Consider the following 264,840-nt stretch of genomic DNA (forward strand, 5'->3'; position numbering starts at 1 on the left):
TTCTGAAGCTGGCTGGTAACCCCCTTCCTTGCTTAGCCATCTTCTTTTTGACAGGCAGCTACCCTCTCCACCTCTTACAGCCTGCAGATTGTGCTTCACTTGTGGCTCTGCCTGGCTATGTTACAGCTCCATACTCGTGGGAGGGAATGAAAACAGAGTATTCAATCCCAAACAGAATCCTCATTCTTGAGTCAGGCTGTAAGGCACTTAGGCTTTCACCTCAAGGTTTAATTGAAGTATGTACATAACTGAAAGTGCAGTTATCCCTTTCTAACTCATTTAGCCTGGAACCTTAACAAGGAATATCCACAGCCCTTGTTTTCTCAAAGACTCATAGGGTAAGGGTAGAGAAAACAGTGCCTGGTGTGGAATGGCCACCAGAACCCTGCAGGAGGAACCTAGAAATAATGTCCAAATTGTGTAGTAGGTTCTTTTAATACTCAAAGTACTTTGAATGAAAAGGGTCAGAGAAGGCAAATGTTGTATTAGCAGCTGTAAAAACAGGGGAGTGATTAGCCCTTTTCACTCCTAGAAAAGTGAAAGGTATCCTCTGTTTCACTTTTATTTTTGAAGTAATTTTTTGCCTTTCACTCAAAATGGTTTCTAAAATAAAACTCAACTTGTACATTATGAGCACCTTCAGTATTTGTTATTTTTGTTATTGCAGCAATGACTTTTCACTGTCTCTTTGCCTGTTGTCTAAGTGAGCTGTGGTCATCAGCAAGCCTTTCTAGAAGCAGCTCATTTCATCCTACCTCCCCAGTCCATAGCTGCACTGCTTTTACTTGCTACCTTACTCTGCCAGCTGATTGCCTGTTGTGGCTGCACAGCTGGAGCAGGGCAGGCACATAGTTGTGGAGGGAGTGGGAGTGCAGAGCAAGACAGGTGGATGGCAGAGAGGCACTGCTATGGGAGCTGGAGACACGGAGACAGACTGATGTTAAACTCATTTTCCTCAGAGAGAAGCACCACATGGGCTCTGATCCTGGGTCTGGGGAGCAATTCACGTGTTGGCCATGGAACGTTTGCACTTCAAAGGAGAATCACTGCCCCAGTCCTTCTTCCTGCAGCCGTGACAGGCGCTTTGGCATGCCAACAGGACAAAAGAAGGCAGGTAGGTCATAAGAAGTGAAAGGCAAAGCCCTAAGCAAGGCAGATGATAGCCAGAGCTCTTCCCTTGTCCACTGATGTGGTCACTCCATCATAGAGGGCCACTAGATCGGTCAGGCAGGACTTGCCCTTCCAGAAGTCATGCTGGCTGTCTGGAATCGCCTCCCTCCCCATGCACACTCCATCCCATTGTCTATCAGAATTAACTAGGTTAGAAGAGATCTCTAGGATCATCGAGTCCAACCTATCACCTAACCCTTCTCATTAACTAACCCATGGCACTAAGTGCCTCATGCAGCCTCCTCTTAAACACCTCCAGGGATGGGGACTCCACCACCTCCCCGGGCAGCCCCTTCCAATGCCAGTCACCCTTTTCGTGAAGAACTTCTTCCTAACCTCCCCCCCAAACCTGCCCTGGCGCAGCTTGGGACTGTGCCTGTGTCACTGATGAAGATGTTAAATCGGCACTGCTCCCAGTACAGACCCCTGAGGGACACCACTTGTCACTGACCTCCCTCTGGCCACCGAGCCGCTCACCATTCCCCTGTGGCTGCTGCGGTCATCGCGCCGGTCGGAGCGGGTCCGCACGCTGCAGCGATGCGGCGCGGCCCGGCTGCGTTTCGGTGCACCGCGCGTCGGAGCAGCCGCTCACCCGCGGCGCCGCCGGTCCCTGCCGCCGCACACGCCGCTGCCCTCGGCGCCGCAGCGCACCGAGCTGCCCTCCGCCCGCCGCCGCCGTGACGCCATCGAGCCGCCGGAAGCCGCGGGGGATGGCGGTCGCGGAGCGGCCGAGGCCACGCTGTGGGCTGCGCCGGGACCCGTCCTGGCGGCCGCGGCGCCGAAGCTGAGGCCGGGCGGCGCGGCTGCGGGCGGCGCCCCCCCGGGGCAATATGTTCAAGAGAATGGCTGAGTTCGGGCCTGACTCCGGGGGCAGGGTGAAGGTGCGGGCCCGGGAGGGCGGGCTGCTGGCAGCGGCGGAGGGCGGGAACTGCCTGGCGGGGCCTCTGCGGGCGGCAGCTTCGTTCGGGCTACGGAGAGCTCCACGGCAGGGGCCTTTGACAGGAGGCGGATGCGGTTTGCTGTGCGTTTCTGTAGGGCGTTACCATCGTGAAGCCGATCGTGTATGGGAACGTGGCGCGGTACTTCGGGAAGAAGCGGGAAGAGGATGGCCACACGCACCAGTGGACGGTGTATGTCAAGCCCTACCGAAACGAGGTACGGCGCCGGCGGGCCCGTGGGGAGACGCTGCCGCTGGCATCGTGGGTGCGGCTGCGGCGCGGAACGGGGCACTGCTGCCCCCTCACAGAGTCACAGAGCTTCGGAGGTCGGGAGGGACTTCAGAGACCACCGAGTCCAACCTCCCGGCCGGGGCAGCATCACCCCGCGCAGCTCGCCAGGGGTCATTGAGTCGTAGAATGGTTTAAGTTGGAAGGGACCTCAGTGGTCATCTAGCTCAGCCCCCGCGGGTTGAAGGGACCTCAGTGGTCATCTAGCTCAGCCCCCGCGGGTTGAAGGGACCTCAGTGGTCATCTAGCTCAGCCCCCGCGGGGTTGGAAAGTTTCCAGAGAGGGAGACTCCACAACCTCTCTGGGCAGCCTGCTCCAGGGCTCTGGCACCCTTACTGTGAAGATGTTTCTCCTCATGTTGAGGTGAAACCTTCTATGTTCCAGTTCGTAGCTGTTGCTCCATGCACTGGGCTGTCAGCCCAGTAACGCACTGAGACATCAAGGAAAGGGTAGAAGGGGCACTGGATCATAAGCAGGGGAGATAAGCTCCCCCCCCTTTACTCTGCTCTTGTCAGACCTCACCTGGAGTCCTGTGTGCAGTTCTGGAGCCCCCAACACAAGCAGGACATGAGTCTGTTAGAGCAAGTCCATAGGAGGGCCACAAAGATGCTCAGAGGACTGCAGCAGCTCCGCTAGGGAGGACAGGCTGAGAGAGTTGGGACTCTGCAGCCTGGAGAAGAGAAGGCTCCCAGGAGACCTTGGAGTGGCCTTGCAGGATCTGAAGGAGACCTACAGGAGGGCTGGGGAGGAACTATTGACAAGATCTTGTAATGACAGGACAAGGAGTAACTGGAAAAGGGGAGATTCAAACTAGGTGTTAGCAAAGGGCTCTTTGCAGTGAGGGTGGTGAGACACTGGCACAGGTTGCCCAAGGAGGCTGTGGCTGCTCCCTTCCTGGAGGTGTTCAAGGCCAGGCTGGATGAGGCCTTGAGCAACCTGTTCCAGTGGGAGGTGTCCCTGCCTATGGCAGGGAGTTGGAACTGGATGATTTTTGAGGCCCTTCCACCCTAAACCATTTTATGACTCTAAGAAATGAGGGTGGGGAGGTTCAAAGAGGAAAACAGAGAGAATGTTTCAGAGTGATCTTTCCAGGCCAGGGGGAAACAGTAGAGAATTCACAGGGAGAAAACACTGACAGAGCTCTGCCAGCATTAATTCCTGGATTTGTGGTTTTGCTTTTTGTGCTAGTTTGAAGCTAGCTGGAGTGTTTAGGTGAGAAGAACTAGATTACAGGCTGTGAGGAGAAAACGATGATGTCTACTTCACTCATAGGCTTGCTGAGCTGTATAAGAATGTAAATATAGATAACACAAACTCTCTCTGTCTGGGCTTTGGGCTGCATCTCTCTCCCTCTACCCTAACCTGCCATCTCTGTGATTAATCCACCTGCTTCCTAACCTCCCTAGCCAACCCCTCAATCTTCCTTTGATGGTAGCTGGGTGAGAAGAAGCAGTGTAAGGTGGATGAACAGGGAGTGTTGTGGTGTGCAAATAATCAGACAGAACTACGTTTCTCTTTTAGGATATGTCTGCCTACGTGAAAAAAATCCAGTTCAAGCTGCACGAAAGCTATGGTAATCCTCTAAGAGGTGAGTTTTGCCTTTAGCCACTTGTTCCTAGGGCTGGGATTTTGATTGGTTCCATAGAAGCTGTCTTGCCTGCACTGACACTTCTGTTTTCTGCTGCAGTTGTTACCAAGCCACCCTATGAAATCACCGAGACAGGCTGGGGGGAGTTTGAAATAATCATTAAGATATTCTTCATCGATCCAAACGAAAGACCTGTAAGTGTGTTGAACCTGTGTTTGAACCTGCACTTGGTTTGTTTTGGTGGCCTCAAAACTCTGCTGGTGATGGTTAGGGACTTACCTGCCCCTCTACACCTAGGAAATCACCCAGACTAGACTCAGCCGGCTGGAAGTTAAGGAATGAAGCTATGCTTAGAATCATAGTCACAGAATTGATTAGGTTGGAAGGGACCTCAGAGCTCATCCAATTGCACACCATAGGCAGGGACACCTCCCACTGGAACAGGTCGCTTAAGGCCTTATCCAACCTGGCCTTGAACACCTCCAGGGAGGGAGCAGCCACAACCTCCTTGGTCGCTCAAGGACTCATAGGGTCGCCTCAGAGCCTCCCCTTCTGCAGACTGAACAGTCCCAACTCTTTCAGTCTGTCCTCATAGGAGAGGTGCTCTAGCCCTCTGCCTCATCTCTCTGCAAATGTCTTAGTAGTTTCTCTACACCTATTCTAAACCACTTGCTCAGACATTTAGTAAAGTACTAAGAAGCCTTTGGACAGTTGGGGTGTTTAACACTGCATAGTAAATGGCAGTGGCTGTTTTTAGGTGATAGGGCATTTATTTTTGCATTCTGAAAAAGATTTTTTTAAACCCTCTACAATTACAGGATGTTAGGGGTTGGAAGTGATCTCTGGAGAGCTTCCAGTCCAGCCCCCCTGGCACAGCAGGACCAGAGAATCCAGTGCAGGTTGCACAGGAACACATCCAGACAGGGCTGGAAAGGCTCCAGAGAAGGAGACTCCACAGCCTCTCTGGGCAGCCTGTGCCAGGGCTCTGTCACCCTTACACTCAAGAAGTTCTTCATTATGTCGAGGTGGAAGTTCTGTGCTGCAGTTTCCATCCCTTGCCCCTTGTCCTATGGCAGGGCACAAGTGAGCAGAGGCTGTCCCTGTCCCTTCCTTTCCTGACCTCCAGCCCTCATCTGTTTATAGACATTGCTCAGATCCCCTCTCAGGCTTCTCCTCTGCAGACTAGAAAGCCCCGGGTTGTTCAGTAACAACAAATAGTGCTTGTTGGTATCTAGATGAGGATTTGTGTTTCCATACAGTTGTCATGCTAATGGAATTCTCTCTTTGTCTAGGTAACCTTGTATCACTTGTTGAAGCTTTTCCAGTCTGATACCAATGCCATTCTGGGAAAGAAAACTGTAGTTTCTGAATTCTATGATGAAATGGTATGAAAATTGTTCACAGAATCACAGAATGTTAGAGAGTCTCTGGAGATCCCTCCCAACATCCAGTCCATCCCCCCTGCCAAAGCAGAATCACCCAGGGTAGTCCAGACAGGGATGCATCCAGGTGGGGTTGGAAAGTCTCCAGAGAAGGAGACTCCACAACCTCTCTGGGCAGCCTGCTCCAGGGCTCTGGCACCCTCACTGCAAGGAAGTTTCTCCTCATGTGGAGCTGAAACCTTCTCTGTCCCAGTCTGTATTCTTTGCTTCTTGGCTTGCTGCTGCTGACCACTGAAAAGAGCTTGGCCCCCTCCGCTTGACCTCCACCCCTCAGCTATTGACAGACACTGCTCAGATCCCCTCTCAGCCTTCTCTTCTGCAGACTAAACAGCCCCAGGGCTCTCAGTCTCTCTGCATAGGGGAGATGCTCGAGTCCCCAGATCATCCTCATGGCTCTCTGCTGGACTCTCTTCAGCAGGTCCCTGTCTCTGTTGAATTGGGGAAGCAAAACCTGGACACAGTATTGCAGGTGTGGTCTCACTAGAGCAGAGTAGAGTGGGAAGGGAACCTCCTTTAATACAATCTTCACTTTATTTTAAAGATGTCCTGCCTTTTTCTCTCCTTCATCAGATATTTCAAGATCCCACTGCAATGATGCAGCAGCTCTTAACAACGTCTCGTCAGCTAACGCTAGGTGCTTATAAGCATGAAACAGAGTGTAAGTTGAAAATGAAAGTAGCACTTCAGAAATAATACTTGGGTTTGATTTTAGTGGGGGTTTCTCTGGGCTGTAATCACAGAATGTTAGAGCTTGGAAGGGACCTCTGGAATGCTTCCAGTCCAATCCCCCTGCCACAGCAGGACCAGAGAATCCAGCGCAGGTTGCACAGGAACGCATCCAGACAGGGCTGGAAAGGCTCCAGAGAAGGAGACTCCACAACCTCTCTGGGCAGCCTGTGCCAGGGCTCTGGGACCCTTACAAACAAGACATTCCCCCTTGTGTTGAGCTGGAACCTCCTCTGCTGCAGCTTACATCCATTGCTCCTTGTCCTATCCCAGGGAGCAAGAGAGCAGAGCCTGTCCCGCACTCCTGACCCACAGCCCTCAGAGAGTTACAGACATTTATTAGATCCCCTCTCAGTCTTCTCTTCTCCAGACTAAGCTCCTCCTCAGCAGGCACTGCTCCAGTCCTCTAATCATCCTGGCAGCCCTCTGCTGAACTCTCTCCAGCGGGTCCCTGTCCCTCTTCAACTGGGGAGCCCAAAACTACAGACAGTACTCAAGCTGAGGTCTCACCAGGGCAGAGTAGAGATGGACACCATTCAAATTAAACCAAGAAATAATTACAGCTTAGCACAGAATTGTCAGGGCTGAAAGTGATCTCAAGGATCATCCAGTTTCAACCCCTCTGCCATGGGCAGAGACACCTCACATTAGAACAGGCTGTCTAGAGCCTCATCCAGTCTGACCTTAAAGACTTGCAGGGATGAGGCTTCCACCACCTCCCTGGGCAACCTATTCCAGTCTCTCACCACCCTCATGGTGAACAACTTTCTCCTAACCTTTAATCCAAATCTCCCCTCCTCTAGCTTGGATCCTTTCCCCCCAGTCCTATCACTACCCAACGCCCACTTTTCATGATACTGAAAATACTGACTTTTCTTTCTTGCCGTGGCAGTTGCAGATCTGGAAGTGAAAACCAGAGAGAAGCTGGAAGCTGCCAAAAAGAAAACAAGCTTTGAAATTGCTGAGCTTAAAGAAAGGCTCAAAGCAAGTCGGGAAACCATCAACTGCTTAAAGAGCGAAATCAGAAAGCTTGAAGAAGATGATCAGTCTAAAGATATGTGACAAGTGTGGGCCTTGAGAAAGGGTGGAAGGGCTTCAGTCATGGCATTGCATCTGTTCAATTCCCTGGCTTGAGACTGTGGGAGATTTCACTTGGAGATGGTTGAAGTACCTGGCAGTAGACTTCCTGCATGGGAAAAAACCAAACAAAGAATGTATCCTTGGTTTATAGTTTAAGTTATAGGTAAGTCATCTGTGAGTACTTAATGATTTAGTTCAAGGAGAAGAGGACTTGGAGAGCAGACTACTTTTTTTGGTGTAGAGCTGTGTAGGAAGCTTAGCAATAAGCATAGTTGAGTGTGATTTTACAAAGCCCTGGTGTTTACTTCTTTTTTACTTGTTTGGTTTGGGTTTTTGTTTTTCTACTTGATTGTTCAGAGGTGCATCTTTAAAGCTGAAAATAAAATATCTGAGGGGTTTTATTGTAATAATCTTTTTTTTTTCTCTCTTGTCCAGTTGTGGGCTTCAGGAGTGATTGCAAATAGCATGCCCTGAGGTAAGGCAGAGGTGGGAACAGTGCTATGGAAGTTGCTTGTATCATAGAATGGTTTAGGTTGGAAGGGACCTCAAAGCTCATCCAGTTCCAACTCCCTGCCATAGGCAGGGACACCTCCCACTAGAACAGGTTGCTCAAGGCCTCATCCAACCTGGCTTTGAACACCTCCAGGAAAGGAACAGCCACAACCTCCCTGGGCAACCTGTGCCAGTGTCTCACTACCCTCACTGCAAACGACTTCTTCCTAACATTCACTTTCAGTCTCCCCTCTACCAGTTCAAACCCGTTCCTCCTCATCCTATTATTTCAAGTCCTTGTCAATAGTCCCTCCCCAGCTCTCCTGTAGTTCACCTTCAGATACTGGAAGGCCACTCCAGGATCTCAAAGCCTTCTCCTCTCCAGGCTCTAGAGCCCCAACTCTCTCAGCCTGTCCTCCTAGCAGAGCTACTGCAGCTCTCTGAGCATCTTGGTGACCTCCTCTGGACTCAACTGTTCGATGCCCTTCTTGTGCTGGGGGCTCCAAATCTGGTGGCAGTGATTTCTGTATCTGCCTGGTACCAGCCCAGTGCAGAAACTTCTGAAAACAGGACTTTAAATAACTTCTGTATCTATAAATAAGAGTTTCCAGCTCCACACCTGCTACCTGAAGGGGGCTACAAGGAGGCTGCAGAGAGACTGTTTGCAAAGGCCTGCAGGGACAGGACAAGGGGCAAATTGCATTTGACCTCCATTGCCTTGAGGAAAATGAAAAACCCAAGTGCTGCATTCTGATTTAGTTTTGGCAGCCTTATGAAGATGCAGTTCCAGATGTACAGTCTGTGCTTGCCAGGGGTGCTGTAGTCAATGCTGGCTAATTCTGTTGCTGAGACTGACTTTAGGCTGTGGTTTCACCCAGACTTATAATTGTGCAGCACAGATGTGTTTCAGTTTGTTTTGAAAAGGAGGGAAAGTAAATCTTGTGCTATAGGAACAGTTTGGTATCGCTGAAAACCAGGTTAGGAGGTGATCTGCTAGAGAGCAGCCCTGTGGAGAAGGACGGGAGTGTGAAGGACAAGTTCTGCATGGGACAGCAATGAGCCCTTGTGGGCAAGAAGGCCTGGGGTGCATCAAGAAGAGTGTGGCCAGCAGATCAAAGGAGGTTCTCCCCCTCTGCTATGCCCTGCCGAGGCCTCACCTGGAATATTGCATCCAGTTCTGGACTTCCCAGTTCAAGAGGGACAGGGATCTACTGGAGAGAGTCCAAAGGAGGGCTACAAGTATGGTGAAGGGGCTGGAGCACTGCCTGATGAGGAAAGGCTGAGAACCCTGGGACTGCTTAGGCTGCAGAGGAGAAGGCTGAGAGGGGATCTGAGCAATGCCTGTCAATAGCTGAGGGCTGGGGGTCAGGAAGGGACAGGGACAGCCTCTGCTCACCTGTGCCCTGCCACAGGACAAGGGGCAAGGGATGGAAACTGCAGCACAGGAAGTTGCAGCTCAACAGGAGCTCAACTTCTTGAGTGTAAGGGTGAGAGAGCCCTGGCACAGGCTGCCCAGAGAGGTTGTGGAGTCTCCTTCTCTGGAGCCTTTCCAGCCCTGTCTGGATGTGTTCCTGCACAACCTGTGCTGGATTCTCTGGTCCTGCTGTGGCAGGGGGTTGGACTGGAAGGTCTCCAGAGGTCCTTTCCAACCCCTAACTTCCTATGGTCCTGTACAAACACTAATTTGTTCTGTTGCCTGTGCTGATGCTTTAGGCTCCCCCTGAGGGGTTGGTTTGGTAGGTAAAGGTAAGCCATGCCTTATCTCCTCGATATGCTTATTTTTATCTGTTTTATCAATGAGGAATGTTTACTTCAGGCATCAGACATGCAAAACTGGTAGTTACTGTGATTGCCACTTCCACTGCAGAGCCTTAAGGGTTTCAAGTGTTTCAGCTGAGACACATTAGCAGTGATCACAGTCATTTCAGACACTCCTTGCTACCCAGCACCACTTATGGGTGGTCCTTTTTTTTAACCTAGCTCCATCTCACAACTACCTTCCTTTGTTCGACAGAGACATAAAAGTGCTTGACAGTGTTCAGCACAGAGCCACAAAGATGATTAAGAGATGACCTCATCAATGTTTGTAAATATGTGCAGGCCGAGTGCCAGGAGGCTGGAGCCAGGCTCTGCTGGGTGATGCCCAGTGCCAGCACAAGGGGCAATGGGTGGGAGTTTCATTTAAACATGAGGAGGAATTTTTTCCTTGTCAGGGTGACAGAACCCTGGAAGAGGCTGCTCAGAGGGTTGTGGAACCTCCCTCTCTGGAGATATTCCAGAGCTGCCTGGATGTGTTCCTGTGTGCTCTGCTGTAGGTGCTCCTGCTCTGGCAGGGGAGTTGGACTGGCTGAGCTTTGGAGGTCCCTTCCAGCCCCTGACACTCTGTGATTCCTTTGCCTTTGGGTTTGGCACAGTGTGGTTTAGAGTTAGACAGTGTTGTATAAGGCTGTGCCCAGGAGGTTACTCATCAGAAGTGCCATTTTTGTCTCAGGAGATGTGTAGATATACATAACATGAGGATTTAATTGGGAAATGTTGTGGTTAGTAGAGATGAGACTGGAGGGAATGTTAAGTCACCCTGTACTTTTTCCTCCTAGAGAGCTGCTGGTAATAGCTCCAACCCAAGGACGCTTTGGGTGCTTATGCATTTAATCCATGTTAAAAACATTAGGGTTTGTTTGCTTCTTAGTGGGATTGCCTACTTCAGAGCACATCAGGTTGTTTGCAGACTTGAGGGTGTTTTCCAAACAGCAGGTGGCAGGTATGCCCAGATTACTCTCCAGTCTCAACAGCATTTTAATTACTGAGGTTATGGCAGGTCTAGGGAGGTTCTTCTCCTCTGCTCTGCCTTGCTGAGACCACACCTGCAATACTGTGTCAGATTTTGGGCTCCCCCAGTTCAGGAGAGACAGGGACCTGCTGGACAGAGTCCAGCAGAGAGCCATGAGGATGAGTGGGGGGACTTGAGCATCTCCCCTATGCAGAGAGACTGAGAGCCCTGGGGCTGTGTAGTCTGGAGAAAAGAAGGCTGAGAGGGGATCTGAGCAATGTCTCTCAATAGCTGAGGGGTGGGTGCCAAGTGGAGGGGGCCAAGCTCTTTTGGGTGCTCAGCAGCAATAAGCCAAGGAGCAATAGATACAAACTGGAGCAGAGAAGGTTTCAGCTCCACATGTGGAGAAACCTCTTTCCAATGAGGGTGCCAGAGCCCTGGAGCAGGCTGCCCAGAGAGGCTGTGGAGTCTCCTTCTCTGGAGCCTTTCCAAAGCCATCTGGATGCATCCCTGTGTGGATTCCCCTAAGGGATCCTGCTCTGGCAGGGTAGTTGGACTGGATAATCTCTGGAGGTCTCTTCCAACCTCACATGTTCTGTGATTCTGTAGTCATACCTGTTTTTTGAAGACTGACTGTGGTTTATTCCCCTTGGATGGGAACTGTATCCAAACTGACTTCAGTCAAGGAGCTTTACACTTCTGAAGCAGAACTGGATTTGAAGCCACCTTCTCCTGATCAGAGATGCTAAGAAGGCTCTGGAGCAATTGGAGAATAAGCACCATATAAACCATGTTTGCTTCTCCTATTTAAATTAAGCAAAAGATAAAATGCATGAGTGGCTTATTAAATGAACACACAGGTACAGCAGCTGATAAGATCAAAGCAGTGGAGTGGGATTTGAATTCAGGCATTTGACTGACTTGGTCATTAAAAAAAACCAAACAACAGAACAAAGTTTTAGAAGTAATGCTGGCCTTGTTCCACAGTATCTGAGAGGTGCCCTCAGTTGTGGATTGCTCCACTGGGCTATTCCCCCTGCTGCTGCTGCACTGTTCCTTGTATCGTGTCCTGAGAACGCTGTACATGGAATGTGCACAGGCAGAGGCCTTCAGCCTAAATGGGCAATGTAATCATAGAATTGTCTGTGCTGGAAGGGACCTCAAGGATCAGCCAGTTCCAAACCCCCCTGCCAGGGACAGGGACACCTCACACTAGAGCAGGTTGCTCAAAACCTCATCCATTCAGGCCTTAAAAGACCTCCAGGGATGAGGCTTCCACCACCTCTTTGGGCAACCCGTTCCAGTCTCTCACCACCCTCATGATGAAGAACTTCTTCCTAGCATCCAATCTGAATCTCCTCACTTCTAGTTTTGCTCCATTCCCCCCAGACCTATCACTACCTGTCACCTTAAAAAGTCCCTCCCCAGCTTTCTTGGAGCCCCCTTCAAATGCTGGAAGGCCACAATAAGGTCACCTTGGAGCCTTCTCCTCTCCAGACTGAACAGCCCCAACTCCCTCAGTCTCTCCTCACAGCAGAGCAGCTCCAGCTCTCTGATCATCCTCGTTTCCCTTCTCTGGACAGGTTTCAGTATGTTCAGATCTTTCCTGTAACAGTGGCTCCAGAACTGGACACAGTACTCCAGGTGGGGTCTCACCAGAGAACTTCAGCTCCTGGAGGTGTTGAAGCAAAGCCTGGATGAGGCACTTAGTGCCATGGTCTGGTTAACTGAACAGAGCTGGGTGCTAGGTTGGGCTGAATGATCTTGAAGGTCTCTTCCAACCTGGTTGATTCTGTGATTCTGTAAGAAGTGTCTTGCAGCTCTACAATTATTCCCTCTCATCTTCTTTGAACAGAAGAAGGATTCAGTACAGTTCTCATCCTGCAGAAACACAGCTCAGTCTGACTCCAGTGGCTCAGTGAGGCACCATCCCTGGAAGTTTTTAAGGCCAGGCTGGATGTGGCTCTGAGCAACCTAATCTAGTGTGAGGTGTCCCTGCACATGGCAGGGTGGTTGGAGATGGATGGTCCTTGAGGTCCCTACCAGCCCTGGCAAGTCTATGACTGCAGCCTCTAAGTTTCACCTTCTTTTACAAAATGGGTTGCTTTTTAAAAAAGACTATTCCTGGAAATCTCTGGCATGAGAATTGTTACTATGGTTTTTAAAAAGGAGAGGTGTAAAGACTTGAGCTAAAATCCTCTGAAAGTCTCCCATTTGTATCAAAAAGGCTTTTCACAGAAACACAGAACCTTAGAGGTTGGAAGCGACCTCCAGAGATCACCCAGTCCAACTCCCCTACCAGAGCAGCATCACCCAGGGCAGTCCACACAGGAATGCATCCAGATGGCTTTGGAAAGTCTCCAGAGAAGGAAACTCCACAGCCTCTCTGGGCAGCCTGCTCCAGGGCTCTGGCACACTCACTCCAAAGAAGTTTCTCCTCATGAGGAGCTGAAACCTTCTCTGTTCCAGTTTGCATCCATTGCTCCTTGGCTTATGCTGTGCACCACCCAAAAGAGTTTGGCCCCCTCCACTTGACCCCCACCCTTCAGATATTTGTACACATTGCTCAGATCCTTTCATAGCCTTCTCTTCTCCAGACTAAACAGCCCCAGGGCTCTCAGTCTCTCTCCACAGGGGAGATGCTCAAATCCCCCACTCGTCTTCATGGCTCTCAGCTGGACTCTCCAGCAGGTCCTTGTCTCTCCTGAAGTGGGGGGCCCAGAACTGGACACAATATTGCAGGTGTGGGTCTCAGCAGGACAGAACAGAGTGGGAGAAGAACCTTTTATCTCTAGAAGTCTCCATAGCTTCCAACCCCTAGTGCAAAAAGGCTGAGAAAAGCATTGATTGATTTAAATCTGCCTTAATTTTTTTTACCAAAGGCAAAAAACTCCACATGCTGCTGCTTAATCATCCTTTGCATCATGTACAAGCATGCAGTTTTTCCATACAAATTCCATCAGGTGTTTAATCTGCTATTGCAAAAATACCTATTTGCATACAATCACACCCTGCTGTGGTTTGAAAGGGTTTCTGAGAATGCATTTTCAGCTTATTATCTTTAACCTCCCTGCCTTTCTACCCACATATAGACTAGCAGACATGCAAAGCCTTTTAATTCAGGCCTGACTGTAATTAAGTTGCAGCACATTGGTTGTTGAAAACTGTAGGGCTCAGCTTATTCCTTAAGTAGTCACAGAATCACAGAATGTTAGAGGTTGGAAGGGAACTCCAGAGAACATCCAGTCCAACTTCCTTGCCAAAGCAGCATCACCCAGGGGAGTCCACACAGGAATGCATCCAGGTGGCTTTGGAAAGGCTCCAGAGAAGGAGACTCCACAGCCTCTCTGGGCAGCCTGCTCCAGGGCTCTGGCACCCTCACTCCAAAGGAGTTTCACAGAATCACAGAATCAACAAGGTTAGAAGATACCTCCAAGATCATCTCTCATTCTTCTCATGTTGAGGTGAAACCTTCTCTGTCCCAGTTTGTATCCATTGCTCCTTGGCTTATTGCTGTGCACCACCCAAAAGAGCTTGGCCCCCTCCACTTGACCCCCACCCCTCAGCTATGGATAGACATTGCTCAGGTCCTCTCTCAGCCTTCTCTTCTCCAGTCTACACAGCCCCAGGGCTCTCAGTCTCTCTCTGTAGGGGAGATGCTCAAGTTCCCCACTCATCTTTGTTCCAGCATATATTGTGTAGAGATGAAAATAAACCAAATATGAAGACCTTAACAACTCTTTGTATCTAAGCAGAATTTCCCATGTTTCAAGATTAGTTCATTCCTTCATGACCTATCACTGTGCACCTCTGAGAAGAATCTGGCTTGGTCTTCCATGCAGACAGCAGCAGGAAGATCTTCTTTTAGCTACCTTCCTGAAGGTTGGACAATAACAGTTCTTTCAGTCTTACAAAACACATTTTTCCATCTCCCAACCATCTTAGTGTCCCATTCCTGCATTACTTGAAATTACACAATCATAGAATCAGGCAGGGTTGGAAGGTACCTCAAGGATCAGCCAGTTCCAACTCCCCTGTCATAGGCAGAGACACCTCACACTGTACAGAGCCTCATTCAGCCTGGCCTTAAACACCTCCAGGGGTGAGGCTTCCACCACCTCTCTGGGCAACCTGTTCCAGGCTCTCACCACCCTCATGATGAAGAACTTCTTCCTAATATCCAATCTGAATCTACACATTTCCAGCTTTGTTCCATTCCCCCCAGTCCTATCACTCCCTGACAGCGTAAAAAGTCCCTCCCCAGCTTTCTTGTTGCCCACTTCAGATACTGGAAGGCCACAATAAGGCCACCTTAGAGTCTTCTCCTCTCCAGACTGAGCAGGCCCAACTCCCTCAGTCTCCTCACAGCAGAGCAGCTCCAGCCCTCTGATCATCCTTGTGGCCCTTCTCTGGGCATCTTCCAGCACCTCCATAGCCCTCTTGTAACAGTGGCTCCAGAACTGGATGCAGTACTCCAGGTGGAGTCTCACCACTGTGGAGCAGAGGGGAAGATTCACTTCCCTTGCCCTGCTGCCCACACTTCTCTTGCTGCAGCTCGGGCTCTGGTTGCTCTTTGGGCTGCAAGAGCACACTGACACTCAAACTGAGCCTCTTGTCCACTGGCACCTCCAAGTCCCTCTCCTCAGGAATGCTCTCAAGTCACTGCCTAGCCTATATTGGTGCTGCCTTGACTCAGATGCAAGGACCCTGCACTTGATCTTGTTGAACTTCAGTTAGAAGGTATTAGGTGATAGGTTGGACTCAATGATCTCAAAGGTCTTTTCCAACCTGCTTAATTCTGTGATTCTGTGCCTGCAAGAACTCACTCTCCAGCAGTAACAGGCACATGCAGAAGTGACCACTACAGAGATAGAACAAAGATTGGGTTTGTCTGTATGCATTACAGTCACTGGGACTGAATTTCAGCTTCTAGCTCAACACCCATGCAGCTCAGCAGAACGAGCTGCTTTTGAAACTCCTTGCTGCCAGCTTCACACTCCACTACTGCAAAGCATTTTGCAACAGCAGCAAACTCTGCTGCTTCCTTACTCACTCTCTCTTTCCAAGACCATTTCTCAGCATGCTAACTAGTGCAGGTCTCAGCATGAAATCTCTGTGGGAGTCCAATCATAACCCTCCCGCAGTGTTAAAAAAATGGCTATTTACTGCTACTCCATTAACCATTCTCTTTCAAGCTTGTTACTCATTCACAAGACAGCTTTCCTTGCTAGCTCATGACAGCTCCTGCTCTTCAGCAGCAGCAGTGAGGGACTGTGCCAAAACTCTTTTGAAATCACCACCATGAATTTATTGCCCCAGTTTATCAGTTGGTTGATTTCGTCAAAGAGCTTCAGGAGCATGACAAAGCTTCTCTACCTATAAAGCCCCATGTTGATTTTTCCACAGGCTGACGTGGTTGCCTGTGTGCAGAAGCCTCACCCCAGCTCCCTGTCACTGACCTGCTTCTGGTACCTGAGACAATCTCAGTGACTATGCCAAGGTTTACTGAAGGGAACTCCAAGCAGAGCAAGCAGCTCTTTCCAACTCAGATAGTTCTGATGATGCTGAAAGACACACTTGTACTTGCCTGTTTGCTCTGCCTCTGCATCAAAACACCTCCCATGTGGCTGTGCTGACAAAATAGCCTCTTTGTCAGTGTCCTGGTCCTACAAACTTGTAGTATGGACCAGCTTAACATTCCTGAATTAGCACTGTAGTGCATCTGCTGCTTTTCCAGTAGTAGCCTTAAGAACACCCCCAGCTATCAGTATAGGTTGGGGACTACCTGCTGAAGAGCAGTGAAGGGGAAAAGGACCTGGGGGTCCTGGTGGATGGAAAGTTGACCATGAGCCAGCAATGTGCTCTGGTGGCCAAGAACGCCAATGGCATCCTGGAGGGGTTAGAAGGGCTGTGGTTAGTAGTAAAGGACCTGTGCCTAACATCCCATCTCAATCTGTTCTGCTCTAGTTTGAAGCCATTGCCCTCATCCTGTCCCTGCAGCCCTTTGCAGACAGTCTCTCTGCAGCCTTCTTGTAGCCTCCTTCAGGTACTGACAGGCTTAGGTCTGCCTGGAGCCTTCTCTTCGCAAGGCTGAACAACTCCAGCTCCCTCAGCCTTGCTTGGTAGCAGAGCTGCTCCAACCTTAATTTGTTATTGGAGCTGAACGTTCCCCCTCACCCCTTTTAACTGAAAGGATGACAACTTCACCACCACCATCCAGTGACACAGTGAACTGCTGGTTTAAATTTGGCTCAATCTTGTACTTCATTCTGGAAAAAAAAAGAAACCCTTGTTAAGTTAACTCTTAATCTATGATGATTCTATGATGATGATTCTTTCTTGGGGAGGTGCTCTTTCTCCACCAGTGCAGGGTCAGGCCATAAGTGATTGCTGTATAGCCTTTACTGAATGCAGAGGCTTTGTTCAGCTGTGAAAACAACAACCTCTTGCTTTGATACACAAAGGATCATTCTACTTATCATGCCACATCTGAGGGGAGGCAGAATGTGACGTGAGCAGCGTCGCTCTGCTCAGCCAGCTCACCAAGGGCAACTCTCTCTCTCTCTCTTGGAAAAAACTGGGTTTGTGTTCCTGAAATGTTGTTATAGTCTGAATGTTGGGGTTTTTTTCCACATTGTCAAATGGCTTTGGGGAAGTAGAGGGTCAGAGTAAAACTATAGTCTGGGTAGCCTTTTACCACAGAGAAAGAGAGCAAGCATTGGTACCACAGTTTAACCAGAAACATGCTTTTGCTGCTGAGTCATAAACCCCAAAAGACAGTGTTTATAACAGAGCCTTCACCCTATAGCTGAGTTAGGTGGTGCCTAGAGCAGGGTCAAAGACCTCCTTTTCATTATTAAAGCAAAGAGACTAGAAACTTCCTTGATCTGTCACTAGGATGTTGCTATGTTTTCATTTTCAAGAGAAACTGTTTACTCTCTTATGTTTACTTCAAAAGTAGAACTTCTGGTTGAAACATTAAGGGTCTAAATCAGTATCCATCTCCAAAAATACATCTGGGCTTCATGCTGGTATGTACACCTCTCATCCTGATCAGAAGAGGCTTCCCTGATGAGAAGAGGTACTAGCTACAAAGTTCTTAGGCATAAGAAAGATCACTCCTTCATTTCATACCCTTGAGTAGTTTCTTGCCATGAATCCCTGGACAGTATATGAAAGGCAAATTGCAGAAAGACAATGCAGGATTTGGCATTCTATTCCCCAAGAGTCCCCTCTTTGTCAAGCCCAGGCATTAAAAAAGAATACAAAATAGGGAGCACTTTCCAGTAAAATAAAGCTGCTGTTAAAATGTTGTATGTGGCTGGGCTGCTCTCTTGCTTACAGAACTGACTATTGCCTAAGTCAAAGTAGGTCACAGGCAAAAGCACTCAGCCTGCAAGAGTGCAAATTGCATGGCAAAATCCACCACAAAATGTTAGTGCCATCTTGTAAGAACCTAGACAGTGGAACAAGAGGAGTCTGTGAACCAACACTGCAACAGATTAGGACAATGAAATGGGAAACTTCTGTCCCGCGCCACATCCTGATCTCCAAACTGCTAGAACGTGGGTTTGATGGATGGACAGCTCAGGGGGTTAGAAACTGGGTGGCTGCACCCAAAGAGTGGCAGCCAATGAGTCTGTGTCCAAGTGGAGACCAGTGACAAGTGGAGTCCCTCAAGGATCAGTTCTAGGACCAGTCTTGTTCAATATCTTCATTGGTGACATGGGCAGTGGCAATGAGGCAGCCTCAACAGCAAGCTGTGTGCTGCTGCTGACTTACTGGAGGGAAATGATCCATCCAGAGGGACCTTGCTAGGCTGCAGAGGTGTGCCCAAGCCAACCTCAAGAAGTTCAACAAGACTAAATGCAGGGTCTTGCACCTGGGTCGGGGCAACTTTCTGGTCACACAGAAAATGGTGCTTGAGTGTGTCCAGAGACAGGCACCACGGCTGGGGACAGGGCTGGAGCACAGCCCTGTGAGGAGAGGCTGAGGGAGCTGGGGGGGTGCAGCCTGCAGAAGAGGAGGCTCAGGGCAGAGCTCATTGCTGCCTGCAGCTACCTGAAGGGAGGCTGTAGCCAGGTGGGGTTGGGCTCTGCTGCCAGGCACCCATGGACAAAGCGAGGGGACACATCCTCAAGCTGTGCCAGGGCAGGTTTAGGCTGGATTTTAGGAAGAAGTTCTTCACAGAGTAACTGGCATTGGAATGGGCTGCCCAGGGAGGTGGCGGAGTCCCCATCGCTGGAGGCGTTTGAAAGGGGGCGGAATGAGACACTTAGTGCCATGGTTTAGCTAATTAGAAAGCGACAGGCTATAGGTTGGACTGGATGATCTGGGAGGTCTTTTCCAGCCTGATGAACGCTGTGGTTCTGAGTGGGGTAGCAGAGGTAAGAACCACCGGGTGGTGTTCTCCGCGCTGGCTGCCAGCACTGCTAAGCGTTCCCACCAGAGTGCACAGAACGCCGGTGTGGCACCGGCTCTCGTCCTTCTCGTCCGCGTTATTTCTGGCTCGCTGTATCTTTAACACACCCCCCCGAGCTACCTGTGCTTACAGTCGCACAGGGCGTACGTTGCGAAAGCAGCGCAGCTGCAGCGGCTGCCGGTTGAGTTTCCACGGCAGTGGCTGCAAACAACGCCGTGACACCGTGCACGGCGCAGCGACGGAGGCTGCCTCGCAAGAACTGCTCAAACAACCGACACCGAGCCGGCCGACTCAGGGCTTCCTAACGCTGCGCAGGCAATCACAGCTTTAACTCCTTCTGCTTTCTCCGGAACCTGAGAAACCAGTAGGACCCGCTTCGTGGCTGCCTCCCGCGCAGCCGGCCCCTGCTCCTCTCGGAGGCACTCTGCGTGCCGCTTCTCCCCCCAGGAGAAGCCCTGTTGGCTTCCCCACCGAACGAGTGCCGCGGCAGAGGCAGAGGCTGCCGAGGGAGACGCTGCCGCCAGCGGCTCCCACCCGCGCCCCGCCCGCTGCCCCGGAAGGCGTTCGCGCCGTGCCCCGGAAGTTGTCGCGGGCAGAGTGGGCCAGAGCGCGGCCCTGTCGCTGCCGCTGTCGGGAGGCGCAGCCGTTACCCGCGGCGCGACGCGGGGCTGCCGTCTCGCCCGTCACAGGCGGCCCGCCCGGCTCGGCGCGGCGGCCAGCGCGGGGCTCATGGCCAAGGTGGGTGCTGGTTCTTCCCCTCCTCTCCGTTCCCCCGGCTTCTTCTCGCGGGGGTGCCCAGCCGGCTCCGCTGGGAGGGGGCGGCAGCGGAGGCTCCCGGGGCTGGGCCCTGCTCGCCCGTGGGCGGGAGCTGCCCCACGTCTCGCCTCGCCCCGTGGGAGCCGGGCTGGGATGCGCCCGGCCGAAGGACGTGCCCTCCTTTCCCGTCCGAGGTGCGGGGGCTGGCTGTGGGGGGCGGCGGGAGCGGAGCGGCGGCTGGGGCCCCCTGGGGCGGGGACCGTCAGGGGCATGGGATGTTGCGGCCGAGGATGGTTCGTGGGCAGGGAAGGCCGTGGCGGGGGAATCGCCGCCTTGCTGTGAGGCGGAGCGGGGGTGGATGAGCGGAGTGCGAGTTGAAAAACAAAAGAAGAGCCGTTAAAGTTGTCCTGGCGGTTGGTTTGCTGGAGGCAGGTCTGGCGCGGGGTGTGGATCCAGGCTGCCTGACCGCCTCGGTGCTCGGTGCGTCTGAAAGTTGAGTCTCGTCTTGCGTGACCTGTCAAGCGCTCACATCTTCCTCTGGGTCAGCTGCTTCTGTCACATGCCTCTCAAGACAAGTGCATTTTCGGTTCCACGTCGCCGAGCACGTCAAGGGGCTTTCTAGCTGCGAGCCCTCATACTGATGGAGAGCTCTGGCGGGTCGGTGGGTTAGGCTTAGCAGACGGAGCCTCTCGAGAGGAATGGGTTCCGAGAAGGCAAGCGACGCCTTGCTTAGTCGTTTGTTCTTTTATACTCCCCTTTCTCTGCCATATCCTTAGCTGCAGATGTAGCGAGGACAGATCAGAAGAGATTCAGAGGTCAAAAGGTGTACTGCTTTGACTTACTTCTCCATCTCAACTTGATGTTCTGGAAAGTGAAGGCACGTTTTCTTGTCTTCCTGGCCACTGCTTCTTTTTAAGTCTAACGCAGAAGAACTGCTAATCATCATTAGAAATCACCAGGAATGTTGCTGGCCTGGCAGTTGGGAAGAATACTAATGCTGCTACAGTAAGGAACAGACACTGTAGAAATCAGGGTTGGGTTTAGTAGGGGTTGAAAAAGTTGCCAGCTGTGGCTTGGTATTAATGGTACATTTAACAGCTCGTTTCTGGTTGTGACTGCCTTGAATAGTCTTTGATTTTTTGTTAACTTCTTTTTCTTTTGTTGGCTTTTCCTTTTTTTGTTACTTAGAGTGCTGGTGGCAAAGTGATGTTGAGTGAAATGAGAATAAAAAATCCCAGAGAATCATTGTGTTATCTCCTAGGATGTTAATGTTAGCAGTAATCCTGCCTTATGAATCTGCCATTACATCTCTTCTGCTATGACATAATTGAATTTAGGAGAATGAAAAACTAATTAAAAAAAAAAAGAAAAGATTTATTACTGCATGGAAACTGATTTGGTATTAAGACACATGAGTTTAGATCCACTATTAGTTCCAATAAACATCTCATTTTCTTGTTCTAGTCAGCAGAACTGCCAGGGAAGTTCATTTGTCTGTTTTCCTCAGTGAGCAAGTGCATTTGAAAAGCACACCTGTCTCTGCCTGCTTAAAAGGAAACCTGTATCAGCATAAACCACCAGTTTGCATCCAAAACCTGCTAACTCCATTCCAAATGGCAAGTGATTAAGAATATTGTTCTTTGACTGAGATTTCCCTGAGTCTATTTGTCTCTGTGTCAAGAATGCTTTGAAAGTGCTTGTTGAAACAGCCTGCCAGCACTTCTCTGTGTATCTGGATGTGAACTGCAGCACAGGAAGTTCCACCTCAATCTGAGGAAGAACTTCTTGACTGTAAGCGTCCCAGAGCACTGGCACAGGCTGCCCAGAGAGGTTGTGGAGTCTCCTACTCTGGAGTCTTTTCAGCCCTGTCTGGATATGTTCATGTGAGACTTGCACTAGATTCTCTGGTCCTTCTCTGGCAGGCTAGTTGGAGTCAAAAGATCTCCAGAGGTCCCCTTCCAATCCCTTTAATCCATCTGATTAAATGGCTTTCCAGGATTTTGGTTACTTTCTAGTTCTGTGGCTAGTCTTAAATGTTGGTGGCAAGTTGCAGTGAAAATAAACTTGCTTCTTCTGTGTAGTTGTTACAGGCTGGGCAGTTTGGAACATTTTTTTCATCATCCAAGAAATTTCTGTTAGAAGCAAGTCTGGCTTAAACCATTGCAATAGGCAGGTGATGGTTTGTCTTTGTAAGAAAGGAGAGTTTCGTAAACTGGGAAAGTATTTGGGAAGAGTGGGTTGCAGATATGTGAATCTAATTCTGTGCTTCATACTTACATGCTCTTCATATACAGTTCTTCATGCATATATACTCTTCATATGCAGTTCTTCATCTGTAAGGTTGATATGCCTTGAATTTTGAATTGATGTGATTCTTCTCTTCAACTGGATGAACATAAACATTTGGTCTAGTTGACTGGATAGGGCTGGGGGATAGGTTGGACTGGATGATCTTGGAGATCTCTTCCAACCTGGTTGATTCTATGATTTATTTGCCATGAAAATAATTCCCTGCTAAATGTATCTATTCAGTATATAGGTTCTGTTGTTTGGAAGTTAGCAAGATTATTGTTAACAGTCTGGTTTTACTCCTGCTTACTTTACTGTTCAATAATTAGCTTGAAAGTACTATATCCATATATTTTATAGGGGACTGATTCTGAACTTATTTAAATGCATTTTGTTTGCTTCTGTGACCATTTGGTCTTGTAGTTTAAGCAAAACAGCTCTCTGTGTGAAATGCATTCTGGAGCAGAGCAGCCAAACCATCGTTTGAATTCCCTGCAGTAGCTGTGCTACAGTTAAGATAATACTTAGAGTGAGTGCATTGGTTTTATTATATGTGTATTCTTCCTATGCAAATAGAGGAGGTGATTGAATGAATGATATTTAGAAGAATAGCTGGTAGAAGTATCATTAAGTTAGAATAACTAATGCTCTGTCTTCATTTTATTAAATACAAAGAGTAGAATTGGTTGATGTAGTGAACTGGCCTCGCTTCCTGCTGCTTGTGCTCAAGCAGACTTGTGGCTGATTAAGTTCCTGAAAAAGAAATTGGATAAGGTTTAATTTTAGGAACAAATTAATTCAAATAAGCACATTCAGCTGCTCTGGCAAGTTTAAACTTAAAAGCTAGCAGTGTACAAGTGTGTTTCCACAGCATCACAAGCTCAGAATTGGACCTGTCTTCCTAGCCTTCTTCCTCTTCCTTGTGCTCGTAAGGATTGTACCAGGAGCCGGTTTGGGAAGCTGAGCTGGCTGAAAAAATCACACCTGGTTTTGGTTTGGTTTTTTTTTGTGTTAACTTAAAGTTGTGCCTTGAACAAGCTCACCCTGCAGTTGTGTACCTGCCAGTGGCTCTGTGAGTGAAGAAGTGGGATCTGAGAGAGTGAGGAAGAGTGGTGCTCATAGGCCTGAAGGTGTGAGACTGACGTTACTGGACTCCAGCCTGCAACCTACTGCTTTGCATAGGCATACAGCTGGCATGGACCAGCTCCACCATTGAAAAACATGGTCCTGTTTGTTTCCACCCAGCTCTGCTGCTTCCTCCTTTGTGCAGGCAAATACTTGTATGGTTATGTGGTGAACTGGGTTGAGTTTTGAACTAACCTGGGGGAGGGGCAGGGAGGGGAGAGTTAGGTTTAAGCTGGATCAGTTTGCTGCACAAACATTTGAGCTGGCGCAAAGATGGGGGTGGAAGCAAGCAGTGGGGGGAGTAGGGTGTGTCTGTTGGTGACAGTGACACATTATGCCAGTTTAAAGTGTATTTGATACTGGCCTAATTCAGTGAGCTTAAACCTGTATGGCCATGAGGATTTGAAGATGTTGTTCAGTTATGGTTCATGGACATATCTGCATCTAAGGCCCTTTAATCTGTGGCAGTATGTCTCTGATTTCTTGATGTGCTTGGAAGGGATTTTGAGGGAAGAATCTGGCTTTCTATAGGCTGGGTTTTTTAAAGTATTTTTATTCAGTACCTATTGTTTCATTTAGCACTACTTAATGGGAAAAATATGTTCCTGTTTATAACTGCTGTCAAATTCCTGAAACAATGAATTTGTTCAGCATCTATATTGAGTTTTTGAGTTTAAAAGACTAAAATCAGCAAAGATAGTGATCAGTGTCCACTAAGAAAGCTGCAAAATATTTTGTAGTAATACATAAATTAAAAATACCCAAATGAACAAGCCTATGAAAATGGTGAGGTTGACCTAAAACATATAACTTGAGTTTGCTAGGAGGCAGTATGTGACACTGGAACAGTCTGCCCAGGGGGGTTGTGAAGTCTCCCTCTCTGGAGATATTCAAGACTCACCTGTGTTCCTGTGTGATCTGCCCTAGGTGATCCTGCTCTGAAGGAGGGTTGGACTGGATGGGCTTTGGAGGTCCCTTCCAGCCCCTAACCTTCTCTGATTCTCTGTGACTTTCCTTCTTAAGTAGCTGGTTAATGGTTAGTGGTTCTCTAAACCTGTCTTAAGGCTTTCAGGCTAATCACAGAAACTGTTTCAGGATCTGGACAGGCATTTTGGATTGGTTTTGTTGGGCTTTTTTTTACTTTCCCCTTTTTTTCCCTCCCCTAAATGTCTGTGAACACTGTAGATACTGCACCCCTCAACCATTTGTCTGATACTGTCTCTACTGCTCTGCCATAGGATTACCACACTTATTGATCCTGTCCACCAAAGAAGCTGCATGCGGTGTTCTGTGCTAATTTAGGCATAACCAGCAGTTAGAGAGGAGTAGTTTGATATAGCTTCACTGATCAGTTTGATCAGTTCCTGAAGTGGGTTAGTATGTTCCTACAAGATTTACTCTGCTACAAGTCTATCAGGGTAGTAACCTCTCTTTGTTGAGGGGCAATCAGTAACTCTGTGGAGTAGCTGCTGCTGGAAGAGTTGACTTACCTGCAGCTGTTGGATGATGTTTTCTGAAACTAATGTAATAGGTTTTGGTTTTGTCTGCTACCAAATTAGACTTTTTTATCAAACCTATTTGAGGAGCTGCTGGCTGAAAACTGCTGCCTGGAGGTGTGTAATTGCATACAGTGCAAGCCTTTGATATTTTAGTTTTAAGTTGTAGAGCAGCAGTGTTAATCATAGAATCAACCAGGTTGGAAGAGACCTCCAAGCTCAGCCAGTCCAACCTAGTGCCCAGCCCTATCCAGTCAATCAGACCATGGCACTAAGTGCCTCATCCAGGCTTTGCCTCAACACCTCCAGGCATGGTGACTCCACCACCTCCCTGGGCAGCCCATTCCAATGCCAATCACTCTCTCTGCCAACAACTTCCTCCTAACATCCAGCCTGTACTTCCTCCAGCACGACTTGAGACTGTGTCCCCTTGTTCTATTGCTGGTTGCCTGGGAGAAGAGACCAACCCCCACCTGGCTACAGCCTCCCTTAAGGTAGTTGTAGACAGCAATGAGCTCTGCCCTGAGCCTCCTCTTCTGCAGGCTGCACACCCCTAGCTCCCTCAGCCTCTCCTCATAGGGTTTGTGTTCCAGGCCCCTCACCAGCTTTGTTGGCCTTCTCTGGACACCTTCCAGTACCTCAACATCTGTCTTGAATTGAGGAGCCCAGAACTGGACACAGCACTCCAGGTGCGGCCTGAGCAGTGCTGAGCACAGGGTAAGAATAACCTCCCTTGTCTTACTGGTCACACTGTTCCTGATGCAGGCCAGGATGCCATTGGCTCTCTTGGCCACCTGGGCACACTGCTTGCTCATCTTCAGCCTGGTATCTACCAGCACCCCCAGGTCCCTTTCTTCCTGGCTGCTCTAAGCCACTCTGTGCCCAGCCTGTAGCACTGTTAACAGGCTTTGGATTTCCTGCTTTTGAGTATCATCTTCTTGTCTGTTCTGTGTGAGCAGTGTTAGATAGAAACATTCATGAACTTCAACTGGTGTCTGGTGTTTTCTCATGTAAGTGTGTGTGCATATGAATGTGTGTGTCTGTCATATATTCTCCAAGTATAGCCCACTCTTAGGTTTTCCTCTTCACTGCTTCCAGCAAGGTAGCAATGATCATCACAGTCAGGTCAGCTTATACTTCATGTGGGCCAAGTGATTTTTCCAGAATTTCAGTTTTTCTCTCATGCTTGAAATGACAACAGAAATGGTCATCCCTTGCCTTTAATAAAAAGAACTAATTACTTATTTCTGCTGTTTATACAATAAAATGTCATTATTACTGCCTGTTTGGGACTGACTCTATGCATTCTTTTCTAATTAGTGGAAGTAGCATTGTAATTACTGTTTCTTTCTCCTGTCTTAGACGTCTTTAGTTTCACTTATTGTTTCTTCTAAGATGCTTTCGCATCTGCATGTAGGGCAGCGAGGTGAGAAGCTTCTTGTCACCTAAGCTGCACTTAATATGTCACTCACTTCTTAAGTGGTGAGGGATAATCCCTAAACGTTTTGCCTGACCCTCAGCCAGTGAAGAAGTGCTGGTAGCTGTGTTAGAGAGTGTGTTCCTCTGAATTACTGCAAGTGTGAAGCTGTTGGGTTAAGTGCCATTGCTACAACAGCTGTCTCTGCTGGGTGGCCACCTTTATTTACTTCAGCTTCCACAATCAGCTACAATTACTAGACCTGCCACTGTTGGTTGTTGCTTTTGTTTGTTTCTTTGCGTGTGTTTGCTTGGTTTTCCTCTCTAATGGTTCAGGTTCAATATTGGCTATTGTTACATTTTTTGAACTGTGATTTAAAAAGAAAAATTCTGAATGTAGGTTTTAGTTTATAGAATCATAGAATTGTCAGGGCTGGAAGGGACATGGTGCTTAGGGACTTGGTTTGGGATTGACCCTAAACTGGCACAAAGGTTGGACTGGATGAGCTTTGAGATCTCTCCCAACTGGCTGTTTTCTGTGATTCTGTGACTTGCAAGGGATTTGACAAGGTGGAGAATTCATAAGATCATAGAATCAACCAGGTTGGAAGAGGCCTCCAAGCTCATCCTGTGCAACCTATCACCCAGCCCTGTCCAGTCAACCAGACCATGGCACTAAGTGCCCTATCCAAGCTTTTTTTGAACACCTCTAGGGATGGCGACTCTACCACCTCCCCAGGCAGCCCATTGCAATGCCAGTCACTCTCTCTGTGAAGAACTTAATAGACTGGCTTTGCCATGCCTTAGGATGGTGTGACACTTTTAAAAGGAAAACTCCCACTTTTGGTTGTGGTGGGTTTTTTTTTTTAACCCCTTCAAAAATGCAGCCTTTTGTTTATCTATAGACCTAAAGCAAGAACTGAACGATCTAGTGCTGTGTTCCATCTTGGTAGCAATGTTATCTTCATGCTGAGTTTTTCTGATATGACAGCAGCAGCTTTTTACTTAGCTGCAAAGCAAAACAGAGCTGACTGCAGCAGTTATCCTTCAGACATGTCTAAATTTTTCAGTCTATTTATGAGTATCAACAAACACTTTGTGCATACTTTTGCCATGCGTTGAATGCTTCTATTTTCCTTTAATTTAGCTTAAAACTAGTAAAGGAATTCCTGAGGTTTTGAAAGGAATAGTTCTTGGCAAGCTCAGGGTTTTGAAACTAAAGGCAAATTAAGATACCAAGCAAACACAGGGAGGGCTGCTTCTTCAGGGAAGTATGTTAAGATCCGTCCTACCTCTTAACATTTGTTGTATTTAGGTTTTTAGAAGGAGATATGTATCTTTGAGTTACTCCTTTAAAGCACAGTTGTTATTCCTCTTTCTAAAAAGTCTTACTGGAAAGACTTACTAGAGCCATGAAAATGCTGAAGGGAGAGGAAGATCTTACTTAGGAGGAGAGGCTGAGGGAGCTGGGGCTGTGCTGCTGGGAGAGGAGGAGCCCGAGGGAGGACCTCAGAAGTGGTTAGGAAGATGTGCAGGTGAGTGGCAGGAGGCTGGAGCCAGGCTGTGCTGGGTGATGCCCAGTGCCAGCACAGGGGGCAATGGGTGGGAGCTGAAACATAGGAAGTTCCATGGAAACAGGAGGAAAATGTTTTCCCTGTGAGGGTGACAGAAGCCTGGAAGAGGCTGCCCAGGGGGGTTGTGGAGTCTCCCTCTGTGGAGCTATTGCAGAGCTGCCTGGATGTGTTCCTGCATGATCTGCTTCAGGTGCTCCTGCTCTGGCAGGGGTCTTGGACTGGATGAGCTTTTGAGAACCTTTCCAGCCCCTGGCATTCTGTGAACACAAGGGAACATTTTTTTTTCTCCTTGGTGTCACTCAACAAGTTTAGCCTCTCGGCCAACCATTGGAAGTGGGGGTGTAATACTCTTGTCTTTATACCTGTCTGCATATTTCAGTAGCTCAAACTGATTGAAACGTGATTAGATTCCAGATTTTAGTCAATATGTACTCTTGCTTTGGATTCACCTCACTAATTGCAATTGAAAGTGGTTGTTGTCTATCAAGAGGCACAATAATACAATGAAAACCTTACACTTTCAAAGTGTAGTTGCACTTCTTATAAAGTGTGTGCCTAAGTCACTTCAGATTGCTGAGAGTAAGAGGAGATAGGATGTAGGGAAACTTGGTTGGCTGTCACAGCCTTGTCCCTCTTTGACACTTGTAGTACTGCTCTCTGCAAGCATCTTCACTCTTTTGTACCCTCTGCCCATCACTTCTAAGCTGTACCACATCCACAGAGTTACAGAAAGGTTCAGGATCACCAAGTCCAACTCATATCCCTACTCTGCAAGGTGCACCCTAAACCATGGCCCCAAGCACCATAGCCAAGGACTTTAAAACACATCAGGGTTGGTGACTCCACTACCCCCCTGGGCAGCCTATTCCAGTGCCTGACCACTCTTGCCCTGCCAAAATGTTTCCTCATGTCCAGTCTAAACCTACCCAGTGGCAGCTGGAGGCCATTCCCTCTCACTCTATCACTAATGAGCTGTGAGAAGAGCCCAGCACCAACCTCTCCACAACCTCCTTTCGGGACGTTTTGCATGCTGTCTTCTTTAGTTAGGTTATTGCATTTCTGTGTAGAGTTTCATAGCCTTGTGTGCATTCATTCAGTCCTCTATTTTCTTGCAGTCTCTTCTAAGCCATTCCAGCGTCTCAGAGCCCATTATCATCTCTCTCAAACTCAACTCATTTGCTTGCCATTTGCGATGCTGCTGACAGTGCTATAATCCTCTCTTGCCCGAGGCACTTGTTTGGGAGTAGCCTCTTTTTTTTTCCCTTCTGCTTGAATCCACAGTCATGTTTTATTCATACCCTTCTTATTCCTTGTCCAAACAACGTTTTCAAAACCAGATTTTCTGTCTTTACAGGTGAAGTTTTGGCCTGTATCTGTCATCTGGGCTACCTGAACTACCTTCTGTCTTCTGATACTCCTATCTCAGCAGCCTTTTTAACATATAAAATCTCTGCTGGGAGAGGTATAGGCTGGGTGGTAGGCAAACATTCTTCACAGAACAACCCTAAAGGGGTTTCAGCTCCACATGAGGAGAAACTTTAGAGTGAGGGTGCCAGAGACTGGAGCAGGCTGCCCAGAGAGGCTGTGGAGTCTCCTCTGGAGACTTTCCAAAGCCACCTGGATGTGTTCCTGTGAGGACTACCCGAGGTGATGCTGCTTTGGCAGGGGGGTTGGAGTGGATGATCTCTGGAGGTCCCTTCCAACCTCTAAGGCTCTGTGAATCTGTGAAAGAGGGATTTGCCATTGGAATGGGCTGCCCTGGGAGGCAGTGGAGTCGCTGTCCCTGGAAGTGTTTAAGAAATGACTGGATGTGGTGTTTAGGGCCATGGTTTAGTTGATCAGATGGCACTGAGCAAAGGGTTGGACTTGATGATCTTGAAGGTCTTTTCCAACCTGGTTAATCCTGTGTGTGATTCTGTGTGACAGCTGGTACTAACAGCCAATACTCTGCCTTCTCCTTTTCCTCATCAAGCTAAACCTTGGTCTCTGAACTGGAGCACCTGCATCTCATGTTTGTGTATCACACTATTTATCCCTGCTGCCCTTGGCACTCAAATCTGTATCCCCTCCCACCTTTACTCATTTAATGTCATGTTGTTCACTTTGATTTAGCTTGGGTTTTAATGTAATTTTATGCTCTATGTGCCACGACAAGAGAAATTTGTTGCATCTCTGATTTTCCTTCATGGATATCACAGAACTTCAGAGGTTGGAAGGGACCTGTCCTCTTGTCTCTCTGCAAAGAGCACAGGTTGTGTGCTTTAAACTCTGCTGTGTCAGTTCAGATTCTGTGAACTGTAACCTTAGGTGATTTCAGTTATTACCTTAAATGATTTCATTTTTTTTTTCAGCACTTGGTAGGTTTCTTTTTGAGACAAATCAAATGTAAGTGGGCAGCTTTCATTTAAAAGAGGCACAAATTTAATTCAGCTGTCAATGAAAGTAATATTAAAGTGCCATGTCCCATACCTATTGCAGAACTAAAGCTAAGATTAAGAGATGTAATAAGAAAATAGGAAAGTCAAATAAATCAAATAGCTTTGTGCCTGTTGAAACTTTGGGTCACAAAGTTTGTCTGTCTGAGTTTATTTTTTTTTGTTTGTTTTTTGTTTGGATTTTTAATTTTTTGGGGGGAGAAAATTATTCATTGTTTGAATGCTTTTGGCTGGCAAAAGTAAAACAGTTACAGTCGTGAGAGGCTTTTCTCTTTCCTCCCTGTCTGCTCCTGTTTTTTGGTAGACAGGTAGATGAGTGAACCTTTCTTACCCAGTGCTTACATCCTCCCTCCTCCAGTTCCAGAACTTTTTCTGATAACAGAAAAAGGAGAGAGCAATTTCAGCTTGTCCTCTGGATCTTTAGTTCTAGAGTGATGTGTGTTTTGTCTCAGAAGTACGACAGATACCAGAAACTTAGATAAGTTTCCAGTTTCTGTAAGACTCTTTGGTTTGAAGTGTATATTATGATTGTTATTTTAAGGTACTTATGGCCACTTAGGGTCTTGAAGTGTTTCTCCTAGTGAAGTGCAACAATGTGCCCTTCAAAATCTAAAGTTCAGGGTATTTGTCTTGGATTTTCTGTGCCTATAGTGAGTGTGGATCATCTGACCTTCACAAATGTGTTTTCTTTTACTATGGTTTTAGTCCATCAGGGTCAGTACATTTGCTTAAGAAATATTTATTTCTTCCTGCCTCAAGCTTCTTTGTTTTGTTAAGTGCCAGTGAACTGGCCCTGGAGAGCACAACATCATGTATCATAGAATCACACAATCAGCCAGGTTGGAAGAGACCTCCAAGCTCAGCCAGTCCAACCTAGCACCCAGCCCTGTCCAGTCAACCAGACCATGGCACTAAGTGCCCCAGCCAGGCTTTGCTTCAACACCTCTAGGGGTCACACTCTTCTTGATGCACTTCAGGATCCCCTTGGCCTTCTTCCCCAGCAGGGCACGTTGCTGTCCCATGAAGAACTCATCTACCAGCAGTCCCAGGTCCTTCTCCACAGAGCTGCTCTCCAGCAGATCACCTCCTAACCTGTACTGGTGCAGTTTATTGTTCCTTCCCAGGTGCAGGACTCTGCACTTATCCTTGTTGAGCCTTGTTGAAAATGTCCAGAACTGGCAGGTTATATTTCTTCATGTTGCTTTCCAGTGCCCCATGTGAAAATGTGTGACCAAGAGAGATGTGTGTGGGCTTTGTTTTCCACTTGTAATGGAGTTGTGCAAGTTAACATAGCTTTTATTGTTGATTAATAGCTAAAATTTGTGGGAGGGGGTAGCATAGGGAAGGGACAGCTAGTATTCATTCTTCTATAGAAAGAAAATCATCTCTCTTCCATCACTTGGGTGCTTTCAGCTTCATGCTCTGCTTCATCATTAGTCTGTAGCAATGGAAGCATTCAGGTTGCCAAAAACTGGAGTTAACCCAGGAGCTGAGAAGAATGTAAACTCTTGTATAAAGAAATGTATAAAAATTCCTTGTCAACCAAGGAGGATTTAGTGAAATACTCTATTAATGAGTAGAATTTAGGTTTGTTCTCTATGAAATGTTATTTCTCAAGTCTGCTACACCAAGATACTGTAGTTTCAGAAAGCCTTCTGTATTCATGACTTCAGAACAAACAAGGAATCATCTCAGAAGAATGCTTGAGACATGGAATAATAAAGCCCAACAGTGTATGGTGAACAGTAGAAGTATTTTACATAGTACTTTGAGTAGTAAATACTGTGGGACTGCCTATTAGTGATTTGGGAGAGACAGATCTTGGTTTCCATTTCTTGTAAAAGCTTTCTAGGAATTAATTTCAGTGCTAAGCTCCCCTTCAGTGAAATCACATCACTGATAAGCTTGCATGATGAATGGGCTGTTTTGAGGTGAGTGGTTATAGGAAGTTTTGTGACTACATAGAGGCATGTAAGAAGAGAAAGAATTAAAGAGGTGTTGTGTCTGAGATGCAAATCCAAAGTGATGAATAAAACATAACCAGAGCTGTCACCAAAATGTTTGGCATTAGATTTGTATGTTAAAAGCCACTTGCTGAGCTACTCCCAGGCTAACCCGAGTTAACATCACTCTATTTAAATATGCTTTAAGTTTTGAATCTGGATTTGTGAATATGTGGATGCTACTGCTAAGAGAACCATAGAATGATAGAACGGTTTAGGTTGGAAGGGACCTCAAAGCTCATCCAGGTCCAATCCCCCACCATAGGCAGGGACACCTCCCACTAGAGCAGGTTGCTCAAGACCTCATCCCCAGCTAGATCAAGTTGCACAGACTCCATCAAGCCTGGCTTTGAATATCTCTAGGGATGGGGCTTACATCACCTCTCTGGGCAACCTGTTCAAGTGTTCCACCACCCTCAGAGCAAGGAATTTCCTAATGCCCAAAGAACTTCTTCCTAATGTCCAAGATGCCTGTGTCCAAATTCTTCTCCACTCTAGGTGAAAAATGCATTTTATTCCTCCTAAGCTGACAGAAATTGCATCTTCAATGTAATAAAGAGGCCATGGTGTGAACTGCAGTGATTTAACAGCTGATTTAACAGAGAATGAGTGTTTGTCTCCTGAATGAGGTAGGGAATTTGTTGAAGGGATGGCACCTCTTGAGGATGGTGTAATTATGTGCTGCCTCCCTGGTGATGGTGGTTCCTACTTCCTAGAGCTTCTTTTTACTTAAAAAAAAAAAAATGCTTCACAGAATTAATCAGGTTGGAAGAGACCTCCAAGCTCAGCTAGTCCAAGCTAGCACCCAGCCCTATCCAATCCACTAGACCATGGCACTAAGTGCCCCATCCAGCCTCTTCTTAAACACCTCCAGGGATGGTGACTCCACCATCTCCCTGGGCAGCCCATTCCAATGGCAATCACTCTTTCTGCAAAGAACTTCCTAACACCCAGCCCAACTTCTCTGTGAAGTGTGTGCATCCAGAGGCATGTGTTAGGCTGGTGCCTAATACAGTGAGTTCAACCAATAGGTTATGCATTTGTTCATACAGATTTAATCCAACATTATTCTATAGGCATCATCTATTGTAGTACATTTTTGGTTTGTTTTAATTAGCTAAGCTACTACATCTGCTTCATCTGAGGTTGTATTTCACTGTTGACAGCAAAAGTCTATAGCAGTGACTTCGCAGAGACTTTTAAACAGTTGTAAAAGTAATTATAAGCTTCTCAAAAGTGACAATTATAGTTCATTCTCTAGGGAAACTCTCAAATCAGTCATGTACAGTACCACACAAGTAGTAGACTGAGTTCTCAGGGTCTTGTGATTACTTCTTGTTCCCTAAGCTGATGGCTCACCAGGAAATCTGGGTTTAAAGTGGGTGTGAGGAACAGGTTCTTTACTATGAAGGTAGTGGAATGCTGGAGCAGGTTGCCTGGGAAGGTGATTGGGCTCCATCCCTGGAGATACTGAAGATGAGGCTGGACAGGGCTCTTGGCAACCTGATCTAGTTGAGGATGTCCCTGCTGACTGCATGAAGGGTTGGACTAGATGACCTTGGGAGGTCCCTTGCAACCTGGACCATTCTATGATTTTATGATTTTGTGTGCTAGAGATTAAAGAACTCTGCTATCACTTCAGTACAGTGAGTTACAAGAATGGGTAAAATTCCATACCTGAGTTACTGCCTCCTGTCTGGCTTGGCCTGAGTTCAGTGGATAGAACAGACAAAGTACCACCTTGGCAGCAAGAATTAATGCAGTTTAGGTGGAATAATGTAATGGGGCCAACTGATCTGTGTTGCTGCTGTGTAGGGCTGTTCAATGGGGGGAGGTTAACATGCTTGTGATCATAGGATGTTAGGGGTTGGAAGGGACCCAAAGAGATCATTGAGTCCGACCCCTCTGCCAGAGCAGGGCAATGCTATCTAACACAGATCACAGAGCAGCACATCCAGACAGGCCTTGAAGCAGGCTGATGTGATGGGACTGCCTGCAACAGCCACTGTCTCTTCAGCAGAAGAAATGGCATCAGTTTGCAGTGCTAGATAGGTTTTATAACTTCACAGCAGCTCTCCTTGCAGCATACCACAGGCTCTCAGTTACTGGCACAGGAGAAGCAGGAGATGAATGCAATCTGGCTGTGGTTCCATTGTGTGTTATTTAAAGCTTTTCCAGCTGTTTGTTTTTTCATGCTGCACTGCCTTTTGCTGCCCACTAACTTCTGATGTTATAAGTGTATGTAGGGTGACTGAAATAATGTAAATTAAAGGTCCTCTCTCCTTTCCAAGGAAAGTTACAACTGGAGATCTGTAAGAATTGGAGTCTTCCAGGGACCAGTGCTGGGTCCAGTCCTGTTCAGCATCTTTGTCAATGACATCAATGAGGGGACAGAGTCTGCTTAGGAAATTGGCTGATGATTTGAAACTGGGAGGCCATTCAGTGAGACTTGGACAAACTGGAGAGCAGGGCAGAGGGGAACCTAATGAGGTTCAACAAGATAAGTGCAGAGTCCTGCACCTGAGAAGGAATATTAAACTGCACCACAAAATCACAAAATGTTAGGGGCTGGAAGGGACCTGGAAAGCTCATCCAGTCCAAGCCCCCTGCCAGAGCAGCATCACCTACAGCAGATCACACAGGAACACATCCAGGCAGCTCTGGAATAGCTCCAGAGAGGGAGACTCCACAACCCCCCTGGGCAGCCTCTTCCAGGGTTCTGTCATGCTCACAGGGAAAACATTTTCCTCATATTTCCATGGAACTTCCTATGCCTCAACTCCCACCCATTGCCCCTTGGCCTGGTACTGGGCATCACCCAGCAGAGCCTGACAGTACAGGTTAGGAGGTGATCAGCTAAAGAGCAGCCCTGTGGAGAAGGACCTGGGAGTCCTGGTGGATAAGTTCTGCATGGGACAACAATGTGCCCTTGTGGGCAAGAAGGCCAATAGGTGCATTGAGAAGAGTGTGTCCAGCAGAGTGAGGGAGGTTGTTCTCCTCTTCTGTTCTGCTCTTATGAGGCCCCACCTGGAATATTGCATCCAGTTCTGGGCTCCTCACTTCAAGAGGGACAGGGATCTGTTGGAGAGAGACCAACAGATGGCTACAAAGATGATGAAGGAACTGGAGCACTGCCTGATGAGGAAAGGCTGCTTAGTCTGCAGAGGAGAAGGCTGAGAAGGGATCTGATCGATGGATATAAATAGATGAGGACTAGGGGTCAGGAAGGAATGGACAGAGACAGCCTCTGCTCACTTGTGCCCTGGGATAGGGCAGGGAGTAAGAGATGGAAACTGCAGCACAGGAGGTTCTACCTCAACATGAGGAAGAACTTCATGAGTGTAAGGGTGAGAGAGCCTTGCCACAGGCTGCCCAGAGTGCTCCCTCCCTGGAGGTGTTCAAGGCTAGGTTAGATGAGTCCTTGAGTGACCTGTTCTAGTAGAAGTTGCCTATGGCAGGGAGTTGGAACTAGATGATCTTTGAGGTCCCTTCCAACCTAAACCATTCTATGATTCTGTATAGATGAGCTGCCTAAAGGTTGATGGGATTAAACAGAAGCTGTTGGAACTGGGCAAGGTAAGATAAGGTAGTACTTGAGTGGGAAGTGATAAAGAGAGAGGACTAGAAATCAGTTAGGAAGAAGTTTGATTTCTGGAATATTATGGATAGACTTGGTTTATTCTAGTATCACCTGTTATGTATAGAGTTTGAATCATAGTGTTTTGCTGCCTTAGCAGTAGCTAGTTATCATGTTCCTTGCTTCTGAACTACTTCCAAAGTATCAGCAATGTTGTTAGACAGGGCTAAGGGACTTCAGTACTTTCCTCTAGGGGTGTTTTCCAAAGGGATTGCAATGAATGGGTAGGGTATCTGGATTGGAAGTGCTTCATGTGATGACTTCACGTTGGTTCTGTAACTGCAGCAAGATTTTCTTCTGTTCCCTTCTGTTTCTCCTCCAGAAAATAACGTAGCTGTGGCAGACTTTTGCATTGCATTGCAGTTTCTCTAACATACTCTTGTTGACCAATTCAGCTGTGGCTGGGTGTAATGTCTTCCTGTGACAGAAGCTTATGTTCTGTTTTCTTGTCCAGCCTGACAAGAACATTTGCCTTTGGTTTTGAATGTTCTTTTCTATTAACTGGAGAAGCACAGAGAGGAAGAATAGAAGGCATGGTTTGTCTTGGATTACCCTCACTTGCTTTGGAACATTATTGCCAAAGGCCATTACACTTTAGTGATTATTCTGTTTCTGAAGTTGTTGTATTTTCTCAACCCACAATTCTTGTAACAGGATAATTAAGTTAAAGCTTGGGCTATTCTTTGCAGATTCTGTGCCTGTGCCAAAATATTTTCAAACAATACCTAGCTATCATTTCAAAGATATCCTTTTAACTTAAAATACTGAGTAGTGTAAGAAGTGTTTAATACATGCTGCTGTCCTTCTAGTTTATCAAGTATGAAGGTGAAAGCAATCCATTCATCTTGCACTGCTATATTAGAAGCCAGTTGTGAAATAGCCTACTTTGTATGAAGGCTTAAAGTTGATGTTCTTGCTCTACACTAATCTTGTATTTGATCTTTTGGAGGTGGAATTTTGCTGTTTGTAGCTGTTGTTGCTGGGTGCTTTAATAATCAGGTTTAGCAAATCACAAAAAAAGGTCTGATGCTGTGTGTTTGGGTAAAGTATAATTTGTTGCTGGGTTAGATAATGCTTGAGCTGGAGTCTGTAAGGGTGCTCAGCTTCTGTAGTTGGCTTATATACAAATTATGGGAATGACTGGGCTGGAGCTATGAGGACAGTTTGAGAGAGTTGGGGTATTCAGTTTGGAGAAGAGAAGGCTCCAAGGACACCTTCTTGTAGCCCCCTTCAGATACTGGAAGGCCACAAGAAAGCTGGGGGGGGGGAGTTTTTAGGCTGTCAGCTAGTGATAGACTGGGGGGAATGGAGCAAACCTACAAGTGGATAGATTGAGGTTGGATATTAGGAAGAAGTTCTTTACCATGAGGGTGGTGGGAGACTGGGAGAGGTTGCCCAGGGAAGTGGTGGAAGCCTCATTCCCAGAGTTTCTTACGGCCAGGCTGGATGTGGACCAAGCTGTATCTGTGGGTGTCGTTTCAAAGAGCATTTCTCTTTGTGGTGGTGTTGGGATGAGCAGTGCCACCTCCCTGTTTGTGTTTGGGAGTTCATGTGGTGAACCTGATCAGGAAGCTAGTTGAGATTAACAAAGAGCTGAGCAAGAAGAGTGATTATTTTTAACCTGCATCAGTTACGAGTGACATATTGAAGGGCAACCGAAGAAACGTTTCTAGAAAGTAAAACCTAAGACAGCTGAAATTGAAGTGGCTATGAGGTTTTCTTACTAGTTTTTTTCTTCGTATGTTATTTCTTAGTGACAGCAAATGAGATTTTCTGTGCATTTAGGTGGAATTGTACATATTAGGTGGAGGAGGAGCAGCATAAGTCAGTTTAGCTCTGGTCAAGTTGTAATGGAGCTGCGATCTGAGTGTGGCTTGAAGTCCTAGCTGAGTGAAGCACTCAGCTAGTTGTAGTCCTGCTCCTCCCTGTGCATTCCTGCCTTCTCTTGGTCCTGCCAGGTCTGTCACCAGGCCAGCAGGGAGGCAGCACAGGAAGCTAAGCTGGCTGAAAGTCTTTTCTGCTGGCCTTGCTCCCTGAGGCAGCTCACTGTGCAAACCGATGAGAGGCAGAGCTCACCTGCGGCCAGGAGTAGCAGGAGAGCCCATCGCTGTGCTTCTGACTTACCTTACTGTGTAGCCTGCAGACACCAGCAGTGTGACCTCTTAGAGGGTGACTGCATGTACTGCAAAGCAGCCCTACTGTCCTGCTCCTGCTTTCTGCACTGCCTGCCCGTCCCTCCGTGCTCCTTCTGCGTTACTCCTGCCTGGTTTCCCCTCTCCTCTACTTGCAGTTCTTCATCACCCCCTGCAAAATGCTGCTCAAACTGGAGAGGAGGGATGTGAGGGTGAAATGAGCCTTGAGCTTGCAGACTTGAGCTTGAGGAATGCTGGTTTAGGAGATGTGGTGGCTGGTGTATGAATAGGGACTCTTCATAAAGGAGACAGCTTGTCTGCTTTAGCCAATAAAACAGTCCATGTTGAGAATACTTCAGAATTGGCAACTCCCATGGAGGTCTGCAGGGCTTTCAGAGCATCAGTAGTACATTTATTTTAGCTTCTTGTTTGTGAGGCCTTTTTGAAGCTCAATAATAAAAATTCTAACAGAAGAGCTACTGTTTGTACCTTTTTAAGCCAATGTACTCTACCTAAGTGGGACTACTTCAATGCATAGCTGGTACAGAGCAACAAGAGTGTGGTCTGTTTGGGTAGTGTTACTGATGAAAGAGATTATAATATGAAGAATTAATGTAGTGTACCCTAAGAGCATACCTGTTGGTTGGTATCTTTCCTCCTTCCCCCCTCCCAAGTATATATTTTCCACTATGGAACTTCATTAGGAAAAAAAAAAAACAAAGAAAGTGTAGCTTTGGAGTATTTAGTCCCAAGTAAAGGCAAGAGCCTGTTGTGGAGTTGATAGAGTTTCAATGGGTGTTGCTTTGACACTCTCATGGCTAGCAATAAAATCTTGGCATCTTCAGCAGTCTCTAGAATGAATCCTTTACAAAAGAAATTAGGGACTCAGTATAGCCCCTAGATAGTAGCAAAATGGATCACAGAATGATAGGCAAGCTTGTCCATGCTAGATGTAAACCAAATTAAGCTTCTTTGTCACAGGCAAAAGTGTTTAAAGTTTTACTGTGATATTTTAAACTGCATCAAACTTAATATGTAGGAGTTGCAGAGGTTTGAAGCACAAAAGATTGGCTTACAAAGCCAGCTCGAGCTGGTGATTGGTAGAGAAACAAAATTTGAGTGAAGGCTTTCAGGGCTACAGTATTTCAGGTGATATTGGCACTCTACAGCACTTGGAATTTCCCATAGCCAAGAGGTAGTGAGGTTATGTGAGGTTCGTGTGACGTGAAGATGTGCAAAGCTGAAACTTAAGGCTGCTGTCCCAGCACCAGGAAGGTTCAGTGCACTTCTTACACCTTTCTTTTAAGATTTTATATTTTTTCATGCTGAACTGTGTTGCACTTTTGCTCATTCAGAGTGAATTACAATCCAGTCCTAAAATGTGCAGTTTTAAGCACTGTTGAGACCTGCAGGATGGAGTGATGTGAGCCTGTATTTGAGCTTTACCTGCAAGAGCACACAAAAGCGACAGCTAGCAGCAAATGTGGCCACCTGTCTAGGTGGCAAACACCTCTGAAGCCTCTGCTTACACTCAGTTTGCTCCAGAATCACAGAATTATTGAGGCTGGAATAGACCTCTGAGGTCATCCAGTCCAGCTTAGCACCTAACACCATCACAGCGACCAGACCATGGCACTAAGTGCCACAGCCAAGCTTGCCTTAAACACCTCCAGGCACAGTGACTCCACCACCTCCCTGGGCAGCCCATTCCAGTCTCTAATTCCCCTTTCCATCAGGAAGTGCTTCCTAACACCCAACCTAACCCTCCCCTGGCACAACTTCAGGCCATGCCCTCTCATCCTGGCACAAGTTGCCTGGGAGCAGAGCCTGACCCCCACCTGGGGGGATTGTTAATTTTCCCAGAAATAAGAGCTGTGTATTCTAAAGCTAGAGGTGTAGGTAAGGAGCCAGTGGATAGATGGAGAGCACACACGAAGAACATGTTCCCTGTCTGTTAAGTTTTATGAAACACAGTGGTGTGGTCTTAGTCTCAATAATCTCTTACTGAATCTGTTCGTTGTTTTGGTAAGAAGGACTCAGCACTGCTCAGGCCACGCCTTGGGTACTGTGTCCAGTTCTGGGCTCCTCAATTCAGGAGAGATGTTGAGGTCCTGGAAGGTGTCCAGAGAAGGCCAACAAAGCTGGTGAGGGGCCTGGAACACAAACCCTATGAGGAGAGGCTGAGGGTGTGCAGCCTGCAGAAGAAGAGACTCGGGGGGACCTCATTGCTGCCTACAGCTACCTGAAGGGAAGTTGTAGCCAGGTGGGGTTGGGCTCTGCTGCCAGGCAACCAGCAGCAGAACAAGGGGACACAGTCTCAAGTTGTGTCACGGGAGGTCTAGGCTGGATGTTAGGAGGAAGTTGTTGGCAGAGAGAGTGATTGGCATTGGAATGGGCTGCCCAGGGAGGTGGTGGAGTCGCTGTGCCTGGAGGTGTTGAAGCAAAGCCTGGCTGGGGCACTTAGTGCCATGGTCTGGTTGATTGGCCAGGGCTGGGTGCTAGGTTGGACTGGCTGAGCTTGGAGGTCTCTTCCAACCTGCTTGAGTCTATGATTCTATGACCTTGCAGGCTTTCCAGTGTAGTTTCTATCAATGTATTGAAAGACTTCATACAAAATATGTCAAAACCATAAACACCAAACTTACTTTCCCCTGAAATGTTAGAACAAATAATATTTCAGAGATTAAAAAGTTAGAAAATAGAAGCTCAGTGCCATTTACTTCATTACAGGATTTGGCACTCTGCTGCCTTTGAAAACATGGCAGGAGCTACAGACCTCATGTTTTAGGAGGCATTTGTGGTTAAATATTGGAGAGCTGACTCACTATTTAAACAGTTTCAAGCCAGGCATCCTTTTCAAGAATTAAGCTAGATTCTTTCTTCCTCTTAGCCTCCATTACTTGAATTAATTGCTGTAGCCTTCTACTTTATTTTCCCATTCCCCAGACTTTCTGCCTGAGCCTCTATCAAAAAAGCATTCCTGTAGCATTGATGCTTAATATTTCAGTCCTATCTCTGTTGGGGTTTTTTGGTGTGAAAATGATACTGGCACCTGTGCTCTCATGGCCAAGAAGTCCAGTGCCACTGTGGGGTGGATTAGAAGGCTGTGGTTAGGAGGTTGAGAGAGGTTCAGCTTCTCCTCTACTCTGCCCTGGTGAGGATGCAGCTGGAATAGTGTGTCCAGTTCTGGGCCCCTCAGTTCAAGAAGGACCTCAAGGAACTGCTTGTGAGAGTCCAGCACAGAGCCACAGAAATGCTGAAGGGAATGGAACATCGTTCTTCAGAAAGAGCCCGAGGGAGCTGGGGCTGTGCTGCTCGGAGAGGAGGAGCCTGAGCGGGGGACCTCAGGAATGATTAGGAAGATGTGCAGGTGAGTGGCAGGAGGCTGGAGCCAGGCTCTGCTGGGTGATGCCCAGTGCCAGGCCAAGGTGTAATGGATGGGAGTTGAGGCATAGGAAGTTTTGTGGAAATATGGAAAGGACTTTTTTCCCTGTGAGGGTGCCAGAAGCCTGGCACAGGCTGCCCAGGGAGGTTGTGGAGTCTCCCTCTCTGGAGATATTCCAGAGCTGCCTGGATGTGTTGCTGTGTGACCTGCTGTAGGTGATGCTGCCCTGGAAGGGGGTTTGGACTGGATGAGCTTTCCAGGTCCCTTCCAGCCCCTCACATTCTGTGATGCTTTTTGTATATGCTGTTCCTTAGAGGACATTTTAAAAGAGATTCAGAATTTCCAAGAATAAAATAGTGTAGTAGTCCTTGCTTCTCTAACCTAATGTGGTGGGTTTGGAATTGGACGTTCTGGCTGTTTCTCTTAAAAGGATGTAGTTAATCTGGCAGATATTCATGGAAAACAATATGGTGGTGTGGATCTGGAGAAATTGTTTTAGTAAGAAATAGAAAAATATTTGCATGTGTGTAAGTTGTTTTTAAAAATACAGCAAGCAAAATAGAAGTCCTGTTCCTCTGGAAGTTTAGAGTGAGAGGATCAGGTTTTTGGAGCGTGATTAAAGGATAGAACAAGGAATGCTGTCCCACATCCTCAGAAGGATTAGTGGGGATGGTGAAGCAAAGAGCTTGTGTGCTCCTGTTCAGGATGCACATTCGTTGTGAAGACTTAGAGCCTTTGAAATGTGCTGAGGTGAAAACTTGAAGCTTCGTTTAATGCTATGTGTTTGTGCATGCACCTATTGAACACAACAGCTGTAGCAACCTTGTGTCTGGATGAAAGGTGGGATCACTTTTTATGTTACAAGGATAGAGTCATAGAATGGTTTAGGTTGGAAGAGACCTCAAAGATCATCCAGGTCCAATCCTCCATCATAGAACAGGTTGCTCAAGGCCTTGGACACCTCCAGGGAGGGAGCAGCCACAACCTCCCCAGGCAACCTGGGCCAGTATCTCACCACCCTCACTGCAAACAACTTCTTCCTAACATCCACTTTCAATCTCCCCTCTGCCACTTCAAACCCATTCCTCCTCCTCCTCTCATTCCAAGCCCTTGCCAATAGTCCCTCCCCAGACTTCCTGTAGCCCCCTTCAGATCCTGGAAGGCCACTCCAAGGTCTCCTGGAAGCTTTCTCTTCTCCAGGCTGCAGAGCCCCAACTCTCTCAGCCTGTGCTCACAGCAGAGCTTGCTGCAGCCCTCTCAGCATCTTGGTGGCCTCCTCTGCACTGGCTCCAACAGTTCCATGTCCTTCTTGTGCTGGGGGCTCCAGAACTGCCCCCAGGACTGCAGGTGGGGTGTGAGGAGAGCAGAGCCAAGGGGCAGAATCCCCCTCCCTTGCCCTGCTGCCCACACTGCTCTTGCTGCAGCCCAGCACAGGGTTGTGTCTGGGCTGCACTCACGCTGCTGGCTCATGCTCAGCTTTTCAACACCCCAACATCCCAGGTCCTTTTCCTCAAGCCAAAATATAAAGAACAAGGATAAGATAATGCAAGTCTTAAAATACTGTGCTAGAGTGAAGTGGAAGTTTTAGATCAGTGTCATAGAAAGCAATCTCAGAAGATTATGAAGTATTTAGGTGTTAGCCCAGCACTGCTGCGGCTCTCTACTGAAATTGTGGTGAATTTAAGAGCTTTTTTTTTCCCGAGAAAGAGCATTCTATTTTAAAAGGAATTGCTGATGAAGAGTGCCAACAAATGTTTAACTAACTTAACCTTAACTTGGCCATTTTGCTGCAATGATAACTTGAAGGAGAACTGTAGAGTTAATACTGACATAGCATTTCCTTCTCTGGAGACTTGCAAGCCCTGTCTGGATGTGTTCCTGTGTGACCTGTGTTAGATTATCTGGTCCTGTTCTGGCAGGAGGATTGGACTTGATGATCTCTGGATGTCCCTTGCAACCACTGACATGCTGTGATCTTGTGATATACAGCAAAACAAACTGAGTTGTGAGAATCTGGGTGTTAAAAAAGACTAAGAAAATAAAGCCTCTTACGAGTCTGAGAAGCAGCAGGAGGTGCCCGTGGAGGAATGCTGTTGAGAGGGTGAGTCCCTGGTGCCATCGTGCATCAGTCTCCTTGCCCTATGTTGAAGGAGGGCTCTGGGGGTGGTGTGCTGAAATGGCAAGCTTGTGTGCTGAAGCTTGTGTGTGGTTGCAATAATTCTGTTTTCATAAGAGCCAGAAGCCTTTAGAGTGTAGCTTGGGTTTTGCCAGGGCGTTGTTGTTGTTGGGGTTTTGGTTTGTTCTTGTTGTTTGTTGTTTGCCTTTGGAAGGGGCTAAAGAGAGAAAAGGACTATACATTTATTACTATGTTTTAATCATAAGTCTGACAGCATGCTCATTTAATAAAAATGTTGAGGTAAAGCTCCACCTGCTAGCATCATGAGCAAAGCTTCCAACGAGGTTCTGCAGCTTCACCACTACCATTCTTTTTGGTTTCCATAATTGCAGCCAGCGGCACCAAACTCCCAGCGTTTAGTTTCTTCTTGCACCTCCTTCAGAGTCATCTCTAACTCTGTTACGGTTTGTTAGCACTGCTGCCTTTTCATCCTCCTAGCACTTAGGCACCTTCAATGTTAATTTTCTTAATAATCTCTGCCATCTGGATAAAGGGCAAGGATTATGTCTGCCCTGAGTTCAGTTTGCTTTACTTGTAAAATGCCTTCTCTGCACAATGCCTTCGCTGTTGGGAGGTGAATTGTTTAACTGTTCTTTGTGAGCGTGTGCAGGACAAGGGCCTTCCAGGACAAGTGGGAGAAGAGGAGTTGATTTGAAGGATGGTGGCATGCATGGGCAGGCAAAGAGAGTGTTTCGTGCCCATTTTGCTGTATTTTTCAGGGTTTTCTTCCTGTTTTGCTGAACATTCATTTCCCTTCAAACTGCTGTATTTCCACAGGAGACCATTCCAGCTCTGGCACCTCTTAGATCTGGTCTGTCTCCAGACATTGAAGTGACTTAGTCTTTGCTGATGTGCAGAAGTTTTAGTTTAGGTTTTTTTTTTAATTCCCAAATAATTATAACAAAGTCCTTTTTTGTGACCATTTTGGGGCAATGAGGCTCTTGAAGCTAACCACACTCAGTAATTGCTAGTTGAGGGCAAATGCTTTATTTTGGTGCTGCATCTCTTCTATACATGTGAGGTCTGGTACATGGGAGTCCCACATTCCAGAAACCTAAGTTTTGTTTTCCAATCAGAAGCACTTGGCTCAGTGGGAGTGAAGACATGCTAGCCAAAATAAACAGAAGGTCAAAGTATGGGCTATTTTAAGTCCTAAGCAGGATGCCAGGATTCTGAAATCATATAGAATTTGCCACCATGGATTACATCATGACTCTGAAGATGCAAGCTTTGCCACATCAAACTGGTCATCCACTTAATCTGTTGCATTAGGAGAGCAGCATTTAAGCAGCATTCTAGTTAGAAGAAGAGCAGCATTTAAGCTCCCAGCAAAGCTCAAAGAACCAATTGCAGGACCATTTCATCTTTCTTCTAGAAGGAATAAAATGGTAATGAAACAGTAATTATTTTACCCATTAACATTTCCCCTGTGTGTGCTAAGTTGGTTCCTGTGTTTATTTGTCTGTTTGCTGTCTCAAACACAGAGACTTTCACTTTCATCCTAACCCTCATTTGTGTGGCAAAGTTAAAACTGGTTTGCTGTAGTGACAGTAGTTGTTAATGAGCAGAGAATGGGAAGTGACCTGTTGGAGGGCAGGGAGGAGGAAAAGGATCTGAGGGTCCTAGTGGATGGAAGGTTGACCATGAGCCAGCAATGTGCTCTTGTGGCCAAGAGGGCCAGTGCCATTCTGGAGTGGGTTAGAAGGGCTGTGGTTAGTCGGTCCAGAGAGGTTCTCCTGCCCCTCTACTCTGCCCTGGTGAGGATGCATCTGGAATATTGTGTCCAGTTCTGGGCCACTCAGTTCAAGAAGGACCTCAGGGAACTGCTTGTGAGAGTCCAGTGCACAGTCATAAAGATGTTGAAGGGAGTGGATCATCTTCCTTAGGAGCAGAGCCTGAGGGAGCTGGGGCTGTGCTGCATGGACAGGAACAGCCTGAGGGGGGACCTCAGGAATGGTTAGGAAGATGTGCAGGTGAGTGCCAGGAGGCTGGAGCCAGGCTCTGTTGGGTGATGCCCAGTGCCAGGCCCAGGGGCAATGGGTGGGAGTTGAGGCACAGGAAGTGCCATGGAAACATGGGAAGGAGTTATTTCTCTGTGAGTGTGACAGAAGCCTGGAAGAAGCTGCCCAGGGGGTTTGTGGAGTCTCCCTCTGGAGATATTCCAGAGCTGCCTGAATGTGTTCCTGTGTGATCTGCTCTAGGTACTCCTGCCCTAGCAGGGGGGTTGGACTGGATGAGCTTTCAAGGTCTCTTTCAACCCCTCACATCCTGTGATTCTGTGAAAATGCCTTAAAATTATGTTAATGCACTGTGGTCATGTTTTCTTCCCTCTCTTTGTAGGTCTGAGAGCAAGACCTAGAGAGGCTCTAGCACTGTGGCAGCTGATGCTTTGAAAGGGCACTTTTCCCTTTGGAAAGAATAAGCGTGAGAGATCGGTTTACAGACAAGGCACCTTTGCTTCTCCCCACCTCTCCTGAGGCCGGCTATGGTTTGGGGATTTTCCCTCCCTGGTTTTTAAGAGGTATGTGCTAGGCCTTAATGAGTGCAGAAAATATCTCCCCAAGTTAATGTTTGAGCCTGTAACCAGAGCATGCAGAACTAAGTTAATGCCAGTTCTTAGGTTGGCTTTACAACCGTGAGCTGATTTTAATGGGGTGACCAGTTCTGAGCAAAAGGATTGCAGCTTTTCCATGTAGCCTTTCTCACTCAAAGGGAAACCTGTGTGGTGTTCAGGCCATTCCCAGCCTGAGGAGACTGCAGAGTTGCAAATGCTGGAATTTCCACAAGCTTTTGACTGTCACTTACCAACTGTGTTTACACTGATCGCTTGTCTTTGACTTTTGAGAGGTTATCTTAACCCATTGCCACTGCTTAGTCCTATGAGGGCAAGAGCCATGTTTTACTTGACAAAGCTGAGTAATAAATCTTACTGGAGTTGTGGCAGTTCCAAAATTCAGTCCTTTTAGGATTAAGATTTATGTTCATCTTGGTTTGTCTTGTGTGGGATTTTTAGCTTGCAGTAAAGTTGTGGCGCTTGGTGCTGTGATTATAGTTGATTAGGTAACGTTGGGTGATAGGTTGGACTTGATGATCTCAAAGGTCTTTTCCAATCTGATTGATTCTGTGATTCTGTACAGTAATGAATGTGTTAGGGAGCAGCAGAAAACACTCTCCATTTCCTTTCCTTGCGTGACTGCACCCAACCACCACTGATGCTTCATGAAGGGGAAAGTACAGCTCCTAAAACTGACATTGTAGACACAGCTGAAAAGATTAACTTTTAGGGTTGTGACTGTGAAAATGTCTACTTCACTTGGAATGTTTAAGTTTGGGTAAATATTTTGCAATCTGGGAAGATTTAAGAAAATTCCAAGGAGAGTAAATAACCAACTTGTAACTGGAAACAACTGCTTGGAGAATTTTGTTACTGTTTGACAGTGAAAAGGAGTAGAGTGCTGTAAATTTGTGTGCTTGCTTTTATCCATTAAAACCTCTGCTTAGATAATTTAAGCATCGTTCTTAGGCAGCTGGAAGAGGCCAGTCCACTGTAGGTAGCCAAAACATGTGAAGGCTTTAAATCTTTGCTAGAAAAAGGTCAGAGTAAATATTAGTGCAAACACACCTGCTGTAATGCAGCTTGCTTGGGAGAGTTTTTAACTTTATTATTTTTCTAATGGCTAACTGTAAGATTTCACCAAGATATGTGAGCTGAGCTTTCTGCTCTCTCTTTCCTTCCTCTTGTTCTGAAGATTTTAGCAGGCAATCTGGTCAAGTAAATGCTAGTGCTTAGTGAAGTTTTCAGCAAGCTGGGCAGAGGTGATTAAGGCTTTGATTCTCTCCTCAGCTGGCTCTGGCACTTGCTAGGCACTCTGCTGAGCTGGTTTGATGTTCTAGGCCAACAAAAATCTTAGCTTGACCAAAAAACGTAGTTAAATAATACCAACAAGATTGGGTAGGAAGATCACAAAACCTGAGCCTGTGCATGTTGCAGAGGGATAGGTTGAGTCACCAACCTTGGATGTGTTTGAAAGTCATTTGGCTGTGGTGCTTGGGGCTATGGTTGTAGAGTAGGTATATGGGTTGGACATGCTGATCCTGAGGGGCTTTGCCAACCTGAACGTTTCAGTGATTTCTGACTTTCTCTCTTCAATACAGCTGTGTGCAATTTTGTCCAAGATCAAGAGAGTTTTATGGCCAAAGGGTAAATAAATTATAGGAAGGATATGTGGCTTGCTGGAAGTTCCTGATACAAAATACCACTTACACACAGCAGAGAATCTTTATATTTAGTATGTGTGTGCAAATCCATACAACTATCAAGCAGTTCAGAGGTGCAGTCCTTCTGCACCTGTGTGAAATATGAGGTTCAGTTTTAAGTTCAATAACAGTTGTTAATTATTTACCTTTGTCTTATGTCACTCAAAATCTTCCATCAAGTCCATGTCATCTTTTTGTGTTAACTAGAGTTGCTTTATTGCTTCAGAGCATCAATTTGTCCAGTATCCTGTTCCTGACAGTAAATACTAAATTCTGACAGCCAACAGGAAATATACAGAGAGGGGAATAGTAAAAAGGAGCATTTTGTGATCATTCTTCAAGACCTTGCTAAATATCTGCAGCTTACAGACCTGGTTTTGAGCTAGATGTGACATTGCTGAGTTTAAAAGTTGCTGGTGGAGCTTACATCTATCCAATTACTTTCTCAATCTTTAAATTTTGGAACTTATTCCCACCAAACATTGTGAATCACAATGTTTAACTACACACTATGTGCTAAAAAGCAGGTTTCTGTAGCTTTGTGACCCTGTTCCCTTAATCCTGTCAACTGCTGCTCTCTAATGCTTGCATCTGGAAAATAGGTATTGTTTATTTGTCTTCTCCATGTCACCTGTAGTTCTGTACTCAGCTTTTCTGCCCTATGTGATCCCTTTTTCCAGGCTGGGCAGCCCAGCTAGCGTATTGCTGGGTTTACTCTCTGGTCTTTGACATTACTACATCTGTAGATGCATTGTGGATTCATTTTTTATTTGATTCTTCTAGATCTTTCCAAACAGTTCTGTTTCATTTGCTCTATGATAGCTTTTGAGTTGCTGTTTCCATTGAACTGCATGGCTGTGGTTAGTATATTTATATATTCAGTAGGATATGCAAGAAGGAGTCAAGCAAAGTAAGTTGAATGTGTTCTTCTGTTTGTATGCTGTGGTTTCAGGCTGGAAAAGCCTCTCGGGATCACCAAGTCCAATCCATATCCCTGCTCTACAAGGTGCACCCTAAACCATAGCCCCAGGTGCTACATCCAAACGACTTTTAAACGTATCAAGGGCTGATAACTGAAGCACCACCCCAGGCAGCCTGTACCAATGTCTGGCAAAGGTGTTAAAGGTGTGCTAAGGGTGATGGGAGCTTCAGCTCTGCCATTGCCATGCACTAAACTGGTGGAGGAGTGAGTGGAGAATGAGTGGAGTCCTCAGTGTGCCAGTCCACACTGCAGAAAAGGACACCAGATGTTATTCTTCCAAGACCCAGATAGACACTGAAATGCTGTGGAAGTTCTGAGAGATTCCTTTTGTGTCTAAAACTCCACTTAAGAGCCATCCTAGCCTTGATATAGTACTGCCAAAATAAGAATAAAAAAGTGGGTTTTTCTCCTTATTTTACTGACAAAGGCAAGAAAATTTGACATTTTTATGTCTTCTTCTAGTTCTAGGTCAAATGGTTAGTCCTGTGGCAAGACAGTATGACACTTTGAGTATGACAGAAGCCCTGATGCTGCAGCAGAGGCTGGGAGTATTAATGGCCAAATCTAGGTGAGTGCCTTTGAATTTTGCCACTTCCTAGCCATTTGGTTTCTTCCTCATAGCCTTGGTTCACATCTCTCCTTTGACACACCATTGCTATTTCTGGCTTTCTGAAGTGTTAATGCTGGAGACAAAATAAGGAGCTTGTATGATTATTGATTCCAAACCCTTTCTGTCTTGTTCCTGAGATACAGTGGCTGGATTTCATACATCCTCATACACCTCAGCTTTCTACTTGCAACTCAAGTGGTTTATCCCAAACTGCCTAAGGGCCATTTTTCACCTCTTGTTTAAAGTTTGCAGGCACCTGCCTCTACCAGATTTGAGCAGTTATGCTGAATGCAAAGAAGGTCATGATGCTGTAACAACATGCTGCTCTCTACTTCTCTTTCCACTTTGAAGCATTTGGGGAGGTCTAAGACTGGGCTTTATTAAGTGAAACTTCTAGCAGCCTTCAGCACAGATGCTATCTACAACTATTAATTGCTGTATAGACCAAGACTTTATCCTGCAAATTTATATTGTCATTGTTAATCTGCTTTGCAGCTGCTTTTAGCACTGGCTTCTCAGAATAGATATCGTAGCATCAGTAAGCTCACAAGACCAACCTCTAAACATCCCTGCAGCGAGGTGCCAGGGTAGGAAGTTAGCAATAGGAGTTTTTACCTGTATCTTCCTTTCTAAATGAAACAGGCAGAATTCATAAGCAGAAAAAACAGAACAGTTAAACTATCAATGTGTGAAGACTAGTAAAAGTTGGAACTAGATCACTTAGAATCATAGAATCAGTCAGGGTTGGAACTAGGTGATCCTTGTGGTCCCTTCCAACCTTGACTGACTCTATGATTCTAAGTTCTGCATGGGCATCCTGGGGTGCCTCAGGAAAAGTGTGGCCAGCAGGTCTAGGGAAGTTCTTCTCCCCCTCTACTCTGCCCTCTTAAGACCACACCTGCAGTACTATGTCCAGTTTTGGGCTCCCTGGTTCAGGAGAGACAGGGATCTGCTGGAGAAAGTCCAGCTTAGAGCCACGAGGGGACTTGAGCTTCTCCTCTACGAAGAGAGACTGAGAGCCCTGGGGCTGTTTAGTCTGCAGAAGAGAAGGCTGAGAGGAGATGTGATCAGTGTATGCAAATAGCTGAGGGGTGGGTGTCAAGTGGAGAGGGCCAAGCTCTTTTTGCTGGTCAGCAGCAATAGGACAAGGAGCAATGGATACAAACTGGAACAGAGAAGATTTCAGCTCCACACGAGGAGAAACCTCTTTAGTTTGAGGGTGACAGAGCCCTGGAACAGGCTGCCCAGAGAAGTTGTGGAATCTCCTTTTCTGGAGCCTTTCCAAAGCCACCTGGGTGCATTCCTGTGTGGACTGCCCTGGGTGATGCTGCTTTGGCAGGGGGCTTGGACTGGATGATCTCTGGAAGTCCCTTCCAAATTCTAAATTTCTGTGATTCTTTTTCCCCCTTTTCCCAGGAGAGGTTGTCCATTTCTCTCATCATCTTGACTCCTTTCATATCTCTTGTTGACTTACTGGCTCCCTTCCAGGATTTTACCAAACAGAGAAAACAACCTTTAAATGAAAATACCAAAATTCTTTGTATTTGTTTTTCTGTTCCATGGGGTAGCCTTACACTTTTCTGTTAGGTGGATATTGTACTGGCTTTTAATAAATCAAATGCTGTAACATAAAATAACACAAAGACAACTTAATAATAGAAGTCAAAAAAACCCAAGTTTTGAAATACTTGTGTTGAATGTGATGTTTTTATCTTTCCTTTGACCTCAGCTGCATAGCTTTGTGTACATTGCTCTATGGGAAGTATGTCAAAGTGGAAGCAGAGAGCTTTGCTGCACAGCTGCAGCACAGGGCTGCCTCTAGGCCTGGAATGCCTCCACCCTCTATTGCCAGCCAGCCCTGGAGCTATCGAAGCCAGGGAGGCCTTTCAGCATTGCCATGTGGGCTCTTTGTGTTGCCTCTGCCTAGTAACCTCCTACAGCCCAGGGCTTGTATAGGCATCACTAGGGCTGTGCCAGGAGGTGCTCATTCAGACAGAGCTGGAATCCAGGTAGTGAGTGCCTTGTGTAAAGACCCTGGTTCAGGAGGTGAGAATCATACCTAGTTAAGTTCATTGGGTTTTGTTTTCCCCAAACTGCTACCATGGGAATTCAAGTGACAAATCACATGGGTCTGTTTAGTAGTAACCTCAAGCTGAGTTATTGATAAGGCTTTGACAGCTCTCTATTGCCACTCCTTAATGCCAAATCTAATGTAGCTATTTAAAAATATTGGTAACATTTATGTTGAATTGTTTCTTTTTCCTTCCAACTTTGCACTGTAAAATTCATCATGAAGAACTATAATTTCAAAGAGCAGTTTTTTCTTGGTTGTTTTGTGGATAGTACTTTATTGTTTTGTTGATAGTACTTTATTTTCACTTCAGCTCAATGCTCCTTTTGGTTGGGTTTTTGTCTCCTTTAGAGATCACATGGTCTTCTGAAGAAGTCATGGGTAGCTGCTGTAGCTGTCCAGATAAAGAAGCTGTCCCAGATAACCATCGAAACAAGTTTAAGGTAAGCAACTGACTTGCTGTGCTGTGAATTTATTTTGTTGCTTTCTTGCAGATAGGTCTGTGATGGAAAAAAATGCATGAGAGCAGGGTGAGAATCACTGAACATTTCAAACACTGCAGGGTTGAAAGTGTCTGTGGCTACAGGTTGCTCTTGTCCCTTTGAGAGTTGCTCTCTTAGCAGTGACTGGATTTTCCTGGGCAGGGTAGTCTGTTCTATGGCAGTTTTGATCATCAGGAAGGAGAAGAAGCCCTGTGCTTTTTGATCCATCACCTTTTCAACTGATAGGGTCCAAGTAAATACTGTCACCTCTGGGAGGTTATGGAATTTAGGAAGCAAGTTTATAGAATCTTAGAATGGTTTAGGAAGGGACTTCAAATCTCATCCAGGTCCAACCCTCTGCCATAGGCAAGGACATCTCCCACTAGAACAGGTTACTCAAGGCCTCATCCAACCTGGCCTTGAACACCTCCAGGGAGGTTGTGGAGCACAGAATCTTTGATCACATTTTGTGCTTCTTTGCTCCACAACCTCCCCGGGCAACCTGTGCCAGTGTCTCACCACCCTCACTGCAAACAACTTCCTAACATCCACTTTCAGTCTCCCCTCTGCCAGTTCAAACCCATTTCTCCTCCTCCTGTCATTACAAGACCTTGACAACAGTCCCTCACCAGCCCTCCTGTGGCCCCCTTCAGCTACTGGAAGGCCACTCCAAGGTCTCCTGGAAGCCTTCTCTTCTCCAGGCTGCAGAGCCTCAACTCTCTCAGCCTGTCCTCAGAGCAGAGCTGCTGCAGCCCTCTGAGCATCTTGGTGACCTCCTCTGGACTGGCCTTCTTTGTTGGGGGCTCCAGAACTGTACACAGTACTCCAGGTGGAGTCTGAGGAGAGCAGAGCCAAGGGGCAGAATCCCCTCCCTTGCCCTGCTGGCCAAGTTTAAGGGAAGACCTATTGCAGAAGTGTGATTATGAACCCAGAGGCAGGGTCAGCAATGGAGAGTTTTAGGCCTGCCAATTTTACTTGAAGACTACTGCTGATTCTAGCATTTTGAGAACTTTTGTCCTTAGCTTCGAGGCTTCAAAGAAATGTTATTTATAAACATGCTGCTGTCATTTACATCCCTGGAATTTGTAAGCTTGTGAACACTTGTTCATGTGCTTAACCTCCTCAACACAAAGCTGCTGAAATCAGTGAATTTAAGTAAACATACCTTTGCATAGTCACACAAGTCAGGTTTGCTTCTGTGCCCCAAACTCTCCCTGTGAGCTGACAAAGGAATGTAATGCTTCCAGAGTGAGAAATGATTCATGTGGTGCCTTAGGGCAGTGAGCTTTACAGCCATTAGAATTTCTGGAAATCTTTAGTATCAGTACCAAAAGCTGAAGAATCAAACAGTTTTCTCTTTTCTTGCTTTTTCTGTGTTTGACATCACTTTGTGTTACTAGTTCCTATTTTTCTCCTGGTAGAATTCCTCTATTGTTCGTGTGGGTGGCTGATTTAGCAGTGGGGGTGCAGATGAAAGAAAGCAATTTGTAACTTGAAGAAGGTTGGCATAAGCCTCAGTGACAGATGAAACTATTCCTAATTCTTTTCAGTTGGCCTAATTTCAAGTTGAAAATGCCTCTTTAAGGAGTAATATTAACTGATAGCATAGCATAGCCTAGCATAGCATCAGCCAGGTTGGAAGAGACTTCCAAGCTCATCCAGCCCAACCTAGCACCCAGCCCTATCCAATCAACCAGACCATGGCACAAAGTGCCTCATCCAGGCTTTTCTTGAACACCCCCAGGGATGGTGACTCCATCACCTCCCTGGGCAGCCCATTCCAGTGCCAATCACTCTCTCTGCCAACAACTTCCTTCTAACATCCAGCCTAAACCTGCCCTGGCACAGCTTGAGACTGTGTCCCCTTGTTCTCTTGCTGGTTGCCTGGGAGAAGAGACCAACCCAACCTGGCTACAGCCTCCCTTCAGGTAGTTGTAGACAGCAGTGAGCCCCCCCCTGAGCCTTCTCCTCTCCATGCTGCACACTCCCAGCTCCTTCAGCCTCTCCTCACAGGCCTTGTGTTCCAGGCCTCTCACCAGCCTCATCTGTTTGGTAGTAAGAATGCCACTGACAGCAGCATTGTGAGGTAAAATACACATGGAGGAAAACAGACATTGTCAGAATTCCATCAGGGATGTAGATTACCACAGACTGCTTTAAAGGCAGAAAGCAAGCATAAGGGTTTAAGCTTTATACAGGTGCTTTCCCACAAGATAACCAGAGAGTATTTGAATTACTCTTTTATTTTAAGAAGGCAGGAAACATAAATGTAAAACTGTGTAGTGTTTCAGCACAGTGCAAGGCAACACAGGTATGGGAGGGAAGCTTTGTCCTGCAGCCCCTTACCCTTTCTCTTTTCTTTTCCCCACTGTAGGTGTGGTTATATGATAAAGCAAATTCCTGTTCTTTTTTTAATAGAAATGGGGCTCTGAAAGATCTCATTCTTAGGTTTGAGAGAATTGGAATAGATTACAGGCTCACAGGATGTTAGAGGTTGGGAGGGACCTCTGAAGATCTTCCAGTCCAACCCCCTGCTGCCAGAGCAGTACTATAGAACCTAGTGTGGGTCACATAGGAATGCATTCAGATGGGTCTTGAAAGTCTCCAGAGGAGACTACCTAACCTCTCTGGCAGCCTGTGCCACTTCTCTGTCACACTTACAGTCAAGAAGTTCTTCCTCATATTGAGGTGGAACTTCCTGTGCTGTAGTTTCCATCCACTGCCCCTTGTCCTATGCCAGGGCACAAGTGAGCAGAGGCTGTCTGTTGAATATAGTAGCCTGTGGCAACTGTCTGTGTCCCTTCTTTCCTGACCTCTAGCCCTTATTTATTGGAATGTTATGATTAGATCCCCTCTCAGTTTTCTCTTCTCCAGATTAAAAGGTCCCAGGTCTCTCAGCCTTTCCTTACCAGGCAGTGCTTCAGTCCCTTCATCATCTTTGTAGCCCTCTGTTGGGCTCCCTCCAGTAGATGCCTCTCTTGAAGTGGGGAGCCCAAAACTGGATGCAATTATCTGAGTGGAAATACTAAAATAGGCAAACAAAGCCACTTTAGGGGAAAAAAATAATTTCTTCTGTTTTAAATTTCTCTTTAGATTTTACAATCATGTTCTGCAGACTAATTCATATTCCTTTAAGATATGCATTGTATTAATTCTAGGTTGAGTGAGCACTGGAACTGGTTTGGTGAGCTTTTAGAGGATCATAAACATGACAAAGCAGCTGGAGTGCATCAGTGAAATACAAAGCTCATTAGTAGTGGTTGGTATTTCAGCTCAAAAAAGTACTTACCTGATGCTGTTTTACTTCCTTTTTGTAGGTTATTAATGTGGATGATGATGGTAATGAGTTGGGTTCTGGCATAATGGAGCTCACAGATACAGAACTCATTTTGTACACCCGTAAAAGGGACTCTGTCAAATGGCACTACCTCTGTCTCCGTCGCTATGGCTATGACTCAAACCTTTTCTCCTTTGAAAGTGGCCGAAGGTGTCAAACTGGACAAGGTATTTGGAGTCCTTTTTTTTTTGTCTGTAAAACGTTTTGGAAATGTTATTTGATGTTGGAAGACAGTTTTGTTTAAAAAGGAATGTATTAGTCTGTTCTTTGACAAGGGTTATAAAGGCTGTAGTTGCACTTGTGAGTATCACAGAATCTTAGGGGCTGGAAGGAACCTCCAAAGCTCATCCAATCCAACCCCCTGCCAGAACAGGAGCACCTAGGATCACCCAGGAACACATCCAGGCAGGTCTTGAATATCTCCAGAGAGGAAGACTCCACAGCCCCCCTGGGCAGCCTGTGCCAGGCTTCTGTCACCCTCACAATGAAAACACTTTTTCTCCTGTTTCCATGGAACTTCCTATGTCTCAATTCCCAACCACTGCCTCTGGCATCACCCAGAAGAGCCTGACTCCATCCTCGTGGCACTCACTTGGCTTATGGAAAAGCAAACCCAAACAGCTTCTGAGGAATGGTTTTATGGTAAAACAAGGATTTGAGTTGCAGAGTTTTGGACATTTGAAGTGTGGAGCATTACTTGCTCACATGGGCAGCTTAGGAGTTGGTTTCAACAGCAGCGTTCTTCTAGCTCAGAGGCTGACTTGAGTTTCAGAGAGGGGCAGTGAAACCTGGATGGAACTCTGGGGAAATCTCCTCAGAATGCAAGGAACCCTCTATTTTAGATATTTGAGAGAGTGGCGCACTGGTGTGAACTGGATGTTCCTACCCTGTTGTCGTCTGTAACACACTTGTGCTCCATCCTCTTGCTAAACCAAATAGCACTTTTGTTGGTATCAGTGCCATTCACAGAGTTGGGTGCACATTTGTATGGAGTGTGGAAACACCACCTGTGCTTAGTTCTTTTCTGTGTGGCTTCAGAGGCAAAAGGATGGTTACCTTTCCAGTTCTCAGATCATCCCTGCCCTAGCCAAAGTTGGCTCCTGGTGAAATTTAAGCTTTGCTGTATCAGTCCCCCCAAAAAATTAAACTAGATGTTAGGAAGCTCTTCACAGTGAGGGTGGTGAGACACTGGCACAGGTTGCCCAGGGAGGCTGTGGCTGCTCCCTCCCTGGAGGTGTTCAAGGCCAGGTTGGATGAGGCCTTGAGTGACCTGTTCTAGTGGGAGGTGTCCCTGCCTGTGGTGGGGGCTTGGACCTAGATGACCTTTGAGGTTCCTTCCGGCCTAAACCATTCTATGACCAAGTCCAGAGGAGGGCCACAACAATGATCCAAGGTCTGGAACACCTCTGTTATGAGGGAGGACTGAGGGAGGTGGGGTTGGGCAGCTTAGAGAAGGGAAGACTCTGGGGGAACCTTATTGCTGTCTGGCAGTGCTTAGAAGGGTCCTACAGGACAGGCTGGAGAGGAACCTTTCGTAAGTGTGCAGCAGTATGACAAGGAGATTGGTTTGAAGCTGAGGGAGAGTAGGTTTAGACTGGATCTTAGGAAGAAGTTCTCAAGTACAAGGGTGGTGAAACTCTGGAAAAGATTGCCCAGGGAAGTTGTGGATGCCTTCTCCCTGGAGGTGTTCAGGGCCCCTTCCAGCCTAAGCCATTCTATGATTCTGTGTAAAATAGCTGCTTTGGCCTAGGTCTCAGTGTTGATTTGCATCTTGCTACTGTGATGTAGCTGTGTGTAGTTGGAACTCTTGGTTGGTATTCCTATCTTGTGAAATGAAGTTGTATTTTAGTTTTCTTATAGCTTCTAGCATTTACCCTAGAGTAGAATGGTAGCCTGGCTCTGTCCTCCTGGCACTCACCCTTTACATATTAACAAATACTGATGAGGTCACCCCTTAGTCTCCTCTCCAAGCAGCACAGCCTCAGCTCCCTCAGGCTCTCTTTGTAAGAGAGATGTTCCCTTCCCTTAATCGTCTTTGTGGCTCTGCGCTGGACGCTTTCGAGCAGCTCTGTGTCCCTCTTGAACCGGGGATGGCAAAACACTAAGTTGCTGCTAGGTATTAAAAACTTTGGGAGCGTAACTACTGGATAATTCAGGGTAGAATACATGGAGGAGCTGGCATGTCACCGTGGCGTGTGACAGCCTATGAACATGATTGCACTTAAAGAGCTAGCCATGTAGGTGGGGAGTTTTTAGCCAAGAGTGTTTAAAGTTTGTAATACTCAGCTTTAAAAAGAGCACCTGCAGCCACGTTTAACAAGGATGTCAACTTTAACTTCATGCTTTCAATGGAAGAGCAATCCAAAGCTGCGCCTTTGCCGGTCAGGGTAAGTTGGGGCGCCCCCTGCTGTTCAAAGGCAAAGTGGCACAATCCACACACGACAGAGATGGTATTGCTGCTAACTTTGTGTTCTGTGTCTATCCCTTTAGCCTGAAGCAATTGGTTTGTTCCCGTCTGTTTCACACAGTTTGTCTTCCTTAGCTTTTCATTTGACTCCTCTAGAAAGAAGCTAAACTCGGGTTTAAATCTTTTCTTTCTTGTTACGCAGGTATCTTGTTTTAGAAACGTGCTTTTAAAAGCAAAGATGACCTTGTAGCATCACAGTAGTTTCACTTGATGTTTGTTTTGGGTCTGTTTGTTTGTTTGTTTGTTTTTAATGTATTGATTTAACAGGTATCCTTTTAATCAGTTAAAGAAAAAAGTCTTGCCCTGTGTTGTGGTTTGGTTTCGGTTGCTTTTCTCTCCTTGCCCCGCACCCCCCCACGCAAACTTGGCACTCAAAACTTAGCTTTCACAGAATCCCTGGGAGTTTGTTTTCGTTTGTTTCTCTTAGCTGAATCAGTGCTCTGCTCTAATTTAACTTCTGATGCATGGGAATCTCATTCTTCTGTTAGAGAAACACTTCAAAGGTTCTCACAGTGATTTTGTATGTGTTGGTTGGAAGAAAAGTTACTCAACGTTTTTGCTTCTTTAACAGGTATTCATTACATGGATTCCCGCTCTGATTTTTGAAAGTAAGACATGTTTCTGATGTTAAAGGATTTTGATTTTCTTCCTGTGTATTTATAGGAATCTTTGCCTTTAAATGTGCCCGTGCAGAAGAGCTGTTTAATATGTTGCAAGAGATAATGCAGAACAATAGTATCAATGTGGTCGAAGAACCGGTAGTAGAAAGGAATAATCATCAAACAGAGTTGGAAGCTCCAAGAACTCCTAGAACACCTACCAGTAAGTGTGGTTATACTTTCAGATGACATCCCTGAATGCAATGTGGTACTTAGCTGAAAATAGCACTCAATTTGCATGAAGTCTTTGCTAATTAAAAAGAGAACTATTTTAAAGCTAAGGGGCTAATTACCAGTAATGCATTCTCTTGATGTACTTGCTGAGAATTCTCTGTTGAGAATCCAAAGCCTTTAGAGCAAAACTGCTGTGGTCAAGTTCAGCTTTAAGAAATAAGTTTTGGAAGCTTAGTCATTGTGTATTTTGAACACTTAGGAATGCACCTGCTGCAGTGCTTTATAATACCTCCCCATATATTCCTTGTAGCATATCTGAGGGGTGTTTGTGTTCAGTAATGTTCCAACCTTTTGGTAATGGTAATGTCACAACTGCAATGGGTTTAGGACCTTCTTTCTGCTTGACTAGATGGATGGGTAGGGTGAAGTCCTTCCACAAAACATCAGAGAATTGTAGTTAATCTCAGGCTTGATATTTGAAAGTAGGAGTTCCAGGTTATTAATGGTTTCAGGGAGCTGGAAGCTGAAGTGGGTAAGTCCCAGTTTGTTAAGGAGACATGTTAATGGTAGGAAGAAGCTGGTAGGACTGCCCTGTGTAATCCACCTCAGATTTACTGGTTGCTTCAGGTGTGTTTCCCAGTAAATACTGGGATGCTGTACTCTGCAGTTTGCTTTTCCTTTCCTTCCCCTCAGCAAAATGAAGTCTTATGAATATTTGATACCATTTCACATATTATAGTTTCTCTTTTGAAGACAAAGGTATAAAGCATCTTACTCCTGTACAGTAAAATTCCCTAGTTTTAATATGGCTTTGCTTGTTTTCTAATGAAATCAGCTCCTGGGTTCAATGCACAAAGTTTACCTAATGGCTATCCAAGATACCCATCTTTTGGAGATGCTTCATCACATCCATCCAGCAGACATCCTTCTGTCGGCAGCGCACGCCTCCCCTCTGTGGGTGAAGAATCAACTCATCCCTTACTCGTGGCAGAGGAGCAAGTGGGTATTTTTGTCTCTTCTAACTTAGGTTGTACCTCAGTTCAAATGCTTGTTCTGCAGGCTTTCATCTGTGTTTTTTCAGTATCAGGTCTAACGTGTTCCTACGGTAACCACCTCAGTAAAGTGTTTGCTTTGCCTCCTTAAGACTCCTTAAGATGATACTTTGTAGGCAAAGTAACTCTCTTAAGTTGCTCTTTGTGTTTGTAAAGAGATCAAGGTATAGAAAGTATGTATTTGCATGTGCTGTTTTAAAAAATAGTCAGTAATTACTGTTAAAGACATTAATTGCACTTCATACTATCAGATACTAATCAAAAAGCATTTTACATGTAAGTCATCTGTTTGGTAAGCAGAAATCATGGAATAATTTTAAGCTAGAAGGGACCTCTAGAGTCCTCTAGGTCAGATTTGAGAGATGATTGCACAGAGCCTTGTGCTTTGAATACTCCAGACAAGAGGATTCCACAGTGTTCCAGTGTTCTACTACCTTTGTTGTGAAAGCATTTCCCCTAAACATGTAATCAGATTTTGTTCCTATTGCAGTTGATGTCCACTGCTCCTTAGCTTTTTGCTCAACATCTCCAAAAAGGGTCTGGCTCTGTCTTGATCTATTAGACAGTTAAAAATGGCTATTAGGTGATTTCCTGGCCTTGCTTTAAGAACAAGTGTACTCTTACAGTTTCTCTTTCTATGGAGGTTGTAGCCAGGTGGGGATTGGTCTCTTCTCCTGTGTAATCAGCAACAGAACAAGGGGACACAGCCTCAAGTTGTGCCAGAGGAGGTCTAGGCTGGATGTTAGGAGGAAGTTTTTGGCAGAGAGAGTGATTGGCATTGGAATGGGCTGCCCAGGGAGGTGGTGGAGTCACCGTGCCTGGAGGTGTTCAGGCAAAGCCTGGATGAGGCACTTAGTGCCATGGTCTGGTGATTGGCCAGGGCTGAGTGACAGGTTGGACTGGATGATCTTGGAGGTCTCTTCCAATCTTGGTTGATTCTATGATTCTATGACATGTGCTCCAGCCTCTCTAACCATGGACTTGCACCAGCATGGTGATGTTTTATCTCCTGCTGGGGAATCCAGGTTCAGTCTCACAAGTGCTGAATTGATGGTGATAATCACTTCCCTTAGCCTGTGCTTTTGCTAACACAAAGCAGTGTACCTTTGGCTTTCTTTGCTGCAAAAGCACACTGCTGACTCCTATTTGACTTACATCCACCTGGAGCCCTGGAACTTTTCTGCAAGGCTCTTTTCAAGTCAGTTGGTGCCTGATGCTGTTGTCTCAACACAAGAAGGACATTGAAATGTCCAGAGGAGGCCAAGAAGATGCTTAGAGGGCTGCAGTAGCTCTGCTATGAGGACAGGCTACGAGAGTTGGGGCTCTGCAGCCTGGAGAAGGGAGGGCTTTGAGGAGACTCTGAAGTGGCCTTCCAGTATCTAAAGGGGGCTCCAGGAGAGCTGGGGAGAGACTATTTACAAGGTCTAGTAATGACAGGATGAGGAGTAATGGGTTTAGACTGGCAGAGGGGAGATTTAAACTGGATGTTAGGAAGAAGTTCTTTCTAGTGAGGCTGGTGAGACACTGGCACAGGTTGCCCAGGGAGGTTGTGGCTGCTTCCTCCCTGGCAGTGTTCAAGGCCAGGTTGGATGAGGCCCTGAGCAACCTGTTCTAATGGGAGGTGTCCCTGCCTATGGCGTGGGGTTGGGACTGAAGGTCCCTTCCAACCTAAACCACTCTGTGATTCAACTCCAGTCCTGTTCAGCCTTGTGCTGATCCACTACAGAACTTTTTGGGATAACCTAGTGGTGTGTCTCTGCCTTTCTCAGTGGCTTCTGGTGCCAGCTCCTGCTTCTTTTCACTTCTGAGAGCCACAGTTCATATGGAATTAGGTATTTTTCTATTCAGTTCCTGGTATTGGGAGGCCTTTGGCTCTTGAAGAAAGAATGCACTGTTACTCCAGTAAAGTCAACCTCTCATCTCATTGCTTCAGTAGTGCACCAAGTGGGATCCTCAGGTTGTGTTGAAAGGTTTTTTTGTTTGCTTGTTTTATTTTGGGGGGTTTTCTAACTGGACAGTAAATTCCCTTTGCACGACTCTTACACAGCTGCTGTCACAACACTTTGTTTTCAGGTATTTTGATTAGAAAATTGGAGGTGAAGGGGGAAAGAATTTGCAGCTTAAAAAACAAACCCAAAGGACACAGATAGTGTTTGAATTCTTTCTGTTCTTCCCCTTTTAGGTGCACACTTACGTCAACACTACTGGGGTACAAGAGGAAAGAAAGAATCGATCAAGTGTGCACGTGCCACTGGAATCAAAGCTTTCAAACACTGAAACAGCTAAAGTGAAAGAAGAGCAGCTGTGTACTGATGACAGAGATGCTCAGGTTCTCCTGGAGCCTGAAGGAGTCAAGTTTGTTTTAGGACCAACACCTGTTCAAAGGCAGTTAATGGAAAGAGAGAAACTGGAGCAACTTGGGAGAGACCAAGTTAGCGGCAGCAGCACAAACAACACTGAATGGGACACTGGGTACGACAGTGACGAACGTAGAGAAACACCATCTGGTAATAAACTGGTGTATGAAAATATCAATAGGTTATCAATCCCTAGTGCCTCAGGGGTCAGGAGAGGTCGTTTGACATCAACCAGTACCTCAGACACCCAGAACATTAACAACTCTGCTCAGAGAAGAACTGCGCTGTTGAACTATGAGAACTTGCCATCCCTGCCTCCTGTTTGGGAAGCCCGCAAGCTGAGCAGAGATGAAGATGACAATTTAGGACCAAAGACCCCATCTCTGAATGGCTACCACAATAACCTAGACCCAATGCATAATTATGTCAACACAGAGAATGTAACAGTACCAGCCAGTGCTCATAAAGTGGAATTTCCCCGACGGCGGGACTGCACCCCAACGGTCTTTAACTTCGACATCCGGCGGCCCAGTTTAGAACACAGGCAGCTCAACTACATACAGGTTGACTTGGAAGGTGGTAGTGACTCTGACAACCCCCAGACTCCAAAAACTCCCACCACTCCACTTCCCCAGACTCCAACCAGGCGCACAGAGCTGTATGCTGTGATAGACATTGAGAGAACTGCTGCTATGTCGAGCTTGCAAAAAGCACTGCCCCGAGACGATGGTACTTCTAGGAAAACCAGACATAACAGTACTGACCTGCCTATGTGAGCCTAGGAAGCAGTAAACCATTTGCACCTTTTGTGAAGTTTCTAAAGTTGAAGATGCAAGTACTTTGCATTTCTTAACACTAAGCCTTTTATAGACTAATGGAACTTTTGGGGTTTTTTTTGTTTTGTTTTGTTTTGTTTGTTGGCTTTTCTTTTTTCCCTGCATACTTCATGTACTTGTCTAACTAAAGGGAATTAATGTAGAGCAAGTATTCATTTAGGTAACACTATTTCATTCTACAGTAGGTAGTACTTAACTGCACAGCAGCGTCGCCACCTTTCACAGTGCCTCTTTTTAAATGGATTAGATTTGGAGTGAGATGCCAGTTTTGAATTTATCAATATTCTGGTCTGGTGCCTATACTCATTAATGGCATTTATAACACTTTTTGTTTGTTTGTTTGTTTTAAAGCCTCTTGATATGTGCATTATTAGCAGGTAAACCCTAATCTTTCAAGTTACATCTCTTTAGGTTCGTTCCTCATCGAAGTGGCTCCTCCAGAATGAAATGTATGTCATGCATTCATTCACTCAGTTTGACATACACAGGTTATACTGGTTCATCTCAAAGGATTAAAAACACCTTTTCTTTTTGTTTGTTTGGCTTTTTTAAATAAGCCCACATGGGCAAAAAGGCCTCTAATTCCCAAGGGTTTTGGTTACTTCTTTTCTAACTTGTGTGTTATTTGAGAGATCACCTCCAAGTTTGTCGATCAGAGCTATAAATTCACCTAAACCCAGCCTTAAGCTCTTTCTGCCAGAAGAGAATTCCAAGTGGTGTATCGAGTTCCCTGTGAAATCTGACAATTTTAATCTCATTAGAAGTTTTTTTTTGGGGGGGTGGAGGGGTGTGTGTGTGGGGGGGTTACTTTGTGAAGGAATTCACAGATTGGCCATATGAATTGAGGCTCTCTTGTCATTTCCTAGTTGAGTGTGTGCCTTCCTTCCTTTGCATCTGTGTGTTCCTTTTATTTTTTTGTTTAATCTGCTCCATAATGTCTTGTTTTAGAAGTCCAAAATTTTGTACATAGCTTTAATTACTGTGCAGGGTTGTTTACGTGTTCGTCTTACTCTTCTACACCTGACAAAGAAAGACTCTTGAAGGTCAAGTGGTTGTCTTTTTTTCCAGTGTGTTTTTTATGCCTGATGGAAATATCCCAGCTCTTCAGCAGCATGGATTATTGCACAACTGGAAAGGTTTCTATTATGCAGTTATGGTCTTCCTCCAAAGCATCAGACACAGGTTACACAGGATGCTGGACTCGATGGTTCTTTCTAGCAAATGGTACATTGTAGCCACCTGCATCCACAGCTCTAATTTAGGGAGGGATGTAGTAAATTATCTGAAGGTAGTATTAACCTACGAGGATACTTTTTCCTTTTGCAGTTTGCAGCTGCTAAGTGTTGCACAGGTACATCCAGGTAGAATGTTGAGTATGCCAGATGCACCCTTAGCAGAGTCACAGAAGGCCAGGATAGAAGGGCCCCCAGGGATCATCTTGTGCAAGCTTTTTTAGGCAACAGTATAGCTGAAATGAGCTGGCCCAGCACTCTGTCAAACTGAGTCTTAAAACTGTCCAATGCAGACGGATCCACTACTTCCCTTGGGAGGTTATCCCAATGTCTAACTGTTCTCATGCTGAAAAATTTTCTTCTAAAGTCCAGTGGGAATGTCCCCAGGAGTAACTTGTGCCCATTATCCCTTGTTTTCCCATGTGCCTCCTTGGAAAAAGGGAGTCTCCATCCTGGTAGCTACCCTTTATGTACTGGTGTGTGGTAACCAGGCTGAACAACCCCAGCTCTCTCAGCCTTTCCTCACATGGCAGGTCTTCCAGTCCTCTGATCATTCTTCTGGCCCTTCTGTGGACACTGTCCAGCCTGTCCACATCTTTTATGTGCAGCGGGGACCAAAACTGCAGTACTCCAGGTGTGGCCTGGACAAGCACTGAGTAGAGTGGGATGAGGACTTCTTTATCTCTTCTGGTAATGCCCCTGTTGATGCAGCCTCGCATCCTGGTGGCTTTCTTTGCATCTGCAGCACACTGCTCACTCGAGATGAGCTTATCATCCACCAAGCCCCCTAGGGCAGGGCTGCTCTCCAGCCAGGTAGATCCCAGTCTGAGCTGCACTCCTGAGTTATCTATTCCCAGATAAAAGACCATTCATCCATCCCCACTGAAACCCATCAGGTTCTTGCTAGCCTGCTCATTCAGCTTGTCCAGGACTTCCTGGAGGGTGGCTCTCCCTTCTGGAGCATCAACTTGGCCACTCATTGTGGTGTCATCTGCAAACCTCATCAGGGTGCTCTTGATCCCAACATCCAGATCACTTATGCAGACACTAAACAGTGTTGGGCCCCATACCAGTTCCTGAGAGACCTCTCTTGTGACTGGCTGCCGAGTGGAGAAGGAATTATTTACTACCACCCCCTGGGGATGGCCTGTCAGCCAGGTCCCCACCCACCACCCAGACCACCTCTCTAGGCCATACGGTGTCAGCTTCTCTAGGAGGAAGCTGTGGGGGGACCATGTCAGAAATCTTGGAAAATCCAAGTGGACAATGTCAGCTGCTTGCCCTGCATGGACCAAGGCAGTTACTTTGTTGTAGAAGTTTTGAGGCTATTTTTTTATTTCCCAGTACTCTGAATAATTTTAGAATTCTGGCAGTATTGCAGGTGTAGCTTGGGGCTAGCAGCAGAAGAGAGTCTTGAGGCTGTGACTGCAAAGGAGCTGACACTTGTGTGAATTCATGTGATGTAAAATAACCTTTGAACTGTGAGTGCAAGAAAAGCCATTTGGAGATCTGAGAATAAATTGAGGGTCTTCATGCAATATTTGAAGTTTTATATATATATATATATATATATGTATTTAAAACAAACAGAAACCCCACAATTATTTTCAGTCTCTTCAATTGTGAGTATATTCCTGTTCTTTTTGTTAACCTCTTCTTTAACCTTCTCTCAGTTTAGTAGTGGCAGCAGTTGTAGCACCTGAAATACATGTGTCTTGCCACATCATTAAGGGATTACCAGGCAACCTTTTTTCCCCTCTGACTTTGTAGACTGTATGGTACTGAAATGCCAAATGCACAAAGAATATAATTTGCAGAAGTAAAAGATGTGAGTTGCTGAGACCATTCTTAAATGAGAGTAAAAAAAGAACAACCTCTGTAATAATTTCACAGTCAACCTATGCATACTCTTGTGATAGACTTGTTGACTTAGGAGAGACCTTGGTACTTGAGAAGGTAATGACTACCTAGAGCTAGATATTTTACAGTGTTTAGTGCTTCTTCACCTCTTTGCCATTGCCTCACTTTATGCTATAAACCTGTTGTCTTCTCTGCTGGAGATAAATTAGCAGGGCTTGCAAAATCCTTACTGAATTAACGATACTGGTGTGATTCTTAGCTTCTAGCTCACTTCAGGGTGTGTGAGCTTGCACTAATGCTTCAGCCTGTGTTTTGAGGCAAACGTGTTTGATCTACTTAGCTGCCTAGAAAGACTTGGTTCTCATCTGTATGGTATTGGTGTATCAGAAATAACTAATTGAACCCTTATAGAAGACACCTGTGTTTCAGAAATGATTCACTGGACCCTTAAAACATACCTGTGAGGCAAGGATGTCCTATTCTTGATTGACAAATAGGGGAACAGACTCTGAGTGACCTGTTGAAATGAACAACCATCAACCATAATCCCCCCTCCTCAGATCCAGTGCACTGCCCTACCCTATGTGTTTATCCTGAATAGTCTCAGATTATTCAGGTGCTCAGAGGAATTCTGGTTTTAAGGTTGCTGCAAACTTCACCATGCTTCATGGAAGGGAGTTTCTTATCTCTAGTCCTCAGAACTGAGACCATACTGAAATTTCAATTACATTAACAGGTGTGACAATATATTTTCCAGGCCTTTTTATTTATGTTGGTTGTTTTTTTTCCACCCTCTTATATTTTCCAGATGGGATAATGCTTTCTCATTTTGTGCTGCAGACATGCTGGGTAGCCCTTGGTACCCATGCTACTCATCTTTAGCATTCCTTGTTTTGTGCCCCTCGAAGTAGACGTAGTTGCAATGCACTTTACCCTGTGAGACTTGGTAAATATTTTTTTTTCCAGTTCAGTCTCTTTTTAAAGGCTGTTAGGTTTAGTGTCTGTAATCTAGAAGTCAGTTTTCAGCTGAAATGTCTCCACAGTATTTACATCATATTTATTTTGGGCCCACGGGCATATAGCCTGAGAAATGTTGCAACCATTTTCTTTAGTAGCTGAGACAAGTTTACATAAAACAGGTCTGGCAAAACCAGCAGCATCTCCCCCAGTTCTGCTTTTCATCCATAGCTTGCACTTGGCTGCTACCCTTCAAGCACATATGATGAAGGGAAGCCTTTTAAGTGTAGGTATTCCTTTAATGCAGTGTTCTGGGAAAGGCATGCATTAGCCTGTCTGATAAGCAAAACTGAGTTGCTAAAACAAGATGACACAGTGACCAAAAGGACGTAACAGAAATCATACACTTAAGTGAGAATTTGATCCATTAGTTCTATCAGGATTCTTTTTATGCTAGGAGGAGGACCAATTTCCTTTCTTTTTTTAATGTGGTGTTTCCTCCATTTAAAAAAAAAGACCACTCTGAAAATCTTAACTCTCATTAGAACACTTTTTGCTTTCCCCTTTAAGGAAGTCTTGCGTATGAGAGGGGTTGAATGTAATTACATTGAAGCACCATTTCTGTTCCTACTAAACTCTCCATCACTTCTACAGAAATCTCAAGTGATTAAATAGGCTTTTTCTATCATAAACTGCTTAATACTCCCCCAGGGTGTTTGGATATTTGCATGTGTTTACAGCTCTGACTGGGGCTTGGGTGTGAGAAGGGCCACAGGGAGGTGTAAGCTGTGCAAAGTCCGAGCCACCGTCAAACCAAGGCTGCTCTTCTGCAGCTGACAGCCCAGCAGTTGATCTTGCTGCTTCTGTACCAGTGTGTAGTGGCTCACAGTCATCGTTTTAAGTTTAAATAGAAACACTTCTCAACGAGACAGAGTCAGGAGACAGCAGATTGCTCACTGTCGGTGAATTAAAACGTTCTGAGTTGGAGCTCTGTGTCTAAGTAGTGTTCTCCTCTTTGCATCCAGTGAGATCAATGCTGTAATTCCATTTCTGCACTGCACTGATTAATGGCTGCAGTGAAGATGAAACTGATTTAGTAGGAACTAATAGCGGATTTAAATCTCAAATTCTCTTTCCCACCCCCCTAGAGAAGTTTGGTCCTTCAGTTTGGTAGATAGAATTAAGTTGTTTGGGTTTGGGTTATTTTTTTTTTAACTTGATAAAATCTTTCCCATCTTTTCCATGAGGTAGCAATTCAGGCATTTATATTTGACAGTATCTACTGAATAGAATTTATAAGTTCATTTATGATACCTTTATTTTAAATTCATATACACTCCATTAAAAAAAAATCCAGAAGAAATTCCAGCACAAAAAACTGCCTTAAGATGGAGTTGAAGGTGCTGATGTCCTTCTTACAGGTGAAGCAGACAGGGAGTCACAAGTTAAGGCTCTTTCACAAGCTTTAGGAATTGCTTCCTTCTTTTTTGGCCAAGATAAGTGAGTAAGAGGAAAAAAAATCCAAACAAAACAACTTAGCAGCTGTAACTCTGACGGTATGTAGGTTATTTGGTGTGGTACTGGGCTGTAAGGTGTGTGGCTGAGTCACAGGCATGATCCTGACACGATGTTTACTCCAGTTTCACGCAGTATTTTGTTTGGAAACCCATAGGTGTACAGCTAGAATATGAGCTAAAGTTACCTGTTAAAGTTGATGAAACAAGTGTTGGACATTTCTCTATTTTTATATATTACAAAGGGCATTTTGAAAAGAAAAAAAAAGAATTTCTTGCAGTTTTAGTAATTATTTAGTGTGGTAATATACATAGATTGTGACAATGTTTTCTGCCATATCCATTACTTCGGTGTAATTCTGTTTTATGTAGCAAATGTGTGTATGTACAAAGGAGATTATGTAAAGAAAGATGTAAGAAACAGGCTGGAACCCTTTGTAACAGGGACTGTCTTCCTCTGTGTCTGTCAAGTACTTAATGCCTCGAGGTCACAGGCGAAGCTCTTAGCTGAGCCCCGCGGTGACTGAATTGCCAAGCGATGAGCACACAGGGGCAGCTCCTCTGCTTTCCACAAGAAGCCTTAGTACAAATGTTGCCATGAAGCTCACCTTGCCACCTGTCTGCTGCTGGGGCTGTGGTCGTTCCTAATGCCAGCAACTCCGTTTGCCTAGAGTTCCTGTGTCCTTTGCTCCAGTCCTTTTTGGCAGCAGGAAAGGAAATCTGAGCTTTGATGTCAATCAGGGAAATCTTCCTTGTCAGCAAGGTGATCCTTCCAGAGCTTGTTCAGGCCTCATGCAGTGTCCTTTGAAGCCAAACAAATGATTGAATGTTGATTTCAAGAGACACTGGACGTGTCCTACAAGATCAAACTGTGCTGAAGTAACAGCTCTGTTACACCTGAGGCCCTGGTTGGTCAAGTTCTTCAGGAGTGGTCTAAAAAATACTGTAAAAATATAAATATATTTAATTACATGTACTGAGGAGGAAAAAAAAAGCCTATTTGTTGTGGTCAGAGTTCAGATTATTATGTGGGTTTTGATTTCTTAGTCATTCTTGCCTATCTGTTGCTTTAACTGTTGTATATGAAAGAGGAAGCGACTCTAAAGCGTGAGGAAGATGAGGATTCCACCTGTTTTTAATGGTTCTGTTATTTAGGGATGGATGTCAGCAATCTAACTCCATATTAATGCCATTTTTGTGCATTAGAAGATGTGTGTATATCATACACCCACATTTTATATCTAATATATTATATATTTGGTACTAACTTTGTATTTTCCCCCGAAACGTTGCCAAATCCCACGCCACAAATGTTCTCACACTTGTAAGACTTTTGGTACTTAATAACTGAATGTATTAGGAACTGCTCTGGTATGAAAGGAAGAGAGTGTTTGTTGTGTGGTGTCCCACAAAACAGATGTCTCCATCAGCAGGCAACTTTTGCCTTTGTTTGTTTTCCACATCTCATTTCACCGCAGCGTCACCTGGAAACCAGTCTGTGCTTTAGCCAAGCTGCAGCCCTGCCCTTAACAGCGCAGCCCAACACTGTGCTAAGCCTGAAAGCTGTGACTGGTAGTCGTAGGGATAGTCACCAGTGTGCCACAAATGCATTTAGTAAATGCAGAAATAGACCTTTCCACAAAGGCCAAAACCTTTCTGTTGTGTGTCCCTTTCTCGTCACGCCATTGTATGATATTGTAAGGTTATTGTACGTCCTCGTTTGCATTATAAAACGTTTGGGTTATGTGTGTGTGGGTTTTTTTTCTGCCCTACTTAAAGGCATCAATATAGCAACTTTGTATAAAGGTAGCTTTCTAAAATTGTTATTTCTTTTGTATAAAATTCTAAACAGTGGGAGTACCATTGCCAAATTGTTGATGTAACATTTCCATTGGTGACTTAACGTTTCTACAAACATTCCTTATTTCTTATGATGACAAAAAGTGGTATTATACTATGCAGAAAGAGTGTATTTTTTATGCCATTCCACACTAAGCAACAAACAGATTCGTTTCACTTGTTTTAAGCTCTCAGTATGGAGAAAGCTTACCCAATGTGCATTCTGAAGAGATGTATTATGACAACATTCCCCCCCCCCCTTTAACAGTGCCAACTTCATTTGGAACAACAAAAAAAAAAGGACAAAACAAAACATGAACTGTAGCATGGCAATAAACTATTGATTTTACATTGAAAATCGTCTGGGAGCTGCTTTGGTATCTCTTAGGGTGAGTGTTGCTGTGGTTGGGTTGGCTGAGCTGGAGGTAGCTCTCCTCAGGGCATCTGAGGAGCTGTAGCTGATAATACAGTAGAATCATAGAATCAACCAGGTTGGAAGAGACCTCCAAGAGCATCCAGTCCAACCTAGCCCCCAGCTCTATCCAGTCAACCAGACCATGGCACTAAGTGCCTCATCCAGGCTTTGCTTGAACACCTCCAGGGTCAGCAACTCCAACACTTCCCTGGGCAGCCCATTCCAATGCCAATCACTCTCTCTGCCAACAACTTCCTCCTAACATCCAGCCTAGACCTCCCCTGGCACAGCTTGAGACTGTGTCCCCTTGTTCTGTTCCTGGTTGCCTGGCAGAAGAGGCCAACCCCACCTGGCTACAGCCTCCCTTCAGGTAGCTGCAGACAGCAATGAGCTCTGCCCTGAGCCTCCTCTTCTCTAGGCTAAACACCCCCAGCTCCCTCAGCCTCTCCTTATAGGGTTTGTGCTCCAGGCCCTTCACCAGCTTTGTTGCCCTTCTCTGGACACCTTCCAGCACCTCAACATCTCTCTTGAATTGAGAGATACTGTGTTTTGGCTGTTGCTGAACAAGCATCCAGGCTGTGCTTTCACAGCATTTCCCTGCCCCTAAGTACACTGAAGGGGTAGGCAATATCCTGGGAGAGGACACAGCTAAGCCATTGACGCAAACTGGCCAAAGGGATGTTCCATGCTATGTGGTGTCAGCTCAGGTGTATCTGCTGAGTGAAAGAAGGCAGTGTGGGGTATTCATCCATGGCTGAGGGACCACTCTGTGTAGATCCCTGCTTCCCAAGACCAACCACTGCCCCACAGGCCCGGACACCTCCCTCTAGTACAGGTCCCTCAAGGCCTCATCCAGCCTAGTCCTGAACACCTCCAGGGAGGGAGCAGCCACAACGTCCCCGGGCAACTTGTGCCAGTGTCTCACCACCCTCACTGCAAACAACTTCTTCCTAACATCCACTTTCAATCTCCCCTCTGCCAGTTTAAACCCATTCCTCCTCGTCCTGTCCTGACAAGAGCTTGTCAATAGATCTGCAAGGCCACTCCAAGCTCTCCTCCAGGCTGCACAGCCCCAACTCTCTCAGCCTGTGCTCACAGCAGAGCTGCTGCAGCCTTCTCAGCATCTTGGTGGCCTCCTCTGCACTGGCTCCAACACTTCCATGTGCTGCTTGTGCTGGGGGCTCCAGAACTGCCCCCAGGACTGCAGGTGGGGTGTGAGGAGAGCAGAGCCCAGGGGCAGGATCCCCTCCCTCGCCCTGTGCCCACACTGCTCTGGCTGCACCCAGCTCAGGGCTGTGTCTGGGCAGCACTCACGCTGCCGGCAGTGTGGCGTAAGTCGCTAACACATAAGGCAGGCTCCGGCACCGAGCCCGTGCCCGACGCGCACCGCCGTTAAAGAGGCCGGGCCCGGGCGGACTGCGGCTCCCAGCGTGCCCCGCGCCGCCGGCAGCGCCGCCTCCTCCGCAGCCTCCTCCGCAGCCGCTTCCGCTGGAGCTCGCTGGGACGCGGCGGGGTTCACGTGCTGGTCTGGCGGCCTGAGGCGGTCCGTGGGGTCCCGGGGACGGCAGCGGCGGCGACAGCAGCAGCATGGTGAGCAGCGGAGAGCAGCGGTGGCTGCGGTGGTTTCCCGCGGGGAGGCGGGCGCAGCGGGGCGGGGGCGGCAGCGGCAGCGCTCCCCGCAGCGCCGCGTGCCGGGCCCGGCGCTCGCGCTCCCGCCCGCGCTTTGTCCGGCGGCGGCGGCGGAGGCGCTCGCGGGCGGGGCGGCCCCGCGGCCTGCGGAGGGCGGGAGGCGGCGGCGGCGGCCTGCTGGGCCTGGAAGGTTCTAGAGCTAGCGCCAGGGGGCTCCGCTAGGCCGCGGCCCGGCGGGCGGTGCTCTGTGGCATCCGCCGCTCCCGTAACGGGCAGGCCCCGGGTCGGATCCTGGGCCCGCGGTGGGCATCTCCGCCTCGCCGGAGAAAGTGTTTGGTCCCTCCCGTACCCTGAGCCTTATAGTGGTTGCTGTGGCGGCGGCGGGCGGGAAGGCTCTTCTCCCTTGGCGCCGGGAAGCCCTGGAGAGGGGCAGCGCCGAGTCACGGAGCGTGAGAGGCCGCTCGCGGTGAGCTGCCGAGAGCCGCTGCCGAGAGCCGCTGCCGAGAGCCGCTCCCGTGCCGTCCGCTGCGCCCTTTTGGAGCGTTCTCGTCCAAGCCGTGGTGATGGAATGGGTGCAGGACTGTGCGCCGATCATGCGGCCAGGTAAAGAAGTGGTGGAGCTTTCTTAAGGGGGTTGATGCTTTTGTTCTGCTGAGAGTTGGTCCTAACTCGTTCGCATCCTGAAGCCACAGAATCGCTTAGGTGAGCTCAGCTGCTGACTGTCCAGCTGCCGAGCGCACCGGGAAACTGTCCCAAAGCACCACACCGTTTAAGTAGCTCCAGGCACCGTGACTCAAGCACTCCGCAGGGCAGTTTGCTCCAGTGCTTGACAACCCTTTTGGTGAAGAAATTTCACCTAGCATCCCTTCTACACTTCCTCTGGTGCGACTTGAAGCCATTGCCTCTTGTGCTGTCAGGTCCTTGAGTTCTTTGTGAGTGGTGGGCTTTAGCAGCATGTACTCATTAGTGATATAATCAATTTGCATAGAAAGGCAGAAAAATCAATTAAGGATCAACACAAGTATCTGTGACTGTTTGGGAGTTACCTGCCCTCTCAAGAAATCACCCAGGCTAGACTCAGCCAGGTGGAAGGAATGAAGCTATAATTACATCTTAGCACGGTGTAGAAGCAGATGTTTATATCATAAATATGTATGGCTATAGACAGAAATGTACAACTTAAAAGTGATACAGAAACACAACAGCTCTCCTAGAAACCAGAGCCCCCAGGAGGGGCTCCCAGCCACCCTTCTGCCTTCTTTTCACCCCTCCACCTTACCCCTGAGTCTGCCTTATGTGCAAGGTGAGTTGAGAGGATTGACAAGGGGGGTTAGAAGCAGAAGGATTGGTTACACAGAAGCAGCACACACTCTGAGGAGGAGACACACACACACTCACTGCCTTATCTATGTTTTTGCTTTTATACATCTCAGCAAGCCTGTGAATGAGGTAGATGTCACCATTGTTTTCTTTTCATTGCCTATAATCTAATTTCTCTCATTAAAATATCCCAGTTGGCCTCAAACTAGCATAATATCAAAACAGTAAATTCCCAGCAAGTAGAGTTACTTAGGTTTTGCTGCTTGTACCTGTCTTTGGGCTGCCTGGATCATTTGGATGTGATGCTTAGGGATATGGTTTAAGGTGAATCTTGTAGAGTAGGGTTATAGGTTGGATTTGGTGATCCTGAGGGCCTTTGCCAACCTGTGATCTGCTGGTTACCCACAAAGGACAGCAATATAAATGTTCCCATATGGTAATGTACTGGTAACAGCCTTTCAGGCTTACAGAGAATGTCTTTAGGAGCAGATTGCAACCTGTCTTGTAGTCTTTTCACATGATGAAGACCTTGCCAGATAGATTTTAAAGGCAGAATCCAGATGAATTCATATTTTTTTAGCCAAACCAAATGGGCTGTAGCACTAAATAATTTTAATAAAACATCATTCGGGTTGTTAGTGTCAGGGATTTGTTTTTCAAAAGTCATTCTTTAACAAAAGTGAAGGAAATCTGCTTCTGCCAACTCTCTTCTAGGCATCGCTTTCCCTTGCTCCTGTGAACATTTTCAAGGCAGGTGCAGATGAAGAAAAGGCAGAAACAGCTCGGCTGGTAAGTGTAATTCTCAAAAAAAATGGTAATGCTGGAGGTAATTCAGCTTTGTCTTCATTTTACATCGACTCATAGAATCAGCCAGGTTAGAAGAGACCTCCAAGCTCAGCCAGTCCAACCTAGCACCCAGCCCTAGCCAATTAACCTGACCATGGCACTAAATACCTCATCCAGTCTTTTCTTGAACACCTCCAGGGATGGTGACTCCACCACCTCCCTGGGCAGCCCATTCCAGTGGCAAATCACTCTCTCTGTGAAGAACTTCCTCCTAACATCCAGCCTGTACTTCCCCTGGCACAGCTTGAGGCTGTGTCCCCTTGTTCTATTGGTGGTTGTCTGGGAGAAGAGACCAACCCCCACCTGGCTACAACCTCCCTTCAGGTAGTTGTTGACAGCAATGAGGTCACCCTTGAGCCTTCTCCAGGCGAAACAAGCATGTCTATGAACAAAAGGTAGGAGAGGTGTTGTTTATACTAGCAATTAGAGCAACTGCTCCAAGGTGTTCAAACCCTCTGTGCCTTAGCTCAGAAGGCTGATGTTCACTGGGAGGTATTTCTGTTGTCTGTGAGACAGGCTTTTGTGGTTTCTTGGAGAATTGAGTGTGTTTGAGCTGGCTGTCAAAATGTAACAGTTAAAAAACTTGTACCCCCACTCTGCTAAGAGGAGTGTGGCTGTCAAAAGGTTATGTTCATGTGTGCCCTGAGAAGTTAGGGGCTAGCATCTACCTCTTATAATAACGTAGAAATAAATGCTTTACTAAGGTGTGTTTGCTTTCATTTCAGTCGTCCTTTGTTGGTGCCATTGCTATTGGTGACCTGGTCAAGAGCACTCTGGGTCCTAAAGGCATGGTAAGACAGCTGCAAGTTCTTTGTGGTCATACTTGTTAATTCAGTTTTAATAGTCAAAACATGTTTGCAAGCCATATTCTGTATCTTGTAGGACAAGATTCTTTTGAGTACCGGGAGAGACAGCACGGTAACAGTTACCAATGATGGTGCCACCATCCTGAAAGCTATTGGAGTTGACAACCCAGCTGCCAAGGTCTTGGTTGGTGAGTTTTTAACAGCTTGACATTTGAGTACATAGCATTTCTCCATTTGTAACTCTACTGTGTAGTTTCTCTTTGTTCCTAGAAACATATTCTTCAGATAATGTGAAAAAATGAGAGGGAGCAAAATTCCTCAAGGAGGCCAAGGTGTTGCAAGAGCTGTGGAACTCTGAAAAAGTAAAGTTGAGGCATATGCTGCTCTTGCAAAACTGCTCTGGTGTCTCCTTGCTTTCCCTAAACCTCTGTTGGTCACAGAGTCAGAAGGGGCAAAAGACATCTGTGTGCCTGTCTTTTGTTTTTCACTGGGAAAATTGAAAGCAGAACTTTACTGGGGTACATACTGTCTCTGGTTCTCCCTAATTTAAATCCCTGTCTCTTGCTTCATGAACATCTGAAGTAAACTTCAGGCAGAGTTTACCTCTGTGATCAGTTGTCTTAGTGTGCAGATCATCCAGTTTCAGTGGCAAGCAGAACCCTGAACAATTCATTGTCGAGTGTCTGGATGGTTTTGTGGTGTACTTGGTTGTTCTCTGATCCCATATGTGTGCCTTAGGCTGCTATCTGGCCCTGCTGCTTTTTTTTGAGAGAAGCCTGAGAGGGGATCTAATAAATGTTTATTAATGTCTCAGGGCTGGGGGTCAGGAGTGGGGGACAGACTCTGCTCACTTGCTGCCTGGGGTAGGACAAGGAGCAATGGATGGAAGCTGAAGCACAGGAGATTCCAGCTCAACACAAGGGGGAACCTCTTTACTGAAAGGTGACAGAGCCCTGGCACAGGCTGCCCAGAGAGGATGTGGAGTCTCCTTCCCTGGAGCCTTTCCAGCCCTGTCTGGGTGCGATCCGGTGTGACCTGAGCTAGACTGTATGGTCCTGCTCCTGCAGAGCGGTTGGACTGGATGATCTCTTTGGGTCCCTTTCAACCCCTGACATCCTGTGAGCCTGGGATCTTTAGGAATGGGGAAAGAGAAAAGCAGCACTTGACCATTGCCAAACTGGAACCAATCTCTAGGTTGAAACTGGAAGAGCAGGATTTTGAAGGATGCTGAGTTTGATTTGCCTGTCAGGTTTTTGTGTTACACAGATTGACTTCTTTAAGCTGCTGGGGAGTAAGATTCTTGAAGCTGATCTGAGATAAGAGTATTTGCCTATAAAGCTGGTAGAGGTAAGTGTGGCATTTTGAACCAGAATATTAATACAGAAACTTCTTTCTTTAGATATGTCAAAGGTTCAGGATGATGAAGTAGGTGATGGAACTACATCTGTCACAGTGTTGGCAGCTGAACTACTGAGGGTAATGTATTACAGTTCTTAAGATGTGTTTCTGTTTGGCAGTTACTCCTGTGACACCAGTGGGAGGGATGTTTTTGGTGTTTATGAAGAAGGCTTCAAAATGCTCTTTTGCTGTGGAAACTGATAGGAAAAAAACCCTTGAGCATTGTGCCCTTCATATTTTAAAGAAAATTATACTATGTTCCTTTTTATTTATAAATTCACAAGAATTCTGCTTTGCTACACGAAAAAAATCAAGGAAATGTCTTCTCTCATTTCATTATGCAACATTATGTCACAGATTGTTTCTTAGATGTTGCACACAGTAGCATGGAGCACTGCTTGGTTGTGAGATTCAGTCCTCTGAAATCCTTTTCCATAACATTAATGAGTGAAAAAAAACCACCACCTGTCAGATTTTGTCCTTGTGTGCATGAGCCCTGTATTCATGCTGTTCCTTCACACTCTGCACACTGAGTTTGCACTACCAGACTCACTTCAGAAGTGAGGAACTCTTGTTGGCAGTGCTGTGCCAGTAAATCAAATCATCTCAGATTAGGAGCATCTGAGAAATTCTTTGTGAGCTTGCCAAGTTCCTTGAAAAAAAGAAGTTTGGAGATTTATTTGTTTTCAGCTACACTTTGAGTTACAGCTATAAACAGAAAACTGACCTCAAACATAAAGTGGAAGATTGTAGCCCAGACAGCCAACTGTGCCCTGGGCTGCATCAAAAGAAGTGTGGCCAGCAGGTCAAGGGAGGTGGTTCTCCCTCTCTACTCCACTCTGGTGAGACCTCACCTCGAGTACTGCGTCCATTTCTGGAGCCTCTATTACAAGAAAGATCTGGAGGTGCTGGAAGGTGTCCAGAGAAGGGCCATGAGGATGAGCAGAGGGCTGGAGCTGCTCTGCTGTGAGGACAGGCTGAGAGAGTTGGGGTTGTTCTGTCTGGAAAAGAGAAGGCTCTGAGGAGACCTTATTGTGGCTTTCCAGCACCTGCAGTGGGCTAGAAGAAAGCTGGGGAGGGACTTTTTAGGGTGTCAGGTGGTGATAGGACTGGGGGGAATAAAACAAACTAGAAGTGGGTAGATTGAGATTGGATGTTAGGAAGAAGTTATTGAGCATGAGGGTGGTGAGATACTTGAACAGGTTGCTCAGGGTTGTTGGAATCCTCATCCCTGAATGTTTTTAAGGCCGGGCTCAATGTGGCTCTGAGCAGCCTGCTCTAGTGTGAGATGTCCCTGCCCATGGCAGGGGGGGTGGAACTGGCTGATCCTTGAGGTCCCTTCCAACCCTGACAGTTCTGTGGTTCTATGAGTGTCACTTTTGTAATTCCTCAGAAGTCTGATGTAAGATGTAACTGTGCTGTAAAGGAGGTAGATCCTGCTGTGGGGTGGTAAAGGTCTTTGAGCAGCTGCCTTGTGAGCTCTTGTGGAACCCTTTGCTTTGTGGATATCTCTGAAATGCAGTACTGAATTTTGGGATAAATGCTTTCTTGTAAGCCCTCTCCTCCTACATACAACATGTAAGAAGACAACCTCAGCTGCTCTTTCATGAACTGAATTTGGTTCAGACTAGACTTGGTTTTTTGTTTGTTTTTCCACTCAGTGCAATCTCTTCCAGCTCTGACAATTCTATGATTGCTGTGAGAAGTAGATGTTTGGTTGCTATTCCTATTTGACTTAGGATTATATTTTCTAATCAGCATTTCCTGATGATGCTCCAGGAGCAGATCATACTTTGCTAGATTGGAAGAGCAGCCTGCCAGCAGTGATTTTCATTCTGTTGTTACAGCTCTATGCCTTCTACTGACATTCAGAATTTTCTGATTACTTGCAAGTGTCTTGGTAATCAGTGCAAAAGTACCTTGGAGGATAAAAGCTGATTGTTAATTTCATTTAAATAGGAGGCAGAATTGTTGATTGCAAGGAAAATTCATCCTCAGACCATCATTGCAGGCTGGAGAGCAGCCACAAAAGCTTCAAGAGAGGCGCTTCTGAAAGCAGCTGTGGATCATGGGTTAGTAACCTACACGTTTGTTGTGGTTCTTTATGAACCAGCCAAGATGAAAACAGCAGTGAGAACTGTACACCTCTGGGAAATTGTTCCCTCACTTGTTCTGTTTTAAGCAAAGGAAAGCCTGGATTTTTGAACAGTTAAGAAAGAAAAGACTCCTTTTTCCTTTGCTAAACTCCAGAAGCTTTGTGAAATGATTTACAATAACGTAGGATGTTCAGGAACAAATAAGCAAATAATTTGCTCCCCAGAACAAATGTCTGGGCTGTTATTTCAGGTTTCATACTCAGATTTTAAGTGTGACTTTTGTCACCTGATAGTTGGAGAGCACAGGCTTGCTAAAGCTGCACTGCAAAGGTTCTCCACTTCAAACAGAAGACTGTGCTCTGGGACACGGGAGGGATTCTGTGCAGCACTCCTCAGAGTGCAACATGGGACACACATACAGGCTAGAAGGAGGGAGGCACACAGTGGTTGGTTAATGATAGTGAAGGCTTTTAGGCTTTCCACTTTAACTTATGGGCTTTATTTTAGTGATGATGAAGTCAAGTTCCGTGAAGACTTGATGAACATTGCGGGAACGACTCTCTCCTCCAAATTGCTTACTCATCATAAGGATCACTTTGTCAAACTAGCTGTAGAAGCTGTTCTTAGGTTGAAAGGTTCTGGTAATTTGGAGGCCATCCATGTCATTAAGAAACTTGGTGGAAGTTTGGCTGATTCCTACTTAGATGAAGGTAAGTCTTTGATGTATGTTTGCTCTAAGTGAGACTTGGACAGACTGGAAAGCTGGGCAAAGAGGATCCAAATGAGATTCCACAAGGATCTAGTGCAGAGTCCTGCATCTGGGGAGGAATAATAAACTGCACCAGTACAGGCTGCAAGGTGATCTGCTGGAGAGCAGCCCTATGGAGAGGGACCTGGGAGTGCTGGGGGAGAACAAGTTCTGCATGGGACAGCAATGTGCCAGTGTGGCCAAGAAGGTCAGTGGGATCCTGGGGTGCATTAGGAAGAGTGTGTCCAGCAGATCAAGGGAGGTTCTTCTGCCCCTCTGCTCTGCCCTGGTGAGACCTCATCTTGAATGCTTCCTTCAGTTTTGGGCTCCCCAGTTTAAGAGGGACAGGGATCTGCTGGAGAGGGTCCAGCAGAGGGTCCAGTTATGAAGATGATTAAGGGACTGGAGGGCATAGTTTATGAGGAGAGGCAGAGGGACCTGAGGCTGCTTAGTCTGGAGAAGAGAAGACTGAGAGGAGATGTAATCAATGTTTGTAACTATCTGAGGGCTGGGGGTCAGGAGCGGGGGACAGGCTCTGCTCACTGCTCCCTGGGATAGGACAAGGAGCAAGGGATGGAAGCTGCAGCACAGGAGGTTCCACCTCAACACAAGGGGGAACTTCTTGACTAGAAGGGTCCCAGAGCACTGGCACAGGCTGCCCAGAGAGGCTGTGGAGTCTCCTTCTCTGGAGCCTTTCAAGTCCTGTGTGGATGTGTTCCTGTGTGACCTGAACTAGATTGTATGGTCCTGCTGTGGCAGGGGATTGGACTGGATGATCTCTTTGGGTCTTTTCTAAGCCCTGACATCCTGTGAGTCACACATCTCTATACAATTCTTTTTCTAGGAAACGTTGCTATATCATTTAATAATAAATATAGGGGAGGGGTGTAATAGTGCTGTGCTTTTTTAATGTGAAGGCTTAGAACATCTTGCTGTTACTACAGGGTTTTTACTTGACAAGAAGATTGGTGTAAATCAGCCCAAAAGAATTGAAAATGCCAAGATTCTTATCGCAAACACCGGTATGGATACGGACAAGATTAAGGTGTGTGACAGAACTGCTCTGGTGAAATAATTGTTTCCTAAATGGAATTCCTTTTTAGACTAACCTCTTTGATTTTGGTTTAGATTTTTGGCTCTCGTGTTAGAGTGGACTCTACAGCAAAGGTAGCAGAAATAGAACAGGCAGAAAAAGAAAAAATGAAGGAGAAGGTAGACCGGATCCTTAAGCATGGAATAAACTGCTTTATTAACAGGTATGTATTGCCTGGGGAAAGGGGCAGAGCTTAGAGTGTGGTTGGAAAGTAGCAAAAATGCTGGGAGTGTGAAGATTCTTTTATCTGTAAAATTAGGTGATCATGCCTAAGGTTTAAATTAGTGGCCAGGCCTTCTTTCTCTGCTTCCTCTAATGCATCATTTCTCTCCTGCCTCCCCTCACCTTTGAGAAGTGGAGTTAAGTAACCAGGAATTCCTGTTTCAGTCCAGTTGAAGCAATGTCACTATGCTTTTATCCTAACACTGACAAATACCAGCAGTATTGTCTGCATCCATGTCCCACTTTGGTGTGGAAAGTCTGTGCTGCTGATTGCATTTAGTGGAGGCTGGAACAGCTATCCTTTTTCCTGCATTAAAATGCTGGTACTGCAGTACTGCTCCAGACTGAAGAATGTCAAAAAGCCTCTGTGCTCTCTGCCATGAGGCTTCTGTAGACATGTCTGAAAGTAGGAAAGAGCACCATCATCACTGATGTCACAGTCTAGGTTACTGATCAGCAGTGCATTTCTCTTAAGCTGTCACTGCTGAAAAAGCCTTCAAGCCTTTAATAGTGAAAAAAGCTTCTGCCTTCAGTAATTCTCATTGAAGTGGAGCTGCCATGTGTATGAGCAGCTTGACACATGGTGGTTCAGTGTATCATGTGGCCTGCTGGGAAGCTGATTATCTACTACTACACCCAAGAAGAGGAGGTGTAAGAGGAGCATGATTTTCCACACTAGCAAAGATTTACTCTTACAGGATGAAGTGCCATCCTACAATGCACCTTCAAAGTCTGTGTTAAGCATCTGTGAGAACCACTGACAGACTGAGAAATCTCATAGAATGGTTTAGGTTGGAAGAGACCTCAAAGCTCATCCAGTTCCAACCCCCCACCATAGGCAGGGACACCTCCCACTAGAACAGGTCACTCAAGGCCTCATCCAGCCTGACCTGGAACACCTCCAGGGAGGTTGTGGAGCACAGAAGCACCCAATGTGATCAAAGATCACATTGGGTGCTTCTGTGCTCCACAGCCTCCCTGAGCAACCTGTGCCAGTGTCTTGCCACCCTCATTGCAAGCAGCTTATTCCTAACATCCACTTTCAATCTCCCCTCTGCCACTTTAAACCCATTACTCCTCGTCCTGTCATTACAAGACCTTGTCATTGGTCCCTCCCCACCCTTCCTGTAGCCCACTTCAGATACTCCAAGGTGTGCTCGAAGCCTTCTCTTTTGCAGGCTGCAGAGCCCCAACTCTCTCAGCCTGTCCTTAGAGCTATTGCAGTCCTCTGAGCATCTTAGTAGCCTCCTCCGGACTCACTCCAACCTAGCCCTGCTGTCTGTGTCATGTTTCACATACATTATCTTCATGCAAAATTAGTGCCCTCTTACTGAACATGTTATAACTACACAGTCCTGTTGAGTCAAGAGTCCTCTTGGCAAATTGATGGAAGAATCCTGTGAAGTATACACAAAAAATCTAAAACCCTTTACTGCATGGTTGCTGTCCTGAGGAATCTCAGGTAGCAGTCAGTCACCGTAGCCAGGCTGGTGGTGTGGCAGTTACACTGACTCTTGACTTCCAGATATAACTCCCTGATAGAATTGCCTTCTGCTTAGAGGGATGCTGTAGGTCCACTTCACATTTGATACTCTAAGAGCTTACCAGTCAACTGTCACTGAGGAGATGCTTGATGGGGTCAAGGCTATACAGATCCAGGGTAGGAGGAATCTTCTCTGCACATATCCATCAGCACCAGCTATCTCTTTGGAAGATAGATTAGAAACATCTGTTTTGAATGAGGAGGCATCTTGCAGCTCCTGTTCAATCTCTACAGTGTTCAGTCTCTCATTTGGAAAGGAAGACTGAATGGTCATTGACCACTTAGCTTTAGATAGCTACTTCATTCTGGAGAGAGTGGGATACCTACTGTGGTCTGCTCATTTGTGTACAGTGCAAGTCTGGCCATTTATTATTCCAAGAGATTTGTCTCCTGTTTGGATTTTATACTGGTGAAGGAATTACAAAGACTCACATGTGGTTGTAGTGCACTCTGCTAGGGTAGGCAGTTAAGGGCCCAGCAGGCACTTAGGATCAAAGGACATAGAATTTGAAGCATGTGGCATATCTTTAGGGGTATTTCAGACAGCTTGGATTTTGGATTTTTTTTCCTCAGCTTTGCATGTTTTCCTGTCCTTGCACTCACCTCTGATGTGCCTGTGTTTTAATTACAGACAGCTGATTTACAACTACCCTGAACAGCTGTTTGGAGCTGCTGGTGTCATGGCTATTGAACATGCAGATTTTGCAGGTGTCGAGCGCCTGGCTCTTGTTACAGGTACATAGAATACTTTGTTGGGTGAAACTTTGAGGCTTGCACTGTTTCCTCTACAGTAAATGCTAATGCTTGATCACCTAGTTTGCACCCTTTTACTATTAAGTAGATCTCTAAGTGTGAAAACTTCTCCAAATAACCTTTACACTCAATTAATAACAGATGTGGAGGAGCCTATGAAATTGGCCATAAGAAACTCTGAATGTGTTGGTTTACCAAGTGCTGTATAACTGTCAGTGTATTTTCAGAAGCAAGCATCCCAGTTTCTATCTTCAGTGTGTTACACTTTGCATGTAAAATGTCTGATTCTGACTCCTCCCTGCATAATGATTTAACATAACTTCTTCTCTAGCACATGGGAGTAAAGAGTCATGTACCTAACTATGGAATGTCATTTGCCCAGTTAGTGCCATTTAGTCATTTTCTTTCATGCTATAAAATATTTTCAGTCAAGTCCCTGCTTGATAAACTTTTTTTCTAGGAGAAAGATGAAACTTAGCAATTGAAAGAATAAGATGATGAATCTGTGAGTTATAAATGTTGCTATAAAGTGGCTGTTGTTTGATTGTAATAGTAGAGAAGATCAGAGAGTCATCTCCTGTTAAAGATGGGGCTGAATCATCAACTTGAGCTGGACCTCAATTAATATGATAAGCCTGGTTAGTTTTAGTAGTGGTCAATGTAAATGTGACTTCAGTAACTAATGAAAATTAAATACCTGGTGTGCTGCAGATCAAGAAAAGACACTGACTTGTTTAGCTTAGCAAAAGTGCAGTAGGAATTGTGTATGGCTGTTTGTAGGCACATTGACACAGGCAAATGCTTGATGGAGAGAGACATTGCTTATGTTCTGAAACAGATGCAAAGCAAATGTGGACAGAGCAAGTGGGCCATAGCAGACCACACTAGATCAAACTGTAGCTGAAATAGTAAGCACAAACTCCACTATAAATCCTGTTTTCCCTCGTGCTGCTACAACTACAGCAGTGCTGCAGGCAAAGGCACAATAATGGAGCATACATTGGGGTTGGATACACATAAATGGTTTTCTGCTGGAAAGAGCAAAGTACTGGGACAATATTGCATTCAGAGAGATTTTGGTCTTTGTGGTACCTATTTTGTTTAAGATCTGGGAGTTTTAATTAGTGCATGTTACTGCTGCTATGACATGGCACCAGACTCATGATTCAGGAGAATGGTGGCCTGGTGAGCCATCATCAGGCAGGCAACTCAAGTTTAAGAACATAGCAAACTTGATGTAGTATTTTGCACATATTTCATCAGTAAGTACTATTAAAGCTTCCAACAGATTGATACTTTACTAGTGGCAAAGATCAGTGTTTAGCCTCTTACCCAGGCAGACCTCACAGGCATTGTAACTCTTGCACTACTCTAGTTCTTGTGATGTGAAATGCAACTTTGGTGCTTTAAGGACATGGTAACATCAGTGGAAGTTTTTTCATCCCATGTGCTGACACTGGGAAAATGTGTCCTGTCAGCATTGCTAATTTAACTCTATTTTGAGGCAATTAAGAAGTAATCTCATTTCTTGTCATTCTAGTCCCTGTCCCAGTTAGATCCTGAATGGATGCTTCTGTCGTGGTCTCTGTGACTTTTATATGATCTTACATTTGTAGGTGGTGAAATTGCATCAACCTTTGATCACCCTGAGCTAGTCAAACTGGGGAGCTGCAAGCTTATTGAGGAAGTCATGATTGGAGAAGATAAACTCATTCATTTCTCTGGAGTGGCAATGGGTAAGTGTTTTATGGCAGCTTTTAACATTGGCATTGAGCTCTGCTAATGCTGTTCAGTTACAAGGGTGGCACAGGAGTTCTGTAACTGTGTTTATTAAAGTCTGACTCTTTAGTAGCAGCTCTGCAAAGATGTGTTTGTGGTTGAGGTTGCAGCTGTTCAATGCAAACAGACCTCAACATTTCTAAGGCTAGGAACCTAAATTTCTGCTTTGGGAGATTAAATTGACAGGAAAATGTCATACCTGAAGAGCTTGAGAGCTTGTTCCAGTAGATCACAGGAAGTTAGGGGTTGGGAGTGACCTCTGGAAATCTTCCAGTCCAAGCTCCCTGCCACAGCAGGACCAGAGAATCTAGTGCAGGTCACACAGGAACACATCCAGGCAGGGCTGGAAAGTCTCCAGAGAAGGAGACTCCACAGCCTCCCTGGGCAGCCTGTGCCACCCTTACATTCAAGGAGTTCTTCCTCATGTTGAGCTGGAACTCCTGTGCTGCAGTTTCCATCCATTGCCCCTTGTCCCATTCCAGGGCACAAGTGAGAAGAAGCTGTCCCTTCCTTCCTGATACCCAGCCCTTACCTGTTTATAGACAGTTATGCCACCACTCTAACTTCCCTGAGGAGCTGTGTTGAGATAAGACTAATTTTCTCTTAAGTAAGATGTTTTGCAGCAGCTGATTAAGCAATAGCATAGTGTACAAGTTGTCATTTGGCCTGGAAGATGTCATCATTCTTCTTGCCACAAGTTGATCTATGCTTGACTGTGGTGATAGCAAAACCACTGTGAATGTTTTGTGTATGGCTTCTTTTCACAGAATCACAGGATGGTTTAGGTCGAAAGGGACCTCAAAGGTCTTCTAGTTCCCGCCTCCCACCATAGGCAGGGACACCTCCCACTAGAACAGGTCCCTCAAGGCCTCATCCAACCTGGCCTTGAACACCTTCAGGGAGATTATGGAGCACAGAAGCACAGAATGTGAAGCACATTTTGTGCTTCTGTGCTCCACAACCTCCCTGGGCAACCTGTGCCAGTGTCTCACCACCCTCCCTGCAAACAACTTCTTCCTAACATCCAGTCCAAACCTCCCCTTTCCTGGTTCAAACCCATTACTCCTTGTCTATTCATGACAAGACCTTCATTTTTTTGCTTCCTTTTTAATCTTGTTGCATTTGCCTTTTTTAGGTGAAGCCTGCACCATAGTTTTACGTGGAGCAACACAGCAGATTCTTGATGAAGCAGAGAGGTCTTTGCATGATGCTCTCTGTGTCCTTGCCCAGACCGTGAAGGACACCAGAACTGTGTATGGTGGAGGTGAATATTCAGTTCTTTGCACTTTGTACATGAGAAACATTATGCATTACTGTTCAAGCTGGATCTAAACCATCTGTGTGTCTTCAATGGGCAGGTTGTTCAGAGATGCTGATGGCTAATGCTGTTGCAGAACTTGCCATCCGAACACCTGGCAAAGAGTCTGTTGCAATGGAGTCCTTTGCTAAGGCTTTACGAATGGTAAGTTTGTGTCATCAGGTTGCTGGGTTCATAGATGGGGTTTCACTAACTTCACTGACTCCTGACATCAGATATTTGCTTGTCTTGCAAAGTTTTGGTTTGCTAAAAGTAAAGAAGTGGAATTTAGCAACATGTCTTGGTTGAGCAGAGGGGAAAACTAACGTTACTGTTTTCTAGGGAAAAGCAGTATTGGTGTATTTCAGTGATTGTGCAAGTTAAAGAATCTCTTTAGAATCTCACCCTTTTGTAGTTGGTTGTTGCTTCTCTTAGCTGTGAGGTTAAAAGTGCAGCAGAAGCAGCTCATGAAAAAAATGCCTTGTTAATTTGACAGCTGATGGAGAAAAGAGCCACCCTTGTATTCAGCTGATACTCAGTGCTGTTTGGTAGCATTCATGTTGTAATACTACTAGAACATAATAGACTTGCACTGGAGATGCCATCTCAGTAGGAAACAGGAGTATCACAGAAGTGTTAGTGGAATGTTCTTGTGCTAACAGTGGTGACTTGAGTTAAAAATGCCTTTCTGTAATTCAGATTAGTGAAAACCTTTCTTAGGAAATAAAAGGCCATGGGAAAATGTTCCTCCTGAGAAAATCAAATTAAGGAGCGTGGTAAGACTTGGCATTGCCTGTTCAGTCAGCATGTGCAGTTTGCACTGCTGCTGGTTAAACAGGGAACAGAATGATCTGGTGGTTAATGCTTACCACTGAACAAATGAGCTTCATTCCATGTAAAATGAACTGACAAATTGGCTACTATGCTACCTTCTAAAGAGTCTTAAACTTAGTTATTTTGGATGTTTGCTGTTTTGTTTGGGGTGGTTTTCCCCTTTTTGGGTATCTTCTGACACCTGTCACAGCTCATCTGCCACATTGCTGAAACTTCCTCTTGATCTGGAATAGTAACTAATACCGAAGTATGTTTTATGGTAACTAGGGACCAGTCCCTGCATTAATTAACAACCTGTCTTTGTCCCCTTAGATCCCAACAATAATAGCTGACAATGCTGGTTACGACAGTGCAGATCTAGTTGCTCAGCTCAGAGCTGCTCACAGTGAAGGAAAGACTACTTATGGACTTGGTAAGGGGACTTGTCTCACTGGATTGCTGTTTGGGAGGGTGCTGAGGCTTATTAAACTGGGTCACATATGCTCATTGCTGTTAGCTTTGCATAGGACATAGGCATACAGTGGTAGGTTCCTTTGTCCTTCTGCAAGCCTTGTAAAAAGAGACAGAAGATTTGTTTCTGCAAGGGATGGTTTCCACCTGTTCCTTTTTTTTAATCTAGAGTCTACATACATTAAGCTTGACAAGAAAAGCAATGATTTAAAACCAAACAAAAACTCAACCCAACCAAACAGGTCTTCTTCCCTGGAAAGTTGTGAAGGATTCTGAAGTTGATGTAACTAAGCAAAATAGTGCTGAGAGTTCTATTTGGACCTTGGGACCTCTTCCCAGTGTGTAAAGTTTTGAACATTAATTGTTTTTCTCTGTGTCATTACAACATGTTAGGCTTAAATCAGAAGCCTAGAGGCATAAGACTTTAACACTTGCCTTACTGTCTGCATGGTTCTTTTGAGCAGATAAGTTACCACACTGTCAGCTTCTTACTATTTCCTTTAAAAAGCATCCAAGTTAAAGAACTAAACCAACACAACAAAGAAAACAAACAAAAAAACCTAGTTTCATAATGTGTCTCTTCTTGCAGATATGAACGAGGGTACCATTGGAGACATGGCAGTCCTGGGGGTGACAGAAAGTTTTCAAGTCAAGAGACAAGTTCTGCTGAGTGCAGCTGAGGCAGCAGAAATGATTCTTCGTGTAGATGACATTATTAAAGCAGCACCAAGGTATGGGCTGAGTGTCTGCATGGTCAGGTACAGTGGGACTTGAGTAACTCTCTTCTGTGGAAGAGCAGATGTGCAGAAAAGTCTTGTTCTGAAAACCTCTTACTTGAAAGGAAGACTGAGATCAGACATGCTAACATTCAGCTTACATAGGCTGTTTTGCATTAGCAGTATGAACAGACCTGGAGAGTGCTTAAATTAGCATGTCTGAGCAATGCTGAGGTCACTGGCCAAGGAAGCCACTGGCAGCCTAGCTTGGATGGGGGATGCTGTGTCCAGCAGGAGCAGGGAGGTGGTTGTCCTCTTGGACACAGCTCTGGTGAGGTCACACCTCGAGTACTGTGCTCAGTTTTGGGCATCTCAGTACAAGAGAGCTGTGGAGGTGCTGGAGCCAGTGCAGAGGAGGGCAAGGAAGCTGGGGAAGGGCCTGGAGAATAAATCTGATGAGGAGAGACTGAAGGAGCTGGGGATGGGTAGTGTGAAACAGAGGAGGCTGAAGGCAGACCTCATGGCTGTCTACAGCTACCTGAAAAGAGGTTGTGGAGAGATTGGAGCTGGTCTCTTCTCACAAGTAATTAGTGATAGAAAAGAGGGAATGGCCTCAATTTGCCACTGGGTAGGTTTAGACTGGACATTAAGAAGAATTTTTCCCAGGAAGAGTGGTCAGGGACTGGAATGAGCTGCCCAGGGAGATGGAGGAGTCCCCAACCCTGTGATGTGTTTCAAGATGGTTTGGCTGTGGCGCTTGGGGCTATGGTTTGGGGTGCACCTTGCAGAGTAGGGATATGGGTTGGGCTTGGTGATCCTGAGGGGCTTTGCCAACCTGAATGCTTTCTGTCATCTCAGGTCAGCAGCTCCTCCTGTGACATGTAGTACTAAACATTAGCAGCAATGGCTGCCCAGTATGCAAGAGGTCGTGCTCCTTTTTGCTCTTGTCAAGAACTGTAGTTAAATGCCAGCTGCTTCTGCAGCTGAAACAAGCCCACATTGGCTCAGATGTCTGAGAGAAGCCATTCGTAGGCAGTTATCCCAGGCATGCCCATGGCCAGGGAGTTTACAGTGGTTTGTGTATCTCAGGGGCTCTTTACTCTGGTCAAAGGCTGTCTGTTAGCTTTGAGGTGACATCACCTTTTGTGCTGTGAGATAAAGCTAGAGCTGGACACAGAATACTCTGAAAACAAAAGCTCAGGCTTGGTGGGGAATCTTGTGGTGCAAAAGGTTCTGATCTGTCTTTTTCTCCCTAGGAAACGTGTACCAGACCATCGCCCATGTTAAGTTTCCTCCAGTCCCTGAGGATGTGTGGACCAGATCTCTCCTAGGAGTTTTTTTTCTAACGATCTAGTTTTTGTGAGATTATGGAACAGAAGCTTGAGATGAGCAAGATCTCCATCAGATAACTGCCTTCAGTTGGGTTTAAGTTATTTCAGTTTCTATGTCTTGTGGGGAAGACATTGGCTTTTGAGCAAAACAGGGGGGTTGTACAACCCTGTTCCTTCTGTTCCTCTCCAGGTTCCACTTCAAAGTACACAGGAAGAAAAATAAATTCAAATTCATCCAAGCTATATTTGTCTTTGTGTAGAATGAGGAAAGGCTGTTTCCTTAGAGAGGTTGTGGGGTTCACCCTGGGTCCTCAGATGCTGCAGGCAGTGGCCTGGCAGACAGTGTGGAGGATCACCTCAAGCTTTTGTAGCTTGCTGGTTCAAATTGACCTCGGGTGTTTAGTGTGAGCTTATTATTCCAGTCCTGCCTGTAGAGGCATCCTAGAAAGAGGCTCTGAAGTTAAATCTTAGCCCTTTCCAGTTCTGTTTTTTTATGATGAAAGAGAAAAAGAGGAAACAGTCAATACCCAGCACTACAACTTGATGGAGTTGACAGCTTTTTATAGCACAAAATTTCTGTGGGTAGGGGTTCTGTTGGGCAGAGTTGAGAGAAAGATGCTGTTTGGGAAAGGTAACATCTTGGATCAGTCTCTGTCTGACTGTAAAGGCAAGCTGGACTTGGCCACTTTTGCAAACATATCAGAGGGCAGTCAGTGTGCCAGGCTGCATCATCTTCCCTTCTTTCTTTTTTAACTGCCTTTCATATTTATGCAGCCTTTCTTTATATTCTCCTTCCTATTCCAGCAGTTGCTGCAAAGGGCAGCATATTTCTTAAGCAGATTCTTTCATGCTGGGGTTGTAAGGAAGTCTGATGCCTGCAGCAATTTTCACTTAAAGTGCTTGGTGATTGTAGGCAGAGACAAGTGGAGGAGCTGTCTGTGTGGGAGCCCAGTGAGGTGCCAGCTGGGTGTCATGACCCTCCTGTCTCTTGCAAGTATAATGCAGCTCCTTGGCAAACGCCGTGGGGGAGGTCTTCCAAAACAGAAAATATCCATGCAAAGAGTTTTCTCCTTTAGGTTTCCTGACATGAGGGGGGGACCTGCTTACAGAATGTTCCTCCAGGCTCTTGAAACACAACCTCCTCAGCTCCTCCAGAGTGACATTAGGGTGCAGGGAGTGCTGTGTGAAATGCCAGCTGCTGACAAGCAAGTGAAAGCAGCTTCCCTGCTGCCTCAGACAGCATAGTACCAGGCCAGTTCCACTGGAAATCAAACAGTGACACTTGGGTGGTAAAAAAGCCCCAAGCTGTTGTCCTGCTGAGTAATTTTCTAGGAAAGAATGGTTCATTGGAACAAGATTAGGGAAAGAGTTTAGGAAGATGGAATGCAGTTAATTCCAGAGAAGGATGATTTAACTTGGCCAGGTACTGGTATATGTTGATGGCTCCAGTAAGCAGGCTTGGCTGGTGCCAGCCAGAATCAAATTCAGACGACAGTTAACAAGACAGCAAGTGCTGGCTGAGTGTTCTTTCCAGATAATTCTTCAAGCATGCAAATGACATGAACCAGTCACCAACTGGCATTGAGTCAAACCTTTTCTGGGAAGTGAAGTGCCCCTTCTGTAGGCGCTGCCGGAGAGGCAGAGGGCAGAGGCTGCTCTGCCACCGAGGCTCCTCGTTCTGTTAAAGGAAAGCTGCCTTGTACCAAAGTCCTTGATCAGTGCTATGGCATCAAAAGCTACATGTGTCATTTGGAGCCAGGTATTAAGAGATTAAAGTGAAACATGCTTTAGAAAAGAGAATCAGGTGCATGTGGAAGATGATCTGAACCCAGTCTGAGTTGCAAACTGAACTAACACCCACCGTGAAGCCCACTGAGTAAACTCAGACTCAGTTTCAGATTCCATCCAAGCCTGTAGCAGCTCCCAGCCCTGTGTTTTCATTCATGCAAATTTACCTTTGCAGCTCCTGTGGATTTCCCGTTTGAGTCAGGCTTTGATTTTCTTTGCTGCTGCCTGAAAGCTTGGCACGCACAGCTGCCCTTAGAGGCGGCGCTGTCTGTTAGGGAACAGCTGGCAGCAAAGCCAGAGGCTTTGCTCATCATCCTGAGGAAAATTGCTTGGCAATAACCAAAAGAGAGGTCAGAGATTTTCCAGCAGGAGGGTGGCAGCAGTTAAGAGGAAGGCTTGCTGGTACTCGTGTGCTCTTTTTCTTGATAGCACAGCCAGGACTTCACTACTACTCCCTGGGCAGCAGGCAGGGAAACCTTCAAGCTGCCGTTGCTGTGTTTCAGATGTAGTAATTCGGGACGAACGCGAGCTAGCTTAGAGCTGTGACCCCACAGTGGTCATCTTCAATCAGCGGCTCCCAGCTGAGCAAGCTGGAAGGAGGAAGAGCAAGTCCATGGGCTTCCTGCGGGTGAGAAGCAGCAAATCCCTGTGTGCTCTGGATAAGCCACCCGTGGAGCAGAGCTAAACTGTGTCTTCGTCTCTGCTGTGAACTCGTGAGTGGTGCCCACAGGGGAGGAGGGGGGAAAGGAGGCAGTCTTCAGGAAGAGTGCTAAGTGCTGTCCATAAAGGCGTGTCTGTACAGGAGTTCTGCTGTCACCTAGCTCTAAGCTGGTGCACTTAATCCTGAAGCTCAGCCAGGTAGCCTGGTGCTCCCTGGACACCAGCGAGCAAGAGAGGAGAAGTAGAAGCCGGGTGGTGGAGTGAGTTCACTGCCACCTTTGCTGGAGCGGGCAGCCAAGCATCAGCAGGTCTCTGCTTCTGGCTCAGGCTTGGCAGCAAGAGGCGGCGACGGTTTCTCATGGAGCGAGATTTCTATCACTGCCCCAGACCGCTTACGGGGCTCAGGGCTCTCCTCTGACCACCTCCCGACCCTGCGCACCCCTTTGGCCACTTTGGGTGCGTTCCTGCAGGGGTTGTGGTCATAGATCACCAGCTTTAGACCGGGCAGGTGAGCCAGGCTAGGGAAGAACCGGATAGAGTTGCGATCCACGTCGATCACCTCCAGCAAAGGCATGTCCAGGAGCACGGCGGGGAACTCGGCGAGCAGGTTGCCCGAGAGCCAGATGCTGCGCAGCTCCTGCAGCTGCCTCAGCTGGCCGGGCAGGGTGCGCAGCGCGTTGGAGCCGGCGTGCAGGGTCTTGAGCAGGCGGAGCTCGCACACCACCTCGGGCAGGCTCTGCAGGCAGTTGGACTCGACCCAGAGGGTCTTGAGGTTCCTCAGGAGCCGGAGCTCGAAGGGCAGGCTGCAGAGCTTGTTGTTGCCCAGGTAGAGGATGCACAGCTGCTTCAGCGTGCACACGACCAGGGGCAACGCTTTGAAGTTATTGAAGTCCAGCGCCAGGATCTGCAGGTTTTGCAGCTGCTCCAGCTCGGGAGGCAGATGGTGCAGGTTGTTGTCACTCAGGTACAGCTTGACCAGCTCCCTAAAAGAGCAAACGTGCAGAGGCAGCCGCCTCAGCTGGCTGCCACTCAGGTCCACCATTTTATCCACTGGCATCTCTTCTAGGTCCTCCAGGAGGTACTTCTGGCACTTGCTGGAAGGCACAAAAGCAGCTACAGCTTTCAGACTGTTGCCCATCCCAGGACTTCACTTTGCTTGGGGACTGCGGGGACTGCAAGGGGCAGGGACCCACCTTGGTCTTCTGCTGCTGTGCACTGGCCTGGGGGTAACTCTGTCTTCCCAATATAAGGCTGTGTTTGCAGGGCAGGAGCCATTAATCTCAAGGGCTCTGAAATGTTTCTGATAACCAAGTGAGTGGTTGGTGATGGGGATTATGGACAGCACAACCCAGACCATAGGGCTCCCGCTCTTGCCCACACTCCTGCTCACCCCTCCCAGAACATTTGTTCTTGCTGCTTCCTGCACACTGTAAATGGTCTCCAGGTTTGCCTTAAACTGCTGCCCTGCTGCCCCAGCCCCACACCTCTTGCTCAGGCTGTGCAGCTGGTGCTGGCTATGGGGATCAGCCCAGGAAAGTGAACCCCACCGAAGGATGGATTCTACACTCAGATGTTTAGCTCTCAGGGGAAACATTGGAGGTAATTGGTGTTTAAAACACTTCTGAAGGCTTGGCTGACTTGCCCAGAGGAGTGGTGTGCAGAGGGATTTGCTTAGCACACTCTACAGCTACCTGAAGGGAAGGGGTAGTCAGGTGGGGGTCAGGCTCTGCTGCCAGACAACTTGTGCCAGGACGAGAGGGCATGGCCTGAAGCTGTGCCAGGGCAGGGTTAGGTTGGATGTTAGGAAGCACTTCCCGATGGGAAGGGGAATTAGAGACTGGAGTGGGCTGCCCAGGGAGGTGGTGGAGTTGTGATCTTCAATCACATTCTGTGATTCTGTGCTCCACCACCTCCCTGGGCAACCTGTGCCAGTGTCTCCCCAACAAATAGAACAACTTGCTGAGGGCCAGAGAAATGTTTTCTTGGAAGTCCAACTGCATTGCAGGAAAGCTGCTTGGGAAAGGCTGCCCTGGGAAATCCAGGAATGCCAAGCTGCCTTCAGCGGTCCTCTGGCAGGGCATGGAGCGTTAAAGCAGCAAAGTGGCTACTTCGAGATGCTCATTCAAGTGGCTCCCTGGAGGTGTTTCAGGCAAGCTTGGCTGTGGCACTCAGTGCCATGGTCTGGTGGCTGTGGTGCTGTTAGGTCCTAGGCTGGGCTGGCTGATCCCAGAGCTCCATTCCAGCCTCCATGATTCTGGGACTCTGTGATGCTCGGCACTGCAGTTTAATCATTATTCCAGCTTATCAGCAAAAGTCATGGTGACCTCCTGTTGCTGCAGTTTGTACCTCTGCTGGCTGAGTGGATGTCTGCTTGGGACATGCTGTGAGCTCAGAGTATTTGGGGAAAGTAACCTTTGTGTGGTGGGATAATGAAGTAGAGGATCTTGATCTTTCTGACAAGCAGCGACTCGGTGCAGGCTCTAAGGGAAAGGCAGATCCCCGTGGCGGTGATTTGAAAGCCACTTCGTGTCTTCAAAGCCATCCTCATGCCCTCCAGCCTTCCCAGAAGCATCTGTGGCATTCGAGGAGAAGTTCCAATGATAAAGGTGCTCGGCACAGGCCATGGCTTGCTCGTGTCAGAACAACAGAGGATGTGACATCTGCTCTGCTGGGCTCTGGGTAGCGCTTGTAGGCTCCCTGAGAAATGCCTTTGCTTTCTGAAGGCTTACAGATAACCACTTCCATTGCTCACCATTCTCATGCCCAGCCCTGAGCTTCTGGAGCTCAGTGACTGGGGCAGCAGCAGGACAAGAAAGTCTGGTTGCTTGCTGAGAACTTATCATAGAACCATAGAATGGTTTAGGTTGGAAGGGACCTCAAAGATCATCCAGCTCTAACTCCCTGCCATAGGCAAGGGCACTGAGTCCTGAAGAAACAGGAAACACTGCTGAGAGGTAGGTAAGAATAAAGCAATCCCAATAAAGTGGAAAACAGTGTAAAAGATGCACTGGGGAGATTTGATTGCTTTGGGAAATGAAATATTACCACAGGTGCTGGTGGGGTTTGAGATCCCAAGCTCTGCACACAGCTGTGAGAGGACACCAGGCTCAGCCTTGGCTGAGTTTCTGTAGCCCTCACAATTTCAGAGGAAGGTTTGAAGAGGCAAAAACATACATTTCAGAATCCAGGGGGCTACAATGAACAGAGCTCTAAATTTGTTCAGTTTAGAGCTCTTATGGCCCACAGCAATAAGCCAAGGAGCAATGGATACAGACTGGAACAGAGAAGGTTTCACCTCCACAGGAGGAGACAGTGAGGCTGCCAGAGCCCTGGAGCAGGCTGCTCAGAGAGGTTGTGGAGTCTCCTTCTCTGGAGCCTTTCCAACCCCACCTGGCTGCATTCCTGTGTGGACTACCCCTGGAGATGCTGCTTTGGCAGCGGGGTTGGACTGGATGATCTCTGGAGGTCCTTTCCAACCTCTAACATTCTGTGATTTTGTGATCTCAGGCAGGATTGGGCACTGCTAACCTCAGGAAAACAGCTCCAAGCAAGCCCTTCCAGAGGTCTTGCTGCAGTGTGCAAGGCACTGCTCTGTATTCCTGCGTGCTGCAGCCTGCCAGGGGTTTGGTTGGTTGGTTTGAATGTAGTGGTCTCTTTTTCAGGGTGCCAATGGCACTGATGTTTAGCTTGGAGCTCTCACACAACTAGGCAATAATTACATTTCAGTGACTAGGGCATGGTGTGTCCCAGCCCCATCCATTTGCCCAGCCCAGCTGAAATGTTTCCATGGAAAAGGGGAATGGTTAAGCCTCACTGTCCTCCTTCTCTGCCTCAGACACTTTTGGGCCACTTGCCACTAAGGTGAGGTGGAAAAGTGGCTTACTTGGAGGCAGCCAGGCAAGATCTTGGGCTGCCTCCTCTTACCCGTGCTGCTGGGAGCCAAGTTCAGCCCATGCATGATATCTGTGTCAAAGACATTAAGGATTGTTAGCAGAAGGTCTGTTAGGTCTAGACTGTGCCCCAGTGGTCTGTGCCTTAGTAGCTTTGCTGGGCACCACTATTTGCACAGCGCAGGAGGTTACTCTGAGAGCAAATGAATCTCTTTCCTGCCAAAGCACTGACCTCCTGCACCTGGTTGACCTGGCAAAGAGCCCTCTGCTGCTGCTGGGGTATAAAACCAGGACTCCTGAGTAAAGGAGTGTCAGTAGACTCTGTACCACCTGGAGCCATGAGGGTGATTGTGTTGGCTGTGGTTTGCATCCCCTTCGCCGTGGCTTTGGAACGGTAAGAAAGCCTGGGCTGCAGCGAGAGCAGCAGGGCAAGAGAGGGGATCCTGCCCCTCTGCACTGCTCTCCCGAGGCTCCACCTGGAGTACTGCATCCAGTGCTGCAGCCCCTGTTACAAGAAAGATCTGGGGGTGCTGGAACATGTCCAGAGAAGGGCCACGGGGACGAGCAGAGGGCTGGAACTGCTCTGCTGTGCAGACAGGCTGAGACAGTTGGGTTTGTTCAGTCTGGAGAAGAAGAGGCTCTGAGACCTCATTGTGGCTTTCCAGTACCTGCAGTGGGCTAGAAGAAAGCTGGAGAGGGACTTTTTTGGGTGTCAGGTGGTGATAGGACTGGGGGGAATGGAGCAAAACTAGAAGTGGGTAGATGGAGATTGGATGTTAGGAAGAAGTTCTTCATCATGAGGGTGATGAGAGACTGGAACAGGTTGCTCAGGGAGGTGGTGGAAGCCTCATCCCTAGAGGTCATAGAACCAACCAGGTTGGAAGAGACCTCCAAGCTCATCCAGTCCAACCTAGCACCCAGCCCTATCCAATCAACCAGACCATGGCACTAAGTGCCTCATCCAGGCTTTTTTTGAACCAGGCTGGGTGTGGCTCTGGGTAACCTGTTCTAGTGTGCAGTGTCCCTGCCCCTGGCAGGAGGGTTGCAGCTGTATGACCCCTGAGGTCCCTTCCAGCCCTAACAGTTCTGTGCTCCGTGTGTTTGCTGATGCAGAGTCCCCCTCGTTCGATTCAAATCGATCAAGAAGCAGCTGAAGGAGAATGGGGAACTGGAGGAGTTTTGGAGGAACCACCACCCTGACATTTTTGCTCGAAGGTACCTGCATTGCTTCCCTGCAGATGTGGCTTTAGCTGCAGGAGCTGCCTCAGAAAAGCTGTATGATTACATGAATGTAAGTACAGTTCTGCTAACGCAGCCCTAAGGGCAGGCAGCTTTCACATGCAGCCTCCCAACGACACTGAGGCTCCACTGAGCTGACATTTGTAGCAGAGAACATAAACAGCCTGCAAAATAAACCACATGTAGAGCCAGGCTGGCAGGGGGCCTGGGTGGAAAGCTGATGTCATCTAGCAGTGCTAGTCCTGTTATCTTCTTTATAACAGGGCTTGGTTGGGTCTCCAAACAAAGGTGTGAGGTTTGCTTGAACCAATCTTGGCTCAGGATTGGGGTTTTAAGGAGCAGAATCTGTTTACTGTATTCTAGTTATCAAAAAAAGGATGTTTGCATGTTACACATACATACACATATATATAAAATAGTCCTTTATTTGGTGATGTGAAGTCAGGAATCATAGAATCAAGCAGGTTGGAAGAGAGCTCCAAGATCAACCAGCCCAACCTAGCAGCCAGCCCTGTCCACTCAACCAGACCATGGCACTAAGTTAGTAAATAAGAATTAGATCTTCTCCAGAGGACTCAGTTCAGGGGCTGGAATAACTTCTCTAAGAGGCTAAGCAAAAAGAAGAGGTAAATTTCTCTCATTTCATGGGCTCTGCAAATTTCTGTATGGATTAGGAACTCAAAGTTCTTTCTCTGCTGCTCCTTCTGGCTTGCTGCTTGCCTCTCTTGACCTCGCTTTTACTGGTAAAGGTACAAGGTGGGGAGGAGCAGGTTGGCTGTGCACAGCCTCTGGACCCCTTTGTTTCCAGGGGTGGGAAGAGAGAGGTGAACTGTTGTACAAGGAGGTATTGCCTTCTTTATTGAGCTGTACATAGATCTAAATCCTATGAGGAGAGGTTGAGGGAGCTGGGCCTGTTTAGCCTGGAGAAGAGGAGGCTCAGGGGTGATCTTATTACTGTCTACAACTACCTGAAGGGGCATTGTAGCCAGGTGGGGGTTGGCCTCTTCTCCCAGGTAACCAGCAATAGAACAAGGGGGGACAGTCTCAAGTTGTGCCAGGGTAGGTCTAGGCTGGATGTTAGGAAGAAGTTCTTCACAGAGAGAGTGATTGGCATTGGAATGGGCTGCCCAGGGAGGTGGTGGAGGCACCATCCCTGGGGGTCTTCAAGAAAAGCCTGGCTGAGGCACTTAGTGCCATGGTCTGGTTGACTGGATAGGGCTGGGTGCTAGGTTGGACTGGATGAGCTTGGAGGTCTCTTCCAACCTGGTTGACTCTATGATTCTAAACTTGCCTTGTATGTGTTTACCAGGACAAGAGGGCATGGCCTGAAGCTGTGCCAGGGGAGGTTTAGGTTGGATGTTTGGAAGCACTTCCTGATGGAAAGGGGAATTAGAGCCTGGAATGGGCTGCCCAGGGAGGTGGTGGAGTCCCCATCCCCAGAGGTGTTTAAGGAAAGGTTGGCTGTGGCACTTGGTGGCTTGGTTTAGCTGAGGTGGTGGTGTGAGGTTATAGGCTGGACTGGATGATCTCAGAGGTCTCTTCCAGCCTCAGTGATTCTGTGATTACCTTTTATACTTGTAGGTGTAGCCCAATTCTGTAAACACCATTTCATGTAGCTACCAAAATTCAGGGTGAGCCTGGTGGACTCACTGCAGGGGGTTAGATTTCCAATCTGTTGGGGTGCAAACCCAACCCAGCAAGGCACCAGGAGCAGCTCTGTGGAGGTTTGGGTGCAGTGTGCTGGTGGTTTGGTTCCTTTTGGTTTAACAAACGTGTTTCAGAACTGCCTCACTTCAGAGCTGAGCGAAGGTTTTCTTGGGCCAAGAAGAAATAAACCCCTGCTGTGTAAGTAGATGCTCCCTAGGCAATAGTGTGCCTGCTTGCCTGCTCAGGACGAGCTCCTTCAGGCTGTGAATTGCAGGGGCAGTGCATTCATTAACAAACACAGGCTTGAAGAGACGTTGCTGAAATGTTTGGGTTGCTCCAAAAAGGCTTGGCAGGGGCTGCTGCTTTTCTAGCTGCATCTGAATTCCAGAAATGCCTCTACCTAAAAATAGGTCTCTTAATGCTGAAGGACTCTTTCAGGGCTAGATAGGGTGCACTCAGACACTTGAGTGTGGGATGTGGATAAACTCTTTGCTCCAGCATTCCTGTGTTCACAGATTAGCTTCAGTCAGTAGCCAGGGATGGTTTCTTCATCCACCAGATCAACTTTGCCCTGTACAGAGAGTCTGTGCAATAGAATTCATTTATTGACTTGCTAATAGCTGCTCATTATGAAGGGAAAAGCCCAGACACATGTGACAGCCTTTGTGCCACTGGTGGGACCTCTCTGACAGAGGTCATTATAGGATGGGAAAATAAACAGCAGCTAAAAAAAAACCCCAGTTCAGTAACCACCTGAACTTCAACCACATGAAGTTCAGTAAGGACAAGGGCAGGGTCCTGCACCTGGGGAGCAATAACAGCAGGCAGCAGTGCAGGCTGGGGCTGCCCTGCTGGAGAGCAGCTCCATGGAGAGAGCCCTTGGAGTGCTGGTGGGCAGCAAGTGCTGCATGGGCCAGCAATGTGCCCTTGTGGGCAAGAGAGCCAATGGCAGCCTGGGGGGCAGCAGGAAAAGTGTGGCCAGAGGGGGAGGTTCTTCTCCCCCTCTACTCTGCCCTGCTGAGACCATACCTGGAACACTGTGTCAAATTTTGGGCTCCCCAGTTCAGAGAGACAGGGACCTGCTGGAGAGAGTCCAGCAGAGAGCCAGAAGGATGACTGGGGGACTTGAGCATCTCCCCTATGGAGAGAGACTGAGAGCCCTGGGGCTGTGTAGTCTGGAGAAGAGAAGGCTGAGAGGGGATCTGAGCAATGTCTATCAATAGCTGAGGGGTGGGGGTCAAGTGGAGGGGGCCAAGCTCTTTTGGGTGGTGCACAGCAATAAGCCAAGGAGCAATGGATACAAACTGGAATAGAGAAGGTTTCAGCTCCACAGGAGGAGAAACTTCTTTAGAGTGAGGGTGCCAGAGCCCTGGAGCAGGCTGCCCAGAGAGGCTGTGGAGTCTCCTCTGGAGCCTTTCCAAAGCCACCTGGATGCATTCCTGTGTGGACTGTCCTGGGAATTCCTTCTTTTGGTGGGGGGGTTGGACTAGATGCTCTCTGGAGTTCTCTTCCAACCTCTAAGGTTCTGTGATTCTGTGACACCAGTGGAGATGAGTTGTGCTGGTTTGGCATCACTAATTTCTTAATGTCATCAGTAGGAAGCTGCCTGAAAATCTTTGTGGTCATGAGAGCTTTGGCTTGGAACTGGCCTTGCCCCCACTGCTGGTGTGGTGACTTCATGGGGAATCCCAGTGAATGCTTGGTTGAAAGGCTGGTGCCATGGTTAGGTCATTAGAAGGTGGTAGGGGGTAGGCTGGACTCGATGGTCTCAAAGGGCTTTTCCAATCTGGTTAGTTCTGTGATTCTGTGAAAAGAAAGGCTTTAAAGATGCAGCTGAGTGCAGTCACTCATGGAACCAGAGATGCTTCTCAGCCGTGTGCATGTAGCTTTCAATTGCACTGAATCCCCTGGGAAAGAGGAGGGCAGCCTGATGCTCCCGAGTCCGCCGCTCCCTCAGGAGCAGCTCTGAATCCCCGGGAAAGAGGAGGGCAGCCTGATGCTCCCGACTCTGCCGCTCCCTCAGGAGCAGCTCTGAATCCCCCGGGAAGAGAGGAGGGCAGCCTGATGCTCCCGACTCTGCCGCTCCCTCAGGAGCAGCTCTGAATCCCCTGGGAAAGAGGAGGGCAGCCTGATGCTCCCGACTCTGCCGCTCCCTCAGGAGCAGCTCTGAATCCCCGGGAAAGAGGAGGGCATCCTGATGCTCCCGGGTCCGCCGCTCCCTCAGGAGCAGCTCTGAATCCCCGGGAAAGAGGAGGGCAGCCTGATGCTCCCGAGTCCGCCGCTCCCTCAGGAGCAGCTCTGAATCCCCGGGAAAGAGGAGGGCAGCCTGATGCTCCCGACTCTGCCGCTCCCTCAGGAGCAGCTCTGAATCCCTGGGAAAGAGGAGGGCAGCCTGATGCTCCCGACTCTGCCGCTCCCTCAGGAGCAGCTCTGAATCCCTGGGAAAGAGGAGGGCAGCCTGATGCTCCCGACTCTGCCGCTCCCTCAGGAGCAGCTCTGAATCCCTGGGAAAGAGGAGGGCAGCCTGATGCTCCCGAGTCCGCCGCTCCCTCGGCAGCGCCCGGCAGGAGCCGGCTGGGCTCTGACGGACTTGTGCCTCCCGCAGGCGCAGTACTACGGCGTGGTGAGCGTCGGCACTCCGCCCCAGAGCTTCACCGTCGTGTTCGACACCGGATCCTCCAACTTTTGGGTCCCTTCTGCCTATTGCATCAGCGAAGCCTGCAGTAAGAACTCTTCTCCTCTTGCGCTGCTTGTGCCTGCGGTACCTTGTCCAACCCTGTCCCACTGCCCGGTGGCAGCCCGAGGGGCACTGGGTGGAAGCTCAGGCATAGAAGTTTCATTTAAACTCGAGGAGGAATTTTTTTCACTGTGAGGGTGACAGAACCCCGAAAGAGGCTGCCCGGGGGGGTTGTGGAGTCTCCTTCTCCGGAGATATTCCAGAGCTGCCTGGATGTGTTCCTGCAGGATGTGCTCTGCTGTAGGTGCTCCTGCTCTGGCAGGGAGGTTGGACTGGATGAGCTTTGGAGGTCCCTTCCAGCCTCTAACATTCTGTAACTCTGTAATTCCCAAGGAGCTTACCTGCAGCAAAGATTTGGGATGGGGAAGGTTTAGAGCATCCCTGAGGGCCACGGTCAACCCCACCTTTGTCCCTCTCTTTCTCCTCCCTGCAACCAGGGCAGGTGCCAGCTGCAGCTCTCCAGTGCCCCTTCACACCACAAGGTGCCTGATGTAAATAAGGTGAACACAAGCCACAAATAGCAGTGAAAATGACAAACTTTGTAGGTACCTCTATTGCCACCTGAGCAAAACTCAGTTCTCTCCCGTGTTTTGGCCAGCTGTGCACAGAGGAGGGGTGCAGTGCTGAGGCCTCCCTTGGTGCCCAGGTCTCGTTTCATGCAGGGATGCACCAGAAGTTTAAATCCTTCCTGTCGGACTCGTACGAGCACGGAGGGGAAGCCTTCTCCTTGCAGTATGGCACAGGACAACTTCTGGGTGTTGCTGGCAAAGACACGCTGCAGGTGAGTGTCCCCCAGCATGGGTGCCAGCCTCAGGGTTCACCAGGTGTCCAGGGCACTTCAGATACTTGCCTTGCCTTGGGAAACCTTGTCCTGGTTTAGGAAAGGGCAGGATGAGCCAAGCTGGGTTCCAAGAGGTATGGGTGCTGCTCAGGCTTTGGACTACCCAAACAAATCCCTAAGCTTTTATTGTGCATTTTGGCTTCTCTCATTGCTGTTCAATATCTTTACTGATGATTTGGATGAGGGGATTGAGTCCAGCATCAGTAAGTTTGCAGGTGACACCAAGCTAGGAGCAGGTGTTGATGTGTTGGAGGGTAGGAGAGCCCTGCAGAGGGACCTGGCCAGGCTGGATGGGTGGGCAGAGGCCAATGGGATGAGACTGAACAAGGCTAAGTGCAGGGTTCTACACTTTGGCCACAACAACCCCAAGCAGCACTACAGGCTGGGGACAGAGTGGCTGAGAGCAGCCAGGCAGAGAGGGGCCTGGGGGTGCTGGTAGAGAGTAGCTGAAGATGAGGCAGCAGTGCCCAGGTGGGCAGCAGAGCCAATGGCATCCTGGGCTGGCTCAGGAGCAGTGTGGGCAGCAGGACAAGGGAGGTTATTCTGCCCCTGTGCTCAGCACTGCTCAGGACACCCCTGGAGTGCTGTGTCCAGTTCTGGGCTCCTCAATTCAAGAGAGATGTTGCAGTACTGGAAGGTGTCCACAGGAGGGCGCCAAAGCTGAGGAGGGGCCTGGAGCACAAACCCTATGAGGAGAGGCTGAGGGAGCTGGGGGTGTGCAGCCTGCAGCAGAGGAGGCTCAGGGCAGAGCTCATTGCTGCCTGCAGCTGCCTGCAGGGAGGCTGTAGCCAGGTGGGGTTGGGCTCTGCTGCCAGGCACCCAGCAGCAGAACAAGGGGACACAGCCTCAAGCTGTGCCAGGGCAGGTTCAGGCTGGATGTTAGGAGGAAGTTGTTGTCAGAGAGAGTGATTGGCATTGGAATGGGCTGCCCAGGGAGGTGGTGGAGTCACTGTCCCTGGAGGTGTTGAAGCCAAGCCTGGCTGGGGCACTTAGTGCCATGGTCTGGTTGGTTGGCCAGGGCTGGGTGCTAGGTTGGGCTGGAGGAGCTTGGAGCTCTCTTCCAGCCTGGTTGATTCTATGAGATTTACAATGAAACAGGCACAGCATTAAGGCAGCCAAAGGAAGTGGTGCAGCCTGCCTGCCAAATGGGCACCTGTGGCCTCCATGTGAGTCAGACAAGGATACAGGGGGTTGGAACTAGATGGTCTTCGAGGTCCCTTCCAACCTGAACCACTCTATGATTCATTCTGTGATATTCAAGCTTTATAAACTGAGTGATTGTATTGATACAGATCTGGAAGGTGGCTGATCTCTTGCAACTGATGGAGCCTTTGCTTGTGCCAAACAGATAAGCAACATTTCCATCAAGGGACAGGACTTTGGCGAGTCAGTGTTTGAGCCAGGACTGACCTTCACCCTCGCCCACTTTGATGGCATCCTGGGCTTGGCCTACCCCTCCTTAGCAGTGGGCAATGCTCTGCCTGTGTTTGACAGAATCATGGTCCAGCAGCTGATAGAGGAGCCCATCTTCTCTTTCTACTTGAGAAGGTCAGTCTTTAAAGTGACACTGCCAGAAATAAGAGAAGCAAATAACTTTTGCTTGCCAAGAAAATTGTGCAGCTGTATAGATCTTTTGGAGCCCAGAAAGTCATTTCCCCCCTGTTTGTTTGTTTGTTTGTTCTTTCCAATTTGACACTAAAATATACAGAATGATAGAATCATAGATGAAGTGAAAAGGCAAAATGTGCTGGGAAGGGCCATGACATTTTGGACAGAGAGGCTGCATGAGGCTCTGGCCAGCCTCATCTAGTGTGAGGTGCCCCTGCCCATGGCAGAGAGGTTGGAACTGGATGACCCTTGTGGTCCCTTCCAACTCTAACTGATTCCATGATTTATCCTTGTTGGCAATGGTCATAAACAAAAGCAAAGCTCCCAGCTCAGACTGGCTGTGTTCCAAGTTGCCAGCGTGGCCAGTGGAGATGGACAGCAATGGCTGCAGCCAAAGAGCCACATTTCAGGGTTGCTGTTTCATCTGGACCTGGCTGTAGCTCCACCACTTTGTCTGGTGTTGCTTTGGAGGTGAGAGCAGCAGCAGCCTGCTCCTCATGCTTCTCTTGGCCCTTGGCAGGCTGCAGAGGTGGTTTGGATGATCTGCATTGAGACATCTGCAGTTATGCTGTAGCCATAATCCCTTCTGGCCATCCATCTCTGAATTTAGAAAGGGCTGTGGCTGGCCTTTTGCTTTTGGAGTGTAATCTCTTGGGTGCATGCTGCTACGCTTCCACGTCTGCCTTTAACCTGTCTTCTGCTTGCAGAGGAGACGACAACGAGAACGGCGGCGAGTTACTCCTGGGAGGCATAGACCATTCCCTCTACAAAGGGTCAATCCACTGGGTCCCAGTCACTGAGAAGAGCTACTGGCAAATCCACTTGAACAAGTATGCATGCATGCATGTATGAAATTCTGGGTGGGACTGGCCCCAGGTAGAGCCTGCAGAGCCAGGAACACCTAGGGAAGGAGCACTGCTGCACTGAAAGGGATTGCCTAGGGAGGTGCTGGAGTCACCATCCCTGGAGGGCTGTAAGAAAAGATCAGCTGTGGCACTTGGTGGCACGGTTTAGCTGATAGGCTTGAGGTGAGGAGAAAGTTCTTCCCTGAGAGAGTCATTGGACACTGGAATGGGCTGCCCGGGGAGGTGGTGGAGTCGCCGTCCCTGGGGCAGTTCAAGGCAGGATTGGATGTGGCACTTGGTGCCATGGTCTGGCCTTGAGCTCTGTGGTAAAGGGTTGGACTTGATGATCTGTGAGGTCTCTTCCAACCCTGATGATACTGTGATACTGTTAGGTTACAGGCTGGACTTGGAGGTCTTTTCCAGCCTCAATGATTCTGTGATTCTGAGCGTTTAACCCTTGTGCCTCTCAAGGAGGAGGTGTGCCAGAATGAGCCTGAGGATTATTGGCTCTTCAGAGCTGCTGTGATGTGGGCGGCTGCTTTCTGGCAGGGAATGTCACCAGGCTTTAGCACAATGCACCAATACTGGGTCAAGGCACAGCATGATGGAATCGGTCAGGGTTGGAAGAGACCACAAGGATCATCCAGTCCCAACCCCCCTGCCATAGGCAGGGACACCTCCCACTAGAACAGGTCACTCAAGGCCTCATCCAACCTGGCCTGAAACACTCCCAGGGAGGTTGTGGAGCACAGAAGCACAGAATGGGATCAAAGATCACATTGGGTGCTTCTGTGCTCCACAACCTCCCTGGGCAACCTGTGCCAGTGTCTCACCAGCCTCACTGCAAACAACTTCCTGACATCCACTTTCAGTCTCCCCTCTGCCACTTCAAACCCATTCCTCCTCCTCCTGTCATTACCAGACCTTATCAACAGTCCCTCCCCAGCCCCCTTCACATCCTGCAAGGCCACTCCAAGCTCTCGCCCAAGCCTTCTCTTCTCCAGGCTGCACAGCCCCAACTCTCTCAGCCTGCGCTCAGAGCAGAGCTGCTGCAGCCCTCTGAGCATCTTCACAGCCCTACTTCAGCTAGCAGAAGTGTGTTGCTTCAGCTAGCAGAAGTGTGTTGCTTCAGCCCCGGTGTGTGGACCCCTCGTTTAAAGGTGCTTTGATGTTTCTCTTGCAGCATAAAGATCCAGGGCCGGGTGGCACTTTGCTCCCACGGCTGCGAGGCCATCGTTGACTCCGGCACTTCTCTCATCACTGGCCCCTCCTCGCAAGTCAAACGGCTGCAGGAGTACATTGGGGCAAGTCCCTCACACATCGGAGAGGTAAAAACTGCACAGCCAGAGAGGAAGGGAAGCTTCCTCTGGAGTTTACTGTAGGGAAATTCCTGTTTGGTGCAAAGAGCTTATTATAGGCTGGGAAAATAACAGGACACCCTCCCCTCCAGTTCAGAAACCACATGAACTTCAACTACATGTCCACTCCTGGGGCCCTCAATTTAAAGAAGATGTTGAGGTGCTGGAAGGTGTTTGGAGAAGGGCAGCAAGGCTGGGGAGGGGCCTGGAGCACAGCCCTGTGAGGAGAGGCTGAGGGAGCTGGGGGTGTGCAGCCTGCAGCAGAGGAGGCTCAGGGCAGAGCTCATTGCTGCCTGCAGCTGCCTGCAGGGAGGTTGTGGCCAGGTGGGGTTGGGCTCTTCTCCCAGGCAAGCAGTGACAGAACAAGGGGACACAGCCTCAAGTTGTGCCAGGGGAGGTCTAGGTTGGATGTTAGGAGGAAGTTGTTGTCAGAGAGAGTGATTGGCATTGGAATGGGATGCCCAGGGAGGTGGTGGAGTCACCATCCCTGGATGTGTTGAAGCCAAGCCTGGCTGAGGCACTTAGTGCCATGGTCTGGTTGACTGGGCAGGGTTGGGTGCTGGGTTGGGCTGGCTGAGCTTGCAGGTCTCTTCCAGCCTGGCTGATTCTGTGATTCTGTAATTCTATGAACATTTATTTCTTTCCTGCAAGGATCAATTCACTATGGACACAGCAGCTAGGCCAATAAGTGCTGTCTTGCTCCTCACATCCTACAATCCCATTCCACTGCCTTTTATACCTTTCCTCTCTGAATGGTTTATTCATTTCCCTCCTCCTCCCCCCGCCCATAACATGACACCTGCTAAGTTCACACAAGCTTTAGGGCTATGTTTTCCATCAAGTAGGTTTAAGGCCACCAAAAAAGGTAGAGCCTTCCTTCTAGGAAGCCTCCAAACCTATGCCTTCAAACACTTAGAGTTTACAGCAGAGATGCCTCTGGGGCTTGGAGCATCCTGCAGTGCCATTTGGCATGCCTGTTTATTCATGGAACAACTCAAAAGGCCAGGACATGATCTCCTGCCTTACTGTAACTGAATGCATTATTTATAGAAGGCAGTGCCTGTGCCAGAATTCAGTCCTCTGGTGCTTTACATCCCACTGCTGAGCAGAGGCTGGCTACAAAGTGCTGCCTGGCCTGGGTGAACCTGCCTTGGCAGATGGGGTGGACTCAGTGATCTCTGGAGGCTCCTTCCAACCTCTAAAGTTCTGTGATTCTGTATTCATAGGATGTTAGGGGTTGGAAGGGACCCAAAGAGATCATCGAGTCCAACCCCCCTGCTGGAGCATTGGCTGCATCCCCCACCCCACCCCTAAAATGATGATGTTACAGGAGGGAGTGGGGTGAGGTACAGCCACTGGGCATGGGCTGGAGTCCTTGCCAGAGCAGCAGAGGGCTTTTACTCAAGAGACATTGCTAATATGAGTTCACTGAGCTTCATGATCACAGTTTTGCTTCAGAGTTGTGCAGGGTGGATGTCAGAATCCCCCTTCAACTTGCTCCTTCAGGGCTTGTCGTGGTTTGAGGGGTTCCAGCTTATCCCAGACTCCCTAGAAAACAACCCAAACTACGACAGGGCTTTAGGATTTCCATCAGCCCTGAGTCCCTAAGCCGTGGTGCAGTGATCTGCTCTGCTAGGCTGACCCAGTGCAGGTGCTGGAAAGCTGGAGGGCAGTGTTGGGCCATAAGTCACCCTGATGCTCTTCTCCTGTAGTAAATTCACTGCTAGCTTGACCATGAGCCAGCAATGTACTCTTGTGGCCAGGAGGGCCAGTGCCATTCTGGAGTGGGTTAGAAGGGCTGTGGTTAGTAGGTCAGGAGAGGTTCTCCTGCCCCTCTACTCTGCCCTGCTGAGGCTGCAGCTGGAATATTGTGTCCAGTTCTGGGCCACTCAGGTCAAGAAGGACCTTAGGGAACTGCTTGAAAGAGTCCAGCACAGAGCCACAGAAATGCTGAAGGCAGTGGAAGATCTTCTTAGGAGCAGAGCCTGAGGGAGCTGGGGCTGTGCTGCTGGAGAGGAGGAGCCTGAGGGGAGACCTCAGCAGTGTTTGTAAAGATGTGCAGGTGAGTGGTAGGAGGCTGGAGCCAGGCTCTGCTGGGTGATGCCCAGTGCCAGGCCAAGGGGCAGTGGGTGGAAGCTGAGGCATAGGAAGTTTCATGTAAGCATGAGGAGGATTTTCTTTCCCTGTGAGGGTGGCAGAAGCCTGGAACAGGCTGCCCAGGGGGGCTGTGGAGTCTCCCTCTGTGGAGATATTCCAAAGCTGCCTGGATGTGTGCTGCCATGGCAGGGGGGTTGGACTGGCTGAGCTTTGGAGGTCCCTTCCAGCCCTGCCACTCTGTGATTCTGTGATACCTGCTGCAAAAGTCTGGAATTCAAAGGGCAATAGTTGACAAAAAAAAGGGTGGGGGCAGGCAAGCTGAGGCTGTCTGAGTGAGTGCCTTGCACAGTTTCTTGTAGACTGCAGGAGGCTGTCCAGCCTGCCCCACATAAGCTTCACCATCGGCCACCACGAGTACAAGCTGACAGCAGAGCAATACATCATCAAGGTCTGTATCTGTGCCCTCCTGCTCCCCATTCCCTGCCCCTGGCTCCCCGAGCTGGGCTTGGAGCAGGGGGTCACAGGACATGTGCTTCCCTCTTCCAGGAGTCTATCGAGGACCAAACCTTCTGCCTGAGTGGCTTTCAGTCTCTCGACATCCCCACTCGCTCCGGCCCGCTCTGGATCCTAGGAGACGTCTTCATGTCTGCCTTTTACTGCATCTTTGACCGTGGCAATGACAGAGTGGGATTTGCAAAAGCTGCTCACAGGGAGGATCACGACTGAGGCCCCATGGAATTTTTGCCTGCCTTTGCCTGAATGTTCATGTAATGATCCTCAACACGTGTGTCAGAAGAGCTCTAAGCAGTGCGCGGCACCGCAGTGCAGTTGTGCTGTCTTGTGTTGGCTTTCAGTGGCTTTGGGGTGATCCTTAGCCCAGATTCTATGCTTGGGTTCAATGGCTCTTTGTTTACAGCTGAGAAACAGGTTTCTCTGAGCAACTGAGGGGTGCCAGAGCTGTCAGATCTGCAGAAGAGCAGGGGAAACAGCAATGTTGAATAGTGCCAGGCTGCCAGGACAGCAGTTACGAGTGGGGGGCACCAATCCCCACCCCATCTGCTCCATGGGTTCTTTTCTTCTTGCATGCTGGTTTCCACCTCGTTTCCTGCTGACTCCCACCAGGGTAGGGGTTCTGTCCAACACTGTTTCCTTAGTGCAGCATAAGTTCCCTTGCCTCAGTCACTTCATCTCAAGAAGAACCCAACCAGTGCCTGTGTGACTGTGAAAAGAAGAACCCAACCAGTGTCTGTGTGACTGTGAAAAGAAGAACCCAAGCAGTGTCTGTGTGACTGTGAAGAGAAGAACCCAACCAGTGTCTGTGTGACTGTGAAAAGAAGAACCCAACCAGTGTCTGTGTGACTGTGAAGAGAAGAACCCAAGCAGTGTCTGTGTGACTGTGAAGAGAAGAACCCAACCAGTGTCTGTGTGACTGTGATGCTTTCCACTGCTCTTCCTTGCACACAATTCCCTTCCTTTCTCCATCTTTCAAACCTGCTTTCCCCCTCGGGTTCTTCTTGCCTGATAGTTTATTTTCTCCTCTTGGGTCTTGGTGTTTACTGCCCATGTCTTAGGTCAGGTGTTGCTTTTAGCATCTGCCACCTCTGTCCTTTAGTGGTGTGGGCAGCTGGGGAGCAGCATCTGTTTGCATTACAAAACCCAGGCCAGGATCCTTGCAAAGGGAACTGCAACAGGAATACTGCAGTGTCCCTCCACCTCAGGTGAGTTATGAGACCAGCACACCAGCCTTAAACACCTACTGCCCTTTGCTCAGCCACTCTTTGTCACCAGTGGCAGCAGCCTCGGTGCTGGCAGAGGTGTGAAACAGCCACAGGTGGCTGTGCTGATCTGGCAAAAGAAGGTTCACCTAAATTACACCCACTGGAGTATTTGTGCTGCTGAAGCTGGCACTGCCTCTGCACACAGGAATAAAAACCAAGCAAAATCTGCCTTGGACTTAGCTCTGTGCCAGTTTCATCTTCTACGGCAGCCCTGCAGTAAGCAGGGACACCTCCAACTAGATCAGGCTGCCCAGGACCACATCATCAGGGACACCTCCAACTAGATCAGGCTGCCCAGGACCACATCATCAGGGACACCTCCAATTAGATCAGGCTGCCCAGGACCACATCATCAGGGACACCTCCAATTAGATCAGGCTGCCCAGGACCACGTCATCAAGCCTGATCTTGATTGTCTCCAGGAACAGAGCCTCAACCACATCCTTGGGCTATCTGTTCACGATGGTTGTCCTGAATCAGCTCCTTCTCCTCCATGGGCTTTGGCATAGCTTCTAGGAGGACCTGTTCCATGGCCTGCCCCAGCACAGAGGCGAGGCTGACAGGTGGGTAATTTCCAGGGTCCTCATTTTTACCCTTCCTACCAGTCTCCAGGGACTCCACCTGACTGCCAGGGCTTTTCAGCTGTTGTGGAGTGTGGCTTTGCCTCCACCTCAACCACTTTCTTCAGAGCTCTGGGATGCATCATGTCAGGTCCCATAGATTTCTGTATGCTGAGGTTTCCTCAACTGGTCCTGAACTTCATCTTCCCTTACACTGGGAGAGACTTTACCCAGCTGGTCCACACCTAATGGTTCATCGACTCAGGAGGGAGACAGAGCAAGACTGCCAAAGAAGACTGAGGCAAAAAAAGCCCCTGAGTACCTTAGCCTTCTCCCCATCTGCTGGCACCAGCTCTCTGTTCTCATTCCTCACAGGGGAAAGGCTTTCCTTACACTTTCTTTGCTGGTTGATGTACCTGTAGAAGCCCTTCTGGTTATTTGTGATCCTTGCCAGTTTCAGCTCTAGCCATGCCTTGGCCTTCCTGACCTCACAGGATCACAGGATGTTAGGGGTTGGAAGGGACCCAAAGGGATCAAAGAGTCCAACCTCCCTGCCAGAGCAGGACCAGACAATCTAGCTCAGGTCACACAGGAACACATCCAGACAGGGCTGGAAAGTCTCCAGAGAAGGAGGCTCCACCACCTCCCTGGGCAGCCCATTCCAATGCCAATCACTCTCTCTGACAACAACTTCCTCCTAACAGCCAGCCTAGACCTCCCCTGGCACAGCTTGAGGCTGTGTCCCCTTGTTCTGCTGCTGGGTGCCTGGCAGAAGAGGCCAACCCCACCTGGCTACAGCCTCCCTTCAGGTAGTCGTAGAGAGCAATGAGGTCACCCCTGAGCCTCCACCTCTCCAGGCTAAACAACCTCAGCTCCCTCAGCCTCAGTAGTTGAAGTTCCCCAGCAGGACAAGACCCTGCGAGTGCGAAACCTCCTGTAGGAAGACTTCATCAGTGAGCTTCCCCTGACCAGCTGCCCTGTAGGAGATGCCAGCCACAAGGTTTCTTTTGTTTTCTTTGCCTCTAAGACTTATCATCAGCTTTTGACCTGTTCATTGCAACTCTCCAAGGACAGTGCTTCACACTCTGTCCATTTCTTGCCATAGAGAGCAATGCCTCCACCTCTCTTTTCTCTCCTGTCCCTTCTGAGCAGCCTGTAGCCACCAACAGACAGACTCCAGCTGCAGGATTCACCCCACCACGTTTCACTGATGGCTATCAGGGAACAGTTTCCAGCTCCTCCTCTGTGTTGCCCCTGCTGTGTGCATTCATGCAGAGGCTTCAGTGGGGCTGTTGGCTGCAGCACTTTCTCAGGAGAGCTCCCCTGGATTCACTTGTAGTGCTCCATGGGAGTTCCTTTGCTGGCTTCTGCCTCGAGAGCCCCCAGCTCACCTCCACTGAATTTTGACTGCAGTGACCCCAGCACATCTCCCCTTCCCCTGGTCCTCTAAACACTGTGAGGCAACCCTCTGTTTGTCACAGGCAAGCCTGATTTCTTCCCCCTCCTCCTTTAAAGCCCTATCAGTTAGTGTCCTGCTAGTTCCTGGGCAAAGACCCCCTCCTCCCTTGAGAAAGGTGTCTGCCATCTGGTGCCAGCAATCCTGGTGCTGTGCAGGCTTAACCCACTGGGAAAGAACCCAAAACTGGGCCTAAGGACTGAATCTGATGAGGAGAGACTGAGGGAGCTGGGGATGGGTAGTGTGAAACAGAGGAGAGTGAGGGCAGAGCTCATGGCTGGCTGCAGCTACCTGAATGGAGGTTGTGGAGAGGTTGGTGCTGGTCTCTTCTCACAGGTCATTAGTGACAGAACAAAAGGGAATGGTCTGAAGCTGCCACTGGGTGAGTTTAGACTGGACATTAGGAGCTATTTTTTTCCCAGCAAGAATGGTCAGGCACTGGAATGTGCTGCCCAGAGAGGTGGTGGAGTCCCCAACCCTGTGATGTGTTTCAAGGTGGTTTGGCTGTGATGCTTGGGGCTATGGTTTAGGGTGCAGCTTGCAGAGCAGGGATATGGGCTGGGCTTGGTGCTCCCGAGGGGCTTTGCCAGCCTGAGTGTTTCTGTGATTACCTTCAGAAACAGCATCGACTCCACAATCCAAGTCAGAGGATGAGAAGCTGGGAAGGCTTCTTCAGGCTTAGCAGTGCCTGGATGAAACCTGCTGATAACTTGGTTCAGGGGATGAGCACTTTGCTCCTCCAACTTAAGCCCAGGTGGAAGCTGTGTGAAGGAGGAGAGTGAGGAAGTGTGGTGGGACTGGACCTTCAGCACAGCTCTGCAGTGGATGCGTTAGAGTTTTCTGTACCTCTTCTCCCAGGCAACCAGCAATGGAACAAGGGGACACAGCCTCAAGTTGTGCTGAGGCAGCTCTAAGCTGGATGTTAGGAGGAAATTCTTCACAGAGAGAGTGATTGGCATTGGAATGGGCTGCCCAGGGAGGTGGTGGAGTCACCGTGCCTGGAGGTGTTCAAGAAAAGACTGTCTGGGGCACTTAGTGCCATGGTCTGGTTGACTGGATAGGGCTGGGTGCTAGGTTGGACTGGATGAGCTTGGAGGTCTCTTCCAACCTGGTTGATTCTATGATTCTATGATTGTGGCTTGAATGCCCTTACAGAGGGGATCACAGTGCCTCAAAGCCAGACACTGTGAGGAGAGAGCTGGGGAATAGGGCAGACCTCTTCCACAGCCACCAAAACCCCTTCCTGCACATGCACAGGAGGGGTAAGGGCAGATTCCTCCAAAACCTACTTTCTCCTAACTTTAAAAAGTGCTACAGAGGAATTGGACTGGATAAACTTTTGAGGTCCCTTCCAGGCATCAGGTCTAGTCGACTGCCTAGGGCTGGGTGCTAGGTTGGACTGGATGAGCTTGGAGGTCTCTTCCAACCTGCTTGATTCTGTGATTCCAGGGAGTTGAGCAGAGCTCAACCCTTCCATGCCCAGCTTATCATCAGCTTTGACTCATCCATTTTTCTTAATGAAGTTAAACATTTAATCCTTTTATTCTTTCACTTTGAGGTGGCATAGCCTCAGCAGGAGTGGGGCAGGCTCACAGAAGCAAGAGGCCTGACTTGCCAAGTGCTCCTCCAAGGTAGTGAGTGGCAGTGGGCTGAATCTCTCCAGGCCAAGGAGGGAATGGAGCCTTCTAGCCACTGGAGTAGGCATCAGAGCTGTTGGTGGGTCTTACAAGGATATCATAAAGGAGTGGACAAAGGTAGTAGTGTTTAGGGTAAATCTAAAGTAGACAGAGCCACCTGTGCTCTTCTAATAACCTTGGTGTTACCTCTAGGTGAGCCTACTCAGCTCACTACTATGTAGAACAGCTGTTTGCATCTGTTCCTGAGGCTCTTAGTTTTCTCCCCAAATGCCTTCCCCACAGGGTCACAGATTTGAAGCCAGCTGACTGGCTTAAAACATGTCACCACAGCACCTCCTGCTTAGGCATCCAGATCCTCTGCTGGATCTTGCTCAGGACTGGTCCGAGCACCATGTCTGCGTTTCTGCACTTCCACCAACTCTGCCTGAGAACCACTTCCAAGAGAAGGCAAAGGTCAGTCGGACACAGGGGGAGCAGAGTCAGAGCTTTCTTTCGTTTTTCTCGTTGGAAAACTCCACTATGGCTGTCTCTCTGCTGTCCAGGGCACCCCACAAGTGCTGCAGCTCCAGCGCCTCTGCAGCCTCAGCAGAAGCAGCATCTTTGCCGTCTCTGAAGTTCTTCGGGTGTGAAGCTGCCCCAGAATCTGTTAGAGGAGGTGCAGCGTCGGTGTTTGAAACCGTGCTGTGACTGTGGAAGCTTGGTAAACTCCATCGCTGAAGGTTTCTCTCGTGGTCTGCTATGAAGCCAGCTATGTTAGCAGCGTGGGGTTCGTGTCTGGGCTCCCCTATCACCGAAGGAAGTGACTGATGCACCTCGGAGCCTGGGAAATAGGCGCTCATTTCTGGCGTGTAGAACGGGTCGTCCAGCAGAGCCACGTTCGCCTCGGTCAGGCTCCTCTGCAGCGCCTCTTCTGGCATGCTGGCGCTGCGCTCCGGGGGCAGGTCCGCTTTGCCCAGCAGGCCAGGTCCTTCCTCCTCCGCTTCCGAGATGATGACCTCCGGAACCGGCCTGTTCGTCTCGGACGAGATGTCGCTGTCGCTGAACTGCGCCTCGCTCCTGGAGGCTTCCGTGATGGGTCCTAGGTCCCTGCTGCTCTGCCGCCTCTTACTTCTGTCCAGTCCTTCGTGCTTCCTCTTGAAGCTGGACGAGGAGGAGGAGTGCCTGCCCCTCGTGTGCATCTCCTGCAGCCGCCTGATGTGCCCCTTCTCGTCCGCCGGGAAGAACACCGAGTTCTCGCTGGTCTGCCGGCTGTAGCGCCGGGGCGGCGGCGACGCGGGGCCTTCGTGAACGCTCAGAAACCTCTTCACCCTCCTCAGCACCGAGCGCTGCCTCCGGTGCTTGTCTTCTTCCCAGGGCCACTCTTCCCCGTAGAGGAAGGCGGTGTCCGCCAGCCTGCCAAACAAAGCCGCAGTCACTCAGCGCTCCGCTCGCAGGCAGAACGCACTGCCCGGCCGGGGGGCGCCGCTGTGCCCCCGAGGCGCTGCTGTGCCCCCGAGGCACGGCATGGAAGGAGTGATAAAGGGTTCCTTAGGCGGAGAGCCTGAGCGAGCTGGGGCTGTGCTGCTGGGAGAGGAGGAGCCTGAAAGGGGACTCCAGCAATGGTTGTAAAGATGTGCAGGTGAGTGGCAGGAGGCTGGAGCCAGGCTCTGCTGGGTGATGCCCAGTGCCAGCACAAGGGGCAGTGGGTGGCAGCTGAGGCACAGAAGTTTCATGTAAGCGTGAGGAGGATTTTTTTTCCCTGTGAGGGTGACAGAAGCCTGGCATAGGCTGCATGGGGGACTGTGGAGTCTCCTTCTCTGGAGACATTCAAAACCTGCCTGGATGCATTCTTGTGTGACCTGCTCCAGGTGCAGTGGCAGGGGGGTTGGACTTGGAGGATCTTTTAAGGTCTCTTAACATTCTGTGATTCTGTGCCAGGGAACAGTGCCTGTGCCTTTAGACCAGCCAGATCACACAGAGAGCTGAGTGCCTCTTCTCCTGAGGACCAGGCTGAGAGGGCATCATCAGGCATCTGGCACCGTTTCATACTCAGGCTGCAGCCCTCTGTGGCAGCTACATGTGGTTAGGGTTCTTTTTAGGGAAGAGTAAGAGAAGTTAAGGAGCTACTCCTGGAAGGAGAGAGTGGTGGTTTAAAAAATGTTAGCATTACACAGATGGTCAAACATCCCTCACTTCTGGGGCACACCTTGGTACTCTCCTTCCTAACCTCAGTCGACCATGGCCAATGGACGTCTGCCTCTACCAGGCAACTCAATACACACAACTGACTCACCCTGGCCCAATTACCTGTCCTAAGGTCAAGGATGCCAAAGGAACTTGGGCCAAATCTGGGGCAAGAAGCACAACACTGACCTGGAGGGACAAAGGAAACTCATCCAGCATTTGTGAAGGTCATAAAATCATGGAATGGTTTAGGTTTAAGAGACCTTGAAAGGCCACTTAGTCCAATCTTACTGCAGTAAAAAGAGACATCTTCAACTAGATCAGGTTGCTCAGAGCCCCACCCAACCTGGCCTTAAACATTTCCAAGGGTGAGGCTTTTATCACCTTTCTCCCTGCCCTAGTGAGGCCTCACCTGGAATATTGCAGCCAGTTCTGGGCTCCCCATTTCAAGAAGGACAGAGATCTACTGGAGAGAATCCAAGGGAGGGCTACAAGGATGCTGAAGGGAATGCAGCACTGCCTGAGGAGGAAAAGCTGAGAGCCCTGGGGCTGCTTAGTCTTGCAGAGGAGAAGGCTGAGAGGGGATCTGAGCAATGTCCCTCCATAGTTGAGGGCTGGGGGTCAGGAAGGAAGGGACAGGGACAGCCTCTGCTTACTGTCAACCAACCCTGCTTGCAAATATGCTCTATTAATAATACAGTTTAAGCTATGGCTGACGTGAGCACATGGCTCACTGGAGACTTCATCCCACTGACACCAACCTGTCCATTCCCCTCCTGACACCATTTCCCATTTCCAGCTTCCCCACTCACAGCAGTGCCACAGCCCACAGCTCCGTGCTGGCCACCCGTGGTGCGTGGAGGTGAGGACCTGCCACAGCCCACAGCTCTGTGCTGGCCACCCGTGGTGCGTGGAGGTGAGGACCTGCCACAGCCCACAGCTCTGTGCTGGCCACCCATGGTGCGTGGATGTAAGGACCTTTCTGCTGGCCTTAGGGACCCTTGCTGCCACTCACCCCATTTCAAAAGTCGATCCAAGGAATGAAGGGATGCAGTAATCAGCAGCTGCTTTGGTGTAGGGCGGCCGGGCAGAGGAGTAGTTCCAGTACATGTCCTTCTCCATCCGCGGTAAGTTCATGTGCATGTCATCCACCGCCAGGAGTGAGACCTTGGGAGTTTTTGGGTGTCAGTCATGTCACTTTCAACACAGTGCAGTACATTGCATAGCCTGCTTTGTTCTCCCTGGCTCAGTATTTCTTTCAGAAAGCCTTGAAAGTAAGCTGTGTGTCCTGGCCTGGGCATCGGGAAGAGACTCCTCTCTATACGACTGAAAGAGTTGGGGCTGTGCAGGCTGGAGCAGAGGAGGCTCCCAGGTGACCTTCTTGTGGCCTTCGAGGATCTGAAGGTGGCCTACAAAAGAGCTGGGGAGGGACTTTTTAGGCTCTCGTGGAGTGACAGGACTGGGGGGGACGGAGCAAAGGTGGAGGTGGGAAGATTCAGACTGGATGTGAGGAGGAAGTTGTTCAGCATGAGAGTGGTGAGAGCCTGGAATGGGTTGCCCAGGGAGGTGGTGGAAGCCTCATCCTTGGAGGTGTTTAAGGCCAGGCTGGCTGAGGCTGTGGCCAGCCTGATCTAGGGTAGGGTGTGCCTGGCCATGGCAGGGGGGCTGGAACTGGCTGATCCTTATGGTCCCTTCCCACCCTGACTGATTCTATGATTCTATATCCTCCTATATCCAAGCTAGTTGTAGCTTGGGTCTTCTATGCTGCAAGGATGTTTGCATCACATGGACATACTTTCCTCATGCTTGAGGCAATCAGACAGACCTGTGACCCTCTGCAATGGTGAGTGTGTAGAGCCCATCAGTGGTGCTCCTTACAATGTCTACAGACTGAGAAGCTTCTGGCAGGCTTTGTCCACACAGCAGAACGTTTGAGAGCCAAATGTCTTGTTTTAGGACCTTCCAATATACTTTATACAAAGGTCTCTGAGACAAGTTGCCTGAAGTGATGTGAAGCCAGAGAGTGTCTTTGATGGTATGAAGGCTTTCCCCACACCTGTGTGTACCTCCACTGCTTGCTTTGCTTCATATGCTGGTTTGCTTGCTCCAGCCTTGCTCTGTTTCACACCTGAGCTCTGCTTGACAGTCTCAGTGGTCCCCAGCAGACATGGGGTGTGAGAGCAGCTCAACCCCATGCTCAGCTGTACCCACAAGGCAAGCAGTGGGTGCCAGGGGATCTTTTCATGTCTTTTGGACCCTTTGACAGGAATCAAGAACTGAATACTGGGGGTAATGGCAATAAATCTGTATCCTGCCTATCTCACCTATCCTGCCACTGAGGACACTGGCTCCTGGCCATGCCAGCATCAGGATGTCACTCATGGTATGGGCACTGTTAGCTCAGGGCCGTGCTTGGGCTTATTTTGGTACTTTCATTGCCATTTCATTCCCACCCCCCCCCCCCCCCCCCCCCTTCAAGGAAGGTTCGTGTGTAGTATTGTAATGGCTTGAAATTCAGATGGCTTGAAATTCAGACTAGCAAAGTATGCTGTTATGGGATGCATGTGGGAAGAGATGACCTTTGGATTTTGAAGCCTTGACCTATGTTTTGTATCTTTTCCAGACATAAAGTAAGGTTTATAGCTTGAGGTCAGCTGTTTGCATACTTAATCAGGCATCATAAATACCAAAGTCAAGATGCATTAGCTGGTAGAAATAAAATTTGGGGGATCACGCCCATAGGGAGAATCACAAAATCAAGCAGGTTGGAAGAGACCTCCAAGATCATCCAGGCCAACCTAGCACCCAGCCCTAGCCAATCAACCAGACCATGGCACTAAGTGCCTCAGCCAGGCTTGGCTTGAAGACCTCCAGGCACGGCCACTCCACCACCTCCCTGGGCAGCCCATTCCAATGCCAATCACTCTCTCTGCCAACAGCTTCCTCCTAACATCCAGCCTAGACCTCCCCTGGCACAACTTGAGGCTGTGTCCCCTTGTTCTGTTGCTGGTTGCCTGGGTACTCCTTCAGGGAAAGAATTTATCTGGTTGACACCTATTGCCCAGGATAGCTCAGAATAAGAAACAGGAATAAATCACATAGAGAAATGCTCAGGTTGGAGAAGCCACTCAGGATCACCAAGCCCAACCCATACCTCTACTCTACAAGGTTCACCCTAAACCATAGCCCCAAGCACCACAGCCAAAAGACTTTTGAACACATCCAGGGTTGGGGGCTCCACCACCTCCCTGGGCAGCTCATTCCAATGCAGCACAGCAAAGCCAGCAGCAGAAATATCAACCTGTAGATTCCTGTCGATGCACCAATTAGTTTCAAAGTCGTCATCATCTTCTCCAAAAGGATTAATAAGTTGTTCAGCGACCTGAGAGGGAAACCAGACACAAGGGCAGAGGTTGGCACTGCCATGTAAGGACTGCTGCTGCAGAGAAAACAGGATTGCATTGTTCTCTCTCTCCCTGCCTGCCACTTTGAATCATAGCTGGAGCCCCCGTGTGATGGTTGTGCCAGGCTAGCAAGGAGCAGCTTGCTTTCCCTGCAGATCATTTCTCTGCCTCTTGGTGCTGTCAGTCATGGTGGTTGGTGCTGGGAATTGAGACATGCCTGGGCCACAGTAATTGTCACAGAAGACAGCCATGACCTTTCCTTACTGTTGTCTTTGGCTGGTGTATGTGAATGGTCTAGCAATGAGAGGCTCTGCTACTGTGTTCTGTGGCACTCCACCAGCCCACTGGGTCAGCATCCCCCAGCCCTGCAGCTGCAGCCTGCTGGAGGGAGTGCAGCTCATCTGTCTGACACAGCCCTCAGCCCTTGCTGCTTTATTAGGGGTGATTCTGATGGCCTCTCTCTGAAGCTTTTCAGGGAAAGCAGCCCATCAAAAGACTTGATTCAAGTGAGCACCATGCACCAAAGCTAGGGAACAGGAGCTGAGCTGGTTGTTTCACTTGACCTTCTTGTTTGGGCACCTTGCATCATGCTAGTCAAAACTAAAAGCAGGGTCTGAGTTGGTTGTTTCATGCAGCCTGCTGGTTTGGGCACTTGGTGCCTACATATTCCTGTGTGCCTCTAGGTTGCACCAGTGAGTAAGCTCTTGGTGCCTACATATTCCTGTATGTCTCTAGGTTGCACCAGTGAGTAAGCTCTTGGTGCCTACATATTCCTGTGTGCCTCTAGGTTGCACCAGTGAGTAAGCTCTTGGTGCCTACATATTCCTGTGTGCCTCTAGGTTGCACCAGTTGGGTAAGCTCTTGGTGCCTACATATTCCTGTGTGTCTCCAGGCTGTACCAGTGAGTAAGCTCTTGGTGAAAAGGAGACCTCTGCTCACACTTGGTGACCTCTTTTGAGGCATTCAATTTTGGCTATAGCTACAGAAGTGCTGCAGCAGGAAGGAGGCAGAATGGAGGCTCTCGTGGCTCTCCAGGGAAGACACTGGATCAGCTCAGTGTAAACCTGAGGATAGCCACCCAAAAATTCACTGCAAAACCTGTCACATGAGGTTAAAAAACCCCCAGTAAACAGGACTGCAACAGATGGATCATCAGTGGTGGCCTTTTGCTTGGCTGACCTGGCCCTGGCATGGGACAGGACTTTATTCCCCAGAAGGGAATGCAGTGCAGAGCAGCTATGAGCTGGATTTGGATGCTTTATCTACCCCATAATGAAAATGAGGACTTAGCAGTATCTCATGTGACATGAAGCTTTGCCCCTGTAGTGGAGGTGTGAGAAACCAGGCCTGAGGCCAAGGCATGAGCTCAGCTTATCCATAATTCCTGAAGAATTGCCCAGTTACTGGAACTGAGTAGCTCAAGGTCCTTTCTGCAGCCTGGCAGCCAAAGCCCAACACACTCAGCAGGAAACTGGCTGCAACCTTCCAAGATAGAAGTATCCTGACTTGGGGGGCAGTGCAGGTTCAGGGAGGTCCTGAGGGAGCCCTGTCAGTGCTGAAGTTATTATTTACAAGCCTGCTTCTCCTCCCTTCCATTTCCTTTCTGCAGAAGGGTTTTCAGGCTGGGAGCCCTGAGCTCTGACAGACATGCTACTGAAAGCTCTGGTTGCTGATGAAGGAGAAACCAAACCCACCCCCCACCTCCCAGGAGCAGCAGATGGGCAGCCAAGAGAAGAAGCTTACAGGTTTGTAACCTCAAGTAAGAACGTGGAAGGCACTGCCTAGTGGAAAGCCTCACGTTTCTGCAGGAGCAACGTGCTGCCTCCACTGCTCTGGCTTCCCTTCTCTCTCTCTCTCTGCTCCAAGCTGGTTGACTTCAGCTCTGGCATCTTTGCCCATCCTCCCAGAGGGGATTTCCCCTGTGACCTCTCCAGACAGCTACATTACCTTGAGCCATCCTGCGTAGAAGAAGAACTGCAGCAGTGTGAAGATTGGAATGTAAATATCCAAGTCATGTCCCTGATACCCTTGGTCAGTATCCAAAAACTGGCGCCCTATCAGGCAGGCAAAGAAAAAAGTATAGACTGCAAGAGTCACAACCTGCAAAGGACAAAACTGCGTTGAAACCATGCCAGAACACAACCTCATGCAGGAAGGAACAGCTGCTCAGAGGCCTCTGACTGCCTGCTCACAGGCCCGCAAGATGCGAGGGAAGGAGCCTCTGGAGATCTTCCAGTCCAACCCTCCTGCCAGAGCAGGAGCAGAGACTCTAGCACAGGTCACACAGGAACACATCCAGACAGAGCTGGAAAGGAGACTCCACAACCTCTCTGGGCAGCCTGTGTCAGGGCTCTGTCACCCTTATGCTCAAGAAGTTCTTCCTCATGTTTTGGTGGAAACATCCCTTGCCCCTTGTCCTGTGGCAGGGCACAGGTGAGCAGAGGCTGTCCCTGTCCCTTCCTTCCTGACCCCCAGCCCTCAGCTCTTGACAGACATTGCTCAGATCCCCTCTCAGGCTTCTCCTCTGCAGCCTAAGCAGCCCCAGGGCTCTCAGCCTTTCCCCATCAGGCAGTGCTGCAGTCCCTTCAGCATCCTTGCAGCCCTCCCTTGGACTCTTCTCCAGCAGCTCCCTGTCCCTCTCGAACTGAGGAGCCCAGAACTGAATACAATATTCCAGGTGGGACCTGACCAGGGCAGAGTAGAGGGGGAGGAGAACCTCCCTTGCTCTGCTGGCCGCTCTCTTTTTAATGCCCCCCCGGATCCCATTGGCCTCCTTGGCCACAAGGGCACTTTGCTGTTCCATGCAGAACTTGCTGCCCACCTTTTGCTGTGTAATTTGGGAGATAGGACAAATCGGAATAATTAGGGCAGGAAGAAGACAGAGGAAAAAGAACAAAAACATTTTGGTGCTTCCCAGTGCTCTCCCAGCTGATGCCTTCAAATCTTCTGCATGTTACAAGTGAGTGAACCAGCTAACCAGGCCTCCAGGATCCCATGGGAGCCAGCAAGTGTTCAACCCTTTGGCAACTCTGGTTGAGTTGGTGGATGTTTGGCACCAGGCTCCCCTTGAATGGCAACTGGATTCTGAATTTTGTAAAGGATAAGAGCTGAGTACCTGGGTATAGACCAGTGGAATTCCAACCCAGTCATAACCAAACAGGAGACTACACCAGGACCGGTACTTGTTCATCTCCTGAAAGAGAAAGGATAGAAAACAAAATAAAGGGAGAAGAGAAGAGAAGAGAAGAGAAGAGAAGAGAAGAGAAGAGAAGAGAAGAGAAGAGAAGAGAAGAGAAGAGAAGAGAAGAGAAGAGAAGAGAAGAGCATTAGAAAAAAAAGAGAGCAAAGAAAAAGGCAGAAAGAAGAGAGGAGGAGAGAAAGGCAAAAAGAAAAGAGAGGAGGAGAGAAAGGCAAAAAGAAAAGAGAAGAGGAGAGAAAGGCAAAAAGAAAAGAGAAGAGGAAAGAAAGGCAAAAAGAAAAGAGAAGAGGAAAGAAAGGCAAAAAGAAAAGAGAAGGGGAAAGAAAGGCAAAAAGAAAAGAAGAGGAGAGAAAGGCAAAAAGAAAAGAGAGGAGGAGAAAAGGGCATAAAGAAAAAATAGGAGGAGAAAAAGGCAGAAAAAAAAGAGAAGAAAAGGGCAGAAAGAAAAGAGAGGAGGAGACAAAGGCAGAAAGAAAAGAGAGGAGAAAAAAAGGGCAGAAAGAAAAGAGAGGACAAAAAGCCAGAAAGAAAAGAGAGGAGGAGAAAAGGGCAGAAAGAAAAGAGAGGACAGAAAGCCAGAAAGAAAAGAGAGGAGGAGAAAAAGGCAGAAAGAAAAGAGAGGACAAAAAGCCAGAAAGAAAAGAGAGGAGGAGAAAAGGGCAGAAAGAAAAGAGAGGACAGAAAGCCAGAAAGAAAAGAGAGGAGGAGAAAAAGGCAGAAAGAAAAGAGAGGACAAAAAGACAGAAAGAAAAGAGAGGAGGAGAAAAGGGCAGAAAGAAAAGAGAGGACAGAAAGCCAGAAAGAAAAGAGAGGAGGAGAAAAAGGCAGAAAGAAAAGAGAGGACAAAAAGACAGAAAGAAAAGAGCAGCAGAGAAAAGGGCAGAATGAAAAGAGAGAAGGAGAAAAGGGCAGAAAGAGAGGAGAAGAAGAGGCAAAAAGAAAAGAGGAGAAAAAGGCAGAAAGAAAAGAGAGGAGGAGAGAAAGGCAGAAAGAAAAGAAAGGAAAAAACAAACCCAAACAAACTAAAATTCCATGGAGTTGAAGTCTAAATGATAAATATTTTGTTAGAGTCCATTCCTGCACATACAAAGTACAGAGAAATAACCTAGAGTAGTACCCAGACATTGGTACCATGACTATAACCAGCACTGCCCTGTCAGGTTTGAGTATCCAGCTGCTTTATGGAGTTGGAATTCTTAGCACAGTGTGCATCTCTTCTCCAATTAGCCTTTGTGTCTCTCTTATTCACAGTCTAGTGAACAGGAAAGATATATCACTAAAAAAGAAAGATGCTTGACCTCTTAATGAAATATTCAGGGAAATTATCTTCCCTGAAGTCAATATTAAACTCCTCAGAAGATCAAATTATTCTCATCTTTGCTGCAGGGGTAAATGGAACAAAGATGAACCAATGGTGATGCTGCAACAAGCTTTTACTCAGCAATTTGTTGCTTGGGTTAATCCCTCCTCAGCCACACAAATACAGACCCAGCAAACTGCTGCTGTGTGTGCTGGAATGGTCATTGGTGCACAGAGGCGAGTGGGATAAATCCCAAGTGAGATGGTTTAGAGCACAACATCACAGCTCACAGGATGTCAGGGGTTGGAAGGGACCCAAAGAGATCACCGAGTCCAACCCTCCTGCCAGAGGACCATACAATGCAGGACCATACAATCTAGCTTAGGTCACACAGGAACACATCCAGGCAGGCTTTGAAAGACTCCAGAGGAGACTCCACAACCTCTCTGGGCAGCCTGGGACCCTTAGAGCCAAGAAGTTCCCCCTTGTGCTGAGCTGGAACCTCCTGTGCTGCAGCTTCCATCCCTTGCTCCTTGTCCTATCCCAGGGAGCAGTGAGCAGAGCCTGTCCCCCCCGTCCTGACCCCCAGCCCTCAGGCATTTATAAACACTTATTAGATCCCCTCTCAGTCTTCTCTTTCCTGGAGAGCTGTGCAGAGTAAATCAGATTATCTGAGTGAGAAGCTGCCAGGCAGCAGCCTCAGGTTAGCTTGCTGGAGATTGATTTCTCCTCCTACTTACGTTCATCAGTGTCTGCAGATCGACGCTGTCCCGGATTCTCCCCTCTTTCCGTGCCTTTGATGCCAGATTTCCAAACCAGACAAAGGGAACCCAGTATTTCAGGTGGGGAGACTTGAGGTCATCAAAAAGTTTTCTTTCATACCTTGTCATAAAACCTGTTTGATTGCCAGCAGCAGCGACAAAAAAGAAGCAGTTTGTTCTGTGCTCGCGGTGCTGCCAGCGGTGTGCATTTCAAATGTCTTTTAATCTGGTTATGTGGTTACAGAATCACAGAGTGTCAGTGCCAGAGCCCTGGAGCAGGCTGCCCAGAGAGGTTGTGAATTCTCCTTCTCTGGAGCCTTTCTAAAGCCACCTGGATGCATTCCTGTGTGGACTGCCCTGGGTGATGCTGCTTTGGCAGGGGGGGGTTGGACTGGGTGATCCATGGAGGTCCCTTCCAACCTCTAAGGTTCTGTGATTCTGTGACTGTACAGATTCACCTCTGGTTTCATACTCTGCTCCTGGAAAAAGCAGGAACTGGATTTGTCAGTCAAGGAGCTCTCACTTTTCAGCAGTGCCAGCTTTCAGCAGCACCACATCTGTTGCAAGGCCATTCACGAGACCTGATTCCTGTAACTCTCTGCTAAATCTGCAAAGCAGGAAGCAAGCAACAGAGCCTACAGGTGAGTGCATGAAGCAGCTCTGCAGAGAGCCTGCCTTCTGCCAGCAGACCACTTGCCTGACAGATTGTATTTCATGTTTTCTTTGGAGTTAGGAAGGTGTGCAAAGGGATAGAAAAGGAATCCTGAGCTGAAGCGAGACGTGAGGCCAGCTGACATGCTGGGGGCTGCAGGCTGAAGCTGCTCTCTGCCTGGCAATTCACCCTGCTGGGGTGCTGGGCAGGTATGGAGTTTCATGCAGAGTTCCTGCTCTGCTTCCATCTGCTGCAAGCAATTCCAAGGTCAGATGGCAGAAGAGCCAGGGCCATGTGTGAGAAAACCTGCATCAGAGAAGCTTGCTGCCTGGGACTGGCACAGGAGCAGCTAGATTTTGGAGCAACACTTCTCCCTCCTTGGATAAGGAAACTCTGCTCTGCTCCTCTGTCCTCCTTCCTTCCAGAAAATCCATGGCAGGAAATGTCACATTTTTCTTTGTGCAAGTCCTGCATTTTCTGGGGTCGGAGCAAGTTTGGTTTAGAGGATCTTAGTTTTTGCTCAGGTGTGGGTATAAAACAACTTCTGTTCTGCTGAGACTAGCTCTGACCCAGGACAAAAGAAAATGGCAGTGTGTCCACCCCAAACCAAGGAAAAAATCAGTTGCTCAGACAATCAATTACAACTTGAGCACTGAAAGATCAATCAGGGACCTGAGAGCAGACAGGATTTCCATAATCCTCCCCACTGACCAGACCTTTTTTCTACCTATTGGAAGCCTCCTTTTTCTTTCTGAGTTTTCCCAGGAGATCCTTGCTTATCCATGCAGGTCTTCTGCCTCCCTTGCTTGTTATTTTTTGTTGAGCTTGGAGGAGGTAATGTTTGTACATTAACCAGCTCTCTTGGGCTCCCTTTCCTTCCAGGCTCCTGGTCCACTGGATGCTCTAAGTAGAGTTTTGAAGAGGGCAAAGTTAGCCTTCTTAAAGTCCAGGGTTGAGAATTTACTATCCCCCCTCTATTCTGCCCTGCTGAGACCACAGCTGCAATACTGTGTCCTGTTTTGGGCTCCCCAGTTCAAAGAGACAGGAACCTGCTGGAGAGAGTCCATTGGAGAGCCATGAGGATGAGTGGGGAACTTGAGCATCTCCCCTCTGGAGAGAGACTGAGAGCCCTGGGGCTGTTTAGTCTGCAGGAGAGAAGGCTGAGAGGGGATCTGAGCAATGTCTGTCAATAGCTGAGGGATGGGGGTCCAGTGAAGGGGGCCAAGCTCTTTTGGGTGGTGCACAGCAATAAGCCAAGCAGCAATGAATGCAAACTGGAACAGAGAAGGTTTCAGCTCCCCAGGAGGAGAAATTTCTTTGGAGTGAGGGTGCCAGAGCCCTGGAGCAGGCTGCCCAGAGAGGCTGTGGAGTCTCCTCTGGAGACTTTCCAAAGCCACCTGGATGCATTGCTGTGTGGACTGCCCTGGGTGATACTGCTTTGGTAGGGGGGTTGTACTGGATGATCTCTGGAGGTCCCTTCCAACACTTACAGTTCTGTGATTGTGTTTCTATCAGGCTGAAACAGGCAGACAAAACACCAGAAAATCGACAGCCTGGACTGAAAACTGGATGCAAGTCACCTGAGAGGCTCCAGGAGATCATTGCCTGGAAGGACACAGCTTGGGGGGGTCATGAGGAACAACAGATCTCCAAGGATCAGTTCTTGCTCTCTGCTGAAAGTAGGTATGCTTTAGTTGAGGAAAGCTCAGCAAAGCCATGTTCTCTTAACAGTAACGTAACAGTTGTCATTGTTAAAGTGAAGGCATTTGGGTTTGTAGTAGTTAAATGTTCTTTTGCTTGGCTCTTAATAATGCTTAGTGTTATTATGATAGAACATGGTACATAAATCTGAGTTGATCTTAGAATCATAGAATGGGCTGGGTTGGAAGGGACCTCCAAAACTCAGCCAGTCCAAACCCCCCTGCACTCAGCAGGGACATCCTCAACTAGATCAGGTTGCCCACAGCCCTGTCCAGCATCACCTTCAATATCTCCAGGGATGGGCCCCAACTCCCTTCCTGGGCAACCTGTTGCAGTGTTCCACCACCCTCATGGAGCAGAACCTGTTCCTAACATCCAATCTCAATCTGCTTTGCTCTAGTTTGAAGCCATTGCCCTCATCCTGTCCCTGCAGCCCTTTGCAAACAGTCTCTCTGCAGCCTTCCTGTGAGCCCCCTTCAGGTACTGGCAGGCTGCTGTGAGGTTTCCCCAGAGCCTCCTCTTCTGCAGGCTGCACACCCCCAGCTCCCTCAGCCTGGCTTTGTAGCAGAGCTGCTCCAACCCCCTGAGCATTTTTGTGGCCTCCTCTGGACCTGCTCCATCAGCTCCATGTCCTTCCTGTACTGAGGGCTCCAGAGCTGGATGCAGCACTGCAGGTGAGGCCTCAGCAGAGCAGAGCAAAGTGGCAGAATCACCTCTCTGACCTGCCGGCAGTGCAGATCCCTGCACCCTCCTCTCCTCCAGGCTGCACAACTCCTCTCAGCCTGCCCTCACAGCAGAGGTGCTGCGGTTCGAAGCCCTTGCCCTGGGAAGCCATCCCGTGCCAGACACCACTGAGAGAAAGGCAAGAGATTCTGGGGAGGAGGGTTCCAGTACCTGCCCCTACCACATGGTCCATGGTGGGGAACCTTTTGTAGACAGCGGTGCTGACGGAGCGGAAGATGAGCAGGGAGGTCAGGTTCACGTAACGCATCAGCGTCCTGCGCAGCAGCCGCCCGTACTCATCCCTGCCCTGCACGCAGCTGGAGATCAGCAGCATCAATCGGTCCGGCCACGGCAGGTTCACAAACTGGTTCCACCACCGATTCACCACCAGGGTAACGTAGAAACCTGAGGGTTGGGAGGCAAACATAAGGAGAAGGCAAGTCCAGTGCCCGACAGGAGCTCTGTTTGTGTCACTGCCGCTTAGTTGGCAGGTTGGCAGTGTGCTGTTCCCAAGGCTAAGCTGGTGTCTTGCCCAGATAAATGCAGTAAATGGCACGGGTCAGGAAAGACAAAGTTAAGCTCATTTTGCAAAGGGGAAGAGGGGAAGGAATCCTGTGCAGATTCACCACTCACAGGATGTCAGGGCTTGGAAGGGACCCAAGGAGATCACCCAGTCCAATCCCCTGCCACAGCAGGACCATACAATCTAGCTCAGGGCACACAGGAACACATCCAGACAGGGCTGGAAAGGCTCCAGAGAAGGAGACTCCACAGCCTCTCTGGGCAGCCTGTGCCAGGGCTGTGTCACCCTTCCAGTCAACAAATTCCCCCTTGTGTCGAGGTGGAACCTCCTGTGCTGCAGCTTCCATCCATTGCTCCTTGACCTATCCCAGGGAGCAGTGAGCAGAGCCTGTCCCCCCCTCCTGACCCCCAGCCCTCAGAGATTTCTAAACATTGATCAGATCCCCTCTCAGTCTTCTCCAGACTAAGCAGCCCCAGGTCCTTCAGCCTCTCCTCATCAGGCAGTGCTCCAGTCCTCTGATCATCCTCCTAGTCCTCCACTGGACCTTCTCCAGCAGATCCCTGTCCCTTTTCAACTGGGGAGCACAAAATTTAACACATCACACCCCAGGAAGCAATCAGTGCTAATTATGTAAGAGACACTGCAACTCAATGGCCCAGTCCAGCTGAGTGCTGCAGACTCTTGAGCTTCCACATTCCCTCTTCTCTGTTAAACCTTGAGTGGATTTAATGCTTTGAAAGATCAGGCACAATATATTAGTGCTAGTGGGCATTTTGCATGTATATGTGTACAGAGAGAGAGAGGTGATGGAGAGAGAGAGATGATGGAGTGAGGTGATGGAGAGACAGATGGTGGGTGGAGAGAGAGGTGATGGAGGGGGAGAGAGGTGATGGAGGGGGAGAGAGGTGATGGAGAGGGGGAGAGGTGATGGAGAGTGAGAGATGATGAAAAGAAAGAGATAAGATGATGGAGAGAGATAAGATGATGGAGAGAGATAAGATGATGGAGAGAGATAAGATGATGGAGAGAGAGATATGGTAGAGGGAGAGAGAGGTGGTAGAGGGGGAGAGAGGTGATGGAGGGAGAGAGTAAGAGATGATGGAGAGAGATAAGATGATGAAGAGAGAGATGATGGAGAGAGATATATGCAAACTTCACTTTTTGTTGGTGTACTAAGAACATGAGCATAAATGTTAATGCATCAAAAGCAACTCAAACTTGAGGAGACCTGTTTGAAGCTGAGCATTTTAATGCCAGCCTCTAATCTCCCCACATGCCCCTCAAGCTCTGAAGTGCTTCCACGCACAGGCATTCACAGAGACAGTGCTGGAGAGTAGCTCCACATGCAGCTGGTACTTACCAAGCACAAAGGTTACAGGGATTTGTTCAGCATATCTGTCACAGTAAATGGATAACTTCTCAAAGAAGCGTTTTTGGCTACCTGTAAGGAAAAATCTGCAGCAGACATAAAATGTATCTGTCCTTTCAGGTCATGCTGGCACTAGCTACAGAGTGCAAACAGGTGCAAATGGTCAGCTATGTGCAATAGGGAACACCTTAGCTGAGGTCTTCAAGAGAGTTCTTAAAGTGCCAAACACTTCTGGCACATAACAACAAAGCTGGAGGAGAAGGCAATGTTGGACAGAATGACAGAACAGTCAGGGTTGGAAGGGACCTCAAGGATCAGCCAGTTCCAACCTCCCTGCCATGGGCAGGGACACTTCACACTAGATCAGGTTGCACAGAGCCACATCCAGCCTGGCCTTAAAATCATGCAGGGATGAGGCTTCCACTGCCTCCCTGGGCAACCTGTGCCAGTGTCTCACCACCCTCATGGTGAATAACTTCTCAGAATCATAGAATCAAGCAGGTTGGAAGAGACCTCCAAGCTCATCCAGTCCAACCTAGCACCCAGCCCTGTCCAGTCAACCAGACCATGGCACTAAGTGCCTCATCCAGGCTTTTCTTGAGCACCTCCAGCGCAGCCCATTCCAATGCCAGTTACTTTGTCAAGAACTTCCTCCTAACATCCAGCCTAGACCTCCCCAGGCACAGCTTGAGGCTGTGTCCCCTTGTTCTGTTGCTGGGTGCCTTGGAGAAGAACCCAACCTCACCTGGCTACAGCTTCCCTTCAGGTAGTTGTAGAGAGCAATGAGCTCTGCCCTGAGCCTTCTCTTCTCCAGGCTAATACTCTGTGATTCTTCTTCCTAAGATCCAGTCTATATCCAGATCCTGGCTATATAACCTGGCTCTCTAATTTTCTATCTCTCTCTATAAATTATGCCTTTCAGGGTTGCTAAAGAAATTACAATTGGGAAGACAGTTCTGCAAGTGAAAGGAAAGGTCTATAGTGATCACTTGAAGCAGGGAGGCATTCATGCTGCCGCCAACTCAACACCAGAATGATAAAAGATAAGTCTCAAGCTGTGCCAGGGGAGGTCTAGGCTGGATGTTAGGAGGAAGTTGTTGTCAGAGAGAGTGATTGGCACTGGAATGGGCTGCCCAGGGAGGTGGTGGAGTCACCGTGCCTGGGGGTGTTGAAGCAAATGGTCTGGTTGATTGGCCAGGGCTGAGTGCTAGGTTGGACTGGATGAGTTTGGAGCTCTCTTCCAACCTGCTTGATTCTATGATTAAGGAACATTCAGGTCCAAGGAAAAGACACCCCCTCCACACACACACACTCCCTCCCACCCATCACTCATCAGCCTAATAGTATGAAGAATGAAACTTCAGCACAGCATACAACAAGAGGCGAATAGGAAAGAGTGTACCTGTATAACACACTTATGGCTGTGTAAAGGGTAGCAAACACTATAAATTCTCTGTACAGCAATTTGTAGATGCTGCCTTTCCACCTCAGGAGTAATCTGTGAAATCCAAAGAAAGTGGCATTGGCTACTTTGCTGGAGTAAGTGACTGTCATCCTCTTGGCAGGCTGTGCCTAGGAACGGTAGGGAAGAAGCAAAGAAACCATCAGCATTTTTGGACAGTGTATCCCAAGCTGAATGCATCCTTGTATAGACAGGCACATAGCTGCACATGCACATGCTTTTAGGAGGAAGTTCTTCCCAGAGAGAGTGATTGGCATTGGAATGGGCTGCCCAGGGAGGTGGTGGAGTCGCTGTGCCTGGAGGTGTTCAAGAAAAGACTGGATGGGGCACTCAGTGCCATGGTCTAGGACTGGGTACTAGGTTGGACTGGATGAGCTTGGAGGTCTCTTCCGACCTGGTTGATTCTATGATTCTAAATGTACATATATATGAGAGTTTATGCATACATTAGCACCTGCTTTGTATATTGGTATACACAGAAAGAAGGGGAAACACAAATCATGCAGTTGCAAGCACCATTGAGTCCTGCAGGCTGACTGATGTGAGGCTGTATTGGAGCTTTACCTGCAAGATCACACAAAAACAACAGCTAGCAGCAAATGTGGCCAGCTGCCCAGGTGGGAGACACCTCTGCTTACACTCAATTTGCTCCAGAATCACAGAATCATTTAAGGTGGAATAGAGCTCTGAGATCATCCAGCCCAGCCTAGGACTTAACACCCCCACAGCCACCAGACCATGGCACTAAGTGCCACAGCCAAGCTGGCCTGAAACACCTCCAGGCACAGCAACTCCACCACCTCCCTGGGCAGCCCATTCCAGTCTCTAATTCCCCTTTCCATCAGGAAGTGCTTCCTAACATCCAACCTAACCCTCCCCTGGCACAGCTTCAGGCCATGCCCTCTTGTCCTCCACAAGTTGCCTGGCAGCAGAGCCTGATCCCCACCAGACTGCACCTTCCTTTAAGGTAGGTGAAGAGTGTGCTAAGGTCCCCCCTGAGTCTCCTCTTCTCCAGGCTAACCCAGCCCAGCTCCCTCAGCCTCTCCTCAGCAGCCTTCCCCTCTAGTCCCTTCCTCACTCTCGTTGCTCTCCTCTGGCCCTGCTCCAGCCCCTCAATATCCAGCCTGGTGTGAGCAAAAGAAGCCAATAGATTGGATTGATTTTGTTCTGTTTAAGCTTTGTCACCACTCCAGCAAGAGAAGTGAAAGCTAAATTCCACACAGGCACCTTCCTTGCCAGGCATTATTTTTAGCTGGCTTTGGTAATTATGCTCCTCCAAAACCCAAAGAGATTTCAAGTTGGTCTGTTTCATTAATGCTTATGACAAGCAGCTGAGATCAGCTGGGGAACCCTCTTCTTGCTAGGCTTGGCAGCTACACATACTCATCAATGCTTAAGCATTGCATGGCCATGCAAGCAAAACAAAGCCACAAGGCTGCTCAGGCAGGCACTACATGACATGGTGTAATTAAGGCACTACTAAAAGTGTGTAGGTAAATGTCTTCTGCTAACTCTAGCATAAACCAGTTTTGTGCAGTGTGCAAGAATGGGATCAACTGAGGCAAGCACAAAGCTTCAAGGCAGTTATTGTCTGTCATAAATGTGAGTCTTGTCTGGAGTTCTGTATGGATACAAACTTGAACATAGAAGGTTTCAGCTCAGCATGAGGAGAAACTTCCTTACAATGACTTGAGCAACTCCTCTCTGGAGAGAGACTGAGAGCCCTGGGGCTGTTCAGTCTTCAGAAGAGAAGGCTGAGAGGGGATCTGAGCAATGTCTATCAGTAGCTGAGGGCTGGGGGTCAAGTGGAGGGGGCCAAGCTCTTTTGGGTGGTGCACAGCAATAAGCCAAGGAACAATGGATCCAACCTGGAACAGAGAAGGTTTCAGCTCCACAGGAGGGGAAACTTCTTTAGAGTGAGGGTGCCAGAGCCCTGGAGCAGGCTGCCCAGAGAGGCTGTGGAGTCTCCTTCTCTGGAGCCTTTGCAACCCCAGCTGGCTGCATCCCTGTGTGGACTGCCCTGGGTGATGCTGCTTCGGCAGGGGGGTTGTACTGGATGCTCTCTGGAGGTCCCTTCCAACCTCTAACATTCTGTGATTCCATGATTTTCTGAAGGCCTCTGTAGGTCATTTGCTCTGAAAAAAACCCACTCTGCCCCTAGTTCATAGATGGCCTGGCAGTATTTTGTGCAGCTTGGCTGTTTCCAATGCAGAGCTTAAAGCAAGCCTCTAAAATTGATCTGTAAGAGCTCCTCTTTCAGTCACCAAGGCTTTCAGCAGGGCAAAGACACCACAAGCCTTCTACTGCTGACAGACTGTCTCTTCTCTGCAGAGTGGCTGCTTGAGGTTTGCCAGCTTGGGCTTGGAGATCATTTTTTCTCTGTGTGTTATTGGGTTTTGGTTGATTTTGAGATGCATGGGTTTCACTCTTTGGCATCCAAATGATAGTTTTTCCCTTTCTGAGCCTTGGTACAGGCCTTTAAATTTGTGGTCATTGTTGTTGAACTCCAGAAAAGTTCAATTCAGGGGCCAGACTGGCTGGGTGGCAGGCAGAAATGCAGTCCTGCCTGCGACAAAGCCTGTGGTCAGGAGGCAGCACTTAAGAAAATGAAGGCAGAGGTTTCTGTTCTCCAGCAGAAATGGGGCTTTAGAAACGGGAGGAAGTCTGTGGCTGGGCTAAAGGGAAGGGATGTGGCTAAAAAAATGCTCTTAGCAGTACACTGAGTTTCTTGGGACTGCTGTAGGAAGCTTTAGTCTTTGCCTGTAAATGCTGAGGTGTGCTGTGTTCAAGCCAGATCATCAGGAATCACAGAATCATCTGTGTGATCATCCTCATAGCTCTCCACTGGACCTTCTCCAGCAGATCCCTGTCCCTCTTCAACTGGAGAGCCCAAAAGTGGAGGCAGTACTCAAGATGAGGTCCCACCAGGGCAGTGTAGAGGTGGAGAAGAAGCTCCCTTGATCTGCTGGACACTCTTCCAAATGCACCCCAGGATCCCACTGGCCCTCCTGGCCACAGGGGCAATTGCTGAGGTGCTGAGCTCTACCATGATGAGAAGCTTCAAGCCCTTTGGTAACAGCTGATTTCCCACTTTGAGTCAGCAACACAGCAGAGGTCTGCTCCAGGGTGGAATGGAGGTACAGCTAGGGCACATTCCCAGGTCTGAATCACAGAATCAACCAAGCTGGAAGAGAACTCCAGAGATCCTCCAGTACAACCTCCCCTGCTAAAAGCAGCATCCCCTAGGGCAGTCCACACAGGAATGCAGCCAGGTGGGGTTGCAAAAGGCTCCAGAGAAGGAGACTCCACAGTCTCTCTGGGCAGCCTGTGCCAGGGCTCTGGCACTCTCATGGCAAAGAAGTTTCTCCTCATGTGGAGCTGAAACCTTCTCTGTTCCAGTTTGTATCCATTGCTCCTTGGCTTATTGCTGTGCACCACCCAAAAGAGCTTGGCCCCCTCCACTTGACCCACACCCCTCAGCTGTTGATAGACATTGCTCAGATCCCCTCTCAGCCTTCTCCTCTGCAGACTAAACAGCCCCAGGGCTCTCAGTCTCTCTCCAGAGGGGAGATGCTCAACTCCCCCACTCATCCTCCTGGCTCTCTGCTGGACTCTCTCCAGCAAGTCCCTGTCTCTCTGAACTGGAGAGCCCAAAATTTGACACAGTGTTCCAGGTATGGTCTCAGCAGGGCAGAGCAGAGGGGGAGAAGAACCTCTCTATACCTGCTGAACACACTTTTCCTGATGCAGCCCGGGATGCCACTGGCTCTCTTGCCCACAAGAGCACATGGCTAATTGAGAGGAGCAGCCAAATTCAAAGCAGAGGACTGGACAAGTGCCACATAGTTTGACAACAGATGACTTTCAAGAAGCATTCACACAGATAGGACATGCAGGGTTGGGGCTGGCTCACTTTGCTGGTCTCTGGGAGTTTCTGAATCACAGAATCATAGAATGGTTTAGGCTAGGAGGGGCCTCAAAGATCATCTAGTTCCAACCCCCCACCATAGGCAGGGACACCTCCCACTAGAACAGGCCCTGGGCCATGAAATGAAGATTGCCTGTGGCAGCCTTCTGACATGTGCAGCTCTGCAGGACAGCAGTGACTGCTGCCACATCCATAGCTCTCATTTTCTGCATGCGGGCATGAGGAAGGAGTTGTCCTCCCAGGCACCAGGGACTGCCCAGTGCCAGGAACTGGCCACTGGCTGAGCTGGCCAAGGTGGGTGGGAACACGTCCAGCAGCAAATCCTGTCTTGCAGGACCTAGTGATGGTGTTTGGCTGCAATTGCAGAGCTGTAATGAGAATAGGACTCAGAGTAAAGAGTAAAGATGGGGATGGGAGAGCTTTTAATGTGAAGTGCAGCTTGCCTGCTTGATTCAAACGACTGTACTTCACTTAATCAGATCCCATCTATTCACTCTGTGCTGGATTCACTCTGTGCTGGATCAAGAACTGGCTGGATGGCAGAGCCCAGAGAGTGGTGGTGAATGGTGCCACATCCAGCTGGCAGCTGTCACTGGTGGTGTTCCCCAAGGATCAGTGCTGGGCACAGTCCTGTTCAATATCTTTAGTGATGACCTGGACGAGGGGATTGAGTCCAGCATCAGTAAGTTTGCAGATGATACCAAGCTAGGAGCAGGTGTTGATCTGTTGGAAGGTAGGAGAGCCCTGCAGAGGGACCTGGCCAGGCTGCATGGGTGGGCAGAGGCCAAGGGGATGAGACTGAACAAGGCCAAGTGCAGGGTTCTGCACTTTGGCCACAACAACCCCAAGCATCACTACAGGCTGGGGACAGAATGGCTGAGAGCAGCCAGGAGGAAAGGGACCTGGAGGTACTGATAGATAGTAGACTAAAGATGAGGCAGCAGTGTGCCCAGGTGGCCAAGTGAGCCAGTGGCATCCTGGCCTGCATCAGGAACAGTGTGGCCAGTAGGACAAGGGAGGTTCTTCTTTCCCTGTACTCAGCACTGCTCAGGTCACACCTTGAGTGCTGTGTCCAGTTCTGGGCCCCTCAATTCAAGAGAGATGTTGAGATGCTGGAAGGTGTCCAGAGAAGGGCGACAAAGCTGGTGAAGGGCCTGGAGCACAGCCCTGTGAGGAGAGGCTGAGGGAGCTGGGGGTGTGCAGCCTGCAGCAGAGGAGGCTCAGGGCAGAGCTCATTGCTGTCTGCAACTACCTGAAGGGAGGCTGTAGCCAGGTGGGGTTGGGCTCTTCTCCCAGACAACCAGAAACAGAACAAGGGGACACAGCCTCAAGTTGTGCCGGGGTAGGTCTAGGCTGGATGTTGTTAGGAAGTTGTTGGCAGAGAGAGTGATTGGCATTGGAATGGGCTGCCCAGGGAGGTGGTGGAGTCACCATCCCTGGAGGTGTTGAAGCCAATCCTGGCTGGGGCACTTAGTGCCATGGTCTGGTTGATTGGCCAGGGCTGGGTGCTAGGTTGGACTGGATGATCTTAGAGGTCTCTTCCAACCTGCTTGATTCTGTGATTCTATGATTTTATCTCTCTTAGGCCTCTAACTGATGCCCTTGGCTCTGTATAGAAACTCTTCATATTAGCCTGGGAGGCACTGGGCAATGTTTTCTTTCTGCCTCTGAAAGAGAGCAAAGAGAAGAAGGACTCAAGAGCAATTTCAGGCTTCAGTGCCTTGGTTTCCTTGCCCTGCCTGCGATGCAGTGTTTGAGCTTCCTGCTAAGCAGTTCTTTTACTGAGTATTTATCTTCAGGTTCATATCAGGACTTCAGGGGGACATAATGTAATGTCCTAAAATACACATTAGGTCAGGTTAGGTGATCTAAGAACCCTTTTAAACGAGATGAAGCCATGAAAGACAGCTACATGTCTGTCTGAACAGTTCTCACAAGACAGCAAGCACAGATTTACATCCACATTTGGTGTTTTGTTCTGGTTAACAGCCATAACCACTTGGGTCCAGCCCTTTTCTCCAGCAGAAAGTTTTGGCATAAAACCTTGTGCTGGGTCTGGTTCTTGCCTGGTGGTCCCAAGCCCTTGGTTCACAGGCAGCATGTTGAGTGAGAAGCCTCACTCTGAGAACGTTACTCATGGCCACAGGAAATTAAAAAGCTAAAACTGAGAAGGACAGGAAGAGCAAAGCATAACAATGTCCCCCAGCACATTCCTTGCCTGAGCAGTGTTTTGGCTGGCCTGCAGGAGGACAGACAGCATTAGATTAGATACCACAGGCACTGGTGTCACGGAAGGCTTTCCTATTAACTGTAGTGTCCTTCGACTCATCAGAAGATACAGGGTTAGGTTTGCTAAGGATTTGTGAGTTTGGAGGACAGAACACAAGCTCTGCCCATTTTATGCCTGCACAAAGTTTGGCTCCTATCTCTGCTTTTTCTTTTGCTCTGTGTCTGAAACTTTCAGGCTCAAATGTGAGCTATTTACTTAGCCAAGATGATCAGAAGCCTTTGTGCGTAAACACCGCGACGAAAGACTCATCCCCAGCCCTCACCCACCCTTAATATTGAGCCAAAGTAGAAATATTGAGCCAAAGTAGAAATGGGCTCTTTTTTCCCCCCCTGGGTGAGAATTTCAGGATGTATTAGGATCCAAAGAGAAACCAGAGTAAAAAACCAAACCAAACCAGCCATCAATCTTTCCTAAGTGAGCGTGAAAGGCACATTACAGAACTTACAAACACAGAGTGCTCCTGGACAGACCCAGTTTATAGCACAGCAGAGAAAGTGAGCAAGAGGGATTCCAGCTAAGCCCACTGCAGAAAAGCATATTAAGATCATGCTGTATCCACTGACCTGCTGTTTTGATTCAGCAATCCAAGCCCCAAGGCAAATGCTGCACCCTTCCTCTTGGCCAGACGTCCCCAGCAAAGCCCCCTTCTTGCTCCGCAGTAGTCACCTTGCTCTTCCCTTAACCTGAAGCAAGGGGTTGCTGCTGCCGAGCTCCAGGAGGAGTGGACTGACAAGGACAGGGGTTAAAATGTCTTTCCACTTCTGGCAGCCTGTTTTTGCCAAGTCCTCTGCCCTGTCAGTTACAGAGGGAACAAACACCAGCAGCGGCAGCAGCGGCAGCAGCTGCTGATCTTGCTCTTTTCTGGTCTATAATTATAACGCTGCTTGCCGTCGGAAGGACTCTCCATTTGAATGAAGGCTCTGGCCACTCTTTGCCTGGCACCTCCAGCTTCTCTACATTTTATTTCCCATCCCCAAAATGGGATGCATGAGAAGGGAGCATTTTAATCTGGGAGCCAGCCCTGTCAAGTCACATCAATGAGCAGCACCAACTGCATCTGGATGGGAAGACCGGCAACAACCCCAGCAACCAGCCACGGAGTGAGGGGACACAGCCTCAAGTTGTGCAAGGGGAGGTTCAGGCTGGATTTTAGGAGGAAGTTGTTGTCAGAGAGAGTGTTTGGCATTGGAATGGGCTGTCCAGGGAGGTGGTGGAGTCACTGTTCCCTGGAGGTGTTCAAGAGAAGAATGGATGAGGCATTTAGTGCCATGGTCTAGATGATTGGATAGGGCTGGGTGCTAGGTTGGACTGGGTGATCTTGGAGGTCTCTTCCAACCTGGTTGATTCTGTGATTCAGACCTGGGAATGTGCCCTAGCTGAACCTCCATTCCACCCTGGAGCAGACCTGTGCTGCGTTGCTGTGTTGCTGACTCAGATTGGGAAATCAGCTGTTACCAAAGGGCTTGAGTCTTCTCATGATGGTAGAGCTCAGCAATTGCCCTTGTGGCCAAGAAGGCCAATGGGATTCTGGGGTGCATTAGGGAGAGTGTCCAGCAGATTGAGGGAAGTCCTCCTCCACCTATACTCTGCCCTGGTGAGACCTCACCTTGAGTACTGCCTCCACTTTTGGGCTCTCCAGTTGAAGAGGGACAGGGATCTGCTGGAGAAGGTCCAAGGGAGGGCTATAAGGATGATGAGGGGACTGGAGCACTGTTTGATCAGGAGAGGCTGAGGGATCTGGGGCTGTTTAGTCTGAAGAAGACTGAGAGGGGATCTGATCAATGTTTACAAATCTCTGAGGCCTGTGGGTCAGGAGGGGGGAACAGGCTCTGCTCACTGCTCCCTGGGATAGGACAAGCAGCAATGGATGGAAGCTGCAGCACAGGAGGTTCCAGCTCAACACAAGGGGGAATTTGTTGACTGGAAGGGTCCCAGAGCCCTGGCACAGGCTGCCCAGAGAGGTTGTGGAGTCTCCTTCTGTGGAGCATTTCAAGGCCTGTCTGGATGTGTTCCTGTGTGCCCTGAGCTAGATTGTATGGTCCTGCTGTGGCAGGAAGGTTGGACTGGATGATCTCCTTAGGTCCCTTCCAAGCCCTGACATCCTGTGAGCCTGTGAAGTGGTGAATCTGCACAGGATTCCTTCCCCTCTTTCCCTTTGCAAAATAAGATTAACTTTGTCTTTTCTGACCCAGGCCATTAAGAGGAAGCTATAAAAGGTGGCAGACTGTGAATGCCCAGGAGAGGTCATATAATGTTGCCATAAATCTCTGTGGAGAGAAATAATGTGACCATGAAGTAAATAACAAAAGAAAAGGCAGAGCCTAAGCAAGATTTATAGATTTAATATATTTTATGATGAAAGGGTTGTCCTCCCCCCTTGCCTAAGTCCCATTAAGCTATTGGAGACCACTGATTAAATTAAAAAGAGAAAAAACCTGCTGCCATTGTTTGCCTCCTCATTGGTAATAGCAGAAGGAAGACACTTTGATGTCAAAGGAGGTGAGGCATTAGGCTGTGGCATGTGTGTGTCAGGCACTGGCCTGTGGCAAAAGATGACAAATCATTTTAGCATTCAGTGAGTTGGCATGAAGGAACATACTGCCTGATCCTGTTACACTGACTGCCCTCTGCAAGGAAGACTCCCAACAACAGGATTATTTTAAGGTCACTGGCAAAATAATTACTTAGACTTCAACCATTTCTCTTTGCTGAGTGGAATCGTTCCCTGCTAAGCAGTAAACAAGAGCAGGTCTGTGCCAGTGGCTATCAGGTGGTGTTTCTGGCAGCTCTTTGGTCTCCCTGCAGGCTGGAGCAGTGGAGATTGCTGCACTGTCTGCGAGCTGCTTTACAGAAGACAGGAGACTTAGAGCTCCTGTGTGTTCAGAGGCAGAACCGAGTCCAGAGTGCCAGCTGTGCAGCTCCACTGTGACCCACTCTGCGGGAAGTACTCCTGCTTCATCGCTGAGGGACCCCTAAGCCCTTGCTGGATGTTTGCCAGTGTTTTGCTCTCTCCTCCATTGCTGCCCTCCCCACCAGAAGCACAGTTGATTGGTGTAGAGCTCTTGCTAACAGAGGCTGCTCTGCAGCTTTACTGCACCCTCTGACTTGGCTGGGCAAATTCTTTCCCGGCTAACAGCACTCCCATTTTAGAGGACATTTGGGAGTCTAATCCTGACAGGTTCTGTGGCTCCACCTGAACGTGGGAGAGAGCAGCAGCTTCTAACTGCTACTGCAAAGCTCCCATTTAATGAACTTACCACTTTGTCGAGCTGATGCTGATGTCTGTGCAAGCAGGAGGGAGTGGAGACCATTACTGTACCAAAGGAGGTTTTAGCTAATCCTTAAAGCCTCATGAGCAAGGACCTGCAAACTGTAATTCCAGTGCTCTTTGCACTATAAACCACTAATAGTTCTTTTTCCACCTCCACACTTAAGAAATGATTTTGCAGGTCTTGGAGACCATTTAAAGTCTATGTGGAGTCTTACTGCAGTCCATTACTCCAAAGGAAGCTCTCTTCAAGCCATGGTCTGGTTGATTAGACAGGGCTGGGTGCTAGGTTGGACTGGCTGAGCTTGGAGGTCTCTTCCAAGCTGGTTGATCCTGTGATTCTATGATTCTAAGGAAGCAGCACTTTAAGATGTTCACACCTTTGCTATCACATGCAATTACCCCTAGCAGGTGTCTTACTGCAGAGAGCCTGCAGAAATTCTGCTTGTGTGCAGCATGTTCCAAGAAGCTTAGCAAAAGAGGATGGATTTGTGAAGTGTGGAATATTGTGTTTCAGGTTTGCAATGATTGCTTTTCACTTCTTGTCCTCTTTCTGACATTTTCTGGTGGGTCATGGTGAAACAGGAGGGAAAGAGTTTCTTTTCCTAGACAAACTGGAGAGGTGTGCTCAGGTGAACCTTGTGAGGCTCAACAAGAGCAGGTGCAGGGTTCTGAATCTGGGTCAGAACGATCCTCACTGTCAATACAGAGTAGGGGATGAGGTGATAGAAGCAGCCCTGTGGAAAAGGACTTAGGGATGGTGATGTACCAAGAGCTGGACATGAGCAGGCAGTGTGAGCTTGCAGCACAGAAGGCAAATCACAGCCTGGGCTGCATCCAAAGCAGTGCTGGCAGCAGATCAGAGAGGGGATTCTGCCACTTTGCTCTGCTCTGCTGAGACCTCACCTGCAGTGCTGCATCCAGCTCTGGAGCCCTCAATGTAGGAAGGACATGGAGCTGATGGAGCAGGTCCAGAGGAGGCCACGAAAATGCTCAGGGGGTTGGAGCAGCTCTGCTACAAAGCCAGGCTGAGGGAGCTGGGGGTGTGCAGCCTGCAGAAGAGGAGGCTCTGGGGAGACCTCATAGCAGCCTGCCAGTGCCTGAAGGGGGCTCACAGGAAGGCTGCAGAGAGACTGTTTGCAAAGGGCTGCAGGGACAGGACGAGGGCAATGGCTTCAAACTAGAGCAGAGCAGATTGAGATTGGATGTTAGGGACAGGTTCTGCAGCATGAGGGTGGTGGAACACTGGAAGAGGTTGTCTAGGGAGATAGTGGGGCTCCCATCCCTGGAGATATTGAAGGTGAGGCTGGGCAGGGCTGTGGGCAACCAGATCTAGTCGAGGATGTCCCTGCTGAGTGCAGAGGGGGTTGGACTGGCTGAGCTTTGGAGATCCCTTCCAGCCCATCCCATTCTATGACTCCATGACTCTTTTGCTTATGGGTGTATATGGTAGAGAAGAATTCCAAGTGCCTCATCTGCAAAAACAGTTTTCAGAAGTTGCTCTCTGTGTGGATCTCTGCTAATGGTCACTGCTAATGGTGCATTCTGCATCCATGTTTTCTTGGTGTGCTTTGGAGACACATAAATCCCAGAGAGACAAAAGCATTTTAGCACTGTCTAACTAGACAGGTTCCTGCTAACATCATCCAACAAGAAAGTGGAGTGCAGCAGATGGTGGAAATCCATCAAACTCAAGTTATTTCATGTATTTTTTGCTTCCTGCCCCTCTTCCCTCTTGATCTCTGTGCCCATTTACACTGGCAGAGAAGAGACATTAATTTGTCCTGTGTGTCAGTGGAGCTTCAAGCAAGCACATCAATATCTGTAGTGACAACATGGAATGGCAGCATTCAAAGAAATGCCATAATAAAGAGGCTAAAATGTAGTCTGAACAGCATGAAAGGATTTTCTTACTGAAAGGCAGTGAATAATTAAAGTGTTGGGAAGAGGGCAGGATTAGAGCAGTTGCTGTCGGATTTGTCTCGGATGAGAATATATTGAGGTTTGCTTTAATTTTCTCCTTACTGTCACTAGCTGCTAGAATTCCTGTCTTAAACAAATGAGGAAATTAGCATAAAATATCCTCTGCCCAAAGAATGAGACTGTAGAGAGCTGCTGTGATGGCTTACAGCCTCCTGCAGGAGAGAAACCGCAATAATTAAGCTAATCTAGCGGGAGAGACACCACCGTGCTTAGCATGGCTTGGTGTGGGTTGGGGAGATAGACTTTAAAGGAGGCTCTTTTATCTCTGGAAGTCACATGGTAGAATACTTCAGAGGATTACAAATGAAATTTGTCTGCAGGATAAAGCCTGCTGCCCTAACAGATTAATTCTCTGAGTGCTGTAAAATCGTGTCCGGAAACACTTTGCAGCTTCCGCGCGATGAAATCCACATCATTTGTTAGACAGCACTGCTGAGTTGGGGAATACTATTATTGTTTTTACTATTATTTTATTAATTGTGAGTGTTCACAGGCTCACAGGATGTCATGGGTTGGAAGGGACCCAAAGAGATCATCCAGTCCAACACCCCTGCCAGAGCAGGACCACACGATCTGGCTCAGGGCACATAGGAACACATAGAATAGAATCATAGAATCAGTCAAGGTTGGAAGGGACCACAAGGATCAGCCAGTTACAACCCTCCTGCCATGGGCAGGGACACCCTACCCTAGCCTAGACCAGACTGGCCACAGCCTCATCCAGCCTGGCCTTAAACACCTCCAGGGATGGGGCCTCAATACCTCCCTGGGCAACCCATTCCAGGCTCTCACCACTCTCATGCTGAAGAACTTTCTCCTCAAGTCCAGTCTAAATCTACCCACCCCCAGCTTTGCTCCATCCAGACAGGCCTTGAAAGGCTCCACAGAAGCAGACTCCACAACCTCTCTGGGCAGCCTGTGACAGTGCTCTGGGACCCTTCCAGTCAACAAGTTCCCCCTTGTGTTGAGCTGGAACCTCCTGTGCTGCAGCTTCCATCCCTTGCTCCTTGTCCTATGCCAGGGAGCAGTGAGCAGAGCCTGTCCCCCCCCCTCCTGACCCCCAGCCCTCAGAGATTTATAAACATTGATTAAATCCCCTCTCAGTCTTCTCCAGACTAAACAGCCCCAGGTCCCTCAGCCTCTCCTCATCAGGCAGTGCTCCAGTCCTCTCATCATCCTTGTAGCCCTCTGCTGGACCTTCTTCAGCAGATCTGTTGTTAGCCTCAAGAATCCTTTCATTGCTGGAAGGCACAGAGGCACACAACAGCAAGCTGATGTTATAGCCTGGGACTTGTCAGGCAGAGGATGAGAGCAAAAAAAAAGGACCTAGGCTCAAAAGTCAATGCCTGGGATTGCCTGGGAGAGCTTTCTCTTGGCTTAGGACTAACCTCCCCAGTGTGCTACTTATCTTGTTAGCTGTGTACAGTTCTGGAGTCCCCAACACAAGAAGGACATGGAAGTGTTGGAGCCAGTGCAGAGGAGGCCACCAAGATGCTGAGAGGGCTGCAGCAGCTCTGCTGTGAGCACAGGCTGAGAGAGTTGGGGCTGTGCAGCCTGGAGAAGAGAAGGCTTGGAGGAGACCTTGGAGTGGCCTTGCAGGATGTGAAGGGGGCTGCAGGAGGGCTGGGGAGGGACTATTGACAAGGGTTTGTAATGGCAGGAGGAGGAGGAATGGGTTTGAAGTGGCAGAGGGGAGACTGAAAGTGGATGCTAGGAAGAAGTTGTTTGCAGTGAGGGTGGTGAGACACTGGCACAGGTTGCCCAGGGAGGTTGTGGAGCACAGAAGCACAAAATGTGATCAAAGATTCTGTGCTCCACAACCTCCCTGGAGGTGTTCAAGGTCAGGCTGGATGAGGCCTTGAGGGACCTGTTCTAGTGGGAGGTGTCCCTGCCTATGGCAGGGGGTTGGAGCTGGCTGAGCTTTGAGCTCCCTTCCAACCTGAACCACTCTATGAAACAGGCTGGGTGGGCTACTTAATATACGTTCAAGCATCTTCAGCTTAAGTGAAAGCTAAAGGGTCACAAGGGCAAGTGCAGGACAGGTGCTTGATTGTGCTCTGTGCTTTGGCTCTTCTCAAGTCAGGGTCACCCTCTGCAGGGTTTCAAAACTTCTTGCTCAACTGTCAGGCATTCGACATTTCCTTGCTTCACAAGGCAGCTGCTTGCACAGCCATTTGCATAATCATCCTTTTGTACAGGCAGGATGGGGCAAAAGGAATTTCTTCTGCTGTTTTTTTTCACTGAGGGAGCTAAGAGGATTCTGTGCTGGTGTGGACATCCGAGGGTATTTGGTGGTCGATGAACACTCTGCTTTTAAATGCATGGGGATGCATTCATTAATGTCTCCTGCTCCTTTTAGGGGGTCAGAGTTGAGAAACAGGGAGTTTTGCAAGTGCTTTGTTTGTACTAATGACAGAACCAAAGAAGAGTTTAGGTTGGAAGGGAATTTAAAGATCACCTAGTTCCAGGGGCTGGAACACACTAGACCATGTTGCTTGCTCAAGGCATCATCCAGCCTCACCATGAACACCTCCAGGGAGGGGACATCCATGACCTTCCTGGACAACCTGTTCCACTCTCTCACTACCCTTGCTGTAAAGAATTTCATTCTGATCTCCAGTTTAAATATGCCCTCCTCAAGCTTAAAGCCATTCCCTCTTGTCCTTTCACTACAAGCCCTTGTCAAGTCTCTTACTGGCTGCCTTGTAGGTCCCCTTGAGGTACTGGAAGGTCACTGTAAGGTCTCCCTGGAGCCTTCTGTTCCCCAGCCTGACTGTCCCCAGCTCTTGCACCTTTTCTTTGTGCAACAGGTGTGTTTGTGCTCTCAACCAAGATTTTGAGGTATCAGAGAATCACAGAAACATTCAGGTGGGAAAAGCCCCTCAGGATCCCCAAGCCCAACCTATATCCCTACTCTGCAAGCTGCACCCTAAACCATAGCCCCAAGCACCACAGCCAGAACAACTTGAAACACAGCCAGGGTTTCCATGGAACTTCCAATGCCTCAGCTTCCACCCATTGCCCCTTGGCCTGGCACTGGGCATCACCAAGCAGAGCCTGGCTCCAGCCTCCTGACATACACCTTTACATTCCTGAGGTCCCCCCTCAGGCTCCTCCTCTCCAAGCAGCACAGCCCCAGCTCCCTCAGGCTCTCCTCATAAGGAAGATCTTCCACTCCCCCAATGCAGGTGTAAATGCTAGTAGAGAAAATACTTTCAGGGGTTTGGGCACTTAAGGTCACTTTGGGAGGTGTAAGAGAGTAATCCTTCTCTTTTGTAGAGGTGGAGCTGGTTTAGTTTCAGCACTATTTCAACAGCTCTCACCATCTATGAAACTGATTAAAGGATTTGGATTACCTTTTAGAAATGCCTCTCTGCTGTGCTGAGGTAGCAGAGTATTGACAAACTGGAGAAGACAGATGGAAACAAGGAGAAGAAAAGGCCACTCCGAATTGAGAAGCTCTTCTATGCTCACAGGAGTGATGTTCATACCAGGTAGGAGATGCTGGTTGGAAGATGACTAAAGCAGTACTTGCATCACACCAGGGAATGGTTGGTGCCTGCAGGAATGTTTCCATCAGACCATGCAGAGCAGAATGAAGCAATAATTGTTTAGCCTGGAGAAGAGGAGGCTCAGGGCAGAGCTCATTGCTGTCTACAACTACCTGAAGGGAGGTTGTAGCCAGGTGGGGTTGGGCTCTTCTCCCAGGCAACCAGCAACAGAAGAAGGGGACACAGCCTCAAGTTGTGCCAGGGGAGGTCCAGGCTGGATGTTAGGAGGAAGTTCTTCCCAGAGAGAGTGATTGGCATTGGAATGGGCTGCCCAGGGAGGTGGTGGAGTCTCTGTGCCTGGAGGTGTTGAAGCCAAGCCTGGCTGGGGCACTTAGTGCCATGGTCTGGTTGATTGGCCAGGGCTGGGTGCTAGGTTGAACTGGATGAGCTTGGAGCTCCCTTCCAACCTGCCTGATTCTGTGATAATTGTTGTTGGTTCTATTAACTACATTTGAGCCTCTGGGCTATTTAAACTAGAACTGAGACACAGGGTTGTCAGAGCTACAAAGTTTGTTTCCCTTCTGAGGTGTATATGTCTTATTTTTCATGTGAAAATGTATTTTGTGTTTTTATTTCCCCCCCCTTTCTGAATTCAGGTTTGGCATCTCTGCTGTTTTCCAGCCAGGGATGAACATGTTGTACTATTTTTAATCACACTCTGGATCCATCCCTGGCTTGCTTCTAAAGATAAACGAAACCACATGCCAGTCCTTACATAAGTTGGTAAGGCCATTTAATTGTTGTTGTTGTTGTTGTTGTTTCTTCTCCTTACTATTCATTTACACTTAAAAGCACCTCCAAAAAGATCCTAGTAGCATTGCAACAGCAGTATGTGGCTACTTGGGCAGCTTGTTTGCAGAATTAGCCTCACAGCCAAAGAGGACAATGGGAAACTAAAGTGCTCTAAGAGGAAAGCTCTTTTCAATCCTTGCTGACCAGTAGCTGTCATTTAACAGCTGATGGAGAACTCAGATTCTCTGGTCATTGGATCTTCCCTGATTAGGCTGTGTTTGCTCTATGTAGCCTTACAAAGTTTGTTGGCTTTTTTAGCACCACAAATCATTTGTCATTCTTCTCCCCTGTCTCAATGAGTTCTGCAGGTTGGGTATGGGCTGTCTATAAAAAAGGCACTGACTCCCCACATTTATACTTGTTTTGTATTCAATCCTTAACTTTTAGTCAAGGAACTCAAGGCATTCACTTTTTAGATGTCACTTTAAGCTTTTACTTCACAGAATCATGGAAACATTCCAGTTGGAAAAGCCCCTCAGGATCACCAAGTCCAACCCATATCCCTGCTCTGCAAAGTCTGTCATGAAGCACCACATGCAAGTGACTTTTAAACACCTCCAGGGTTGGAGACTCATCCACCTCCCTTGGCAGCTCATTCCAATGCCTGATGCTGCCTTCTGATGCTGATTAAATGAAGTGTAACAGAGGAGAGGACTCCTGTGAGGAGTCTCCTATGAGGACAGGCTGAGAGAGTTGGGGTTGTTCAGTTTGGAGAAGGCTCCAAGGAGAACTTATTGTGGCCTTCCAGTATCTGAAGTGGGATACAAGAAAGCTGGGGAGGGAGTTTTGAGGGTGTCAGGTATTGATAGGACTGGGGGGAATGGAGCAGAACAGAGTAAATTCAGATTGGATGTTAAGAAGAAGTTCTTCAGCATGAGAGTGATGAGACACTGGAACAGGTTGCCCAGGGAGGTTGTGGAAGCCTCATCCCTGGATGTTTTTAAGTCCAGGCTGGATGTGGCTCTGGGCAACCTAATCGAAAGCAGCAGTGGAGCTGCTTGAACGTGTCCAGAGAAGGGCAATGAAGCTTGTGAGGGGCCTGGAGCACAGCCCTGTGAGGAGAGGCTGAGGGAGCTGGGGGTGTGCAGCCTGCAGAAGAGGAGGCTCAGGGCAGAGCTCATTGCTGTCTACAGCTACCTGCAGGGAGGTTGTAGCCAGGTGGGGTTGGGCTCTTCTCCCAGGCACCCAGCAACAGAACAAGGGGACACAGTCTCAAGTTGTGCCAGGGAGGTCTAGGCTGGATGTTAGGAGGAAGTTGTTGTCAGAGAGAGTGATTGGCATTGGAATGGGCTGCCCAGGGAGGTGGTGGAGTCTCTGTGCCTGGAGGTGTTGAAGCCAAGCCTGGCTGGGGCACTTAGTGCCATGGTCTGGTTGCTTGGCCAGGGCTGGGTGCTAGGTTGGACTGGTTGAGTTTGGAGGTCTCTTCCAACCTGGTTGAGCTTGGAGGTCTCTTCCAACCTGGTTGAGCTTGGAGGTCTCTTCCAACCTGGTTGATTCTATTCTATTCTGAAAGGAAACGATGAACTGCTGTAACAAGCCAAGGGAATAGATGTTATGGGAACAGCAAACCCTGGGTGTTACCAGAAACAATGCAGATTCAGCAAAGTCTGTCCTCCAGACTTTGTGTGCTGTGCAGTTTTGCTGAATGGTCCTGTCAGATGGTGTCTGTTTAATCAGAGGTGGTACCCCTGGCATATGGTATTCCACCAAAGCTGCAAGCTGGACATCACTTTCCACTTTGCTCCTTTAGATCAACAGTGATGAGTGGTTTTGTTTCTAAAAGGACTTCCAGTTTTCCTCATTGGCAAGGACCTGAAGTTTAAAAACTTTAGGTTAAAACTTTAAGGGCACTAAAAGGCCTAAATTGCACTGAAGAATCTCATCTGTGGTTCATATTACAGAGTCATAGAACATCAGGGGTTGGAAGAGACCTCCAAAGCTCATCCAGTCCAACCCCCCCTACCAGAGCAGCATCACCTACAGCAGATCACACAGCAACACATCCAGGCAGGTCTTGAATATCCCCACAGAGGGAGACTCCACAACCCCCCTGGGTAGCCTTTGCCAGGCTTCTGTCACTCTCACAGGGAAAAATATCCTCCTCATGTTTAAATGAAACTTGCTGTGCCTCAGCTTCCACCCATTGCCCCTTGTGCTGGCACTGGGCAACACCCAGCAGAGCCTGGCTCCAGCCTCCTGCCACTCACCCCTCACATATTTATAAACATTGATGAGGTTCCCCCCTCAGGCTCCTCCTCTCCAGCAGCATAGTCCCACCTCCTTCAAGTATCTCCTCAAAAGAAGATGTTTCATTCCCTTCAGCATCTTTGTGGCTCAAGCAGTTCTATGACCCTCTTGACCTGGAGGGCCCAGAACTGGACATCGTACTCCACATGCAGCCTTAGAAGGGCAGAGTAGAGGGGCAGGAGAACCTTCCTTGACCTACTAACCACAGTCCTTCTAATCCACCCCAGAATGGCACTGGCCCTCCTGGCCACAAGAGCACATTGCTGGCTCATGCTCAACCTCCCATCAGCTAGGACCCTCAGATCCTTTTCCCCTTCGTTTCCTTCCATCAGGCCAGTCCCCACACCATCCTGATCCCTGGGGTTGTTCTTTCCCAACTGCAAGACTTTTCACCTCCTCTTGACCTTCTTCCCATAGTGGGAAGGGACTCCAGAGCTTCTCTTAAGCTCTGGCCTAGACCTTAACAGCTTGCCCGTGGCCTGTCTTGGGTAAGCCTACCTTGGTTGCTCCATCCTTGGGCAAGCCTCAGAACTACAATTTAGGTGTAGGTCTACGTAGAGGTCTCTAGTTCTGTCTCTTGCTCTTCATGGCAAGATCCTCTGGATGGCCTTGACTTGGTATTTCACCTTGTATGATGGTCACTAGGTGTACACAAAGCCCACTGTTACCACTACCCTAGCCCTGATCTGGACTGTGCCCTCATTAGTGGGGTTACCCTTGGCTCCCAGCTCATCACACCTGGAGAAACAGCCCTGCTCTGACACCAATGTGCAGCTCTGGAAGGAATCAAGGGGTGAATGAAAATACTATTTAAAAATAGCTAATTTTGGTAATTAAAAACCAACCAAACCAACCCCTCCCTTACTTCCCTTATTTATGCCTCTGGGTTTAATCCAAACTGTTTCAACTTGTAACTGTGTGAGTTAAATTTTCTGTGGCCTGCTGCTGCCTGCCTTTTTAAAGCATTCCATGCAGCAAAACACAGGAGTACTTTGGCAAAATAAACCTGTTGGTGATTTATTTTAGCAGAGCCAAACGTCTTTGGAAGTGCATTGCTTTTATTCCTTGGAGTGCAAGATGTCTAATCTGGTTAAGACAGCAGATTGTCATGCTAAGTACAGTCATGGTACAGGATTAGGAACTATAGGATTACAGATCCTAATTATAGACTCTTGGCAGTTTATGTCTTAATACATTGTTTTTAACTTCTGATTCTGTGTGTCATGTCTCTTCTGCAACCATGTCTTTAATGAGCTTCCTGATGCATCTTCTAATTTGGCAAAGCTGTGGACTGGATGATCTTGGAGGTCTCTTCCAACCTGGTTGATTCTCTGATTCTATGATTCTGATAGCACTGCCTGGGTTCTGTTGTAGCAAATGAGATCACTTTGAAGGGTTGGAGCTCTTCAAACTGAACATCTCTGCTGCATGAGGCTTTCCTCGGAAAGCTTTGTACTGCTCTTTGACTGTTCTGCTTTTGGCACTGCTTGGTGTCTTAGTTTCCAGGTTGCTTACAGAAAAGCTGAGGATGGTGATCTGTTGTAGCCATTTTTGCTGCCTGAGCCCTCTTGTAGTCATGTAGATTTACATTCTGAAAAGGAATTTAGGAGATAGTATTACTCATAGGTAATACATTTAAATGGCAACGATACATTAGCCTTTGACACCCTCAGGGTAACAAAACACGGGAACAGGCTGCCCAGAGGGGTTGTGGAGACTCCTTCTCTGGAGACATTCAAAACCAACCTGGATGTTTTCATGTGTGACCTACTCCAGGTGATGCTCCTCTGGCAGGGAGGTTGGACTGGGTGATCACAGGATGTTAGGGGTTGGAAGGGACTTCCAGAGACCACAGGATCACAGGATGTTAGGGGTTGGAAGGGACATCCAGAGATCATCGAGTCCAACTCCCCTGCCAGAGCAGGAGCATAGAATCTAGCTCAGGTTGCACAGGAACACATCCAGACAGGGCTTGAAAGTCTCCAGAGAAGGAGACTCCACAGCCTCTCTGGGCAGTGCTCTGTGACCCTTACAGTCAAGAAGTTCTTTTGAGGAAGATCTTCTGAGGTCCCCTTCCAACCCCTAAGAGCAAACACAGCCCTCAAGACTGTAGAAAATCACAGAAGAGTTGGAAGAAACCTTTGAGATCATCCAGCCCAGACCCTCACCTGCAGCTCACAATCCCACCACTGCTGCTGAGTCACTGCCATTGCATCACCTCCCTCAACACCACACTGTTCTGTGATTCTGTGATATTATTTCACCCTCAAGGAACTTCTTGCTCAGTGGATGCTACCACGAAGGTGCCACAGAGCAAATGACTGATTTGTGCCTAGGTCCTGCAGGACTGGCCCAACGGGATTCTTCCCCATTTCAGTGGAAGGCTGTTGAGATAATTAACGTTTCAATTACTGACTGGAATGTGGCCTGGATTCCTCAACTGATGAATGGGACAAGATTTTGTTTACATTACTTTTTTTTTTTTGCTGAAGTTCCTCCCCATTGCAGCATGTGGTTCAGCTCATAGAATCAACCAGGTTGGAAGAGAGCTCCAAGCTCAGCCAGTCCAGCCTAGCACCCAGCCCTGGCCAATCAACCAGACCATGGCACTAAGTGTCCCAGCCAGGCTTTGCCTGAACACCTCCAGGGATGGTGACTCTACCACCTCCCTGGGCAGCCCATTCCAATGCCACACTGCTCCTGAGCCAGCCCAGGTAAAGGAAGAGTCTTCCCGAGGTTGTCCCCCAGAGGTATTTTGGGCCACTGAGGGGTGGCAGCGAGGCGCAGGCACCACCACTGCCGGGAAGCTCTTCTGACCAGCCTTGCACCACGGCTTGTGCGGTGAGACTTGGCCTCCGGAGCTGCGTATTCCTTCCTCCGTCCCCCGGCAGGCATCCGCGCAGAGCAGACCGCACCGGACACCGTCCCGCACCGCCTATCTACCGCGGGGCGGTTGCGCCAACCTCCGCTAGGGGGCGGCGGCGGCGGGGGTCGCGCACAGCTGCCCCCCACCCCCTGCGGGCGGTGCGTGTGGCGGGGCGCATGCGCGGCGGCTCCCGGCGCCCCGCCCCCACAGGTTGAGTGCGGGGACGCGGTGCGGCGGCGGCCGCTGGCTGGGCTCGGCAGGTACGTGGCAGGGGGGGCTGCGCGGCCTCGGCTTCGCTGGAGGGTGGGAGCGGCCGCCCGCCCGGCCCGGCCGCCCGCGGTTCTCCGCTAACGCCGCAGCACCTGCGTGGTGCTGCGCTCCCGGGAGCCCGTGCCTGGGCGGGCGGAGCCGGCGCCACCTGGGAGAGCTACCCACTGCCGGGGCGCGGTGGCCGAGCGCGGGTGGTCTTCCGGGCGGCGAAGCCATCGGTCGCTCGCTGTGGCCTTCTCAGCTGAAGAGGGTGGGAGTGTGTGTTTTCTCCACGACCCCCCCCCCCCCCCCCAAGGAATACCGCGGTGGCAGGTGGCGGCCCGGGCCGCGTCTGTTTGGCCGTCTGCAGCGAGGAGAAGCCGCCGGCCCGGGAGCCCTCGAACCCCATGGACGTTTGCGTGGGTGCGGAGTGGGCAGTATGTGCGTGGCCCCGAGAGCAGCGGCGGTCGAAGGCAGGACTGGCAAAAAGTAGTTCTCGGCTCCCAGCGTCGGACGCACCTGCCCCGGGAGAGCCGGCTGTGGACAAAGAGCCGCCGCACGCTCGGCGGGGGTGACTCGGGAGCAGCTCATCTTCCCCCAGGGCTGCCTGCCTGCGGGCGGCTCCAAGGAGGGGAAGGGCGTCCAGGCGAGAGTGACTAAAATGAGGGGCAGGGGGCTCGTGAGAAGAGGGTGAGTCTGTGCTGAAGCCTTCTCCGCGCACAGACCTCTCGGCAGCGGAAGGGGCAGGGGAGGAGAGGGCCGGACAGGGCTGCTCGGTGGGTTCACAGAGTTGGGCTCCGTCAGCCGAGGCCCGGGGCGGCGGTGCCGAGGGGTGCCAGAAACTGCGCGGTTGGAAACCCGAGAGGGAGTGTTGCGTTGTGGGACGGTGGAGCTGCGCTCTCCTGTAGCGTTTCTGGTTGCATGAAGGTTTTCGAGCGATATTAATACCAGGTCGATAAATAGTCTTGTGAGCTCAAGTATTTAAGTAGCAGGCATTGCAGCTAACCCCGCTTTCGGAACGCAGTGAGGTTAGAGAGAGAGGCTCAGCAAGGAAATTGTGTTTGCAAGTCGAACGCAAGTGATGAGCAGTGCAGAAATTTGTGCTGCCGAAGGGCTGATGCTCGGCTCCCGGGACGCTGGGAGAGCACCGGGGGGCCAGAACCTTAGTGATGGAGTGCTGAGAAAGAGCAAACGGCCCTCTCATCGCTTTGAGGGCATTGTCTGCTTCGTTTGCAGGTAGTGTACCTAGAATCATAGAATCAACCAGGTTGGAAGAGACCTCCAAGCTCATCCAGTCCAACCTAGCACCCAGCCCTATCCAGTCAACCAGACCATGGCACGAAGTGCCTCATCCAGTCTTTTCTTGAAGACCCCCAGGGACGGTGCCTCCACCACCTCCCTGGGCAGCCCATTCCAATGGGAAATCACTCTCTCTGTGAAGAACTTCTTCCTAACATCCAGCCTATACCTACCCTGGCACATTGCTTGATTTGTTTGCCGTGTTCATTTCTAAGGCATGGCCTTAGGAAGTCTCAAAAGCAGTAGTGTGGATAGTTACAGTAATTAATCTTCCACAGACTGACTAGAACTGAAATGATCAGCTTCACTTTGGAGGCAGATGTAAGGTTATTCAGTCTAGAAACGTGTATTGGCAGCTGCCATCTGTGCAGATTATTTGTGTTCGTCAGTAAAATATGGGGCAAAAACCTGAGGTCTTCCTTGCTTTCCATGTTTTTATTGGAGATCTGCTTAATGAGTTCTGGGAAGGGTTAAAGTTAGGCCTTCTGTGTTTGTGTCTTGGCAGTCCTTCATCTGCTGTGCTTGGTTAACCTTACCTAGTGAGCAAAGGAGGATAAATAATTTACCGTTCTCATTATGCTCTTAATAAATAACAAATGGGAGTGCACTTCACAGCTGTGACTGAAATATCTGTCTTGTGACACTGTATTTAAAAGGGGATTTTTGTTTTGTTTTTTTCCTGGAGGGAACCAGTCACAATAAGCCTTTTGATTACAGACTGCAGCTATCTTCATAGCTTTTATTGACTTGATTTAAAATGCATGTAAAATGCCAAATGAGTTGGGTGTCTCACTGTTCTGTTTGTGGATTTCCCCAGAAAAGAATTATATACTTCAGATTTTTATCTTTAAGGCCATTTAAAAATGTTCTCTTATACCTCTGCTAGACACTTAATTGCACATTTTTTGGGGGAGAAATTAAGGAAAGGTTTCTCTAAATCCATTTGCATATATGTTTAGAAAGCTTTGCGTAACATGAGAACTCTGATCGTTTTCAGTGTGCTAACTGAATGTTTTCAGCATTAACTGAACATAGAATAGAGTGGAAGAGCTTTAGGTCCAAGGAGGCCAATGCCAATGGCATCCTGGCCTATTATCAGGGGCAGCGTGGCCAGTAGGACAAGGGAGGTTCTTCTGCCCCTGTACTCAGCACTGCTCAGGCCACCCCTTGAGTGCTGTGTCCAGTTCTGGGCTCCTCAATTCAAGAGAGATGTTGAGGTGCTGGAAGGTGTCCAGAAGAGGGCAACAAAGCTGGAGAGGGGCCTGGAACACAAACCCTATGAGGAGAAGCTGAGGGAGCTGGGGGTGTGCAGCCTGCAGAAGAGGAGGCTCAGGGCAGACCTCATTGCTGTCTACAACTAACTCCCTGAAGGGAGGCTGTAGCCAGGTGGAGGTTGGTCTCTTCTCTCAGGCAACCACCAATAGAACAAGGGGACACAGTCTCAAGTTGTGCCAGAGGAGGTCTAGGCTGGATGTTGTTAGGAAGTTGTTGTCAGAGAGAGTGATTGGCATTGGAATGGGCTGCCCAGGGAGGTGGTGGAGTCACCGTCCCTGGAGGTGTTGAAGCCAGGCCTGGCTGGGGCACTTAGTGCTGTGGTCTGGTTGATTGGCCAGGGCTGGGTGCTAGGTTGGGCTGGCTGAGCTTGGAGGTCTCTTCCAACCTGCTTGATTCTATGATTCTGTGATTCTAAGGATGCTTTGCTGAGTTTAAACTGGCTGAATGGTTGAGCCCAGCGAGTGGTAGCAAATGGAGTTAAATCCAGGTGGTGGCCTGTCACAAGTGACATTCCCTAGGGCTCAGTTTAGAGTCCAGTCTTGTTTAATGCCTTTATCAGTGGCCTGAATGAAGGCATTGAGTGCACCCTCCCTGAGTTTGCAGATGACGCTAAATAGGGTGGGAGCGTTGATCTGCTCAAAGGGTAGATCTGCAGAGGGATCTGGACAGACTGGATCTGTGGGCTCAGGTCAGTTGTATGAGGCTTAACAAGGCCAAGTGCCAGATGCTGCACTTGGGTCACAACAGCCCCATGCAATGCTAGAGGCTTGGGGCAGAGTGGCTGAAAAGCTGCCAATCGGAAAAGAACCAGGGCGGGGGGATGCTGGCTGACATCCATCTGAACATGAGCCAGCAATGTGCTCAGGTGGCCAAGTCCAACAGCATCCTGGTCTTTATCAGAGCAGTGTGAGCAATAACAGCAGGGAGTACTGGAGCACTGGTGAGGCTGCACCTTGAATCCTGTTTTGGGCCCCTCACTACAAGGGGGACATTGAGGTGCTGGAGCATATCGAGGAAACAGCAACAAAGCTGGTGACAGCCTGAAAGACAGGTCCTGTGAGGAGTGGCTGAGGGAGCTGAGCTTTAGTCTGGAAGAGAGGCTGAGGGCAGATCTTACTGCTCTCTACCTGAAAGGAAGTTGTAGTGAAGTGGATGTTGGTCTCTTCTCCCTAGTGTCAAGGAACAGAGTGAGAGGAAATGGCCTAAATGATACCAGAGAAGGTTTAGATTGGATATTAGGGAAAATTTGTTTACTGTAAGAGTGGTCAGATGTTGGAATAGGCTGCCCAGTGGTGTGGTGTAGTCACCATCCCTAGAGGTGTTTAGGAAATGTGTGGATGTGGCACTTTGGGACATGGTGTAATGGCTTTGGTGGTGTTAGGTTGACAGTTGGACTTGATGATCTCGGAGGTCTCTTCCGCTCAGTCTTGGCACAGTCGTTTTGGTCACTCTTAAACCTGAGATGAAACTGTGAAGTTTTCCAAGGCAGACCAGAGCTGTGCCTTGAAAAGGGCAGTGCTTGCAAAGAGGCTCCTATCTGCAGTTAAATTAACTTGACTTAGAGAGTCTTTGTGATCTGAACAGCATTCACAGAATCACAGAATTGTAAGGGTTGGAACTGACTTCAAGGACCATCTAGTTCCACCTCCCCTGCTATGGGCAGGGACACCTCACACTAGATCAGGTTGCCCAGAGACACATCCAGCCTAGCCTTAAAAACTTCCAGGGATGAGGCTTCCACCACCTCTCTGGGCAACCCGTTCCAGTGTCTCACCACCTTCGTGGTGAAGAACTTTTTCCTAATGTCTAATTTAAATCTCCCCTCCTCTAGTTTGGATCCATTCCCTCCAGTCCTATCACTACCTGACACCCCCAAAGGTACTTTCCCCAGATTTCTTGTAGCCCTCTTAAGATACTGAAAGGCCACAATAAGGTCTCCTTGGAGCTTTCTCTTCTCCAGATTGAGCAACCCCAACTCTGTCAGCCTGTCTCCATAGGAGAGCAGCTCCAGCCCTCTGCTCATCATTCATTGAATGTTTGTTTACAATGAAAGTTTGCAGTAGCCTACCTTGCAAAGCAGTGATTTTACTCCCTAGTAAGAAGTGTACTATTTACCAGACTCTAAACCATGTTTATTTATAGCTTTTACAAGCACTTCATAAATATAGGTCGTTGAAACTTCATGTGCTGCTTGTTTCTGTCAGACACACTTGCTGCCTGCACCTGGATTTTTCTAGTTGAAGATAACTCTGTAATAAAGCTAAAAAAAAAAGAATTAATCATCAGTTCAGCAACACAAACATTCTTTTAACTTTATAAAATCTTGCTCTCAGGTAGGCTGTGTATTTCTTTTAAGGCAGTTGGAAAATGAGTTTTGAGGATAAAGGATAGCAGAAGACTCATGTTGTAACGTTGTGTGACATCATCACTAGTGGGAATGCGATAGAAAAATGTACTCATGGGCAACCAAATGTGATTTTGCCAGCTCTGAAGACTTGCTGAACTTAGAATTTGCCTTCTATTTACCATCTTGCCTAATGGACCATCAGCTACCATTTGTGTCCAATTTTGGGTTCCCCAGTTCAGGAGAGACAGGGACCTGCTGGAGAGAGTCCAGCAGAGAGCCATGAGGGTGACTTGAGCATCTCCCCTCTGGAGAGAGACTGAGAGCCCTGGGGCTGTTCAGTCTGCAGAAGAGAAGGCTGAGAGGGGATCTGAGCAATGTCTATCGATAGCTGAGGGGTGGGGGTCAAGTGGAGGGGGCCAAGCTCTTTTGGGTGGTGCACAGCACTAAGCCAAGGAGCAATGGATACAAACTAGAACAGAGAAGGTTTCAGCTCCACAGGAGGAGAAACTTATTTCCAGTGAGCCCTGGAGCAGGCTGCCCAGAGAGGTTGTGGAGTCTCCTTCTCTGGAGCCTTTCCAAAGCCACCTGGCTGCATTCCTGTGTGGACTACCCTGGGTGATGCTGCTTTGGCAGGGAGGTTGGACTGGATGCTCTCTGGAGGTCCTTTCCAACCTCTAACATTCTGTGATTCTGTAATACCTGGCGTAAGGTCACTTGCAAATACAAATAGACTATGTGAAGACTAGATCAGTTCAATACTTTCCTTTCTCTTGTATTTTACTGGCTCAAGAAGACCAAACCAAAATGGATTTGGGCTTCAGAAGTAGATTTTTACTGTAACTGGTAAATTGTAAAGGTGTGAATTGTTATTGCAAACCTTAAGGGAATTTCTGTGCCAAATCTTGAGTTGTGCTTGTGCAATGAACAGGCAGCTATAACCATATTTAAGCTTGCTTGAATACAGAATCATAAAAGCATCCAGCTTGACAAAACCCAAATCCAACCCATATTCCTGCTCTACAAGGTGTACCCTAAACCATAGCCCAAAGCACCACAGACAAACCACCTAAAAACACATCCAGGGTTGGGAACTCAACTCCATCCCTGCTGGAGTCAAAACAATTCAAGAAAAAAAACCCTCAAACATGCATCAAAAGTCTTGGTCCCATACCAGCAGCTGATGAGTATTTCACACTGGATAGATGTAACTGAGATGATTATGAACTTTCATGTCTGTATGTGCCCTACACCAGTTTAACATTTTAAACAGCCTGTTTGCATCTGTTTGCTATAGGAATGGAGTACTTAACTGTGCTATTTCTTTAACAGGTATTAGTTCACTTCTTTAATTCCCTACTGAGTTCTTTAGAGCTTGGAACATATTACATTCCAGACTGTATAATGCCAAATATTTCAATATATTTGTTTTTTTATATCCACTGAGAAGATTGCAGGGCCAGTGGTGGGCTAGTGCCAATCCTTTTGAGAAACTCTTGCCAATAATACACTTTCTGATCCCTCCCAAATGAACTGAAGCAGACATTGGAGACCATTCTTTTGGGACAATGCTTCTTATTGTTGCAGCTAGAATTGGGATTTTTGGTGCTGGTGTTGCTGTGACATTTATTGTGGCCTTTCAATGTCTTAAAGGGGCCTACAAGGAAGCTGGGGAGGGACTTTTTGGGATGTCAGGTAGTGATAGGACTGGGGGGAATGGAACAAAGCTGGAAATGGGGAGATTCAGGCTGAACGTTAGGAAGAAGTTCTTCAGCATGAGGGTGGTGAGAGCCTGGAACAGGTTGCACAGGGAGCCTCATCCCAGGCTGGATGTGGCTCTGAGCAACCTGATCTGGTGTGAGCTGTCCTTGCCCCTGGCAGGGAGGTTGGAACTAGATAATTCTTGAGGTCCCTTCCAACCCTGACTGATTCTATGGTTCTACCTAGGAGATTATTTAAAGATGTCATTTTCACCTTGGCTTGTATTTGAAAGCAGCCTGTGAAAGGCAGACTCCAGTGGTTGCAGGAAGTAGCTTTCAATAATAGATATATATTTTTTTTTCCAAAAGAGACTAAAACAACATTAAATTGCTGCTTTCAGGGAGCATTTTAGTATTTATAGGTATTGACTGCTTTGAATCAAACGAGTAGCTGAGCCTCTCTTGGAGTAATATCTGGAAAATAAGATGAACACAAACCCTATGAGGAGAGGCTGAAGGAACTGAGGTTGTTTAGTCTGGAGAAGAGGAGGCTCAGGGCAGAGCTCATTGCTGTCTACAACTACCTGAAGGGAGGCTGTAGCCAGGTGGGGTTGGGCTCTTCTGCCAGACAACCAGCAACAGAACAAGGGGACACAGCCTCAAGTTGTGCCAGGGGAGGTTCAGGCTGGATGTTAGGAGGAAGTTGTTGGCAGGGAGAGTGATTGTCATTGGAATGGGCTGTCCAGGGAGGTGGTGGAGTCACCATCCCTGGAAGTGTTCAAGAAAAGCCTGGATGAGGCATTTAGTGCCATGGTCTAGATGACTGGCTAGGGCTGGGTGCTAGGTTGGGCTGGATGATCTTGGAGGTCTCTTCCAGCCTGGTTGATTCTATGATTCTGAGCTGTAGGCATGGAACATTTCTCACAGGAGTAGGAATATGTAGGTAGAAGAGAGGGGGGTTTGTAATGGTGTTTTTTTTTTTGCAAGCATCTGCTTATCACAGATTAATGTGGTGGTTCAGAGAGGGGACTAGAAATGCATTTGAACATATGGAAGATAAGTAGACTTCTAATCCTTTTTCTCCATGTGAGCCAGCATGGCTTTCTGCACTTCATGATGTAGCTGAATTTGTGTAAGTTGTAAAGATATGGAATGGCACATCTCTGAGCCTGTCATTTGCATGATATACTTAAAGTATTTGCCCCTATCAGCCCTAAGATTTGCAGAGAAAATAGTAAAGCACATTAAAAAGTGAGAATTAAGCTTTTTCCTCTGCCCTTTTAAAGAAATGGTTAAATAGTCTTAAATAAAGCAAAACTAGTTTTTGAGGGGGGGAAAAAAGCTCAACACAACACCTTTCACTGAAAATTTCAGCCCAGTGGGATGTGCAGCTGAAAGCTGGCAGTGGTACTGGTGATGCACTGGTACCACCAAGTGAGATTGGAACTTCTCAGTGGAATTAGGAACATGCCTTTGAAACTCCAAGTGGAAACTACTTGGCAAAGGGGAAGATGTGGCAGAAGAATTGTTCTGCTTTTTGATCTCTACTGCATTTTCAGTCTTTGCTTGTGTTGGGTGGCTTTTGCTGCATTTTTCCTAGGTTTTGTAGGAATGGCAAAGGCAAGGTGTTCAGGCAGCCTTTCTGCATCTTCTGTTCATGGGGAAGATTTGCAATCTGAAGTGTTGGGAGTGTGAAGGGACATTGTGCTGGTGTTGCCAATATAGTAGTGCTGTCTAAGTGTGGAGTACTGCACCTGGGAAAGGATAGTAAACTGCAGCAGTACAGGTTAGGAGGTGATCTGCTGGAGAGCAGCCCTGTGGAGAAGGACCTGGGAGTGCTGGTGGACAAGTTCTGCATGGACAGCAGTGTGCCCTTGTGAGGAAGAAGGCCAAGGGGGATCCTGGGGTGAATTAAGAAGAGAGTGTCCAGCAGATCGAGGGAGGTTCTCCCCTTCTACTCTGTCCCAGCGAGGCCCCACATGGAATATTACATCCAGTTCTGGGCTCCCCAGTTCAAGAGGGACTTGGTGCCATGGTGTAGTTGATTGGATAAAGCTGAGTGATCAGTTGGACTGGGTGATCATGGAGGTGTCTTCCAATGTGGTTGTTTCTATGAGTCTATGGTTAGTCTGGAGAGGAGAAAGACTGAGAGAAGATCTGATCAATGTCTCTAAATAGATGAGGGCTGGGGGCCAGGAAGGAAGGAACACAGACAGCCTCTGCTCACTTGTGCCCTGGGACAGGACAAGGGATGGAAACTGCATTGCAGGAAGTTCCAGCTCAACATGAGGAAGAACTTCTTGAGTGTAAGAGTGCCAGAGCCCTGGCACAGGCTGCCCAGAGAGGCTGTGGAGTCTCCTTCTCTGGAGCCTTTCAAGGCCTGTCTGGATGTGTCTTTTTCAGCTGGGCTGGAGAACTTTAAATGGCCGTTCTTTCAAGAGGGTAGTATTTTAGGTCATTAAATGCAAACCAGCTGTATGCAGTAGTTTCACTCTGGAGTTGAAGCACTTGTGAAGTTTAACCTTGAAGAAATGTCCTGTAGCACTGGCAGTGCCTCCACTTTAATGTGTTGACTCAACAGGTTTTTATCATCATGTAGCACATACAATTAGAATACTTAACATAGGTGAGACCAACTTACAGAGTGAGCAAATGTTTTTCAGACTTAGACATGTAAAGAAGCTGTTCATTTCTGTGTTACAGTAGAAAAGTGCCAAAGCATAAAACTTGACAATGCTTTTCCTTGTAACAACCTGCTGTTAATGGTTCAAAATCAACCAATCTGATGCCTAAAGCTGAAAAAACCCTGAAGAAACCAAAACACCCCAAAGCAAACCAACAACAACAGAAAAACCTCATCCCTTTTTATTCATGTAAGGTCCTCATTGTTCCCTACATCTGGGCAGTTTCTTAGAGGTGGTTGATTTTCTTCACAGAGTTATAGAATTGATCAGGGTTGGAAGTGACCTCAAAGATCATCCAGTTCCACCCCCCCTGATATGGGCAGGGGCACCTCACACTAGATCAGGCTGCCCAGAGCCACATTAAGCCTGGCCTTCAAAACATCCAGGGATGAGGCTTCTACCACCTCCCTGCGCAGCCTGTTCCAGGTTCTCATGCTAAAGAGCTTCTTCCTAACATCCAATCTGAATCTACCCACTTGTAGTTTTGCTTCATTCCCCCGAGTCCTGTCACTGCCTGACACCCTAAAAAGTCCCTCCCCAGCTTCCTTGTAGCCCCCTTCGGATACTGAAAGGCCACAATAAGGTCTCCTTGGAGCCTTCTCCAAACTGAACAATGCCAACTCTCCAAGCCTGTCCCCACCACTCTCCAACCCTCTGATCATCCTTGTGGCCCTTCTCTGGACAATTTCCAGCACCTCCAGATCTTTCTTGTAATAGAGGCTCCAGAACTGGACACAGTGCTCCATCCAGGTGGGGTTTCACCAGAGCAGTGTAGAGGGTGAGAATCACCTCCCTCAACCTGCTGACCACAGTTCTCTTGATGCAGCCCAGCATCTGGTTGACTTTCTGGTCTGCAGGAGTGCATTGGCAGCTCAGGTTGAGCTTCTCATCTCTCCATTGTGGGAACAATTAACAGACAGAGGAAAACAACATATTCTTTCTTCCACATGTACCTGATAATGTGGTAAAGCAACTTGTTCTGCTTGGATGTGTGCAGACTCAGCACAATGCTTGAGGTGCCAGACAGTTTTGAAGGGTTACTGCATATGGTAGTTTGGGCATTCAAAGTGGCTAATGAACTGGACTTGTGTGCAGGTAGGTGGCATCATCTCTTCATGGTTATGCCATGGCCTTCCCTCTACCTCATCTTCTCAGTTGTAAGATCCAAGCAGATTTCTCTGTAAAATATTTCATTTAATTCTGCACTTCTTTTTTTCTCGTTCATGGTAAGTACCTTTGTGAAGCTTGGAGTTTCACTCTTCTTTATTCATATAGCATGGGAAATGCTATTTTTGCAGTGAATAATCACTGCTAAGTGATTCCTTCACGAAGTTCTCCATACTGCTTCCAACTTACAAAGATTTTTGTGATCTCTGAAGTACTGCTGGAAAAAAATGTGCTGAGAGAGAGGCCGTGAGGATGATCAGAGGGCTGAAGCTGCTCTGCTGTGAGGACAGGCAGAGGGGTTTTTCAGTCTGGAGAAGAGAAGGCTTCAAGGAGACATTATTGTGGCCCTCCTGTGTCTGAAGTGGGCTACAAGAAAGCTGTGGAGGGACTTCTTAGGGTGTCAGGTAGTGATAGGACTGAAGGGAATGGATCCAAGCTAGAGGAGGGGAGATTTGGATTAAAGGTTGTTCACCATGAGAGTGGCGAGAGCCTGGAACAGGTTGCCCAGGGAGGTGGTGGAAGCCTCATCCCTGGATGCTTTTAAGGCCAGACTGGATGTGGCTCTGAGCAACCTGATCTAATGTGAAGTGTCCCTGCCCATGTCAAGGAGGTTAGAACTGGATGATCCTTGAGGTCCATTCCAACCCTGACAATTCTGTGATTCTGTCAAAATAGCCTTCTGTTGGGACTTGAAAATTCATGTAGGGTACTATTGACTAACTCTGTGGTTTTGGTCAACTGTTAGAAAAATCAGTTGTCTGAAATCACTATGGACTATAAATTATTTAAAGGCTGACTGATTTCTGGCTCTGGATTATTTGCTTAATTGAAATTAGAAGTGGAAGCTTTAGGGGGCTTAAAAATTATTTATTCTTTTTCTTGCTGGTTTCCAGGGTTTCCTTTTCTTCCTTAAATATCTCATATTTGTGTTTTGATGAAAAAGAACTCTAGGCTGTATTAAACATAACTTTGCTTTTTGATAGTAGAGTATATTCTTGATTTCATCACCCCATTTAGATGTGGTGTCTGTTGTTGAATCTTCTGGTCATAGAATCAAGCAGGTTGGAAGAGACCTCCAAGATCATCCAGTCCAACCTAGTGCCCAGCCCTATCCAGTCAACCAGACCATGGCACTAAGTGCCTCAGCCAGGCTTTTCTTGAACACCTCCAGGGACAGCAACTCCACCACCTCTCTGGGCAGCCCATTCCAATGCCAATCACTCTCTCTGCCAACAACTTCCTCCTAACATCCAGCCTAGACCTCCCCTGGCACAACTTGAGGCTGTGTCCCCTTGCTCTGTTGCTGGTTGTCTGGCAGAAGAGCCCAACCTCACCTGGTTACAGCCTCCCTTCAGGTAGCTGTAGACAGCAATGAGGTCCCCCTTGAGCCTGCTCTTCTCCGGGCTGCACACCCCCAACTCCCTCAGCCTCTCCTCATAGGGTTTGTGTTCCAGGCCCCTCACCAGCTTCATTGCCCTTCTCTGGACACCTTCCAGCACCTCAACATCTCTCTTGAATTGAGGAGCCCAGAACTGGACACAGCACTCAAGGTGTGGCCTGACCAGTGTTAAGTACAGGGACAGAAGAACCTCCCTCGTCCTACTGGCCACACTGTTCCTGATGCAGGCCAGGATGCCATTGGCTCTCTTGGCCACCTGGGCACACTGCTGGCTCAGCTTCAGCCTACTATCCACCAGTACCCCCAGGTCCCTCTCTGCCTGGCTGCTCTCAGCCACTCTGTCCCCAGCCTGTAGTGCTGCTTGAGGTTCGTTGTGGCCAAAGTGTTGAACCCTGCACTTGGCCTTGTTCAGTCTCATCCCATTGGCCTCTGCCCACCCATCCAGCCTGTCTGGGTCCCTCTGCAGAGCTCTCCTACCTTCTAACAGATCAACAGCTGCTCCTAGCTTGGTGTCAGCAGTCCAATATACATGGAAAAGATACTTGGTGGTCAAAGTGAATACTTCTGCAAGATTTGTTCACAGTTTCCATTATATCATGAACTATTCTGACCATCTTTGAGTGCTTTCTGGTTGTCAGATATAATGAACTATTTCCTGTTTGCATTCTGATAATGTGATTATTTAATTCAGGGTTTCATATGATGAGGTTTTTATTATGGCCAGTGACCCCTTGGAAGGCTTTCATGAAGTGAACCTCGCTTCGCCTACTACGCCAGATCTTCTTGGAGTAACCGAGCCAGGGACTCAGGAACAAACTACCTCACCTAGTGTTATCTACAGGCCACATCCCTCTGTTGTGTCCTCCACACCGATCCAGCCCAATGCATTAAATGTTTCCGACCTTCCCACCCAACCTGTTTATTCATCTCCCAGGCAACTGAATTGTGCAGAAGGATCAGGTGTCAGGTAAGCTCTCTGCTTGCACTGCTGGTTTCTTGCACCCAAACTGTTTGTAATAGCATGAAAACTCTGTCTGTACTAAAATAATTTTGTGACACTGTGTCCATGATGATACAGTCAGCACCACTGCTGCCATTTCTGAAGGATTTCTTCTTGATGTAGTGTGTGAATAAAAGGAATTGTATCCTTCTCTTTTTTGCAGCACCAATGCTACCGACGCAGTGCTTTGTTCTACCTCTGGACCCCAGGGTGGGTCATTCAATCACAATAATGCCAGGAAGGAGAGCAATAACGTAGAGAGAGAGTTTTTGCAGGGTGCTCCAGTAGCAGATGTTGCTGAAGGAAATGAAGATATTTTTGGGTTGAGTGCAGACAGTTTATCTCACTTACGGAGCCCATCTGTACTGGAAATAAGAGAAAAGGGCTACGAGCGATTGAAAGAAGAACTTGCAAAGGCTCAGAGGGTAAGGCTCATTGTCTTGTTTCCTCCTGCTTTTTCTCTCTCTCTAAAGTGGTTTTAATATTGCAGAATGCTAGATGGGCCAGGAGGTGCAGTCTGAGTCTACCAATTTCTTTTACAGTATTGCTTTATGGAAAGTTTTCTGCATGATGGCTTAGAATCATTCCTCGATCATGTTTTTCTTTAGGGTTGCTGCCCGTGAAAAGCTCTTGCTGCACTGTGTGGTTAAACAGGCTTTTTCTTTGACAAGCAGATCCTTTATTTGGATATTCAAGAACAGGAGTGATTTTTCTGTCACTCCATTGTTACTGTATAAGTATTTATAGATGCTGATTATATACCTCTTGAATCTTTTTCTCCCAGAAGTGTAGCGAGTGTTATGGAATGTAGAAATGCTTTTAGAACAGAGCTACTTCTGATGGATAAGGGAATGCCTGCATAGAAAAGAAGCAATAAAGATGTCACTGGTGTTCTTTAGAGTTACTCTTCCACCATGCTTCAAATTGAATATGGACACATTTGAAGACACTGTGGCTCAGTTCATTAATATTTGTAAAGCGCTTTGTCTTGTTTGGATGGATGGTGCTATATAAATGCAAAGCCATTACTTGTCATTCACTCATCCCTCTGTGCTGAAATTTGTGAGTAGATTTTGTGCTCTTTGCATTTGTGCTCTTTTTCCTCTCCTTTACGTGGTTCCATCCTCGTTTAGACTTGAGCTGTCTCACCTTGTTTGAACTTGTTTTCCTGTTTGTCCCATGGTCTTGTCGAATGTAGTCATCAGTTCTGTCATAGCTGCATTTGTGCTTGTTAATGTGAATCTCAAATATGGACTCTACTATCACTTCTTTCTGTTGACTGTTTTGTTGCTGAGTAGTTGCCTCCCTTGCTAATGTGTTCAATTGCTTAGCATTTGAACACTGAGAGGAGGCATTAATGTGAGCCAAGTTGGAAGACCTTGCATGTGAATACATCATCTTAGCGGTGGTTAAACTTGGAGCCTTAGATTCTAAGAATAAATTACAGTTTAAACTTCAGAAAAGCTCTTCCAGCTCCTGACAGCTAAATACAAAGTAGAATATAGCACAGCTATATACAAAGATAAGGTACAAAGTACAGCTAACATACTTGAAAACCACAACTCGCTTCTGCTGCTGTTGCCTTGGTGTTATCTGGATGTCTTATGCCAGTGTATACCACTCTTGCCCTTAAAGATTTAAATGCTTTCTGATTCTGTCTGCAAATTACTAAGCTGCTTTTAAAGGAAGTAGCATAAGGGCTGCTAGGACATACTAACTACACGTCAGGTATTTTCACTCCCTTTGAGTCTTAACAAAACCAAGTTGGTGCTAACTTGAGGCTGCTGACATTGAAGTTCTTGCTAATTCTAAACCAAACAGTTTAGTTCTTACCAGTGTTATACTAAATTTGCACTCTCAGGGCTGCTTAGCAACACAGGAATCCTAGCAGGAGTCTTTCCAGACTGTACAACAGTAAAGCCTATTCCTGCTGTAGTATCTGCCTTCTTTAACTTCCTGTGGGAAAACTGCTGGCCTTTTCCATCCCTAACTCATCTCTGCTTGCTTTCTTCCTGAAGTCAGGACTGTTTGCCTAGAGCTCTACACTCTCTGCAGTACTCAATATGTCTTGCAGTCTTCAGGCTTCCATTTCTAAGTATATTCACTTTTGTCAGTAAGTACTTCATTAAAAAAATGGCAGGGATATAATTATTAAGTAGTGCCTGTGTGTAGCTGGTTGGTTCTTTGCATAATGCTTCTAAATTCTCTCTAAGTCTCTGTTGCTGTGTATTAGGAACAGTGAGAAAGCTGAGAATTGAATTTTGTGAGCTCTTTGAGCCTGGAAGCCTTAGAGATGACAGACTTCCAGGAGTAAAAAAGCACACACAAATTTGCTCTTTCACTTTTTGTTCTGAGTTTCTTATCCAAATTGTCTGTTGCTGTTACATACATTGAAGATTGATTTGAATTTGTTGTAGCTGTGATCAGAAAGGAAATAGTGGATCCTTAAGCTTAGAAACAGAACAGAAAGTGCATGCCTAGCTGGCAGCTCTTTGGAGGAAGGCTCTTGTGCTGTGCTGTGCTGTGCTGTGCTGCCAGGGCACACTGAAGTCAAGCACAACACAGGGAGCGAACCATAGAATGGTTTAAGTTGAGGGACCTCAAAGATCATCCAGCTCCAACCCCCTGCCATAGGCTGCTCTCAGCCACTCTGTCCCCAGCCTGTAGTCCTGCTGGGGGTTGTTGTGGCCAAAGTGCAGAACCCTGCACTTGGCCTTGTTCAGTCTCATCCCATTGGCCTCTGCCCACCCATCCAGCCTGTCTGGGTCCCTCTGCAGGGCTCTCCTACCTTCCAACAGATCAACATCTCTCCTAGCTTGGTATCAACAGTCCAACATAGGTGGAAAAGATATTTGGTGGTCAAAGTGAATACTTCTGCAAGATTTGTTCACTGTTTCATTGTATCATGAAATATTCTGACCATCTTTGAGTGCTTTCTAGTTGTCAGATACAATGAACTATTTCCTGTTTGCATTCTGATAATGTGATTATTTAATTCAGGGTTTCATATGATGAGGTTTTTATTATGGCCAGCTCCAAGCCCCTGCCATAGGCAGGGACACCTCCCACTTGATTAATTCCTATCTCTTTTTTTTTCATGTTTCTGCTTGGAATGCAACTTTTTTCTTACTGTGCTTGATTTTTGTTAATATTATTCTTTATAATTATGAAATATTTAGGGCATGTACCTGTTAGACATTTAAATAAGGTTCAGGAATAGAATCAGAGGGGGTTTTTTTGTGTGGTTTGTTTTGGGTTTGTGTCTTTTGTGTGTCTTGCATTTTTGAGGCTGTAGGCTTCTCAAAATGAGCAGCATTGCTGCCAAAATGGTTTGATTTTTGAGTAAAAATTTGTTTCTTGATGAGAGGCAGTTCTGTGGCAGCAGAGGTATCGTCAGGGCAGTGTTCTATACTAACAGAGCATAACTAGACAGGACATATTTTTGCCTTAAAATGTCACCATCATTAAACTGTCAGATTTTTCACTTTTTGTCGAGGCCTTTCAGGTGATGCTTACTTATTTTTCACTGGATACTTCAGTTTCTGGCTGGGATGAGATTGAACAAGGCCAAGTGCAGGGTTCAACACTTTGGCCACAACAGCCCCAAGCAGCACTACAGGCTGGGGACAGAGTGGCTGAGAGCAGCCAGGCAGAGAAGGACCTGGGGGTGCTGGTGGATAGTAGGCTGAAGCTGAGCCAGCAGTGTGCCCAGGTGGGCAGCAGAGCCAATGGCATCCTGGGCTGGCTCAGGAGCAGTGTGGGCAGCAGGACAAGGGAGGTTCTTCTGCCCCTGTGCTCAGCACTGGTCAGGCCACACCTTGAGTGCAGTGTCCAGTTCTGGGCTCCTCAATTCAAGAGAGATGTTGAGATGCTGGAAGGTGTCCAGAGAAGGGCAATGAAGCTGGTGAAAGGCCTGGAACGCAAACCCTGTGAGGAGAGGCTGAGGGAGCTGGGGGTGGGCAGGCTACAGAAGAGGAGGCTCAGGGCAGAGCTCATTGCTGTCTACAACTACCTGAAGGGAGGCTGTAGCCAGGTGGGGTTGGGCTCTTCTCCCAGGTACCCAGCAACAGAACGAGGGGACACAGTCTCAAGTTGTGCCAGGGCAAGTTCAGGCTGGATGTTGTTAGGAAGTTGTTGTCAGAGAGAGTGATTGGCATTGGAATGGGCTGCCCAGGGAGGTGGTGGAGTTGCTGTCCCTGGAGGTGTTCAAGAAAAGACTGGCTGGGGCACTTAGTGCCATGGTCTAGATGACTGGATAGGGCTGGGCACTAGGATGGAGTGGATGATCTTGGAGGTCTCTTCCAACCTGCTTGATTCTATGATTCTGCAAAGTGAAGCTGGAGAACCCTTGGTTTAGATGATCAGAACCATTCTGCATGTTTTACTATCCTTTTAAAAGCAGTACAGAAAGTGGGGGTGTTTAGAGGCTTACTGCTTCATTGCCTGGGACCTTATCTCCTCCTTTTCCCTGAGCATTTGCAGCTTTTTCTGCTGTGTTTCGACTGAGCTGTGTCACTGTGGTTGCTGGAGGTAGCTCAGCTGTGTCACTGTGATTACTGGAGGTAGCTCTGCTGTGTGTACATAATAGCTGAGGACTTGGTGGTGGTATTTTCAGATAGGATATTTCTTGCTGTGCAAGTTAAGTGTAGTGCTTGCAGAGGAATACCTTTTTGTTTGCTTTTCATCTTATTTAACCAGTAGATCTTCATTAACCAGTGCTGGAGTGTGTCCAGAGAAGGGCCACGGGGATGAGGTTGAAGCATCTCTCCTGTGGAGGCATACTGAGAGAGTTGGGGTGGTTCAGCTTGAAGAAAAGGCTCCAAGGAGACCTTACTGTGGCCTTCAAGTGTCTGAAGAGATGCATTACTTGTTTTTCTTTATCTGTTAATTGTTCCCACAATCAGGGGATGAGAAGCTCAACCTGAGCTGCCACTGCATATTTGCAGCCCAGAAAGCCAACCAGTTCTTAGACTGCGTCAAGAGAAGTGTGGCCAGTAGGATGAGAGAGGTAATTCTCACCCACTGAGACCCAGCCTGGATGGAGCACTGTCTCCAGTTCTGGAGCCCCTATTACAAGAAAGATGTGGAGGTGCTGGAATGTGTCTAGAGTAGGGACATGAGGATGGTCAGAGAGTTGAAGCACCTCTCTTATGGAGACAGGCTGAGATAGTGAGTTGGAGTTCTTCAGTTTGGAGAAGATAAGACTCAGATGAGACCTTATTATGGCATTCCAGTGTCTGAAAGGGGCTACAAGAAAGCTGGGGAGGGACTTCTTAGGGTATCAGGTAGTGATAGGTCTGAGGGGAATGGAGCAACACAAGAAGTGAGTAGATTATTGCAGGGGCTTCAGAGGATTTAATAGCTGGGAGGTAGAATGGGCATGTCTGCTGCTTTTCCCTTTTTCTCTCCATGCTTTTCTTTCTTGCAAGAGTTTCAAGGGTTTCATAAGCTGAGAAAGGGGGAATTCTTCTTTCAGATTCCTCCTTAAACTTCTCTGCAGATTGCCCCAGCATTCCTTCAGCCTTGGGATAGTACAGATGAGATTGGCCATGTCTAACACTTAACACTGCCAAATCCTTGTTAAAAACTTGCTGCAAAACTGCTGTGGTCAGGCCTTCACTGAGATTTTGGTGGCATAGACAAATGGTATTTTGAATTTCATTAAGTTGCTTTCATTTAATTACTGTTATATCTACATAAACAAGAGCAAGGTTATAATTACAGTGTAACTTTGGAGCTGTATTAGTTGCAAGGAGATACCTAAGATACAGTATTTATATTAAAATATGTTTTAAGAGCCTTTTAGAGCTAGACAAAGCTTATTTTTGTTTAAAGGATTATTTTAAGTGTCTGTTAAGGAGTGAGTAAGCAGAACTTGGATTCTGTCTTTCCCAACAATTAACTGCAGCTATGTGTTAAGTTACTTTAGTCCTCTGTCCCTTCAGGAAAAACAAACAACAACTTTTTAACTTCAAGAGTAATTTGGAAATGCTGATGTGTAGCTTAGAGTTCCTTTAGGTTGGCCTGGTGTGTTTCTGTCTAGCAGGAAAAAGCAGCTATGTGTGTGCAGCATTAACTAACTGTTTCTAGTGTTAAGATGAATGTTTTGAAAGGCTTTGTTTAGCAAAGGTTTTATGTTATCATTTATTTCTACCTACTACTTTCTCTCCCCTTTCCTTGTGGTATTAGCTTTAAAAGGCCAAATTGATACTCTTTTAAGTCAGAATAAATAACTTTCAATTTTCCATAGGAGCTGAAGTTAAAAGATGAAGAATGTGAAAGGCTTTCTAAAGTGCGAGATCAACTTGGACAGGAATTGGAAGAACTTACAGCTAGTCTGTTTGAGGTTTGTTGGAGTCTTCCATGTGATATCCTTCAAGGAAGCTGAGCCAGATGTTTGATGTAGAATCAGTATATTGTATGCCAAATTTACTTGCAACAAGCTTATGAAGGCATTTGTGTCCTGAAGACCTGGGTGTGTTGAAGTAGAGGCTTGAGAGCAAGCTTGGAGTCTTCTCATTTGGAAGAAAGAGACCTCATTGAGCTTGTCAGTCTGCCTAGGCATAAAATGAAGAAGATCAAGTACACCAGAAAGCTTAAAACTTAGTTAGGCTTTCTTTTTGGCATAACTGTTTTGAGACAGCTTCTGTCTGACAACAAGGCTATCTAGCTAAGAGCTAAATTTGGGGTTGCCATAGTGACTGCATGGTTAAAAAAACCCCACCAAACCCAAACTTGTTTCCCAATCAATGAAGGTAGCAAGGAGCCATTCAAAATCTGAAAGCATGGTTTGGGGGTCTGGCAGCATGCTACTCCCAGAGACCTGAAAAGAAACATGAACACTGGGATGCACCAGGCTGGAACCTGGTTACCAAGCAAGAAGCCTGACCTTTAAATGGGACTTTTATCACTTCAGAAAGAGGCAGTAGTGCTAGCAAAGACTGAGCTTGGATTGTACAGGGAAAAAAAATCATCTTAAATCCATGCCTGAAGCATGATCAGTTCTCATTTTATCCTAGGAGTATATATAGGAATGCTTAGAGGCTAAATTGTGATGCCTGTAACTGTTGGAATAAATTTCATAATCTGAAGATGACTTTTATATTTACCCATCTCTAAGTATTGGGTTTCAGCTTGTACATAAAAATACAACAGTAGGTAGGTTTTGGAAGCAGTATTTGAAACCTCTGCTGTTGAATTGGTGTAAAAGTGATGATTAAAACTGACATTAAAAAAAAGTAATCAAATATCAGAGTGCTCTGGGGGTTGGCAATGCATTTTATTTTGTCATCCTGGCAGGGAAACATTACTCAAAACCTTAAGCAGTTCCTCTCTGTAGGAGAATAAATGGGAAACTGCAGAGGTACTTTTTAGCATAAATGTTTGTGTGTGTTGGGAGGGGAGGAAAATATTGGGCAAGTGTTTTAAGTATAGAGGAATACAAAATCATCAGTGAAATTCTACATCATAACTCAGAACAGTGCATCAGTGTGTTTGGAATATAGCATATGAATAGTAATAACTGAAGTTTTGATGAGTCAGAAGTGTCATGGGCATGTCACCTGAGTTTTCTTTTGTGATTTGACTTCACTAAGAGTCCCTAAGCCTTTGTGATTTGACTTCACTAAGAGTCCCTAAGCCGAGCACAGTGTTGCGCTTTCTTGATGTTTGCACTGGAATCCCCAGCCCTTCAATTCATGTCCTGCTCTGATTTCTGCTAGTTTCAGTGACCATAGAAGTGGCTATACTAGCTTTTAATTTCTTTTTTTTTTTTTAGTGGAGGGTCAAGACTTGTTTTGCACAGCTGAGTTTCTGCATTTGATTCCATTAGACCACTGTAAGAGCACTGTAAATCCTGCCTTGCGTTCCAAGCCGCCTCACTGAGCGGCAGCTGCATGATCAGTGTTAAATGTATTTGTACACATTGTATAAATGTGTATGTTCCCATTCCTGCATGTGTCTGTTAAGACTTTTACAAAGCCATTACTATACAGCTGTGTTGTATGCCAGTGAGAGCCAGATCTTTTGGTATGAGGATGTATGAACTCTTTTGGTTTGCTTATATAGCGTCCAGATATGTGCTAGGCGCTTTACAGATATGAGAAGGATCCAATCCAGAGTAATTGAGCTGCTGACCCTGAGGTTTCAATCTCTGTTGCCTTCAGTAAGCACCAAGTAAGAACAGCAATTTGATCACAGGCACAAATTGCTGGGTCAGAGCCTGAACAAACTCATTCTGCAGACAAAAGGCTTAGAGGTATGAGGTAAAAGAATGTCTGAAGAAAAATCCCCCAGACCTTTTATGCTTTCTTCTTTATTGGCTTGGTTGTGGTTCTTTACTTGGATTGGTTGTTAGTGCTTTTTTTTTTTCTTCTACTCAAATGTTTATTATTCCACAGATTACTTTTAAGCTGCTGCTTTGTCTGTTTTATTGTTGGTAAGAGTAAACTTCATAGCTGCCTGACTGGTTCCTTCATGCAGAAATTTACAGTTGACTGAGACTGGTTATTCTGCCTAGAAGGGAGAAGTTCTCTTGAATGAGCTGCTGTGCCCATGTTACTTTTGGTGCTACTTGGTTGAGTCTTTCTCTTGGGGTCATGGGATCACAGAATCACAGCACCATGCAGGCTGCCAAAGCCCCTCAGGAGCACCAAGCCCAACCTAGAACCCTACTCTACGAGATTCATCTTAAACCATATCCCCAAGCACCACATCCAAACCACCCTGAAACACAGCCAGGCTGGGGGACTCCACCTCCCTGAGCATCTCATTCCAGTCCCTGACCACTCTCTCCATGAAAAACTTTTTCCTAATGTCCAATCTAAACCTCCCCAGCCTCAGCTTGAGGCCATTCCCCCTTGTTCTGTCTCTAAGTACCTGTGAGCAGAGCCCAGCAGCAGCCTCTTCACAATGTCCTTTCAGGTAGCTGTAGGCAGCCATGAGCTCTGCCCTCAGCCTCCTCTGTTACACACTGCCCATCCCCAGCTCCTTCAGTCACTCATATGTTTTATTCTCCAGGCCCTCCACCAGCTTTGTCGCCCTCCTCTGGACCTGCTTCAGCTCCTCCACATCTGTCTTGTGTTGAGGTGCCCAAAACTGAACACAGTACTCAAGGTGTGGCCTTACCAGCAGTGAGTCCAAGGGGACAATCCCCTCCCTGCTCCTGCTGGCCACAGCATTTCTGATCCCAGCCAGGATGCCATTGGCTTTCTTGGCCACCTGGGCACACTGCTGGCTCACATTCAGCTCCTGTCTATTACAGCCCCCAGATCCCTTTCTGCCAGCAGCTCTCCAGCCACACTGCCCCAAGCCTGTAGCATTGCTTGAGGTTGTTGTGCCCCAAGTGCAGGGCCTGGCACTTGGCCTTGTTGCAACTCATCACATGAATGTTGGCCCATGGATCTCAGCCTATCCAAGTCCCTCTGCAGAGCCTCTCTACCCTCATTCACATCAACACTGCCACCTAATTTTGTGTCAAGGAGCTTGGCAGCCACCAGCCATGACTGGATCATGAAGAGGTATTCTTCCTGTTGGGGCAGGGTGGGTGAAGTTGTTGAATTTCGAGGCTCAGAACCAAGGAGCATAAACTTGATGGGGGCAGCAAAGAACCCAAATGATAGATTTGCAGGTTATGTGTTTGGTATGGATTTATTTCACACTGTTGCACAGCTTATTACTCGTGAGTAGTCTTCATGAAGCAAAAGTATGTCCTTAGCTGTTTGGTTTTTTTTTAACTGGTCCTTCTAAATTTCTGTGAAGCATTTACACTAACCCAACATTTTTCATAGGAAGCACACAAAATGGTCAAAGAAGCTAATGTCAAACAAGCTGCAGCTGAAAAGCAGTTAAAAGAAGCACAAGGAAAAGTGAGTTTGCTTTTTTTTTCTCCCCCTACATGGTTAAAGATCCAAAGTGTGAATCATAAAAGATGTAAAGAGAGCATTGCTTGTAAATGTTGTTAAAGTCACTACTGAGATGTTTTGTCTTGCTCTGACATATTCTTTGCTAACACCTATGGGCATGGCTGGCTTTTCAGCATGTGGAATTTTGAGCTGAACAAAGATAACTGGAAGCTTTATTAAATGGCTTAAGCTTAATAGCATAATTTTGTTTGTTAATTGCTTTGTTTTCCCTCTCCTCCAAAGATTGATGTCCTCCAGGCTGAAGTAGCAGCGTTGAAAACATTGGTGCTGTCGACTTCACCAACATCTCCAACTAAAGAGTTCCAGTCTAGTGGAAAAACTTTTAAGAAAGGCCATGCAAGAAACAAGAGTACAAGCAGTGCTATGGGGGGCAGTCATCAGGACCTTACCATGATGCAGCCAATTGTAAAGGACTGCAAAGAGGTAACATTGCAAGAACTGACCTCTTTTTACTGTTAAGGTGGCCTTATCGTCTTGTTTTGCTCTCAGTAAGCCTAGTATAGAATCCCACAATTGTCAGGGCTAGAAGGGACTTAGAAGATCCCTTCCCCTGGAAGGGACCTCAAGTTCAACCCTTGTACCATGGGCAGGGATAGATCAGGTTGCCCAGAGCCATATCCAGCTTGGCCTTAAAAACATCCAGGGATGAGGCTTCCACCACCTCCCTGGGCAACCTGTGCCAGTGTCTCACCACCCTTATGATGAAGAACTTCTTCCTAACCTATATTCAACCTTTATGTAATAATGACTGTCTTTAGAGATGTTTTTTTCATGAAAAAAAGGATTTTTTCTTAATGCAAATAGCTGGTGCTTTTCCCAAGTCTTACTTACCTTGAAGTTGTGGGAGATGAGATACTTGAAATATTGGAAAGAATTAAAAAAGAGAAGAAAAAGAAGACTACAGTGGGAGTGAATGAGTCCTAGTGCCTTTTGCACAGTTCATCACCAAAAGTTCATAAACTTCCATAAATGTTTCATAAACTCTCATTAAAAAGAGGAAGAGTAATTTTGTAGGTCTATAATGGGTGAAAGAGGCCAGGATCACAAGATCACAGGATGTTAGGGGTTGGAAGGGACCTCTGGAGATCTTTCAGTCCAAACCCCTGCCACAGCAGAAGCAGAGAATCTAGCACAGGTTACACAGGAACACATCCAGACAGGGCTGGAAAGGCAGCCTGTACCAGGGCTTTGTCACCCTAACAGTCGAGAAGTTCTTCCTTATGGAACTTCCTGTGTTGCAGTTTCCATCCCTTGCTCCTTGTCCTATGGCAGGGCACAAGTGAGCAGAGGCTGTCCCTGTCTCTTCCTTCCTGACCCCTCAGCCCTCACCTACTGATATCCATTGCTCAGATCCCCTCTCAGCCTTCTCCTCTGCAGACTAAGCAGCCCCAGGGCTCTCAGCCTTTCCTCACCAGGCAGTGCTGCAGCCCCTTCAGCATCCTCGAAGCCCTCCCTTGGACTCTCTCTGGTAGATCCCTGTCCCTCCTGAACTGGGAAGCCCACAACTGGATGCAGTATTCCAGGTGGGGCCTCACCAGGGCAGAAGAGGGGAGGAGAACCTCCATTGATCTGCTGGAGACACCCTTTTCTCAGTGCAGCCCAGGATACTATTGGTCTTCTTGGCCACAAGGGCACAGGGGAAAAGCAGAATCGGTGATTTAGTAGGGAATGGGAGGATGATTACTGCTGGAGCTGCAGAGGAGCCTGTGATTTTATTGTTTTTTAATCTACTCATGTAATTGAAAATGAGGAAGTAATTAGGAGACAGGTTGGTGTTTGAGTCCTTGGAGTGATTGTAGCAAAATGAGGAGCTGAGAAGTATCTTTTGATATTGAGTGGTTAGCAGAACAGCAAATGATATCGAGCATCAGTAACTGGGAAATGAGGTGTCTAGGGAAAAACTGCAACTCCAGCAGACATGAGATTGTGAACTTAGAAATAGCAACGTTGTGCTGGGAAAAAAAGTAGTGTAATGCTCTGGAAACACCATCTCAGTGATGGTCAGAGCCTTAGGAAGTGTTAAGAATAAATATCAAAAGCAAAAGGCATTGTGCAGCTGTTTAAACATGTAGTAAGTGTGTGCCTGTGTGTGCAGGTAGGACATCTTCATCTCAAAAGAGACACAATGAAAATGAGGAAGTGTGACATGGTCATGGAAGCATTTCTGTGCAGAGACAGACTCTTGGGGTAGAACAAAAGTCTGTACAGTCACAGGTTGACAAAGGTGAATGGTGAACAAATACTAATCACAGAATCAGGGTTGGAAGGGACCTCCAGAGCTCAGCCAGTCCAACCCCCCTGCCAGAGCAGGAGCACCTAAAACAGATCACACAGCAACACATCCAGACAGCTCTTGAATATCTTCAGAGAGGGAGACTCCACAACCCCCCCGGGCAGCCTGTGCCAGGCTTCTGGCACCCTCACAATGGAAAAAAAATTCCATATATTTCCATGGCCCTTCCTATGCCTCAATTCCAACCCATTGCCCCTTGGCCTGGCACTGGGCATCACCCAGCAGAGCCTGGCTCCAGCCTCCTGCCACTCACCTTTACATTTTCATAACCATTCCTGAGGTCTCCCCTCAGGCTTTTCCTCTCCCAGGAGCACAGCCCCAGCTCCCTCAGGCTCTCCTCCTAAGGAAGCTCTTCAATATTAATGATCTCTTGTAACAGGATCATTCTGGAAGCTATAAGGAAAGTAATTTTCAGTCAATACCTAATGAAACTTTACAACTCATTGTCACGAGGCAGCACAGTTGAAAACACCAATGTGTTTGAACTGCACTCATGCCAAGTGACAAAAAGAAAAGCCTGTCAAGTTATAGAGAAGCTAGATAATGACATTTGACTCAGGAAGCTTCTGTAACTGCAGGTTGCTAGAATCTGGGGGGCTGTGAAATGAAGACTTGGCAGTGTCTTCTCATACTGCTCTGCAGCCTTAATTTCTTGGGGAGAGAAAGTGGTGTGAAGGGCATGGTGCAGAATGTCCAGGTGCCTGACATTTTACTTTAGTTCAGTCTTCTTTTGGTCAGCTGCATGCTTTGAGGCTGCCTGAGGCTGCCTCAAGCAGGGGACTGTTCCTGTCAGTGACAGCCCAGGGAATCAGTAAGAAACACACAGATTTTTCCACTCAGTGGAACTTGAGTCTTTCTGTCTCTTCTGAGCAGGAGTATTTGATGGGGTGTGACAGGGGATGAGGAGAGCAAGTCTGCCCCTGGCATGGTGGTTAGGACATTGTTGTAAGCCTTCCCTACTGCTTTCATTATTCAGTGTTAGGTGGATTTGTTCAGTGCTTTGGCTCATTGTTGATCTAAGGTAAATGTTGTAGCAGTTCTGGGAGCTGGGTCTGAAATCCCTGCCTAGTTCTGTCCCCTTCTTGCTAAATGTTCTTGCCACAGCTTTAGGTTATCCTTTGCTTCCTTCTCTTCTGATCGAGAGTGACTGCGACTACCCTTGCTCAGGGGTAGGTAGTGCTCTCGTGGTGTGGGGAATATTGCTTTGGACCCTTACAGAGAGAGCCTACCCCAGAGAATCACAGAATGGTTCAGGTTGGAAGAGACCTCAAAGCTCAGCCAGTTCCAACCCCCTGCCATAGGCAGGGATACCTCCCACTAGAACAGATCACTCAAGGCCCCATCCAGCCTGGCCTTGGACACCTCCAAGGAGGGAGCTGCCACAACCTCCCTGGGCAACCTGTGCCAGTGTCTCACCACCCTCACTGCAAACAGCTTCTTCCTAACATCCACTTTCAATCTCCCCTTTGCCAGTTCAAACCTATTCCTCCTCCTATCATTCCAAGACCTTGTCAGTAGTCCCTCCCCATCCCTTCTGAAGCCCCCTTCAGATACTGCAAGGCCACTCCAAGTTCTCCTCCAAGCCTTCTCCAGGCTGTAGAACCCCAACTCCCATAGCCTGCCCTCATAGCAGAGCTGCTGCAGTCCTCTGAGCATCTTGGTGGCCTCCTCTGGACTGGCTCCAACAGTTCATGTCCTTCTTGTGTTGAGGGCTCCAGAACTGCACACAGGACTCCAGGTGTGGTCTGACAAGAGCAGAACTTTGGATTTTGAGATGTTGGATGGAGCTGTGTGCAAACAACTCACAGGTGGAGTGTAGGCAGAGTTAGAGTGGCCTTAGTCCACTCTAAATTACAGTGGAGCTAGATGGGTGAAAACATCCCAGAGAAGTACTTCTAGCATAGGGGAGTAGTCTTTAGGATAAGTGGACTTGTCTAATTCAGGTAGTAAGAGGATTTAGGCAAGCTGGATAGCTACCTGGATCTTAGGCAGGCAGGTGGCATCTACTCTGTGCATGTAATGCATCAGTGTTTGAAGAGCTGCAGTGTTGTATATTACTGTAAATCAGAATCTGTACTCAGAAGTATTCTGACAATTGGCTGCATGTTGAATTGCTTTGGTCTGGTGAAAGTGCAGGTAAAGACAGGGAGAAGGTACACATAACAGTGTAGCTTGGAAAGGAAGAGCATCAAGCTGTGTCCACTGAGCAGGTTTGTCAAGCAGCTTCTTTATGAATTGCAGGTTTGGGGAAGATTGAGGTGGAACTAGAAAATAACCAAGTTAATAAGAACCCCATCTTTGTTTTTTTCAGACTCACAGAGCACAAATCAAAAATCACTTCCTTTTTCCTGCTCATGTCTCTTGATTGTATTAATTTTCAAGCCAGGCCTGAGATGAGTTTTAAAGTATGAGAAATGTTCCTTTAGGGAGCAAGTTACACCTATTGAATTGCATCTGTACAATGAGGTTGGTGGCTTAGCAACTAGAACCTTTTATGGACTACCTTTATTAGAGTGATTGCTCCTGATTGCACCTGAGTGTAAGGTGAGGATCTCTAATGGAAAACAAATTTGCCAGTCTGAGGTTTGTGTCGATTCAGAGGCAACAGAAATGACAAAAGAGCTCTCCAAAATATTGATGTAAAGGAAAGGCAAAGTGCTGGCAGCTCAGAGGAGGAGTAATGCATGGGGAAAGAATAAAAGGCTGAAAGAGGTTGGTTCAGAGCAGTGTGCTCTAACTTTCAGCATATGTTATTTGCCCTCTTTCATTGTCTCAGCCATGGTATTAGTTTTTAATACTAAAAAAAAATGGAAACCACATCCTGCTTTGTCTTTAGCCTGCAGTGTATGTCCCTTCCTATAGTTTTAGGTTCAATAGAACAGTCTGGGTTGGGAGGGACCTCCAAAGGTCATCTAGTCCGGCTCCCTCTGCACTTAGCAGGGACATCATCAACTACATCAGGTTGCCCACAACACCGTCCAGCCTCACCTGCAGTATCTCCAGGGATGGGCCCCAACTCCCTTCCTGGACAACCTGTTGCAGTGTTCCACCACCCTCATGCTGCAGAACCTCTCCCTAACATCCAGTCTCTATCTGCTCTGCTCTGGTTTGAAGCCATTGCCCTCGTCCTGTCCCTGCAGCCCTTTGCAGAGTCTCTCTGCAGCCTTCTTGCAGCCCCCTTCAGGTACTGGCAGGCTGCTGTGAGGTCTCTCTGGAGCCTCCTCTTCTGCAGGCTGCACACCCCCAGCTCCCTCAGCCTGGCTTTGTCGCAGAGCTGCTCCAACCCCCTGACCATTTTCTTGGTCTCCTCTGGACCTGCTCCATCAGCTCCATGTCCTTCCTGTACAGAGGCCTCTATAACTGGATGCAGTCAGCAGCAATGAGCCAAGGAGCAATGGATGCAAACTGGAACAGAGAAAGTTGCAGCTCATCATGAGGAAAAACTTTGCAGTGAGGGTGACAGATCCCTGGAATAGGCTGCCCAGAGAGATTGTGGAGTCTTCTCTGGAGACCTTCCAAACGCACCTGGCTGCATTCCTGTGTGGACTGTCCTGGGTGATGCTGCTTTGGCAGGGGGTGTGGACTGGATGCTCTCTGGAGGTCCTTTCCAAGCTCTAACACTGTGTGACTCTGTGATTATTTGCCTGTAGATACTTACAAATGACAGACACCAGCTGTGGTAACTGCAGTACTAAAACGTGTGAATCTTTGTGTCCTAGGCTGATCTGTCTTTGTACAACGAGTTCAGATCTTGGAAGGATGAGCCTACACTGGACAGAACCTGCCCTTTCTTGGACAAAATCTACAGAGAAGATATTTTTCCATGTTTAACCTTCTCAAAAAGTGAGGTAATGGAAATAGCCTGAACGGGATCACTGCCACTTTTCTCTTCAATATGTGACATTAAGCTAATAGACTGTGTGTGAAGTTTTGTTTCCTCTTTGGTTTTGTTTTCCTCATTATGCTATTCCAGATAGGGCCTTTTATTTTTTTAGGTCTCCTCCTTTGGATGCTGCTGCTTTCTGGCACAATTTGATGTTGGTAGGAATGGTTTGTGGGTTGTTTTTTTTCCCCTCCCCTCTTCATATCTGAACTGTCACAGCCTCTTGTTTATACAGGTGGCAGTAGAGGTCAATACATTTAATTTTATGGACTGTTTTTCCTCTGGTATCAATCAGAACAGGCTGCAAGCACAGTCTGGGTGTTTTCTGTGTGCTATTTGGAGCTTAGCTGGGATATTGTAGTGAGAGGAATTAGATGCTAGGCTGTGAAAAGGAAACAGTGGTGATGTCTGCTGCACTCATAGCCTTGCTGAGATGTGAAAAAAACAAGAGCATAAATATAGATAACAGAGTTGTTCTTTAGCTTTGGCTGCCTCCCTTCTCTCTCCCTAACCTGCTGTCTGTGTAACTAATCCTTCTGCTTCCTAACCCCCCTGGCTGACCCTCCAAACTCACCCTGAATGTAAGGCAAAGTCTGGGATAAGGTAGAGGGGTGAAAAGGAGGTGGAAGGGTGTTTGAGAGCCCTCCTGGGGACTCTGGTTTCTGGGAGAGCTGTTGTGTTCCTCTGTTACCTTTTTAACTTGGATATTCCTGTCTACAGCTGTATATGTTGTAAATATCTGCCTGTATATTCTCCTAAGCTGTAAATATAAAGCTCCATTCTAATTTGCAGCTCAGCTGAGTCTAGTCTGGGTGATTTTCTTAAAGGCTGGGGGTGAATAACACCCAAAGCATCACATTCTGGAAGAGTGGTTTGAATTGCAAGCATTAGACACTCTGGGATTTTATGTTTAGGAATAAGGTCTTTGATGAAATGAATGACAAGTCTTTTTTTCCCCTTGTGTTATTCCCACACCACCTGCAGTAGAGAGGAAAGATTGGAGTTTTACCTATCCTGGGAATAATGGGAAACTCATTTTGGCTTCAACTGCTTTGCTTCTTGTTCTTGGGTAGCGTTTACAGGTTGTAGTTGTGCCATTGTTCACTAGGAGGAAGGGACCTTATTCTTAGATCCCTACTGAACTAAGAACACATCTTAAAGCCCCTCAGTCTTATTTTTTACCCCCAGTAGAATGAAATACTTCACATGGAAGAGGCTGTACTTTCTGCATCACTTTTACCCATTCTTTTCAGGAGGTGTTACCTTTTTCCCCCTTGCTTTCCCATCTGCTGGTACTTGCTGACCACCAGCATTGCACAGTCTTGTAGTGAATTGCTTAGCAATTCATTCTGGTTGGTATCCAGCATCACATCAGCCTCTCCCACTGAAAACTTAACTTGGTTGCTATGGAAATCAGATTGTTTCTGCAGTGTATCTATAAGTAGGCCATCCTGCTATGTTTCCCAGCAACTTCATTTTGATTCATTTGTGTATTCTTTTTTCTGCTTCAGTGATGATATAATTACTGGAGATTTGTATTTCCTCCAAAGGAACAAATGAGGCTTCTAGGACTTGTCAGTTGTTATCAGTTACTGTTTCTAGCTACTGTGCCTAGTGACCAGTTTCTGTTTTCACTTGAATGTCAGTAAACTAATGTGTGCTTAGACCAAACAAACTGCACAGGCATTGTGCTTTGGAATAGTTGGGAAGGCAGCTATAGGAATAGGTGGAAGTATTGCATTGACTCTCAGTAGCCTCTTGTGTATGCATGTAGTTTGTTTGGTTTGCTCTGGAGTGGGGGATGGCAAAAGAGGAGAACAGAAAGCAGACACAGAATTACTTACAACATAAATGACACCACCTTATTGTAAAACAACTAATGGCTGTTACTTGTCCACATTCAAAGGGCAGTCTTGGGCAAGTGCTGAGCAAAACAAGCATGTTTCTAGTGTCTTCTGATGGTGTGTTCATAAAGAATTAGCACAAAGAACCTGGGCAATGTGGCACTTTGCATCCTGGAGAAGCTGTTTGGAAAAGCTGGAGCTGGCCTCTCTGTTGTGTTGCCTTCTGTATTTTGTTTAGTCTCACTAGCTTGAACACATCTCTAAAGCTCTCTTGGGCTGAAACACAGTGACATAGTCTTTTCCTTTTCTTTCTTTGCAAGATAGTGTGCCACATCATTTTGGGCTTCCATAGACTGTAATCAAATCAGAGCAGTGTTTTAGACTAAAGAGAATGTGTGCTCTGTTCAGTCTGTGACACGAACACTGCCTGCATGAATGCATTGGTATGAATGTGTTATTTGGGCTTATGAAGGATGACAGAAAATACAGTTAGTGTTTGAAACATGCTTCACTACATTCCCAGCTGTAAAGGCAGTTCTCTTGCCTCAGGGAAGGCAGGGTTATTTGGAGGGCAGAACTGAAGCAGGAGCTTGGAAATGCAAAAAGCAAAATCTCGTTTGTAATTGAATTTCTTTTTGGTAAGTTGAATTTTTTTCCAGAAGAAGAAATATGTCACTGCTTTGAGGTAACACAGAGCTGTTTTTAACTGCTTTCTAAAATTTCTCTTGCAGTTGGCCTCAGCTGTTCTGGAAGCTGTTGAAAACAACACTCTGAGCATTGAACCTGTTGGCTTGCAACCTGTTCGGTTTGTGAAAGCTTCTGCAGTTGAATGTGGAGGACCAAAGTATGTTGAGCTAACAGGCAGAGGGGGGAATCTTGACTCTTTAGCTCTTGGATTGAGAAAACTGCTGTCACCTCATCATTTTAGTCCCATCTGTATGTTCTCAAGGCTGTTTCCTAAAGTCTAAGGCTTCAAGGCTGCTGTTACAAAATGCCATGGGGAAAGTAAGCAACAAATAAATTAAGCCTTAAAATAGAGTAATACAGATCAAACCTTTTAAGAGAGAGGTTCTTACTTCACTTATGACACACTGACCACAAAAGTAGGATTCATTTCCTTGGAGAAGCCCATCCTGATACTTGAAACAGGTACTTTTGAACTAGGGAAAGCAGCATGAGAGAAACAGGTACTGAAGTCAGGGAGGCTTAGCGTTGGACATCTAGATTCTGTGGCACAAGAAGTGAAGAACATACTAGCACACTGACAAAGGTAGCTGAACTGTTTGAGAGGAGATATGTAGAGTCTGTCCTCTGAACTTGAGCTGCAACGAGGCCAAGTGCCAGGTCCTGTGCTTGGGCCACAACAACCTCAAGCAGTGCTACAGGCCTGGGGCAGTGTGGCTGAAGAGCTGCTGGCAGAAAGGGATCTGGGGACTGTAACAGGCAGGAGCTGAATGTGAGCCATCAGTGTGCCCAGGTGGCCAAGAAAGCCAATGGCATCCTGTCTGGGATCAGAAATGCTGTGGCCAGCAGGAGCAGGGAGGGGATTGTCCCCTTGGACTCACTGCTGGTGAAGCCACACCTCGAGTACTGTGTTCAGTTTTGGGCACCTCAATACAAGAGAGCTGTGGAGGTGCTGGAGGCAGTGCAGAGGAGGGCAAGAAAGCTGGGGAAGAGCCTGGGGAATAAATCTGATGAGGAGTGACTGAGGGACTTGAGGATGGTTGGTGTGAAACAGAGGAGGCTGAGGGGCACTGGAATGAGCTGCCCGGGGAGGTGGTGGAGTCCCCAACCCTGGCTGTGTTTCAGGATGGTTTGTCTGTGGTGCTTGGGGCTATGCTTTAGGGTGCACCTTGCAGAGTAGGGATATGGGTTGGGCTTGGGGATCCTGAAGGGCTTTGCCAGCCTGAGTGTTTCTGTGATAATACAGCAGATAATAACCCAGCAGCAAAACAGAGAGTGGAGAGCTGTGGTAATAGTGAGGAGAGGTTCTTGACACACAGAAGTTATGGGAAGGTGCCCCTGCTGGCGTGCAGTAAGTGCTGCCTCAAGGAAGGACAGCTGGATTTTCCCCATGGGGCTGGAGTGATTGTCTCCCGGGGAGCAAAGCTCTGTGCTGCGTGTGCAGTGCAGAACAGAGTCATTAGCAGCAACTGTCAGGCCAGCATTTAGCCTGGTGTGATGGTAGATAAGGCAGAGAAGGTAATTCTGCATTCAGAAGGAAAAAAGAGCTTTCCTAGGGCTGAAAGTCTCTCCTCACAACAGCTTGCCTGACCTCGCCATCAGCTGGCTTTGGCTGCTGTAGGATTGCTTGGGTCAGTGGAGCACTGTCGTTCCTCATAAGCATCCTGCACCTGGGGAGGAGTAGTAAGCTGCACCAGTACAGGCTGGGAGGTGATCTGCTGGAGGGTAGCCCTGTGGAGAGGGACTTGGGAGTGCTTGTGGATAACGAGTTCTGCATGGGACAGCAACGTGCCCTTGTGGGCAAGAGAGCCAATGGAATCCTGGGGGGCGTTAGGAAGAGTGTCCAGCAGATTGAGGGAGGCTCTCCTCCCGCTCTGCTCTGCCCTGGTGAGACCTTATCTTGAGTACTGCCTTCAGTTTTGGGCTCCCCAGTTGAAAAGGGACAGGGATCTGCTGGAGAGGGCCCAATGGAGGGCTATGAGGATGATGAGGGGACTGGAGCACTGCCTGATGAGGGGAGGCTGAGAGACCTGGGGCTGTTAGTCTGGAGAAGAGAAGACTGTGAGGGGATTGAATCAATGTTTATCAGTATCTGAGGGCTGGGGGTCAGGAGGTGGGGACAGGCTCTGCTCACTGCTCCCTGGAATATGACAAGCAGCAATGGATGGAAGCTGCAGCACAGGAGGTTCCAGCTCAGCACAAGGGGGAACTTGTTGACTGGAAGGGTCCCAGAGCACTGGCACAGGCTGCCCAGAGAGGTTGTGGAGTCTCCTCTGGAGCCTTTCAAGGCCTGCCTGGATGTGTTCCTGTGTGACCTGATCTAGATTGTATGGTCCTGCTGTGGCAGTGGGGGTGGACTGGATGATCTCTTTGGGTCCCTTCCAACTCCTGACATCTGTGATCCTGTGTGGTGTACACTGTTCAGTTTCCTCCTGTCTTACCTGTGCACCAGCTGTAGGCCATTTCAGAGTACCTCAGAGCCACTGTTTAGAACCAGAGAGGCTCAGTCATTTTTGTTTCACTTTTGAAAGGCTGCTGGTTCTTAGGCTCACTGACTGACTTTGCAAGCTGGAGACAAAAGGGAGAGAAGCCAGCAGCTTTTAAAGTCAATGAAACAGTGGATGCCATGACAACCCTGCTCAGCTGAGAGGCTGCAGCAGGCATTCCAGATCCATTCAAAATCCTGCTTTGTTTATGTTTCCTGAGATTGGATTAACAGTCTGGAGTCTTCACAGAGATTCAACCCTTTTTCTAATCTTAAAAATTTCAAATCTGATCTAGTGGAAGGTGTCCCTGTCCATGGCACAGGGGCTGGAATGAAATATGATCCTTAGGGTTGCTTCCAGTTCTGGGATTCAGTGATCATAGAATGGTTTAGGTTGGAAGGGACCTCAAAGCTCAGCCAGTTCCAGCTCTGAACTAGAACAGGTTGCTCAAGGCCTCATCCAACCTGGCCTTCAAACACCTTCGGGGAGGTTGTGGAGCACAGAAGCACCCAATGTGATATTTGATCCCATTCTGTGCTTCTGTGCTCCACAACCTCCCTGGGCAACCTGTGCCAGTGTCTCACCACCCTCACTGCAAACAACTTCTTCCTAACATCCACTTTCAATCTCCCCTCTGCCAGTTCAAACCCATTCCTCCTCATCCTTTCATTCCAAGACCTTGCCAATAGTCCCAGCCCAGCAATGCCATTAACAGCTTTGAACACATGCAAGTGTTTCTATGTTCATGCCAGACTTGTTGATCAAATCATCCAAACTTTATGCCTTGTAGGAAGTGTGCTCTCAGCGGGCAAAGCAAGTCATGCAAGCATAGAATCAAGTTAGGAGATTCAAGCAGTTATTACTACATCTCTCCTTTCTGTCGGTACAGGGTAAGTAGATTTACTCTGATCTCACTTGGAGTAGTTCTGTCTTTTGTTCTGTCTGTACCATTATACAAACCCATATTAACTACCACTGTTTTTTGCCCATGGGTTCAGATCACTTCTGTGTGTAACTTCTTTACGTATATTCGATACATCCAACAAGGACTGTTGAAGCAGCAAGATGGTGAGTAGGAAATTGCATTTGGCATGTATGAGTAGACCCTTTGCCTAGTGCATGTGCCTAAAACTTGCTGTCTGTGCACAGGAGCAGCGACTTCACATTTCAGGAAAGCTATTTGGTAGGAGTCACTTTTGTGATTGCAAGACTTTGGTCCTGTTCTCAGGGCTCCGCAGCCGTCAGTGCAGGAAGGACATGGAGCTGATGGAACAAGTCCAGAGGAGGCCATGAAAATGCTCAGGGGGTTGGAGCAGCTCTGCTACAGAGCCAGGCTGAGGGAGCTGGAGGTGTTCAGCCTGGAGAAGAGGAGGCTCTGGGGAGACCTCACAGCAGCCTGCTAGTAGCTGAAGGGGGCTACAAGAAGGCTGCAAAGAGACTGTTTGCAAAGGGCTGCAGGGACAGGACAAGGGCAATGGCTTCAAACTAGAGCAGAGCAGATTAAGACTGATGTTAGGGTCAGGTTCTGCACCACCATGAGGGTGGTGGAACACTGGAACAGGTTGCCTAGGGAGGTGGTTGAGGCCCCACCCCTAAAGATATTGAAGGTGAGGCTGGACAGTGTGTGAGCAACCTGATCTAGTTGAGGATATCACTGCTGACTGCAGGGGAGTTTGAAAAGCCATAGCACTTAACCAAAGGGTGACAAACCTGTCACAGGCTGCCCAAGGGGGTTGTGGAGTCTCCATCTCTGGAGATATTCCAGAGCTGCCTGGATGTGTTCCTGTGTGATCTGCTGTAGGTGCTCCTGCTCTGGCAGGGGGCTTGGACTGGCTGAGCTTTGGAGGTCCCTTGCAGCCCCTGCCTTTCTGTGGTTCTGTATGCTCCTATATTTGCTAAGCACAGATAGCAGGTGGCATTCAGCTAGGTGTCAATGATAAATAGAACACAGTTTTAGTTCAGGTGCATTTTAGAAAGTAGAGTAAACCATTCCTGCTGTATTCCTGGGTGTCTGTGCATGTACTTCAGCCAGAATTTGGCTACAATTAGCTTCACTTTGATCTACCTCACCTGTGAGCATCTTGCAGAACTGGACACAATAGTCCAGGTTCCTTTCAAAGTTCACTTATGCTGGTGTCAGTCTGAGAAAAGATCTGAATGTAAACTTAATGGCACTTCTGTCTGTTTGGTTTTTTTTTAGTGGATCAGATGTTCTGGGAAGTTATGCAGCTGAGAAGAGAGATGTCACTGGCAAAACTTGGCTATTACAAGGAAGAGCTCTGAATCTTTTTACTCCCGCGCGTGCATGAACTTCATTGACTATACCTAACTAAAACTGCTGAACCTTTCTCTTTTAGGGTTTGTTTTCTTTTCTGGTCACTTGATATTTATTTCCACAAAGTGGGTCCAAGGTCTTTCTTCTCCTTCTGCAGGTTGCACTAAGAAGTACTGTGATTGTTTTCAACTGACCTATGCTGTATATGCGTACACATAACACTTAGTTGAACGAATGTGGTCGACACTTGAGAGGTGTATTAGTGATTGTCATTTACCTTTGAAAACAAAACTTCTGATTATTAAAGTGTTAGTCTGAAACAGTGTCTGTCTTCTGTTCTTTGCTGCAGAATGAGGTCAGCCTCCCTGCTAAGTGTCATGGTTAAATTCCCTTGCATTCCAGCAAGGGTCCTCATATATTACAGGAGAGATCTGGATGTGTTGGAAGGTGTCCAGAGAAGGGCCATGAGGATGATCAGAGGGCTGGAACTGCTGTGCTATGAGGACAGGTTTGAGAGAGTTTGGTTTGTCCATTCTGGAGAGGAGAAGACTCTGAGAATACCTCATTATGGCCTAGTATCTGGAGTGGGCTACAAAAAAGCTGGGGAGGGACTTTTTAGGTTGTTAGGTAGTGATAGGACTGGGAGAATGGAGCAAAACTAGAAGTGAGTAGATTTAGATTGGATGTTAGGAAGAAGTTGTTGAGCATGAGGGTGATGAGAGACTGGAACAGGTTGCTCAGAGAGGTGGTGGAAGCCTCATCCCTGGAGGTGTTTTAGGCCAGGCCCTGGGCAACCTGATCTAGTGGAAAGTATCCCTGCTTATGTCAGGGGGGGTTGGAGCTAGATGATCCTTGTGGTCCCTTCCAACTCTGATTCTGTGATTCTAAGATGAAGAATTTTGCCTTCAGTTTTTAAGAGATTGTTTACTATTTCAATAATGCTGAGGAGCTCTGCTTTTACTCCTAGCAAAACAAATTGTGTTTGCTGGTATTGTTTTATGGCTGCCTCTAATGCTTCCTCATTTGTTACTAATCCTCAGTTTACACAGTGAAAGCAAACTGCAAGAGTAGCTAACATAGGTAAGTGATAGGTGGTGGCAGCTGCTATTCTGAGGGAATAATCCTTTCCAAGTGTTGCTCAGGCAGAAGGGCTCTTTCTGTACACAACAGTGTTGAAACAGAAATGGTATCTGAAGTTCGTTATGCTGAGGAGACTTTCAAGCCCAGGAACACATCCAGACAGGTCTGGAAAGGCTCCAGAGAAGGAGACTCCACAGGCTTACTGGGGAGCGTGTTCCAGGGCTCTGTCACCCTCACTGGAAAGAAGTTTCTCCTCATGTTGAGGTGAAACCTTCTCTGTTCCAGTTTGGATCCATTGCTCCTTGGCTTATTGCTGCTGAGCACCAAAACCAGCTTGGCCCCCTCCCCTTGACACCCACCCCTCAGAGATTGACAGACATTGCTCAGATCCCCTCTCAGCCTTCTCTGCAGCCTACTCACCCCCAGGGCTCTCAGCCTCTCCTCATCAGGCAGTGCTCCAGTCCCTTCAGAATCCTTGCAGCCCTCCATTGCACTCTCTCCAGTAGATCCTGTCCCTCTTGAGCTGGAGACCCCAGAACTGGATGCAATATTCTGGGTAAGGAATTGCATCCCCTCCCTGGGTGGGGGATTTAGTGCAGAGCTGAGGGGGAGGTTTCTCAGTGTTGCCTTAGACAAACAGCTCAATTGAGTTTTGTTAATGAAGACAGCGTAGAAGTTCTGCTTCCCTCTAATCAAACTGCTGAGAGAGAATCTGCTTAGAGCAGCTGGCTGGTCTGATGCTGGGCTGCTTTAAACGGAATAGGACACCCAGTGAAACCAGTGATGACTTTGCTCTTGCATTTTGGTTGCTTTTGCTTTCTTCAGTAGTGTTAATTACAGCCCAGAACATGTGAAACTCAAGAGACAAGATAAGCAGTTTTTATTGCTGCCTTCTCTTGCGCATGTGCGTGTGGTCATGGTTAGTGCTGGGACCAAAGGTCCTTAAAACGAGAGCATTAGGCATGCTGAATGGAGGAACTCACATCACCTCCACCTCCCCTCCAAAGCCTCCTGTCCAATTCTCCTTTACATGTAGCAGAGTTTAAGCACAGCCCTGGCTCTAGTTGTGGAAGAATGGAATCAGCTGGGGCCAAGTAGAGCCTGTGGCCAAAGCATGAGGTGCGCCTAGGCGCCGGCAGGACCATCTGGAGGAGGCAGTGCGTTTTCCTCCGTGGCACTCTTCAAGCAGCAGGGAAGCAAACCAAGTTCCATGGATGTGGTGGGAGAAAATGAGGCCTTGCAGCAGTTCTTTGAAGGTAAGACTCTTAAGAGAGAGCCTTCTTTTTTTTTTGGTGGCAGCAATCGTGTGCAAATTCTTTGGGCTTAAGTGGGGAACAAAGGAGGGAGAAGAGCCCTGAGCCCCAGAGCTGTGTTTGCACAAAGATCGGGTGCAGGGCAGCAGCGGAATGGTGTGGCCCAAATGGCACAGCAGTACTGCAGTCCCTTGGTGCTTTGGCCAGAAGACCAAAGGGAAGGTGAACCCAGCAGAGCTTGCATCACCACCATGGTAATTGCCAGGAAGCAAACTGGGGAGATGGCTGAGATCTCTCTGCAGTTTATCACTTCTGAAATTGTAGCACTTTGCATGATGGTAGAATCAGTCAGGGTTGGAAGGGGCTGCAAGGATCATCTAGTTCTGACCCCCTGCCATGGGTGGAGACACCTCACACTAGAGCAGGCTCCCTGGCCTTAAACACCTCCAGGGATGAGGCTTCCACCACCTCTCTGGACAACCCTTTCCAGGCTCTCACCACCTTCATGCTGAAGAATTTCTTCCTGACATCCAGTCTGAATCTACCCATTACTAGTTTTGTTCCATTCCCTCTAGTCCTATTGCTCCCTGAATGATGTCAGAGAGCTCCCTCCCTGCTCCATCACACCATGTCAGGTTAAAGAGGGTTTTCTTCTTCATTATTCTGTACCTGACCTGAAAGGAGGTTGTGGAGAGGTTGGTGCTGGTCTCTTCTCACAGGTGGTTAGTCACAGAACAAGAGGGAATGGCCTCAAGCTGCCACTGAGTAGCTTTAGACAAGATAGTAGGAATTTTTTTTCCTGGCAGGAGTGGTCAGGCACTGGAATGAGCTGCCCAGGGAGGTGGTGGAGTCCCCAGGCCTGGTTGTGTTTCAAGGTGGTTTGGCTGTGATGCTTGGGGCTATGGTTTAGGGTGCACCTTGTAGAGTAGGGATATAGGCTGGACTTGGTGCTCCTGAGGCTTTTCCAGCCTGAATGTTTCTGTCATTCTGTGACTATTGCCACTAATATTTCTCTGAACTTGCCCAGCTGGCAGAATGGTACCTGTGGCAGCAACCTCAGGTTGTTAGGGGTTGGAAAGGATCCAAAGAGATCATCGAGTCCAACCCCCCTGCTGGAGCAGGACAATGCTATCTAACACAGATCACACAGGAACACATAGAGACAGGCCTTGAAAGGCTCCAGAGAAGGAGACTCCAGGACCTCCCTGGGGACCCTGTGCCAGTGCTCTCTGACCCTTAAAGAAGTTCCTCCTTGTGTTGAGGTGGAATCTCTTTTGCTGCAAATTACATCCATTGCTCCTTGTTCTATCCCAGGGAGCAGTGAGCAGAGCCTGTCCCCCCCCTCCTGACAGCCTTCAGATACTTATAAACGTTTATCAAACCCCCTCTAAGTCTTCTTTTCTCCAGACTAAACAGCCTGGAGATGATGAGTTCTCATCCAAGATGCTGTCTGTGGTTCTGTGCTTGCAGAAGGAGCGTGCCAGTAGCCAGGTTATTGGGATACTGGTTTGAAAGGTGGTGGTTGTGGTTCTAGCCAAATTCACAACCACGTGTAGACTTTCTCTGTAAGAGCTGCTGTGTTCAAGACAGAGTTGACTGTGAGGAATTTCTGGCTCTGTTCCCCATCCTTCACTTGGCATTGATGCACTACTGAAAAATGTCTGCGTGTGAGTCAGTTGCCTGCATGTAAGGGACTACCTGGAAGTGCTGGGGGAGTTAAGAAGGTTCTCCAGGGATTGAGACTTTGCTACAGGGTTATGAAGTGAAGCTCAGGAGCCAGGTGATGAGAAGCTCATGGCTGGAGGAAAGGAGGGGGATGCCTGCCAAAGACAGCTCTATGAGGTGAGCGAGTGCCAGATTAGGAGGCTGGAGCTGTGAGGAGTGCTTATGTGCTGGGAGCAGGGAGAGGCTAGGTGAGAGTGCACAGGGAAATGGGAGCCACTTGTGCAGCTGCCAGGTTTTAGAGTTCAGGTTGAAGGAGAGATGATAAAAGATCAAGCCTATGGAGGAAATGTAGTCAATAATCAACCAGAGCCTGGGCTGCAGCAGGGCGAGGGAAGTGAACCTCCCCCTCTACTCTCTACTGGTGAGACCCCACTGGGAGTACTGTGTCCAGTTCTGGAGCCACTGTTACAAGAGGGCTGTGGAGGTGCTGGAAGGTGTCCAGAGAAGGGCTATGAGGATGACCAGAGGGCTGGAGCTGCTCTGCTGTGAGGAGAGACTGAGGGAGTTTGGGCTGTTCAGCCTGGAGAAGAGAAGGCTCCAAGGAGACTTTATTATGGCCTTCCAGGGGGCTACAAGAAAGCTGGGGAGGGACTTTTTATGCTGTCAGGTAGTTATAGGAGTGGGGGGGAATGGAACAGAGCTAGAAATGGGTAGATTCAGACTGGATGTCAGGAAGAAGTTCTTCAGCATGAGGGTGGTGAGAGCCTGGAAGGAGTCACCTCCAGGGAGGTGGTGGAAGCCTCGTCCCTGGAGATGTTTAAGGCCGAGCTGGATGAGGCTCTGGCCAGCCTGAGCTAGAGTGAGGTGTCTCTGCCTATGGCAGGGTGGTTGGAACTGGCTGCTCCTTGTGGTCCCTTCCAACCCTGGCTGATTCTCTGACAATAAGCTGCCTGTGACTGCAGCCTCTGTTCTGCAGAAAAGAGTGTGTGAAACCCTAGCCACATCAGAGTCTTGGTCTGTGATCTTCCTCAGTTTCTTGGGGAGCTGGCAGTGCCCTGAGGTTGAATGTGTCACCCAGGGCACTCTCCCCAGAAACGTCTGGGCACACTGCAGCAGGGAGTGTGGGCTGGGAGTAGAGATCCTTGAGTGCCAGCTGATAAACCGAGGCTGCTGACGCTGCATGTCCCCTGGCAGCTCCCAGCCAGGTACATGGTTCCCCACAGGCAGCTGTCCTCATGGGCCTCTGGGCAGGCTTTGTCCCATGACATACCTGCAGTGCTCTGCTCTTGCAGCCAACTGATGGCCAGGGGAGTGGCTGGCACACACACTTGCTGTGCTCAAATGCCTGTGGAAGGGATGGCACTGTTCAAGATGAACTGGCATGGGATCCAAGAGCTGCTCCTCTGCTGGCACAGAGACCCGTGCGAGCCGGTGGTGCCATGGTCCTGGGAAGCACCTTCAGAAAGCAAGAGAGGAGTTCTGCAGGGAGCAACTTGCAGCAATGGTGGCCTATCTTCTTCCTGGAGTCCTTCCTTCCTCTCCTAGCACAGAATGACTCTTTCCTTTTCCTCCTAGCCGTTAAAGTGCAGAGATTAAGAGGGAATGACACATGCTGCCTTTATCATAGCCTAGCGACAAAGCAAACCTCTGGACTGCAGGCAGCCTGTGTTAGAGGTCCTCCCAGTCACAGCTGTACTTCAAAAGAGCTGCTCTCTGACATGGGTCAAAAGAAGGAATTCTTGGTTTGCTGGTGCAGGAGAAGTTTTGTATCTGACCCGAGGCAGTTTGAGCAGGAGGAAAAGGTGAATACAAGAAGATGATTGATCAGTTTAGCTTGAAACAGAGGAGGCTGAGGGCAGAGCTCATGGCTGCCTACAGCTACCTGAAAGAAGGTTGTGGAGGGGTTGCTGCTGGTCTCTTCTCATGAGTAATTTGAGACAGAACAAGGGGGAACAGCCTCAAGCTGCCCCTAGGTAGGTTCAGACTAGATGATTAGGAAACATTTTTTCACAGCAAGAGTGGTCAAGCATTGGAATGAGCTGCCCAGGCAGGTGGTGGAGTCCCCAAGCCTGGCTGTGTTTCAAGGTGTTTTGTCTGTGGTGCTTGGGTCTATGGTTTAGGGTGCAGCTTGTAGAGCAGGGATAAAGGTTGGGCTTGGGGATCCTGAGGGGCTTTTCCAGCCTGAATGTTTCTGTGACTCTGTGAATCATCTTCCTATGGATTACACTAACAAAAGAAGTGTTTGAGATTGAGGGAGGTTACCCTAAGTTCAGACATGAAGGACGGAGGAGAATCCAGCAAGCTTGAGGCAGGCTGCTAAGTAAAGCCAGGCTCCTTAGTACCCCCAACCCACTTTTGCAAAGTGCTGTGCTGATAGTTTAACACTTAGAATCATGGAATCAAGCAGGTTGGAAGAGACCTCCAAGCTCATCCAGTCCAACCTAGCACCCAGCCCTATCCAGTCAACCAGACCATGGCACTAAGTGCCTCATCCAGGCTTTGCTTGAACACCTCCAGGGACGGTGACTCCACCACCCCCCGGAAGGGACTTCCCACGTTACAAATCTGCTAGGTAAGTGCACTGCACCTGCTGAACCTGCCCTCTGATGTGCAGAGGACACATCAGTGTACAATGCCTGTGTGCTGGGATGGGAGGGTTTATTGGGAGCACAGCTGCAAGCTGCTGCTGCACAGCAAGAGGCAGGCAGAGAGAAGTCTGCGGCAGCCATACGCAAACAACGCCCAGGTGAATCAAGGGCAACCCAAGAGATGCTTCTCAGCAGTGGGAGTTCATCTGTTAAAGACAGACCTGGGAGGGAATTGCTGTGTCAGGTGGTGGAAGTGGCCTTTCAGATGCTGTAATGCCTGGACACTGGGTCAGGAAGTAACCTGGTGTCAGTGACATCGAGGGAGGGACAGGAGAACTTTTATGGTCTGGCTTCTCCCCTTGCGCATGTGCAATGCTAGCACAGGGAGAAGGCAGGAAAAGCACCAGGAGCCTTCACTGCTCCTGTGCTCGGTGACAGTGTTGAGCCTTTTGTGTCCTGCCACCATGCTGCAGAGCTCAGGGAGGTGATTGGTGTCAACTGCGTGGCTGTGGGTAGAGGTGAGTCCATTGTGCATGGACTGGCAGTGGGACAGAGCCACACACAGCTCCTCTGCCTCGCTGAAGAGAGCAGCAACTGCAGTGACCTTACCTTATTTGCTTTGTGCCAGGCCACACCTGTATTTATGGAAGGCTTGCTGGAAGTGGGGAGCCTACAAAACACTTCTGGCTGCCTGGGGTTTCCCTCCACCCTCCCCCAGAGTTCTGGCTGACTTTCTACAGAAGAGACCTCTAAGCTCATCCAGTCCAACCTAGCACCCAGCCCTATCCAATCAACCAGACCATGGCACTAAGTGCCTCATCCAGGCTTTGCTTGAACACCTCCAGGGACGGTGACTCCACCACCTCCCTGGGCAGCCCATTCCAATGCCAATCACTCTACCAAGCAACACGTGACAAAGTACTGAACCTTTCCATACATTTAACATATTAAAGGGCTGTTGGTTTTTTTTGGGGGGGAGAAAATCCAAGGAAGCCACCAAGCAGGTATTCCTAAAGCTTTTGTTTGTGCTTTCTTTTAAGCTCAGTGTGGTGGACTTTTAAACAGTGTTTCAGAAACTCACTTGAAGCACTAATGCAGAAAGTGGATCTGCATGAGGCAACTTGTGAGCTTTGACCCAATCCCTCAGAGCATGAAGTGACCTCAGAACCCCTTTATGCAGCTGCAGACTGGGGCACTTCATTCTCTTGCTGCAGTAACTCAGGGAAGCCTCAGTGCCGTGCACACACTGCTGCTTGCCTGGTGCTGCTCTGCCACCTTCATCTTCTCCTGCACTCCTCACTTACTCTGTTTCTCCTGTCAGCTTTTTCTGCCAGTGACCAAACCAGAAGGGTAACCCCCCCACTAGTCACACATGAGACAGGACAGATTTGGTTCTCCTTCGTGTAGGAGAGTGGGCAGTGCTGCTTCACCTGGTGGCAACTCGCCCTGAATTCCACTCTCATCACTTCTATCTTGTTGACATTTTTAACTGTAGGGCAAGATGTGCACAGAGCCTTGGAGAATCCCATGGTGGATACAAGTATGTTGGAAGAATTCATCAGCAGTGACATAGAGTTTGGAACTCTGTAAGTATGACCGTGAGAGCTGCTTCCCTTCCTTAGCAGCATCTCTCTTACCTTGCTCCTGTTCAGCTCCATGATTAAAACTGGACACCACAGTCAGGCCTGAAAGCTGAGTTTTAAGAGGACTGTGGCTGTCTTGATGCTGTCACTTACTTGAGGCTGCATAAGAAGGCTTTAAAGAATGAATTGCAGACAGTGATGGAAATATGTTTGTCTTGCTTAGGAGAGTGGATGAGGATGGAGTCTGGGATAACTCATGACTGTTATGCTAATGGAGGCATTAAATGCAAAGATGTTCTTTAACCATTCCTGTGGGAGCTAGTTCAGGGCTACTGTTTCCATCCCAATGCTTCACTCAGAAGAGGGAATCTGTCTATTATTGTCTCCTGAGAATAACTTTAAGACACACAAAAGCTACATAACGCAAAGGGTCACAGCTGAGGGTGAAAAGTTACGCAGCATAGACCTGACAAAGACTCCAAACCCAAATCTTCCACCTAGACAAATGCCAGATGATGTTGTTCAATGAGCAATACTGTGGATGGGCTGACACTTAGAGTCATAGACTCAGCCAGAGCTGGAAGGGACCAGTCCAGAGAGGATAGGCTCAAAGCTCCCTGTGAGCTCCCTGCGGTCCAAGATGTTGCTGTGCCCAGAGGTAACTGAAGAACAACCCACAGGAAGCAAGGAGGGTTGAAGTCAGTAGGGTTGGGGGATGGAATGGGAGGAGTGACCAAGGGCTGGTAAGAATGGGGCCTCCCTGTGTGAGGGAGAGGTGGAGGGCTGTAGAGCATGGTCTAAGGAACTGGCAGTGACGTGGCTCCTGTGAGAAGGGGCAGCATGCACAGCCAGCAATGCTTTCTGGAGACCACTGTCAGTAGTTACAGGCTCACAGGATGTCAAGGGTTGGAAGGGACCCAAGGAGATCATCCAGTCCACCCCCCCCCGCCACAGCAGGGCCACACAATCTAGCTCAGGTCACACAGGAACACATCCAGACAGGGCTGGAAAGGCTCCAGAGAAGGAGACTCCACAGCCTCTCTGGGCAGCCTGTGCCAGGCTCTGGGACCCTTACAGTCAAGAAGTTCCCCCTTGTGTTGAGCTGAGCCTCCTGTGCTGCAGCTTCCATCCCTTGCTGCTTGTCCTGTCCCAGGGAGCAGTGAGCAGAGCCTGTCCCCCCCTCCTGACCCCCAGCCCTCAGATGTTTATAAACATTGGTTCAATCCCCTCTGAGTCTTCTCTTCTCCAGACTAAGCAACCCCAGGGCTCTCAGCCTGCCCTCATCAGGCACTGCTCCAGGCCCCTCATCATCCTTGCAGCCTTCCCTTGGACCCTCTCTGTTCCATGGCTTATGAGTGCCCAGGGAGGGTATTCCTAGCTTTCACCTGCTTTGCTGCAGCATGGCAACCCCCTGGGCTTTCAGCACTGTGTTGTGGTCAGCCACTGTGTCATCTTCCAGCAGCAATTAACCTCTCTCTTTCCATCCCTAGGCAAAGGCAGTTGCCAGACTCTCCCCCAGACTCTGGATCAGAACGATGCTCTCCACCACGGCTCCAGAGTAGGTTACTTATGTCTGGCCTCCCCCAAGGACACAAGGGAGGTCTCCAGCTCCTCTTCCTTGCCCTGACCTTCTTGTCTGTTTCCCTCCTGCAGCCTCATGGCCTGACACTGCATGGCCCAACGAGCTGCAGCCTCTGCCCCCGTGCCCATCCACTATGGCACACAGCAGGCTTCCCTGCACCTTCCTGGGACCTTACTCTGAGCCCACTGGCCATGGACACCCTTGCACCACCCCCCAGAGCTGCTGCCTGAAGACAGAACATGCTGGGACTCCTTGGAATCACTCTGCAGCCCCCAGCGGTTGGGGTTTTAATTCATGCTCCCAGCCAAACGCAGCTCAGATCTCGGGGTAAATACTGAAGCCTTTGTGCAAAGGATGAGGCAGGGAGGAGGGCAGGTGGAGCTGGTGGGCTGAGGTCCCCGCGGGTGTAGCACTTGCCACAGGATGGCAGTGTTTAAACGGTTTTAAGCAGCTTGTGGATGAGGGTTCCTGAAACGCCTTGAGTGAAGTTCAGGGGGGGGGAAAGTAGACAAGGATTTGGATTGTTGAAACATCAGGAGGCTATGGAGAGATCAGCAGGTGCTTGGTGACCACTTCATCAGAATATTCAGGTGTTTCAAATCCCCACTGCCATGTTCAGCCTCCAGCCTGCTGAGGATGCTTCTTGCCCAGGGCAAGTGCCCAAGCATGACACCTAGGAAAAATGAATGGACTGATGAGTGCCAGTGAGGGGACCTCTGTGGTGGCTGGAAGGCTTAGATCAAAGGGCCAGCATTAGTGGGATGAGGCTCAACAAGGCCAAGTGCCAGGTCCTGCACTTGGGGCACAACAACCTCAAGCAAGGCTACAGGCTTGGGGCAGTGTGATTGGAGAGCTGCTGGCAGAAAGGGACCTGGGGGCTGTAATAGACAGGAGCTGAATGTGAGCCAGCAGTGTGCCCAGGTGGGCAAGAAAGCCAATGGCATCCTGGCTGGGATCAGAAATGCTGTGTCCAGCAGGAGCAGGGAGGGGATTGTCCCCTTGGACTCACTGCTGGTGAAGCCACACCTTGAGTACTGTGCTCAGTTTTGGGCACCTCAATACACGAGAGCTGTGGAGGTGCTGGAGGCAGTGCAGAGGAGGGCAAGGAAGCTGGGAAAGGGCCTGGAGAATCAATCTGCTGAGGAGAGACTGAGGGAGCTGGGGATGGGTAGTGTGAAACAGAGGAGGCTGAGAGCAGAGCTCATGGCTGGCTGCAGCTACCTGAAGGGACATTATGGAGAGGCTGCTCCTGGGCTCTGCTCACAGGTACTTGGAGACAGAACAAGGGGGAATGGCCTCAAGCAGAGGCTGGGGAGGTTTAGACTGGACATTAGGAAAAGGTTTTTCACAGACAAAGTGATGAGGGAGTGGAATGAGCTGCCCAGGGAGGTGGTGGAGTCCCCCAGCCTGGCTGTGTTTCAGGGTGGTTTGGCTGTGGTGCTTGGGGCTGTGGTTTAAGGTGAATCTTGTAGAGTAGGGCTCTAGGTTGGACTTGGTGCTCCTGAGGGGCTGTGCCAGCCTGCATGGTGCTGTGACTCTGTGAGCTTTGTTAGCTCCCCTCTCAGTCTTCTCCTCTCCAGGCTGAAATGCTTCTCTCCTCTGTGTATTTAAACCCCAAGATGAGTAATGCCACCTGTCTTTTCAAAAAAGCATTTCAGCAGTGCCAGGGCAGAAAAGGAAGCTCTCACAGTTACTGGGAGATGCCTCTGACTCTCCAGTCCAATTTCAAGGCTCCAGGCAAGGTGAGTAACTGTCTGAAGGTGACATTTAACGTTTCATGCCACAGAGAAGTGTTTTAAGGCACCAGTATTAACTGCACTCCACCGCCAGGCTTGGATGGATTTACCTCTACGGTGGTTTTGAAAACCAGGACCTATTTTTGGTGAGGAGGGAACAAGTATTAGAGGCTTGTGTTTCATGAGGAATCTGTACAAAATGTTCTGCCCTCTCCACAGATGACTGCACTCTGCTGACTTTGGCCCTAAATTGACTGTGCAAAGAATCATAGGATCAGCCAGGTTGGAAGAGACCTCCAAGCTCATCCAGTCCAACCTAGCACCCAGCCCCATCCAGTCTTTGCTTGAACACCTCCAGGGTGTTCAGGTCACCTGAACACCTAATAAACCATCTTTCAGGTCAGCTTAACAGGGAATGAATCTGGTGGATGAACAAACAGGCTGCTGTTTATCATCTCAGCTCCATACATATTCTACATGATAGAATCAACCAGGTTGGAAGAGAGCTCCTGTAGTAGAGAGCATGGGCAACATTTGTGATTGTTTTGCTTAATTGCTTCTTGCAGTGTTGCAGATTTACAGTAAGATGCTTACCTTTTCCTGGCTTTGTTTCACTTTCCTTTGTCTGAATCACAGAGTCAGAGGATGCTTGGGGTTGGAAGGGACCTCTGGAGAGCTTCCAGTCCAACCCCCCTGCCTGAGCAGGAGCAGAGAATCTAACATAGGTCACACAGGAACATAGCCAGACAGGGAAAGGCTCCACAGAAGGAGACTCCACAGCCTCTCTGGGCAGCCTGTCCCAGGGCTCTCTCACCCTTACACTCAAGAACTTCTTCCTCATCTTCAGCTGGAACTTCCTGTGCTGCAGTTTCCATCCCTTGCCCCTTGTCCTGTGGCAGGGCACAAGTGAGCAGAGGCTGTCCTTGTCCCCTCCTCCCTGATCCTCAGCCCCCAGCTATTTAGATCCATTTATTAAATCCCCTATGTCTTCTCCTCTGCAGACTAAGCAGCCCCAAGGTTCTCAGCCTTTCCTCCTCAGGTCCTTCAGTCCTTTCAGTATCCTTGTAGCCCTTCTTTGAACTCTCTCCAGTAGATTCCTGTTCCTCCTGAACTGGGAAGCCTGGAATTTGATGCAGTATTCCAAGTGGCAGCTGACCAGGGCAGAGTAAAGGGATAGGAGAACCTCTTAATGCCCTCCCCCTCAGGGTCCCTTTGCCCTTCTTGGCCACCAGGGCACATTGCTGTCCCATTCAGAACTTGTCCCCCAGCACTCCCAGGTCCCTCTCCACAGGGCTGCTCTCCAGCAGATCACTTCCCAACCTGTCCTGGTGCAGTTTATTGTTCCTTCCCAGGTGCAGGACTCAGTACTGACCCTTGTTGAACCTCCTTAGGCTCCTCTCTGCCCAGCTCTGCAGTCTGTCCCAGCCTCCCTGAGTGGCTGCACAGCCTTCAGCTGCCTCAGCCATGCCTCTCAGTTCTGCACTGTCAGCAAACCTGCTGAGCAGGTTCTCTCTGTCCCCTCATCAATGTCAGAGATAAAGATGTTGAACAGGACCATACCCAGCACTGCTCCCTGGGGGACTCCACGAGCTACAGATCTCCATCTGGCCTTAGCACCATTGATCACCACTCTCTGCACTCTGCTGTGTAACCAGTTCCTACTCCACCTCACTGCTTGTGTTTGCTGTTTTCCTAAAGGAAACTATTCCATCTCCTTTCTTTCTTTTGGAGACAACAAAAACAGTAACTGCTGCTTGTGTAATATTTGGCAAATCAGGAGCTTAAAAAAGGTATTTTCTGGGGCAAAGGAATGTAACATCTTGGAGGACCTGCAAAGGATGATCAGATTGCAGTATAATGCCATGTGTTTGTGCTTTTTTTTGTGTGTAAATGTGTCTATAAAACCTTCCTGCAGGATTTTTGGCCACTCACAAGAGTGATAACTGAGTTGTCATCTCTCTCTCTGTGTCTCTCCAGCAGCTGTTAAGGACTGTGCAGTTGAAGTGCAAGATTATGACAGTGATGGACAGAATGCAGCTCTGGAAAGGTGCTGCCAAGCTCTGACGTGGCAACCATACCAAACATCTCAGTGGCACAGCTTATTTAATTCCAACTATGAAAAACTGTAAGCAGTGACTTTTATTTTTTACCCTTGGGGTTTCATTGGGGTTTTTTTTTTGTTTGTTTGTTTTGTTTTGTTTCTGGTATTATAGATTTGCAGGAACAAATGCTGGGGTTGTTTAGCTTGGAGAAGAGGAGGCTCAGGGCAGAGCTCATTGCTGTCTACAACTACCTGAAGTGAGGTTGTAGCCAGGTGGGGTTGGGCTCTGCTGCCAGGCAACCAGCAATAGAACAAGGGGACACAGCCTCAAGTTGTGCTGGGGGGAAGTATAGGCTGGATGTTAAGAGGAAGTTGTTGTCAGAGAGAGTGATTGGCATTGGAATGGGCTGCCCAGGGAGGTGGTGGAGTCACCGTTCCTGGAGGTGTTGAAGCCAAGCCTGGCTGGGGCACTTAGTGCCATGGTCTGGTTGATTGGCCAGGGCTGGGTGCTAGGTTGGACTGGATGAGCTTGGAGATTTCTTCCAACCTGGCTGATTCTATGATTCTATAAGAGACTAAGAAGAAAACACTGCTAAAACTGGCTGCTGTGCAGATCTCTTTTGGCTCCTATTTTGCCCATAAAAAATCAGATGGATTTTCAGAGCACCTAAAAAATAAACTCCAATACATCTGTCTGAGCTGCTTCTCTTTCTTCTTCTTTTCATAGACCTGCTGTAGGGTATCACATTGTCACAGATAAAGGATTTAACTTTTCAGCAGCAGATGATGCCTTTGTGTGCCAGAAGAAGAACCATTTCCAAATCACAGTCCACATCCGAATCACTGGACAGCCAAAATACATCAAAACTCAGCTAGGAGGGGAGCCAATAGAAAAGTTTTGCTTGAAAGCTTTTGGAATAAAGGCAAGTGTTTATCCTCTTTTATGGTTATCTCTCTTAATAAATGAGTGTGTCATAGAATAAGGTAAATAGTTTTTTAGTTGTGATGGTTTGGGTGGTACCTGCTTCCCCCACACCTAAGAAAATCACCCAGACTAGACTCAGCAGCTGGAAATGAAAGAATGGAGCTATAAGCACAGTAGACAAGCAGATATTTACAGTCTCTACAGCTATAGACAGGAAAAGAGAAGTTAAAAAGGTAACACAGAAACACAACAGCCCTCCCAGAGTCCCCAGGAGGGGCTCCCAACCACCCTTCCACCTCCTTTCCACCCCTCTACCTCATCCCAGACTTTGACTTACATTGAGGGTGAGCTTGGAGGGTCAGCCAGGGGGTTAGGAAGCAGAAGGATTAGTCACACAGACAGCAGGTTAGGTTAGAGAGAGAGAGAAGTGCAGCTCCAAAGACAGAGAGCAAACAACTCTGTTATCTGTGTGTTCTTGTTCTTAGCCATCTCAGCAAGCCTATGAGTGCAGCAGCCATCACCATTGTTTCCCTTTCACAGCCTAGCATCTAACTCTTCTCACCAAAATATCCCAGCCAGCTTCAAACCAGCACAAAGTCGGGAAGAGAAGGGAGGCAGCCAAAGCCAGAGAGCAGCTCTGTTACCTCTGTTTGTGTTCTTGTTCTTATCCATCTCAGCAAGCCTATGAGTGCAGCAGCCATCACCACTTTTCCTTTTCACAGCCTAGCATCTAATTCTTCTCACCAGAACATTCTAGCTAGGCTCAAACCAGCACATTAGTCTTTTGAGCAAAAGCAAGCAAAAGAGAACTCTTCTAAGCTACTGGTGAAATTAGTGACTGTTACAGACATCTGCTCCCAGCTGGAGCAAAGTGCTGCTGGGTGCCCATTCAGAAAGACATTCAGATCACTGGAGGAACTGGCTTGCAGAGTTTCCATTCTCAAGTGAAGTATCTGCATTGATGCTTTGGGACAGTCAGTAACAGCCTATGTTCCTGACCTAGGGTAGGGTGTCCTGACCTAGGGTAGGGTGCCCTGACCTAGGGTAGGGTGCCCTGATCTAGGGTAGGGAGTCCTGATCTAGGATGGGGAGTCCTGATCTAGGGTAGGGGGTCCTGATCTAGGGTAGGGGGTCCTGATCTAGGGTGGGGAGTCCTGATCTAGGGTGGGGAGTCCTGATCTAGGGTGGGGAGTCCTGATCTAGGGTGGGGAGTCCTGATCTAGGGTGGGGAGTCCTGATCTAGGGTAGAGTCTCCCTGCCCATGGCAGGGGAGTTGGAACTAGATGATCCTTGTGCTCCCTTCCAACCCTGACTGATTCTATGATTCAGAAAATCATTTTCTTTTGCACATCCATGAATGATATTTCCTTCTTCTCCCTTTGATTTTAGGCTTGTTTGGGGTTGTTTATTTTCCCTCTTTGAGCCCCCAAATCATTCTGTGGAGGTAATTTTAAGACTAGCTGTTGTGTGTCAATTGAACAGGAGTCAATTCTTGTCTTGCCTTCTAGGTCGTTCCACGAGTAACAAGAGAGATTTCACTGTTTCAGCCACAACTTTGCCTATTAATTTATACTTTAAAGTCTCTTTTAATATTCTCCTGTTTGAAGATTCTCTTTCTTTCCTTTATAGGTGGAAGCTCCAAACCAAACAGTTGCTATTGAGCAGTCTCAGGCAGATCGAAGCAAAAAAACCTTTTGTCCTGTTAGGTAAGAATTGGGAGAAAATGATCCCATGGGATTTCAGTGTGTGATTGGTCTGAAATGTGAAGTAGCTGTTTCTTGGAAAGGTCTAGCAACTCTTTTGGGTGGTGCAGAGCAATAAGCCAAGGAAGGCTGGATGCAAACTGGAACAGAGAAGGTTTCACCTCCACGCGAGGAGAGTTTGTCAGCTTTTCTCAATCTGGTTTTAGGAGCTTGGGAAAATAACAGTTTAAGACAGGTATAGAATCATAGAATGGGATAGGTTGGGAGGGAGCTCAAAGCTCAGCCAGTTCCAACCTCCTGCCATAAGCAGGGACACCTCCCGCTAGAACAGGTCTCTTGAGACCTCATCCAACCTGGCCTTGAACACCTCCAGGGAGGTTGTGGAGCACAGGAGCACAGAAGCAGAGAATGGGATCAAAGATCACATTTGGTGCTTCTGTGCTCCACAACCTCCCTGGGCAACCTGTGCCAGTGTCTCACCACCCTCACTGCAAACAGCTTCTTCCTAACATCCACTTTCAATCTCCCCTCTGCCAGTTCAAACCCATTCCTCCTCATCCTGTCATCACAAGACCTTGTCAATAATCCATCCCCATCCCTCCTGGAGCCCCCTTCAGATACTGCAAGGCCACTTCAAGCTCTCCTCCAAGCCTTCTCTTCTCCAGGCTGCACAGCTCCAACTCTCTCAGCCTGTGCTCAGAGCAGAGCTGCTGCAGCCCTCCGAGCATCTTCGTGGTCCTCCTCTGGACTCTATTTGTTAGATATCCAAATGTTTATTTCCCTGATCCTTTTCCCTCCCCTGATCCTTTTATCCTTTTCTGGTTTTAGAGTTGATCTGCCAGGGGACCAGGTAACTAAAGTAACCCTGGGAAGGTTGCACTTCAGTGAAACGACAGCAAACAATATGAGGAAAAAGGGGAAACCTAATCCTGACCAGAGGTATGGCTGCAGCTGGTTGAGCTGTGTGTGTGGAGTGGGAAAGGGAAAGTCTCCTTCAGGATGGAGCTGGTGTTTGTGGCAATCTCACTTTTATTTCCATGATACTTGGTAGCTACCTCTTAGTGTTCAAGAAAAGCCTGGATGAGGCACTTAGTGCCATGGTCTGGATGACTGGGTAGGGCTGGGTGCTAGGTTGGGCTGGATGAGCTTGGAGGTCTCTTCCAGCCTGCTTGATCCTAATCTATGATTCTGGAGTCACAGGATGAGGATGATATGAGAATTGATTAAAAAACCCCTAAATCCCATCCTTGTGGTTAGAGGTTGCTGGAGGAAATTCCAACCCCTGGCATCTGTGTGTGATCCTGAAATGATAGCTGACAAAAGCAGAAAGCCAAGCTATCAAACTAAGGAGCATTTTCTTCTGGAGAGAGGGGAGGGTCTTCAACCCTGAAGCTTCATTCCTTAATGTTGGGGAGGGGAAATGAATTAATGCAAGAAGCTATTTCCAGAATGAATATTGTTTATTAGTTTTGCTATTCAGAGCTCTGCCACTCCCTGACCACCACTTTTAATGATAGTTTGGTTCTTACACAGTCATGGAAACATTTAATGGATAGTATCTACATCTGATATAACCAGCAAAATACATCAACATTCATTGAACTGGCAGAGAGGGTTCCATGATTAAATGCCACTTGTGGCCAATATGCTGCTTGCCCAGTAGCTGGGCCCAAGCTCTTTCTGCTCCATGGCAGAAGGCAGTAGGGAATTACAGAGAGCATTTAGGCATTTACTCACAGATGATTATTGCTCCCCTCACAGGGGCTGGCCACAGTCCAGACAGTGCCCAAATGCTTTCAGGGGACTCTGTCTTGTTGGATGGTGAGGCTTGGATCTTCCCAGCTCCTAGGGACAGGACACAGACAATCTCTGACCTTGTCTGCTGGCTGCTTCTGGACCATCTGTGTGTGTGTGCAGGGATTCTAGGCAGGACCTTCAGGTGCAGAGGCAGATGTGTGCAGTCTCAGCACGGTGTCAGCTGGCCACACAGGCTGATTGCCTGCAGGCATCCAGGGTCTGCTCCTGGTAACTGGTGGCAGTGGAGTTTAGCAGGCAGCAGTAAGGCAGTGAGCAAAAGCAGCAGGGCTGGGCACAGCAGAGAGCAGGCACAGAGCAGGGCAGCAAAGCAGGGAAGCAAAAGCAGGTTGTTCTCCTGCATATCTGCTTCTATCAATGTGGGCTGAGATTAATTGCCCCTTGGACACAGAGTAGCCACTCAGGATGGCAGTCAGCCAAACCAGACCATATTAGGCTAAACCACAGGCTCACTTTTCTCTAATTTGGGAACAGCACAGCCTTGCACTAGGCAGGCACAAGCCAAGTGTGTGCACCTTACCACAGGACCCTGGGCAGGCCAGACTCAGCAGCTCCAGGTCCTTCTGTGTCCCTTTTCCCATGCTTGCCCCTCAGGTGGAGCAGAAAAACCTGCCTAGGCAAGGCAGGACATGCAGCAGCCTATTCTGGGCCTATCAGACCTACCACAACACTTAAATCTGTCCCAATTCATCCTTGTTTTCAGTGATACCCACGGGGATCCTGCTTTTGACTTGATCTCTGGAGGTCCCTTCCAACCTCTTATATTCTGTGGATTAAAACAGCACATTGCCGGAGGGTGAAGGAAATCATTTTCCTTTCCTATTGTAAAATAAATAGCTTTAAAATCATAGAATCAAGCAGGTGGGAAGAGACCTCCAAGCTCAGCCAGCCCAACCTAGCACCCAGCCCTGCCCAATCAACCAGACCATGGCACTGAGTGCCTCATCCAGGCTTTGCTTCAACACCTCCAGGGACCAACCTTCTACCTTTTTTCTGGATCAACTTTAGCCATTAAGTTTAAAACATTTCATTTCTTCTTGTTTTTTTTTCCCCTGTAAAGAAGAGATTGCTTCAATTATTGTCTTGATTAAATCCATTTCCACTCAGATACTTCATGCTGGTGGTAGGATTGTATGCTGTCTCTCAGGACCAGCTCTACCTGCTGTCTGCAAATGTCTCTGAGAAGATCATTGTGAGGGTAGGTGGAAGTTTATGTTGGGTTTAATGGAAAAGGTGTTGGCACTTTTGGTGTTTGCAGGAGGCTTACAGGGAGGTGATGGTTGGTTTGTTTGTTTGCTTGTTCAGCAAACTTACCTATGTCTCAGAAAGACTGAGGGGGGGAAATTACAGATGCAAGGAGTTATTAATTACTGGAATCATGAACCGTTAGAAGTGGAACCCCAGGAGGATTTTAAAGGAATGCTTGTTGTGAGAGAGTGGTGGTGAGTGGAGCCACGTCCAGCTGGGGCCAGTCACTGGTGCTGTGTCCCAGGGATCAGTGCTGGGCACACTCCTGTTTCATATCTTCATTGGTGATCTGGAGGAGAGGATTGAGACCTCCAGCAGTGAGGCTGCAGATGGCACCAAGTAGGGAGCAAGTGTGGATGTTAGAGGGCAGGAGGGCTCTGCAGAGGGACCTGGGCAGGCTGCACAGATGGGCACAGTCCAGAGGCAGGAGTCTGCACAAGTCCAAGTGGCAGGTTCTGCACTTTGGCCACAACAAGCCCATGCAGTGCCACAGGCTGGGGACAGAGTGGCTGGGGAGCAGCCAGGCAGAGGGACCTGGGGGTGCTGGCTGGGAGCTGAATGTAAGCCAGCAGTGTGCCCAGGTGGCCAAGAAGGCCAGTGGCACCCTGGGCTGGCTCAGGAGCAGTGTGGCCAGCAGGAGCAGGGCAGTCCTTTTGTCTTTGTACTCAGTGCTGGTTAAGCCACACCTTGAGTGCTGTGTCCAGTTCTGGGCTCTTCAATTTGAAGAGAGATGTTGAGGTGCTGAAATGTGTCCAGAGGAGAGCAGCAAGGCTGGGGAGGGTCCTGGAGCAGAGCCCTGTGAGGAGAGGCTGAGGGAGCTGGGGGGGTGCAGCCTGCAGCAGAGGAGGCTCAGGGCAGAGCTCATTGCTGCCTGCAGCTGCCTGAAGGGAGGCTGTAGCCAGGTGGGGTTGGGCTCTGCTGCCAGGCAGCCAGCAACAGAACAAGGGGACACAGTCTCAAGCTGTGCCAGGGCAAGTCTAGGCTGGATGTTAGGAGGAAGTTGTTGTCAGAGAGAGTGATTGGCACTGGAATGGGCTGCCCAGGGAGGTGGTGGAGTCCTCATCCCTGGAGGTGTTTTTCCACAGGATTCCAAGGAATATAAGATAACATAGGACATAACATAGCACACATAACATACCATAACAAAGCTACCAGCTGAGCAGTGGTTGTCAGGCACATCAGATCATGCTCTAATTGTGCCAAACAGTGGTGAGAGCACATCAGAGTGGGCTGCAGATGGCCAGGCCTGGTGAAAGCCTGGCTTTAAATGAGTGTTCATGTCTGTCATCACTGTGTTCAGGCTCAAATGCTAAAGCCTGAACTAAAAGTTCAAAAATGACACTTAACAAAATGAATAGTTGGAATCAAATTGCCTTTTCTTCCTCTTCTCAACACACTGTTGTTCAGCCTGGTGTTCTTTGGAAGGTTCTGTCTCCTTGGCACGACAGAAGGATTTTATGAACCACCTGTGTTTAGCCTCTCTGCTGCCTTTGCTCTTTCCTGACTTCCACCCTCAGCTGAAATTGGCTGGTAAAGAAAGGATGGTTCTGTGTCGGGCTGCCCAGGGAGGTTGTGAAGTCTCCCTCTCTGGAGATCTTCAAACCCCACCTGGATGCATTCCTGTGTAATAAGCACTAAGGGCAGAGCTCATTGCTGTCCATAACTACCTGAAAGGAGGCTGTAGCCAGGTGGGGTTGGGCTCTGCTGCCAGGCACCCAGGGACAGAATGAGGGGACACAGCTTCAAGCTGTGCCAGGGCAGGGTCAGGCTGGATGCTAGGAAGAAGTTCTTCACAGCAAGAGTGATTGGCACTGGAATGGGCTGCCAGGGGAGGTGGTGCAGTCCCCATCCCTGGAGAAGAGGAGGCTGGATGAGGCACTTGGTGCCATGGTTTGGCCAGTTAGAAGGCTTAGGTGATAGGTTGGGCTGGATGATCTCAGAGGTCTTTTCCAACCTGGTTATTTCTGTGATCTGCTGTAGGTGATGCTCTTTCGAGGTCACTTCCAGCCCCTAACACTCTGTGGTTCTGTGACTACAATTTGAATATTAAAGATCCAGCATTTCATTTCCCCCTGAGTTTCTAATGGCTGTGCTACATCTTTAAGCATATACAAAGAGGCTCCCCAGGGGGGTCGTGGAGTCTCCTTCTCTGGAGCCTTTCAAGGCCTGTCTGGATGTGCTGCTCTGTGATCTGTGTTAGATAGCATTGTCCTGCTGCGGCAGGGGGGCTGGACTCCATCATCTCATTGGGTCCCTTCCAACCCCTGACATCCTGGGAGCCTATGCAATACATAGAACTGCTTCTTTTCCCCTGCCAGGCATCTAACCCAGGGCAGTTTGAGACTGACAGTGATGCGCTGTGGCAGCGAGGACACGTCCCGGAGACCATAGCCTACCATGGCCGAGTGGGGATTAACACCGACGCGCCAGACGAAGCGCTGGTCGTCTGCGGCAACGCCAAGGTCATGGGCAGGGTCATGCACCCCTCCGACAGCCGAGCCAAGCAGAACATCCGCGAGGTGAGGGCCCAGGGGCGCTGCTGTTTGTGCCCCAGCACGCCTGGGCATCGTTGTTCTGACCCATAGAGCAGCTTCTTTATGCTGAGCGTGCCCAAATGATGGGCGATCAACTAAAGGTGCACTGCTGTTCTCCAGGGAGCTGTCACCCGTGGAGCTTGTAAGGGGCTGGCCTCAGAATGGGGATGGCCATGTACAGGGGAGTTAGACTGAAGGGTAGGTGGCAGTGCAAGTACAAATGAGCTCCAGTGGGGCTTCCCAGTTCAGGAGGGACAGGGATCTCCTGGAGAGAGTGCAAGGGAGGGCTACACAGATGCTGAAGGGGCTGCAGCACTGCCTGGTGAGGAGAGGCTGAGAGCCCTGGGGCTGCTTAGGCTGCAGAGAAGACTTAGAGGGGATCTGAGTGATATCTATCAAGAGCTGAGGGCTGGGGGTCAGGAAGGAAGGGATAGAGACAGCCTCTGCTCACTTGTGCCCTAGGGACACAAGTGATGGGACGAGGGGCTAGGGATGGAAACTGCAGCTCAATATGAGTGTGATGGTTTGGGTGTTCCCTGCCCCCCCACACTTTGGGAATCACCCAGACTAGACTCAGCCAGCTCTGGAAATGGAATGAAGCTTTATATTTACAGTTTACTTCAATATACAAGCAGCTATTTGCAGTATATGCAGCTATAGACAGAAATAGACAAGGTAAAAGGTACTACAGAAACACAGCAGCCCTCCCAGAAACCTGAGTCCCCAGGAGGGGCTCCCAACCACCCTTCCACCCTCTCCCACCTCTCAACCTTATTCCAGGCATTGCCTTGTGCCCTAAGGAAGAATGGAGGGTCGGGGAGGGGGGTTAGGAAGCAAGTGGATTAATCAGAGAGATGGTAGGTGAGGTTAGAGAGATGCAGCTCAAAGCCCAGGCAGTGCCTGAATGCCTTATCCATGTTCTTATACAGCTCAGCAAGCCTATGAGTGAAGTAGACATCACCATTGCTTCCCTTTCACAGCCTGTGATCTAATGCTTCTCACCAAAACACTCTACCTAGCTTCAAACTAGCACAATGAGGAAGAACTTTTGAGTGTAAGGGTCCCAGAGCCTTGGCACAGGCTGCCCAGAGAGGCTGTGGAGTCTCCTTCTCTGGAGCCTTTCCAGCCCTGTCTGGATGTGCTCCTGTACAACCTGCGCTGGATTCTCTGACGCTGCTCTGGCAGGGGAGGGTTGGACTGCAAGAACTGCAGAGGTCCCTTCCAACCCCTCACACCCTGTGGTGCTGTGAATGGGAAGGCTGTCCCACATTCTCTGATGTGAAGATTGGCCAAGTGGCTGGGTCAGGCTTGTCGCTGTCTCAGCGATGCCCTAGATACTACCACATTCCATCGCCTTTCAATGCACCAACCTTGGTCTTTGCCCAACTAGGTCGACACGAATGAGCAGTTGAGAAGAATAACTCAAATGAGGTTGGTGGAGTATGACTACAAGCCTGAATTTGCATCTGTTATGGGAATAAAAAATACTCATGAAACAGGTATTCACTCAGCTCTCTTCCCACTTGTCACTGATTTCCTCTGTTGTTCGTTGTGCCATTGTAATGCTGCCTTCTCGTCCTCGTTTCTTAGGCTGTTACAGCTGCAGACTTGGCTTCCCTTGTGGTATAGAAATGCTTTGTCCTCTCATACAGAAACACTTTCTCTTCTGATCTGTAAATGCCAAAAATTAAGTATTGCTGGTCGTTTTCCCAGCCTCTCTTTCAGTTTTTAAAGCTAGGGGGGTTATTTTTCCAGGAGTTTAATGAGAATGAAGTATGCTATCACCACCTGCACAGAATTCTAAAGGTTTCTGTTTATTTTCTGTGGAAGGGGTGGGGGGGAGGGGGAAGGTGATATCCTGCCTGTTTCTGCCACAGAGAATCTCCTGTAGCTTTTAGTGTGGGCATTCAAAGCACACATAAGCATGATGCACCACTGTGCTTCCTGACTTCAGTTTCTATTGTCTTGTGAACAGGAATTATAGCCCAGGAAGTGAAGGAGCTTTTACCTCAAGCTGTTAAAGAAGCTGGAGATGTTGCATGTGATGATGGAGAAAAAATAGAGAACTTCCTCATGGTTGACAAGGTATGGTCTGAAGAGAGAAAGTGGAGGTGTGTGTTTAGGCTGTTCCTTTTGTATAGGGATCTGTACAGACACAATCATAGAGTCATAGAATCAAGCAGGTTGGAAGAGAGCTCCAAGCTCATCCAGTCCAACCTAGCACCCAGCCCTGGCCAATCAACCAGACCATGGCACTAAGTGCCTCATCCAGTCTCCTTTTAAACACCTCCAGGGATGGTGACTCCACCACCTCCCTGGGCAGCCCATTCCAATGCCAATCACTCTCCCTGCCAACAACTTCCTCCTAACATCCAGCCTAGACCTGCCCTGGCACAGCTTGAGGCTGTGTCCCCTTGTTCTGTTGCTGGTTGCCTGGGAGAAGAGCCCAACCCCACCTGGCTACAGCCTCCCTTCAGGGAAAGAAGTCTGTCTTTCCCTGGGATGGATCTTGGTCTCTGTGGATTTTTTGGGGAGTCTGAGATAGCCTGGAACCCCTCAAACCATGAGAGAAGGTGAAATACACTTGAAATTCTTGGTCCACAAAGCTTTTTATCTTAAATTCTTTTCTGCAAGTCTTCAATCTGGAGAGGAGAAAGCTCCAAGGAGGCCTTGTTGTGGCCTTTCAGTGTCTGAAGGGGGTTAAAAGAAAGCAGGGGAGGGACTTTTTAGGATATTGGGTAGCAGTAGGACTAAGGGGAAGGGAGCAAACCTGGAAGTAGGTAGGTTCAGATTGGATATTAGGGAGAAGTTCTTCACTGTAAGGGTGGTGAGAGACTGGGACAGGTTGCTCAGGAAGGTGGTGGATGTTTTGAAGGCCAGACTGGATGTGGCTCTGAGCAACCTGATCTAGTGTTGAGGTGTCTTTGCCCCCATAGCAGGAGGGGTTGGAACTGGATGATTCCTTGAGATCCCTTCTAACCCTGACAATTCTGTGATTCTATTTCCCCATACTCCATGGATGTTTGGGCTTCACATTAAAGGTCTCAGCCACCCAGAATGATTCTGTAATTTGGCACTTCACTGCAGATGGAAGACAAGCATTTATTGTTACAATCCAGCAGCAGAGTTTGGTAGTTCTGTGTGTCCTATTTACAGTGAGATAACTTCTGCTGGCATCTTAAATATTGGATGTTGTGATGGTTTTAAGAAAATCACCCAGACTCGACTCAGCTGAGCTGGGAATTAAGAATGAAGCTTTATATTTACAGCTTAGCACAATAGACAGGCAGGAGTTTGCAATCCATACAGCTGTAGACAGAAATAGACAAGTTAAAAGTAATAGAGAAACACAACAGCCCTCCCAGAGTCCCCAGGAGGGGCTTCCAACCACCCTTCCACCTCCTTTCCACCCTCTACCTTGCCCCAGACTTTGCCTTCTGTTCAGGGTGAGTTTGGAGGATTGGCCAGGGGGGTTAGGCAGCAGAAGGATTAGTTACACAGACAGCAGGTTAGGGAGAGAAGGGAGGCAGCCAGAGTCAGAGAGCAACTCTGTTATCTGTGTTTGTGTTCTTGTTTTTATCCATCTCAGCAAGCCTATGAGTGCAGCAGCCATCACCATTGTCTCCTTTTCACAGCCTAGCATCTAATTCTCCTCACTCAAATATCCCAGCTAGGCTCAAACTGGCCCAGATCTATCCTTACAGAAGAGAATTCTGCACTGTTCTGCTTGTCACACTGCATGGACGAATATACTGCATTGACTTTTCCTCTTCTTGTTTGCTTCTCAGGATCAGATCTTTATGGAGAATGTTGGTGCTGTGAAGCAGCTTTGTAAACTAACCAACAATCTTGAGGTCAGAATAGAAGAACTGGAGCAGTGGAACAAGAAACTGGCCACGCTGAAACGGATGAGCAGCTTAAAGTCAACGGTCAGCCAAGAGAGCAAAGCCAGGTACCTGCATCTGGGGTGCTCTCTGGCAGTTGTCACAGGCATTCACAGAGCACTCTAGTGGAGCCTGAATTTGCTGGCTGGTGGAGTTCAGCTCGCTTTCAGCACCTATACTGTGCAGGAAAATGCAGGGGTCTCATGGTTACATACACCACAGGCTACGGTGCCACAGGCGTCAGAAGGACGGGGAGATGCCTGGTGCAAGCAGCTCCCCCAGGCACGGGTCCTGGTGCAAGCAGCTCCCCCAGGCACTGGTCCTGGTGCAAGCAGCTCCCCCAGGCACGGGTCCTGGTGCAAGCAGCTCCCCCAGGCACGGGTCCTGGTGCAAGCAGCTCCCCCAGGCACTGGTCCTGGTGCAAGCAGCTCCCCCAGGCACGGGTCCTGGTGCAAGCAGCTCCCCCAGGCACGGGTCCTGATGCAAGCAGCTCCCCCAGGCACTGGTCCTGGTGCAAGCAGCTCCCCCAGGCACGGGTCCTGATGCAAGCAGCTCCCCCAGGCACGGGTCCTGATGCAAGCAACTCCCCCAGGCACGGGTCCTGATGCAAGCAACTCCCCCAGGCACGGGTCCTGATGCAAGCAGCTCCCCCAGGCACTGGTCCTGATGCAAGCAGCTCCCCCAGGCACGGGTCCTGGTGCAAGCAGCTCCCCCAGGCACGGGTCCTGGTGTAAGCAGCTCCCCCAGGCACGGGTCCTGGTGCAAGCAGCTCCCCCAGGCACGGGTCCTGGTGCAAGCAGCTCCCCCAGGCACGGGTCCTGGTGCAAGCAGCTCCCCCAGGCACGGGTCCTGGTGCAAGCAGCTCCTCCAGGCACGGGTCCTGGTGCAAGCAGCTCCCCCAGGCACGGGTCCTGGTGCAAGCAGCTCCCCCAGGCATGGGTTTATCTGCTTTTCATCAGAAGGCTACATAAGGAGGTTACAGATCACGTTAGACTCTAATTGGTTACGTATATTTGTGTTAGGCATTACACTAGGATTAGACACTAATTGCTAGGATACATGAATTATGTCTATCTTATCATAGAATCATAGAATCAAGCAGGTTGGAAGAGGCATCCAAGCTCATCCAGTCCAACCTAGCACCCAGCCCTGTCCAGTCATCTAGATCATGGCACTAAGTGCCTCAGCCAGGCTTGGCTTCAACACCTCCAGGCACAGCAACTCCACCACCTCCCTGGGCAGCCCATTCCAATGCCAATCACTCTCTCTGACAACAACTTCCTCCTAACGTCCAGCCTAGACCTCCCCTGGCACAGCTTGAGACTGTGTCCTCTTGTTCTGTTGCTGGCTGCTTGGCAGCAGAGCCCAACCCCACCTGGCTACAGCCTCCCTTCAGGGAGCTGCAGACAGCAATGAGCTCTGCCCTGAGCCTCCTCTGCTGCAGGCTGCACACACACACACTAACTTTTCCTAACACAGCTATATTACCTCGTCCTTCAGAATGTGTCATCTTTACTCCTAAGAAGACAGTTATGGCATCTAGGTAAGAAGACAGGCACCACCAGGCTGTGCTGAGCTGTAAAAGCATAAAACCCTTAGATAAGACTTGAGGCCTCTTGTTTTACACATTCCACGTTCCTTTAAGAGGCACTTTGACCCTACACTTGCACCCATATTGGTGTCCTGCTTTCAAGCCCATGGCTTATGCTTCAGTGCATAGTTCTATAGACTAATCCAGTTCTATAGAATTCTATAATACAATTCTATAGACTCACTACATTTAATATTACTATTCCCAACAGTAGTCACTTTTGTAGCTGCTTTGATTGCATAAAGCAAGGGTAGGTTGTGTCCAGCTGCAGCCATGGGGCTTGGAAATCGCTGCTACGAGCAACCTGCAGAGCCTCTTCTGCAAGAGAGACTCTTCTGTGGAAGTGAAGAGCATTTCCTATGTCTAAACCATTCCCCCAAGCTTTCTTTGACATCAAATGCAGCATTTAAAGGCATTCACCTGAATGAATTAACCTGGAGGCTTTTGTTCTGGAAGCTCTGCTGACACTTGTGCCTTTCTCTCTCTAAATGCTGTAATTGCAAGAGCAAGTGGTAGGAACACCCTACTGAAAAGGTCTCTTTAGCAGCTGCTGAAGCACTTAAAAGGGCTCTTGTCTCTTACAGCAGGTATAGTCGAGCTGCCAGTCTTTTGCCATCAAAAAAACCAGTCCTGCTGAAACCCAGAAAGGTGAGTGAAATTCTTTGATAGGTGAAATGTGCCTACCAGGCACTTTGTGTGACTGCTAAAATACTGCTGTACATTTCCCTGTTCTGAAGTAGGATCAAAGGCCTTAGCTAGAATTATTTAGTGTCAAGCTAGAGGTTTAGAAACTGGGCAGAAAATGAGGCACTTCCTACCTAGATTTTATTTACAGATCATAGCTGATGGAATTGTCAGAGTTGAAGCATCATCCAGTTCCAACCCCCATCATGGGCAGGGACACCTCAGACTTAGACCAGTTTGCTCAGAGCCACATCCAGCCTGGCCTTAAACACCTCCAGGGATGAGGCTTCCACCACCTCCCTGGCAACCCCTTCCAGGCTCTCACCACCCTCCTGCTGAAGCACTACTGACTAAGAAGAACTGTGTGTGGGAGTAGCTGCATGCTGTGTGATGGTGTGAAGGAGGAGAAGAGCAGGTTAGAGCCGTGGAGCCTGCAGCTCAGCAGCCTTGCACCCGAATGCTCCTTTCAGTTTGGAAGTCTGCACGGTGATAACTCTTCCTCAGCTGCTGAGAATGAGTCTTTGACTGTGCTTTGCAGTTAGCAACACCTGGTTTGTAGCACATTAGGCTGCCTTTCAGGTTGTTAATGGCTGGACAGGGATGTCATTGCTACTGCTGAATGTCTTCCTCTTGCCCATAGCCTGGCATAGAAAGAAGAGGCCTTTTTGCACAGCTGTTAGGTGAGCTAAGGAGCATAGGTTGACCTTTATCAAGACAGTCTTCCTAGGCTGCTTCATCCTAAATGAATCAATGCCCATTTGTCTGCCTTGCTTTTGCTAGTGCTCATTGAAAGAGAAAATAATAGGTCAGATGTGCTTTATTCCCTAGTGTCAAATGCTCCACCATCTAAGATCATCCTAACTGTTGGGAAAGTGCCTTTCTCCTGTATTTACCTCATCCCTGGTAGAGCACAGTCTGAAAGTGCATATACTGAAAGCTGCTCACCTTCTAGGTCAGGCCATTGCTTGCTGTGCTCTTAGTTTGATTATGAAACGCTTCAAGAGTATGAAAAATGGCAGGAAGAAAAGGGACAGAGCTGTGGTTTCTACCTGTCCTCTCTTTCTATGCCACTCACAGTTTTAGGGAGTCTTCCACCAAATTTTGTTTCTCTTTAGATGTTGACCCAACTGTAAGGATGGCAATGTGTGGATCCTCTGAGAGGAACCCTGCACTTCAGCAGGGCCTTTGGTGCTGTCTGCCACAGCAAACTCCAGCCCGTGGCTGGGACAGGGGCACTCTGTGCTAGGCTAAGAACTGGCTGGATGGCAGGGCCCAGAGAGTGGTGGTGAATGGAGCCACATCCAACTGGGGCCAGTCACTGGTGCTGTGCCCCAGGGATCAGTGCTGGGCACACTCCTGTTTCATATCTTCATTGGTGATCTGGAGGAGAGGATTGAGACCTCCAGCAGTGAGGCTGCAGATGGCACCAAGTTGGGAGCAAGTGTGGATGTTAGAGGGCAGGAGGGCTCTGCAGAGGGACCTGGGCAGGCTGCACAGATGGGCACAGTCCAGAGGCAGGAGTCTGCATAAGTCCAAGTGGCAGGTTCTACACTTTGGCCACAACAACCCCATGCAGTGCCACAGGCTAGGGACAGAGTGGCTGAGAGCAGCCAGGCAGAGAGGGACCTGGGGGTGCTGGCTGGGAGCTGACTGAACATGAGGCAGCAGTGTGCCTAGCTGTCTGAGAAGGCCAATGGCATCCTGGTCTGGCTCAAGAATAGCTCAATCAGCAGGAGCAGGGCAGTCCTTCTGCCTCTGTGCTCAGCACTGCTCAAGCCACCCCTGGAGTGCTGTGTCCAGTTCTGGGCTCCTCCATTGCAGAGAGATGTTGAGGTGCTGGAAGGTGTTTGGAGCAGGGCAGCAAGGCTGGTAAGGGGCCTGGAGCACAGCCCTGTGAGGAGAGGCTGAGGAAGCTGGGGGTGTGCAGCCTGCAGCAGAGGAGGCTCAGGGCAGAGCTCATTGCTGCCTGCAGCTACCTGAAGGGAGGCTGTAGCCAGGTGGGGTTGGGTTCTGCTGCCAGGCAGCCAGCAACAGAACAAGGGGACACAGCCTCAAGCTGTGGCAGGGCAGGTCTAGGCTGGATGTTGTTAGGAAGTTGTTGTCAGAGAGAGTGATTGGCATTGGAATGGGCTGCCCAGGGAGGTGGTGGAGTGGCTGTGCCTGGAGGTGTTTTAAAAGGAGACTGGATGAGGCACTTAGTGCCATGGGTTAGTTAGTTAGAAGGTGTTAGGTGATAGGTTGCACTTCATGGTCTCAGAGGTCCTTTCCCACCTGGTTAATGCTGTGATTCTGTGACAAAGACTGGCTTAAACTCAGGCTGCTGCAGTAGGTTATGACACTTAATTTAATCCATCTTTTTCCCCCCCCAGGTTTGTTTGTCAAAGACAAAAGAGTCCTGCTCTGTGAAGATTTTCCAGGCCACCATAATAGCTTTGCTTGTCATTATGGCACTATGGTAACCATTAATTATCAAGAACTTGACTTGTTTCTCCCCTTCTCTTTCTTCCTATTTCATCAGAAAGATGATTGTGCTTTATTTCCCTTTTACCCTACCTGCTCAACAGCATGTGCCCTTCTGGGCAGTTTCCTTTGGCCAGGAGGGAGTTTGGATTTCTGTAGTGTTTCTGCTTTGTCTGTAACTGTAAATACTTGTACTGATATCCTGTAGATATGCTTGTACCCTTTTGCTTCGTTGTAAATAGAGCTTCATCTTACTTCCAAGCTCTCTGAGCTAGTCTGGTAAATCTCACTAGTGTGTGTGGGAAGTTCCTAACCCACCCCAGCTGGGCTTTAGGAAACATCTTTTTCCCAGCAAGAGTGGTCAGGCATTGGAATGAGCTGCCCAGGGAGGTGGTGGAGTCCCCAAGCCTGGCTGTGGTGCTTGGGGCTATGGTTCAGGGTGCACCTTGCAAAGTAGGGATATAGGTTGGGCTTGATGATCCTGAGAGACTTTCCCAACCTGAGTGTTTCTGCCATTCTGTGATGCTCCTGCATTGCTGAGTGGTTTGCTGGAGGTTTATCTCTTCATTCCCTTGCCTGTGTCTGAGCCCTTGCTGCTGGCTGCAGCTGTGAGATGGAGAGCCAGAAGGTTCCGCAGGGTGGATGCTCTGGGGCATGAAGGCCACAGGCTGCCACCTCAACTCTCCTTCAGCAAGACTGATCACTCTTTGTGCCTGTGATGAGCAGCCACTCCCCTCTCTGCTTTTCCTGTTGGTGGGTTTACTTCTGAGACAAGAATCACAGAACATTGGAGGCTGGAAAGGGACCTCCAGAGATCATTGAGCCCAACCCCCTGCCAAAAGCAGGATCCCCTAGTGTAGTCCATGCAGGAATGCACCCAGGTGGGTTTGGAAAGTCTCCAGAGAAGGAGACTCCACAGCCTCTCTGCAGCCTGCTCCAGGGCTGAATCCAGTACTGCACTGAGCTGTCTCATCTGAGCTCTGTTTCAAACTCAGTGGGAATCTTTCCCACTAAAGGGAGAACGATTAGAGGGTGAACTTCTCCCCTGCTACACGTGGCCAAGGTGCTGCCAAGGTGTTTTTCACAGCATGTTGCACAGGAGGTGGATGTGAACCTACAGAGACATTCTCTTTCTGCAGTGCTCTGGCCATATCAGCCCTGTACCTGCTCAGCATTCACTACGGGCGCTTGGGGAACTCTCCAGTTTACAGGCAAGTAGCTACATCAGTGCCACTGAAGGAGACTTCTGTGGCCCAATCCCTTCTGGCCACCACCTCTCATCTCCAGTTTTTAATGAACTGTTTTTTCCTTCATCAGCACTACCCCAGAGTCTGTTCTACTCTCTCCCTCTACCACTGCAGCAGGTACTGTGTCTCTACTGCTAACAGACTTTGAGTTTCCCTGCTCTTATTAAGTGCTAATAGACATTTAATATCAAATGCTTATAGGCAAAGCACTGATGGGGATTGTCTCTTTTCTTCTCTCCCCCCTTCCCTTTAGCATTGCAGGAAGGAAGCACAGTTTCTCAGAGCACACAGCCCACCAGCAGGATCCCTGAAGTGGATTTCTGTGACATTTTGCCTTGTGACAAGGTCTATTGCTGCCCAATTCATCAACCAAAACCCCAATCTCCACCTTATGGGAAAGCCAACACCAGGCAGAAACGTGAGCTCCATTTATTTGTGTTATTTACCCCTTGAGTAAAGACTACCTGAGGAGTGTGAGGGGAGGGACAGGAATCTTTACAGGTGGTTAGCTTCCTGAAAAGAGCCTAGTCCAGAGGACTTCAGAAATCCTGATCAATATGTTGTGGAAAAGCCTGGCCTGGTTATCTTTAGGGATCTGGAATGCTGGTGCCACTGTTCTTCCTGGCCAAACAGGGGATTCTGTGATTTCACCTCCACCAGAGTGTCACTAATGCTTTTAATTAAGCCTCTGGCTACAGTTGGACCTGGCTTCAGGGTGAGAGAGGTTCTCCTACCCCTCTGCTCTGCCCTTGTGAGGTCACATCTGGAGTACTCTGTCCAGTTCTGGGCCCCTCAGTTCAAGAAGAGAATAGAGAGCTGCTTGAGAGAGTGCTTAAGCCACAAAGATGATGAAGGGAATGGAATAGAATAGAATAGAATCAACCAGGTTGGAGGAGACCTCCAAGATCATCCAGTCCAACCTATCCCCCAGCCCTAGCCACATCTCTCTCAGGAGGAGAGCCTGAGAAGAGAAGACTTAGAGGTGACCCCACCAATGGTTCTAAACATGTGCAGGGTGAGTGGCAGGAGGCTGGAGCCAGGCTCTGCTGGGTGATGCCTGATGGCAGGACAAAGGGCAATGGGTGGCAGCTGAGGCATAGGAAGTGCCATTTAAAGATGAGGAGGATTTTTTTCCCTGTGAGGGTGACAGAAGATACAAGAAAGAGCTGACAGACAAAGGCATGCACAAGTTATTGGAACCTGTGTTCCTCTTTCCCAGACCTTAACACCATCAGTGTCTGGAGACAAATGCTCACATAACTAAACCCAGCATCAATGCTCTGTGGTTTCCTGACCCTCTCCCCATCAGTTCACCAGACTGACTCAGCTGGGTGGAATATTTACAACTAGCTACAAGTTAAAATGATACAGAACTGCCCAGGAGGAGGTTTCAAACCAACTCCCCTCCTTCTTTCCACCCCTCCTTCCTTATTTCAGAATCTCTTATGTGCCAGGGGGAGATGCAGGAATCCAGACAAGGATTTAGAAGCAGAATAATTAGTTTGAGTTATACAGGTCCAGGCAGAGGAATTAGAATCAACCAGGTTGGAAGAGAGCTCCAAGCTCATCCAGTCCAGCCTAGCACCCAGCCCTGGCCAATCAAACAGACCATGGGCACCAAAGCCCATCCAGGCTTTTCTTGAGCACCTCCAGGGATGGCAACTCCACCTCCTCCCTGGGCAGCCCATTCCAATGCCAATCACTCTCTCTGACAACAACTTCCTCCTAACATCCAGCCTACGCCTCCCCTGGCACAACTTGAGACTCTGTCCCCTCATTCTGTTGCTGGCTGCAGGTGGGAACCTGGCTACAGCCTCCCTGCAGGCAGCTGCAGACAGCAATGAGCTCTGCCCTGAGCCTCCTCTGCTGCAGGCTGCACACCCCCAGCTCCCTCAGCCTCTCCTCACAGGGCTGTGCTCCAGGCCCCTCACCAGCTTTGTCACCCTTCTCTGGACATGTTCCAGTACCTCAATTTCTGTCTTGAATTGAGGAGCCCAGAACTGGACATAGTTAGTGAGACAAGCTGCAGACAGCCAGAATGACTTTGTGTTTCTTGGTTTTATATCTCTCAGCAGAACAGAGGAGTGATAAAGACATCACTGTTATTTTCTTCTCACAGTCAATGATCTGGTATTTCTCACTAAAACATTCCACTTAGCCTTCAACCAGCACACTCTTCCTTCCTTGGCCTTGGGAGCAATGCTTACATCACCCACAGCTGGCAAGTAGAGGTGAGACTGGGGAGAGAAGCAGTTCAGCCTCTGAAGTACAGCTGCCTGCCCTGCCAGTTACTGGCACCCTTCTCACATGAGCTCTTCTGGAGGGATTCACCCAGTGGCTATTCTTTACCCTACAAAGTGCTGTTGTCTGCCTCTAAGTGGTCCTCGTGATCCTTGTGATGAGTGCTGCAGCAAGCCCTGTGGCAGAGCTCCCTGCAGTGCTTTCAGGGGGTCATGCCTAAGTGACTTGCATTGCTCTGAAGCCTGGCAGAGTGTTGCTTAATTAAAAAGGCATTAATCTCATTTACAAACGAGGGCTGTAGGAGGATGAAAACGAAACATGACAATCCTCTGTCTTCCTCAGCTGGCTGCTTTTGATATTAGGTGGAAAGACAAGGCAAGGATGAACACAAAGCAGTACCTTCTCAAGGTCTTATGCTCCAGATAGCATTAAGCACTGAGAGTGAAAAATCATCACAGTGCACACAGCACTGAAAGATCTGCACAGGTTTAATGAAGCTGAATGTGTCCCCAAATGGAAGGTAACAATGTCAATATGGAACCCAAACAGAAGGAAAGCCAATCAGCTGCTTAATGGAGCAGGAGCCAAGATAAATGAAAAGGGAAGTGCTGTTAGAACAAAAAGCTAAGAGTTAAGTATGGGGAGTGATCAAGATAAAGAGTGGATCTTTGAGAAGCAGCTGGTTAGTTTGGTTTGTGGAAAGAGAAAGCTCCTGTAAGTTGCTGTTTGGTTAAATGCTGCTTTAGGAGTTCAGACTTAGCAGACCTTTCACTGCTCCACCGTGTGCCTGTGCTCGTTTGAGCCTAGCTGAATGCTTTGGGGAGAAGAACTAGGTTATAGGCTGTGGAAGGAAAGCAAGGCTGGTGCCTACCTCACTCATTGGCTTGCTGAGAGGTATGAGAACAAGAATCAAAAGAGAGATAAGGCACTAGCTACTCCTGCTGGGGAGCTCTGAGCTGCATCTGTCTCCCTAACCTCACCCTCCATTTCTCTGACCTCCCTGGGCAACCTGTGCCAGTGTCTCACCACCCTCAACCTGTGCCAGTGTCTCACCACCCTCAACCTGTGCCAGTGTCTCACCACCCTCACTGCAAACAACTTCTTCCTAACATCCAGTTTCAACTTCCCCTCTACCACTTTAAACCCATTCCTCCTCATCCTGTCATTACCAGACCTTGTCAATAGTTCCCCCCAAGCCCTCCTGCAGCCCCCTTCGGATCCTGCAAGGTCACTCCAAGCTCTCCTCCAAGCCTTCTCTTCTCCAGGCTGCAGAGCCCCAACTCTCTCAGCCTGTGCTCAGAGCAGAGCTGCTGCAGCCCTCTCAGCATCTTGGTGGCCTCCTCTGGACTCAGTTGGATCTCTCTTGAGTTGAGTGGCCCAGAACTGGAAACACTACTCAAGGTGTGGCCCAACCAGTGCTGAGTACAGGGCCAGAATAACCTGGCAGGTTCAGGCTGGATGTTAGGAAGAAGTTCTCCACAGTAAGAGTGATTGGCATTGGAATGGGCTGCCCTTGGAGGTGGTGGAGTCCCCATCCCTGGAGGTGTTTAAGAGGAGGCTGCATGAGGCACTTACTGCCATAATTAGAAGGGTTAGGTGGTAGGTTGGACTTGATGATCCTAGAGGTCTTTTCTAACCTGGTTAATTCTGTGTGGTTCTGTGAGTACAGAGGCACAAGAACCTCCCTTGTCCTGCTGGCCACACTATTCCTGAGCCAGGCCAGGATGCCATTGGCTCTGCTGCCCACCTGGGCATTGCTGCCTCATTTTCAGCTACTCTCTACCAGCACCCCCAGGTGTGTCTCTGCCTGGCTGCTCTTCATCTACTCTGTCAAAAGTCATTTGGTGAAGTATGTTAGGTTAGGCAAGATGAACATTTCTCAGTGCCAATCTATTGGTAGCAGACCTCTCAACAGTTGCTGGCTGGCAGTTAGTGTAAAAGCACAGGAACAGCTTTCAACAATTTCCCATGGGCTTGAAGGGCCTTTTTTTTTTGGTCTTCCCCAAGTTGTGCTTGTGTTGAATATTCAAAAGATATTTAAAGTGCACTTTTCTAGACAAGCACTGAGAAAATGAATAGATTTAAATAGATGAATAAATAAATCACCATCTCGTGCTTCTCAGCCTAGATCAGAGACTGAAATGACAGTGAACATAGAACCATAGAATCAAGCAGGTTGGAAGAGACCTCCAAGCTCAGCCAGTCCAACCTAGCAACCAGACCATGGCACTAAGTGCCCCAGCCAGGCTTTGCTTCAACACCTCCAGGCACGGAGACTCCACCACCTCCCCGGGCATCCCATTCCAATGCCAATCACTCTCTCTGCCAACAACTTCCTCCTAACATCCAGCCTAGACCTGCCCTGGCACAGCTTGAGGCTCTGTCCCTTTGTTCTCTTGCTGGGTGCCTGGCAGCAGAGCCCAACCCCACCTGGCTACAGCCTCCCTTCAGGGAGCTGTAGACAGCAATGGGCTCTGCCTTGAGCCTCCTCTTCTGCAGGCTGCCCTCCCCCAGCTCCCTCATCCTCTCTGACCATGCTGTAAGAACTGGTATTAGCTTCTTTAATTTGAGGACTCCTCCTTCTCTCTCTGAAGTACTGTGTCTGAATGGGGTCAGTCCTCATTATCTTGCATCTCCCGTTCAAAACAGCTAACTTATTCCCCTGACCTGTCTTTGCATGGCACATCACAGCATGTTAGGGCTTGGAAGGGACCTCTGGAGAGCTTCCAGTCCAACCCCCCTGACACAGCAGGACTGCAGAATCTAGCACAGGTCTCACAGGAACACATCCAGACAGGGCTGGAAAGGCTGCAGAGAAGGAGACTCCACAGCCTCTCTGGGCAGCCTGTGCCAGGGCTCTGCCACCCTTACACTCAAGAACTTCTTCCTCATCTTCAGCTGGAACTTCCTGTGCTGCAGTTTCCATCCCTTGCCCCTTGTCCTGTGGCAGGGCACAAGTGAGCAGAGGCTGTCCCTGTGCCTTCCTTCCTGACCCCCAGCCCTTAGCTGTTTAGATCCATTTGCTAGATCCCCTCTCAGCCTTCTCCTCTGCAGCCTAAGCAGCCCCAGGGCTCTCAGCCTCTCCTCACCAGCCAGTGCTCAGCCCCTTCAGCATCCTTGCAGCCCTCCCTTGGACTCTCTCCTGTAGATCCCTGAGGCTGCAATATCCCAGGTGGGGCCTGACTGGGGCAGAGTCTTGATGGGGATTCATTTATTTACACATCTCACCCTCCATTGGCTCAGATCCTTCTAGAAACAGTTCCTGAAGATGCACAGTTTGAGTCATTGCCACTTCAGCACAAGTTGACTTCCTTGGGCTCTTTATAATATCTATGGCTGATATTTGGGGGTGGGGGGGGATAAAATCCTCACTCTTAGGCTGGTTTTAAAACTGCTGTAGGATTTGAAAAGAATTTCCTGTAGTTCTTAGTTACCTACAACCTTTTGACTACATACAGAGGAGTTCTCAGCAGAGGTGTTTTGCATTCTAAGGGTTTCTCTTGTGGTTATGGATGCCTTAAGCCAAGAGGTAATCAAGAAGACATCTGGTGTTGTGTTTGTAGTCTGCTGTTACAAGTGTGCCAGGCTAACCTGGGGGGCATTTCCCCTTTCCCATCCTTTCCCAGGAAACAAAAGTGATGTGTTCCCTGAAGGAGGTCCAGTCACAAAACCTAATGGAAGACCTGATCTTGGGAATGACTGTAAGTCCCATGTGTAACAAAGACAAAACCTACCATGGAAATATGTCATTATATAGCTTTGGTAGCACTTCACCTAACTTGGGTATAAGCTACCTGCAGACTGGGAGTTCTGCTGCTGGAAGCTTCACTTCCAGCTTGTTACAGGGAATTAGCACTTAGGAATCTGTTAAATGTCTGTGATTCACTCTTGTCATTGTCCTCTGGTTCCAGTTTATCCTTCCTTCTTCATTAGGGGGTTTATAGACATTTTTGCCTGCCCTGTCTAGAAAGGTCTTAGACTTGATTTCAGAACTAAGCAAATGACAGAGGTCTGGAGCACATCCTAAGACTCCACTTGGAGTCCTGGGTGCAGTTCTGGAGCCCCCAACACAACAAGGACATGGAAGTGTTGGAGCCAGTGCAGGGGAGGCCACCAAGATGCTGAGAGGGCTGCAGCAGCTCTGCTCTGAGCACAAGCTGAGAGAGTTGGGGCTGTGCAGCCTGGAGAAGAGAAGGCTTGGAGGAGAGCTTGGAATGGCCTTGCAGGATCTGATGGAGGCCTACAGGAGGGCTGGGGAGGGACTATGGACAAGGTCCTGTAATAACAGGATGAGGAGGAATGGGTTTGAAGTGGCAGAGGGGAGATTGAAAGTGGATGTTAGGAAGAAGCTGTTTGCAGTGAGGGTGGTGAGACACTGGCACAGGCTGCCCAGGGAGGTTGTGGATCACAGAAGCACCAAATGTGATCTTTGATCCCATTCTGTGCTTCTGTGCTCCACAACCTCCCTGGAGGTGCTCAGAACCAGGCTGGATGAGCCCTTGAGAATTCTGTCCTAGTGGGAGATGTCTCTGCCTATGGCAGGGAGTTGGAACTGGCTGAGCTTTGAGCTCCCTTCCAACCTAACCCATTCCATGACTCTATGACAAGTGACATCTTCCTTGAGAGGAGCTAAGATCTTGCAGGGTGCTCCACAATGCATTGCCATATCTTCTAGCATGTTACCATGAACATTGACCCATCAAAGCAGCCTTCAGTGTCTTCCCCACCCCCCAAAAAACCCCAAGCTGCAGGATCATCTCCCCTGTGTTAGCAGAATGAAGGTGATCAACCAGAGGCTTTTGACTGGGTGCTGATTTAGAGCTGTAGCAAGTGGCAAGCAGGGGAGCAGCTGCCAGTGCATGAACTGCCCTTTGGCTGTGCTCTTATCTAAGGTATCTGAGAAGCAGCCAAGCAGGAGTAAAGCCTCCTTGTTCGTTTTTGTAGGGATTGATACCACAATCAGCTCCATACAGATCCTGGAAACTCAGCAAAGCATTGACAGCCGCTACTGCAGCACAAGTGTGCAGTGCAGGTAGGTAAAGCTTTCTCTTGTGCTTTACTTTTTGGTGCCTGGTGGGCAGTGCTGTCCCCCCCCTGACCAGGGATCAGTCCTGAGCCCACTTCTATTCAATATCTTCACTGATGGTTTGGATGAGGGGTTTGAGTCTCCCCTTAGTAAACTGGTGGGTGACACCACGCTGCGGGGCAGTGTGGATGTGCTGGAAGCTAGGAAGACACTTTGGAGAGCAGCCTGGCAGAGAGGGACCTGGCAGTGCTGGGTGACAGCAGCTGGGCATGAGCCAGCAGTGTGCCCAGCTGGCATGGAAAGCCAGTGGCATCCTGACCTGTGTCAGGAGCAGTGTGGCCAGCAGCACCAGGGCTGTCATTGTGCCCTGCACTGGCACTGGGGAGGCCTCACCTGCAGCACTGTGTGCAGCTCTGGGCACTCACTGCAAGAGAGATCCTGAGGGGCTGGAGTGGAGAGTGCCAAGCGTGGGGAAGGGACTGGAGGGGAAGGCTGCTGAGGAGAGGCTGAGGGAGCTGGGCTGGGTTAGCCTGGAGCAGAGGAGACTCAGGGGGGACCTTAGCACACTCTACAGCTACCTGAAGGGAAGGGGTAGTCAGGTGGGGATCAGGCTCTGCTGCCAGGCAACTTGTGCCAGGATGAGAGGGCATGGCCTGAAGCTGTGCCAGGGGAGGGTTAGGTTGGATGTTAGGAAGCACTTCCTGATGGAAAGGGGAATTAGAGACTGGAATGGACTGCCCAGGGAGGTGGTGGTGTCACTGCTCCTGGAGGTGTTTCAGACCAGCTTGGCTGTGGCACTCAGTGCCATGGTCTGGTGTCTGTGGTGGTGTTAGGTCCTAGGCTGGGCTGGATGATCTCGGAGCTCTATTCCAGCCTAAATGATTCTGTGATTCTGGAGCAAATTGAGTGTAAGCAGAGGTGTCTCCCACCTGGGCAGGTGGCCACATTTGCTGGATGATGCCAGAGCTCTATTCCAGCCTCAGCAGCTCTGTGGTTATGGTGGTATCCAATGCCAGGAACAGAGCATGGCTGTTTGCCTGGTTCCTCCTCCTTTAGCACACAGGAGATTCTTCTACCTCCTAATGGTTTCAGGTCTCTGTAAATGGAGATGCAGTTTCTCTGGTTCTGTGGTGCTGCTGTGCATCCCTCTTCCAATCCTCTCTAGCATAATGCCCCTTCTTTCAGGTCTGGAAATTACAGCTACCTTGTTCCTGTTAACAAATACACACCTGTGGATGTAGAAATCTCACTGGAAATAAAGTAAGTACAGTTAAAGCTAAGGCATAGACAATAAGGTAATGGTTAGGGGGGTTTAATGGGAGTTCCTGCCTGACTTCTGCTGTGACATGCAGTGGTCTCTGCTCTGAGGAATGAGACAAATCTTTGCACAACTCAGTTTTCAGTGTGGACCTTTGGGTAGAGGTTTTGCTGTAGCACTGGTCCAATACAGGCCCTGCTGAGACCTCATCCTGAATACTGTGTTCAGTTTTGGGCTCCCCAGGTGAAGAGGGACAGGGATCTGCTGGAGAGGGTCCAGTGGAGGGCTATGAGGATGATGAGGGGACTGGAGGGCATGGCTGATGAGGAGAGGCTGAGGGACCTGGGGCTGCTTAGTCTGGAGAAGAGGAGACTGAGAGGGGATTTGATCAATGTTTATAAGTATCTGAGGGCTGCCAGGATGGGGGGGACAGGCTCTGCTCACTGCTCCCTGGGATAGGACAAGGAGCAATGGATGGAAGCTGCAGCACAGGAGGTTCCAGCTCAACACAAGGGGAAACTTCTTTCCTGTAAGGGTCCCAGAGCCCTGGCACAGGCTGCCCAGAGAGGCTGTGGAGTCTCCTTCTCTGGAGCCTTTCCAGCCCTGTCTGGATGTGTTCCTGTGTGCCCTGAGCTAGATTGTATGATTCTGCTGTGGCAGAGGGGTTGGAGTTGATGATCTTGAGAGGTCTCTTCCTATCCTTAACACCCTGTGATCCTGTGAGCTCCTCTGCTTTTCTTCCCCACGATTCAGTTTGGTTTCCATGTATGTATTCTGTGGTTTCATATATACACATATCTGTATGATCCTCCTGTTGAAGAACAACCAGTCAGATCCTTGTTTCTCTCTGTTTCTTGAAGCACCACAGAGCCATTAATCATCTTTCTCTGCAAAGTCACATTTGGAAATTACTGCTCCCATTATTCTTCAAGCCAAACCTTTTGGCAGAATTTCCTAGCAACCACACAGGTAAGATAGCTGGAGCCTGCCTGGCCTTGGCTTCAGTTCCACCTTCCAGCTCTCAATCACCTCACATAGCAGGAGCAACTCCTGCTTACTGGCTTGGAAAACCAGAAAGGGAAAGTGTGTCAGTGTTGTGTTCCTACACTTTTGGAAAGCCTCTCATGCTGATCTCCACAAAAACTGGCTGCTCATGGCTTGGCTGAGCACACTGTCTCCTGGGCACTGCTGGACAGGAGAGCCCAGAGACTGGTGGCAAATGGAGTTAAAGCCAGTTGGCAGCCAGGCACTGGTGGTGTTCCTCAGGGATCTGTGTTGGGACCACTTCTGTGTAATATCTTTATTGATGACCTTGATGCAGGCATAGAGAGAGTCAGCAGTGAGTTTGGCACCAAGTTAGGTGGCAGTGTTGATTGGAATGAGGGTAGAGAGGCTCTGCAGAGGGACTTGGATAGGCTTAGATCAATGGGCCAGCACTGATGGGATGAGTTTCAGCAAGGCCAAGTGCCAGGTCCTGCCCTTGGGCCACAACAACCTCAAGCAATGCTACAGGCTTGGGGCAGTGTGGCTGGAGAGAAAGGGACCTGGGGGTTGTAATAGACAGGAGCTGAATGTGAGCCAGCAGTGTGCCCAAGTGGCCAAGAAAGCCAATGGCATCCTGGGTGGGATCAGAAATGCTGTGGCCAGCAGGAGCAGGGAGGGGATTGTGTCCATGGACTCTGCTCTGGAGAGGCCATACCTTGAGTGCTGTGTTCAGTTTCTCAATACAAGAGAGCTGTGGAGGTGTTGGAGGCAGTGCAGAGGAGGGCAAGGAAGCTGGGGAAGGGTCTGGAGGATAAATTTGATGAGGAGAGACTGAGGGAGCTGGGGGTGGGTAGTGTGAAACAGAGGAGGCTGAGGGCAGAGCTCATGGCTGGCTGCAGCTACCTGAAGGGACATCGTGGAGAGGCTGCTGCTGGGCTCTGCTCACAGGGGATTGCAGACAGAACAAGGGGGAATGGCCTCAAGCTGAGGCTGGGCAGGTTGAGATTGGACATTAGGAAAAGGCTTTTCACAGAGAAAGTGATGAGGGACTGGAATGAGCTGCCCAGGGAGGTGCTGCAGTCACCCAGCCTGGATGTGTTTAAGGGTCATTTGGATGTAGTGCTTAGGGCTATGGTTTAAGGTGCACCTTGCAGAGTAAGGTTCTAGGTTGGGCTTGGTGCTCCTGAGGGGCTGTGCCAGCCTGCATGGTGCTGTGACTCAGTTACTCAGAGCACCGCTGGGTACTGGGTGTCTGCCAGCTGCTGTGCAGAGCCTGTCAGAGCACAGCTGCCTTTTTAAAGTCACCACTCTGTCTTTAAATGCTCTGACTGTAGCTATCTTCCTATCACAGAAACACTCAGGTTGGCAGAGCCCCCCAGGATCACTAAGTCCAACCCTAAACTCTCTCAGTTCTTCACTGAGAGAGTCACTGGCTACTGGAATGGGCTGCCCGGGGAGGTGGTGGAGTCGCCGTCCCTGGAGCTGTTCAAGGCAGGACTGGACGTGGCACTTGGTGCCATGGTCTGGCCTTGAGCTCTGTGGTAAAGGGTTGGACTTGATGATCTGTGAGATCTCTTCCAACCTTGGGGACACTGTGACACTGTGACCGTATCCCAAAGCACCGCAGCCAAACGACTTCTGAATATCATAATTACTCTGCACTGCATTTGCCAGTGCAGTGTCTCCAGAGCCTGTCCTTTTCCCCAGGTGAATGTGAAACCAGGTTACCTAATCCCCCCCTCTCACTCCTCACCCAGGGCCGTCAGCACATCTGGCCTCTCCCGGTGGCACAGCTGTACGACAGCGCCTACCATTTCCGCGTGGCCGTACCGGTAAGCATCCGAACCGGCAGCACAGCAGGACCAAGCAGCATCTGAAGCCAGAGCAGATCCCTCACCAACCTCCTCTGTTTGTCTCCTGCAGGATTTTGCAAGCTGCTCGACAGATCCTTACTTTGCTGGGCTGTTTTTCACCGACTACTACTTCTATTTCTATCGGCAGTGTGACTGAAGTGCTGCTGCTGCTGCTGCTGGAGCTGCTCCTTCGGGGAGAGATGTGGAGCCTTTTGGTGCGGACAGGAGATGTGTGACTGGACCTGTTTGGGGCTTGGCTTTTCCACAGAGGAGAGAAATAAAGTGGCAAAGACTAAAAGTGTGCATCTTCAGGAACTGTTTCTAGAAGGATCTGAGCCAATGGAGGGTGAGATGTGTAAATAAATGAATCCCCATCATGACTCAGTGAGACACTGGCACAGGTTGAGGGTGGTGAGACACTGGCACAGGTTGAGGGTGGTGAGGCACTGGCAGAGGTTGAAGGTGGTGAGACACTGGCACAGGTTGAGGGTGGTGAGACACTGGCACAGGTTGAGGGTGGTGAGACACTGGCACAGGTTGAGGATGGTGAGACACTGGCACAGGTTGAGTGTGGTGAGACCCTGGCACAGGTTACCCAGGGAGGTTGTGGAGCACAGAAGCTCCAGTAGGCCTCACATGGAATACTGCAGCCAGTTCTGGGCTCCTCAGTTCAGGAGGGACAGGGATCTACAGGAGAGAGTCCAAGAGAGGGCTGCAAGGATGCTGAAGGGGCTGAGCACTGGCTGGTGAGGAGAGGCTGAGAGCCCTGGGGCTGCTTAGGCTGCAGAGGAGAAGGCTGAGAGGGGATCTGAGCAATGCCTGTCAAGAGCTGAGGGCTGGGGGTCAGGAAGGAAGGGACAGGGACAGCCTCACAGGGTTTGTGTTCCAGGTCTTTGACCAGCTTCCTTGCCCTTCTCTGGACTCCCTCTCTCTGCTGGCCACACTTCTCTTGCCACAGCCCAGGACAGGGCTGCAGTGCTCTTGTGGGGCAAGATATAAAATAGGTCACCACCTTGGCAATGAGCAGAAAGGAGAAGTGACCTTTCTGAGCAGGGATGAAAATGAGGCCTGAAGGGAGCTGCTGTACTTTCTAGCTGCTGTGAAATGCACTGCACTTGCCTCGGTGCAGTGATTTGAGCAGAGGCTTTGCAAGCTCGAGTTGGATGTTAATTTAGCTGCCGGAGAAACTCTGCGGAGCCGTCGGCGCTTTGCCCTTTTCCATTCACTCTTAATGCTGCACTTCCCCTTCCACAGCATAATCCAAGCCCACAGACCAGCTGGCTGTGTTGATTAAAATCCTCTTTCTGCTTGTTATTAATCTTCATGGGTTTTGCCCTAGAATGATGGAGTGGTCATGGTCTGTCAGGAAGGAAATCTGCTGAGCCAGAGTGCAGTGTTTACAAGTCAACGTTTCTTGCCTGGAGCATCTTGCTGATTCCTAACGTAAGTTCTGGTCTGGACACTCTGTGACAGCTGCAGAGCCTTCCATGGCTCTGATGCAGTATCTGAAGGGGGCTGCAGGAAGGCTGGGGAGGGACTATGGACAAGGTCTTGGAATGACAGGAGGAGGAGGAATGGATTTAAAGTGGCAGAGAGGAGATTGAAAGTGGATGTTAGGAAGAAGTTGTTTGCAGTGAGGGTGGTGAGACACTGGCACAGGTTGCCCAGGGAGGCTGTGGAGCACAGAAGCACCCAATGTGATCAAAGATCACATTGGGTGCTTCTGTGCTCCACAACCTCCCTGGAGGTGCTCAGAACCAGGCTGGATGAGCCCTTGAGCATTCTGTCCTAGTGGGAGATGTCTCTGCCTATGGCAGGGAGTTGGAACTGGCTGAGCTTTGAGCTCCCTTCCAACCTAACCCATTCCATGGCTCTATGACAAGTGACATCTTCCTTGAGAGGGGCTAAGATCTTGCAGGGTGCTCCACAATGCATTGCCATATCTTCTAGCATGTTACCATGAACATTGACCCATCAAAGCAGCCTTCAGTGTCTTCCCCACCCCCCAAAAAACCCCAAGCTGCAGGATCATCTCCCCTGTGTTAGCAGAATGAAGGTGATCAACCAGAGGCTTTTGACTGGGTGCTGATTTAGAGCTGTAGCAAGTGGCAAGCAGGGGAGCAGCTGCCAGTGCATGAACTGCCCTTTGGCTGTGCTCTTATCTAAGGTATCTGAGAAGCAGCCAAGCAGGAGTAAAGTCTCCTTGTTCGTTTTTGTAGGGATTGATACCACAATCAGCTCCATACAGATCCTGGAAACTCAGCAAAGTCTGGAGCAGAGGAGACTCAGGGGGGACCTTAGCACACTCTGCAGCTACCTGAAGGGAAGGGGTAGTCAGGTGGGGGTCAGGCTCTGCTGCCAGGCATCTTGTGCCAGGATGAGAGGGCATGGCCTGAAGCTGTGCCAGGGGAGGGTTAGGTTGGATGTTAGGAAGCACTTCCTGATGGGAAGGGGAATTAGAGACTGGAATGGGCTGCCCAGGGAGGTGGTGGAGTTGTTGTGCCTGGAGGTATTTCAGACCAGCTTGGCTGTGGCACTCAGTGCCATGGTTAGGTGGCTGTGGTGGTGTTAGGTCCTAGGCTGAACTGGATGCTCTCAGCAGCTCTATTCCAGCCTCAATAATTCTGTGAGGTTTGTGTGATTCCCAAAACTCCTTCAAGCCTCAATCTCCTTTGCTCTGCAGAGGTCCTTGCACTAAGGCAGCTTGTGCAGAGCTTTACCCCAAACAGCTCCTGAGCTCTGGATGTTTCTGTTGCTTCTGCTGTGGATATTTGATCACAGCCAATTGGGTTTTTAAACTCATTTGCTGTGATGATTAGGCAATCACTTCAGCATGTGGTTGTTCAATTATCTCTTGTTAGCAAAATGAGGCAGTAACTAAGCATAATCTCTCTTTTTCCTGCTGCATCAGAAGCATCACTCTGCCTGCAGACACTCCTGCTGAGGGCTTTGGCTATCTTTGGGTTTAGGGGTGGTTAATGTGGTTACATCCTGGAGTTATGGCACCTGTGTCACAGAATCACAGAACTGGCAGGGTTGGAAGGCACCTCAAGGATCAGCCAGCTCCAACCCCTCTGCATGGGCAGGGACACTTCACACTAGATCAGGTTGCTCAGAGCCACATCCAGCCTGGCCTTAAAAACATCCAGGGATGAGGCTTCCACCACCTCCCTGGGCAACTTGTTCCAGTCTCTCACCATGCTCCTGCTGAAGAGCTTCTTCCTAAACTTTAATCTAAATCTCCCCTTCTCTAGCTTGGATCCATTTCCCCCCAAGCCTTGACACCCTAAAAACTCCTTCCCCAGCTTTCTTGTAGCCCCCTTCAGATACTGGAAGGTCACAAGTCTCCTTCACTGGAGACTTTCAAGGCCTCTCTGGATGTGTTCCTGTGTGACCTGTGTGGGTTTGCAAAGGCTGCAGAGAAGGAGACTCCACAGCCTCTCTGGGCAGCCTGCTCCAGGGCTCTGCCACCCTCACTCTAAAGAAGTTTCTCCTCATGTGGAGCTGAAACTTTCTCTGTTCCAGTTTGTGTCCATTGCTCCTTGGCTTATTGCTGTGCACCACCCAAAAGAGCTTGGCCCCCTCCACTTGAGGGGCTGGATGTTAGGAGGAAGTTCTTCACAGAGAGAGTGATTGCCATTGGAATGGGCTGCCCAGGGAGGTGGTGGAGGCACCGTCCCTGGAGGTGTTCAAGCAAAGCCTGGCTGGGGCACTTAGTGCCATGGTCTGGTTGATTGGATAGGGCTGGGTGCTAGGTTGGACTGGCTGAGCTTGGAGGTCTCTTCCAACCTGGTTGATTCTATGATTGACCCCCACCCCTCAGCTATTGACAGACATTGCTCAGATCCCCTCTCAGCCTTCTCTCTGCAGACTAAACAGCCCCAGGGCTCTCAGTCTCTCTCCAGAGGGGAGATGCTCAACTCCCCCACTCATCTCATGGCTCTCTGCTGGACTCTCTCCAGCAGGTCCCTGTCTCTCCTGAACTAGGGAGCCCAAAACTGCACACAGTATTGCAGCTGTGTTCTCAGCAGGGCAGAGTGGAGGAGGAAAAGAACCTTCCCAGACCTGCTGGCCACACTTTTCCTGCTGCCCCCCATTGTCTCTCTTGGCCACAAGGGCACATTGCCATCCCAATGCCTATCTCTCCTTCTGAGCTGTTGTTCCCCTGCTTATGTGCAGACAGCTACCAAGAGCTGTGTTTACTTATTTAATGGTGGCCTCACAAACCAACCTAAAAATGGTCTGTGCATACAGGAGGCAGCTGCTGCTCTGTTTATGGCTTAAAATAGCTGTAGAGGATTTGGTTCTTTTCAAGGCAGAAAGAAGAAGAAAAGCCAAATAGATTTCTCCCTTTCCAGGTTGAGCATCCTGAAGGCAATGATTGCAAGCAGCCCCACATGCTGGACATGACTTTCTCCCTCTCCTCTGCCTGCCCCTCTGGAAGATGAACACTTCCAAGGGCTGGGACCAAGAGCATGGTGCAGTGTTGATCTGCTGGGGCTGCCTCGGTGGTAGGGCAGGCAGGCTGTGCTGCAGAGCACTGTGACAGATGGAGCAGGCCCTGGGAAATCCTGCTGCAGGGCCAAATGCCCTGGGTGGATGAGCTGCCTGTTGCTGCCCATGTGCTCTAACTGTGTGCCCTGTGAACTCCTCACCCAGGGATGGAACCCAGCCCCTTCCCCCTGGGCAGGAAAATGCTGGCATGGGCATTGCCTGCAGGCTTAAGACTGGGGCCAGCCACAAGCTTGCTGCCTCTGTCAGTGCATCCTGACCTGGGGCCAGGAGAACCACAGAATCACAGAAGTAAGTAGGTTGGAAAGGACCTCTGAGATCATTGAGTCCAACCTAGCACCTAACACCTTCTGATCAACTAACCCCTGGCACCAAGTGCCTCATGCAGCCTCCTCTTCAACACATCCAGGGACAGTGACTCCACCACCTCCCTGGGCAGCCCATTCCAATGCCAATCACTCTCTCTGCCAAATACTTCCTCCTAACATCCAGCCTATAACTCCCCTGGCACAACTTGAGGCTGTGTCCCCTTGTTCTGTTGCTGGGTACCTGGCAGCAGAGCCCAACCCCACCTGGCTACAGCCTCCCTGCAGGGCTCTGCTGCCCACCTGGGCACACTGCTGCCTCAGCTTCAGTCGACTGCCAACCAATCCCCCTGTGCCCCTCTCTGCCTGGCTGCTCTCAGCCACTCTGTCCTCAGATGTGGGGCTCAAAATGTAGGGTTTGAAAATACTTTGTCCTGGCAGGGCACAGAGCCAGGGATCTCTAAACTGCTCTGAAGGGCACTGCCCCTCCTGAGGGAGGTTCCTCTGTTTTTCATCACCTAGCATGAGTCTATGAAATTGCTTCTTCTGAATGCTAGGTCATGCTAAGCTGCTGTGGTAGAGAAGGGACTCCAGATGGAGGTCAGACCCCCACCTTTTGTGTCTCTGGAGCTCTTTCTCTCTTTCCCTGCCTGCATTTACAGGGAGCACAGCACATGTGTGAGGAGGGAAATGGCCTTTGTGCAGCACAACTGCTGCCAAGTGCAGTGAGCACAACATCTGCAGTGCTTCTGCCCCGCAGCCTTTGCTTCTCTTCTTCCTCCTTTAGCTGCTGCAGTGGACCTAAGACACTCACAGGGAGAGCCTGTGGCAAGAGGAAGGAGCAATAAACTGCACCGGGCTGGGAGGTGATCTGCTGGAGAGCAGCCCTGTGGAGAGGGACTTGGGAGTGCTGGGGGACACAAGCTCTGCATGGACAGCAATGTGCCCTGGTGGGCAAGAAGGGCAATGGCATCCTGGGGAGCATTAAGAAGAGTGTGTGCAGCAGATTGAGAGTGGTTCTCCTCCACCTCTACTCTGCCCTACTGCATCCAGTTACATCCAGTTCTGGGCTCCCCAGTTCAGGAGGGATAGGGATTTACTGGAGAGAGTCTAACAGAGGACTACAAGGATGCTGAGGGGACTGGAGCACTGCCTGAGGAGGAGAGGCTGAGAGCCCTGGGGCTGCTTAGTCTGCAGAGGAGAAGGCTGAGAGCCCCAGGGCTGGTCAGTCTGGAGAGGAGAAGGCTGAGAAGGGGAGGAAGTGACAGGATTAAGGATTTGCTCCCTTGAGGAGGAAGCAGTGGAGCTCAGTTACCTTAGGCTCAAGCTCTAGGTGGTGCTAGAGCATATGAGTGAGATGGTGTTCACCTCGCAGCTGTGTGAAATGAAAATGGAATGCTCCAAAGAGACTACACTGAGGGAAAATCTTCTCTGCTAGAAGCATTCCAGCATCTGGTTTTGCCTGCTACTTTTGCTCTGCCTGGCTGAAAGCAGCTTCTGTTTCCCCAGGCCTCTCAAAATGCCTGTTGGATATGGCAAGCTGCCTTTGATGGTTTGCTGCTGAGCTGATCACTACAGGTGACCCTGCTCTGTGATTTGAAGCAAGGTCACCTTGGTCTCTTCCCTTCATTCCTCTCTTTGCATGACACAGGTGGAGCAGTCAGGGACAGCAGCACTTGGCAAGGAGCTTCCAAAGAACCGTGTGCATTGATGGAGTAAGTGTTCAAAGGCATCTGTGGGACCAAAGGGCATCACTCCTCTGGTGGGAGCTGTCCTGTGGAGTTTCCTATGCTGCAGAGCTTCTCCCAGCATGCCCACAGCAGGAAAAAGAAAAACCCCACCCTGGGCTGTGATTTAAATGATTAAGAGATTCTTGTACCTGACTTTTGACTGACTTCAAAGAGGAGTTTGAGCCTGAGGAATGAAAGAAAAAAATCTCTCAGCTTTAACTCCAGCCAGCAATTTGTGGCCACAAATGGAGCTGGAGAGCCTGAGCCCACTGGGGTGGGGCCAGATGCAGAAGCTGTGTCACTGCTATGCCTTTTGATGGGTCCTTCAGGGCAAGGTACCCCACTGGGCAAAGCTCAGAGGGCCTTTGGGAGGGAGTGTGCATTTGCTTCAGAGCAGAGAGGAAGGGGAGGCTGTAACAAAGTGAGCAATTGGGGGGCTTAGGTTTTCATACCTGCAGGTTTTAAGAGGCAGGATCTTTACACCAGCCAAAGCACAGGCTACAAATCACAGAACAGAAGAATGGGCTGGGCTGGAAGGGACCTCCAAAGCTCAGCCAGTCCAACCCTCTCTGCACTCAGCAGGGACATCCTCAACTAGATCAGGTTGCCCACAGCCCTGTCCAGCTTCACCTTCAATATCTCCAGGAATGAGGCCACTCGAGGTGTGGCCTCACCAGCAGTGATTCCAAGGGGCAATCCCCTCCCTGCTCCTCCTGGCCACAGCATTTCTGATCCCAGCCAGAATGCCATTGACTTTCTTGGCCACCTGGGCACACTGCTGGCTCCCATTCAGCTGCCTGGGCACACTGCTGGCTCACATTCAGCTCCTCCCCATTAGAACCCTCAGGTCCCTTTCTGCCAGCAGCTCTCCAGCCACACTGCCTGTAGCATTGCTCAAGGTTATAGTGCCCCAAGTGCAGGAGCTGGCACTTGGCCTTGCTGAAGCTCATCCCACTGCCATTGGCCATGGATCCAATCTATCCCCACTGTACCTGCCCCTTACACTGTGCGTTGCAGGAAGGACCATTTCCAGCACTCCCTCTAACCTCAGTTGAAGGCACAGATCTTTGGCTGAGTACTTTGGCATCACCCTGGCCCTGACAGGCTCACCAAGGGGTGTGAGAGATGGAGCAGCACAGCTTGGACTGCCAGGTGCACGGCTGTGTTAGAACAGCAGCAGGCCAGCACGTGAGCCACGACAGGAGCTCCCTAAGCAGGCCCACTAGCCAGCAAACCAGGGCACTCTGCCAGTTCAATTACTGACCTGCAGGCACAAACACACTGAACATACTCAGCTTTCCCCTTTTACTCCTTTGGCCACGCTCAGTAGTACACACGTGTCACAGTGCTGCTCACTTCCACACAGCAAGGTGCTTCATGCAGCCAGGGAAACACCTCTGTAGCATTTTGTGAGTGAGGAAAAGCAAAGTCTGAGTCCTGCCAGAACATCACACAGCAAGTTGCAGAAGATACAGCTCCCAGTTCACAGAATCATAGAATCAGGAAGGGACCACAAGGATCATCTAGTTCCAACCCCCCTGCCATGGGCAGGGACACCCTACCCTAGAGCAGTGTTTCACCATCCAGCAGCTGAATGTGAGCCAGCAGTGTGCCCAGGTGGCCAAGAAAGCCAATGGCATCCTGGCTGGGATCAGAAATGCTGTGTCCAGGAGGAGCAGGGAGGGGATTGTGTCCTTGGACTCTGCTCTGGAGAGGCCATACCTTGAGTGCTGTGTTCAGTTTTGGGCACCTCAATACAAGAGAGCTGTGGAGGTGCTGGAGGCAGTGCAGAGGAGGGCAAGGAAGCTGGGGAAGGGCCTGGAGGATAAATTTGATGAGGAGTGACTGAGGGAGCTGGGGATGGGTAGTGTGAAACAGAGGAGGCTGAGGGCAGAGCTCATGGCTGTCTGCAGGTTGTGGAGAGGTTGGTGCTGGTCTCTTCTCACAGGTCATTAAGGATAGAAGAAGAGGGAATGGCCTCAAGCTGCCACTGGGTAGGTTTAGATTGGACATTAGGATCTATTTTTTTCCTAGCAAGAGTGGTCAGGCACTGGAATGAGCTGCCCAAGGAGGTGGTGGAGTCCTCAAGCCTGGCTGTGTTTCAAGGTGGTTTGTCTGTGGTGCTTGGGGCTATGGTTCAGGGTGCAGCTTGCAGAGTAGGGATATGGGTTGGGCTTGGTGCTCCTGAGGGGCTTTGCCCACCTGAGTGTTTCTGTGATGCTGTGATATGGGAATAATTCAAGGGGGAAAATAAAAGCAGCATCCTGAGAAAAGAACAACTCCTGAAGGTGCTGCAACCCCATGACAAACACCTGTGAGACAGCCCAGCTGGGCAGGGACTATTGACAAGGTCTTGGAATGACAAGAGGAAGAGGAATGGGTTTGAAGTGGCAGAGGGGAGATGGAAACTGGATGTTAGGAAGAAGTTGTTTGTAGTGAGGGTGGTGAGACACTGGCACAGGTTGAGGGTGGTGAGACACTGGCACAGGTTGAGGGTGGTGAGACACTGGCACAGGTTTTCCAGGGAGGTTGTGGAGCACAGAAGCACCCAATGTGATCAAAGATCACATTGGGTGCTTCTGTGCTCCACAACCTCCCTGGAGGTGTTCAAGGCCAGGTTGGATGAGGCAATGACATGCAAAGGCTTCAAAGGGTTCAGCTACCACTTCCTTCTGCCTGGGATCAACACCCTTAAAAGTGAGAGCCTCTGGCTAAAGGAACTCAAGAGGCAGGGTAATTCCTGCCAGAAGAGAGAGGCTGGCTAATCAGTCACATTAATTTGGGCTAAGTGAAGCATGAATGAGGCCTTTACCACTCATTCAGTGTTAATCATATTGTTAGCTGGAATAACAAACCTGACTCTGTAGAAATCCAGCCTCATTTCCTTTTGTTGTAAAGTTAATCCAACCATGTGGTTATTGCCTGCAAGCTCTGTCTTCCTAAAAGATCTTTGACATTGGCTTAACATCTCTTTCAGGAGCTTAATTCCTCCTGAGTGAATGAATGCTGCTTTGGTAGCTGGCAGATAACTGCTCCATCTATCTTGTGACAACGAGTGGCAGTCATCTGGGTACCCTTGGGAAGGGTATGCCTGAATCTATGGAATGGGAAGGAACAATCAGATGAGGAATAGTAACTACTACTGCTGTAATAACAGTAAGAGGAAGGGAGGAAGAAGGATGGAAGATGGAAGAAGGAGGGAAGATGGAAGATGGAAGGAGGAAGAAGGAAGGAATAAGGAGGATGGAAGAAAGTAGGAGGGAAGAAGGAAGAAGGAAGATGGAAGAAAGAAGGAGAAAGAAGGAAGATGGAATATGGAAGAAGGAAGGAGAAAGAAGGAAGGAAGGAGGAGGATGGAAGAAAGTAGGAGGAAGAAGGAAGAAGAAGGAAGAAGGAAGATAGAAGGAAGAAGGAGGAAGAAGGAAGATGGAAGGAAGAAGGAGGAAGAAGGAAGATGGAAGAAAGAAGGAGGAAGAAAGAAGAAGATGGAAGAAAGGAGGAGGAAAGAAGGAAAGAAGAAGGGACCACAAGGATCAGCCAGTTCCAACTCCCCTGCCATGCCCAGGGACACCTCACACTAGAGCAGGCTGCCCACAGCCTCAGCCAGCCTGGCCTTAAACACCTCCAGGGATGAGGCTTCCACCACCTCCCTGGGCAACCCCTTCCAGGCTCTCACCACCCTCATGCTCAACAACTTCTTCCTCACATCCAGGCTCAATCTCCCCATTTCCAGCTTTGTTCCATTCCCCTCACTCCCTGCCAGCCTAAAAAGTCCCTCCCCAGCTTTCTTGTAGCCCCCTGCAGATACTGAAAGGCCACAAGAAGGTCACCTGGGAGCCTTCTCTTCTCCAGACTGAACAGCCCCAACTCTCTCAGCCTGTCCCCACAGCAGAGCAGCTCCAGCCCTCTGATCACCCTGGTGGCCCTTCTCTGGACACCTTCCAGCATCTCCATATCTTGTAACAGTGGCTCCAGGGCTGGATGCAGTGCTGCAGGTGAGGTCTCACCAGAGCAGAGCAGAGGGGGAGGATCATCACTTCCCTTGCCCTGCTGGCCACACTTGTCCTGATGCAGCCCAGGCTCTGGCTGTGTCTCTGGGCTGCAAGAGCAACACTCAGAGTTCCTGCTGAGCTTCTCATCCACCAGCACCCCCAAGTCCCTCTCCTCAAGCCAGCCCCTGCCCAGCTTATATTGGTGCTTGGCATTCCCTCGACCCAGAGGCAGCAAGAAGATACACCCCAAAATTCCAGCAGCTTTGAGTACTTGTAGCTCACAGCAAGCCTGTGAGGACTCCTTGGCTTGAGGTTCTGGCTGTTACCAGTGCCAAAGGGGTTGTCTGTCTGGCTGTGGTCCCTAGGTGTGGTTATATGGGGCCATAAATCACTGCTGGGGATGCACTTTGCCTGCTCTTGCTTCTTCTTTTGTTTCATGTGTCAGAAAATAATTAACAGAGCCCTGTGAGGGATTCTCAGTAACGAGCTGTGATCACTCTTCCATGGGTGTAGGCACTGCCATCCAGCATACCCTCTGGTCCACACCTAGGTCAGTACTCCAAGGCTGATACGGGCAAGAGGTCGCTGGGAGCACATTGCCTGTGCATTCCCCTTAGGTGTGGTGCCTGAGTGCCAATAACCACAACCTCCCTGGGCAACCTGTGCCAGTGTCTCACCACCCTCACTGCAAACAACTTCTTCCTAACAGCCACTTTCAATCTCCCCTCTGCCACTTCAAACCCATTCCTCCTCCTGTCATTACCAGACCTTCTCAGTAGTCCCTCCCCAGCCCTCCTACAGCCCCTTTCAGATCCTGCAAGGCCACTCCAAGCTCTCCTCCAAGCCTTCTCTTCTCCATGCTGCACAGCCCCAACTCTCTCAGCCTGTGCTCAGAGCAGAGCTGCTGCAGCTCTCTGAGCATCTTGGTGGCCTCCTCTGGCCTGGCTCCAACACTTCCATGTTCTTCCAGTTTCCATTGAATGGGTCACTGGTAACAGGTTAATGAAGTGCCAACTGATGTTTGCAAGCAAGATGGGAGAGCAGGAATTATGAGACATGAAATCAGTTGCAAAGTTATTAACCTTCAAATGCTTTTAATTAAGGGCCTTTTAATTAATCTACAGCTGTTGCATGTCAAACATGTCTTGTGATTGCTAAACTCTAGTCAAATAGCAAAGGATCACTTGAAAATAGAAGAGGGAAACCAATCTGCTTTGATAATGTCTTACTTGAAGCATAGGTGTCTGCTGCCCTCCCCATGGCACTGTCCCTGCCTGAGAGCAGTAATATGTTCTGCCAGGAGAAAGGCTGTGTCTCACTGAGATGTAATTACACAGTTAATCAGTGCTGGTCACACAAAGGATGAGACTTTAGGAGTGGCTTTCTTGGTGTGTGTAGTGAAAGCTGCTGCTGGGTGGTGGCTGAGAGTGTGTGCAGTTTTGCCAGCCCTGCCCACGGCAGATGCTTGGGCTGTCAGTGTGAAATCAGGACTTGTCCTGTTGCCATCCTGCTGAGGCATCTCATTGTCCTTCCAGGTTGTCCTCCCCCTCTCTTCTGCCCTGCTGAGGCTGCAGCTGGAATATTGTGTCCAGATTTGGGCTCCTCAGGTCAAAAAGGACATGAGGGAACTACCTGAGAGAGTCCAGCACAGAGCCACAGCAATGCTGAAGGCAGTGGAAGATCTTCCTCAGGAGGAGAGCCTGAGGGAGCTGGGGCTGTGCTGCTGGGAGAGGAGAGCCTGAGGGGGGAGCTCAGCAGTGGTTGTCGAGATGTGCAGGTGAGTGGCAGGAGGCTGGAGCCAGGCTCTGCTGGGTGATGCCCAGTGCCAGCACAAGGGCAATGGGTAGGAGTTGAGGCAGAGGAAGTTTCATTTAAACAGGATGAGGATTTTTTCCCTGTGAGGGTGGCAGAAGCCTGGCAGAGGCTGCCCAGGGGGGCTGTGGAGTCTCCCTCTGTGGAGCTATTCCGGAGCTGCCTGGGGAGGTGGTGGAAGCCTCATCCCTGGATGTTTTTAAGGCCAGGCCGATTGTAGCTCTGGGCAGCCTGATCTAGTGTGAGGTGTCCCTGCCCATGGCAGGAGTGGTTGGAACTGGATGATCCTTGAGGTCTCTTCCAACCCTGACAGTTCTATGATTCTATTCAGACCCCAAATCCCTGGATAAGGCACTGCCCTGTCCAACAGGCAATGGGGACATAAAGATCAGCTGCATAACTTCAGAGATGTGTTTAAGTCCAAGGGCTGACAAGTCTACTGCAGCACCATAAGCAAAGCTCTGGGCTGGCTTGGGTCTCATATCCTCCCAGCTCTGTCTTTCTGTGGTTTCTTGTGCTGCACAAGTCCCTGCATGTATCACTTAGGAGCAGTAGGAGACTGCCTGTGCCTTGATCTGATTTAAATGAGGATGGTGCCTAGTGAAACCACTTTCAGGTCAAACATCTTGGAGAAACACAAAATCCCATATACCACAGATTCCAAAGGAAGCTGGAGCCTGCCTGGGCTGTAATGACCCCAGCATGTTGTGCTCTTCCACAGCAGCCTGCAATTATTTCTTCCCTCACACTGTGCATACATCATTGAAGGGGCTGGTACAGAAACTAAAAGGCTGCATTCATTTCAAGCTACATTAGCATCACAGGAGTAAAAAGTGTCTGATAGACAGCAGAAAGAGGCAAAACTAGGAGAAATCTGACTGGGAGGTTTCTAGGGGAGTTATAGAGCAAGGAGGAAGAAGAAATTAAACTGTGGGAAAGCAAGAAAGTTTGTTGTTGCTGCAGGATTGCATCTAGCCTGTGGATGCTGTGGGTTGCTGCAGGATTGCATCCAGCCTCTGGATGCTGTGGGTTGCTGCAGGATTGCATCCAGCCTGTGGATGCTGTGGGTTGCTGCAGGATTGCATCCAGCCTGTGGATTCTGTGGGTTGCTGCAGGACTGCATCCAGCCTGTGGATGCTGTGGGTTGCTGCAGGATTGCATCCAGCCTGTGGATGCTGTGGGTTGCGGCAGGACTGCATCCAGCCTGTGGATGCTGTGGGTTGCTGCAGGACTGCATCCAGCCTGTGGACTCTATGGGTTGCTGCAGGACTGCATCCAGCCTGTGGACTCTATGGGTTGCTGCAGGACTTACACTTTCAGAGTCACAGAGTTTCAGCTGGAAAAGACATTTATGACCTTTAAGATTGCCCAGGAAGCCTTCTCACTATTCTCTTCTCCAGACTAAAGAGGCCCAGGGCTCTCAGTCTCTCTCCACAGGGGAGATGCTCAAGTCCTCCATGCTCAAGTCCTCCAATCATCCTCATGGCTCTCCGATGGACTCTCTTCAGCAGGTCCCTGTCTGGGAGCCCAAAACTGGACACAGTATTGCAGCTCTGGTTTCAACAGAACAGAGTAGAGGGGGAGAAGAACCTCCCCAGACCTGCTGGCCACAGTTTTCCTGGTGCCCTCCAGGACACCATTGGCTCTCTTGCCCACAAGGGCACACTGCTGGCCCATGCAGCACTTGCTGCCCACCAGCACTCCAAGGGCTTTCCCCATGGAGCTGCTCTCCAGCAGGGCAGCCCCAGCCTGTACTGCTGCCTGCTGTTACTGCTCCCCAGGTGCAGGACCCTGCCCTTGTCCTTATTGAACGTGCTGAGGTTTGCCTCCCCCCAGCTCCCAGCCTGTGCAACCCTGGTGGGATAGCAGCACAGCCTGAGGACTGTCAGCCACTCCCCTCTCAGCTTTGCATCAACAGGGAGCTTGCTGAGAGTGCCCTGAATGTCTTCAGCCAGGTCGTTAAGGAGAAGTTTGGCAGTCCAAAGCTGTTTGCTGGAAGGTCTGGTTCCCATCTCTGTTTGGTACTCATTAGACAGGATTTATGCCTTGTAGCAGAAGTATCAGAAGCAGCTTGTACATGGCAACTGCTGGCTGGCAGCCCTCCAGAGCAAGGCAAGCCAGCCAGGTGGGAATACCATTGCAATTGCCCTGCCTCAGACTTGCTGGGCTCTTGGCACTGCTTTTGCAGCTGTGTGTCATGGCCGCAGCCCAGTCAGCAGTGAGCTCATTCCCTCAGGCATCTGCTTGAATTACCAAAAGCTTCCAAAAATAGGGAAGAGAATTTGCCTTCTACAAGTACCCTGTGGTGTAGGGCACAGCAAGCAGCACTTAGGCACCTTGCTGCAGCTCCCAAGGGGCTGCTGTCAGGGTATCATCCTTTAGTCCCTGCGGAAGGCTGCTGAGGAGAGGCTGAGGGAGCTGGGCTGGGTTAGCCTGGAGCAGAGGAGGCTCAGGGGGGACCTTAGCACACTCTGCAGCTACCTGAAGGGAAGGGGTAGTCAGGTGGGGGTCAGGCTCTGCTGCCAGGCAACTTGTGCCAGGATGAGAGGGCATGGCCTGAAGCTGTGCCAGGGGAGGGTTAGGTTGGATGTTAGGAAGCACTTCCTGCTGGAAAGGGGAATTAGAGACTGGAATGGGCTGCCCAGGGAGGTGGTGGAGTCACAGTGCCTGGAGGTGTTTCAGACCAGCTTGGCTGTGGCACTCAGTGCCATGGTCTGGTGGCTGTGGGGGTGTTAGGTCCTAGGCTGGGCTGGATGATCTCAGAGCTCTACTCCAGCCTCAGCAGTTCTATGATTAGCAAGAGTTCAGAAATCAGCACTAAAAAGAAAAAAGGGAACACCAAGTCTTGCCTCCCAGAGATTTGCAGAAGGGAACTTTGCCTTTCTTACCAGCCCAGCCAAACCCCCTACTGAAACAACTCTCAGGCTGCTGCTTCCCTTCCTCACTGCAGAGAACTCAGCTGAGAGTTCTGAGCTCATTGCCTGTTTTTCTGCTTGTGCCTTTTCTGCTCATTGCCTGTTTTTCTGCTTGTGCCTATGCTGCTCATTGCCTGTTTCTCTGCTTGTGCCTGTGCTGCTCATTGCCTGTTTTTCTGCTTGTGCCTTTTCTGCTCATTGCCTGTTTTTCTGCTTGTGCCTGTGCTGCTCATTGCCTGTTTTTCTGCTTGTGCCTTTTCTGCTCACTGCCTGTTTTTCTGCTTGTGCCTATGCTGCTCACTGCCTGTTTTTCTGCTTGTGCCTGTGCTGCTCATTGCCTGTTTTTCTGCTTGTGCCTTTTCTGCTCATTGCCTGTTTTTCTGCTTGTGCCTTTTCTGCTCACTGCCTGTTTTTCTGCTTGTGCCTTTTCTGCTCACTGCCTGTTTTTCTGCTTGTGCCTTTTCTGCTCACTGCCTGTTTTTCTGCTTGTGCCTTTTCTGCTCACTGCCTGTTTTTCTGCTTGTGCCTGTGCTGCTCATTGCCTGTTTTTCTGCTTGTGCCTATGCTGCTCACTGCCTGTTTTTCTGCTTGTGCCTGTGCTGCTCACTGCCTGTTTTTCTGCTTGTGCCTGTGCTGCTCACTGCCTGTTTTTCTGCTTGTGCCTGTGCTGCTCACTGCCTGTTTTTCTGCTTGTGCCTATGCTGCTCATTGCCTGTTTTTCTGCTTGTGCCTTTTCTGCTCATTGCCTGCTTTTCTGCTTATGCCTCCTCAAGCTGTGCATCTTCTGTTAATTCCCATGTGAATTAAAAGCCTTTTCAGGAGGGCAGGATAGATCCTAAATTATCAGCTCTGCTTAGCTATTGCTTCTGTTCCCCATTACTGTTTCCACATAAAATGTGCTGGTGCCTGCCTCCTGACCCAGCTGTAACTCTAGCCTGGCTGCCAAACAAGGGCTGGAGTAGTGCCAGCAGCTGGGGAAGCCTCCTTTGTGGAGGCATAAGGAGGCTGCTCTGTTGCAGCTTCTCTTGCAGGGTTGGGGTGCTGACTAAATAAAGAGACAGTAGCTGCCTGACTCCAGAAGAGCAGGATAAAAGGCTGCCTTTGAGTGCCTTTGGTGCTGCTTTGATGCTTTTCGTGCTGTAACAGCAGTGCAGCTGGATCCAGCCTCTGATGTGCTCGAGCTGGAGAGGAGAAACAGCAAACACAACCATATTTACTGAGCTGCTTGTCAGGCTTCCACAGAGAGCTTTCCAAGGGGAACCAGTGCTGCTGGGGTGTTGTTTGCACACATGAAAGCACTAATTACAGCTGAAAAGTGCAGCTGACTTTGATTTGATCTCTGTAGGGCTACCTGATTCTTGTGGAGCTCGGGGCCTGGACACACTCTCAGTCTCTCTCCACAGGGGAGATGTCCAAGTCCCCCCTCATCCTCGTGGCTCTCCGATGGACTCTCTCCAGCAGGTCCCTGCCTGGGAACCCAAAACAAGACACAGTATTGCAGGTACGGTCTCAAGAGGACAGAGTAGAGGGTGAGAAGTACCTCCCCAGACCTGCTGGTGCCCCCCAGGCTGCCACTGGCTCTCTTGCCTACAAAGGCACACTGCTGCCTGCTGTTATTCCTCCCCAGATGCAGGACCCTGCCCTTGTCCTTACTGGACTTCTGATGTACAGATGGATCCCCTCCTTATTTTGAAGATGCTTCTGGAGAGCAGAGGGTGGCACAAAGGTTTGAATATGATGGGCCAAGCACTTGGGTTTTAGGGTGGGTTTTTTGGATTGCTGTTTTCCTGCTTTTCATTTGAGGTCCTGTATTGTCTGGCAGGAACTGCCAGCAGATGACCATGGTAGCTTGACATCTTATTTCAACTTGGAATCATAGAATGGTCTGGGTTGGAAGGGACCTCCAAAGCTCAGCCAGTCCAACCCCTCTGCACTCAGCAGGGACATTCTCAACTAGATCAGGCTGCCCACAGCCCTGTCCAACCTCACTTTCAATATCTCCAGGGTTGGAGCCTCAACCACGCCCCTGGGCAACCTGTTCCAGTGTTTCAGCACCCTCCTGGTGCAGAACTTGTTCCTAACATCCAATCTCAATCTGCTCAGCTCTAGTTTGAAGCCATTGCCCTCATCCTGCTAGTGCAGGCTTTTGCAAAGAGTCTCTCTCCAGGCTTAATGTAGGCTCCCTTTGGGTACTGGCAGACTGCTGTGAGGTCTCCCAGAGTACAACTAAATACTTTTGTTCATGTTAATCATTTCCAAGATGACATTCTGAGCTTCTATATCTGGTGTGATTCTCATGGAACCCCTCAAGTACAGCATTTTGCATCTAGGACTTCACAATCCAGCAGCAAATGCAGGCTTGCATTTGCATCTAGACTCCCTTTTAGGTATTAAACATTCCACACCTGCACCCCTGAGGGCATGAAAGCAGTTTCCATTTGTTGCTTTTTTTTAATTAGCAGTTTAACAGCAACCAAAGCTGATGCAGCTAAATGCTACATGAGGATCTGAAGCCATAATTGAGGTTCCTAGGTGCTGAGGGCACAGACATGGTTTAAGTGGGTTATTGCACCCTGTGGTGAGGAATTGTTTGACAGATGGACACTGGCCTCAGCAAAACAGAGATGAACAGAGGGCTGGAGCTGCTCTGCTATGAGGATAGGCTGAGAGTTGGGTTATTCACTTTGGAGAGGAGAAGGCTCTCAGGAGACCTTATTGTGGCCTTCCAGTAGCTGAAGTGGGCTACAAGAAAGCTGGGGAGAGACTTTTTAGAGTGTTGGGTAGTGATAGGACTGGGGGGAATGGATCCAAGATAGAGAAGGGGAGATTTGGAATGGGTTCCCAGGGAGGTGGTGGAAGCCTCATCCCTGGAGGTGTTTAAGGCCAGGCTGGATGAGGCTATGGACAGCCTTGACTGCATGAGGCACTTAGTGCCATGGTCTGGTTGACTGGATAGGGCTGGGTGCTAGGTTGGACTGGATGAGCTTGGAGGTCTCTTCCAGCCTGGTTGATTCTATTCTGTTCTGTTCTGTTCCAGTCAGTCAGCAGCTTCTCCACATCAATAGGCTGGGCTGAGCTCACAGCTTTGCTTAGCCCCTCACTGAAGTAACCTGCTTATGGCAGAGGAAGCCCAGGTGATCTGGCTTAGCTTAGCACATATATTTAAGTGGAAGGAGAGGTGCCCAAGGAAATGCAAGGAGGGGGTTTTGTTTCTTGCTGCCATTCAGTCCTCTCACTCCTTGGGTCACCGCTTGCAGCTCTATAATGTCACCTACTTCCCCCCAGGGAGCATTTAAAGGCTCAGCCTTTTACAGGGAAAGGTAGGGGAGGGTTACATGCCAAAGAGGCAGGAAGTTTCCTGGAGTCACTCTGGGAATTAATCCAATGAATAGGACAAGCCCTGGCAAGTAGCCAGCCCCTTCCCTCTGAGCCACCTGCGTGAGGGAGGGTCCCAGGCAAACCCTCTTAGCACAGGGTTTCTCCTCAACCACTGCTTTACCTGCATGGAGCTAATTCAGGCTACAGCCAAAGCTAAACTGGGAAGTGAGGCTCCCAGGAACTTGGCTCCACTCTAATTACATATTTAGTTACACCATTGCTGAAAGAGTAGGAATGTTGACAAGTGGAACAGCAGCCTGCTCTTGATCTGCAGCCTGGAAACTCCTGCTTTGGCTGGGCTTGGCCTCTGTGAGCAGATGAAGCACTTTTGAAACTTGGAGAGAGCCTCTCCCGTGTGGATGGAGCAAGAGGTGAGCTCCTTTTGCCCAAATTACAGCTGCCACAGGCATCTTGGCTTGCCAGAGGGCCTGGGGTGGCTGCAGCACAGGTTGGGGAGCAACCCAGCAGTTTGTGACAGTGATTTCTGTGGATGTGTCAGAGGGTTGGGGAAGGGTAGGGAAATACTCCTGTGAGCTGGTGGATGGTTTCAGGAGTTCCTCTGGATGCAACAGCAAATGTGCCTGACCTCTGCAGGTTTGGTTGTTTGGTTTTGTCCTTTTCCCTGATGACTGCAGCTGGATGGAAACAGAAAACAAGAGGCTGCCCAGTTTGTTTGCTGTTATTTACCAGACTCTCCTCCAGCTACCACAGGGGTTACTGCTTTTCCATCAAATAGGGGGAAACTCAGCTACAGGCTAATGGAAAGCAGATGATGGTCAGGGGGAAAAAAAGCAACAACTCTGGTGCACACAGCAAGCAGCATCCTGGGCTTCCTGCTGCTCTACAGGGGCTGCCACATCTGCAGGGAGCGAGTGGGGCAGCCTCAGGCACTGCGCAGGGATGTGGTCCCCTAAGTGTTGTTGGCAACATGGACAGAGGAGTCGAGGGCACCTTCAGCAAGTGTGCAGATGGCACCAAGCTGTGTGCCACAGTTGACTTGCTAGAGGGCAGGGATCCATCCAAAGGGACCCAAACAGGCTGCAGACATGTGCCCAGGCCAACCTCATCACATTCAACATGGCCAAGTGTAAGGTCCAGCAACACAGCCCTGTGAGGAGAGGCTGAGGGAGCTGGGGGTGTGCAGCCTGCAGCAGAGGAGGCTCAGGGCAGAGCTCATTGCTGCCTACAGCTCCCTGAAGGGAGGTTGTAGCCAGGTGGGGTTGGGCTCTTCTGCCAAGCAACAGCAACAGAAGAAGGGGACACAGCCTCAAGCTGTGCCAGGGCAGGTCTAGGCTGGATGTGAGGAGGAAGTTGTTGTCAGAGAGAGTGATTGGCATTGGAATGGGCTGCCCAGGGAGGTGGTGGAGTCTGTGTGGCTGGAGGTGTTGAAGCCAAGCCTGGCTGGGGCACTTAGTGCCATGGTCTGGTTGATTTGGCAGGGCTGGGTGCTAGGTTGGGCTGGTTGAGCTTGGAGGTCTCTTCCAACCTGCTTGATTCTGTGATTCTATGATACCTCTGGCATAAAATACAGCTGTAGTCTGTATACTATTCTCCCCCCCTCTATTTTTGTAATCAGCAGTGAGGCTTCTTCACAGCAGAAGGTTGCTCCATTTCTGTGACTCAAAGGGGTCTCTGTAGATTGGCAGTGAAATTGTTTAGCCACTGTAATCTTGCATCCTAATGGCATCACCAGGAGGTCCTTCTGCACACATGCAAGGTCCATTACCCAAACAGCTACCTCCTTCTGCTATGATGGTCCCACCTTATAATGACTTTTTAATGAGCTTTTTTCCAGGGCTAAGGGTTTATTTTTCCTTTAAATGTAACATCCTAATGGCATTTCTGTTCTGGCACAATTCATCTCCCTAGACTCTGAGGCTCTCTGCTGTGGTGTGATGTCTAATTGTGAATCTCAGCAGCAGAGAGGAAGTGCTTCCCCACTTTCTCTAGGTAGCAGTTAGAAACCCCAGCCAAGACAAAGCCAGGCTTGTGCAAGGGACAGCTGGAAAAATAAGCTGATGTCCTGCCCAGCACAAAGGAATGGTCAGAAGGTTGTCACCAGTGCCACAGAGTCAAGTTGGAGGCCTGTGGCCAGTGGTGTTCCCCAGGGGTCAGTGCTGGGTCCAGTTTTGTTCAATATGTTTATCAGCAACCTGGGTAAGGTCACTGAGTGCACCCTCAGCAAGTTCTCTGATGAGACAGAAGTGGGGGGGTGGGAGTGGGGTGGCTGAGACCCCTCAGGCTGTGCTGCCATCCCACCAGAGCTGCACAGGCTGGGAGCTGGGGGGAGGCAAACCTCAGCACGTTCAATAAGGACAAGGGCAGGGTCCTGCACCTGGGGAGCAGTAACAGCAGGCAGCAGTACAGGCTGGGGCTGCCCTGCTGGAAGGAAGCTCCATGGAGAGAGCCCTTGGAGTGCTGGTGGGCAGCAAGTGCTGCATGGGCCAGCAATGTGCCCTTGTGGGCAAGAGAGCCAATGGCAGCCTGAGGGGCACCAGGAAAAGTGTGGCCAGCAGGTCTGGGGAGGTTCTTCCCCTCCTCTGCTCTGCCTTGCTGAGACCACAGCTGCAATACTGTGTCCAGTTTGGGCTCCCCAGTTCAGGAGAGACAGGGACCTGCTGGAGAGAGTCCAGCAGAGAGCCATGAGGATGAGTGGGGTACTTGAGCATCTCCCCTATGGAGAGAGACTGAGCACCCTGGGGCTGTTTAGCCTGGAGAAGAGAAGGCTGAGAGGGGATCTGAGCAATGTCTGTCAATGGCTGGGGGGTGGGGGTCAAGTGGGGGGGAAGCTCTTTTTGCTGGTCAGCAGCAATAAGCCAAACTGGGACAGAGAAGGTTTCAGCTCTACAGGAGGAGAAACTTCTTTAGAGTGAGGGTGCCAGAGCCCTGGAGCAGGCTGCCCAGAGAGGCTGTGGAGCCTCCTTCTCTGAAGGGAGGCTGTAACCAGGTGGGGTTGGTCTCTTCTCCCAGGCAAGCAGCAACAGAACAAGGGGACACAGCCTCAAGTTGTGCCAGGGCAGGTTCAGGCTGGATGTTAGGAGGAAGTTGTTGTCAGAGAGAGTGACTGGCATTGGAATGGGCTGCCCAGGGAGGTGGTGGAGTCGCTGTGCCTGGAGGTGTTTAAAAGGAGGCTGGATGGGGCACTTGTTGCCATGGGTTAGTTAACTAGAAGGTGTTAGGTGCTAGGTTGAACTCGATGATCTCCGAGGTCTTTTCCAGCCTGATTGATTCTATGAGGTCCTGGTGTGAAGGAGCTGCAAATCTTTCACTTCCATTCCCTGGCTTTCCTTTCTGCCTCAGCAGCTTTGCCTTTCTGGCTGTTACTCCTCTTCCCCAGGTCTGATTTTGTTCCTTTAACAGAATGCTTTGTGGCTGGCTCAGCACAGAAAAGGCTCAGAGTTTTGCTGGTCCAGTTGGTTTATCTGCTGTGGAATCTGCATCTGCTGCTTGGCTCAGCAGCCCACCCCTCGGCTGCTCTCTGCTCGGGTTAAACTGCAGCTCTGCCACCCGTGGCCCCGTCTGACAGCAGCTGAAGCCCTCTCTGGGCAAAGAGCAGCACTCATTTCTTTGTGTGATGGTTCCTAGGTCTGACAGGCACAGCAACTCTGGCCTGGGGCATGCATGACACAACCTTTACAGGTCTCAGAGACCTCCTTTCTCCCAGAGAGCTGTGCAGAGGTTGCTGCTCATGGGTGGTGCACAGCATGGGGCTCCTACCTGCCTGCTCTCTGCCTGTAGCTATTGCAGGTTGGGCAGGGACTATGTCCAGCAAAGCTGGAGGGATTGGGTGGTGCATTTGCAGCAGCTGCCTCCCTGAGGTGAGGTGGTCCTTTGAACGCTGGGATGGCTGTGCCCCTGCCCTCCCAGGATGCCATCTTCTCTCATGCTCCCAAAGGGTCTGAACCTGCAACCTCTTTACCAGCTCTCCCCAGGCACTGGGGTCACTGTGCTGTGTGGGGGGCGAGGAAGAGGGGGCAGAGTGTCTGCTGAGCACTCCAGTCTTCAAAAAGGGCAAGAAGGAGGACCCAGCTAACTCTGGACCCATCAGCTTCACCTCCATCCCCAGAAGGTAATGGAGCAGCTCATCCTCGGTGCTGCCCTTAGGCATAGGGTCATTAGGAGCAGCCAACGTGGAGTTACCAAGGGGCAGTCCTGCTTGACCCAGCTGATAGCCTTTGGTGAGGCCAGAACCAGGTGGATTGATGGTGGCAGAGCTGTGGATGTGCTTTATCTTGATCTCAGTGAGGCATTTGACACTGTCGCTGCAGCATCCTTCTGGCTAAGCTGAGGCAGTGTGGTCTGGGTGAGCAGGGAGTGAAGTGGATTGGTTGAAGGAAAGAAGCCAGAGAGCTGTGGCCAGAGGGATGGAGTCTAGCTGGAGGTCTGTGACTAGTGGGATCCCACAGGGGCCAGTCCTGGGACCAGTTCTGTCCAATATATTCATCAATGCCCTGGATGAGGGCACAGAGAGCACTGTCAGCAAGTTTGCTGCTGACACCAAACTGGGTGGAGTGGCTGAGACGCCAGAAGGCTGTGCTGGCATTCAGCCAGGCTGAGACAGGCTGCAGGGGTGGGCAGGGAGAAATTGAATGGAATCCAACAAGGGCAAGGGCAGAGGCTGGCACCTGAGAAAGAACAACCCCAGGGATCAGGACAGGTTGGGGACTGAGCTGTTGGAAGGCAGTGAAGGGGAAAAGGATCTGGGGGTCCGGGTGGATGGGAGGTTGAGCATCAGCCAGCAATGTGCTCTGCTGGCCAAGATGGGCAATGGCATCCTGGGGTGGGTTAGAAGGGCTGTGGGTAAGAGGTCAAGAGAGGCTCTCCTGCCCCTCTACTCTGCCCTGCTGAGGCCACATCTGGAGCACTGTGTCCGGTTCTGGGCTCCTCAGTTCAAGAGGGACATAGAACTGCTTGAGAGAGTCCAGTGCAGAGCTGAAGGGAATGGAACCTCTCTGTTATGAGGACAGCCTGAGGGAGCTGGGGCTGTACTGCTGGGAGAGGAGGAGCCTGAGGGAGACCTCAGGAGTGGTTATAAAGATGCAAAGGTGAGTGGCAGGAGGCTGGAGCCAGGCTCTGCTGGGTGATGCCCAGTGCCAGCACAAGGAGCAGTGGGTGGCAGCTGAGGCAGAGGAAGTATCTGAGGGCTGAAGATCAAGAGGGAGGGGACAAACTCTGCTCAGTTGTGCCCTTGGACAGGACAAGGGGCAATGGATATAAACTACAGCACAGGAAGTTCCACCTGGACATGAGGGAGAACTTCTTGTCTGTAAGGGTGAGAGAGCCCTGGCACAGGCTGCCCAGAGAGGCTGTGGAGTCTCCTTCTCTGGAGCCTTTCCAGCCCTGTCTGGATGTGTTCCTGTGTGACCTGTGCTGGATTCTCTGCTCCTGCTGTGACAGAGCAGTTGAACTTGAAGGTCTGCAGAGGTCCCTTCCAACCCCTAGCATCCTGTGAGCCTGTGATACTTTGTACATCAGCATCGTGTTATATGCTGTCAATTTAGCCAGCTGTAAACACGTAGCTTCATTTCCTTCCAAGCTGGTCTGCTGATTTTATTTGGGGCTAATTTTCAACCCCCAAATAAGATCTTTCAGCTTGCACCCCCTGCCTGCCTCCACAGCTTCCCCAGGAAACATGGATGTGGTTTTGAGAACCCTCTCAGCCTGGGAATGTGGAAGCATCTGCAGCGCTGGAATCATCTGCAGCAGCCAGAGCACCTCTTGTTTCTCCCCTCTGTGCACATTAACTTTATCAGCCGTTGGACCTTGAAATTACATCCTACCCTTAAATATACTGTTGGGAAATGAATTCAGCTGAGTAAATTGCAGCTCTCTCTCTCCAAATGTGCATCAGCTTTAGGCCAGCTGCTATGTAAACTTCGTTTATATCGTGCGCTCGCTTGCCAGCCACAAAGTGAGTGAGTGCAGCTCAGAAAGGACAACAACAAAAGGGGGGGAAAGAGGATTCTGCTGCAAGGAGATCATTTGCAAATATTGAGTGAGTGGACTTGAATTTTCCAGTGTAATGAATGTGATGAAGTTGGTGTTGACACGAGGAAGTTGGTTCTGCAAGTCCATGTTTGAGCAAGGTGCCCGCGGGAGCTGCACTGAGCGCCCTGGGCTGTGTCTCTCCTCTGGAATGAGTCCTCTTCTCTTTCCTGATGAGGGTCCCTCAGTATAGAACTCCTGAGAGGAAGTTTGGACACAACAACTCCAAGCAGTGCAGGAAGAAAGGGATCTGGGGGTGCTGGTACAGTAGCTGAACATGAGCCAGCAGTGTGCCCAGGTGGGCAGCAGACCCCATGGCATCCTGGGCTGGCTCAGAAATATTGTGGCCAGCAGGAGCAGGGCAGTACTTCTGCCCCTGTGCTCAGCACTGCTCAGGCCACCCCTGGAGTGTTGTGTCCAGTTCTGGGCTCCTCCATTGCAGAGAGATGTTGAGGTGCTGGAAGGTGTCCAGAGAAGGGCAGCAAGGCTGGGGAGGGGCCTGGAGCACAGCCCTGTGAGGAGAGGCTGAGGGAGCTGGGGGTGTGCAGCCTGCAGCAGAGGAGGCTCAGGGCAGAGCTCATTGCTGCCTGCAGCTCCCTGCAGGGAGGCTGTAGCCAGGTGGGGTTGGGCTCTGCTGCCAGGCAGCCAGGGACAGAACAAGGGAACAGAGCCTCAAGCTGTGACAGGGCAGGTCTAGGCTGGATGTTGTTAGGAAGTTGTTGTCAGAGAGAGTGATTGGCATTGGAATGGGCTGCCCAGGAAGGTGGTGGAGTCACTGTCCCTGGAGGTGTTCAAGCAAAGCCTTGTTGATTTGATAGGGTTTGATTTCAAGCATGGTCTGGTTGATTGGCTAGGGCTGGGTGCTAGGTTGGACTGGCTGAGCTTGGAGATCTCTTCCAACCTGCTTGATTCTATAAGTAAAAGGCAAAAGAAAGAACAGGACCCAGCTCACATGGCAGAAAGAGAGGACACTTTGCATACATGCAGGGTGTTCATGCAGAGGAAGAGTGTTCACAGAATCAGTCAGGGTTGGAAGGGACCACAAGAATCAGCCAGTTCCAACCCCCCTGCCATGGGCAGGGACACCTCACACTAGATCAGGCTGTGCACAGCTTCATCCAGCCTGGCCTTAAACACCTCCAAGTATGAGGCTTCCACCACCTGGGCAACCTGTTCCAGGCTCTCACCACCCTCATGGTGGAGAACTTCTTCCTAACATCCAGTCTGAATCTATCCATTTCTAGTTTTGCTCCATTCCCCCCAGTCACAGAGTCACAGAAACATTCAGGTTGGAAAAGCCCCTCAGGATCACCAATATCCCTACTCTACAAAGTGCACCCTAAACCATACCCCCAAGCAGTCCTAGCACTCCCTGACAGCCTAAAATGTCCCTCCTCAGCTTTCTTGTAGCCCACTTCAGCTACTGGAAGGCCACAATAAGGTCCTCTGGGAGCCTTCTCCTCTCCAGACTGAACAACTCCAATTCCCTCAGTCTCTCCTCACAGCAGAGCAGCTCCAGCCCTCTGCTCATCCTCATGGCCCTTCTCTGGACACCTTCCAGCATCCCCAGATCTTTCCTGTAACAGGGGCTGCAGAACTGGATGCTGTACCCACTGTGAAGCAGTGAATGTGGGTGCTGCAACAGGGATGCCTCCCATGTGGCTGGGGGGGGATGGATTCACCTCCCTCCCTATGGGCTCTCCAGGGCACTCAAGAGACAACCCAGCACTCTGAAACCTCAGCTTGCTTCCCTGAGGAGTGTCTGGCACAACCTAAGGGCCTCAGGCCATCTGTCCCTTGCAGTCTGTGCCTTGCTCAGCTTACCAAGGGTATTTACTGCCTCCTGGCCTCTTCTGAAGGTGCTGTAGAGGTGAAGCACCATGCAGAGTGTGACCTGGCTGTGCCCACAGCAGGGCTCAGTGAGAAGCCCTTGGAGGGTAGGGCTCAGCTGGCTGCATTTTGGGTGGCTGTACTCAGTTTGTGTGTCTCCCCCAAAGGCATGGGTTGCAGACAGAAAGCATGTGAGTGTGTGCAGCCAGAGTCATTGTAGGGGTGCATGGACAGAACCAAGCTGCTGCTCCACATCCAAGTGTTGCACCTCTCATGGCTTTTTTCTTTGCCCAGTCCATCTGCAGCTGTGGCAACTGCTCAGAATGAACCAGTCCCAAGGTGGAGCCTGCCTGCCTGGTGGGTCACAGGATCACAGAACCATAGAAGGGAGAATCACAGGATCACAGTGCAGGAAGCAGCAGTGCCACAGCTCACTGCTCTGAGCAGCTCTGCCCACGCTGACCACTGTCTGTGTGAGCACATCTGAAGGCAGCAGAGCACCAAGGTAAGTGACCCTCTCACCTGAAAAATCCACTGCCCACTGTGCTTCCTGCTCCTCTTTTCTCCCCCCTGCTTTTCAAATCCTCTCCTTTGTACACCCATAGGGGAAGCTCTCAAGCTCTCAAAGTTACAGAATCATAGAATGGTCTGGGTTGGAAAAGAGCTCCAAAGGTCCAACCCCCTCTGCAGCAAGCAGGGGCAGCTCCAATTAGACCAGGCTGCCCAGAGCCTTGTTGAGAGGGAGGTGGTTGTGTCACCAACCCTGCATGTGTTTAAAAGTAGTTTAGATGTGGTGCTTGGAGCTATGGTTCAGGGTGAACCTTGTAGAGTAGAGATGTGGGTTGGGCTTGGTGATCCTGAGAGGCTTTTCCAGTCTGTTTCTGTGATTCTGAGTCTCACTTTGAATGTCTCCAGGGAAAGGCCCCAACCACCTTCTTGAGCATCCTGTTGCAGTGTTCCACCACCCTCATGCTGCAGAACCTGCTCCTTACATCCAATCTCAGTCTGCTCTGCTCTAGTCTGAAGCCATTGCCCTCGTCCTGTCCCTGCAGCCCTTTGCAAACAGTCTCTCTGCAGCCTTCCTGTAGCCCCTTCAGGCAGTGGCAGGCTGCTGTTAGGTCTCCCCAGAGCCTCCTCTTCTCCAGGCTGCACACCCCCAGCTCCCTCAGCCTGGCTTTATAGAAGAGCTGCTCCAACCCTCTGACCATTTTCATGGCTTCCTCTGGACCTGCTCCATCAGCTCCATGTCTTTCCTACATTGAGGGCTCCAGAGCTGGATGCAGCACTGCAGGTGAGGTCTCAGCAGAGCAGAGCAAAGTGGCAGAATCCCCTCTCTGATCTGCTGCCAGCACTGCTTTGGATGCAGCCCAGGCTGTGATTTGCCTTCTGTTCTGCAAGCTCACACTGCCTGCTCATGTCCAGCTCTTGGTCCATCAGCACCCCCAAGTCCTTTTCCACAGGGCTGCTTCTATCACCTCCTCCCCCAGTCTGCACTGACAGGGAGGATTGCTGCAAATCACCCAGGCAGACACTGAAGAGTATTGCTGCTGTGTTTCTGTAGCCTGCATCTAATCTTCCCTCGTCTCAGACACTGTGAAGTCTCAGTTGCATCTGTTGCTGGTGTATCAGAACGTTTGTGACATCATGCCTCTAATTAATGGCTTTAACAGACAGTCAGAGGGTTTGTCAGGAAGCTGTTTTACCGCTGCTGGGTTTGGGTAGTTGTGTTGCTGTCAGAGTAGCAAATCTCTTAATTATCAGGCAATGTGCCAATTTAAACTAGGCTCTCCTTGGCTCTGGGAATAAGGGTCTTTATCCCTAATTAGCTGAATCAACACATTATTCAGCTGTGGGTTTCAGAGCCCTCTTAGGTTTTTAAATGTCTCTGCAGTCTGATGGGGTTATCCTTTTGTTTTTACCTTCACTTAGTGACTGCCAGCCAGGCCTGCCTTTGCCTGCTATGAAAGCTGCCCATGGGTGTTCTCTGGCCATGCTGATCCAGCATCTCTTCACAGGCTCACAGGATGTTAGGGGTTGGAAGGAACCCAAGGAGATCATCCAGTCCAGCCCCCCTGCCACAGCAGGACCATACAATCTAGCTCAGGGCACACAGGAACACATCCAGACAGGCCTGGAAAGGCTCCACAGAAGGAGACTCCACAACCTCTCTGGGAAGGGTTCTGGGACCCTTCCAGTCAAGAAGTTCCCCCTTGTGCTGAGCTGGAACCCCCTGTGCTGCAGCTTCCATCCATTGCTGTTCTCCCTTGTGTTGAGCTGGAACCTCTACTGCAGCTTCCATCCATTGCTGTTCTCCCTTGTGTTGAGCTGGAACCCCCTGTGCTGCAGCTTCCATCCATTGCTGTTCTCCCTTGTGCTGAGCTGGAACCCCCTGTGCTGCAGCTTCCATCCATTGCTGTTCTCCCTTGTGCTGACCTGGAACCCCCTGTGCTGCAGCTTCCATCCATTGCTGTTCTCCCTTGTGTTGAGCTGGAACCTCTACTGCAGCTTCCATCCATTGCTGTTCTCCCTTGTGCTGAGCTGGAACCCCCTGTGCTGCAGCTTCCATCCATTGCTGTTCTCCCTTGTGTTGAGCTGGAACCTCTACTGCAGCTTCCATCCATTGCTGTTCTCCCTTGTGCTGAGCTGGAACCCCCTGTGCTGCAGCTTCCATCCATTGCTGTTCTCCCTTGTGCTGAGCTGGAACCCCCTGTGCTGCAGCTTCCATCCATTGCTGTTCTCCCTTGTGCTGAGCTGGAACCTCCTGTGCTGCAGCTTCCATCCATTGCTGTTCTCCCTTGTGTTGAGCTGGAACCTCTACTGCAGCTTCCATCCATTGCTGTTCTCCCTTGTGTTGAGCTGGAACCTCTACTGCAGCTTCCATCCATTGCTCCTTCTTCACATTTCCAAACATTCTCTGGTCTCCCCATTTCCTGTCTCCAGTCATACTCAAACTCTTCACCAGGTAGTGCAGGAGACCCCAGGGCTCCTCTCCAGCTGCAAGGGAAGCTCTTAGTGGTGGATCCTCCACAGCTCCACCAGGCATCTCCCTGCTTCACAGCAGCCACTCCACCAAGCTCCCTGCCTTCTGCATTCTGCTTGCCTGCTTGGAAAGCACACTGAGGTGGAAAGGAGGTTTGGGAGGGTGGAGGATTGGGCAGAGGTCCAGGGTGCCCATTTGTGGAGCTGCTGCCACGTTAAGCAGAAGTTTGGTTCCTCTTGCTTTATCCAAAGTAATTCATGAGGCTCTTAAAATGTATCCTGCACGTCCTGCCCAGTGCAGCTGAATAGGATATCTGAGGAGGTGCTAACAGTTTTATGGGGTCTTAATGACTGGGTGGAAAATTTTAAGGGCTGCTGGAAGACAGAGGTTGCTTTTTCCCCCACCCAAGTATAACAAAATGCTTCCCCCAGGCACAGCTGGAGGTGTGGAGTCCCCTGGCAGGATAGTGAAAACCCTCTAGTGGGTCAATGCAGCACTTCAAGGTGGTCCTACTGCCCTGCCAGCGCCAGAAGGGGGCTACAAGAAGGCTGCAGAGACTGTTTGCAAAGGGCTGCAGGGACAGGAGGAGGGCAATGGCTTCAGACTAGAGCAGAGCAGATTGAGATTGGATGTAAGGAGCAGGTTCTGCAGCATGAGGGTGGTGGAACACTGCAACAGGCTGCCCAGGGAGGTGGAATGCCACAATAAGGTCTCCTGGGAGCCTTCTCTTCTTTAGACTAAAGAACTCCAACTCTCTCAGCCTGTCCTCACAGCAGAGCAGCTCCAGCCCTCCAGTCTCAATCTACCCACTTCTAGCTTGGATCCATTCCCCCCAGTCCTCTCACTGCCTGACACCCTGAAAGTCCCTCCCCAGCTTTCTTGTAGGTTAGGTGTGAGTGTGAGATGGTCTTTTGAAACTTGAAGTAGCTTATTAACTTTGTCACTCAGAAACTTGCTGCCTACCAGTGTTTTTAATACTAACTGGTTCTTTGCCCAGCCATGGAAACACTGAGCAGAGGGAGATGACCAGGGAAGGTAGAACACTTAAGAAAGGGATGTCAGAGCGGGCAAAGCAAAGCAGTGATTGCTTTCTCTGTGGAGCTGCTCTCCAGCAGGGCAGCCCCAGCCTCTACTGCTGCCTGCTGTTATTGCTCCCCAGGTGCAGGACCCTGGCCTTGTCCTTATTGAACGTGCTGAGGTTTGCCTCCCCCCAGCTCCCAGCCTGTGCAGCTCTGGTGGGATGGCAGCACAGCCTGAGGGGTCTCAGCCATCCCCCTGGATGCCTAAGAATGACCACTGATGTCTAAGAGCTGCCTGGGGTCAAAGAGCACAATCAGAAGTGCTGCTGGGCTGGCATCAGCCATGAGTTTCATGGTTAAAACCACTTTAAGCTGCACTGTGTTAGACCTGCTGTGTCCTCAGCAGTGTGGTGGCATCACCCAACAGGCATGTAAAGGCTTTTCATTTTCTGATTAAAAGGCTGAATTCATCTTGATTCCCCATATGCCAAGTGAGGTTGATTAGGGAAAGATAGAAGGGATTAAAACTTTAGCTGGTTCTAATTAAGGCTGAATTATTCATTGCAAATAAATTACCCAGCAAGTTGGCTGTTGTCTTGCTCCTGAGCAGATCAAGACCCAATCTAAGATTTTCAATCCCAGAAATGTTTTGCAGGTGATTTGAAAGCACTGACAGGAGAGGGGAAAACCATTTCAAAGGAGAAACGTGGACACTGGTGGTGGCTGCCCGTGGACAAGTCAGGAAAAGCTGGGTGGTCTCAGTGTGTGTTTGGAGGAATACAGAGGCACATTTTGTGCACCCCTGGGTACAAAACTCTCCTGGCTACATTTTGTGTATCTTGGAGTCATAGAATCAGGGTTGGAAGGGACCACAAGGATCAGCCAGTTCCAAACTCCCTGCAGGGGGCAGGGACACCTCACACTAGAGCAGGCTGTCCACAGCCTCAGCCAGCCTGACCTTAAACACCTCCAGGGATGAGGCTTCCACCACCTCTTTGAGCAACCCCTTCCAGGCTCTCACCACCCTCACACTGAACATCTTCTTCCTAACATCCAGTCTGAATCTACCCATTTCCAGCTTTGTTCCATTCCCCTCAGTCCTGTTGCTACCCAACACCCTAAAAAGTCCCTCCCCAGCTTTCTTGTAGCCCCCTTCAGATACTGGAAGGCCACAATAAGGTCAGAGGGTTGGAGTTGCTCTGCTGTGAGGAGAGACTGAGGGATTTGGTGCTGTTCAGTCTGGAGAGGAGAAGGCTCTAAAGTGACCTTTCAGTTTACAGGATCGTCCAGTTCCAACCACCCTGCTATGGGCAGGGACACCTCACACTAGCTCAGGTTGCCCAGAGTCACATCCAGCCTGGCAGTAAAACCCTCCAGGGATGAGGCTTCCACCACAGAATAATAGAATTAACCTCCCTGGCCAACCTGTGCCAGTCTCTCATCACTCTCATACTGAAGAACTTCTGCCTAGTGTCTGATCTAAATTCTCCCCCCTCTAGCTTGGATCCATTCCCCCCAGTCCTATCACTACCTGACAGACTAAAAAGTCCCTCCCCAGCTTTCTTGTAGCCCCCTGCAGATTTTGCAAGGCCACAAGAAGGTCTCCTGGGAGCCTTCTCCTCTCCAGACTGAACAGCCCCAACTGCCTCAGGCTCTCCTCACAGCAGAGCAGCTCCAGCCCTCTGCTCATCCTGGTGGCTTTTCTCTGGACACCTTCCAGCACCTCCACATATTTCTTGTAATAGTGGCCCCAGAACAGCACTCCAGGTGAGGTCTCACCAGAGCAGTGCAGAGCAGTAGAATCCCCTGCTGGCCACATTTCTCCTGCTGCAGCCCAGGCTCTGGTTGTGTCTCTGGGCTGCAAGTGTACACTGCTGGCTCATGTTGAACTTCTCATCCCCCAGCACCCCCAAGTCCTCTTCTTCAGGGCTGCTCTCAAGCCAGTCCCTGCACAGCCTGTATCAGTACCAGAAATTGCCCCAACCCAGATGCAGGACCTTGCACTCCTCCTTGTTGCACCTCACAAGGTTCATGGGCCCACCTCTGCAGCCTGCCAGGGTCCCTCTCAGATGGATCCCTTCCCTCCAGCTGCCAGCCACTTACAGCTGTGCAGGTGACTGCTGGTGTGCTGCAATCAGCCACGCAGTGAATGTCTGTCAGCGACTTTTAGCTTAGGCTATGACACTCCCTAGTGTCATAATGATGCATGGGGTTGTTCTTTCCCAGGTGCAGGACTCCCTGTCCCCTTGCCCTTGATGAATTTCATTCCATTTCTCCCTGCTCAGCTCTCAGCCTGTCTAAGCCTGGCTGAATGGCAGCACAGCCCTGCGGTGTCTTAGCCACTCCATCCAGGTCTGTGTCATCAGCAAAACTATTAGGACTTCCTAAGAAGTAACTCTGTTGGCAGATGAGTGCCAATGCTGTATCTGATAGACAAGAGAAATCAGAACAGATTCAAAACACTTGGATATTTCCACTGATTTGGGGTTTTAATATCACAGAATCAATCAGGTTGGAAAAGACCTCTGGGATCATCGAGTCCAACCTAACACCTTCTAACTAACTAACCCATGGCACTAAGTGCCTCATCCAGTCTCCTTTTAAAACACTTCCAGGGATGGTGACTCCACCACCTCCCTGGGCAGCCCATTCCAATGCCAATCACTCTCTCTGACAACAACTTCCTCCTCACATCCAGCCTAGACCTCCCCTGGCACAGCTTGAGACTCTGTCCCCTTCTTCTGTTGCTGGCTGCCTGGCAGCAGAGCCCAACCCCACCTGGCTACAACCTCCCTTCAGGCAGCTGCAGGCAGCAATGAGCTCTGCCCTGAGCCTCCTCTGCTGCAGGCTGCACACCCCCAGCTCCCTCAGCCTCTCCTCACAGGGCTGTGCTCCAGGCCCCTCCCCAGCCTTGCTGCCTTTCTCCAAACACCTTCCAGCACCTCAAGATCTTTCTTAAATTGAGGACCCCAGAACTGGATGCAGAGTTTCAGGGAAGGAGCTGTGGAGTGAAGTTGTAACTGGGAATCTCTTATTCTCGAGAAACCCCAGAGAAAAGGAAAGCCAAGCCTGGCTGGGGCACTTAGTGCCATGGTCTAGTTGTTTGGATAGAGCTGGGGGATAGGTTGGACTGGATGATGTTGGAGGTCTCCTCCAACCTGGTCGATTCCATGGTTCTCTGTAGCAGCAGGGATGATTGGTGAGCTTCTATTTTCATCACAGGAGATGGGCTTAGGCAGTCAAAGCCATAACTGCTCTGTTCCTCTCTGGA

At 48.9% G+C, this 264,840-nt stretch overlaps 8 protein-coding genes and 1 long non-coding RNA gene across 12 annotated transcripts; 7 read left to right on the forward strand and 2 right to left on the reverse strand.

Moving 5' to 3' along the window:
• The first annotated feature begins 1,887 nt into the window (after positions 1–1,887).
• YEATS4 (YEATS domain containing 4) lies at positions 1,888–7,642 on the forward strand. Its single transcript, XM_064166375.1, has 7 exons — positions 1,888–2,051; positions 2,206–2,325; positions 3,918–3,984; positions 4,084–4,178; positions 5,277–5,369; positions 5,997–6,084; positions 7,045–7,642. The coding sequence occupies exons 1-7, from the start codon at positions 2,001–2,003 to the stop codon at positions 7,212–7,214; spliced, it is 684 nt and encodes a 227-aa protein (XP_064022445.1). The 5' UTR covers positions 1,888–2,000; the 3' UTR covers positions 7,215–7,642.
• An 11,883-nt stretch (positions 7,643–19,525) lies between these two features.
• On the forward strand, positions 19,526–63,414 carry FRS2 (fibroblast growth factor receptor substrate 2). Of its 3 annotated transcripts, XM_064165963.1 has the most exons (8): positions 19,526–19,654; positions 45,681–45,861; positions 49,042–49,147; positions 51,612–51,703; positions 55,060–55,246; positions 58,210–58,368; positions 59,215–59,378; positions 61,614–63,414. In XM_064165963.1, exons 4-8 carry the CDS (start codon positions 51,638–51,640, stop codon positions 62,562–62,564), a joined length of 1,527 nt encoding a protein of 508 aa, XP_064022033.1. In that variant the 5' UTR covers positions 19,526–19,654; positions 45,681–45,861; positions 49,042–49,147; positions 51,612–51,637; the 3' UTR covers positions 62,565–63,414. The 3 variants fall into 3 exon arrangements, with proteins under 3 accessions (XP_064022033.1, XP_064022034.1, XP_064022035.1); XM_064165964.1 differs by lacking the exon at positions 45,681–45,861; XM_064165965.1 differs by lacking the exons at positions 19,526–19,654; positions 45,681–45,861; positions 49,042–49,147; positions 51,612–51,703; positions 55,060–55,246 and adding an exon at positions 57,748–58,117.
• Positions 63,415–71,896: 8,482 nt separating this feature from the next.
• Positions 71,897–89,541, forward strand: CCT2 (chaperonin containing TCP1 subunit 2). The gene is made up of 16 exons (XM_064166049.1): positions 71,897–72,031; positions 74,105–74,179; positions 74,962–75,027; positions 75,119–75,230; positions 76,442–76,518; positions 78,400–78,512; positions 79,044–79,246; positions 80,229–80,329; positions 80,413–80,540; positions 82,774–82,877; positions 84,512–84,631; positions 85,810–85,938; positions 86,033–86,136; positions 87,118–87,217; positions 87,845–87,986; positions 89,228–89,541. The coding sequence occupies exons 1-16, from the start codon at positions 72,029–72,031 to the stop codon at positions 89,256–89,258; spliced, it is 1,608 nt and encodes a 535-aa protein (XP_064022119.1). The 5' UTR covers positions 71,897–72,028; the 3' UTR covers positions 89,259–89,541.
• A 2,510-nt stretch (positions 89,542–92,051) lies between these two features.
• Positions 92,052–92,888, reverse strand: LRRC10 (leucine rich repeat containing 10). The gene has a single exon (XM_064166560.1). The coding sequence runs from the start codon at positions 92,886–92,888 to the stop codon at positions 92,052–92,054; it is 837 nt and encodes a 278-aa protein (XP_064022630.1).
• A 3,090-nt stretch (positions 92,889–95,978) lies between these two features.
• Positions 95,979–109,509, forward strand: LOC135187367 (cathepsin E-like). The gene is made up of 9 exons (XM_064166002.1): positions 95,979–96,034; positions 96,754–96,931; positions 101,132–101,249; positions 101,926–102,044; positions 103,453–103,652; positions 104,420–104,542; positions 105,741–105,885; positions 108,362–108,460; positions 108,559–109,509. The coding sequence occupies exons 1-9, from the start codon at positions 95,979–95,981 to the stop codon at positions 108,736–108,738; spliced, it is 1,218 nt and encodes a 405-aa protein (XP_064022072.1). The 3' UTR covers positions 108,739–109,509.
• Positions 109,510–113,922: 4,413 nt separating this feature from the next.
• Positions 113,923–130,792, reverse strand: BEST3 (bestrophin 3). Its single transcript, XM_064165952.1, has 9 exons — positions 130,641–130,792; positions 129,230–129,324; positions 127,518–127,751; positions 124,250–124,404; positions 122,126–122,203; positions 120,958–121,110; positions 118,908–118,988; positions 116,622–116,773; positions 113,923–114,835 (listed from the first exon to the last, which is right to left on the reverse strand). The coding sequence occupies exons 1-9, from the start codon at positions 130,790–130,792 to the stop codon at positions 113,923–113,925; spliced, it is 2,013 nt and encodes a 670-aa protein (XP_064022022.1).
• Positions 130,793–145,362: 14,570 nt separating this feature from the next.
• Positions 145,363–146,438, forward strand: LOC135187338 (uncharacterized). Its single transcript, XR_010307317.1, has 3 exons — positions 145,363–145,420; positions 145,533–145,663; positions 146,317–146,438. It is a non-coding gene; the product is annotated as an uncharacterized LOC135187338 (long non-coding RNA).
• A 5,368-nt stretch (positions 146,439–151,806) lies between these two features.
• On the forward strand, positions 151,807–188,450 carry RAB3IP (RAB3A interacting protein). 2 transcript variants are annotated; one of them, XM_064166140.1, is made up of 11 exons: positions 151,807–151,885; positions 164,434–164,709; positions 164,906–165,167; positions 170,993–171,088; positions 174,531–174,608; positions 174,888–175,088; positions 180,678–180,806; positions 183,417–183,529; positions 186,646–186,745; positions 186,854–186,923; positions 188,056–188,450. In XM_064166140.1, the coding sequence occupies exons 2-11, from the start codon at positions 164,459–164,461 to the stop codon at positions 188,136–188,138; spliced, it is 1,383 nt and encodes a 460-aa protein (XP_064022210.1). In that variant the 5' UTR covers positions 151,807–151,885; positions 164,434–164,458; the 3' UTR covers positions 188,139–188,450. The 2 variants fall into 2 exon arrangements, with proteins under 2 accessions (XP_064022210.1, XP_064022211.1); XM_064166141.1 differs by lacking the exon at positions 170,993–171,088.
• A 1,970-nt stretch (positions 188,451–190,420) lies between these two features.
• Positions 190,421–231,431, forward strand: MYRFL (myelin regulatory factor like). Its single transcript, XM_064166201.1, has 25 exons — positions 190,421–190,466; positions 196,212–196,302; positions 197,790–197,857; positions 197,953–198,208; positions 199,532–199,623; positions 201,595–201,742; positions 202,386–202,581; positions 204,213–204,289; positions 205,115–205,225; positions 207,209–207,299; positions 209,668–209,868; positions 211,274–211,382; positions 211,859–211,968; positions 213,672–213,835; positions 215,943–216,006; positions 218,412–218,497; positions 219,642–219,713; positions 219,820–219,866; positions 220,003–220,167; positions 225,617–225,691; positions 226,935–227,022; positions 228,202–228,276; positions 229,135–229,243; positions 231,016–231,090; positions 231,182–231,431. Exons 1-25 carry the CDS (start codon positions 190,421–190,423, stop codon positions 231,266–231,268), a joined length of 2,703 nt encoding a protein of 900 aa, XP_064022271.1. The 3' UTR covers positions 231,269–231,431.
• The last annotated feature ends 33,409 nt before the right edge of the window (positions 231,432–264,840 follow it).

Source organism: Pogoniulus pusillus, chromosome 27, assembly GCF_015220805.1.
Source record: "Pogoniulus pusillus isolate bPogPus1 chromosome 27, bPogPus1.pri, whole genome shotgun sequence".
Taxonomy (NCBI): Eukaryota; Metazoa; Chordata; class Aves; order Piciformes; family Lybiidae; genus Pogoniulus; species Pogoniulus pusillus.

Coding starts and splice junctions, on each gene's coding strand:
- YEATS4 (XM_064166375.1), top strand. CDS start 2,001: ATGTTCAAGAGAATGGCTGAGTTCGGGCCTGACTCCGGGGGCAGGGTG. Junction 3,985..4,083: donor CTATGGTAATCCTCTAAGAG/GTGAGTTTTGCC, acceptor TTTCTGCTGCAG/TTGTTACCAAGCCACCCTAT. Junction 6,085..7,044: donor TTATAAGCATGAAACAGAGT/GTAAGTTGAAAA, acceptor TTGCCGTGGCAG/TTGCAGATCTGGAAGTGAAA.
- FRS2 (XM_064165963.1), top strand. CDS start 51,638: ATGGGTAGCTGCTGTAGCTGTCCAGATAAAGAAGCTGTCCCAGATAAC. Junction 58,369..59,214: donor AACTCCTAGAACACCTACCA/GTAAGTGTGGTT, acceptor TAATGAAATCAG/CTCCTGGGTTCAATGCACAA. Junction 59,379..61,613: donor TACTCGTGGCAGAGGAGCAA/GTGGGTATTTTT, acceptor TTCCCCTTTTAG/GTGCACACTTACGTCAACAC.
- CCT2 (XM_064166049.1), top strand. Junction 80,330..80,412: donor TGGATACGGACAAGATTAAG/GTGTGTGACAGA, acceptor ATTTTGGTTTAG/ATTTTTGGCTCTCGTGTTAG. Junction 82,878..84,511: donor GCGCCTGGCTCTTGTTACAG/GTACATAGAATA, acceptor TTACATTTGTAG/GTGGTGAAATTGCATCAACC.
- LRRC10 (XM_064166560.1), bottom strand. CDS start 92,888: ATGGGCAACAGTCTGAAAGCTGTAGCTGCTTTTGTGCCTTCCAGCAAG.
- LOC135187367 (XM_064166002.1), top strand. CDS start 95,979: ATGAGGGTGATTGTGTTGGCTGTGGTTTGCATCCCCTTCGCCGTGGCT. Junction 104,543..105,740: donor TGGCAAATCCACTTGAACAA/GTATGCATGCAT, acceptor TTTCTCTTGCAG/CATAAAGATCCAGGGCCGGG. Junction 105,886..108,361: donor GTCCCTCACACATCGGAGAG/GTAAAAACTGCA, acceptor TGCCTTGCACAG/TTTCTTGTAGACTGCAGGAG.
- BEST3 (XM_064165952.1), bottom strand. CDS start 130,792: ATGACAGTCACTTACTCCAGCAAAGTAGCCAATGCCACTTTCTTTGGA. Junction 127,752..129,229: donor CCCTGTAACCTTTGTGCTTG/GTAAGTACCAGC, acceptor CCCAACCCTCAG/GTTTCTACGTTACCCTGGTG. Junction 118,989..120,957: donor TCTACGCAGGATGGCTCAAG/GTAATGTAGCTG, acceptor TTTCCCTCTCAG/GTCGCTGAACAACTTATTAA.
- RAB3IP (XM_064166140.1), top strand. CDS start 164,459: ATGGCCAGTGACCCCTTGGAAGGCTTTCATGAAGTGAACCTCGCTTCG. Junction 183,530..186,645: donor GTTGAATGTGGAGGACCAAA/GTATGTTGAGCT, acceptor TATGCCTTGTAG/GAAGTGTGCTCTCAGCGGGC. Junction 186,924..188,055: donor ACTGTTGAAGCAGCAAGATG/GTGAGTAGGAAA, acceptor GTTTTTTTTTAG/TGGATCAGATGTTCTGGGAA.
- MYRFL (XM_064166201.1), top strand. CDS start 190,421: ATGGATGTGGTGGGAGAAAATGAGGCCTTGCAGCAGTTCTTTGAAG. Junction 219,867..220,002: donor TCCCTCTACCACTGCAGCAG/GTACTGTGTCTC, acceptor CCTTCCCTTTAG/CATTGCAGGAAGGAAGCACA. Junction 225,692..226,934: donor ACCTGATCTTGGGAATGACT/GTAAGTCCCATG, acceptor TCGTTTTTGTAG/GGATTGATACCACAATCAGC.